Consider the following 288,358-nt stretch of genomic DNA (forward strand, 5'->3'; position numbering starts at 1 on the left):
TAAGCAATTTCGAAGTTAAAGAAATGCAAATAATGATCCTTGACTGGTCACATAGAACGAACTCCTGCAGTTCTATTTTGGTTCAAGCCATGCGCGACTTCTGCATTCGGGCAAGGCTTGTCCAAATGTTTTAAGAGAGATATTATATTGAGGCATACATGTCTGTAATATATTCTACACTCTGCGCTGCCGCCTGTACTGCTGCACGAAGAAGTTGGCAGACTGCATAAAGGCTGACGCTGATGCGAACGAGTTCTCGTTGTCGGGGTATTGACTTAAGCACCGACAGCTTGCGTGCATAGGGCAGAATAGCCTACTTTTAGCATTTTACGAGCATACCTCTTGCGACCTAGAGAGGAGCCATGCAAGCTTCAGCGGTGCAGGCAAAGCGCCTAACAGTTCATTTCCTCGGATGACGCTGAGAGCGTTCAGCTACAGCTTACGTCTCGGCTATTGAACGTTACGATTGTATACGCTCCTGGTCGAGCTTATCTAACCAATTCTGCAGCCGCAAATGCGGGTAAAGAGCAGCATGCCGATTCCTGTGATATGTAGAATTCCAAACCATATATAACGCAAGATGCCAACCATGTGTCGTGCGGGACCAAAACCGATGCTACATTGAACAACTGCAGACTTGTACATCGTTCAGTGACTATGCAAGACTAATAGGCGTCACTGCTCTTTGTTGTTGCGGCCGCCGCAAACTCCGCTAGGTATTTTTTTATCGTCACACTTTGCAAACCGCATAACCGTTTATAGACTGCTTTCTATAAAAAAATATTAAAATTGACAAAATCAATTCATTATCTTTGATTGTTCGCATTTGTGTAATAAATATTCGCGCCAGTATTTGGACAAACAAATGAACTTCCTTAACACCACTGCCGCTCCAGAAAATGCTGAACTCAAAAACACACAATAAAAAAAAACCTAGAGACACGCAGCAGTACACAGACTACAATAGCCTTTGGCTACGACATTGCAGAATAGAGATCTTTGTATGACAAGCTACCAGACTTACAAGAGTAAGTGCATATCAGCTCAAGCCCATCCTAGCAATCCGAAATCGATCGCTTAGCTCTTTCAATCAGACTTTCGTACATAGATGCAAGCTATAAAGAGCAGCAGTGCTCTACCAGCCGAGTCAAAACGAAAGTGCCCGGCTGCCGGTCCTAATAACCGTATTCTCGAACGCGCCCGGCAACAAAAGAAAATTGTGCTAACGTATCACCCGACTGACACCAGTATTACCGACCTAAAAGGATTTTCCTTGGAGTACCGATGGCCGCCTAAAGGGTAAATAGTACCCTAACTAATATTGAAACACCAATCAAAATTTGTCCTTCACAGCAACCAGTCAGAAAATCCGGTTCATGTTTAAATGAAAAAATTGGAATTATCTGCAGCTGGACTCCATTGTAAATAGCACTGGCACTATATTCGTAAAGGTGAATTCAGGTTTCAACCTCAATTTGGGAAACGTTGTCTACAGGCTAGAGTTCTCATTCTGCCACAAGCAGCTCATCAGAGAAGACAGTCAGGCTATGAGCTTGCGCACAAATATTTCGGGCACATATTTTTCCTGCAACATTTGAACCAACGGGGCCACCATTTGTACAATCTCGGCCTGTATCTTCTGTGGTAGCAATTCATGTCTCAAATAGTTAGAAAGCTCAGACATGATTCCTTGAATCAAATTCAACTCCCTGGAGCCAGAATGTCGATGCTTCTAAAGAAAAAAATATTATCGTTGCAATACTTCCATAGGCCGGGATTATAAGACGATAACGTTTAATTTGCATATCGCATGTCAGCAATATAACCCCCCTGGGGAAAAAAACAGTTAACCTAATATTGTTGTAATGACTGAGCCGCTTGCCACGAAAAAAAAAACCGTAGCAGATGACGGAGCAGAGCTGGCTAACGAAGATGAGGAGAAAGAAGGAGACCACCGGGAGCACGCGGAAGGTGAAGCACGAGAGGAAAATTGCCTGGCGGATCTAACGCCAGCCAGCGATAGAGGAACAGACGAAGCGATGGAGTTCCGGAAGATATTCATGATCGAACCAGGGGCGTGCTTGCATTGAGGATCGAGAACAGTTCTGAAGCTGCCCGGGGAACCCGCAGCTGCCACCCGTGTGCCTGTTTCCCATGGGCCTGATCCCGAGGCACGTTCTGAGCCAATGTTCGTGAAAGAGGCCTTGACCGGATAGGCACAAGCACGCCCGTTGAACGTTCCGGGCTGCGCCATGGGGAAATTCTTTGTGTACTCGACGCGTTTTGGGGGCCACAACACGGTCGCCCAATGCGTTCGAGGCCTTCCCGCAGCAGCCCATCGAAGCCACCCCGCCGCAGCATCGAGCGGACTGGGAAGTGAGCGTGTCGACCCCTTTTTCCTAGGAACTGTTCTTCAGAATTGTGTGTTTTATTTCTTTGGCATAGCGCGTGAAATTTCGTGCAGTTTACTTCCCTCGTCTCTTTTTTCGAGTGTGTATGAGTCGGCATCCAAAATACATGTTCTTTTTAATTCTTTACAAGCCATGGCGCCACTGTTCGCTGCTCCTCCTTTGTGGGTCACACGCCTGCCTGCCTAACACGCGTCCTCACGATTTCTGGCGACCGCGAGAAGAAAGCGTTGTCCTGAACGTCACAAGCGGGTAACTGTCCTTGCGCAGCTTCATAGCATGGGGGGAGGGGGTACTAGCGGAGGCCTGTTGGTGGGCGTATTCGTTGCCCTCCATGGAAGCGTGAGCAGGCGTCTAGATGAGCTGAATGGAACCGGCAGGGCAGTGTTTTTTTAGCACATGCAGTGCAGCTCGGGGCACCCACCCCGACTAGTAATTCTGTTAGGCTTGTTGGGAATCGAACCCATACCTTTCGAACCCATGGTTCAGCGATAGCCAAGGCGATGGCTGCCTCTTTTGCTGCCGTCACGTCTTGGGTCTTGCGTGAGGCACACCAGCGAGGTTTGTTGTAATGGTAGCCGCAATGATGGCGCACTGCTGTCCTCGATGTTCGGAGGCGTCTGTGTAGATAATTGTATGATACCCGCAGAGGGTGGTGCTGAGTGCTTGAGCCCTTGCTTGTTGGCGACAATCGTGGTGTGAGGGGTTCATATTTGTAGTTAAAGGCGGGAGCATCTTTGTTATTCTCGCCAAGAGTCTGGGTGCGCATCACGCGGAGTGACATTCTGTGCTGCTGAGCTAATCTGTTTAAAGATTCGGCGACCAACTCCAGTTCTGCTCAAATGGAGCTTCTACTTAGAAAGATGGCCCTCTATCAGCTCTTCCAACGTGTTGTGGAGGCCCATCACAAGCAGCCTATCCATGGACGCACTCTAGCGAGGACCAATGGCCCACTTAACCGCATTTACAATGAATATATCAAGCATCTTTATGTTTTCTTTGCCCAGAAGAAGATAGGGGGTGACGTAAGTGATTCTCAAGACGGCAAAAGCTTGAACTGAACGAAGGGCTGCCGGGCTTCCTTGAGGCCTCACTTCTTGGAGGCAAATCGCCTGATTATGTGTATTATTTGATTGATGCAGTGTGTGTGGCTCTGCAAGGATCGTCTCTCTTGGTTTTGGACTGTAGATGTGTTCCCAGGATCTTGATGATTGGGCCCGGAGTGATGGCCTGGCCATCAAGGAGTATTTTAGTGACCCCATTGATGTCGTTTGGCGTGAGGACGGACGACCAGGACCTCTGATTTTCGAGGTGAACACTGGTGGTCACAGGCTTTAGCATATGGCGTGCTATAGGGGAGATTGCATGCGTTGGTGTGTTTTCTTTAATTTTTGTAAGTCCTAGAGCCTGATCAAGGTGCGCACACCACCGCTACACATGGCGTGGGCGGAGGGCACAGCGGCGCGAGAGGTCACAAAACGGTATCACGTGGCATTCAGCGGCAACGCAGGGGGTAAACTCGCAGATGTGCTTGGCGAGTGCAGCGCCTGTCTTGCCCGTTTCCACATGGGCTCGTAGCTCAATAGGTAAGACAGCGTGCTTACGTTCCGTTACTATATTGGTTCCAAGTTTGATCCCTGGCGGTGCCAGCAGCTTCTTTTATTTGTTCACGGGAGTTTTCTGATAACACCAACGGTCGCGAAAGAACCCTTGGGGGTTGAGGTAAAAAGCTTTGCTTTAAATTCAACCTAGACTTTCCCGGCTCCTGATCAACAGGACCTCAAGACAAGGCCTTCCTCCTTGTGTGCAATGAGCAGGACCATCGTTCAGGTGACTGTCAAACGAAGTCTCATGGTTACAGCCAGCTCGGCAAGAAGAATGCCTTTTCCTATGATGCCGCGAGCTGGGACACCAGGCTGAAGCTTGCTCACACCAGCCAGAAAACGAGGGCCAAGTCGCACGCTCATTGTCTGGTCCCAAGTAATTTCGAATGGAAGCGTCGAACAAGTTTTAATGACGCAGGCCACTCCTGAGCTTCTGAAATTCAACCCGCTTGCAGAAAAGCGGGAGCGGATGGCGATAAATGAAGCACGTCTCTAAGCCTTACCTGTCACCGTCTTACGGAACACAGGCTGCAGGGGACACAGGCTGTAAACCTTAAAACGCTCTCCCGTCTCTGACACCAAGTTTACAGAAAGCACGCGGATTCTTCATCTTTCAGATCGGACCCAGGGAGGTGTGCAAATCGATTCTACGTTATTTCAGGCCGCGTACTACCCATTTGAATAGAAGACCTACTGCACGTTGTTATCACCAGAAACATCGATGTCACTTGTTAAGTTACTACACACGCGCTACTTTCAAAATGAGCCATGAGGGTGAATCAAAAAGCAAACACGACTTTCAAGCATTGCGCTTGTAGCCAGCGACCCTGAAGACCAGAGCGGTGAGAAACTGCCTATGCTTCGAGAGTTGTTGCAATGTGAAAGACCTACACGCGTGGTAGTTCAGAAAAACGCGTCGCTCCAACAAAACCACCGTAGCTACCTGCCATTGCCGTCAATCCCTGCAATATCAGCTGTGATGAGTTACGTCCGATGCAACAGCATAACTTTTAGCTCAGAACATTTTTCGGTGAGGTCAGTGGAAATCCGCTGCCCTTAAGAAGAGGAAGAAAACAACTCGCTGTCCCAGCAGAATTACTGAGACATCGTCTTAAAAAAGGCTCATCAAGCAACCTTCCCCGGTCACAAGAGCGTCAAACGAATGATAGCACCACTATGCGAGGAGATGTACAGGCCTGGGTAGCAGTCTGACATTGCACGATTAGTTGTGCATCTGAAAATTCAGTAGCACGAGAGATCATGGCGGAGATTGTGGCATTGTTGCATATCAATTATGTCGTACCCATCTCACCCCACTGCTGGGAACAGAAAAACCCCGGGAGGGTTCTAGATTCCGCAGGCACCCAACGACCGAGCTGCGAGTGTGATGTTTACTATATCTGCCTCACTAGTACCGACGGTTCTTTGTTTTCCCAACATGTCGAAACCACGTACGCATAGTCACGTCTACAACCGAAGTTTCTTATTTTCATGCTTTATTATATTACTTCTATAAGTAAAAAAACCTCGTTACTTCTCGCAATGGTCCCGCTTCTGTGCCGCTCCTGACTCTACGCCCTCTTTAGTCCCCAAAGAGGCATTCACCAAAACATTTTCCAGGCTCTCATTAAAGCATCTGCTGTTTACTTTTTATTTGGTATCAATCGTGGCTTCAATCCACTCAATTCCTCCGCCTTCCGCACCCACCCGTAATGCCTCCTGTCTGGCGTTCATCACAGCTGGCATTTGGTCACATCGCGTCAATATCGAGCACCTTACACCCTCTTTCGTGATCTTAAATGGGTCTAGTCCACTCGTCCCAGGTCGCTGGTGGATTCCATTTCTCAAGGAGTTCATCCCCGCTTGCCTGTGGCTAATTCATTTCTTACCAATAGATAATGATGTGACAATATGCGTTCCTTCTCCGACAAACCGTATATCTTCACCACTCTATATCTCTGTGATAGGAATTATCCGCCTACCACCCCCAAGCACTGGAAACAATTACCGTAACGCTAACACCTCTGCTGGTAGCCTATTGGTCATGGCACCAGATGCAAATTCTGTAGGCCGTGTGTTCAGGTTCCACCAGCGGGCGTTTGCCTCCCCTTTCTGTAAAAAGAATCTGCATTTGTTTTATGGATAATAAATGACTTGCCAAATTTTCTCTTTCCTTTTCTTGTCTTTCTTGATTCCCCCTACCATTATTTCTATCTTACTTTTCCTATCCTACCTCGCCGAATTTATATATATAAATATTGCTACTGCTCCTCCTTCATAACAGGCACCGGGACGGTGCTTCTGCGGCGGGGGAGTTGTGTCACAGACTTCGGACAGACTCCCGAGAAAGGTACACGGGGCATAACCGCATATCCATGTGGCTAATCTCTCCCTATCGGGGTATGTGCTCCAGTGGAAAGACGCTGGGCGATGTCCAACGGAATGAAGAGGAGGTAGACGAAGACCGAGCTCCCGCTGGGTTTGCGCCATCAACCCGTCTTTCGCCCGGTGGCTACGGTGTCCTTTGTAAATACACCTCCTTCCTGACTACCCATCTCCGCGTTGTCACGTGACAATATATATATATATATATACATATATATTGAAAGCATTAGGGCTTCGTATTCAGAAATCCATTGAGGTGACGCAGGAGTACCCTCTTGATCACTCCTCTCCAGTTGCCCATTGTCATTATCATATCTGTATAACCATCATCATTGTGCGCCCGGTCTCCTCGGAACGTTTGCTGTCAGGGACCTAAAAAGTGGTTTCCAGGAACAACCGAGCTCTCCCAAGTTATGGAGCAGTGCTTTTGATCCCGCCATTCACACATCGCAGTAGCACCACTGGAGCTCTGTTCAGGTCGAAGGATGCTTATACCCACCAGCCCCATGCAGCACGAGAGCAGCCATTCGGGCAGCAACGCCACGGCCCCGGGCCAGCCTTGTCACTACGCTCACAGACCTCTTTGGCGATCCTCGGTTTTTCGCTGTGCATTTACGATGTCGAAGATTGGCTTGATCGGTTATACCGGGTAAGCGGTTTCAACGGAAGGAGATACATTTAAACTCTAGGATGTGTCATTTCGTCTGACCGAAGTGGCGAAGACCTGGTTTCTCAACAATGACTACGGCCTGCATGATTGGACCAGCTTATTCGAACAGCCGTGCGCTATATTTGGGACGTCCTCAAACCTGACGGACTGAGCCAAAAAAAAACAAGCTGGCGGTCAGGTGCAGTACCCGGACGAGACGTACTCTTAGCAAATCGAATATGTCATCCAACTATGCTGCCGAGCTAACAAGGACATGTCGAAAACCGACAAAGTGCCGCACATCATAAAATGGGTCGCCTCTATGGACTTAGGGGGTATCGAGGCCAAACCACTCATATCAAAATTTTTGATTTTACGACAGAAATATGACAACAGCCTCTGAGAACATCGCCACGAAGTTGCATCCTCAGATCCGTATTATAGGTTTTTCAAAATGGCGCCAAACATGCCCCATGTGGCCCCACCTAGTCACTGCAACTTTTTTGTTAAGCACAGCAATATAAACCGGGGTATTTTATAGACTCATAATAATATTTATTTTTGTACTAAAAGGCGCCGCATAGTTTAATTTTTCTGTAGCTGAGTGTAGGCCGCTATGGCGCTGCAACTAGTTTAAAGAGCATTTAACACGCTTGCGAAATGTCTTTACGTTAAGTCGGTTTCTGTATCAAAATATAACAACGATATTTCATGTCAGATGTGCGGAGTGCTAGTAGCATTGCCTCGGTTCTCTAGTAAGGTGCCCAAAAAAGACAATTGCAACAAGATGGAACAAGAACATTCACGTGGAATTTCTCAAAACACACTTTCTCCTAAGAAATGGAATGTATTATCGCCAACTGTTTGAGTTTGCGAAACATTGAGTTCCTCATGAATACTATATACACATTCTCAACTAGAATAAGCGCGTTCTCAAATTCTTCTTTTCTATTACCACTTTCACGGTCAAAATGAATATAATTAGTGTTTGCGCTATGTAAATATTTAAAAAATTAAACCTTATTTTCACCATTATTATTCTGTTACAGAAGAAAGCCCGAGTCATTTACAACATATATGATTGAGCCCTGTGTTGTTAAATAATTTCTGAAGAAGTTTCTTTAGTCAAGAAAAAGTATATAAAGCTTTATAACTCTATTTTAAATATAACAAGTACTTGTGTATAAAATTTCACACACGCCCAGAAGATACTTATTACACATGCCCTCCAAATGTTAAGTTAATTGCTCAAAAGCAGCGGTTACCCGCAAAGGTTGTGCGAAACCTACGTCTACTATCCATACCCCCTTAAAGATCCTGGGGTTCAGAATAAAACCCCTAATGGTGATATACGGACTATCTGCCAGCGCTTCGGGCACCTGCAGTCCATTCGCCTCTAACAAGATTGTTCGCGTTCCAGCTTTTTTTCGTGTTAAGAGCTCCGTACTCTTATCCTGGTAGTCATATCAGAGGAGCTACACTACCTGCTCCCAGAAAACCCACGTAGCGCCCGCGGGCTGCGTGACTTGATCAAAGAAAATCTTGCTTGCATGAGCGACGTTCCACAGCCTTCCGGACTTGCTCCTCCGCAAGCCCAGTCGTACTCCAAAGCTGTTACGAGGCCATCCCTGCCCATGGAGCACATCGCCCCTCCTACTGCTCACGGCCACTTGACGGCTATTTCTGCGACTTCACATTCACAACTTCCATTCCCAGCGTTCCGAACAACGCGTCTAACAAGCTACCGGTGAGTGAGGTACCACTGTGGCAACAAATGGCGCGTTTTGTGGTTTTGTCGGCTACGCAAGCTATACGAACGCCAAGGCTATCCACCACACGAATGCTATGCCTACTTTGGATACGCCCCTCGTCAGCGCCTGTACTCGCCTCCTCCGCATCAACCTTCGCCTGCTCATGACGCCGGAAGCTCCCCTCATGATTCCCGCCCTACACGACGTCGGGCCCCTTCTATTGCATTTGGCCCAGTATGCATTATAGTATACGGGCCGTCAACTTTAATATCGACTGGGTTCTGCTGGATTGAGGCGGCTGTCGATCACTTGACCAGGTAAGCAGAGACCGCTCCCCTACGGTCTGGGTTTGCTCACAAAGTGACCGACGTCTTCCTGCGCAACATCAACCTGCGATATGGAGCGTCTCGGGTTCTGTTCAGTGACCGCGGCAAGACGTTTCTTTCAGAAATAGTTGCACAGGTTCTTTGCTATGCCAACACTGTCCACAAACCTTGTTGTAGCTATCATACGCAGACAAAAAGGACTCACTGAACGGTTCCACCAATCGCTCTTTGATAGGATCTCCATGTACGTCAGCCCCGACCCGCAAATTTGAGACGTCACCCTTTCTTCACATTTGCTTATAATACCGCTGTCCTCCGCGCCACCGGTTATTCGCCCTTCCGTATCGTTTTCGGCAGCCTACCCTGTTTTGCCCTCCACACCGTTCTTTTCTTTGCGCCAGACTCCGCTACTTCCCCACTTCACGAGCAGTTCGCCTATCGGATCGCCTATTGTCGACATATGGCGAGACGTAACAGAGATGCAAGAGAGCAACATCGAAAGGCGAGATATGGCGACAACGACCACGCCGCTTATGCATGCGACGAGGTCGTGCTTGGGACTCGTTTTCGAACGCCCGGCCTCTGCGAGAATTTCCTGCACCAGTTATTTGACCTTACGTCGCCATCGACCAGACTTCTGCGGTCAATTAGTATGTTTAACCTGTTAACCCTTAACAAACCGTCGCTGTCCCGGGACAGAGGTAGTGCTCATATCCCGCTTGCAACCGTTCCACAGTCGCCACACGTACCATTGAGCACGCACGCGCCCGCTTCCAGCCGCGGGGGGGGGGGGGAGCATCCGAATCAAGGATGTAAATCTAGCACATTAACAGTGAACCCGGCATCATCATCCTCCACTGTGCTCAACCAGTGGTACGCTTCACAATCACTCATAGCCAGTCTCCCACCGTCATTATCATCTGTGATAACACTCACCATCGTTAGCTCGGTCAACTCGGAACATTTGGATTCAGCTATCTAATAAATGCAGTCTATAGGAACAACACGTCTTTGTAAACATATATATTCTGAAGGATATAGTCTACGTGCCGGTAGAAGGCTGGACTTGTTTATTTGCGAACGAGGCGTCAACGCAGGAGGCGCGAACCGAAACAACAAGATTTACGCGAGGCTGACCATGAACGAGGGCGTCCTCTTCTTCGACGGCATCCGGCGCATACACACATATTGGGATTTGCGCGTTATGGCTGATGCTTGTCACAATTACTTCGATGTGAGCTGCATACATACTTCTGAGATGCCCCCTGTGAAAAGGGGAGCCAACCTGGTGACCTAAGGGGTACACGAGTCGAACCGTTCTTAGTACGGCTTGAGCCGCCCGACATGAACTGTCTCACGCCCCGACGGCGATGGTTAGAAGTGGGTGTTACGGGGTGAACAACATGATTCGCTGGCGTTGTTCACTCCACAATCCCGTAGGAGCTATGGTTGATGATGATGTTTGGATTTTTACAGCGCAAGGCCGACTGAGGGCAAAGAGAGTCAAAGGATAGTCCATTTGATTGCCTTGAATGTAAAAGTATACCATTTCAGTGAAAATAAACGAAGTAGAGCATATGATATTCCAGATGAATGGTGTAAAGTGCTAGGTTGTCATGATGCGTTATCAGAAATTATGTGTAAAAACTTAACATGAGTGAGAAACCTAAAACACGCTTGATGAAACACATTGGCTCATCTCCTAAAAATTATGATGTGTGAAACGGGATGTGTTATCTGTATAGTTGTGGAAGCCTTTGCGTCGTGCGGTGTCAAGTGCCTTGCATTGAATGAGTATCTCAACTATGGATAGGGCCTCTCTACCCCTGCTGAGATGTGGTTTTGAAGATACCGTGAGCAGATACGAGTGCATTGCGTGGGTGTGCCCCATCCGTAGCCTAGCCGAGACGACTTCGGTGTGTTAGCCGTGTGATTCAGTTGTCTACCGTCCCAAGTGTGGTTTTACTACATGTAGTTGGTTATATGCGTGCTCCTTCCACTGTGCTTGCCATTTGCTACGAAGGGTTTGCCGATATTTGTGGCTTAAGCTCGCTGTGTGGTAGTATTGTGGTAGTGTGGTAGCGGCCCTCTCATCAGCAACCTTATTGTCAGCAATCCCACCATGGCCTTCAACCCAGCACAACACCAGAACAATTGCTTGGGCATATATAGTGTTGAAATCCATATTGACAACTCTGTTTCATCATGGCTTGTATGATGCGAATGCGCGCACGACGCTCACGGAATCTGTATATATGATGGACTTTGAAACTTTGTCTTCAATAATGTGTCGAGCAATGAGTAAGACGTCATATGCTTCAGCTGAGTAAATTGTGGTATAAGGGCTCATTGTTCTGCATTCATCAAAGTTTGGCCCATGAGCTGCACAAGACACCAGGGTAGCAGTTTTTGATGTGTGACTCTAAAGCTCTGCACTTTGATACTGATACTGCAGGGACACGTGCTGCAAAATTGCAGCTTTTTGTACCCTGGTTTTACCAATTTTCATGAAAGACGTCACAACCTACAGGTTGAAGCTGCCACGGTGATAAAACGTCCGTAAAAGAAGATGTGTGTCTAAAACGGAGATGTTGAACTCCTAAGCTTCCCGTCTCACTCTAAGTGAGAAGGGAAAAGATGTATCATTAACAACAAGTTGAAAAGGACGGTCATTCCGCGATGAAGTTTTAAAGCGTAGAGCAAGCTCATGGACGTTTGTTGGTCCTCAACTTACCATTTGTTACATTCAAACTATAGACTCTGGGCTGGGCTAATGCGGTACGCACCAGACGCAATGCGAAGGCCCAAGTGGAGTACTTGATAAAAAATCTTTAGTTTTGTTTTTGATGCCGACCCATACACGACACTGCCATAGTCTAACCGAGACCCGACTAAGGCGGTAAAGACCTGTAGAAGCAGTTCGTTGTCTGCAACATAGGATTGGTGGAGGAGGACCTTCTGAATGTTTCGTGGTTTGAATAATTTATGTTTAAGGTGCCTGATGTTGAGGATGAACGTGACTTTTTCATCAGATAATACGCCTAAAAACTTCTGCTTTCTTTACACAGGAATAGATGCACGATTAAGAGTAATATGATGGTCCGCTTTATTCCCGCGCTGTAGGAGGAACACAACACAAGTACTTTTGTCCTGGTTTAGTTTAAAACCGATAAGATTTGCGCAGCCAGCACGTTTAGCACCGAGCTGTGCTTGACGTTGCAAATTGACAGGTTACAGGATTTTAAAGATATTGGCACACCGTCCACATAGACGGAACAGGAAATGGTTGCTGGGAATGCTTTTCTGAGGGAGTTCATCTTAACTATTAACAATGTGCAGCCTAAAACACTACCTTTCGGAACACCATTTTCTTGCAAATGTATCCCAAACAGGTATAACCCAACCTTAACCCCAAATGTCCTCTGGACACGTAACCAGAAATGGTGTTCAACATGTTACGCGACACACCACAGGACTTAAGGTAACTGAGGATGCCGCCGCGCAAGGCTGTATCATAAGCTTTTTCAATATCGAAAACTAAAGTAAGGCAGAACTGGTTATGGACAAAAACATCTTTTATGTAAGATTCCAGGGCAACAAGTTGATCGTTGGTAGATCGCTCTGCCCTGAAGCCTGCCTGGCACCTCTCGAGAAAACCATTGTACTCCAGAAAGTACACGAACCTCCGGATTATCATCTTCTAGAGAAGCTTGCAAAAGCAGCTGGTCAGAGCAATGGGTCGTTAGCTAGCGATAGAGGAAGGGTGCTTTCCTTCTCAGGAAAGCTACAACTATAGCCTCCCTCCAAGAGTTAGAATGGTCCCCAAAAGCCATATGTTGTATAGGTGCCAGGGCTATAAAAGAGTGTGTGAGTGTAGGTGCTGTATCATTGTATATGAGATGCTGCCTGGGGCTGCCGCTGATGGCTTACAAGTTCTCAGAGCAGCCCTCAGGTCATGAAAGAAAACTCGGAGTTATAAGAGGAAGTTAACTTGTCGTTATCAAGTAGACTTTTTTTCGGCCGATTTTTTGTGTTTTATGAAAGCGCTTGTGTAGTGTGCTGAGCGGGACACGAGTTGGAAGTGCTGTGTGACTGTTTAGCGTGGTCTTCCAGCGTGTCCCCTATTGTACTAACAAGGGGAAGACTGTGTGTCTGGTAGGTTCTTTGAGTTTTCGTATACTTGTCAAGAATTTTTTGTATCGGTGTATGAGTTTATGGATGTCAGGTACAAACGCCAACTTTCTCGCTTTGCCTCTCGGCGCACAAGTTTTCCCATCGCCTTTGCTTTTTTGAACGAAAGAAGGTTATCCGCGGTGGAGTACTGAGAAAGGACACCCGACGCGTTGTTTTGGGCCTCTCGCGTCCGCCTACAGTTCTCATTCCACCACGGCCTCCTGTGGTTGAGCCGGGAACCAGAGGCGCGGGGAATAGAATTTTTGCAGGCGTCAAGGATGTGCGCCGTGAGTAGTTAACGGGACCCTACAACACTCTTTCAACAGTGCAAGTAACCCTGCGCAATGCTTAGCTTACAATATCAGAAATACCCGAGCCAAATATTACACGTGCACATGAAGCGGTGAGTAAGCAAATCGCTGTAAAAGACGCGGAAAAACCAACCGCGCTCTCTTTCGTTCACCTCATTATGCGCCCTTGTCATGGCCTAAATGACGTCATTGAGGCCATGGCTGTCCGATCGGCTGTCACTGGTCAACTTCGCGGCTAATTTCTCACATTTCCTGCGACGATCTGCCGTCGTCGGCGCTGTGTAACAACCTCTTTTATGCCTGAACCTGTAGGCACAGTTTTGCCGTTTTTTGTAGTTTGGTTGCGCGCAGAGTTTGAGTTATGAGCCTAATGCTTCTCATAAAACCAGGCCACTCGTCAACAAATGTTTATTGCTTCAAAAACGCCCTATCATCCAGAGCACGCGCTTGCGATCAGTCACCCATGCCTGCTTTTTGGTGGCACCAAACCGGAAATAGACCGCTCCAAGTTGCGGAGAAAAGGAGAAAACTCTTCGGTCTCTGATATATCGAAGGCCCCGGAAGAGAGCACCGCCAGCCGTTCCCCTCTCCGGGAGAGAGCGCGCATCGTTCGCCGCGTTGTCCACGGTCGAGTTGAGAGGGAGCTATTTTGTGCGAATTCTCATCGCGCACAGGCTCGGTGATAGAGAACGCATTTTTGTAATTCTTGCGGAAGGAGATTGCTGGGAACATAGACTTTATCTTAAAATATATTGCTAGTAGTTTATGGTAAGTGCTGCAGGGCCCCTTTAAGTTGCCTGTTCAACGGTTAGGTGTCTTATGGATGAGTAGTGTAGTTATATGTATCTGTAAATTTATTCTTGTTGCTTTTGCTTCATTGAACCTGTTCTGGGAAAATGGACTGCTTCGGCCTTAAGCTTTATATGTTGAGGAGGTGATAAGTGGTCACTACCATATGGGTCCGGGCCCACGCCTCACTTAAGACAAGCAAATAGAACTGCGGAGTAAATAGCCAGGACAATATATGAGTATGTGTTCTGCCCTACATTAACGTATGCGGGCTTATTTTTGTTGAAGAGGCATGCTCCAGAAGATGTAAGGAATGTCTCGATTAGGTGACCTCTGGCACCCGTTCGAGAAGAGCACCAAAGAGAATTGTGTGCATTAAGGTCGCCTGTGAGACTGTATGATTCGAGCAGCTGGTCAATCAGCGCCTCGAAGTCGAAGCTCGAAAATTCAAAATTGGGAGGAATTTAAATGGAGCATACGGTTATTAACCTATTAAATATAATTGTACGAATTGCTATAGCCTCAAGGACAGTGTTGAGGGTGATAATGTGGCATCCTAAGGATTTTTGGGTGATTATCGCCACCCTGCCCGAAGAGTGTGCGCAGATATCTTTATCCTCCCTGTATACCATATAACTATTCAAGAAATTTGTGTGATTGAAATTTAAATGTGTTTCTTGGACACACATTAGCCGTGGCTGATTAGCATGCAGCACTCATCCACACAAAATTTTTAAGAAGGCCTCTGCAGTTCATTGAACAATATTTCCTCTTCCTATTAGGAAGCGTTCCGAGCCACTGGAGTGTGACTATTTATGTAAGGTGTTTGGTGCCTTGGACTCTTGGAAGGGTTTTTTTCACCTTCACTACAAACCTGGATGCTGCAGCCCGTTCTTTTTGCTGTGATGCAAGCCGGAACGGCTCGACGTCCATGTCGTCATCCGAAGTCATAGGGGTGCCCTGCAAACCTTCGTTGGAGCCGCCACCCCAGAGGGTGTCAGAAGCGCTCCGGGTGGCTGTGGCAGTGCGGCGGGGTGGAAACTGCCACGGGTGCCTCTGTCTCCCTTTCCTGGGTGCCCTCGCATGTGCTTTGGGCCCGTGGAGAGGAAGCATGGATGCAGCGGCATCTCCAACTGACGTGGTTGCCACCAAAGCCGCTGCTGGCTAAGCAAGCAGTGTGGGGGCTGGATTGGCCGCAATAGGCAAGCCGACGGGGGCGGGGGAGGGTCCAGGTCCCACCCGGGGTGCTACGTGAACACCGAAACCAGACGCCACTCCGCACACCTGCGAGCTGCGTCGGCGTACCTCCCCAGGGGGAAAGAGGGGAACCTCTTTACGCGCCTCTGGGAAGGTGGTTAGTACCATGCTCGTACCGCTGGCCCTCGAAACAGAGCCGCGGGTTCGGAATGTACTCTCGGACGAAGCCCCGGATGAAACCAGCATTGATGTGGTCTGGAAGGACAGAACGGTCAAATGTCAGGATGATATGTCTAGTGGGTACTACTTGATCGTCTTTTCTTATGGTTATGCGGATGACATCCGTCACACACTTTGACTTTTGAGACCGTCAAGAACATCGGCCTGTGTCGCGTTTGCTATATCTGGCTCCGAGATCACGCCCTGCGAGCTGTTGAGGCTGCGGTGGGGCGTAACCTTGATATCAAGATCCGCAAGTCGGGTTTGGTTCAAGAGTTTTGTGGCCTGCTCAAGACTGTGTAGTTCGACCAATATCTCGCCGGTTGTTTGCCTATTAGCTTTGTAGGACTCCCATTTATACTTTCTGAAATCTTCGGAATCATGAAAACGAACTGCGAGGCAATAGGCTTGGCTTGTTCAAGAGAATAAATTGTTAAGAAGTGGGGCTAGTTGTCAGGTTTGGGGACTGTCATGCTCGGAAGGGGTGGAACCAAAACTCCGATGCGGCCCCTTTTAGGGGGCCGATCATTGGGTTTAGGGAATTTAGAAACACCATAAAGCACAGGAAAAAACTGGGGACGGGGGTACTTTCTTCGTCAGCCTTACCCTGATAGCTAAAGAGGGCCCGAAGCTCCTTCCCTGGTAAACAGACAGGGAGCCCATCCGACGGAGCTTCATTTGCGCTCCGACGGCCACTGTTTCTGGTTTCTGCCCTTCACCTTAAAACTCTTGATCATGGTAGATTACAGCGCGAGTATAGGGGCTCGGGGCCCGCGGTGTCGCCAATACCGTCACCAAGATTACTGAAGCTGTCCCGAACGGAAGTAGGGGCTATGATATTCTGACAGAAATTTTGCCGACACTGCGAGAGCCGGGAACGGTACGTAGAACAAGACGAGTGATCCGTTCGGGAAAGTTGGAGCTGTTGCAGAAACATCGTGACGTGCCTTCTGGCGCTGCTGGACTTCCGATGTATATCGACGAGCCAGCTGGAGAGATTGCTCGGCGCGTCAAGCGACGTCTGAAACGGGCATATATTCTGAGTCACCAAGTCGGTATGAAAGTATAGTGGTCTCCATGCATGAAGGCGCACAACCATAGAACAAATAGAACAGCGAAAATCATGTGGTTGTCTCCTTAGCGGTATTGTATACATACATAACAAAAAGAAGAACGATGTCACAATTGAAATGGTGCGAGGAAATGTACATTGCGATAATAACCCCTAGCGTGTGGTTAAACCGCTCCATCACACAATTGGTTCGTCGCTGTAACGATGTACTTTTTCAGTGAACAACGTTGCATTCAGCTAGAAGGGTCTCCACTGCGTCGGACAAAAACACGCGAACCCGATCACTGAGTAGCTCGCAAGGAGCACCGTGACCGAGAATGAACCGTTGAAGAAGGAAGAACGGTGGTTTTCAAGCCGTGGCTGCCAGTAGCCCAGCTGTTTCGGCATCACGCGTTCGATAATCAAAGGCGAATATGATCCAGCATGTACCAGAAGCTCTGCTGGAAAGTTGCCCGTAAAGATCAATGACCACCCTGTCGAAGGGGCCCGCTGGACAAAGCAACTGCTGAAGTGGAGCTCTGGTGAGCTGTGGAGGAGGCTTGCACCGTTGACAGTCTGGGCAGGATTTACAAACTTTTTTCGCAAAAGTATATATATCCCGCGCCAGTAGTACCAAAGTCTAAGGCGCTCGTACATTTTCACGACTCCAGTGTGAGCACAAAGCGCGTCACCGTGAAATAAAGAGGAAAGCTCCTTGCGTTGTTGGCGGGAAATTACTAGGAACCATTTTCGACCACCGGTTGTAGTTGCGGCGGTATAGTAGTTCGTCACGAATGGTGCAGTGGACAGCTTGTCGGAGCAGTGAGCTTGGAGCAGCGTTTCCCGCGGACATGAGCGATACTAGAGCATCGATGTGATCCACTGGTCCTTACGCTGCTCAGCAGCCATGCCTGCTATGGAAAAAGGTGCCAAGGTGTTGTCTGCCGTCGAGAAGCTCTGGACGTCGGATGGAACCGGAGAGCAAGGAAGGGCGTCAGCGTCCTTATGCTTGCGTCGTCACCTGCACACAACACAGATATCATACTCTTAATGTAAGGGGCCCAGCGGACGAGGCGACCGTAGGGATTCTTTACCGAAGACCACCAACACAGAGCATGATGATCCGTTAAAATAAAGGCGTCAAAAAAAGAACGAAGAACGGACGTTAAAACAAGGAACTTACCCCAGTGTTTCAGAATGCTGCGGATGTTGACGTGTGCAAGCCGAATATAATTTCCTTTAAATGGTGAAAAATAATTTCACTTCAGCAAAGCCACAAGAAACAAGCTGCTTTAAGTGGCCCATACACAATCGGTTCTGTCAATATCAGTCGGCGTGTCAATTGAAGCCTGAGACTTGCCCTCGGACGTTTTGCACAAAATCCTTCGGTTTCTGTTCTAGGTAAACTTGTAACGGTTTTCCTTGTCCCGTAATGTTGCCAAGCGGTACAGTTCACTGTTCCCTCTAGTCAAGTTCTTGTTGAAGTATAGGTGATGAAAATAAGTATGAGTCCAAGTGCCCACATGTTTGCGTGCAATAAACCCGTTGTCTGATTGCTACCATCTTTGTATCTACCAAGATAGCGGGAATTGAGGTCTTTTAGCCAATAAAGTTTCTAAAACCATGGTTTCGTGTTCTTCACTGTCCTCTATCTTGAGATTAAGGGCTAGATGATCCAAAAAGCCTCCAACATTTTCACCAGCTGGCGCAGAACGACCATGATTTTCAAAGATGCACCGTCCGGTTTATTATTCAAATTCATTCAATGTTTTATTGGTTTGTCAATTGGTTCAATTTTAGAAATGACTGTTTGTAAAATATAATCTAGTCCAGTGAAAAAGGTAGCCAGCTCAGCTTGGTTAGTGTCCCAGTTCTAAACACAAAATCGTATTTTTAAGATTGCCGATTTAGTCTTTCACCTACTAAACGTTCAAAGAAACCTCAGACGGCCGTTTTGAAAGTTACAGATCTTGAACCGTTATAGCAAGAGCTTCAATAGTTGTCAGTGAGTAAAGTTTGCTATTGACAGTGGACATCTGTGAAGAAGAGAAGTAACCTCCCCGGTCAGAGACTAGCTCAAACTGCTTTTTAGCGTAATTTCGGCAAGTTGGCCACTTCTACTTTTCCAGACGCGCAGTGGTCATTTTTGAGTAGGCACTTTCACTAACTGCTGAAAAGCGCTTGACAAGGTGGTAACCCCTTCACATATACAGCAGGTCAACGATTTGCCATACGGGGTAGAGGCTCTGAACATTCGGCACATGAGGCAGACATATGCGGCTCCAATGCCACCTGTATCAACATTGCCTAACGCGTCCCGCACTCTTCAATGGGAAGGATGGGGACCCTTATTCAGGCACTCATCCGCTATGTGCCGCGCGCCGGCGGATATCTCGCCTTACGTCACTGCTCGCGAGTCGCCAGCGAGTCGCGAACGCTGCACCCACTTCTACGACGTGTGTTTGTCAGCTTGCCTGTTGTGTTTCAAGAGACGCTTCGCTCACATCTTAGCCGCGACGGGGCGCTAGTTTTGATGCGCACTGGAGATCTCGTTCAACGTATCACTCGCTTTATACTCGCTGCATTTTTTCAAAGATAACTGATAGAGCCGTAACTGAAATAATAATTGTCGAGTAGACGAATAGCGAACAGAAGAACAATATTTTCGGATGGTGGAGCCGTAATTTTACAGACATTTTTCTGTCTGGAGGATTTAGGGAAGAAACGATTGCTTGCACACTTTTTGTTCAGGCGCTCACTTCTACCATTCCTTTCCAAAAATATCACGTGCTTCTAGAATTTCAGAATAATATAGAAAACAAAAGGATAAGATGCTGAGGGTCCCGCCATGCTGTCCGGGCTCCTCTACAGTACAGTCATCAATTTGAAGTGCGTACCGATGCAGAGTGCGAGCAGCGGGGACAAACGAAGATAGAAATGCGGAGGGGACAGAGAGGGTATATGCCCCACCACTTAGAAAATTTTGGGGCCAGTGGTCAAAGTAGATAAGCGCGCAAAGCCGGAATCAGTATGAGGCAGCGCAAGCGATTTTGCTCTGTGGCAAAGGTAGTTATATCAGCGACTGACCAAGACAGACAGGCATGGTGAAACACAAGAAGTTGTTGCAGCGCAGTCTGGGAATGCTAAACAAAGTTTCAACTATTTTGCATAGTTTCCAAGGAGCGGCGCTGGCCGGGGTACTGGAAGCACGCAGGAAGACTACGGAGCGGGGAAGAATAGGAGAGAGCAACAGGAGAGTAGCTGTTTGGCAATTATTCGCTCACGCGTTCCGCAATGATTATACAGGCGGCGTTGTGTGGGGCTTACAGCGGTAAAACAAAGCGAAACATTTTTCCAACAACCTTAGCTCACCTGTCGAAGTAAAGATAACTGGGTAGGCCCGTCAACGCAGAGCCTCTGCCCGCAGTGGAGCATGACGCGGACGCCGTTTCTATAGCTCTTGGTACGTGCCAGGGCGCTGTTCGTGACATCTCCATCGTCGCAAGGAGAGAGGGCAATAGTTGGTAACGTATATTAAGGTGACCAAAACATTTTTTTATGTCCTCCTGATGGCCCCTCTTCCTTCGGCTTCATCTCAAACAAAGTCTTAGTCGTTTATGAACAGCTTATCGCCAGCAAAATCTACCTTTGCCCTTTTATGTACACTTTCTTTCGCATTGTTCTAAAGCTTCTGTACGACTTCGCAAGTTTTGTGAGAGCGATCTTCACCTATTCCGTACTTGGCGTCTTAACATGTCTATCTTTTCATAGTATGGCTGCCTTCTGTCTCGACTCTACGAGCGAGAATATAACGGCCCTGCCTTTGTTGGGACTGGACCTGCCTAGGCTGTGGATGCAAGCAATCGCATACGGCTGCAGCTGACGCATACTCTTTAAACATGCTCGTTTACTGCACCTTCAAGAGTTTTACTGGTCACATTTTCTGGGTCCGGCAGTCCATACACGGCAAGATTTGATCTACTCGTCATATTTTTAGGTGATCTATTCTGTTTAAAAAATTCGGATTGCGTACTCATTGAATTAGGTTGCGTCGTGCAATTTTCAGTTCAGGTTCAATCCTTGGTTAGGCATCACGTTCTGTGGTCTTTACTTCACAGGCATTTTTTTTCTTTATTTCATCATATCGTTTGCAATTTTTTGAAAAATTGGACAAGGATAGGTGTCAAAGTACCCTCCCAATAATACCAGTTCTCGTAGTAACTGCGCCTTGTCTAACATTATGGCACACAGCCGTGTGCGTGGAAACAGCGGCAAAAAATTCAGTGGAGTCGAAGCATCTAAGCGGTCTCTGCTCACTTGCAAACGGTACCGAAGCGCAGTAGTAAACCGCGCGCCGGTGGTAAGACCGTGGCCATTGACCGCCGGAGCATTTATGGTGGTCTTTATTGGGTGGCTGAAGGAGGGCGCTAACAAACGATTGTGCGCACCATGATGCGCGATGTCGTCTTTAGTTGATGTTGACAAAGATTTGCCATGATTCATGTGCCAAGCTCTGAAGGGGATTTCTAGGACGTGTGCGAGTGAAATGCGACAGAAGGAGAGAACGAGGATGATAGTATTAAATTGGCCGCCGTGAAGCGGATGAATTAAGGAATGCCTTGAACAGCCAACGTGGGGCAGTGGCTAACCCCTGAGGGCAAGTATGGCCGAGCAAATAAAGAATATCAGAGCATGCCGCTACTGCCCCTAGAAACAAATTACGCATAATCAAGCGGACTGAGGAGGAGCGCTAGAACACCGCAGTGTAAGCAGCATAAAAAGAGTAGGGGCTGTGAGTACCAAGCTAGGCGACATGGTCAGGCATCGACAAGGCTACGCAAGCCAGGGTTTGAGTGGGCAGACATTGTGTCGGTCCTAGCCTCCGAGTCACACCACCATCCTTTATAATGGCAGGCGGCTTCGTCCTGCATCTCCGGCCGTCAGCTTACGCCCTGACGGTCAGGCCGACAGACAAGTATTTTTATTTGGGGATAGATCGAGGCCGTAGGTTTGAAGGAGTGCGTGAATAATGTCCGGCCATGGCTGCCTCACTGTGGAAGTTCCACAACGTGGTCAACTTATCTTAGAGCCGAGTACGTGGCCTGATAGACTCCAATTAGGAGAGGACCCAGGAGGGACGATATTTTACGCGAAGCCGATCTAGTGCACCGCTGTCCCAAACGAGATGACGGATTGTTGGGGTCACGTCTCTTTTGCAGGCGAAGCATCAGACTGGTCAGGGAAACGCAGCTCGGCAACAACCGCTGGGTAGGTTGTCATCACGGGATGTCGGTTGGTGTGGATAATTCCGCCATCGAAAACCCACGTCGTCTCCTTAAGCGTACCCCGACCACATCCGGTTGACGACCACCTTAGCACATTGGGGTAGGCCACAGGGTGTGGGGTCTTCGCATGGAGGAACAGTAGTTGATAATTCCTGCCTCCATCGATTAGGTCGACGGCAACACTCCACCTCTGGTTCAGCATGCAGCGCAATTGGTCTACCAGCAGAATGAACTGGGAGCGGTATAATGAAGCCTCGCCGGCACAATGATGAGCCCTCTCGTTTCCTGGGTGTCCTTGATGTGCAGGAAATCAGTCAACCATAAGGAGTTGCCCCCTGTCAGCCATGAGTGCCTCGCATGTCTGCTTGATAGCGTGGGCGGTGCCGTTGGACCTCTGTGAACCAATGAGGTACTTTAGTGCATCAATAGAGTCAGTCAATATTTGCACTCGGTGGTAACGCCGTTCTGGGTAGTAAGTGACCACTTGGCATGCAAGGTGAAGACCTTCTTTTATAGCACAAATCTTAAGTTCCATAATAGTGGGGTCGACGTCAAGCGGAATAAGTCGAGTGCTCCTGTTGTCATCGGGGTTAGACACAGTTCCCATGGCCACTACACACGGCTCGGGCTGCCAACACGCGTCCACAGAAATCTCAAAGGTTGTACTGCGCCGAGACGTAGCACCGGCTACAACCAGCCAGATCCGCTCAATGAATGTCTCCGATGCTGTGTTTTAGAGTGTGCCGATTGTTGCGCCGTAGCAAGCAGTTCGTCAATGGTTGATGTGCTTCTGTATAAGCGGTGTGTCCGGCAGTGGATTTTGGTCGTCAGCGGTCTGTAATTGGCGCCCTAGAGATCGTAGCGATTTGTGAACTCCTCGGGACCGTGCAAGGGTTGTTTGTTCGAGAGTATGAAGCCAGCATAGCGGTACAGCTCAGTGACCTTGGTGTGTCTGTGAAGCCCCATGATGACAGGAAGGGCTGCCCGGTAGGTCGTCTCTAGCTGTTACGTGTCAAAATTTGTGAGATAGAAGCACACAGCCGCGTAGCAGGCCTGGCTCACCAGGATGATCCCCCGAAGGCATTAGAAATTCTTCTGATTAAGCTTAGCAAAGAGTCTATTGCACTTTCAACTCGGGAGGCCATTCTGAAGCCCCACCGAACTCGTTGAATAGAATGCCCCCAACAAACCACTACCATCTCTGCGACGTCCCAAAAAGATCCGAACGTCTATGTTCAGGCAGTATCTCTATTAGACATCCGTACAATGTGCAATATTTTGATGAAAATTTTTGGATGTTGAGATAACGTTGCTGGTACCTTAATGTCGGACGTTCTTTCAACTTTGCTATAGACGTACTCTCGATGTTGCTGCTGCTTCATTTGGGGACAATATTTAGACATATTTTGCTGACGTTGTTCAGATGTTGCTGGTATGTCCGTTTTTTACTTCGAACATGTCTATCGCAGTTACATTTATTTTAACTATATCTGCTATACTTTATTTTCAAACTCTCCGCAGGCGTACTGTACTGAAGTTACCGAGGGGTTTTGTATGTTTTTGTAAGGGTTTTGTACCGAGGGGTTTTGTGCAAGTATTGTAATCCCCCACTATTGCTTTGAAACTATGACCCTCAAAATAGTAGCCCAATGCCGAACCTCACGGAGAGAGGCTTCGTTTACAAGCGACGTTGCCAACGAGCCTTGTAAGGTTTTTTTCGGTGGGGGAGGAGGAGGGGCGGGGGTCATCGCCGTCAAATCTGAACAAAATAAGATAGGATGATGAACGAAGACGCAATTAGCACAACTTTACTTGCTACTTGATTTAACCTTGATGTTACGTACCGACTGCAGCTTCATGAATTCAAAGTGTGAGCAAAGCAAATTTCGGGGCTGCCTTAACACTGAGGTTAACGTCAAACGTCACTTAGGTTAAACGGCAAGGTACTCTGCCTTTTTTTGCCTTGAAAAAAAAGTCGATGACACCCTCATTGCATAAAAAAAACTAAAAAAATCCGTAAGGTTTTGCCAAGATTCGAACCACAGACTTTCAAAACACAACACCAGAACCCAAGCTCCAATCCACTCGACCACGCCGGAAAACAATGCGTGTGCCCGAGAATTTGGTACACTAACAGAGGCTGCCAACGAAAATTGTCGGGTGATTCGTTTTGGTCGTATTTGACAAATTTCGGCAGTGCTAACGCTTGTTTCTTCCGCACCAATCTTGGAGACGAGGTAAATTATTGTAACACTGCAAGTGATGTAACCAAAGCTTCCTTATTTAAGCCAAGAAAAGCTATCGCGCTTCATCGTTCTCCCTATGCAAGCTACGGTAGCCGCGAGTGAAATGGAATGCACCGCTAGATTTCTGGCGTTGATAAACTTTGTTCGTTACGCACCGATCTTGCAGACAAGCCCTTCATGCTAACACTACAAGCGATGTAGCCAGAGCTCCCGTATTTAACTCGCAAAAAGCTCTCCCAATCCCACGATCTCCCCGATGAAAGCCAAGCTAGCCACGGAGGATTGCGCACTTTCGAACAGAAATAGCTTGTAATTTGTCTCAAGGCACCAAATTACCGCACGTTAAAAAAATGATATTTTTCTGCGAACGTAATGACCAAACCAGGAGATCGACATGGAATCCGGACGATGTCGCCTGCTTTCGGATGCTTTATGGCGCTGCGTCGACGCTGATATCTGGCGAACAGCATAGACATGGGCGTAGCTACATAGGAGCAGTGGCAGAGTGAACTTGCCAGCTCGGACCTAAGTAAGCAGCTTTGGCTCGCTGAAAGGGCGAAGACGGCAGGCCGCACCAACGGAGTCCTGGACTGAGGACTTCTAAGCTCGATCTACCTGTTCAATAAAGTTTTCTTCTCCTACTCCTCCTCCGCGTCAGCTAACGTAGCCGTGCATTTTGCCGACGCCGTCAACGCGGGGCGATGTCAACGCGCGAAAGCGCGGAAAATACGCTTCAAGTGGTTGCAGCCTCAGAACAAACCGTAAAATTACGGCGCCCACAACCCCATGGCAGCTGTATTTCCACCCCAGACCCTGAAATTGCCTTAAATGCCGTAATCTAGATTGTAAGTACAATTACTCTTTTCTTTAAAAAATACCCACGCTCAAGCTTTTCTTGTATATAATTGGCAACTAATATCTGTATTTACCAATAACTTGGGCATATATTTCGCAACGCGTTTTTATCAAGGTGAGTGTCTTTCAGGAACTAGTTTTTCCCTCGGACGAACACGAGACAGGAAGTCGCTGCGCGGCGAGTCCGATCGTCCGACAGTGAATTAACTGCTCTCCGTATCGATACGCGTGCTATAGGCCGGTGACGGCACGGGTGTGCACGCCTTAAACTTTCGTTATTTCGGTGATTTGACTAGCACGGATTTATCTACCGGGCGAAGAAATACTGTCAAGTAGTGGAGGTAAGTAGGTACTAGTGAACGTTGTTTTCTTGTCATATGTATTTAACGTAGCAGAGTTGCTCTCGAACTTCGGTACGCGTAAGTGCTTAGCCCTAACGATTTGAGGGACTCGCTTTGTTCGTTGCGGAAATTTCTCGGTAGACCTTTGTACCTGGCTGCTGCGTTTGTAAACAGAATCAATCCTCGCCAAATTCTAGCCCTGTGTTTCTGTTCTGTCCTGTTTTGCTAGGCGAATGTTTTAATGTGAAATCAAATTAGGGAAGCTGGAGAGTGCGAATATAAGTGCGTGTGCGAATATAAGTGCATGTGCGAATGTAAGCTTGTATGCGTTACACGCACATCGTGTACTTTTAGTGTGATATTGGTTTTTGTTTCGTTTCTGCAGATGCCGTTTTTTTTCGTCATAATAGTTTTCGGTTAAAAAACGTGCACAATAAATTGAATGATTGCCGTTCGTGTAGCATTAAAATAAAATATTAATCCAGTGAATTCCGAGAGTACAGCATTAGATTAAAATGCCATCTGGATGCTTTTTTCGCGTTTCCATTAAATGTTCAATCTTTTCGAACGCTCAGTTTGGTCGTGAAATGTTGGAATGAACAACGTGTATGTAACCCGAATTTATTTGTAACGCCATAACTACACCCATGTCGTAACTGGTACAGTAATATGAGCAGCGCTGGTTGTGCTTCGTACTCTTACTGCAGCATAGCAGACGTAAATTAACCTTTCAGAACCTAGTAAAAATATTCAAAAATGGCTGTTAAATTTCTGTCACTTATGGAATTTTCAGCTTAATGAATTTAGTGTGTACACACCTTGGTAATCAGAGTAACACAGCATTTGGGATTTCGCAGGTTTAAGGCAGAGTATGATTCTGGTGTCTGGCGTGTCGTTTGCTAATAACTTGCAAGAGACAGGCTGGTGACTGGTGCAACTTAGACTGTGTGAATGTGATTGTGCTGTAAAACTTTCTCGCACTACTTTGATGCCTCCCGCTGTACAACTTATACTTCAACTAAAAATGTAGGCCTAGCAGGACAAGCGAACAGGACAACATGACGAGTGTTTCAGTGATGTGCTTTTTGAAGGTTTAGTTATGCATATATACCAACTAGCCCACCTCGCCATTCTGCTGCACGAAGTATACGTCCATGGCAGTAACGCTGTCCGGGTTTGTGCATGTTTCGTTTTGCCACATTTTGCGGACATGGCTTCATCCGTGTATATATTGTCACTTCAATCCACCAAGCAGTTAGGATAGGCACAAAAATATTTTGCAAGTTCAGATGGGACCTTTAGCTGGGCTAAAATGTCCTCAGAGTCCCCATTCAGGAAATATAGTTCTTATATTTAGGGGTACCTCACATTAGCTGTCATAGTAAGTGTTAAGGTTGCCTTAGTAGTGCCAATGCTGACATTAAAGTATATCCACTCCGCTCTCTTCCTGTCCCTTAATGTTACACCCATCTTCTAGCGTTCTATTGCCTGCTAAGTCGTCCTTAATTTTAGTTGGACCCTTTTAGTTTGCCTGGAAGTTTCTGCCCCGTAGGCGAGTACCGGTAGGATGCAGATGTCAGACACTGTCTTTTTCAGGGACAATGTAAGCGGCCATTCTGTATTATACCAGTCTTAAAAATCTGTTTCAACAACACAGATTTTCCTGTACCCATGCCTAGATTGATGAACTGGCTTGCAAGGGAGGTGCTACTGCAACAGTCTGCACAAGGTGCCTGCTCAAGCTCCTGTTGATGGTCAACTTGGCGCAGGACTTCTCCCGGTTTGGGAAACAGGGAACACGCTTTTTTCCACATGCGAGTGGCATCCTGCATTGTGTCTAACTAGATATCTTGGTGTTGTTACAGACATCAAATTCTTTCACCAGACAATGTATACGCCCAGATTTTTATTCTCACTCACATCCTGTGCAAATATCATCTTTGTCGACAACCTGCGGCTTGTTAGTTTTTATTGCTAGAAGCGGTATAGCCCTGACGAGCTGCCTGTGCAAGCTCTTCGAGAAGATGATCAATCGCAGGCTCGTGTACTTCCTCGAGTACAATGGTCTTCTCGAGAGCTGCCAGGCAGGCTTTAGGGTAGGGCGATCGACAAACGATCAACTGGTTGCACTTGACTCATACATCAAGGATGCCTTCGTGCATAAGCAGTACTGCTTAACTGTCTTTTTCGACCTCGAGAAGGCCTACGACACCGCTTGGCGTTATGGGATCCTTAGTGACCTCAGGTCATTCGGTGTTTCGGGTGATATGTTGAACAGCCTTGTTAGTTATTTGTCGGAGAGAACGTTCAGAGTAAGAGTTGGTTGTGCACTTTCAAAGGTTCACGTCCAAGAAAATGGCGTGCCGCAAGGTGGCGTGTTGAGTTGCACTCTCTTTATCGTAAAGACGAACTCTCTTGGAAAGGCACTGCCACCAACAATCTCTTATTATTTGTATGTAGACGACGTGCAAATATCTTTTAAATCATGTAATATGTCAATATGCGAACGTCAAGTCCAGCTTGGTGTCACGAAGCTTGCCGGCTGGGCAGACAAGAATGGGTTTAAATTGAATCCTGTAAAAAGCTCCTGCATTGTGTTCTCAAGGAAGCGCGGGGTTCATCCGGACCCAGACATTACTCTGAATGGCGTGTCGCTTCCTGTGAACAAGGAGCACAAGTTCTTAGGTGTTGTGTTTGACCACAAACTCACATTCATTCCCCACATCAAGGAACTTAAAAATAAATGTCTCAAAACAATGAATATACTTAAGGTTCTCTCCCACCAATCATATGGTTCCGACAAAGAACTCCTACTACGGGTCTATACTGCTTTGGTTGGGTCTCATTTAGACTATGGCAGTATGGTATATGGGTCGGCGACTAAAACAGCGTTGCGAATGCTTGACCCAGTGCTACACTTGGGGTTGCGGCTTGCGTCGGGTGCTTTTCGCACTAGCCCTGACGAGAGTCTGTATGTCGAATGTAATAAGTGGAGCCTTGAGAACCAACGGACGTACATGGACTTACTTTGTGCTTTTAAAATTTCATCGCTGAATAACCATCCTTTTTATCCTGTCTTTAACGACACATCCACATCTGTGCTTTTTGTAAATCGCCCATCCGTTCCTCTGCCCTTTACACTTAGAGTGAAAGAGCGAGCCTCGGATCTCAGTGCTTCCTTTTTAGACGTGTACAGGTCATCCTTTTCTAACAGTTTACCGCCTTGGCAAGTTCGCCCTGTTTCGTGCGACCTTTCTTTTATGAGACTTGACAAAAATCGTGTACCACGAGCTGCAATACTGCAGCACTTTCTGTCTTTGCAGTTTAAATACACATGTACAGAATTTTATAGTGACGCTTCTAAAACCTCCACTATGGTGTCGTGCGCTGCTCATGGTCCAAATTTCAATGCAGCCAGAACCATGAGCGTGCACACAACAATTTTTTCAGCAGAAGCGTGTGGAATTTTACTGATTGTACGACACATCCTTGAAAATCAAATTCCCAATTCCGTCATCTATACAGATTCTTTGAGTGTTGTTCGCGCACTGTCGTCGCACAAGCCCCCCAAAAACCACATAGTTAATCTTGTATTCAACGCTATTATGTCCGTGTATGCACAAAAGCATGAGCTGGTCCTCTGCTGGGTCCCAGGACACGCAGGGATCGCTGGAAACGAGTGGGCAGACGAGAGGGCCGCTGCTGCTGCATTCAGGAACACTGTAGACATTACAACAATACCCTGCACAGACCTCAAGCCACACATAAGGCAACACCTGCGCAGAACATGGCAAACACACTGGGACGAGCGGACAGACAACAAACTACATGTAATAAAGCCACACTTGGGACGGTACACAGCTGACTCACACAACAGACACACGGAAGTCGCCTTGGGTAGGCTGCGGATGGGGCACACCCATGCGACGCACTCGTATCTGCTGACGGGATCTTCTAGACCCCAGTGCAGCAATTGCGGAGAGGCCCTATCCGTAGTGAACATACTAATCACATGCAAGGCACTTCACACAACACAACACAAACACTTCAGAGAACTCTACAGACAACATATTCCCCTACATCCATCTCTGTTTCTGGGTGACAATGCCATGTTTTCCGTTAAACGTGTGTTTGAGTACTTGTCAGATGTGAATTTTTTAAACCTCATTTCCTATCACGCATAATCAAATCTGGCCCTATACACCAGCCATCATCATTGCCGTTAATTGATTTTATTGTTGTTTTGGCTTTAGTAGCCACCATTTTATTTCAGATACTTTTGTTTGGCGCTCTTTGCCCCAGCTGGCCTTTCGCGAAAAAACTCTAACCATCATCATCATCAGAAGCGGTATTAAATTTCTTTCAGCCTTTGGACCATGAAATTTTTACTCACTTTCCAACCAATCCGGTCTGCAACTATTTTGGCAGTTTCTGGCACCAGAACCAATAACGCAAACTATTCAAGAATCTCTACCATAACTGATGATGGAGGCATGCACCATTTAACCACCATTGAATCATTTCCGTGCTTCCATGTGTTTTTGTTTTGTGTGATTGTTCTTTGAGCGTATCACTTGGTGTGAATCACGTAGTCAAGTAAATCTGTCTTATTGTAACTAATATTCAATCATTTCCGTGTTGCCCGTTTTTTCGGTTGTTCCCAAATCATATCACTTTGTGTGAAATATTGAAATAGTGTAACTTTTTGTTTTTGTAACCAGAATTCAATAAGTAGTTTCTAAAGTTTTTTGTTGTTTTATTGTTATCCTGCCATTTCACTAAGTGTGAATCATTTCATCACGTAAATTTCTACTGCTCTTGTAACCGCCGTACAGTCATTTTTTTATACACACCTTTTCTACAGGTCATAACCATTTCCCTAGATGTTGGTTGGTTTAGAGTAGCTTAAATTTGTATGGCACTCACAACCACCACTCAACACCACTTCTGTGTTTCCCAGGATCTTTTGTTTTATTGTTCCACAAACTTTTCAGTACATGTGAACTATTTATTTCAGTAAATGTGCTGTGTTTTTATAACCACCATTCAATAATTTCTTTATTTTCACTCTTTTCTTGCGTTGTTTTTCACCCAATTATTTATGTGCGATATAATATGTTCTTCAGTTATGAAATATTTAGATCAGCATAATTTTTTTTTACTAATCAACATGGATTTCAACGGGGACGTTCTTGTGAAACACAATTATATTGAACTCGTTACAGACCTTCACCAAGCTGTTCACGACTCGGTAAAAATTGATGCCATATTTATTGACTTCAAAAAAGCGTTCGATAAAGTTCCTCACACTCGCCTACTGATAAAACTAAGTCGGCTCAACTTACATAGCTAAATTATTTACTGGGTTTCAAGTTTTTTAACCAATCGCTACCAGTTCGTTTCCGTAAATGACAAGTATTCCGCCTTAGCACAAGTAAAATCTGGTGTTCCGCAGGGTTCCGTACTCGGACCAATTTTATTCCTTTTTTACAATAATGATATCAGTACCAACCTACATTCAACAGTTAGATTGTTTGCGGACGATTGCGTTTTCTACAGACAAATTATTACCCCTCAAGATACTAACATTTTGCAGGCAGATCTAAACAAAATTTTCCTTTGGTGCGAGCAATGGCAGATGGAAAAAAACCTTTCGAAAACTAAAACTATGTCATTTACTAGGGCTAGCCACGTTCAACATAGCTCACATTATATGGACAACATGTGCATAGAAAATGTGTCTACATTAAAGTATTTGGGTGTTAACTTATCCTCTAACCTTACATGGAATGATCATATTGACGATGTAATTTCAAAAGCAAGTAGAATTCTTGGCTTCATTAGACGACATTTGTATTTAGCAAATCAATCGACCAAACTTTTAGCTTACACAGCCTTAGTTCGTTCCAAGATGGAATATGCCTCTTTAATTTGGAATCCAAATCAGACATACCTAATAAACAAACTGGAATGATTACAGAACAAAGCAGCACGCTTTGTCACTAAAAATTACTCCACGACATCCAGCATCACAGCTATCAAAGCATCCCTCTCTAGAAAAACGACGACTGATGGCACTGCTCTCTCACTTCCACAGACTGTATCACACCCAATCATCCTTTACAGCATCCCATATCAAGCCCGCGATTCTCATTTTTCCTCGACTCGATCATCCGTTCAAAGTCCGCCTCATGTTTGCACGCACAAATCTTCTTCGACAGTCGCCGCTATTTCTTGCCATTTATCATTGGAATAAGCTGCCCCAAGAAATTGCATGTATTAAAGATCACGACTCGTTTGTGAACCATTTGAAAGGCAGTTTAAACATGCTTGTTAAGGAAAGTAGTGTTATGCTTTTAACAATATTCACTATGTGCTTTGTATTGGGTGATTTTTCATTCTTGTATTCCTTTTGTTAGTGTTGTGTAACCCCTACTCGATGATCAAAATTATGCTTGCTGTTTATTTTGAGCAACTGTGTTGAGATCTTTGAGCTGTTTTGTAACCCCCCCTATGTAATGCCTGCAAGGGCCTTTAGGGTATTTGAATAAAAAAAATATTTCAAGTTGCATAACTATCTTGTGCTCGTACCCTAGCAGGGTTTACATGTTTGCTTTTCTTTCTATTTTTCATCAACCTTTCTGCTGTGTGTTTCTTATTTATAGTCATGAATATCTGTACTATTTTTGTAATTGTACAACGTGTACCCTGTGGGCCAGGGCAGATAGGAATGAAAATTAAATTGGTTGTGTTGCGAAAGCATATTACCTAATTTGGAAGTCAATATAAACGAATTTACCTGAACTCTTTTGTCTTTTATGTGTACTTTGAAAGCGTTCTTACTACTCAGCTGCAGGTACTTACAGATAGGATGGGAGACTGTCATTTTAATTAGTTTAATTTTTGAATTGTTTCTGTGAAAGTTTATTTGCAGAAGGCCTGTACAGCCGTGCTGTATGGTACAATTCGATGACGCTACTGTGGTTGCCTTAGTGTCCAGGGCGCTTGTGCTGATCAGGACTGGTTTGCTGTTACTTACTGCCTCTTGTTCTCAATGCGACATTTTTTGTTTAGAGCTGTGCTTCGTGTGCTTCTGCGAGAGAGTGTGGTAAGCTTGGCACTTCACATATGAGACTTCATGCAGTATGCAGCACTTCAAAAGTGGAAACACATTAATCTAGGAACCAGGTGACAAGTAACAGCAAACAGTGCTGAAAGCTAGTAAGACATGTATTTGAGGTATAAATGCCCAAAACACGTAGGCAACCTTGGAAAGGGGCCTGGCCAAACTTCCAAATAATGTATAAAGAATTTAAATTTCAGGCGTACAGGTTCATCTCAAAAATATCATACTAACGTACACAAGTCATGAATATAAAAAACTAATGCTTGTGCCAAAGACAGAAAACCAATGTACAACAGACATCTATATACGTCTTGCATGCGTACCACGACAATATCCATAAGACGTACCACTAAGGTAACGTCCCGTAAACAGCGTATAAAAGTACCATGAGACGTCTATTGTACGTTATCCTTCGTGTGATTTAGACGGGTTTTTTGCAGTTGTAGCAACGTTGAATATATGTAACTTTGATCCCAACGGTACGTCTCCTGCACATCTGCAGTGTCGATTGCTGACGTCTCCGGGATATCTTCACGACGTAACGTGGTTTGCCAAGCACTCTGCTGTATTCTCTCTCCATCGTGGTCAGCGCCCCCTCGGCACTTCTGTAGCCGTCAGGTCAGGCCAAATGTTGCGATATTTCTCCTCCAAACTCGTGGAACACAATTCCCAGCACTCTGACGTATTCTATGGTACGCTGAAGTGTTTGGGCTGCCATGGCGAGAGCAACTAGAGCCTGCTCCTCTGGCGTAAACCTAATGATCATAAAATTTGTTCTGGTCTAGAAAACCCGCAATTCCAGCAGCGCCGAGGAGACTGGTGAACGTTTAAAGAACTTGTTGCAGACTACTCACAGCGCTTGCTGTCGAGGAATGATCTGCAGCTTCGGCCCGTATGGTGACATCATCGGCATATGCCGAGACATGGACGCCAGGCACAGCTGCCACACCTCGCACAAGCTTAGTCATTATCAAATCGAAAAGAATGGGAGATAAGTTGGGTTCCTGGAGAACTCCTGAACGGTTGTCGAATTGCGGAGTGTCGTGGTGGCCACAGCAAATTTTAAAAGTACGGTTGGCCAAGAAACTCCGGACAAAAATGTTCAATCTCATGAGTGGGTGGGCGTACACCAGCGCGTGAAGAACAGCGGCGGGAGTAACTGGTATGATATGCTTGGTGGACATCGAACAGAACCATGATGTCCGGGCACTTGTGATTTGTATTCTGTAGAATACGCCGCAGGAGATACAAGAAATCACGTGTCCCAGGATTCTGCCGGAAGCCTGTCTGACACGAGTGGAAATACTCAGGTTCCTCCTCGAGGTAGTTGTTCAGTCAGGTCACTGCGATCCCTTCCGTTATCTTACAGAGGGTACACGAAGTGAGATAGGTCAAAGATTGGCCATATCTGACGGGTCTTTCCCTGGTTTAGGAATGGGAGTTAATACAGAGTGCTTTAAAGCTGCCGGATCTGTGCGGGGATTCGTATGTCTTTAATCTTGTAAAGAAGCTAATCCCATAAAGTCGGGGGAAAGTTCCGAAACATTTTCGACGTGACGCCCTCTTTCCCTGGTGCACTATAAACATTGTTTTTTTTCACACGGCGGCCGTGAATTGGCTATCGTGAACATAGTCCCGTCGGCTTTGATACGTCCTCCTGGACAAGAGCATATATATCGGCAGAAGGTACAGTGGCTGCTTGCGTAAAAAGATAGAGGCCGCTTTCCTTTCAAAGTGCTCCTGATATATGAAGGTGTGAAGCATCCCCACCTGAACCTTTCCCTGGAGCATACCGCGGCCGCAGAGAGACTGAAAGGTTGGCCAAAGCTTCCCTGCTAAAGTGCGGCGTGAGAAAGGATCGCAATATTCTTTTCAGCGCTGCCTAGCGAGTAGTTTTGCATGACGGTGGATTTGGCCGGTTTTTTGCCGTATGCTCACTATGTCGTGGTAACAGCGGCCACCAACGACGTACTTCTCCGGTTCATCCCCGTGCTTCCAAAGGGTGACCAGGGGCCGATCCTGTAGTGGGGTGTTTCCTTCAACCTCTGAAGCGCTGGGAGGAGCTTTCGCAGCCACCACAATGGCATTTAAAAATGATGGGCAGCGTTTGTCTGGTCCGTCGTATCGTGACGGCCTGGTAAATATGTCCCTGTAACGCTGCCAGTTTGTGTAGAGAGCCCGCTTCTGACAATTTTTATCTCTACCGGAGATCTGCATCCAGATGGTGTAGTGATCGCTGCGCCATTACGTTGGCTCGCGATACAAGGTGGCCACAGCACTGGCAGTTGCCCATGTCTAGTCGGGGACGGCATCATGTTGTCCAGTGTTCTTTCTTCGGCAAGTTGTCTTACAGAGGTAGTGTACAAGAAGCAGCTCCGCGCCGTCAGCCACTTCCAGTAGTTGTAGACCTCGACCTCGCGAAATGTGTTAGCCCTTGCTTTGCGCTCGGCATTGAAAGCACCTGCGTATACCCCTGCATCATGAAGGTAAAACGCACGGCACCGCACCCCGGAGAAGTTCACCCTCGTGGAATCATGTTGAGCAGTACATGGGCGCACGTATGTGGACGCAGCTGTTAAGTCCCCGCATGCAGCGCCATGCCGAGCAGCCTCCACCCTTTGCGCATCTGTGCCAAAGGCGACAGTAGCCATCCGACAAAGCGCTAGTGTCTTCAGGATGCAATACACTCTCTGGCATTCTGACCGGGACGAGCATGTTATGCTGGGTGCCTTGTACGCTCTGTTGCGGTTTCAACTGGGGCCGGTTCCCTGCTTTAATTGGAGCAAAACCACCAACGGGTTGGTATCTATGCTTTTGCTGCGCTAATTTAGTTCGGCTGCCGCCCCATGGAGGCCATGACACTTCCACTGCAGTAGCAGAAGTTAATGGCTGTTGGGCATGGGTGTTCTCTCCGGTATGTGACTTTGAGCACTGGTCTGTTCCCATAGCAATAGCTTCTTTTGGGTTCAGGCACGGTATATGTGCCCCTGTTATAGATCTGACTACAGTGCGTAGATCGTGCATGGAAAACCCCAGCGGCGTACAGTCTGGTATCTCTGTTCGAGAGGGTGAGCGCGCGTGTAACGACTGGCTCCTTTGGTCTTCGCTCTCCATTTTCTGTCAGCAAGAGCTTGGTCAAGTTGCCTCTGAATATGTACTAGATGCGGACGATAGGAGGCTATTTCTTGACACAATATTCTGATGCTATCTGCTAGATGTTGTTGCCTGGGCTGGCGTAGCAACCTGTTGGCCCGTAAAACCTGCTTCCTCCAAGCTGTGTTCGAGGTACATGCTGTCGACTGCTCAGTCATTGCAGCAGTAGGTTCAGTCGTCACCTCACTCTCACAAGGCGGGTTGTATTCTTTCCCAGGCAAGAGCTGTCATCGTTATTTTACTCTCTTGCGACGGTAGAGCAATCTGGCTAGCAATTTCGGGTGAGAGAGAGAAACACGTGTTATTACTGTCCACGCTTAGAACAGACGGTGGAGCCGCGGAAGCGCAGCTTTATAAGCCCGAGCCCTGTCGAATAGGGTGCAGTGGGACTGGGCGTCCGATCGAGCGAGGGCCAAGAGCCAGGAGTCGGGGGGTTGAGTAGGTGAAGAGGAAGTAGGGCGGGGCAGTGTCAGATGGCGTGGGGGGTGTCTTCGTAGTCCCCACAGTGTGGACAAGCTGGAGTGGGGAAGTGGGATGGCGATATGTCGGTGAGGATTGGTCAAGTGGGGAGGGAATGGGTTTGGATCTGTCTCTAGAGAGATTATTCAACGGGGGAAAACTAGGCGTGAGGGGGTGGAAAGGTGGTGCGTGAAAGCCTAAAGGTGAGCAGTGGCTCTTGGTGAGGAAGGAGATGCGAAGCGAGGAGGGAGTTCTGCTGAGGGGTCCGGTGTATTAAAGCTAGGGCCGCCTCGTATGCCTTCTCTGCGCCGCCAAAGCCCATATGCCAGGAGTCCAGAAAAGGGAGATGGTACGGTCAGGAGGGGGTGGGATCAGATAATTTAGTGGGCGAGGGGCGATATGATACCCCTGCAGAAATTTCTAACGGCTGCTTCTGAATCCGTTAATATGAGGACAGGGGTGGGGTGGAGGGGGGTGGCCAGGGCAATTGCAGCTTCATCCGCCTCATGGGGATAGGCAGCGCGGATGGTGGTTCAGGTAGAGGGGGTCAGAGTGTGGTTCATTGCCGCTATAATGTATGTATGGCGATGTTGCTGTTCTTCAGCATCAACGTATACCGTGTCCGAGAAGGGAGGGAAATGTTGGGCATGGTATCGTGCTCGTGCCATGCGACGGTTTGTGTGTTAGGTGGGGTGCATGTGGCGGGGAAAAGGGAGGGGATACTAAACCTGTCGATATTCTGGAGGGATGACGAGGGGTGGGGAGTGGTGGATGGGCGGGTTAATATTGAGGGAGAATAGGATGGTTCAGGCGGTTTGGGTTAGGGCAAGGCAGGATAGTTGAGCCTGTCGGTGCGCTTCTATAAGTTCGGATTGTGTGTTAAAGGGGCCAGTGTGGAGGAGAGCGTCAGAAGCAGCGCTGGGGGGGTAGCTGTGGCATACGGCGATATAGTGCGCGCTGTATGGCCGCGGTTCGGGTCATTTGTTGTGGGTGATGGCGAGATATGGTAGGGTATACGGGATGCGTGGGGCGAAAAGGGCGTGGGTTCTCTTGAGGCGGTCTGACTCCCTAGGGCAATGTCCTCGCGCAGTGACGCGCCGTAGAAATGCCAATATTTGGTCTGCGTGGGTCTTGAGTAGGTGGATGGTGTGTGTGTTGAGTTGATTTTGTTGTCGATTTTGGAGAGGACCATTTGTTCTCGTAGTTTGCTGATGCAGGAGGTGAGGCAAGTGGGTCTTAGGTTTTGAGAATTTAGTTGTTAATGGGGTTTCGGGATGAGGGTAACGGTTGCTGTGCGGTAGGTTTCTTGGGGCGTACTAAGATCCCAAAGTCGTTAAAGTGCTCGAGCAAAATATCGATGGATGCGGTGTCGAGGTTTCGGAGAGCTGAATATGTAATACCGTCTGAGCCTGGGGTGGTGTTACGATTTAGGTGGTGCAGGGCGGCCGTAATCTCCTCTTTTGTGAAAGGAACGTCTAGTTTGGGGTGAGGGGGTGAGTGGTTTTGCAGGTGAGGGGCGGAAAGGGGTTGTGGTTGCCAATGTAGATATCCCGCAGGGTGTCGAGGGGAGGAGGGAAGGAGTTGGATAGGTTGTGTGCTAGCACAACTAGCCGAGATGCAGTTTTGCTTTGGTCGTAGTGGGGTCGACGAGGTTGCGAAGGAAGTTCCTGGTGCACTTCACGCTGGTTCCATTGTGTAATGAATCGCAAATGGTTTCGGGTGGGGGTGTTCTTTGTTTGGATCGAGTGTGTTGCACGCTTACCCACTTTGTGGTATGTGCGCTTCCTCACTTGGTGTAACATTTTGGCCTTTGTTGAGCATAGAGGATCACGTACCGTGAGCCCTTCTGTACGACATAAGTTGCAGTATGGCGCGGCGTTTGAAGAACACTAGATTTCATGGCATCTTCCGCAGGTTGGGCAGAACCCGCGCTTGGAACCCACAGCACAGAATCTGAAATAATTTCTCACCATTTTAGGGCGATAGGTTGTGTCAAATGTGACCAGAGCATATTGGGTCATACCCAAGCGCTTGATGTAAAGAATCCTCGCCGTTTTATTTCAAGGAAGTGTTTGATCTCGAGAATGTCGAGAAAGTTGAATGAATGCGAAGGTCCTCGTATGTATTATTCTGGTTCACCCGGATCACTCCGGGCGAGCAGCCGCATGACGTAAGTATCTGGGCGTCACACTCAATTGGGCGGCCATCAATAGTCATCGAAAACATAGAGCATAGGTTTCCCGCATGGTTCTCAATATATAACGTGACTCTCGTGGAGTTGCGGTGCAGGTCAGCACGAGTCTATGTAAACACTTGAAATGAAGCATGCAGTTCAACTTTGGCTATGACCGCAACCACACAACGTCGCTAGATATCCGAGATGCTGGCGTTGTTTAGGACAAAGCAGCAGCAACAAGTTGTTTATTCACACACGACTTCAAGCTACTCCTGCGCGGCGTGGCAGCTTCCTGGGATGACGAACAGTCGCCCATGTGTCACTATCATCGTTGTCCTTTGATGCCACCGACGCTATATATGGCGTTTAAGTAGGGCTCCGGCAGTCATCGGAAATCTAGTCAACGCACTTGCCCTGACGTGCCTCCTTCAGGTGTTTTTCAGTAGGTGATAGGTTGGCCGTCACTGTAGCGGTAGCTATCGACGCGGCTGTACTGGGCCGACCGGAGGTGAAGGTGTGACAGTCAGCGTCTCCGAGAATTAGCTTGAAATTATGCAGAGACAAGTGAGTTTGTTGCAGGACTAACATGCAAAATTTTGGTCTTGCTCAAGATATCAGGAACAGCATAAATAATATCGACCGCCCCAGAGATGAACGGTGGGCGGCCGACCCGTTTCTCGCCTTAACAATCCAAGTTAAACTAAATGTATGCCTTCACGAGCGGTGTTTAAGAGATATATCGAATTCTTCCCGAGACTTCTTTGAAGCATCTAAAGCCTAACGTGCGAGTACCGATTTCTCAGGAGCCGCGCAACTTGTGCCCTCACTGTGGCGCAAATATTTCAGCAAGCGGTATTTGAGGAGACGGTGCAGGTGAACAGAACGACATGCTCGCGGCTGAAGTGCTGTTAGGCAAAAGTAACTCCTCTTGATGTTCCCCGCTTGGCGACGCTTAGGTTATTCCCGGGTGCCTCCTGATGCGATAGCGATGGGTCCAGGAGAGGGGCTACCTCCTGCGGCGTCGCCAACCACAATGGGGGCTACAGAAGTTCGATATAGGACGCGCGACGCCGACGTCGCTCTAACAACGATCGTACACAGCGACACCCGCAAACACCACCCCGAACAACTACGCCTCGTCAACACGAGCGGCATGGGTAGACCCTTCCACTAAGAAAAAGCAATTTTAGGACGCCAGTTACAGGACCGCTTTATTGAAAATTGTGAAGGCTGTAAATAAGACTGGTTTTACTAGGTACGCAATCCTAAGCGTTCCTGTATATTGTCCCTTTAGGAGACTCTTGAGATGCTTGTCCTTGTGATGTTTAGATAGTGGCTTAGGGTTTTTAGCTTTCGTGATGTATTGTTTGCGGTGTAGTGTCGTTGAGGATATCGTCGTGCGTAATAAGCGTCCTTTTCCAAGTAACCAACAGCTAGGACTCGTCCATTCTTTACAACCAGGTGAGACATTCACGTGACAAGGCTCCGGTCAGCAGCAGGTCTATCACGCGTCAGCCGATACGGTTCAAAGTCAAATAGGTCCCACCATCATGGAACCCGCCGATACCTCAAGTGTAGGCGTTCGACGGAATGTAAATCTGCCAATGGATTTATGAGCCACATTGGGCTGGTGACGCCGTGTGTATGCCATGTGCACTCTTACGTTCTTCTAGTATTTAGCAGAAACAAATTTCTGTTGTTTTAGAACCGTTGATTCTTTTCATGGAAATGGCGAGGAAGTATTCTGACGTTCTCGGTGAATGCGTCAGTGTCAGTTCATACTGAGACATCTTGCCTACAACAAATATACCTGAAATCAGCGTGGCTTTGGTTTTCTCTCAATTTGTTGAATTAGCTATTATTAGGATGTCATGAAACATGAAACATTACAAACATTTATGCTGCACTTGCAGCTTTCAGCACATTTTGTGCACAGCACTTCTGCATAAAGTAAATGCGCAGTAAATATTTTATGTGGTTGACATTCAAAGCCTGTACACTTGCATCTGATTACACTATTTTTCAATACAGTGCTTATCTGCTGCGCAATAGGCTATGGGGTCAAAAACATGTTTTTAGACATCTACTTACACCATTGCGGTTGTTTCGTTATTCCTCGGTTCCAAGTACCGTCCTTCCGTACAGTTTTACCCGTAAATTTTCCTTTACATTCTAAATAACCGGCCAGCCACAGCTCTCACACTTTGCTCTTGAGCTGTCTCAGAAATAAATATTGCTGAGCGTTCCCGAGAAGTCGTGGTCACTTTGTTTAATTGCGCGCATTTTGCGTTATCCGCCGAGCAATGCACCAATTATTCTAGCGTATCCGTCATCGCAAGGTGTGCCTCAAGTGGGCCGCTTCAGCCTTTATTTTGGTCCAGAATAAAAATAGATAAAGCCTTCTCGTTGAGGAATGTTAGTTGAGAAGGTTAAAAGCACCACCAAAAAGAATTTTTGTGAGGTAAAAGAAAAGGCCACTGTCGTTAAGTGGCGCGCGGTAAAATTGCTTGGCGATATATATGTGTGCTGGTTGTCCTCTGCAGTAAAAGGTGAAAAAGTCCTTATGTTAGAAGCACTCTTCATAGTAAAAACAAATAAGCCTGGGTACTCGTTCCGCACAATTGTGTCGGAAAAGGGGTGAAGGCCGCAACTTGTTTTAGGTTATTTGCAGAAATATTTAGATTCTCTTCGCCTTTCCGATCCATTTCTGCTTCGCAATTCCATTTATGTTGTAAAGTACCTGCGGACCGATGGTGTGATGATTTCTAATGCCTTAAGTGTAGATGTTGTTGACCTGTATTATTTCATTCAGCATGCACTTTTGCTACAAAGCGTGAAAGAGGGCATCGTCAATGATAATGACGAACTTGCGTTCCATAATGGTAGTGGGGTTTCTGTCATAGGTTTCTTTGAGCTCGTTGCCCTATCCCAGGCAGCACAGGACTGTTCGGGCTTGCTCAAGCCGGTCTACTTTGGCCGGGGATTTTCTGCCCGGCCTTTCTCCGGCAACCATGTTCGGCCCGTGTCCAAATGTGGGCCTTTTGGCTGTATACGGCCGTACTCCCATCACTGTCCAACGGCCAGTGTACGTCGGCCGGTCGACCGGCTTACGTTCATACGTCCAGATTCAAGCCGTAGGGCTACGGCCATCCCAAAACACCCGTGGGCGGCCGAAGTACGTCCACCAGAGGACAGCCGAGATGCGGTCATCGGACTCCAGCCGGACTAAAGCTGCCAGAACTTCGGCCGTGCTACGGGCATTGTAGTTCAGCCACAGTACGGTAACTGTACAGAGGCCGGTAGACGACCACTGCATGCAGCGCAAGCAGATGACTCAATCGCGCTCTTCAGCAGCACAAACCTACCATTTTGGGTCCACTGCAACCACATCAAAGTGATCCCGCGCGCAGCCACCTGCCGTCCAGCCTTTAGCGCAGCCTGGCTTAATTATCAGCGTCAGTTTACACCAAAATTAATTTATTCAACATTGCTCAAAAATGGTCGTTCCTTTAATTGATGTGCCTCTTTTACTGTCGAATACAGCAAATATTCATTTCTTTGCAGACCTGGAATAGATTTATTGTCCAGGTCCTGGTATCTTCTGTGGGGCGGCTTACCTGTAATAAACGAGGAAGGATGGGGGGGGGGGGGGAGGGCGGAAGGCGCATGCTTTAGTGGGTTGAATTTCACAAAGATGCAAGTGACGCTTTTAGGCAATTTCTGTTAAGACAATACTTTCATGCTCTGACTAAATCGACTATTTTCACAACAGCTGCTTGACCAGTTTTTTTTTGTATATAAAACCGGTGCGAATGCCTTTACGAAACGGTTCGGTACTCCACAAAACACTCAGCAGCATTCAATATAATTTACTTCATACAAAAAGTATGTCCAGTATTTGCCCATTATTATTGAAAAGACATTTTCTACTCGATGACCTTTTCTGATGATCTTTCACAGGTCTGATCCTAGAAGAGATCAAAGAAGTACTTTCAATTTCAATATATTTTATGTTGTTTTTATGAGTTACGTGCACACTCAAATGTGCACGTAACTACCGAGTGTGCACGTTACTACGTAGTCCAAAAGAACTTAATTTTCCTCTAAAGTCGTACTATGTTAAGGAAATTCTAGACGTGTTGCGAATGACGCCCTTCTTCAGATGGCTGCAGTTGTATCCCTCTGTGTTCACGCAAGGAAAGGCGTAAGACAAGAGTTTCATATTTTCTTTCAAACAAATAACTTAGCAATTGTAGTATTCATACAGCAAGCCTTGCATACTGCAACGAATAAAGCAATAAATATTTCCATGGTCAAGTTTGATTGCGTAGGTTTCTCAACCCGTCGGAGGCGAACTTGCGGCTCCGCAAGTTTATTTATTTATCTATTTATTGAGTTATTTATTTATTTGATACCTGCTTGCTCTTGCATGCATTACAGCAGGGAGACACGTAACACTAAGCATCAAATATGAGACCAAATAACAAAATAATTCTACAAAGCGCGGTGAAAATCGTCATTATCAACAGTGGAAAAAAACATACGTGGAAGATAATTACACTCTCATCTTGATCTAAAAGAAAATGAATCGCGCAAGGCGTCACCTTAAAGGAAAGTTAATAATTTGCTTCAAGCTACCGATCCCACTTTGGGATATGTAGAATGGCGCTTGGATATACTTCTCCCCTTTTATTCCAGTTTTAGAATGATAGATATTACGAGAAAATTTCAACCTCAGGTTTCGTCTAGGATCTTTCCGGTCTTACCATTTAAGTATATTTTCACTTTCCCTAATCCTAAGTTGACAGTGCCAATACCTAATGCGAATCGCACTGCCCTATTCTGTATGTTTTCGAGCGTATCCACCAGTGCTTTGCTGTAGGGATCCCAGAAAACACATGCGTACTCCTACATTGAGCGCACATGAGTGAAATACGGTTATTCTTTTAAGTTAGGTGGAGGTTCGCTGAAGTTTTATCTCGGAAAGCCAAAAACACGTGCTGCCGTAACTTTTTTGTTGTGAACGTGCCTATTTCTTTAACAACTCGTTAAATAAACTCCTCGTTATTTATATTCCGCGGCCGTTCTTAAAGCAGTGTAATTTACTGAATACGCATTCAAATGAAATGAAGGTTTTCTTGTAAAGTTGACGTTAACACACTTTTTATGATTCAACGACTTTTCTGAATCAGCACACCAGGATGTTATTAATTTGAACCATGCTGCAAATATTCGGAATTGCGTTCATTCGCTATAGTCCTGTAAATTACACAGTCATTCGCGAACATTTTTAGCAAAGATTTGAGGCCACAGAAACAAAAGAGGGCCCGCAACTGAGCTTTGGGGAAATCTCAGGTCGCGGGAACATATCCGGACGAACAACCATAGAGAGCGACCAATTGCTGTATCAGAGAGATATACTCGGCTATTCATGCAATAACCGATTCATTCAGTTTATTGCCCGCAATGTACTAACAAGAAGGTGATATGAAACACCGTCAAATGCTTTACTCCCGGACAAGAAAATAGTCAACTACTTTAAGCTTATCTATTGCTAGAGCCAAATCGTGCGTGAACTCAACAAGCTGCGCTGAGCAAGAAAAACCCGACGAAATCCGCGTTTGCTAGGATGCTGGCGATTATGTTTAACCAAATGAGTGATATCCCAAGTGTAGCTAATCTCAATTTCAAACACCGCAACTAAATTAACATCCAGGTTTCGTCATTTACAAAGCTCTGTTGTTATGGCAAATTAAAAATAACACTTGTTTCTAAATAGCCAGACATAAAATCCCATGAAGTAACAGTGCAGGGCACGAAGTTGAGCCTACAATGCACGATCTTAGCCTATTTTACGTTTATAACAAACAATATAGTGAACATTGTTTTTCGCAGTATTATTGTGAGAAGAATAGCCGGAAACTTGCGTTTTTGCGCGCCCTTGCCTTTCTATGGTGGGGAGTTCTTGACATGGCGCCGGTTGAGCTCCTGCTTGGTGGCCGCTTGCTCGACACCCTTTAAGGCCACTTATTTTGGTGAACCACCGCCATCTCGGGTCGGACATCGCTGCCGGGTCGATGTCTCCAATAGTCTCCATTTCTTGAGGGGGCGAATAGCCTCGAGCTGATGCGTCGACGAAGCCGACGGCCGAGGCGTTGTAAGTTAATTAGGGTTAATTAATGTGAAGTTAATTAGGGTTGTTGACGACTATCTTGTTTTGGTCGGGAACACCGCAATTACCTATGCACTCATAGATATTGTCAAAACTTTCAAGGAAAAACGGCTTGGCCTTAAACACGTTTCAGGTAACACAGCAGCGCGAACTTCAGTTTTTAGATATCTTGAATAGGTTTCTGCCCAACCAATTGCTAGATGCACGACCCTAGGTCCACCAAAAATTTCAATCGGTACCAAAATCCCCATTCGAAGCTAGTAAAAGCCGGTGTCGCCATTTCCGGCATCAGATCTCCGTTAACAAAATCCTGCGAACATTTGGTGAAACAAAGGGACGCTGCTCAGGCAGACCGGTTACGAGCGGCCGGGTTTTCATATGAGTGTGTTCTGTTGGCGTGCGAGAGAAATCGCCGAGGGTTTAAAACGGCAGGGCGCACTGATCTGAGCACGGGCAAACAAGCAGATTGCGGGGGTGATAAGACAGCTGTGATTCCGTACCTTCGGGGCACGTATCTTCGCCTAAAAAAGATAGCATCAGGTTATGGTGTCCACGTGATATTTTCACCTCAAAAAAAGTTGGCGGAAATTTGCCCATCGGTGCAAAGGGTGGAAGAAAAGAATGCAACAAGGAAGAAGGGATGTGGTAAGAAACATTGCACGAAGTTCTTATAGTGCAAAAAAGACGTTGTTTACAATATTCCCTTAACTTGTGGAGAGAAATACGGAGCACAGACCGGCGGCTGCCTGAACGTACGCCTTCGCGATCAGAGCTGGCTAAAATTGTCACCGTATTCACATTTAGCCATTCATTGCAGAAACTGCAAGTGCCGCCCAAAACTGCGTGACCCATTAGTTGTTGATAAACACAAAAAAGGTTAACAAGAGGAATAATAGAAGCCTTCCGTATAAAGATAGAGAGGAATAAATCTGTTAGACAACCATTGGTCTTTCTGTCTGACACTGCGTATGCCTTTTTGAATCAGGGTTGTTAAAATGTGTTGCGTTTTCTTCTTGTCAACACACGTGCGATTTTATATTGTATAAAGGGTTTGGTTTTTGGTTCGGCGTGATCTTATGATGGTGGCAATTATTCTTTGTATATATATTTGTTTTCCCGCATACATTTTCAGTTGCTAGTAGCGCTTTGTCCCGTGTGCTTGCTTGTCCTTGGCGTCATAGCGCTTTTCCTACAATAAAAAAGGTCGGTTGCTTTCGCGTAGCAATGATCCCGCCAGTTACACTACTGCAGGCCCTGGGAAACGTGACACCGCGTCTTTCCTTTATACCACAATACTCGACCTGTAGTTTCAAAAGCACTTCTAAGCATTGCACTGTACATTTTCACACACAGTTACGCCTTTAAGTTAACAGCAGGTCATAAAGTGCCCTTTATTAAACTATACTCAAGAAATATCCAAACAGACTAGGTTTAATGAACAAAACGTGTCATAAAAGGGGGCGAGTTCTTATGTGGTTTTGATAAAGGTACATTTTGAGGTTGCCTACTAAAAGAATAATCAAAATGACGCTAATTTAGTGTGCTGTGTCGGGTATGTGAGCAGATTCCACGGTCTGCATAGTTATCTCACTGAGCTCTACTGTGAAGGTTGTCGACACAATGCACAATCAGGCCTTTAGCCGAACGATGCCAAGGGTAATATTATTGTTGTCACGTTAGTAGGGAAGTATTTAGCAAGTTCAGCCGAGATTGTATTCTTCTATCGAGAACACGTATCCTGTGCCCTTTCAGCAGTATTTGTACCCATAGGGCTACAAACAAAAAATAACCGTTTATGCATGTATTAGGCGATTTACAAGAGTGGCATCTAATTAGTTCGTATGGCACTACCAGTTTCAAATTTCCACACAAAAAACGTATCTTGCTTTCTTTCAAACTATCTTAAAGCTCTGAGCCCATATATAAAAAATAGGAGTATTGTTACTTGTGCAGCAATGTAATCAAACTACGACGCCGGTCCTTTGGGATCAACCCCGCCGTAAGCCTCGTTTGACGGCGATTCCTGCCTCGGTATAGCATTCCCCTATCGAAAACATCAGCAGTCGTGATATCTATCCAAAGAGCCGTCCTTTAGGAGCTACTTCTCAGAAAAGTAGGAAGTTTAGGTTTGTTGTCAAATGGCCCGAAGGATATAGGTAATGTCCTAAACATAGGACACCACCGACTGCAGGTTTCACAAAACTGCAAGACAAGCCAGAAGCGTAGTGAATCCATAAAACAGTCTTACATGGGTAGAGTATAGCTCTGGCTTTATAAGCGTATTGAAGCTTCAGTTTAAAAACTTGGGGAATTCTTCGGTGAATAATAAACCAGCAGCTCCTTACTTTAAATCATAACATGTACACTTTGTTCGCAACTTTTTTATCATTAGATCAGGATCTAAACATGGAATTTTCTGGCTTTGCCAACACTTTTCTTCTTTAGGACTCATTCCCCTCTGCACAGGATGCGGGACGGGATGCGAAGATAAAGGCGGAGAATTGCGCGATGAGTGCCGGGGGTATGACACGTCATATATTCAATGGAGGCAATTCTTCGACGAGAAGAGTAAAACTTGTGAACCACGGACGACCTACTGCAAAAATAAGGGCTTTGGGTCGTCCTGGCTATGCCTACGATGCTGCATGTGAGTGTTGTTGGCGAATATTCAACGGTCTTTATGTTATATTTAGCTCTCGGATGCATATGTTAGAGCACTATCAAAAATTTTGGCAGAACCCAATACCACAAATCGGAATTTTGCTCACATTGTGTCCCGCTTAAAGGAAGAGAAACATTCTGTGAGACATTGTACTTAGTTTAAACAAATATTGGTGAGAAAATTTTAAACGGGCGATGGTTCCAATATTTTTCGTGAGTATAAGTAGGAAATACACAGTCTTACTTCCTTTTGCAACGAAACAGTCCTATACTACGGACGCTGTCCGTTTCCTGCAAAAACGTCTGTATACCATTTGTGCAGAAGATGAGGTGGGCATAACAAAAATGCAGAAATCAAGGGTTCAATTTCACTGCATTGAATGATGTCATAATTCTACGCTTCATTTTGAACTGAGCCGGGAGTTTTATTGCGCGGCAATTTTGGCAGTTATCCTGGCTTGCCGACCGTATTTCTCCCGGCAGGATCTCTTCAACATCAGCCAAGAGAAACACGTGTTACTCCTTGCAAAGTACGCCATCGCTTGGCTCCAAAAACTCCAGTCGCGTCGAACTCCCACTGGGGACGGTGGTACACGAATTACCGAAAGGCGCGGGCAATAAAGTTTTATTACTTATTGAGCATACTAGCTACAGCCATTTCCCCCATGCGCATCAGAATTACACATTTTTGGTTATATGCGGGCTGACATGCATATGCTGCCATTAAAATGCCTAATCCCAAAAGTAGCGCTACAATGTGTGTGTTTTTTTTTTTTTTTGCGACAAGCCCAGAAACCCGTGAAGGTCACTTTTTGGGATGGCACTAAAAGCAAAAATAGCGGAAGCATTTGTAAGATAACGTTATTATAGACTCGCTTTGGAAATAGATCCCGTTGGTTTTCTTGCTGAATTTGTTTGAAACTGTAGATGTTCCGCTTGTTTCTTGTATCTGTATATCGTGCATCGCCCTCTGCCTATTTCTACTGCGAGGCACAGCTGCGCTCTCCATTCTCTTATCTTAGATTGTTAGGCAGGGTTGGACTTTCCCTGTCACGTGTTTACAAAGACACCATTTTTGGTGAGAACATATTTAAGGTGTGCGCCCAAAAACAAACTTTTTACACCCTTGTCAGCCAAGAAAGGAATCAAACGTTTAGTATGTATACCCACTGCGGCAGCGCGAGCCTGACCATGATCATACTCGCAAATACTGCACAAGGTGGAATGATAAAACAGTACAAATATCGTTGATATGAATGTTTTTTGCTAATAAATTGCAATAAAATATAAAATTTAAATAACAATAAAAAATAACTATAAAAATCTCGTCAGAGAAAATCGAGAAAAAAATTTCGGCGTTAGTACTCATTTGTTTACTACTAGTATTTGTTTAGCATTTGTACTCATTTGCTTTAATGTCGCACGCAGGTGGCATTTGGCAGTCAGTATTTGCTCAAGGCATGTTTAGCTGTCACAGTTGCCTAATTTGGTAACCATACATTCGCAGTCCCCATCTTTTGCGACGACTGCGGACAAAATATTCAAAGTTCGCAGCTGTGGTGTAGGAAGCTGATTTTCTTATCACCCTCCCCAGAGTTGTTTTAATGAAGTTTGGCGAGTTGTCGTGTTCGGTGACAGACTTTTCTACACTGTCCAGTGAAGGGATTTTCTTTCTGGCGTACATGTTTCCCAATTTCAGGCTTATGTCAAGGTTGTTAGCGGTCGTGTTTGACGTATCGCGAACGCAAATCATAAAATCGCTGAGTCTTTTTTTGGAGACACCAAAGGCCGTCCTAGATTCTCCGCCTTTAAGTTCGGGAGATATTTCGGAGTGCTCTCTGACTACATTCATCACATGCCAATGTTACGTTGGCTAATATATACCAGTACCGAGCTCCGGCGCTTACGTCTTGTAGTAGTAGCGTAGTGGGCGAGCGGCTAACATAGAAGTTGCGTAGGTGTTAACGGCAAAACAAAGCTAACCTGGTTTACATTATTGTGAGAGCTGAACGACCATACAGGAACAGATTTATATGGGCTTACAGCATGAACTGGGCCGATCGACTGTCAGTATGGCTGCCCGAAACGATCTTACATGGGTCACTGAAAGAGTGGTATTTTTACACGGTGGGTCAACGGTTTCACCTCTGAGGTACAGCTTTGGAGGGTTGGTACCACATGCTTGGCGCAGCGCAACGGGACGAGGCCGAGGCATAGACGCTGGTTTCACTACCTCCCAGCGCTTGGGATTGACTCAAAAAATAACAAACCTGCAACACCCCTTCCCGGTTTCATAATGAGCAGGTAAACGTTCAGTCTCAGAGAGGGGCAAAGAAGCGATCGCTACTGGCGTTGTTTGTATAAAGTCGAGCCTTTATGTGACGCCGCTAGACCCAGTTTGTTCCGGAGTTTTCAACTGTCTTTTGCGTGAATAGTAGTGAACGAGGGTCCACGCGACAGACGCGCTCCGGATTGTCATAACTTCTTTCAGTAAAGGGGGATCGTAACAGCTTCTGCTCCCCTGGGGTGGACTTTCGTATCCATAAGCGTTGTGAACCTTTACCTGCAGGGAACGTCATGACGAAAGGTCCTCGTTAGACGTTTGACGCCATACCTTGAGAAAAGGGCACTCTTTAGTCTCGGGTGACTCTGCTGGAGATGCGGTGCAAAAGATTGACAGGGTCGTGATGTCACCATCATCATTACCAACAATCACGGAATCATCATCATCGGGATTTTGCTGAGTGCAATAGAACTGGCTTCGGTTTTGCCATGTCGTTCATGGCTGGTGGTATCAGTATTATTCACTCGAAAGCGATATAGCAGTGGCGAGGAGGATCGCGCTTGCGCTAGGGGAGTAGTCCCACGCAAAACTGAGTGCCGGGCGGCCACCGTAATTCACCGACGAAGGTATATAGCCTACGTACCGTGTTCGCCTGGAAGCTTACTTTGAGCCTACAATGAAGCGGTCACTGCTCATAGCTTAGCTAACGAACACTGCGGTGTGAGTGGTGGAAGCATGATGTCACGCGAATAACGTCAATGACATCAGCTACGAGGAAGTGATCGTGCATTTGGAAGATCACTACACTCCTCATGTCAACTAGATTGCTGCCAGTTATGCTTTCTTCAGGCGTTCGCAACAAGAATGTGAAAGTGCTCAGGATTCCATCGCGGAAATTCGGCGTCTAGAAGAGAAGTGCAACTTCGGAACTTCACTGGAGCGCATGTAGAGATACGGAATTGTTTGCCGTGTGCGGGAGGAAGACGTGCAAAGAAATAGATTGACGCAACAAAAGCTAACAATGGAGCATACTCAAGACTTTGTTGTATCATCACAGGAAGCGGCTGAGAACGCTAAAAGCACGCAATCTGCAGAGAGAGATACGGTACACCTTTCATCACAAACGGCCCGTGTATGAAAGTCATGCCCTAAAGAGTACAAGCGCCACCCTTTTGGAAGATGTGGTGGCGAATCGCATTCAGAGGATAAATGCAAACACCGTCGCGCGGAGTGCCGCCGGTGCGGCAAACGAGGCAATCTATGCTGGATGTGCGGACGACGGCACCAGGGCTCGTATGTGATGCCAGCGGAAGCGCACACATACGTGGACGAAAATGAAGCCCTGCACATGATAGCAGCGGTTGTTCACCAAGAAGCCAGCATCTGCAAGGTTAAGCAAGTCACATGGAGATTACCTGGACTAACGTCCCCATTAGAATGCTGGTGGACACGGGATCACCCGTAAGTGTCATTTCCGAGGCGGTCTTCTGTAAGTACAAAGTGATGTGGTGTGCATTACAGAACACACAGCTACGGCTCTCGTGTTCCTTGAGGGAACGTCCAGTCGTTAGACAGCTTAGTATGATTGCTGCGTGTGATGGGAAAGATGTGGCTGGCAGAGTCATACAGTAGGAAGCTCAGGGCCATCCTTGTGCGGCAGAGATACGATCAAGGCGTTCAACGAACAGGCGTGGCAATGTTGTTTTATTGTTTCACGTGTGCAAACAGTCGAAGTAAAAGTGGCCAGAACATCATACCACAGCTGTTCAACGAGTACGCTGACGTGTTCGCTAGGGAGATAGACCTGTGCAAGGGTTTCAGCTGAAAGAAAACGAGCGCCGACGGTTTTGCAAAGCCCGCACGGAACCCTTAACCTTAAGGGTTAAGATGTCGGATGTGCTCGACCAGATGATTGCCCAAGATGTCCTGGCACAGGTGAAAACCGCTGAATAGGCGACGCCAGTGGTACCCGTCATAAAGGACGATGGTTTCATTCGAGTGTGCGGAGACTTTTGCATAGCAGTAAACGCAGCAACGCTGATGGAACGTTATCGTTGCCTCGAGTGGATGACATCTTTACCAAGGTAAACGGATAAGTCTTCACCACTCTGGACTTATGCCAGGATTACAACCAGTTACCATTGGATGAAGAAGCCAAGAAGATGACAGTCCTCAACACGCACAAGGGCGTCTTTGGATTTAGGTGGCTGCCTTTCGGCGGAAGTTCTGCTCTGGCCATATTCCAAAGCCGGATGGAGGGGCTTCTGGGCCATATTCGTGGCGTGCAAGTATACCTGGATGGCATAATCACTCCGGAGAAAAGGAATGACTAGTCTTGGCTAAGGCAGGTCCTGCAGCGACTCCGGGAGTACGGTCTCCGCCTTCACAAAGGGTATTGCAAGTTCTGGCAAGGTGAAGTAACATTCATAGCTAGGTCATGTTATCGATGCTAACGGCCTGCGGCCACAGAATGACAACATAAAAGCTGTGACCGAAGCACCAGCACCCACTACCGTGAGTGAGCTGAAAGGCTTCCTTGTACTCGTCAATTATCACAGCAAATCTCTGCCAAATATGGCCACCGTGCTGGCCCAGCTGTACGCCCTCTTAGCTAAAGGGACCATGCGGCAGTGGGAGCGGGAACGCGAGAGAGCATTCCAAACCGTTAGGAAGGCAATTGCTCCTTTCAAGTTCCTTGCTCACTTCGACCATGAAAAGTCTCTACGACTCGAGTGTGACACGCCAGCTGTAGGCATTGGTGCTGTTTTGTCACACCGTGTAAGCGGTATTGACTGCCTCATCGTATTCCGGTTCCGGACACTTACAAAGGCCGAGCACAAATACTCGCAGTTAGAAAAGAAGCACTAGTTCTTGTCTTCGGCGTCGCACGGTTTAAGGACTACTTGTATGGACACCGATTTCTGTTTGTGACAGACCACAAACCCCTCACTGGCTTATTCAATCCAAGTAAGCTGATTCCATTTCTGGCTGCCGTGAGAATGAAGCGTTGGGCCTTATTTCTGGGAAATTATGACTACACATTGCAGTATCGCAAGGGCAATGAATGTTGTAATGCCGAATCCCTCAGTCGTCTGCCACTGCCGGAATTGGAGTGGGACGCCTGCCCCGACGCGTGTGTTTTGCATCCCAAGTTCTGGAGGTAAAGGGCGATATGCGCTCGCGACGTGGCACAACTGACAAAGCAAGACCCCATCTTCCGGCAGGTCCAAAAGTGCATTGGAGAGGGATGGCCGTTTTCCCTACCGCAGGGTTACGAGCAACTCTGTGCGTACTTTAACCGGAGAACAGAGCTTCCCGCAAGCCAAAATTTTGTGTATTGGGGACACCGCATTGTTCTACCCATGGCAGTGGCAAAACGCATGTTGCGCCTGCTACATGAGACACACCCCAGAAAGACCTCCATTAAAGGGACACTGAAGTGATATGTAAACATTGCGGGATTACTTGCACAAATTGTAGTCCGGAGTCCCCAGGCCATGTTTCCACCACCCTGGGCGCGTTTATGCGATTTTATTTAGAGGATAATTATTTCGAAAGGGCTGTCCTTCTCTCTTTACGCTCGCCCATTTTCTGCGGCGTTTTCGTGTGACGTCGCGAGGAGCCGAACTCGCAATTGGCTGCGCTACTGCACGGCTCCCCGGCCTTCAGACAGAGTCAGTCGGCCCAGCGTTTCGTCCGCCGGCCGCCTAAGGGTCGTCGCAATTCGTTCGCTCAGTTGAAACGAAACCAGCACACGTTTGTGAATGGAAGAATCTGCCTTTCTTTACTTGGTTAGTTTGTACACTGTATCTAGCTCCAAGTCAAGGTCACTTCACACAAGCGCTGCACAAGCGCACATGCGACGCTTCGCTGACTGGTACGCCAGTAGGAAAATATAAGGCCTCTTGAAGGCGGGAGAAGAGTCAGCGAAGTCAATATAGGTACTAAGGAAACAAAATCAACTGATATTTTTACCGTACAGCGTAAAACTAGAGTGCGGGAAGCACTTTTTTGCGCTGGGCGAACAAGCACAGCGGTCAGCAGCACGACTACGCATCTGCGAACGCTTTTCCGTCTACGAAATGCAATTGCTAGACGTGAGCTATTGTGGAAACTCGGGCGACGCTTACTGCACGAGCGCAATACAACACATAGTCACCTAAGCTGCTTGAAATGCCAAAACTAAATAAAAGTGTAAACTGGTTGTACAATATATACCCTATATTACCAAGGTCAGCGTGGCCCGCCCCGTGGCCGAGTGGTCTGGGGCGCTAGGTGTGTCCCCGCAAGTATTTTGCAAGCCACGACTTCGAATCCCCGCGGGTACGTTTTTTTTTTAAGTTAACTTTTCCGTTTTCCGCCCATGTTTTCTATATTGAGTTCACCTTTTTTTGGGCCGCAACGTTCATGGCTCCACGAACTAGTTCACAAAACGCGCGCAGGCTGGCACTGGCGCGCTAGCGAGTTCTCGTTGGCGTGCTGTTGCCATAAGCACCGACTGCTTGCAGGCAGTGGGCACAGGCCAGAATGAAAATACCCTTGGCCTGGTGCGAACACGCTTTTTACGATACAGGCATGAGGGAGGCAAGCTCCAAATATGGGGGAAAAGCGCATGACATTTGGGCGTCTGCGGGTACGCGGAGGGCGTTCATGCACTGCGTAGGTCTCGGCTAGTGAATGCTACGATTCCAAGCCGTCCTGGGAGGCTTATCTTTAAGCATTTTTACAGCTGACAACAAGGTACACGCGGGGTACGATGATTACTGAGTTATCGAGAATGCCCATCCAACAACGCCACCGGTTGTGTTTTACAGAACCGAAACCGAAACCGAAACTTTGGTTGCTCACCTTGAGCATGGTCCAATTACGCTGCCCGCTCCTCCCAACGTCAAATCTTTAGTTGGTGCGGCCGCCGCAAACCGCGCATGGTAGTGTTTCTTCTTTCGCGCTTTGTAAATTAATTACCGATTTGTCAACCGGATAAACGGTGAACGGTGTGCTAATTTGAGACAGTCTACGCAGTGCAAGCAAAAACGGGAGCTTGACAAATTCACTTCAGTGTCCCTTTAAAAGCATGACCAGAACTCTGTCTTGTTACCCCGCTCTAGATAATGGCATAGAACGGCTCGTCAAATCATGCTGTACAAGTGCTCAGGCCTCGGCGATGCCACCAGCCCAGATACCTTTGGCGTGGCCGGACACTGACGAAAGATGGAGAGGACTGACTACATGCAGAAGGCCTTGCGTTCGGGCTAGTTGCAGACTACATGCAGACTTTGCTTGTCCGATAGACGACCAGATGGTATTGGCTATGGTGGACCTGAAACAAAATGGATGGAAGCAGTCCCTATGAAAGTTTTGGCCTTCCGAAAACCGTCGTTTCAGGTGACGGACCGCAATATATGAGCGCTGTTTTTGCACGCTGTTGCAGGCCGTTTCGTGAGGTGTGTCACGAAACAGCGTGCAACACCTCACAACTGCCCCGTATCATCCACAATCCAATCGTTTAGCTGAAAGGGCACTGCGCACGATTGAAGAAGGGCTAAAGAAAAACCATGGAATGGACCTGAAAACACGAATATCTCAGTTTTTGTTCCGATATCGCCCAAAGCCTATCGAAGATGGCAAGTCACTTGCGGCGATGTTATTGGGATAGCAGATCAGAACCAAGATAAATTGCATCCCACCGGACAAGGATAGGGCAGAAATCCAATCGAGAGCGACAGACTAAATTCAATGTGTGTGAGCCCGTATGGATGCGCAGTATTGGGTTAGGTCCACGGTGGATTCCTGGAGTTTTGCACGGTCACCAGGTCTCCCGAATGGTAGCGGTTGACTAGGAACAGGGGCTGCAGCGATGGCATCTGGACCACTTGAGAAGTCGGGCTAAAGCAGAAGGACCAAACTGGAACCCTCTGACTGTACCCGACCTCATCGCAGAATGCTTCGACTTCATCTCCCGGTACTACGACCTCCTTGCACGATTGCACGGCAACAGTCGAGGTGGGAGCTCACCCGCCAACTTTCGGAAAATCTACAAGGCTCGGACGGCCCCCTGACCGTTACGGCTTTTCTTCTGAACGCTTTATCTATTAATGGGAACAGATTATATGTCATCATCATCATCATCACCACCACCACCAACAATCAAGGAATTATCATCATCGGGAATTTTCTGAGTGGAATATAGATGGCTTTAATCTTGCCGTGTCATTCGTGGCTGGTGCTCTCAGTATTATTCGCTCGGAAGCGATATAGCAGGTCGGTCACGGGAAGAAGAGATGTTCCCAGGGACATCTAAGGCTCGGAAATGCAAGTTACAGAAAAGTACCAAAGACACGACAAGAGCGCAGACAATGCAAGACTAGCTTAATCAGAATTTATTTGCGGAAAAATTACGCGAAAAATTAGCAACACTACGTCATAATATAGCCGAGAAAGTACTTTTGCCATGCACACACAGACAAAAGGCTGACATTTGGCCCCCGCACGTGGCACCTTGTGAATTCAAGGTGACAGTACTGGCCGCACCGTGGACCCTGAGCACCTAAACATCAGCTGCGACCACCTGTGGTAATGTGTTTGTACGTGAAAGGCAGAAACTACGAACAGTGGCCGTCGGAGTCTTTGTAAAGTTCCGAGCAACGGGCTTCCCATCGGTTTGGAAAGTAGGGAGCTTTGGGACCTCTTAAGTTATCAACATAAGATTACAGAACAAATTACCCAAGTTCTCTGCTTTTCTTACGACATATGGTAAATGCGAAATAACCTTAAATATGATCGGTCTCTTAAAAGGGGCCACACCGAAGGGTCGTTTTCGCCGATGACAACAATTTCTTTGCCAAAGCCACGTAACTAGCCCCTTTTAATGGTCCTCCAATCTGCGATGAAAACAATGATTAATACTTTAAAACCCATATACCGTTTATTCTAAATTCGTTGAAGGCATCCCCGGAAAAACTTACGGCACCAAAAAACTAAGAACTGGCTAAGTCTTAATTGAAGTCAAAGCTAAGCAGCGAGCCCCAATACTCCTGAATTCAAAAGGCATGACAGATGTCGATATCAGGGTCACATCTCGCCGCAGCCTCAATTGCGCTCAGGTTGTGATATCTGAACAATACCCGATGAATTTAACGAATGCTGACCTTCATTAAGGCCTGACGGATCAGGGTGTCAGGGGTGTTGGGTGCATAACCGTATGCCGCGATAACAACAAAATACCGGCAAAGCACCTTTTCCTCACATTCGATTGCTCCACGCTTACCGAAAAAATCAATGCAGAATTCATCGGTTCTTCTGTCCGGCCATGCATACCGAATAGGTGGCACTGTTCTAAATGCAGGGGGTTCGATCACGGTGCGAACTCCTGTCGTGGAGAATAACGTGCGCCAAATGTGTTCAAAACTTCCAATCACGGAAAGGTACAATTCGGCACAAATCCTGGGTACCATTTTCCAGAGACCCCTCACAGAGTATTTACGCAGATATGAAAGGTTTAAGCTCGAAAAGAAAATAACAAATATCAAGGTCACAGATAATACATCTTCGTGGAGGTGCGAATTAGGTTGTCCTCTTTCTCCCTGGGGAAGTACGCCCCCGCAGCTCGCCAGGGGGCGGAGCGGCACCTGGTTTCAGCGGCGACTCAAGTCTGTGAGACCTGGTACAATCCCCGGCATTACTGAGTTGTCTACGGCTGCCCAACCCTTACTCATACCGCATGCTGAGCCAGCAGCGGTTGTGGTTGGCAACCGTCTCCATCGGAGTGATGCCATTCCTTTCTCTGGTTTCCCGTCCTCCAGTATACCGCAGCGAAGCTTACGTCGCGTCGAGATAGGCGGAGGGACCAGCTGCCGCCGCAGGCGGCTGCCAGGAAAATCTACTTGGCTCAGCATTGGCGCGAGCCACAGTCAGTGCTTTCCTCACCTTGTTTTTCGTCGTTCTGAAGTGAAGTGAAATTCATTGCTGCTGATATGTAACGCGTAAATGCCGCCGTGCTGTACGATCCCTAACACCTAACTAACACTTTCGCGAGCCACCAGTATACCACGAACCTGAAACAGCAGAGGAAAATGGGAAGAGTACTGGGCTCAGTCGGCTCATCGACATGGTGGGTGCGGCTTCACAAACGTGACGTCAGGGCCTCTTCTAACCTTTTCCTTCCTCCACAATTGAGAGGATATTGGTCATTCTCTGAGACAAATTTCGAGCATGCGGGGAAAATGGCTAAAATTTGCCCCTCTTGAGTTGACCTCGCCTGCATTCGTTCTCGGAGGCCCCAATTCCGGCAGAGGTCTGCTCAATACGAGCTTAGCACGCTGCCACTCGGGGCGCTCATCCGGGAAATTTAGCCCCATGTAAGTACCGAAGCTTTTCCTCTACCGCCAACATGGGATTTTAAGGGTGAAACACTTTACGGGCCGGGCTCTTCATCGTAGCTCGTCCTTTGTCACGGTATGTACCCACCGCTGCCACAATGCTTAACACACCCAAACCGAGGCTTCTGAAAGATACCCAGTCGTCTTTTCATTAAGCCTTTCGGCCAAAACTTCACAGAATACCTGAACAAGAAGTTTATGTAGGGAGATCCACGTGGCACACTTTTTCAACCGCTTGCACCAGTCATAAATATCCCCATTTTGAGCCCCCAAAAATACACCATCTCCCCGAAGGGAGCTATGTGGTGATGCAAAGCAGAATTGTTGGCGTCCATTCAGCTCATGGGACAGTGCAGCGTGTCTCAACCGAAGCAGCAACTGAAGAAGCGGCACGTGGACCGGGTTTATTATATAGAGCAGATGTAGTGGAGAGGAGGAGATGAGAGAGGAGACGCGCATGCACGCTTATTGCGCAGCTGGCGTGTTGCCGTTATGTTGAGTGATCTGGTGTTTAGTAGCGCCAGAGGGAATTCTACGTCCGGGTCCACACCGGTGGCAAAGGCACGCAAGTACTGTTATGTTACGGCGAGTAGGCGTTGGTGCTCGAGGCGCCGAAACTCGTCCATCATGTTCTTGTCGATGTGGTCGTCTCTGTGGTAGAATCGGTAGTCTCTGTCAGCGCTGGTGAGGTAAAGGTTGTTTACGTTGGTGCACCAGCTGAGAGCAACTTACAGGCCTTAGTCTTCGCATACTTTGTCTTATTCTCGTTCTTCTTCAGTGGTTCCCCTACGGGAAGATGACGACAGTGGTTGAACGCGAAGCTATCTCGTGATGGATTCATTGGTTGGCCAATCCCTAGGGGCATCCTGCCAAAATCATCATCAGAAGCGCTGCGGACGGGGTGAGAGCAACGTACACGCCCTCCTCTTCGCAGCTTTGTCTTCTTCTCCTTCTTCGTCTTCAGCGGCTCCCCAACGGGAAGATTACGACGGTGGTTGAACGCGAAGCTACTCGTGATTGTTTCTTTGGTTGGCCAGTCCCTAGGGGCATGCTGCCACAATCATCATCAGAGGCACTGCGGACGGGGCATGGACGCCGGACATACCCCGAGCAAGAGACGCTAACATCCTCCTCTAAAGGTTTCAGTTCGTCGTTTCCATTGACATTCAGCTTCGCGTGCCTTCGTTGTATCAGTAGCTTCCTGACGTAGTTTGAATGGGTCGAGGACATAAGGCGCGTTCGTAGCATTTACTCTTGTCTCGGCTTTGTAGCAGAGTGGGAAGAGCGCCGCGCACCTCCCGTTGCGGCCAGAGAGTCGTGGGGTCGAAACCGGTCGCCATTACCTATTTCTTTATTTTTTATTGTAGGGGGAGAGGTGCGGACAACGGATGGACGCCGGACATAGCCCCGAGGAAGAGATGCTTTGCATCTAAAAAGGTTGCTCTAAAATTGCCGTGCCCAGTCAGTGGTTATTCGAGCGGGGCAGCCAAAGCGGGACACCCATGTCGGAATAAAGCCCTGCGCGATGGTCTCAGCTGATATGTCTGCAATTGGTATATCTTCGGGCCATCGGCTGTATCTGTCGATGCATGTGAGAGGTACCTATAACCTTTGCAGGGTGATAGCGGTCCCACCAGGTCGAGTTGAACGCGGTCAAACAGCGATTCAGGAGTCCGACATTCCTGTAGTGCAGCCAGAGTGTGGCGAGTCACCTTCACTTGCTGACACTTTTCACATGTCCGACCCCAACGGAGCACGTCCGCGTTGACTCCGGGCTAAACAAAGCGTTCTGTTATTAGCTGCTGCTCCATGGCCCGAACACCTGGGTGGCTGATGGAGTTGAAAGTGTTGAATACCAATAGATGAAAATTCAGCGGGAAGAAAGGTCTTGGGGTGGCAGGAAAGTATCTCAGGTTATCGTGCCCTGAACGTAGGGAAGTGCAACCTCCGAAAGAACCCCCGCACGGGGCACCTTGAGCAATCTTGGTGACGGTATTAGCGACTCCGCGGACCCCGAGCCCCCATACTCACGCTGTAACCGACCATGGTAATGAGTTGTAAGGTGAAGTGCAGGAACCACAAACGGTGGTCGTCGGAGTCCAGGTCAAGCTCCGGCGGAAGAGCTGCATGTCTGTTTAACAGGCAGGGAGCTCCGGGCCCTATTCAGCTATGAGGGTAATGCTGACGAAGAAAGTACCCCCGTCCCTTGCTTTTATACATGATGTATGGTTTTCTGTAAATGTGCCAACCAAATGATCGCCCCCTAAAAGGGGCCGCACCGAAGTATCCTTTCCACCCCTTCCGACCATGACAATCCTAAAACCTGATAACTACCCCCCCTTCTTGGTAATTGAATCCCTTGCACAAGACAGGCCTATTTCTTCATAGTCCGTGTTCTTTATTTCGACGTTTCTGAAAAGTATTGTAGGTGAATCATATCAAGCTAAGAAACAAAGAACAGGTGAAATCTTTGTCGAGGTAGATAGTGAGCAGCAGGCCACAAAACTCCTGAAGAAGACCCGTATTGCCGATGTTGACATCAAGGTCACGTCCCACCGTAGCCTCAAAGGCTCGCATGGCGTGATCTCTGAGCCAGATCTTGCAAATGAGACAGTGCCCGATCTTGAAGGCCTGAGAAGTCAAGGTGTGAGGGCAGGCAAGCGCATCACCATTAGGAGAGACGATAAGGTAGTACCAACTAGACATATCATCTTGACATTTGACCGTTCCATTGTTCCTGAACACCTCAGTGGCGGTTTTGTCTGGTCTCCGTCCGAGCGTACATCCCCAATCCGCGGCGCTGTTTCAAGTGCCAGCGGTTCGGGCATGGTACGAACTTCGGTCGGGGCCAAATAACCTGTGCCAAGTGCGGCCAACACGACGATCCTACAGATAATTTTGGTTCACAACAATTCCTCTGTATTACTTTCAGGGCCCAGATGCGGCGTACGCCTGCAAATTCGATAAGTTCCAGCTACAGAAGAAAATAATAAACTTCAAGGTCACAGAAAACATCACCTTCCCAGAGGCGCGAAAGAGGTTCGCCTCTTTTCCTCTGGGGAGGTACGCCGATGCAGCTCGCCGGGGGGCGGATAGGCATATGGTTTTGGCGGGGACACAGGGCCGCGAGTCTGACCTGGCCCCGCTCCTGCCCCTCCCCGCCCCCTCCCCCCCCCCCCTCGGGTTGCTTCCGGCCGCCCATCCCGCCTCCGCACCGCTCGCTGAGCCATCAGTGGCTGTGGTGGCAACCACGTCTGCTGGGGAATCCGCTGCATCCACGGCGTCCTCTCCAACGCCCCAAAGCGTACACGAGGGCACGGAGGAGATGGTGACGGAAGCAACCGCAGCGACCCCCTCCACCTCCTCTTTGCCTGTGCAACCTGTGGTGCTCCCCACGCCCTCGGCACTGGCAGCGCATGCAAATGACACCCGAAAGGGTACCAAGTCGGGACCCCCGTCCGCTGGGCACCCCCTTGCCTTCAGATGACGACATGGACGTCAAGCCGTTCCGGCGTGCACCCCCGCGGAAGCAACGGGATGCGACGTACAGGTCTGAAGAGAAGGTCAAAAAACCCCTTCTAAGTGTTCAAACCCCGAAAGCATACACATAAACACGCACATATTCTACCCACTCTAAATTTTTATGGGAAGAGAAAATATTGTTAGCATAAAAATAAGGCGTATTTGCGATATTCACACAATCTGCGATGGTTGCATGCAGGAGCGCATAAACGAACAGTTCGCAAGCTGGCCAATCAACCTGCTCCTCTTCTTTCTCCAACCGAGCACCGTCCAGTGTCTCTCGTCTTCGTCGTTTGCCTGTATTTGGAGCGTCGCGTAACCAGACCCCCCGGCGGCGAAAGCACCGTCCCGGTGTTGCCTAGGAGTCGCTATCGGCAAGCGTCCGATAGGCTTTGAGGTGAGAAACGTGAACAAAGTCTGATGAAGGAGACGCTTGGGATGTGGAGGGCAGTAAAGGAGAAACTTCGTACATGACATTCGTCAGCTGTCGCAGCACCTGATAAGGTCCGGTGTAATGGGGCATCAACTTTGCGGAAAGCCCAACACGGCGAATAGGCGTCCACGGGAGCACCAGAGAGACAGGCGGAGAAGACACAGTGCGATGCTTATCGTCATAACGGGACTTTTTGGCCACCTGGGAATCACACAGCCACGCGCGAGCGACTTTACGTGCCAGCGCGGCCCGCGTGAACGCGTAGTGGGCGTAGACTCTCGGTGAAGAAGCGGGAGCAGGCACTAAAGTGTCCATTGGTAAAGCTGGTTGTCGACCGTACAACAGATAAAACGGGAAATAACGGGTGGTATTATGGCGTGTAGAGTTATAAGCGAGTGTGACATTACGAAGCACGGCATCCCAGTCTTTGTGGTGAGACATACACGGCCAACATTTTGGTGATTGTGCGATTAAAGCGCTCGGTCAGACCATTTCTCTGGGGGTGGTATGGTTTGGTCAACTTGTGTTGGGTGGAGCACGAGCGAAGCACGTCGGCGGCGACTTTGGAAAGAAAGGAACGACCACGGTATCTTAGGAGTTCCCGCGTAGTACCGTGCTGCAAAGTGACGTTTTCTACGAGGAAGTGGGCAACATCAGGGGCACGCTTGTGGACAGGGCACGGGTGATGGCATATCGGGTTGCGTAGTCGGTAGCAACCGCAATACACCTATTGCCGGACAGCGATGAAGGGAAAGGGCGAAGGAGGGCTAAGCCGTCGCGAAAGAATGGTTCGGTCGGAATATCCACGGGCTGAAGGGGACCTCCAGGAAGCACTGACAATACGTAAACTGGCAAAGCGTTGACGTATTGTTTGACCTCTTCTAAATACCAGGCCAGAAGAATCGGTGGCGGGAGCGGGCTTAAGTGCGCAACACCGAGATGGCCAGCCAAGGGGCATCGTGAAGCTGTTGGAGGTCATTTAGGCGCAAGTGTTCACGCACCACAAGAACGTTAGGCCCATCCGAGCGGTAGTTACGACGGTAGAGGACTCCGTCATGGAGGAGGAAGACTCGTAGTGATGGGTCAGATGGGTCACATTGGAGGCGTTCGATTATTGCGCGCAATGAACAGTCCCTGCGTTGCTCTTCGCCCATCTGGAGGAAATCGGATATTGCCAAGAGGTGGGCATCGTCGGCGATGTCAGCAGTGTCCGGTCGTACCGACGGCGAAACGGGGTAGACAGTCGGCATCTTTGTGCAAATAGCGAGACTTGTGAACGATGTTAAAGTTGTGCTCTTGTTGTCGTAGTGCCCAACGACCAAGCCTCCTGGTGGGGTCTTTTAAAGACGATAGCCAGCAGAGCGCATGGTGGTCTGTGACTACGGTGAAATCACGACCATGTGAGGACAGTCGATATTCTCCGACAGCCCACACCAGGCAAGGTACTCGCGTTCCGTAATGGAATAAATGCGTTCTGCCGATGACAAGAGGCGGCTCGCGAACACTATCACCTGCTTGTGACGACACTGGACTTGGGCGGGCACAGCAGCTATGCCACTAGCGTCAGTGTGTACCTGCGTGGGAGCAGAAAGGTCGAAGGGCCCAAGATTGGTGAGCTGGTCAGTGTCGACGAGGCGAGAAAAGGCTGCAGCTTGCTCAGGGCCCAAGCAAACGGAGTATCGTTCTGGAGAAGTTCGGTAAGGGGTTTGGCGATTTCGGCGAAATTTCGGACGAAGCGGCGGAAATAAGACCACAAACCGACAAAACTGCGCACATCTGTTGCAGAGCGTGGAACGGAAAATTTTCGCACAGCTCAGTCTTGTCGGGGTAAGTTTGCACTACTTTAGCATGGACCAGGTGGCCGAGGATGATGATTTGCTGTCCTCCAAACTTGCATTTGGAAGAGTTAAGCTGAAGTCCGGCTCGGCGAAAAACGCCCAGAATGTCTGACAGTTGCTGGAGGTGGGTCGCAAAAGTTGGAGAAAAGCCGATAACGTCATCAAGATAGAAAAGCCAAGTCGACAATTTAAAGGCCTGGAGGAGAGAGTCCACCATTTGCTCGAACGTAGATGGGGCATTACAAAGTCCGAATGGCATTATTTTGAATTCGTAGAGTCCGTCCGGTGTGATAAAAGCCATCTTTTCACGGTCCTTGTCATGGACAGTGACCTGCCAGTTGCCGGAGCGGAGATCAATGGAAGGAAAGTACTGGGCACCATGAAGGCAATCGAGCGCATCGTCGATTCTTGGAAGGGGATAGACGTCCTTTTTTGTGATCTTGTTAAGGTGCCGGAAGTCCACGCGGAATCGTCAGATTCCATCTTTCTTTTTAACCAGGACAAGTGGAGACGACCAAGCACTTGAGCATGGCTCAGTGATGTCTCTATTAAGCATTTTGTCCACCTCTTTTTAGATAACAAGCCGCTCATCGGGGGACACACAATACGGCCGTTTATGCACAGGGCTAACGTCTCCAGTGTTAATACGATGACGGACGATGGATGTCTGGTCTAAAGGACGATCACCGAAATCGAAGATGTCGCCGAAGACGCAACTCAGGCCTTGAGCTTGCGTTGGCGTTAGATCAGCGGCAATCATCTTCGCAAATTTGGCATCCTCCCGCGGAGGAGTCCGGCGGGGTGTTTCAGCATCGATTGGAGGTTCGCGAAAGGTTGCTAGAAACATTGTAATCCCAACCCGGCGCCAACGTGGCGAGTGTCATGCCGTGTGGAAGAACCTGCGGACAGAAGCTGAAATTCAGAAAGGGCAACGTGACTTCGTTGTTGGCAACACTAACCACGGTTTGAGGTAGGCTCACGCTGTGCGCAAGCAGCACATCAATGATTGGTGACACTACGCAGTCACCGTTGAGAACTTGGGATCTCCAAGACAAGGGACCTTGCGTTATTGCTCTCTGTACCAAGCGAATGTGCTTTTTGGAGGAAGGCCTCTCGTCGGGCGCGTCGTCGGGAGCTGGTAAAATCGGCATGTCGAGGCGAAGGACACTGGTAGAACAGTCAATGAGGGCAGCGTGTTCAGATAAAAAGTCAAGGCCAAGGCTGAGGTCATGTAAGGGACGTCCAAGCACCGTGAACAAAACAGTCGTTTGATGACCAGCTACAGTCACACGTGCAGAACACATTCCGACACAACAGGTATCCCTCCATCAGCGGCTCTAACAAGATGTGATGTTGGTGGCGTCATAACTTTGTGTAAACGGTGGCGAAGATGAGCACTCATAACAGATAAATGCGCTCCTGTGTCGATGAGGGCACTGACAGGAACGCCGTCAAGTTCAACGTCCAGTAAAATGTTCCGGGTAGCCGAGGTCAAGAGAGGATTTTCGGGCGTGGTCATGAATGCAGCGTCACCTCCGGGAGCTGCATTACCTAGTTTTGCGAAGGAGATCGAGCGTAGTCGGACGTCGGGGATGGGCAGTGAGGATGTGGTGAGCGGGACGGGCGGCGTTGGCGCGACGGCTAACGGTGGAGTCTGGTAGGGGGACTGTTAAAGTTGGTCGGCTTCAGCTCAGCAAGGGAAGAGAAGCAATTCTGCCGGTCATCGGAGTAGCCAAATGGTGGTCGAGGACTATAACCGGAGTAACTGTTGCGGAAGAAGGAGACCCGGCGGCTGCGACAGCACCGGCAATGTGGCCAACACTGGAGCAATGAAAACAAATTGGTTTATCGTCGGGGGTACGTCACTCAGCAGAGTTATGGCGTGGGTAGCGTGGAGGCGGACATTCGTTGTGGGGACCGGGCACCTAAACCCTTGTCCGAACGGAGAGCTAATCGAGCACACAGGGTGAAGGCCCATGTTGACTATTTGGTCCCGGACAACAGCCTGGATAACGGCAACGGCGTGGAAGTCGTTCCGATCGGGCAGCTATGGCCCCGCAGTAGTAGGGGTTATAGCCTTCAGTTCTCGGCGCACGATTTTGGTGATATCGGACGGCGATGGAACGGGATCTTGTAGACGGGGAAGGCGCGCTCGTAGGTGGCCAGCTTCACACGAAGAGGTTGCCGCTGTGTGTGGAAGTCGTGTGAAGTTGTGGGTTATACGGAGTCCTTTGCCCTCCTCAAAGTGCCGACATTCCTTAATGATGGAATATACAGTGCCACAGTTTTTGCATAAAAGAAGGTGGAATGCGTTGCCCGTAATGCCGGTCAGTATGTGGCCCCCTTTGTCGGCCTCCGGCATTGTGCTGTCAGCCTTCGAGCACAGGACCGAAACGTCCTGGATATATGTGACGTACCATTCAGTCGACGTCTAGGCGCGATGCCAGCTCTTTGCGGGCAGCAACCTGGAGACCAAGAGGCTTTCCGAACACTACTCGCAGCTTCGTTTTGAAGACTTTCCAGCTGGTCAACTCGGTATCGTTCGTCTCAAACCACTTGCGTGCAGGACTCTCCCCTTTCAGATAAAAGACGACATTCGCGAGCATGATGATGGGATCCCACCTGTTGTGAGCGCTAACACGCTCGAAGCGGCTGAGACAGTCGTCCACATCACTGTCGCCCGTCCCGGTGAATATGCTAGGCTGTCGGGGATGAGACACGATTAAGAGGAGGGTAGTCGACGCGGTCGCTCTATCACCAGGCATTATTACGGGAGGAACATAGCGTCCACTGCGAAGCTCCATGGTGGGTGGAGTACGCCCGGGCAAGCGGGATGAGCTGGTGGTACCAACTCCGCAACCTCCACCACAATGTTAGGATGAAAATAGGGCGTATTTGCGATATTCACGCAATCTGCGATGGTTGCATGCAGCAGCGCATAAACTAACAGTTCTCAAGCTGGCCGATCAACCTTCCCCTCTTTTTTCTCCAACCGAACACGGTCCAGTGTCTCTCGTCGTCTTCGGCGTTTGCCTGTATTTGGAGCATCACGTAGCGATAATATGCAATGGAACTGCAGAGGCCTTGTTAAAAATCTTGATGATGTCTACGAGTTATTGCATTCCAATTAGCCACGTGTGATGTATCCCCAAGAGACCCATTTAAACTCCAGGCAAAAAACATTTCTTGAATAGTTACCTGGTATTTAGGAAAGACAGAGGTGGTGGTGGCACATCTTCAGGTGGTGTGCCCATCATTGCCCGAAAATCCTTCGCGGGCCACACTGTGCAACTACAGACCACCCTAGAGGCTGTGGCCATTCGAACCATAATCTTTAATAGGCTTATAACACTATGCTCAATTTACACCCCTCCTGACGTCCAGCTCTAGAGCTCAAATTTCGAGAGTATTGTAGATCAGTTGCCTGAACCTGTCATTGTAATTGGCGACCTTAAGGCGCACAATCGTCTTTGGGACTCTCCTCACACGGATGACCCAGGTCGCCCTACATAGAAATTCCTAAATCTTCTGGGCATGCCTGTTCAACACAAAACAGCCTACACACTCTAACTTAGGACACAATACATACTCAAATCTTGCCTTGGAAATAGGTTCTGCAATTCTCTTTTCATGTATTGATTGGGGTGTGGGCACGCACCCAAATGATAGTGATCACTTCCCCACCTGACTAACATATATAGGTAAAGGTTCAATTAGTCCATCTTCCCAGAACAGGTACAATGAAACAAGAGCAAACTGGAATACATTTATCGAGACATCCAAACTACACAATACATCCATAACACACCTTCACGTACAGTTTTCGCTTGTGTGCCATTTATTTTCATTTTTATACAGTGTTTGGAGTGCTACTATATGACGTGGAAGACTGAGGGTTACAATGGTGGTTAATGGCGGCGTGCGTATGTGCAAGTCGACAGTAACGGCTCATTTTGGTTAACATCGAGTGAACTTTTCATCGATGGTGTTTCTCCTCAAAACACTTCTTTTGCTATGTCACATATAAGGAGGCGCTTGTCGCGGCGCCTAAAAGTGATAAAGACACCCTCCAGCCGATGTCGGCGAAGACCGTATGTCAAAAGGAAAAAGAGACGAAAAAGCGAAAGTGGTGTGGAAAGCCGAAAACAGGAGGTGGGCGGGCCTTAGAGTTTTCTGCTTAACGCAAACGTCCAGGAGAATTAACGGCAAACCGCATCTTCCTTCAGCCCTTTGATACTGGGAAGTCTTCGCAGCGTCGGCAACGTAGCTTTCCACTTTGACCAACGAGCGTACGGAAAAGAGCGTCACAACACCGCATCGCATTTCCCATAACTCAGCACCTCTCGACGACGACAGCGCAAAAGGTCATGCCACCGCAGAGCGACCAGCTAGCGCGCGGCTCCCACACTCTGTCGCCAATGACCACCTAACGTAAGCCCGAACATTTTAAGTTGAACCTTCTTTCATAGGGACTATACTAATTATTTTTAGTTTTGACATTCCTCTATGCAGTTTATCATAAAATTTCCCCGTCAATATATCTAGTCTTTGTACGACGTCCCCCTCCTTACTTGTTTTTGACGAGTTATTCCTGAACCTTCTTCATTAATAAAACAATCTACATCACCCAATGGTTCCCAGGCCCACTAACGCACTCAAGAAAGCCAGGAATATATAATGTCGTCGAAGCGACACATTACTCCACAACACTGCGGCAGGCGTAATTTAACAAGTCTAATTACAAACCGCACCATTTATATTTACATTATTAGCGTCCACGCACAAATATTAAGCGTATTTATGAAGGCTCTGACCACTAAAAAGTTTAACAAGGATATGATGCAATAGGGAAGGAATTTTGACAATAGTCATAGGAGGAAATATCCGTACCATTAGCCATTTTTCTTCAGTTTGCGCAGTAAATCTTCGGATTAAATCTTAAGCTACGACATTAGCAGCAGCTCTGAAGCGTGCTGGCCAAAAGAAATATGCCGACAACACAGAAGAAAAACTACAAACAGGTTTTGGGTGTACCAAACCAAGCGGAAGATAAAATTACCGCAACGAAATATACGTGGGTAGTGATTTGTTTTCCCCAAACCCTAATGAGCCGACCTTGTATCCTGCTTGGTACACCCTCAACTGCTCGATTTCAACTAGCAGAGAAATTTAGAGGACACCGCTTCTGTGCAGCTACCTTTGAACTTGGGCTACATGTTGTCATTGTAACCTTCAACATCGAACCTGTCCCTCCTAAGGTCCTGGTGCACAGATTGATTGGTCTATACACGTTTAAATTATTTTATTTAAAGGATAGCAGCATTCTTTACATTTTGCTGAATTGAGCAGAAGGACGTGCTGATGGATTTCTCATAATCCGATACTTAGGTGCGCAATGCCAGGCCCACCACGCTGAGGAAAATATTCCAGCTCGCCCGCACTGCGCAGATGCCAAATATTCAATGTCTGGAAGTCATGCAACAGCTACGTATAAAAGGTATAGTCTTGAACTACAAGAACGGCCGTTCGTACATATAACTACCCCAGCTTCTTTGTTGTCTGGGCGTTTCAGACTAAAATGGAAATTGCATCGTTCAATTCAGTAAACTGTTCAGCCAACTGGTCAATGGGCATTAAAGGCACGTTCTACAAAAAGAATTCATAGATGAAGTCCACGTACTGCAGCCCCAGCAATCTTACCATTTCTTGCTGCTAGAGAACGTAAAGTTGATTACGCGAACCGGGCGTACGCGTGTTCGCCTGGTGGTTGGGACATTTTGTTTCAAGCATCTAGGCCCTCTCTCTGCATGAGAATTCAAAGGCGGCGCGTGAGCAGTTTTTTCGCGTAAGTACATTTGGGGCTTCTTTTGAGGTATCGCTTACAACCTCTGAAATGTCCTGAGTAGTCGTATCACATTATTCTCTGTCGCGTCCACATTCTTTCTGCTTCCACGTTCTTTCAGCGGATGAAGGGCCCAATAATTCCAAAGGGCTACTAATACTTTAACAGGTGCTCTGTACAAAGCCTCACGCTTAGCAAAAAGGCAAGCTATTGCTGCACCTGAAACCATTAATTCCGTCACCAACACAAGCTCATCTGCGAAGACGTGGCACGTTATTATTATATCATCCCAAGGACAAACCCATTTTCTTAACACAAGCCAACATTATCACCACACCCCTATCCCAGCCCGTAAGCATGGCATGGCACAAAATGTGTCGTCCTTGGGTACTCTCAAATGTGTCGGTGTATAATTCTTTGTAGTTTGAAATTTTCGCTCCGGCAAAAATCTTCAGCGGAAACACTGCAGTTCAGTGGGCTGGCTTGACTACGTAAAGGAGGCCTTGCACCTCATGCATGAAATACTACGCCAGGAAAACCTTACATGTGGTCTCTAACCGGCTTTTTAGAATTAGCGCTGCAGTCGCAGAAATTAAACGTTTTCCAACTACCTATCTTAATACATAATTTATTATTGCCGAAATGCACGAGTGTGCATATGAAAGAAACTCACAAAAACGTGGCGTAAAATCAAACATTAAGCTTTATCGAATTCGGAGGAACCAGACACCCATTTATGCCGCATTCATGCTGCGGAGAGTTAAGGTCTCATCAAGCCGAAATTATTTTTAATCAACAATTGTTACTTCTCCGGTTATACCGATTATACAGGTGAACCTTTCTAATTTTGTCCGTTTTCAGCAATTCAGGACGTTGGACAGTTGCTGATATTGAATAGTCATCGAAAACATGAAAGGCGATGAATGAAGTACGCCATGTCTTCCACACTGGGACGGCTTTCCACAGCACGTAAAAGCTGCACCAGCAAGATATGAAAGTCGTGTTATTTAGTCCCATAAATTTGTCTGCGCCTGGGTACAGCTATCAAATAAAAACTAAACAGCCAGACGTCACGTGAAAGGCATCGTCACGAAGTGTACTTATAAATGCAGAAGGTGCCGTTTCATCCTCCTGCAATGGTCTAACATTCTTACTCGCTGCCCCCTATAGAATCGTAGGACCCCTTTCTAGAGATGACGCTGCATGCCGTAGTTTTTATCTAGAAGGTACTGTCGGGTTAAATGATGGCGCATTTTTACAATTCTCTGGGAATTGTCTGCGCGCACGAAAACAACCAAGGCGGACATTGGTGGGGCCCATTGAAGTTGCCTTCCGAATACAAAAAGCCCAAGCCCCGACATGAAGGAACAAATTTAATTGCTGTCGTTTGTCCATATGTACAACTTTAATAGGTGTAGCGGTAAAACTTCTGTCTTGAGAAGAATTTCGCGGCATTTACGCTATCAGAAAAGCCTAAAAGAGGGAACGTTGCGGACAAAATTTTGATATTGCGTGAGCTTTTTTAAGGTCCCCTGAAGAAACTTGGATTCGTCGAAAACGAAGGTTTTGGCTCATTTTTCTTGCTAGATCCTAAATATTGAGGTCCCTAATAAAAATACGCCCGAAACAAGACATCTATTTTAACCGCGGAAAATGTGTCAAATAGCCACATCCAACCGACATATTAGGCACACGATGGCTTTTGAAAGTGCCCGTGTATTCTCTACGGGTAGCAGGCAGTGCTCAACCCTAGTAAGGGATGTGAATGCGTGGGTACAACTTTTCGAGGAATTGTGAAAGCATTGGGAAGGTGTTGGGGGGTATGTGGATGTTGCTGCCATTGCTGCCATTGGATCGTCCATGAGCCTACGAGCCGCCAATGGAGAATTTAAAAGGTTACATACGTGCGTTCGCTCGCTATGAGAAATTTGTAATTGTCATAAGTTCTTCTTTGTCATCCCTTGTAACCGACGACGCCAATCATTATCATTTCATTACGCTCGTCACGAGCTGCCGCATGGTCTTGTGGTTACGGCTGGTCGAATCATTTTTCTAATAGTTTCCATTAAAGCCTCATCCTCTTCAGACATGTCGCTCCACTTCCTGAGCATCGCGCCGCCGCTGAAAGATCCAGAGGTCCAACAGTAATGATGTTTCTATATTACCCTTCTGAAGATTTTTTGTTACCTGAGCCACGTGATGCGACCTTGATGCTCACGAGTTACAAACAACAACCGTTCAAAGAAAAGTAATCAGACGAACTAAGAAAGTAGCAAGCCCGCATTTTGTAATTGTATGCGTGATGCACATGCGTTCATATGGGACGATGATGACGCAATGGACGCCGGCGCATCAATAACGTTGCCGTCCTAAAAAATGCGCTGAACACCGCTGAAATTACCGCAGCACCTAATGACTTTTCCCCTGGTCAACAGATAGTGCTAGTACTAGTTAGATGACACAGAGATACCTAGGCCTGAGCATTGGTGCGAAAGACGCACTTATGTATAATTGTTTTCTTACCCCAACTTTGCAAAGCAAACAAATTGTACCTTGCTTGGAGGTGGTGCAACAGCTAATCCCACATTTGTCCACACGCACAACAAAGCCCTACATCGCACATATTTGCTGTCTCTAATGTCGCCGATGGGTTTGATAGAAGATACCCCAGAACGGTGGGCCGGAGTCGGGAACGTTCTATTGCGATGTTACCTTGCGAAAGTCTGCCCATGTGCTACTGCGTACCAGGTGCACTTCTAGACTACTACACAAAATACATTTTTCGAATTACAATGATATATGACCTTCGGCTTTCTAGCATACGGTTGAGGGCGCCGGAGTAATTTAGGGATCGAGAAAACGCATCAAAAATAAAACAAACTTACTCACTTCGCTATGTTTGCCTCGTTTATCCTGACTGGCCAGGCGATCGTACGGTAAGCACACATATTGCCCACGCAGGTCTTTTTCTTTAGAGCTACCTATTCCCATATTGAGTCAACAAATCAATGACCAGCTGTTTGAAAAGTGCACAAATATGTAATAACAAACGGTTAATAAATAATAGTTCTGCAATTCTTGCAACAGCTGATTGAGTTCAGAATCGGTCCGCTGCTTACTAGTAACTGTCACCTGGAAACTTCCTCTTTCACGTGAGATCTATATTTACCGGCTCTGAGTGGGTGTCCCAGTACTATGGTAACCGAGCGTGATGAAGGGTGGTGAAGGCAGGTTTCGAAAAACCCCAGACAAAGGGAAGCTGATACGTTTCCCTTGCCAAAAATGAGCAACTATTACCTTCCTTTTAAAAGTAAAATTAATTGGTATGGTGTATTTCTATAAGGCATTTTGTAGTTAGGAACAGCACAACTATTTGTCTGGTCTGGTATTTGTTAATTGTGTCATTTTTTGTTGCAGTTATGTGGAGACCAGCGGTCCAATAAAAGGATAGCTCAGAGGAACGAACAACCCCACTTCCGTCGCAGTGCTTCTAAAACCTCGAATACGCATAACAGAAAACCGAAGAGCATGACACATTCTTAAAGTTTTCTTGTTCCTTTTGACAAACTTTCGCATCAGCCAACTTTTATGTACTTGCAGAGAAGTGGGCATTCCACTGATTTTCATCGCTATCATTAAAAGCCATTTACTCTTTTTTACTTGACAATAAAGTGATTACTGCATTTCTGTTAAAAACAAATGAGGCGAAATCTATAGCCAAGAGCCATACTTTTTAGCTTGATTAAAATTTCCAAACAACCACACCTGGAACTGTTATGCAGCTGTATTAAGCGTCGATACTACATGTAAAGAGGCAGTTTTAAGTATCCACTCCATCGTTACTGCTTCTCGCAAACTAATTATGCCACTCTCGTGCTCTAGCGATTGCGACTGACATGAAGGGCTGGCAACACCATTCATAATACCTATTCTTCACCCACACTGTTTTTTCTATATAATTCTCCACCGACAGTATTCTATTCAAAGGGACAGGAACAATTCAGGTTGACACGCCATACTTGGTCGGGGAAGTCCCTGCTTTATGCATGAGAAATCCTACCTACGACCTCGTTCTTGGCACCCTCCCTGGCTATCGAGCACCACATGATCCCGATCAATGCTGGTTATGCACAAGCTGCAAGGACGGAGGAGTGACTGGCTATCTGTTTGGGATAAGGCCACCAGACGCCATGGTGCGTATATCAGCGTGGCCAAAGCTGTGATCGAGAATGTCACCCTAATTACGGTGCCACTAGTGATTGGTTCCTCGCGTCTCGTGACGAACTGGCCCAGGAGCAGAAGAATGAGCCTACACTCAAGGCTTCGTATTGGAAAATCGGCACGCGACTGTGTTCTGGCAAAGAACGCCTGTACATCCTAACACAAGATGGCCTCCTGTAGCGCCATTCCACTTAGGAGCTGGTAAAACTTCCTGCCATATTGTCGCGCCAAAGTCGCTCCGCACAATGACACCCCGCGGATTTCATGAAGCTACGGCCAGCCATCTCGGAAGATGCCAAATGAACGACCGAATTCCGAACGAGTTTTACTGGCCACACGTCTACGTCCATGTACGGCGTTTTGTCCAGTCATGTGACGTTTTGTCAAGCCAAGCCCGCAAACTGCTGGACCACAACCACCTGCCGATCATCTTAACCGTGCTCAAAGGCATTGGATACAGCCGCCTTTTACCTGCAAGTACTTTTTCCTGTAATTTACGGGTAGAAGAAGAAGAAGAAGAAGGTTTATTTTTCAGAAATTTTGATATATACAAGTGCTGCGATTAGCATCTGGATCCATAGCCCCAAGGCTAGTTTGGGATACATACAAAAAATTTCGCATTGTTTTTTTTTCATCCAAGTCAAGAACAAGGAACATATCAGGGGTTTCATACATGTGACAAGGAAGTTGTGTTGATACATTACAAAAATAAACGCCAAATTTTGAACAAGAATAACGGTACATACACTTGGGAACTATACACGGTATCAGGGAAAATACGTATTATGTGCTGCAGAGCAGACTTTCAACTACGTAAACTATATGTGTCAGATATCATGTATGTTTTTATTGACTGATCGTTTTTTGTCATACATTTTATTGTTGGTGGGAGGCTATTCCATATTTTTGTGCCAATAAAAGGAAGGCTTCGACACCCGTATACATTTGATATCTTCGGTAGGTTCAGGTTATTATTGTTAGCATGCCTAGTATTTCTACTAGGAAAGCTTACGATAGATGAGTGGTACGGAGCGTTAGTACTTATGACCCCCTTGATCAGTATTGCTGTTTTGTAATCTCGTAATTTATTGAAGTGCATGATGTTCAGTTTCTTAAAAATTGGCGAAGATTTTGCAGTTCTTGCTGCTGATGCTATTGTGCGGACGGCCCTCTTTTGCAAGATGTTGATAGGTGTGCAGTACGATGTGTAAGTGTATCCCCATGACTCTACACAGTAGGTTAAATGTGAGTGAAAAATACTGAAGTAAATTTGGCGCAGTGTTCTCTCGGTGAAGTGTTTCCGTGCTTGGATACGGGTAAAGCATCCAAAAGATAGCTTTTGGCAAACGGTTTTTAGGTGCTGTGCCCAGTGCATTGATGTGTCCAGTGTTACGCCTAAGTATTTATATGCATCTACTTGGCAAATTGCTTTTCCATCTACTTTAAGGTTACACAGGTAGGACAACTGTTTTTGACGCGAAGAAAAAATAATAAATTTTGTCTTTTTAATGTTTAGTACTAATTTGTTTGTGTTGAACTACGTTAATGTTCTCGCGAGATCTTCATTTTCAAGAGTTTCAGCTTCGGCCACAGAGTTACAGCTGATTAATAGTGCTGTGTCATCAGCATACAGGATTGTTTTCGCGTAAGTAAGAGAAGTAACATAGTCGTAACAAATAAAGAATAGAAAATAGGACCCAAAACCGAGCCTTGTGGGGCTCCAGACTTGACGTTTTTCAGTGTCGACGTTTCACCTAAAACGTCCACAAACTGTTTACGGCGGGTTAAATAACTTTTAAAGAATGAACATGCTGCACCTCGGAACCCATAGCGCTCTAGCTTACTCAGTAAAATTTTGTGGTCTACACAGTCAAACGCCTTTTTGATGTCAAAGAATATGCCTAGGGTAATCTGACCTTTATCGAGTGCTTGGTTAACTATTTCGGTAACAGAATGTACTGCGCTGCTCGTAGAAAAATTTTTGCGAAAGCCATGTTGCTGTGATTCCAATATTTGGAATTTTTCATTAAATTATATCTTTCTGCGAGCTATCAATTTTTTAAATAGAATGGTAACGGCTGGTAGAATTGTAATTGGGCGATAAGTTTCCACGTCGTTGGGATCATCGCCTTTATAGATTGGGATAACTCTCCCAACTTTCAATTCATCTGGAAAAACACCACTCATAAACGACTGATTAAATATTGTCTGTAGTGGATCGCTCAAAATATCGATATTGGCCTTCAGTATATTAACAAATATCTCATCATGCCCTACGGATTTATTCGAGGTCATTAGTTTGGTAACAAGAAAAATCTCTTCTCTAGTTATTTCTTTAAAAACAAAGCTGTTTTTTAAAGGTCTGGGCAGACAAATATCCTCATTCTGATCAATATTGGACATAATACTGCTGCTTATGTTAACGAAAAAATCATTACATTTCTCTGCAAGAGCTGCCTCACTGCAATTAAGAACGCCTATATCAGGCAATACGCACCTTTTCTGGGATGATTTCGTAACTGAAATAATGATATTCCATATTTCTTTTGAATTTCCTTTCGCTTTCATGATGTGGGTGCTGTAATATTTCTTTTTTTGTTTGCGCATTAGGGCGAGTGATAGGTTGCGTGTAACTTTGTACTGTTCTTTATAGTACGTACTGTCTTTATGCTCCCTCATTTTTTGTCGCCAATGTTCTTTTAGTTTTATTACTTCCAGTATTTCTGCAGTCATCCAAGGGCAGATCGGGCGTTTAAAATAGGAGGTTCTGTGCGAGTTAAAGTTTACCTTAACACAGCTAGATTTTAAGGTTTCAGAAAACTGTTCGTACGCGTGGTTAACATCGCCGACTATGGTTTGAATGAAGTCTTTCCTGAATGAGTTCTCTAGTGTTTGCGAAGTTTACTCGTGGCATATTATTTGTACGGGGTCTATCGGGCAGTGGCTTAGGGTTAGCAGCGATAATATAGACTGAAAAGTGGTCCGCCGCGACGTTTACGGGAATAACTCCGGCTTCTATTGGTTCCGTATCGAAGTTTGACAAAATGTGGTCAATTTTAGAGGAGGAGGTTTGGGTTACCGAGTTGGGTCGACAATATGGCTATGAAATCCATATGAAGCTATATGGTTCAAATATTCTGTTCCAGAGCTGTCAGCTATGTTTATGTTAAAATCACCACATAATATTGCCTTCTTATTCGAAACAGAAAAGCGCTGAAGTGTGTTTTCTAGTTTCAACAAGAACGCCTGCTTCCGAGGGGTTACCGGCCTATGAATTACACCAACAGTGACTTTGGTATTCAGTAGATTTTGTGTGCGCATTTTTACCAACTGTTTGCCATAAATTTTCGCATGTGTGTCTTGTGTATTCATACCTTCGCGTCACATTCAGTTACCCAAGACTGGAAAAGTTGTAGGACAACCTTCCAGGGCGGGGGCTGATGGTGGTTATGCATTCTGCCGGAACGCGGTTGTGTGGTGTTGACCACAAGCGAAGAAGGACGAGCGGTGTGCCTCTGTGGAGGAAGACGTGAAAGACGGCGTGCGCTCGGGTTTTTTGTGCTGGAATGAAGTCAAGGCAAGTCTGTTGGAGGTGTTCCGAGTTCCTCGAATCTGACGGCCAGAACGTCATCTTTCCTGAGCCCCGGGACGGTTCTGATGGCTTCTTTTGAAGTGTTCTGGGAAGCCCTGGCCATCCCGTCTGTGGTCTCAAGGTGGTTCGCAGCGTAGGCACGAGCGGAGGCCTGGGTCCGCGCCAAGCACCCGAGGCCTGATGTGGGGCGTGTGCTACCCGCCAAGCGCACCAGGCTGAACATCGTCAAGCGACCCCAGAGCAACGTCCACAGGTTAGCTGTCACTCTTCGGGGCGTAGGCCCTGGGTGCCCCAGCCAGCACAAGCGCTCTCCTGATCTATTCAGCTCCCGTCACTTACACGGCTGGATAGTGTGAGTGATGCCGGGCTCCGAACGTAGTGAGACGGTCCCTTCTTTGACTGTGTTGTCGATCAGCGAATACTCTGTCAGACTCACGTGACTGTGTACGCTTTTAACGTCTCCGGGTGCGTTTTGTCTAGTGTGTTCACTTTGTGCGTGTGCTCGTTGCTTTCTTCTCAGGTAAAATTTATATCCTCGACGTTCCGCATCCGATGTTGTCGCTTCGTACGAAGGTCTAGCACGAGGTGCTAGTGTGGTCCTTCATGACAAGTACACTTTACGAATGAAACATGACATTATTAGAATTATAGTTGTGCACAACTACAGTGCGGCATGTAGCCGAACGCTTTCTTTGACCAGTATTTGCTGTCTGCTATGTTGTTAAGCTCCCATACTATTAGATACTTAACGAGAAGCTTATAGCGGATGACGTTTAATGGCCAACGATTAACCGGGCCTTTTTTGTGCTGGTCTTCATACTGCCGCAATGTTGCCAAAACAGTTCTTACAGCATTTTCAATATCACAAACATTAGACATGTCTAAAGCGGTCAATAGACATTCCCTTCGTGAATTGTTCTGAGAGATTTTTTTGGCAATATTTAGGTGAACCCCTAGGCGGCGGCGTCCAGCGGACCTAATGTATACTGAAAACGACCCGCAATTATTTACTATTTTAATACCTTTAGGTGACACCATCATGTGTAAGTTAGGTTAATTATTGCGTCATTTCAACTGCTGGGTAAACACTTTTTGCCATAACGCAGGCAAGTTTTTATACCCTCAACGGAGTGGCGGAGATTGAAGGGCTGGTTTTGAAATACACGTGTCTTAAGTGGCACTTTTAGTGCCCTAGGTAAAATTGCGAAGCATGCTTAGAACTTTTGAATATCGAACAACGAAGTCTACTTACATCGGTTGATCTATTCTTGTTCGCCACTTCACCAGCCTTCTGAAAATTACCTCCAAAACTCGTTCCCGTAGCTCGTCCTTGGCAGGAGCCGTCTCTTCGTACCTTCTCGGTATCTTCCCTTTAAAGGTCGCTCACATTTTACCTGCACCTGTGGTTGCTGACGTGCGGCAGTGCTACTTTCCTTCCCTGTGCTCGCTTCCAGGCCCCCGCTCTTGTTTTTTGTACCTCGCGATGAACTGTGTCTCACAACACGCGCGCCTGAAAGACGGAACGTCTTAGTCTTTCACGTTATAAAATTCTGCTTCAGACCTTGGCGTTAAATGCTCGTTTTATCGTGGATCAGATGTTTCATGTACTCCGCGGGATCGAGATCTGCTGTATGGAATATGCCATGGTTTATCTATTCACTTAGAAGCGGTTCTTCACTACTCTGACACCGTCAGTCTTTTATTATAAACTGAACGATTGCAATATTTCTGCATGCTTAACTGTCCCCCATGTTCAAAAATACACTTGGCAAAGGTCCAAGGAACTGTTGAGGTGTCTTGTTAGCGCCAAAACTAGAAGGCAAATCTATACCTATAAAAAGAAGAGTCCGACTGACAGACTGACTCATCAACGCCAGCCAAAACTGTTAGATCGAAAGAATTGAAATTACGCAAGTTTATTTGCGTCATTGAGTAGGTTCTCGCTAAGGCGGGTTTTTCATAAATCGCGCTCCTAACCACGGAAAAGAGCGAAATTGTGGTTTCGCAAGTTTGTGATTTTCTCGGTCACCTATTCACATATCGAATCGCTTTTTGCTGATATATGTAGCCCTTAAGGATATCTAAAAAGTACTTTTTGGATTTCGTTCTAACCTACTTTAGCGAGGCAATTCGGCATTCCAGAAATAAAATGGTCTCCTAAATAGTCTCAAATAAATCTTTCACTGATTCACTTATGCAACTGAGTGTTGCTAGGATATGTTACTCATACAAATGCATAGAACCACTTTTAAGGATTTCGCCCTGCGACGCCGCTAAAGGGGCCAAATTGTTTTCACTAATGACACGGCTGACAAGCCGAAAAGGCCTAGCAGGTTATGTACACGTCTAGCCAAACTGCTCTTTCAAACGGCTACAGGTTTCAAGGGGACATTCTGATTACTGTGTTGGTGGTCAATATTTCTGAAAATTTTAAAACTTCTACCATGCGAAGAGTTTTTCAGATAGTTTCAGATACTAGTTTCAGATAGTTTCAGATAAAATAGTTTTTCAGATAATAAATTTTTACCACCCGCCTTTTGAGATATCGAACTGCTTTTTGTTTGTATAGGCAACTTACTCAGCTATCTGAACACTGTTCTACAACATTTTTCAATCACACCCTCCCAATAGAGGCAGGGAGGATTTCGGGGAGATACTGTGTTTTTACACATTCTAAATAACCACACAGCCAGTTGATATCTCCCATTCGTTTTTTCTTGAGAAGGCTGCCCATTTATTTGCCCAAAAACCAATTTCAGAATTTCAGGATTTTGTCTTAACATGCGCCCAAGAAGGCCAGCGAGATTTTTTATTCTGCATCATTTGGACGTAAAATTCAGTTGAGTTTTCCCTCGTTCTAGGGTGCCTTAATGCTCGCGCGCTCCGCTGAGGGTGAGGACAGCCGCGTCATCTGCTACGGCATCCGCCATTACGCCTCCCCCCGCAGCTTGGTAGCATGCGAAGCGCGCGACCATTTGCGGTGCACGATGTGTTCAGGAACAAGCGCACGTACGCAAGCTTTTCTATTTTGCGAAGCTTAGCCAGCACTGAGTGCTGTCGTTGTCGAAGTGCTTATCAAAGGAACGAAGTATGCCTTGTAAGCCAATGGCCTGTGCCTGTGTTAGGCGTCAGTGGTTGACGTAGACTTCGATATATTAAAAACGAATCATCCTCCTTAGGCGGGAAAGAACAGACATTCCATAACTCTAAACCTTTACATATTTTCTTTGTAAAAACGTTGTTCCAAACACGCTACCCATCGTTTAAAGCACTTATATACATGCTACCAGCAGCCGTACATGTACCTCAGAGTAAAACGTTCAGTATTGTGGAGGTAGCTAGTGTTTACAAACAATGTTTACAAACAATTTATTAATTTTCTCAAACTGGCATCATTGCATTGCACGCAGTAGAAGCGCCCCCCCCCCCCGCTTACCCCCCCCCCACCCCTAAGGAATAGGGTGCCGAGCGGCAGTACTGTGTAAATATGCTGGTAAGATGAAATGTGAACTACTTTATTAGTATTCTTGCGGAATTGATTCAAATATATAATTTTTTGTGGTTTATAAACACCTTCTAAGGCGTGCACCAGGAGTCTTGGGGAACGGCTTTATTAGGCGAGGCATGTCTTACGTGACAGAGAGCGAGCCCGAGAGAACAACCAAGACGGGCGCTGATGATGATGGACAACTGATGACGAGTATGAAGCATGATTGCATGTGGAGAGAGAGAGAGACAGCCTTTAATAGAAAAGGATGACCACTGGTCAAGATGGGGGAAAGGAATGGGGAGGGAGGGTAAGAGAAAAAAAAACAAATAAATGCTGGTCGTTCTCAGTAGACTCAATAACTGGGCCAGTTCTTAGAACCTGCAATTCATGGGCCAGTTCATGGTGATCGCAATAGGGTTAGAGCACATACACCAGTTCGTTCGGGGGAGGACCCGCTCAAACAACCCGTGCCAGACCGCTTTAAATGAATAAACCGCTATTTCATATAATAGTTGTGCATCAGTTTGTTGTGGATCGGGATGGGGTTGGGGAGATTTAAATGTACGGTGCGTGGCGAAAGCTGGGCACCACCAAACTAGGTGTGTGAGGTCTGATGGAGTGGTGGTACGGCAGTAAGGACATCGAGGGGGCAGCTGAGGGGTGTACCACTTGCGAAGTGTTTCAGGTGTGTATGCTGAATTTGCAATATATTTGTTAATAAAAATTTCGCCTGAGCGGGGAATAGGAGGTAGGCGGCTGAGGTAGCCAGCTGGAGTTAGGGCTTTTAGACGTGTGCGTCGGTCCTTCTTGTGCTGATGAATACGCATCGCTGGGGAGGGAGAGGGGGACCGCGACGGCCTTACCCCAGGCACCAGTGGAGGATAAGAGGGGGAACTCTCCTGAGCGGCCACATGAGCCGCCTGGTTGCCTGAAGAAAATGGTTCGTGGCCAGGTACCCAGTCGACGCGGATGTTGGTGTTGTTCCGTTTGAGGAGTTGAATTTGAAACAGAATTTCGTGGACGACAGGGTGGGTCGAATCATACGATCGCAAAGCTGTGAGGGCCTCGTACGAATCTGTGAGTATGCGTTTGGAGGGCGGTAGAGGTGGGTCACAGTCAAAAGCGATGGCTGACACTGCGTTGTTAATAGCGTACAGCTCCGCATCGAGGCTTGAAAGTTCTTTGCCAAGTATGGTAGTGTACCCTGAGAGAACCGGTGCCTCAGGGCATGTCCAAGCAAGGCCCGCGCCGTACTGGTTTACGCTTGCGTCCGTGAAAATGTCCAGTTCGTTCTGAAGGCGATCCCTTTGGAGGCGTCGGATTCGTCGCTGTCGCAATAGAGTATTAGTACGCTCTATAGGTCTGCTGTGCGTATCAATTGCTGGTCGCTGCCAGGGTGCTATGGGGACTGGGTAATCTGACAATACTGGTGGTCTTCTGGCGTCCCACGCTACTAAGGCGTGTCCCTGGTGTGTAAGGGGTGTTTTGAAGTCCGCCTGGGCTTTGGCCTCCTGAATGATGGCTTCAATAGGAGGAAGAGGTACAGCTTGCTCCAGTTTACCAATGGGTGTGTGCTTTGGTAAGCCAGTGACTGTCCTGAGGGTCGCCCGATGTAGCACCTGAATGGTTTTGGTGTTCGTCTTGTTTAGGTCGTAAGCCGTTGCACCGTACGTGAGGGTGCTCACAGTGACAGCCCTGGCCATATTCAAGATGGCTTTCTGCGATGCTCCACCATATTTATTCGACAATCGACGAATAGAGTGCAGTATGGCATTCCATTTCTGTTTGTCTTTTGAGCCAAATGCCAGGACTGTTTTTTGTTCCAATTGGAAGGCCTAGGAGTGTAATGGGCTCAGTTGAAGCAGATACATCGCAGTTGACTAGGTTGACTACAATTTCTTGGGGCGGGTCAGGTAGCTTACAACCATATACTGCCAAAAATTCGGTTTTTTCAGGTGCGAGTTTTAGACCTAGCTGAGCCAGAGTGAGCTCAAGGCTATTAGCCGCGGCCTGTAGCTCAACAACCTGGCCCTCTAAAGAATCAAAGTCGGCCGATTCAGTCCAGACCGTGATATCATCGGCGTATATGGTGAAGCGGGCGCCTGTGTCAATTTCAAGTTGTCGAGCTACTCTGGTCATGGCCAGGTTGAAAAGTAGAGGGCCTAAAATTGACCCTTGGGGAACACCGCGGTCGAGGTAGTAAGTCGTAGGTTCCCATCCAGGGTGCGAACCGTGAAGGCGTACAGGCCGGCTTTGGAGAAATGCTCGAATCCAATTTTGCGTGCGGGCACTGGGGTAGGCACGAGCAAGTTCCTCTAGAATGACCGGGTGGCAAACGTTGTCAAACGCCTTTCGCAGATCAACCGCCATGATCAGGTCAGGAGTGCCGCGATGGTAGTGGGGGCGGTTAATTACCCTACGCAGAAGCCAGAGGCTATCATGCGTACCAACATTGGGCCGGAAACCTGTTTGGGCTGGGTGAAAATACGGTTGGACATATTCCAAATGATGTGTGAGCCGATTGTTGATGAGGCGCTCAATCAATTTGCAAATAACGGGCGTGAGGGATATCGGCCTAAGGTTCTTGATTTCACTGGAATGCTTGTTGGGTTTGGGGATAGGGAAAATAAGCGTTAGTTTAAGGTGTTCTGGCACTTGTCCGTGCTCCCAGAGGTCATTGATCTGACATTAAAGGTGTTCCAAGGCCTCAGACGGGAGGTTTCGGAGGTGCTGCCACGTGACACCGTCATGACCGGGCGCAGAATGAAGCCGTCCCTGGCGGATTGCGATGCGTAACTCGGCCATTGTAAAAGGTAGCTCCAAGTCAGTGTCAGGCTGAGGAATATCAATAATTGGAAGTGGAGAGGGGGGAGAGGTGGAAGCATGGGGAAAGAAGGTACTTATAAGTCGCCGCTCCACTGTTGACGGAAGACAGGCGCCCGGAGTACGAGTCCACTGATGCATACCCTTCTGCTAGTACTTGGCACATAGCGTTTTTTGTACAACTACCGGGGGATTGTCCAGACGCATATTCCTCTGTGTCGGGGCGCTAACCAGCGCTTACAATATCCTCCCCCCCCCCTGGTGGAGCGGCCGACTCGGGCGCTAAGAGTGCGTACACCGAGAGTAGAATCGCTTGAGCCGGGAAACGTGCGCGATCTTGGGTCCATGACGACGACGGTCGGTGACACTAGCGTTGGAGGTTACTCGGTAATTCAGAGAGGAAGTCTGCTCTACAATGGTGTAAGCTTGTCCGATGTAGCGGGGCAACAACTTCTCACAAAGTCCTGGGGCACGAAGGGCAATAGCAAGCAGAACTTGTTCACGAGCTTTGAAGGAGACAACGCGATGCGTGGCGTCATAATTGGCCTTGCGCTTTTCTATCCTATTTTTCTATTTTTCTATCCCTTCATTGACGACATGATTGTGATCAATGGTTGAGTACACTTTCCTACACCAGACTGCTATCTGGGCTGCTGGGAATTTAGGCCTTCACCTATGCGGCAAACTATAACATTGGTAAGCAGCTTGTACACAACTGAGAGTATGCAGCAGGGCTTGTAGTTTGTGAGGTCCTTGGGATCTCCATTTTTGTGAATCAGGATAATGTTTGGGTTTTTCAGGGCTTCGGGCACTTTTTGAATTTTTATAATTTCCGAAAATAGTACAGCAAGCTTTTACAGTACAATAACTCCTCCCTCCTTTAAAGATCTACTTTTATGCCGACGTCTCTACCAGCTTTTCCTATTGGTATGCCTTTGAGAGCATCTGCAACGTCCTCTTCAATTACTAGTGGCACAGTCCAATTTGAGTTATTACTCTCAGTAGGTTCCCCTGGTCTGACATCGCTTGCATACAGGCTGGTGCAGAATCGTTCTGTTAGCTTTATTATCTCGCTCACATTCTCCGCTACGTTAACCAGGCCATATCTCAGTGCGTGCATCTGTCTTAGCCGTTGGCTAGCTTTCTCTTAGTGGCTATGAAGCTTCCCGCTCCTTGTAAGGTTTCTTCGATCACTGCCGAGGTATATGCACCAATGTCGTTTGTTTGATTTCTGTCAATCAATTTTGACAGCTCGGCTAATTAAATTCGATACGCCGTACTTGACATATTCATGTTCTTAGGGTTGGCAATTATTTATTTCATTTTCTTATTTTTTCAGTTTGTTGCATACATGTTGCCTCTCCCACAGGTGCTACTGAATCACTGTTTGCCGATGCTAGGTTGTCATTTAGCCTGTCTACACTAACTAGAAGCAAATGGCTGACATTTAAAAGGAAGCATTTGTTTTCAAGAGGTATTTTAAAATCCTGCATTCTGGCTCTGACTGCCTCCATGCGGTGTTTCTTAGTTTTCACGAGTTTCCTTCTTTCCTTTCTGAGAGGCAGCCTTACCCTTCATCTAATCATCCTATATTCATTGCTCCGAATCTTACCACCTCTATGTCTTACACGATATCCGTGTTGTCACTTCGAACAAACTCAATTTCGTGTTTGATTGGGCCATCTGAACTTTTCCATGTCAATTTCCTGTTCTTTGGTTTGGAGAAGATTGTGTTTATCAACATCAGGATATTGATCTCTGCCAATCGCGCCTGTGCATCTCCTTGCTTTTTGTGACTGTGTTTTCCGAAGCTTTTCACTGTCTTTTGTAACATTTCCTTCTTACCGGCATTTCCTTTGGAGTCACCAATCACAAATGTGAACTGCGTTTTGGCCTCCTTCATTGCTGATTCGACGTCCTCGTAGGAGCTATCTACGGCTTCATCGATGTATGGCGCAGAACAGGAGTGGTGGGATGTCAATGGGAGAACCTTTGTCCTGCAGTGGACCTAGGTAGGATAATTATGCTGATGATGATGATAATCAAGGACGATGGCAAATAAATAAAACAAAGTGAGGCCTCTACAGTCTGCTGTGGCTGACATGATGGGGAACAGTCAAGCAAAAAACCAAAGGGTCGAGACGGTCTTTCTGGTAGGCTGTCAAGGTCTGTAGGCATGGAAGTTCACGGTGAGGTTTTACGGTGAGGAACGTGCTGGTGGCCAATGTCTTGCGGCTGAACGAGAGAGCTTAGGCCTACGCCGAAGCGATGCCTCGCTCCGTGCACTGTTCACAACAGGAGCGTCCGTCAGTCATCGGGCAGGCACCGCCTTTGTCCTGCAGCAGCGGAGACGGTCGTCGGGCCAACACCGCGTCGTGAGCCATCCTGCTGTTAAAACCCTGACACGCTCCTGAGGCCTACGCTGGAAGGTCTGCAATCTTTCTATCGCATTGTGCTCACTGATTCTTTCTTTCCATCCTTCTGGGTAAAGTTTTCTTTTCTGCAAGCACTACATCATTGGTTCGGCAGATTTCCACCACCTGTACCGGTCCTTCCCTACAGCCACCACATTGGAATGACATACAACAAGCAATATTCCGGACACATGTTTTGATGACGTTATTGTATTTAAAATGTAGAAAGAAATCTTTATTAAAATTTCAGCCTTTCCCCGAAGCGCGGTCGCTCATAATACCACGGACAAAAAAAAAACATCTTTAGACTGATTTAGACATAAACACATCCCAAATATAACCCCTTTCTTCATTATAACTTTGCGACACCTCTAATATGCGCGCTTGTATTTTAACCTCTTGAGCGTGTATATTTTTGAGCTCTTTATTTAGACGCATTTTATAGCCTGGAATGATACGGCCGTTGTCATTCAGCTTTGACGAGTGTTTTAAATAGAATGATATTTTATGAACTACCAAACCCTGAAAGAATTGGTCGATCTCTTTGTCTGTCTGACCCTTTATTTAGCCTACCGGCCAACAATACAATAATTTTTGAAGCTTGCAGTGTATATATGCCAAATGTTTTTCATACCAAGAAATCTAGAAATAAGTTTAAATTTGCGAACATTAATTTAGACATATTTAGAACACATATAATACATTACTTTAAAAATAATAAACATATTTCAAACAAAACATGAATAAAGTATTGGCATTTGCCGTGTTATTTTTATTATAAAAAAATTCATGGCCGTTTGGTTTCACGAATAGGAAACAGAAAGTACGCTTAGAAAAAAGTGTTTCGACCCAGAAAGATACAAACAGGTCGCACCCGAACATTCATCTCGCGGTTGCACACCAACAAGCCCAATAGTAAGGAAACGTTGCAGAAGATAGCGCGCGAGCAGTTGAAGGCGGCAAAGTTGAAATGGCTTGGTCAAACCTCCACTGTGTTTGTCATGGAAGGAGCAAGACACGAATCGATGAGCCTGTGAGGTAGGCAGAAAAGAAGATTTTGTCATTTATACATCAGGGATGGCAGATGACGGTCGTTAGTGAGCTATTACGCGGTCAATGTTTCATTCCAAAACCATCTTAATTAACAGACGCCAACATCCAGCACATTGTGCGGCCTCAAGAAACGATAGTACGAAAAGTTTGCCATGCGTGTTCAACAAAAAAAAAACGTGTCAAACTTGTCATTGTGAATCCCCGAATCCGTGTTTTTTGGGAGGCTCGTGTAAACAAAGTGAATGAATGGATGGAGACATTTGGCTGCAACATTTGGTTTTATGTAGGAAGCGCACAAGGGCCTCTGTGTTTAAAGATAAAGACAGTTTACACGCATTGGCTACTCTCCTTTCTGGGCGAATAAACTGCAGCCTTTTGTGCATGTCAAAACAAGCACTGGCGTTCTAAGAACTCCACAGCGCGTGGTGCGTTTCAGAGGCACTAGTGAGATTTCCTGGGGTTTTTTTTGCAGCTGCCACAGTGATCCACCTCTTGTTTCATGATAGGACGTGGAGTGGGTTTGGGTGTGCCAGCCGTTTCTACATAAACTAGGCGCCGTACGCAAAGCAAGTGGCCTAGCATGGCCGAAGTAGATGTGGGAACCTTTGGACCAAGACTTGCCAGAAACCTTATTATAACTATGTACAGGGTATCTTCACCGCAACATGAAATGATACAGGATGTGACCATTGCCGCAAACAAGTCTTCGAAAATGTGTCGCAAATGCAGTAATTAGGCTATCGAAATCACACTATGTAAGAACACCTCAGTGCAACAAAATGTTTAATTGGAATAAAATTTACGTTACCGAGCACTCTGTTGAAATATTATGCACGAGTAGGAGGAATATTGCACTAAGGAAGATTGAGGTTCAATGTACTAATGTCTAGGAGCCAATGTCGTTTTCTAGACTGAGTCTTCAATGGAATGAACGGTTCACTTGACAGCTTCTAAAGCATCAACATCCAATTCAGTTTGACACGCGCGCTCCTGGAAGTATGTGGCCACCATCATAGATCGCTTCGCCAGCGAAACAAACCCAAAAGTATTCGCTGCCTGGATTGTCTGCGCCAAGTGCTGCGCAGTGTGCGTGAGGCATCATCCCGGCGTTGTGAAAAGTGGAGACATCGTCGTGTGTGGCTAATTTAGCAGCAGTTGCTGTGGCTGGAGCAACGAAGGCTCTTGTAAAAGCTCCTGTAAAAGCTCTTCTGCTTTTACAGGAATACTGCCGTCGCCACGCCACCCATGCGAGGCTTCAGTGTCAACGGCCACCCGCGCTCCTGGAAGTACGTGGCCACGATCACCGATCGCCCCGCCGGCGAAGCAAACACGAAAGGATTCGCGGCCAGTATTGTCTGCTCCAAGGGCTGCGCAGTGTGCATGGAGCATCGTCCCGGCGTGGTGAGAAGCGGCGACAGCGTCGTGTGTGGCCCATTTGGCAGCAGTAGTAGTGGCTGGAGCAACGCAGGCTCACATTCTTCCGCTTTTACAGGTTGGTCAGCCTTAAGTTGCTTTTCCACAAAATTGTTCTGCCACCACTGCTGCTGCCACTGCCTGTCTTGAGTGCCTTTCATAGTGCTGCGACGGTGACGTGTGCTGAACTTGCAAGAAGAACTGAAGAACGAGATGCCCTTTTGGAGCGTAAGATGGCTGACACGGTTGAGCAAGTCGACGCGACGATCAAATGTGATGCTGGCGCTTCAGCACTCGATCTCGCATCAATGAAGGTCTGGTAGCTACAGTGTTACGCATCTTAACACTCTTGTGGAATAAGCTCGCCTCCAAAACAGAACTGCAGTTGCTGCTAACGAGGCATTGATTGCTGAGAATGATGCACTAACAAGAAAGTCGCTCAGATGGAACAGTACTGTCGGATAAACAATGTAGAGCTGAAGGGAATTCCGTGTACCCAAGGAGAGTACTGCAAGTCAATTGTTATGGAGATTGGCACAAAGGGTAACTGTAGCATTTCATACACTGACATAGATGTCATTCACCGCATGCCTACGGAGGCTGGAACAAGCTGTAACATTATTGCCCGTTTTTGTTCCCGCTCCAAAAAACAGGAATTCGAAGTATAGCGCGGAAGGCCCCCTTAGCACAAATGACCTTGATTTCCCCGCAACAGATAACTACCCCGCCCACATTAACGACCATCTCACACCTGATAACAAGTGGTTGTTTGCAATAGGTCTGGCAATAAAAAAAAAGTGAAAGGGTGGCTTCTCTTGTGCACCGACAATGGCCACATTAAAGCAAGACAGACCAATGACAGTCGGGTGTTTCGAATTGCATCCCAGGCAGATTTCTCGGTGTTTCGTTAGCCGGGATTACCTTGTAGACAAAGTGGCAACACTATCAATCCCCTCTCATCATGGCCACATACTATTCACCAGATACACTTAAAGCTTTTCTTCTTAACCCTTGTTTATCAGCAATACACTTCGATGCCCAAAGTTTGGACAAGCACTGCGACGAAATTTACGCTTTGATATCAAAATCAAATCACTATTTCTCTGGCATTTGCATGACAGAAAACTGGCTTTCGGCCTATGATAAAAATTTACATAGCCCTTTATCCTACTCATCAGAATACAGCTATCGCTCGAACAGAAATCACGGGGGCGCGGCTATTTTTGTTTCACTATCTATATAAAACGAAAGGCGACTTGATCTGGAACTACTCGTGGCAAATTCGGAATCGGTGTGGATAGAACTCGAAAATTGCCTTTTACCATCTCACCATGGAAACTAATCGTAGGTTGGATATATCGTTCCCCGTCATCATCGCTGTTGGTGTCAGCCCCATTTCATCTGAAAAGCATACAGTTGTTATAATGGGTTATATTAACATTAATATCTTAGACGAGAACAATTATACTTGCATTGATTACACCAACTGCTTTTTTTACATTTGGCTAGAAATAATTAATCACTCTCGCCACTAGATGCGTCGCTGGTCACGCGGGAACCTAAATTGTTCATATATTTTCAGACTTCATTTCACCACTACACTGTGGCGTCGTAGATGTTAGAATCACTGATCATTATCCAATTTTATTCGCTTATCCCTGTCGGCTACCCAGCTCAAATCGATCATTTAACACAACGAGAACTGATAAGGAGCAGTTTATTACCCGCGTAAGTAACGTAAATTGGTCCAATATTTTAACATCGAATGACGCTAATGTTGCTTATGATCAGTTTGCATTGATAATAAATGCCTAAAGAGTCTTCTGTTCCTATAAAGTTCCAGAAAAAGTTCCCTGCTCCTCATATTCCATGGTTAACGAGTAGTTTACTAAACATCATGGATAAGAAAGATCATTTGTATAAAAAGACTAAAAAGCAACCGTATAATATCAAACTTAGGGCCCGCTACAACAAATTATGTACCAAACAAACTGTTACAAGAACCAAAACGAAAGCATTGTGAAGCGAAAATCGAGCAAACTGGCTCTGATGTAAAAAAAACAATGGAAAGTGATTAACTCATTTCTGAATCATAAGCATGAGGCACTTATCCCTGACATTCAGTCATAAGGGTCTCCATACAATCACCCCTTAGATATCGCCAACGCACTCAATGATTTTTTTTTTGTTCTTGCTCGCTTTTTTATTTGCTCAGAAATAATTCTTGAGCAGCACCCCCAACGTTCCTCACAATCACGTTTTATGTTTACAACTAGACCGGATGAAGTCATCAATACCATAAAACAGACTAAAATGACAAGTGCAGGCCTCGATCAAATGAATGCTTGCCACATTAAATGGATAACAACGTGTGAGGTTGAGCTAGCTGGTAATCCATTGTGCGAATTTAAAGCGCAAATATTCAGACCGCGAACGAACGGGACAAGGACAAGCGCTTGTCCTTGTCGCGTTCGTCCCCTACGTGAATTTTCGCGCTTTAAATTCGTACATTAAATGGATAGTTGACCAGATAGCTGAACCACCTGCTCACAGTATTATTGTTGTTTTCAAAACAGGTGCATTTTCTACCCAACTAAAAAGAGCCATAGTGCCAACGGTATTTAAAACGGAGACCGAACTTTAATCTCCAAATATATACCAATTTCCATTCTTCGTTTTTTAGCAAAATATTTGAAAATGCATTGTTGTGCATTTACACAATTACTTATCAAAGTTCGACAGCTTCTCTGAACACCAGTTTGGCTTCCGCGCCGGTCACTCCACCAGTCTTGCTTCAATGACTTTTACTGACAAAACTTGATTCCAGAATTGACAGCATTCTCTTTCATAAACTAATTTCAATAGAAGTTGTAGGACCTGCTCTGCCACTTATTCAAAGCTGACCCGCCGCGGTGGCTGAGTGGCTAATGCGTTCCACTGCTGAGCACGAGCTCCCGGCTTCGATTCCCGGCCGCGGCGGCCGCTTTTCTGATGAAGGCCAAAAGGAGAAAGACCCGCGAGTACAAGATTTCCGCGCACGTTAAAGATCATCAGGCGGTCAAACTTAATCCTGAGCCCTCCACTACGCCGCGCCTCATGGCCTGCGTTACGTCGGCGCGTTAAACCTTACAATTAATCAATCAATTTACTCAAAGCTACTTATCTGATAGAATAGAAGCAGTCTGTGCTTCACGAAATCTTTGAAATTCTGAAATTACAAAAGCGTGTCCCAGGGTTCAATACTGGGTCCTATCCTCTTCTTAATACACAGCAATGACCTGCCTAATTGTGTCTCCTACTCAGAATCCTTCTCGTACGCGACGATACTACAATATTGTCATGAAGTCAAAGATGACCGTCGTCTTCAAGGAAAAACCAGTTTATTGGAGCCAAATTGTGCGTCCCTAACAACTCAAAGTGCACAGGCGGCGAAGCACCATTCAACAAAGGGACGTGCTTTAGCGAGCGCCGGTGATTCGGGATGCCGCGGCATCTGCGTCTGCTTCGCAACATTCTCCCTATCAGAAGAGATAACACATGCGGCACAGAAAGAAAGAAGGGAACACGCGCCTCCCATGGCACACACAATACGAATAAAACAGACCGCTGCAGCCGGGCGCCAAAACCAAAGCGCAAATAAACAAATCCAATGCATGGTTTGCGGCATTACCCCCTCGAAGAGTGCATCGACCCGATGCTAACACAAGCCACAGTCCGATCAAATGAAAAAGTAAGTCCGTCATCGTGCTAGAAGGATTTTAAGCGAACCACGTGGATGACTTCACGCCGCGTGCGTCGTTGTAATGTTCCGGAATCACCATCGGGGATCACCTCGTAGGTTCGTAGGTAAGGTGGCCACCACGTTGTAGAATCTGGTAGGGTGCGAAATACCGACGTAGAAGTTTCGTCGGATGGGAGTCCGAACCCACACACGATCCCATGGGCCGTACTCGGTGTCTCGGCGTCGGAGGTTGTACCGTCTCGCATCCACCAGCTGCTGGTCCGTTGTGATAACTCGAGCGAGCTGTCGGGCCTCCTCCGAACGCTGAAGGTATCCTTGGACGTCAGCGTTGAGGTCGTCTTCTTCCACGTGGGGAAGCTGGGTGTCAAACATCGTAGTCGGCCGTCTTCCGTAGACAAGCTCGAACGGTGTCATCTGTGTGGTTTTTTGGATAGCCGTGTAGTACGCAAACGGGACATACTGAAGTACTTCATCCCAAATCTTATGTTCAACGTCGTCGTACATAGCCAGCATGTCCGTAATTGTCTTTTTCAGGCGTTCCGTTAGTCCGTTCGTTTGGGGGTGGTACGCCGCAGTTCCTCGGTGATCCGTGTTGCTGTAGCGTAAGATTCCTTACATACGCTGCACAGTGAAGGCCGTTCCGCGGTCCGTGATTAGGACTACAGGGGCTCCATGTCGCAGCACAATTTGGTTTTTGAAGAACTTGGCGACTTCTTGCCAGTCCCCCTCGGAAGAGCGGCGGTCTCTGTGGAGCGCGTCATGTAGTTTGTCGCTACGACAATCCACTTGCTCTGTAATCGTGACGTTGGGAACGGGCATAGAAGGTTCATTCCGATTTGTTGAAATGGCCTCGACGGGATGGCGATCGGTTGCGGTATTTGGGCGGGTCTTCTCGGCGGCGTTTTTCGTCGCTGGCAGTCACGGCAACTCCAGACGTAGCGGTTGACGTTGGATGTAAGTCGGAGCCAGAAGTACTTCGCCTTGATTTTTGCAATAGTTCGAGCTGTTCCGAGGTGTCCAGACCATGGGTCGTCATGGCACGCTTCCAAAATTCGTTATCGTTCATCTGTTCTCGTTCCGGGGCTGAAGTTCTTCTTCACATGGACGGAGTTTTTGAGAGTGAATGCTGGTAAGGTCCTCTTGAAAGCCCTCGGCACGGCGACGTTGCGTCCTTCGAGGTAGTAGATCATGACGCATATGTCGGGGTCGGCACGATGCTTGGCGGCTAGGTCGCTCTCTGTCACGTCTCCGAAGAACGCGCTGTCTTTATCGATGTCTAGTGGTGGTGGGTCGACGGGGGCGCGGGACAGCAGTCGGCGTCGGAGTGTTTCCTGCCGGATTTGTAGAGTATTTAAACGTCGAACTCTTGCAAGCGCAAGCTCCACCGCCCAAGACGGCCAGAGAGGTCTTCAAAATTGTGAGCCAACACAGCGCATGGTGGTGTGTCACAACCTTGAACGGTCTGCCATACACGTATGGGCGAATTTTTGGAATGACTCATATGATAGCCAGGCACTCTTTTTCAGAGGCAGAGTAGCTTTTTTTTTCCTCCTTCGATAGACCACGGCTTGCATGGGCAATTACCCTTTCACAACCGCTTTGCTTTTTCACGAGAACGGTAACCAAACCTATATCGCTGGCGTTCGTGTACATTTCTGTTTTGGCGCTTTCGTCGAAATGAGCGACCACGGGTGGGTTGTGCAAGCGTTTTTGCAGCCCGCAGAATGCTTTTGCTTGTGCGTTTTCCCAGGCGAAAAGGGTGCTATATTTTGTCAAGCGCGTGAGTGGCCCTGCAATGGGTGCGAAGCTTGCGACGAAGCGCCGGTAGTGTGCGCATAGTCCGAGAAATCTTCGCACGCTCTTTCTCCCTTTCGGTCTTGGGAAGTTCGCTATGGCTGATGTTTTTGCCGGGGCCGGCAGGGCTGCCGCGGAGTTGACGACGTGTCCCAAAATCTTGAGCTCCTCGTAAGCGAAGCGGCACATTTCGGGCTTCGGCGTTAACCCCGATGAGCGAATAGCGTCGAGTACAGACTCCAACCTTGCAAGGTGTTCATCGAAGGTCCGGGTGAATACCACAACGTCATCTATGTACAAGAGGCAGGTGCGCCACTTCAGGCCAGCTAGCACAGTTTCCATGACTCTTTGAAACGTCGCTGGCGCCGCGCACAGCCCAAACAGCATCACCTTGAACTCGTATACACCATCCGGGGTTATAAATCCACTCTTCTCTGGGTCTCTTTCGTCCACTTTTATTTGCCAGTAGCCGGTCTTCAGATCCATTGATGAGAAGTACTTCGCGTGGCAGAGGTGGTCGAAGGCGTCGTCGATTCGTGGCAGGGGGTACACGTCCTCTTTGGTGATTTTGTTCAGTCTCCGGTAGTCAACGCAGAACCTTAAAGTGCCGCCTTTTTTCTTCACGAGTACGACCGGCGCAGCCAACGGATTTTATATGGCTGTATTATGTCGTCGCTGAGCATGTCGTCTACTTGAGTCCGGATGGCTTCCCGCTCGTGTGAAGACACACGGTACGGTGATTGTCGGGTAGGTCGGGCTCCATCTTCGGTTATTATCCGGTGCTTCGCCAGAGGTGTCTGACGTAACTTTGAGTTCTACGAAAAACACTCGCTGTAGGGAAGCATCAAAGCTAATAACTGGTTCCTTTCTTCTTGCGGTAGCGCCGGATTCACGTCGAAAGGATGCGGGAGCTTGAAGGTATCTTCGGGTGCGCGTTCAAAGTCGGCGACTGTGATCACGTCACTTGCTTGTTGCGTTTCTTCGAGGAACACAATTGCAGCGCCCTTGTTTAAATGCTGGTACCCCACGGTGAAATTGGTGACCAAAACGTGGGATCTGCGTTGCTTAAACCGCACAATGCCTCTTGCGACAGACACACTGCGGTCGAGAAGCAAGCTTTGGTCACTCTCCACGATAGCGTCGACGTCACGAGCAGCACCTTCCAAGTAGACGGTGATCATAAAGCTTGCGCGGGGTGGCAGTGTGACAGACAGACAGACAAATGTTTTTATTTGGATGGCTCCAGGCCGCAGGCTTAAAGGAGGGGGTTATTAATGTCCGGCCATGGCTGCCTCACAAACGAAGTGCCACAACGCAGCCAACGTAGCTTGGTGTCGATCACGTGGCCTGATCCAGTCCTCATAGGAGAGGACTCAGGCGGGACGATATTTGGCGCGAAGCCGATCGAATGCCCCACAGTCCCAGACGAGATGGCGGATTGGGGGGGATCACTTCTGTGTTGCAGGCAAAGCAACGGACTGGTCTAGGAAACGTTGCAGCGGAACCACTGTTAGAGAGGTTTCCATCGTGGGGTGTAGGTTGGGGTGTGACATGACCATCGGCGATCCTTACAGCTGCACGGTGTTCGGGGTTCGGTTCCGGTGTATTGGAGTGATCGGAGGAAAACGTTATCGACTTGGTCGGCAGATCAACTATTGCGCCGTTGTCTGTCAAATAGTCCGTTCCGAGAATTACGTCGCGGGAGCAGTTAAGCAAGACAACGAACTCGGCAGGGTACGTTGTTCCGTCTATGGTGACGCGGAATGAGCACGCTGGACTTGGCATGACGAGGTGGCCTCTTGTTGTGCGTATGTGCTGACCGTCCCATCTGGTCATAACTTTCTTCAGCTTAGACGCAAATGGTCCGCTCATTACTGAGTATTCGGCTCCCGTGTCTACGAGGGCGACTACATCAAAGCCGTCGATGGACACCTTGATGTCGGACGCCGCGTTCCTCGAGTTCCGGGTGCGTCGGGGCGTCGCATCTCGGCTTGTGCGTGTTGACGGTCGGGCACTGTGCGTCGTCGTCGTCTTCTCAGCGGCAGTCTCGGTAATGTCGGGTACTCGTCGCGCCGTGTAGCTGTCGTCGTGTTCGAGAGTCTCATCAGGGTTAGGTCGGGTCGTCGATATGAGGGAATGTCGTGAATCTCTGTCTTCGGTGCGTCCTTGCGTCGTTGGAAGATTTTCGGTTTTTCGCCGTAGAGCAACTTCAGCTCCAGAAGTTGCTGCTTTTACTTTACCCCGCCTGGGCTGGGGCACCTTCCACGGGTGAAGTCAGCATTGCTACGGCGGTTCGGCGATTGGTACGGGTAGGGCGACAGCGAGCGCTTGAAACGGGCAGAACCACGGCTTGTTTGAGAGAGATACTCGTCGATCTCACGTGGTCGTTGGCCAGAGAGAGGGCGAGGTGCGTCGACGGAGAATCCCCGCAAACCTAGCCTCTTGTAAGGGCAGTGGCGGTAGATGTTGTCGGCCTCTCCGCATTGGTAACACAGCGGGCGATTATCGGGCGTTCGTACACCTCGGTCTTCCTTGGCGCCTGGCTTCGGGTTACAGGGGGTCGGGCGGGCGACATTGGGCGGCGGTACGGCGATGCCTCTTGACGACGTGTTGGAACTCCCTATGCTCGGTTACCAGCCTATCCGCCAGTGTAATAATGCAAAAGCGAAAGCGAGAATTTGCGCTGATCTTTTTTGTAGGACTGGATATTGGCTAAAAATTATATTTCGGTTAGCCGGAAGTCTCATTGGTTAATCACTTGATTAATTGGCTGCTTAGGACTAGGAAGAAAAATATATAATAATTTATTGATAATCTCGACACTCTGATAATAAACGATGTAAATGTGCTCCTCGGGTAGTTTCGTGGTTCACAGCTTTTTGTGGTTGTTCTAGGGGAAGCAAAAGGAAAGGAAGTGCACTGGGGATATTAGTGAGAACGGCAGGGAGCTCACCCTTCTAAATTCCATGGCGGAGGAGAGCATAGGGAGTAGGATAGGAGGAGGAGGAGGAGCATAGTGGTATGAAAGGGAGGAGCAAAGTGGTAAATAGATGGAGAAAGAGAGAAGAAAGAATAAAATATGGGGCTAAGTAAGGCTAGGACCTTACAGGCATTACATAATCGTCACGGCACTGGTGCAGGCAGGACGCTCATCATGGTGATCGCCACTCACACCATTTCTAAAATTTCGAACATTGGCGTGCGCCGAAATTGCTGGAGACGCTGAATAATCACGGCTTACTTACGTCATAGCCGACTTATAATACGGTAACACGGTGGCTCTGCCTGTTCACCGTTTTTTGCACCATGTATATGGTACAAAAAACGCTCAACAGGCCTGTTCACCATTTTTTGTACCATGTTTTGTACCAAGAGCTGCCATTCTCCCTGTCTATTCTGACTTTCAGCTTAAGTTATTAAATCTTTAACATTTCCGGGGATACTTGCATGGTTTATTTTTCTTGCTGTAGAGATGTAAGGCGGGTTTTTTGAACTCTAATATGACGCTCAGCGTGTTGCGCAAAATTTCAACATGATATTATTGTGCCTTTTCAGTCACGTGAATTCAACCAATAACCCGGTTGAAACCATTATTCGCGAATACAGCTTTAATCGATTATTCGCAGGGTAATCGATGAATGGCCCACCACTACGTATCAGTGTTGCGGAGATACCACTCCGGAATTGTAATCACTCCGGAATCATTCCACCTTTTCGAGGTGTTAGAATGGAATAAGAATGCAATGAGGACAACGCGTGGAGGCATGGAAGGGAAATGGAATTAAGCGAATTTTCCCAGGAATGGACTGGGAATGGAATGGTGATTTTTAGACGAAGACATCACCATAGCTTCCGCCTGCCGGCTACTTAATCAGTCTGTGGTGACGACTGCATCGGTATATCTCAAATGGAGCACCGGCGACGAAAACGAGAAGGTATACCCGGGATTTTGAGTTACCAAACCCGCGCAGCCTGCGGCAGTGCTGGTAACACTGAACTTCGAGCAGCGCCAGCACGTCTGGCCGGAGGGCCGGTGACGACGTTAGGTCTGCTGTTCATGCTTTGGCAGGCTTTTTGAAGCATAGCTTTCTCTGTACAACTGTCCGAGGCTCCGATGGCAGATCAGCGTGTCAGTTGCAGGCGCCGTGTGCCCAGGCCAGCTGGCGGGAAATGTGGGGAATACGAACGGCGCGCATCCGCATCCGCTGTGTTTCTCACAGCAAGCTGATGCTGCGAAATCTTGGATATAGCAGTATAAAGCGTTCGTGCATGAAACATGAAACAACAAATCTGCTTGGCGTTCTCGTCCCACCCTCCGTGCCCCGTGCCCAATGAATAACGTTGTAGATTGTGAGCCTACCTGGTAGGCATATCCCGAGAGTGTGGCGCCAACCTGTGGACCTCCTGTCCGTCTGTAGCAGCGGGGCCCCGGGGCTTCATCAACAAATCAAAACCGAGGCAGCAAAAAAAAAAAACTGTAGGTAAGGACCTGCGCACCCGGCACCCGCCATAGGCATAAGAAGCGAGCTTCGGATGTGTTACTGAGCTTTCTGCCTCCACACAATGGTGCGGTAGTAGGCAGCTGGGATATACGATTGCATTAGATTAAATACGACAATGCAGAAGACACGGCTGCCAAAGGGCGTTTCTTTCTAACAGTTCCGGCTCCAGCAGCACCCTTGTTTGCGAGTGCATTGACAGCTCTCAGCAGTGCGACACCGTGCTTTGCTTCGATGCGGAAGTGCGCCCACCTCCCCCAGCTGTTCCAAACTCGCTCGTGGTTTGGTAGCTGTGTTATTGTGCACGTGGCCTTTCCGCCCGGCGCACAAACGTACCTCATTGCTGAAACCTTATTCGTCGGCGTAATAGTTGGAGCATGACCACTATTCCGGTAGGAAGGCCACATTTCAAAATTTTGTTCAGGTCCTCGTGCGTATTGGTCGCGCGATCACGGAAACAAACGGCCTGACCATACTTCTTTATTTTGCCAGGGCTCTCGTCACGATATGGCTTCGTCACTTTAAATTAGGCGGTCATAAATAATGCCGTGTATTGAACGGATTGGTCTGAGGTAGTGCCAGGGTGGAAGTGGTGGTGACTTTCCTACTGTGAATGCAAAACTGTTAACGGTGTTCCGTGATGCTGCCTTCCCGTCTCTCACTTTGGAGCAGTAGAATTTTATAGCTCAACGCTCGAAATTCAGTTGAAATTATTCAAGTAAGCAATTATAATTCCAGCAGTTGTGAGAAATCTTCGAGCGACATGCCTGTGAGTCATCCAGAACATACTTTATAATTACGCTGGCATATGACTGTACCCAAAGCAGATCGCAGGATAGCACGCGCCAGGCTGCAACAAAATGGTCATCAACGTAACATCTTCTTCCCCTCGCGTCCTAGCAGAAACAAACCGTTAAAACATGCGAACATGCAAACACCAAAATGACTAGTGGGATCCAGCTACTTATAACGCAAACAGGGGCAGTGTAACACCACCCGTCTTTAGCGCGACAGCTTTGTTAATTGGAGCGGAGGAGCTCTGTCAGAAAACTCATACATTTCCATCTATACCGGTTGTCCTACCGAAACGCTCTGATAACATAAGCACACGGCGCGTGCGTGAAACCTGGGACCACAAATAAAGTCTTCATATTGCCGTGAACCATGTACGGGTTTGTTTATTTATTGTTTGTTTTTAATGCCCGGCGGCGCCCGGCTCTGTTATCTATGTCTCATGCGAAGCGCGTGTTCCATTCTTTATTTTTATGCCGCACGGGCTATCTCATTCAGATAAGCAGAGTGTTTCGCCCTAACGCCGCTAGCCCAGAATAATCTTCTGTGATCTACAATGTTCTGGATGTGAATCGACGGTTCCAGAAACTTTCGCGCCGAAAGATAAAAGCCTGCACAGCAGACGCGACGGCATTCGATTCTGCGACGCTCGCCGACGCAAATCACTTTGTTGACCGCTGCTTCGCCGCCTGTGTATTCTTTTGCGTTGTTAGGGGAGCACAAGGTCGCTCGAATAAACTTGTTTCTCCTTCAAGACAACTGCGTCGTCCTTGTGTTAGTGACAATATCTCTCTCTCTCTGAAACCGTGCTTCCATTGGGTCAGAAAGGTTGCTTAAAAATCGCGAAACAAGAACAGCCCTAAATAAGACTTCACGCACGTGGAGTGCAGTAGCATCTCTTGATCTCATAAACCACGTAACCGTGTACATTTAGATCGTTCGTAGATGCGTTACTTCTGCGCGAGAAACCGTCTTGTGGGTTCCTTGTTGGCTTGCGATATGGCAGTTTGAATGCTTGGTGATTGGTTGGATGCACTTTCAGCGAAATGTGGACGAACCTATAGCTTTCGCATTTTTCTCTACTTTCGTTAGGAAGGGATGGTAAATGTTTGCATTTGAAGGGTGTAGTTGTTCTGCACGAGATATGTAACCAAGCTGCTCCCATCTCCCAAATCGTTTACAAGAGGCACATTTTGCATACTTTTGCAGTTTTCAACGCGTATGATAACGTCAGATTCATATTGCGTTCCTCGATAGTTAGATAAAGCACCTCAGGCTGTTTTTACGTTGAGGCATAAAAGTAATGGAATTGAACGGCCCGTCCATTCCAGGAATGGCAATGGTCTAAAGTCTGTAATTCCGAGAAATTGAAAGGAATGGAATTATTACAAGTTGTAATTCCTCGGAATTGAATTGAAATGGAATTAGGATTCCCATTCCGCAACACTGCTACGTATTTATGCGAAGCTGTACCAAGCGCCTAACCCTGTCCCAAAAATCGCCCATAACGGCGCTAACAAAGACGACCCGTCATTTTGCTCTTCCCAGCTGGGTATTGGGTATCAGCCATCCTGATATACTATGAGCACAATGTTGAGGAATTCCATTGAAGTAATGCGTGCAGTCCCTTGCTTGACTGCGAAATAGGCGAGGCCACAGCAGCATTGTATTTGTGTAGTATAGACTAGACACGTGACTGATCGCTGCACAAATACACTGTGGGACTACGCCCATACAATGTGACAATCAGCAGCCTACCCTGGTACACCGAAAGCAACACGCAGCACCTGGATGCTATAACGTTACGTTGTGCTTTTTGTACAATTTTGTTATAGACAAGTTCATTAAACAGTCGATCCAGGATATCTTGAACTCCTGGGGATCGCGAAAAAGTTGGATATATCGATAATTCGAAATATTAAATGTGCCCCTATGAAGCTTATCTGCAAACTCCGCACGTTACTGAGAGATTTCCAAGATCGCTGAAAACGGTAGCTTCGCGATTCTTGAAAGCACGGAAAAGACGAAGCTCGGCTGAAAAAATCTCCGTGAGCTTAGCTTGCTGCATATTCTGCGTCAGGAAGTTCACCAAACTGTCCTCAAGCTTACTAACGGCGTTTAAATGAGAAAGCCCAGCGCCGTCCACTGCGCTGGCAAGCTCGGTTGCCGTAGGCGATTGGGAACGTCACGGCCGCTAATAAGGTTGGCTACTTCGGTAACGACGATCTCCGCAGCGGTCTCCACATCGTTGCGATCCCACACACTCTTGATCAACGCTGACTAACTTACGGGCTGTTGGAGCATCCGGAATGGCGCCTGGGAATTTTCCGCGCTCTCTTATTCACTCTACAGGCACGCAATGGTATCGTCTTTTGAGTCCGCACAACTCTCGTCTACAGCAGCGACGAAGTCACCCTTCTGAACCAGCTGCAGTAACACGCATATGACACACTACAAAATGGCCGGACTGCGCTGCCTTCACCTTACGTCAGCTTGCTACGAAGTGTAGTGCTCAAACGTGCAGCGAAGAATTTCGAGTTTCGATTGCCTCTGCAACCGACCACTACTTTTTACTAGCCTCCACCCACCGTATGGTGTCCGCCTTCGTTGCTAAGTCCAAATTCTTCCGTTCTTTCCACAGCTATGGCTCCGAAGACACACCGCCGCTAATAAAACAAACACGCACCACGCTGCACTGGTCTCCACGCGAGAAGAGACGCCACTGGGTCACAACGCCTCCAACAGGTTTCCCAATCACACCCTGAGGTTTTGCTAGAGCATCGAGGAGGTCAAGCAAGTATTGAAGGCAAGGAGTTTCTTCGCAATTTTTTCAGCCACCCAAGCGGTACGGGCGGAGAGTCATCACCCCCACACCCACCCCCGGCTCCATCCGGAGAAGCGCATTTGCAGGGGTCTTTCATCACGGTGTTCGATATATGGAGTTTGACGGCGCACAAGAGCTCGGTAAAAGCGTTCAAAAGTGTTATACTTTTTGCATAGAATTTCTAAGGGGATGTTTTCACTGTTCGATATATGCAATAATTCGATATATCCGGGATCGACTGTATTGTTAAATGGGCGGTGCCCTATCTGCGTACCCGTAAGGACGGCCCACCGCAACAGCACTTATGGTTCTCTTAGTAGTCCCGTTTTTACAGGTGAGTCATTTCACCTGTAATAAAGATGACGCTGCCACTGGCTTTCTTGCCAGAAATTGCGATTAAGATAAAAGCAGCGCTGCAGCCCTTGCCGACTTTCCGCAATGTTGTGTGTGTTTTCCCATAGGTTCATGAGATTACAGGATGAAATTTTCAAGAACATAAACCTGAGGTTTTGAGAAACATGTGGCTGTAGTGGCCCCAAGGCGAGTAGTTGTTATAGGCAGTAATGGTGGCTGAAGCAATAATGGATTTTCGACTAACTGCGTTATCTTATGTTAGATAGTTTCCAATTAAAAGAAAACGTTACGTCAAGTCACGTTTATTAGCTAGTCTTTAAGGCGGTGTGTTGCTTTGCTCCTCAGGAAGCAGTCCTCGTTTGGGCGAGTTTGTTAAAAGCAATCTCAGCGAGTATCACACTCTGAAGGGGCCGCGTTTTTGTACTCAATCCTGCACTCACTGGATGGAAGAACCAAGAGCCATTTAAGCTCACCTCGACATACCAATCATCTGTAACAAAAATCACGCATGTAAAATGTCGAAACTCGGCGTCGGAGAGTTACGAGACATATGGATTCAGTGGTCTGGGCGAGGCATTTATCTATCAGTAGTCTCTATTCTCTTCTGGTGTTCGCATATCCCGATGAAAGCGGTGATTGAAAAAAGATTATTGAGTCAGGTTGAAGAAAGCCGAGCTCCTCAGCAGCGGATGGTAGCAGGAGAAGGTAAAGAAGTTACAATATAAACAGTTCTTTCACGGTTATGGCGCCATGCGTCATTGTGACTGCGTTTATAACAAGAAGGTTAGTGGTTTGCACACCCCTAGATACGGCGAAATTGTGTTACCATTAAGGGCGTCTGACACATTTTAGGTGTTCAAGTGATATTGTTTAAGCACGCTGCTTGCTACAGGCAAAATGTCTTTTATAAATATTCATTTCTCTCACCTCCTTATATCGTTTGTGTATTTATTATACCAACTGAGGGATATTATTTTCTATTTGTCCATATCTAGCCCATTTCGGATTGTTTAAAAAGTGAAAATTTTGATTCTACAATAAAAGAACAGGCCTAACGGCTTTGAACATGAAAAGTAAATTTAATACATGGCAGGCAACAAGTCGATTTTGCGCAAATGCTCTATTCACTGAATACCTTCATATCCGGTAAAAGTTGTCATCCTCCGTTAATTCCAGTAATTCAATGCATAGTGTGTGTTTATTTTAATTTGTTTATATACACGGGAGAAAACCTAGAAAATGAACCGAAGAATGTAATACTTTTATGCAACTTTGCATAACTTGGCAGCACATTTTAACGTTGCAATGGTAACACTTCGCCGAAGTTACTCGTTTACGCTGTTTTTGTTTGAAGTGAAGTGTACGTACGGTATGTCATACTTGCACCAGTTTTCAGGCGCATTCTGTTATTTTTCGCCCGATAGCCTCTGCTGAGCATTTGCTTTAAAAGTTCAACATTAAAAATAAATCATCAAAGCGGGACAGATAAAGCAAGAATATGTCAAAGAGGAACGTACTGTGGAGGTTTTCTGTACATGTATGTACAAAGGTTTTTTACCCTTGTGTTCAGTCGACTGCTCCGCTGCCGAAAAGAACGAAAACTATTTTTGTCGTTGCATAAAATGTTTTTGCGAACCCGCAGATGTCAAGCGTTCCTAAGACACACTGCAGAGCATCAGCAGGAGTGCACTTTAAATGTCTGTTTCATTTGCAAAAGTCAGAACACTGACAAAAATAAGTTTTTTGCCAGATGCACATTTTTTTTAATCTGTGACTGCAGAGTCCTGTTCAAAAACTTTCTTTAAGGCACGCCCCTCTGTCACGCCCTGCTCCTCCTTCGCTATAAAATTGTGGAGACCCATACCGTCTGAGTAAACGAGTACCGCACAAAGAGCGTCACTACTCTACTACTCCAACAACAGTGCTTGGAGCAGCATTTCGTACATATGCAGTTGTCATGTTGTATAGCTCTCTTCACCGTATTTTCCGGTACGTACGCCAGAAACGAAAGGTACCAAACTATCTCTTTTGGTGTGAAATTGTAAAGAAGGACTTCAATATATTTATTTCTATTGAAAGTAATTTCCGCGCTTTCGTGTTTATAATAGTAGCGAATATAGCTTTCCCCACCGCCTCACAAAGTTATAACATAAAAGGTACGTCCCAATTACTAGAGAGAATAATAGTAACGATACCTAACGACCAGCGAGGGCGGTCGTCTGCGGAGCCTGATCACCCGTTCCATTGTCTCTTGCAGTCTCTTTTGCCTGTGTCCCCATGCAAGTTCGTTCCATTCTACTTTTCTCGTGCGGCGTGTTCTTTCGCAGATAAGCACGCTGCATAGCTCTAGTTGGCGTCTTTAAGGCAAGAGTTACTGTCGTTGCCTTCTTTGAGGACGAGCTTTATAGAGCGCTTATCCTAAGCGCCCACTCCAGTGGCTTAGCAGCGTCACTCGTTGGCGTCCCACGTCGAAACCGAGTGAACGAGGATGACATCGAAAATACAGCAGGGAGGATAGCATATGGGGAGTGTATGGGGAAAGATTGTGGTTAAAAGTGATAGGATGAGGGCGCCGTGCGAGACGTCCCTCGCAACAGCAACCCACTAAGACATAACGCTAAAGCAGCATGCGCCGTGCTCTGTTCCAAGATGACGCGATCACTCCTCCAGACGAAGGAAGTGCTTCGTCTGCCTCTGCAGCTAGGCAGGCTAATCGAGTGCACGCTTAGCGCCGCCTGCGCTACAATAAAAGAGCTGCGCGCCGCCGAAGCAGCACCTATGCGCTGTCGCCGAGAAGAATCTGATGTATTCTCAGGAGATGAAAAGGTTTACCTTCGGCCTCAGTGCAATAGTGTCTGTACAAAATTATTCCTTTCAACCTATTTTTCAAATTCAAAACACCTATATAGCTGCGCTAAAACTTTGCGATATGTAGTGTCGTAGTTGTCAGTCTTTTATTCCTTACCTGGTGCAATATTTTGTAATTGCCTAATTATCGAATTTTGTAAATTTAGGTGCCTAATAACCAGGTGTTTCGTTTTGTATGCCATGTTAAACAGTTGTCAAAAACATTAAACTAAACCTTTCAAAACATACGTTTCTGTAATTTAAAAGCAGTGGAAGGATTCCGCTGAATTTTTTTCTAAATTACAATGTAAATATCGAACTGCGATATTAGCTCATCGTACAGTCATGGACAAACAAAATGCAAACACGAAAGTTTGAGTCGCACACAAAATCAGAAAAAAGTGCCGTTCGGGGAGGTCCAATAAAGGTACGCTATTTGTATGCCGTAGAACCAAGGTGTTACGTACCCCACTGTTGCGTTTTCCTGGCTGTTACGTTGTGTTTCATCGGTTCCGCCATAGCTCACGTAAGATATAATGTATTTGGAAACCCGCTGTAACATCACAACTCTAGGCCCATACCCGTATAATGCGTCCCAACCTGACACTCCGAAGCGGTTTTTCCACCGCCATTTTGGCTTTTCATGTGGCTTGGCCAGGCTTTGTTACGGAACTCGCTACAAGAAGCCGCAAGCGATTTGGAGAGGCCGTCACTAAATGGCCATCAGTCGAAGGTCCTATCACGATCATCACTGAGCTTACAACAGAAGTTTAACTTCTTAACGGTGGAAGTGCGTGATGGTAGCTCCACCGCACTGTTGTAATAGTTCCGTGCAGCGTGTTTAGATTAGGTCAGTTGGCAAAGAGCGCGGCCTTCGAGTACAGCGGGACGAGCCGGTGCTGCCGCCGACCAGGCGGTGGCGCTGCGGTACCTTGGAAATCGGTCTCGGCGCGTCGTGTGCTGCTCTTTCCTTGGTACTCTCGGTGGTTTCTACACCACCCATACCGTTACTAGCGCCAGTCCTTCTGCACCGCCCGCTTACGCACTGCTATAGGCTCCGTGCAGTCAAGTTTGCCGAGCGAGCGCAGCGCCATCTACCGCGCCTCCGCGCAACACTGGGTAGGCCGAGCCGCACCGTCCAGGCCGGCCGCCTGCTTTAGGCACTGTGCACGCGCCCTTGAGAAGGCGTCTATTAAGTGCTTAGGTGCGCTTAAGGGGCTCGAGTTTGCGTAATACGCTGCAACGGCGACAGGACGGAGTGTTATCGACCGAGAGGCTTTAAAAAGAAACAAAGCGCAGAAGGAAAGCTACCGCCTTCGCTGCCCTGAATCGTCCGAGTTGAGAAGGCTGGTCAGCCTCACAGGCGGCACAATTCCGTGAAATTTTTAGAAAATAGAACGGCGATGACTAACAAGCAGATTCCATGCTGCTGTCAAAGTAAAGTATATCGGATTGCCGGCTGTGAATACTCGTGAGCTTACAATAAATTTCCCCTCTTAGCGAATACCGCGCGCATTGGCAGTATTTGCACGAAGGTTGGTTTTTCTGCTTTGTGCATGTGTCTTCCGCGGTGTTTGTAATGAAAATTCATCCGGCACGTAACACTCAGCTGTCGTTTTAACGGAGCTCGCAACAGCAACTTCCGAGAACACTAAAAAATAAACGGAGTTTATGATGATTCTAATATTTGGAGGCCCTGCTTACCCCTTAAAAAGAAGAGGTAGTCTTGCAGCGAAACCCGTGTACATTGTAAATGTGTTCACGGAAAAGGAGACGAAAGGCACAGAGGTTGTAGTCTTTCGCTCCTGAGCCGATAATTGACTTCTTGCACGGAGCAAGAAAACGCGTGCTCGCTTCGTGTTCTCGGGGTGGGACGAACTGGCACTAGCGGAAACGAAGTGTCAGGGGCGAGGAGCAAGACGCATTCTGGGAATGTTTGGCGATAATTGAAGCCGTAAATTGTAAATCGTTGTCAGGTTCATTTCCCGGCCGCAGCGGCCGCTTTTCCGATAGAGGCGAAAAGCGAAAACGCCCGCGTGTTCGAGATTCTGGCCACGTGAAAGATACCCAGGTGGTCAAAATTAATCACGATCCCTCCACTACGGCGCACCTCATCGCCTGTCTGGCGTCGGCGAGTTGAACCGCACAATCAATCGACAATCTCCGCCAGTTGGTGCGCAGTTCTCGATGCTTCCCACCCGCATGATCCACACTGGAGCCCGCGTATTTAAGGTAATTATACTTGCTTTGAAGTCAATGCTACTAGCACGTAGCGCAGCTATACGCCGCACTACACCCAAACAATCGATCCTGTGAGACGGGCACCGTACTCGCGAAACCACGGTGGTCTGATTTCAAGCATGCGAACAAATTGCTTCTTTACAAGGCTGTGAACAGCTAATTAATTTGTGCTTTCTAGTCGAAACACAAATTCACTGAAAAAACTATGTGGAAACGTGCGCACGAAAGGCTCCATGTGCGTTCTGGCTATGCATGTCAAAGTCAATATCGCTTGCCCTCCTCCTCCGTACGCGTAGTCAACAGTTCGGTCCTTCAGTCTATTCCTAGCCCGGTGCGGTAGAATTACTGTAGTATGTTTTAATTAATATAAAACTTAAAAATTGCGTATACTACATTTGATCCGGTGCCGACAAGCAGGAGCGCAACCTAAACCCGAGCACGCTGGCGAGCGGTGGCCGACCCAGTGTTTTTCTTATTCCCCGATGGCGGCGCTGGGTGTCGCGGCTCAGTGTCACCCTCCGTTCACTGCACGGCGCCTATACAGACGGTCGGAACGGCGAGCGAAGAGTATGTAGATTTCGCGACCCCGATTTTGTTGTACACCTCCACGAGTAGGGTGACGGCCAGCGAGTGGTACAATGATTTTACGAAGACTAACATGACTTGACGCCCGTCTTATTTGCTCTTGGCAAGACAAATGGGCACATAAAAATGTAAAAAAAGACCGCTACATTTGGCCGAACGGGCAGAAACCAAGTTCCCAATTGTGAAACTCTAGATAGGGGGTTATATAACGACACCAGTTATACGCCGCCCCATTTTTGAGGCTTTCTTGACTCTTACGTTTTCCCAGCGGTTACGTTTTCTCTTCCCGTCCCGTGAAAGACGTAACAACGGGGTTGCACTGTAGTCTGAAAGCCGCATTTGCAAACTTTGTTACTCTAGTTGATCAACCCATCGATTCGACTGGCATAAAAAGAAACCGCGCTATTTATGTCATCTGTTCATATTCTTGTAATCACGTTATAATTGTCCATGGATGTGCATGCTTGAGTACATTGTCTATTAAAGCTTCCACCCCAGTGAAACTAATCGAGTACTTCCCGCCACCACTCATGGTTTGTACATTTCACAAGAATGGGTATTACAACATATTGTTGCAGTTTTAAAAGGAGGACACAATGGTTAAGTGGAGCTACCCACTTACAACAAGGCTATTTGAAGGGCTTTGTGGACCTGCTCGGTGAAAGTAAAGGCCCCAAACAACGTTTTGGAAGTCATCGTATCATTTATCATCATCAGCAGAAAGAGCCTGTCTTAGTCCACCGAGTCCTGTCTTAGTCTACTTAGTCCACTGAGTGACCTCTAGCTGGTCTTTTGCTGCACTTCTCGAATCCAATCACTGCTTCATTACTTCCTAATGTTCTCTCCATCGGTTTATCGAACTTCCCGTTCTTGTGCTCCCGTCTCTCCTTATCCACTCTGTTATTCTGGTGGCCCAGCAGTTTCCATTTCTTCGGACTACATGGGCCGCAAGAGTCCATTTTTCTTTAATGTATCTAAGATACCTTCTAGTCAAGTTTGTTTCCTCATTCAAAAATCTCGTTTCCGGTGTTTTAGTCGTTGCTCTTAACTTTATTGGTTCAAGTGCCCACTGGGCCGACTTTGTATTGGTTTCTACTAGCTTAATAAGGCGGAAGTTTGGGCTCTACTCATCATCACCGGCAGGACCAATTTGTCTTATATATTTCTCTTCAGTGATACAGGAGGCTTACTTTTCTTTAGTTTGGAGGAGTTGCCAAAGCTACCCAATCATATTCCTATTCTGTGCGAGATTATTTTTATGTGGTTGGGATCCGCACTGACCATCTCTTCGAGGTAACTATATTCTTCTAGTTGCTGTAGTGTTGTGTTACGCTTGATGAAGAGAGCTCTTCCGGTGTGTTTATTGATAATTAGTGTAAATGTATTCATATTTATTTTTATACGAACGATCATGCTTTCTTATTGCCGTTCTTCAAGCATGATTTCCACCCGTTCCGCATACTCACATAGAAAGACTATGGCGTCTGCGAACTTCAAAAGGCTCAGATATTCTCCCTTATTCGTAGAAGCGTGTTTTACCGGTACCCTGTCTTGAGTGCGGTATACAGGGATACTTTTAACAGTTCTTCCGAAATAACATTGCTGACGATTCCGTAGCGATGACCTTACCACCCTTCAAACTGACCTAAATTCTATGACGGCTTGGTGCTCAAAGGGGCGCATGGAACTCAATGTTAGCTAGTGTAAATATAGTGCGTGTATCTAGAAAAAATAACGCATTACTTGTTTACTACCTTGATAGCATCGCCCAAGTCTCTGTTTCCCCAGACTCTGTTTCTTCTTATAAATATCTCGGTGTTAACATCACAAGCAACCTCACCTGGAACGTTCACATTAAACAAATTATTAACAATGGAAATCGTATGCTGGGTTAGCTGAGGCGTAATTTTGCTACGGCACCATCTTAAACTACTGTTGTACAAAATAGTTATTCATTGTAAATTAGAATACGGACCCGTCTATTTGGGATCCTTCTTTTAACAATCTCATAAACTCACTTGAAATGGTAAAAAACAATTCTGCCCGTTTCATCCTGTCTAATTATAACCGAACCGCCAGCGTAACAACAATGAAATCTACCCTTAACCTTCAATCCCAAGCAGTTCGACGTAAAATTTTCCGACTTTCGTTGTTCCACAAAATATTTCATCACCAACATCTGCATGAAGAACTCATTTTGCCTCCATTATACGTTTCTTCTCCCTTGATTATACTCACAAAGTCGGCATAGCATCAACCCGAACAACCGCTTTTTCTCAGTCGCTTATTCCTCGTACGCCATTAGAATGGAATCGCCTTCCCTCTCCTACAGCAACCATTGTAAATCACACGCTTTTCCAAAATGCCATAGTCAACATTGTGTAATTCATGCTTGTGGTGTGCAGTTATGCTTGCATGCTGCGCTTCTTTTTGTTTTGCCTAATTTTGTATATGACGTTCTTTTGATATGTATTTCTCGAGCTGCTTTTTTCGTTATACTTATGAATGTAACCACTTCCCTCTGTAATGCCATTGGCCCTGAGGGTATTACTAATAAATAAATAAATAAACAAATAAATAAATAAATAAATAAATAAACATCTCCCAGATGTACGCCCTTTTCCGATCAAACGTTTGCCGCTTTGTTCGTGTAGAATTATCTTGCCTATTCATCCTTTCCATGTCGCCGAGAGGTCTTATGTAGGTCTCCTCTATTCCTTGGTTTCCTAAGTTTCCCAGCACTGCTGCGGTGTGTACTGAATAAAACATTTTTTCGTAGCCTGTAACTGCTGTATGGGGTGTAATACACCCTTCACATGTTTATATATTATTTGTTTAACGAGATGGATGTTATCTATTTCTGGGAATACTTTCCAAACCCCTGTTTTTCTGTACGTTTTTGCGATTCTACGCAGTAGCTTATAGGGTAACTAAAATAATTTTGTTAAAACTCTGGTATTCAAAAGAATTAGGCTGAAGGGGCTGTACTTCTTTCAGTCTTTCGTATCTCCCTTCGTGTGAATAAGAACTATAATGGCGTTTCTAGAGTCCCTAGGCACTTTCGGAGTCCGTAAGCATTTTGAAAACATGCAGCCAGCGTTTCCAGTACAATATCTCCGTGCTTGATTAAAATATCCACGGTTTTATCGGCGTGATCTGCAGCCGTTACTCATATGAAGCCCTTGAGAGCCTTTCGGCATCTGCGTTAGTTACTATTAGAAAATCGCAAGCTAAGCTTGCGCTCTAATTTCAGTTTTGTTGTCTAATGTTACTTGCATATATACTGATGTAGAAACGTTCGGCGGCTTCTATAATATCGTCCAAGCTGTGACTAATGTTACCCACACGTCTCTGAAGGCGTACATACTGTCTGTCTTTGCCGATGCTTAGTCCCTCTTATTTACTTTTAGGGTTCCTCCTATTTCCAATGTTTGCTCGATCACTATCCTGTTATACGCACGAATTTTGCCTTTTACGTCAGTTAATCAAGGAGACATTCGAATGAGGCTAGTTGGTTTTTAACTTGATCCATTGCTGACGCAAAGCGGGACATGCATGAACAAGTACAAAATGTGTGAAGCGAACAAACCAACTGTTTTTTAAACACAACAACATGGCTCCTAGGAAACGTTCAGGTGACATGAACGAAAAGGGTTATCATTCTAGAAGAACAAAACAACGGATATACAATATTCACCATTGTGTTTGCGTACGACCTGTCTAGTAGGGCTATCTTAGTTTTCGTGAATGCTATCGATGGCTGTAGTAGCTCTATATTTATAACTTCTGATTGCTTGGTGAATTCTCAGAGTCCCAAATAATGCTACACATTATTTTCGACTACCGGTTTTCAGGGCCGCTTTGTTTAAAAACCAACGTTACCTCTGTAGTTCATTCAGTCACACTTTCAAGTATTCTTTGGATTATACGGAGGATGGTGCGACCCGCATGTTTACGTAAGGGTACATGAGACGTATTTATTTTCATATTTAATCCTATGACTGAGCGTTCAGTTTGTTGGCTGGTTGGGTGGGTCTGCTGTTTGATTGTACATTGCCTTGAAATATGCGTTATAACTGATCACCCTGCCTTGGGACGGCATGGCGGCTATGCATGAGTGATATCCTCAAACAACTTTCTTCTGTTACAACAGGTTCTTCGCGCCTGCGCTTCCTTTCATGGAAACGCACGACGCATGTGTCTCGCAGACCCGGCTGCTGGAGTTATTTATACAGAATTTGAAATTCACCCATCTATGATCTACAAACTTTACACCAGAAACCAAGGTGCAATAACACCGTTACAGGACCCTATAAACCAAGCACCCTCGCCCGCAACATCGAGTGGGGACGGAAGCAACGCATGGGCGCTGTGCTGAAAGACCCTAATTCGTGCTATTTGAACAGGCGCTTATTATCTGTGCTTCCTTCCATGAGAACGCATGGAGCATGCCCCTGGCCGAACCGGGTGCTGCTGTTTATTCTGCCGAATTGGAACTTAACCCGCACATCATCGACAATCTCCACACCAGGAACCACGGTAGAGCCACGCCGCTCCAAGGCGGTATAAAGCAAGCACCGTTGGTGGCAACACTCAGTGGGAACTGCGGCAAGGCATGGGTGATGTGTTCAAACAACTCTCTGCTGTTTCAACAGGTCAGTGCGTACTAGTGTAATGAAAGCGAAAATCGCTTCCTCATAGTGGTGCTGTGCCCACTGGTGTTGTTTTATGATTTTGAATCACTACGTAAATTGTTGTCGGGTGGCGCTGAGATGAGTTCAGGACCAGATATAAAACTACTTGTGCAAGGATTGTGTGATTGCCGAAAAGCAATTAAGGTCAACCTATGCAACGTAAGCGAGAGTCTCAAGGCTATGAGACATATTTTGAAGCTTCTCAAGGAACAAGCAGCAAGTCTTCCTTAGCTAAAAGAGGCAACATACTGGCTGGATTTAGCTGTGGAAACTCAACAGAAAAAGCTCTTGGTTTAGCAGAAAGAATGCTTCTAAAGACTAATTGTGCTCGCAATTTAGGGGAGTGGCAATAAAACTTCCAAAGAACTTAAAAAAAGGTAGTTGCGGAAATTTTGAAGAAAAAGTTTGGTGGCCATTTCAAAATCCTAAAGCGGATGCAAAGAATTGTAAAGCCAATAAGAACACATCCGCGGAAGCACCATTCAGGCCTCGTCCAGTGATGCTGGCTTCAGGATTATAAAGGATAAGAAAAGTGTCTAAACACTTCCGAAAATCTAAACTAAGTGATATGTCAGTTGTAGACGACTGTTCAAAAGAGATACTAAACAGGCGCAAGGTAGTCTGAAAGTGTGCGTTGAAAGAAAAAGAAGAATTCTCGCGTATACACCTGAACTGAGACAGGCCTACTAAGGATTACATTGTCTATATGTGGGAATATTCTATGAATAGCCGCGAGGATACGGCTCCTCTCGAATACCAAATACCAGAAGCAGGATACTTCAGGGTTGAGGCTTGGGCAGGTTAGTGCCCGTGACCATAGCCGCACGTACAAAGAGAGCCTAACTGGAAATCGTTGAAAGCATCTACCAGTTCACAGGAGAGTAACCCTGACAGAGAGACAAAAGTGTAAGTGCAGAAAAAGCCACTGAAAAATTCAGATTCATCATGGAAATCCAAGTATCTCAGTCCACAGAAGAGGTGTGACGCTGAAATTCTTCCGAGCTGGAAATGGTAAAAACACTGCGCCCTACTGACCAGTAGGGAATCAAAGCGCAAGGATTTGGCTTCTAGAGAAACCTCTGAGACATGTTCCGTTCCAATGGTATGCTAGCATTGTGAGCAAACTTGATTCTCAGAACGAAGATGATTGTGTAGCAAAAGGGGCTGTATGGAAGAGTCGGAAGAAGGTGAAGATGGAGCTAACGGTCCGCAAAGCCAATTGAAAATACGGCACTGACCCAGACTGGAATACGAATCATAAAAAAAGATGCCAAACTGGTTGTGTGTTATGGTAAAGCATAAATACCGGACAATAGTAAAAATAAACAATGCTGGAGTAAATGTACATAATGGAGATATGAATGAGTTATTGGCGAATTTCGGATCGAGAAATGGTGGTGTAGAATTTGACATCACTGATGTCTTTGATTTTGGTGATGCATGAGAGTGGAGTGTATGCGTAAAATTGCGTTAGAAAAAGTGATGTGCTTTAATAAGCCTGCTGAACGCAGAATGAACAAAATTGTAATGATCTGTGGTCAGGGGCCAACTAGAGACAAGTGTTAAAAAGTGAAGGTGAAGCGAAGTGTTAGGAGAAATGTGTGACATGGCAAGTGAGCAGTGATAGGTGAACAACATTGGATACCCATGGGCAGCCAAGAAGCAGTTTTTTGAGATCAAAATCTTAGAGAGGATGTAATGTCTTGGGTGTTGTGCTATAATCTGAGAAGGGATGCACCAAAACCCACTGACAAACGCACAGTACTGGAAATTTGAACTGTGCGCCAAGAGCGGTCCAATACACGAGCGCCGCGACGAAGCCCCACTGCGTCATGAACAAGTAGGGTGTTGAAATGGCGAGCCAACACGAAAACGCCGTGAAGGAGCCCAGCGGCATTGTGACCAATAATGGAAGTGAAAAGGAAGAGAGCCAATCCGAGAGTGCCGTAATGGAGTCCAGAAGGTATATCAGCGAAACGTCTAAGGTGAAAGGGAGAGGCAAGGGACCAGGAGGCGGAAGGCGCATCTGAACTTCTAGGAACGAGCCATAGGGACGCAGCGAGGGCGCCGACTATGCCTACCAAGCCTGGTCTGGAGCGGGCCGACCTCGCATCGGCTGCAGAGTCTTACTCGCGCGCCCAACCTGCGTATTGGTGTACCAGCGGCTACGGTCGGGCACCTGTTGGCCTGCGTCCACGTCGCACCGACCTACGCTTTGGCTACGTTTGCCAAAGCTACGTTTGGCGAAAGCTACGTTTGGCATCCTCCTGGGTACCTCCGAGGTAGCAGCTACTACAAGGATAGCCGCCTAGGAACCACTTTGGGACGCGCGGTGCAAACGCCGTCCACACAACGACCGCACACCGTGACGTCGGCCACACCACGGGACTACTACGGCTGTCATGACAACGAATTGAAGCGCTAAAACAACAGGACAAGCGAGTCGACACACACGAGGCGCTACTTCCAACAGTTTTATTTGCAGATGGATACACATATATACACATGAACACCGGACCACGTGGTATTACAATTTTATCACGCCACACTTGACTAAAAAAATCACTCTTTTTCTCTGATAAGGCAACAGACGCAGTACTAACACACTCATGGTCCGCTTTTGCTATAAAACGCGCTTCCAGTACCTCTCGCGTTCGCTGACTTTTGCGCTTGGCAACAACTGCGCACTTTTCGAAAATGGGCTTACAACCAATGCGCTTGCAGTGTGACGCAAGCCAGCTCTACGTGTTGTTGTTTACTTTATTGCTCTGCTCACGGAGACGATCGTTGAGGCACTGCCCTGTTTGTCCTATGTACTTTTTCCCACAATCCAATATAAGGCTGTAAGCCGCGCCATCTGCACAAGCTACGAAGAGGTTTTTGTGCTTTTTGTTGCACATCGGTTTAGTACGAAGGCTAGGATCCGTCAATCTGCATAGTTTCTCAATTTGTTGGGAACCGAAAATACAACCTTACCTACGACCACTGAGCCATCTTTTTCAAATTGTGGAACAGTTCGTGTACGCAGAGTATAAGCGACGTTTTTTTTTTTTTTTGCTTTTCTATGGTTGTTCCCTCGACCTCGCCATTTCCACCTCTTTTCTGTTCCTTGAGCAATGTATCGGCTACCGAAACTAAGAAATGTTTAGGGTTCTCGGCCTGAGATAAGCGCGCATCTTGATTGCCCAAAAACTGGTTCATTAAATGGGGTGATTATATATTCAGGGGAATCTTGAGGAAGAATTTTACGATCCCTTTTCACAAGCTTTGAATGCGGAGAGCACAGCAATTATGTAAATGACTACACCGGGTATGGCTTGCGTCACACTGCAAGCACAGTGGTTTCAAGCCGCCGTTCGAAAAGTGCGCAGTTGTTGCCAAGCGCCAAAATCAGCTAACGCGAGAGATACTGGACGCACATTTTAAGCAAAACGCGACCATGAGTGTGTTAGTATACCTTAGTATACCTTATCAAAGAAAGAGCATGATTTGCTGAGTCGAGTGTAACGTGATAAAGTTGTAATATTACGTGGGCCAGTGGTTATATATATATATATATATATATATATATATATATATATATATATATATATATATATATATATATATATATATATATATATATATATATATATATATATATATATATATATATACATTATGGCTAAACAAATGTATTTACAAAAAAATACATTGCCTGGTGGCGCGACCTTTCCGACGGGGTGGAAAACCAGAGCGGGGTGGACAAGCAGTCACTGTGTTTTGTTTAAGGTGACGACGAGAGGCATGCGTGGCTAGACGTTGAAATTGATGAAATGTATAAAGCAGAGCTCGCATGGAGTGTCCCACCAAAAAGACCCACAAAACAATCATGACAATAAAGGTGACGGTCACTATGGTATACGTACATTCTGGGTAAAGTCAGTCGAGTATAAAATTTCCACATAGTGTTTCATTTGCTCAAGTATACAGTTAAACCCCCCTCGCCGAAACATACACACACACATATACAAATGAAATTGGAAAGTTGAAGTAGTTGTTAACCCGCCGCTGTGGCTCAGTAGCTATGGCGTTGTGCTGCTGAGCCCAAGGGCACGGGTTCGATTTCCGGCCGTGGCGGCAGCTTTTCTGATGGAAGCGAAAAGCGAAAACGCCTTTATTCAAGATTTCGGCGTACATTAAAGATCCCTAGGCGGTCAAAATTAAACCGGAGTCAGATCCACTATGCTGCACCTCACCGCCTATGTAGCTTCGGCGGGTTATACGTCACAATCAATCTAAACACAGAAGTTGCTGCTCCTTATGGACATTTATTTATGAAATTTAAACTAATGAGATTTCTCAACAGAGATACGATGCAGTTAGCGTTCAGCGGCGTTCGATATTTAATGGCCGAAAGGAGCGTGTTGACCACAGAGCAGCAGTGTTCGAAGGCGCGAAATTTCTCCGTGTTCGTAAAAACACTAAATTGAAGTTTTTAAGAACAGTGCCTTCTTAAAACCACGTGGTGTGATTCACCCCGTTTTCTCCAGAGGTATCGAACTGCCGCTGAACGTCTCTAAATACGTCTCTTATTTGCCGACGCACTCTGCGACTGCTTCTCTTTTCGTCGACTCCGTGTAGCCACTATTTGAGCCAATTACTGTGACCGGTGATAACGACTAGCAGCAAGAATATTGTATTTATAAACGTACTTTTCTAACGAAAATTATCGGTGAAGTGCACTAAGTGCACGGTGCGGGTTAAAGCAAATATATACCACGACTGTGAGTGACCGTTTCTGTGTCCTTCACAAGGGCAGAGGTAGCCACGTGCGGTTGCTGTCGCGATCTGCAAACTAGTACGCATATCTGCGCAGAAATCTCTGGCATCCACGCATATACAGCGGCGAGAAAAAAGTTGCAGGATTTTTGTGACGCCGTGTTTTTAAGCATCGCAGACTGCCAACATAAGTAGTGTAGAAGAAGATACCACCTATGGCCTTAAAATATGTAAGGTGTTCCTAAGAAAACTACCGAGGCGACTGCTTCAATCTGGAAGGGTGATGTCCCTACAACGGCTTTCCGACATGCTCTCCTTTTAAGTTAAGTGTTTCGTCCTCCTCTTCCTCTTTCCCTGCTCCTACTATGCTACCCCACGATGTAGTATCCTACTGCTTCTCGGACCCACAAGTCATCCTCTGGCGAAGAGATCTATAACTCTGCAGCACGGAAAGTTTTATTGGATGGTTCACTAGTTTTTACAAACGTGCTCAGAATAAAGACATGCACGACATGATAAACAATCCGATGGAGCGCCTTCTGAAGTAATTTGAAGAGAGATTACTGTATCGAAAAATTTAGCAAGCAGGGCGGTCCCTTTAAATGTTGCCTAATTTACACCAGTTGAAAATTTGCAGAAATTAACGGTAATAAATTGTCGTTTTATTTTTGGTAATCAACCAGAGAAATTACAAAACAAACTCGCAGGAGCTATTGTGAAGTTAAAAAAAACACGAATAAATGAAGAAGTGGGAAATGTAGTCACAGCTGTAAAACGCGGTGTAAAAAGGGGGCAGTACGTCACAGAGCACAACATTTTTCTTATTTTTAAATCTCGCCGGTTACAAAGAGGCTCTGGTCCTGCCTGTTCGCTTTTTGAGGATCAAGCAAAGTGTGAAATATCAACAGTGGAATGGTTGAACCCAGTGTAATCAAAAAAATTCCCCCACATTTCCCCGAGGGGGAGAATGTGAAAGTGCGAATGCACGGTTGCCGGCCCGCTTGCGGCGCTTGCGCTCGGCCCCCGCAGCCCACCGCCTCGCCGCCTTCCCTTCCATCTCTTCCATCGGGTTTGTAGTATCACGTGTACACCACGCAGTTATCAAGCCGCTATAACGCCGCTGAGTCGCCAACGCACGCCGCTGACGACGTAGTTTGAATGCGTTAAAGATATAAGTCGCGTCACTAACACTGATATCAGCGTCGCCTCCGTGGCTTGGTCGGTAGAGCGTCGCGCTGCGGCCGCAAAGTCCTCGTATCGAAACCTGGCGCCGGATGCTGTTTCTTTTTTAAATATAGAGGAGCACTGCGGACGCCGCCGCCGCCGCCGCCGCCGGCGGTGGATGGTTTGGGGTCGCTTATAAAGTGCATTCGCACTTAAAACACCATGACGCGCCAAACATCAAATGAGCAATCCTAGAGCAATGCTGAACGAATAAGCCTCCTCGAGCGGGACGTTTCCAGTACGCCACAAGCTGCTACGTCGCGCTGCGAGGAAACTAAATGAAGCGCGGTGACCGATAGCACTTATAAACTGACTCTGTGGCCACTTTGGGAAAGTCGATCACTTTGCAACGCTCACGAGTCCCTGTCTTATTTCAAAAATACAATGTAATCAGTTAGCGCAATTCGTCTTCGAGGGTAGCACCACTTTGAAATAGCGTCCGCGGCCGGCCGCCGCCGTGGTTCTTTCGCCGATGACCAACGCCAGCCAGGGCCGACGCGTGGCGGAGAAGGAGACAAGCGCCGTCACCGACGGAGCGGTGCATTCGGCTGGCCGGACCTTGTTTCGATCGAGCGGCCGTGACTACGCCATCGCAACAGCTGTCGCCGCCGCAATAACGCAGTAGTGTCCACCAGAGGGCTTGCGCACTTAAACTGGGGAAGCCTGCACTAAGTCGCCCTTTGCGTGGAGCCTACCGAAGCTGCAGGATTTCGTTCTACGTGGGTGGGCGGTGAAGGACACATGACTACGTATTTGTAGGAATTTGGAATCCTGTATTTACATGTTCTGTCGTGACTATGCACTCTACTAGCAATGGTTATCGTCTTATCCATCGATATCGTCATGTTCCTTAAGGCTACCTTTACACGATGTGGGCAGCTGTTTCACAGGCTCACACGAGCGCTCGTAATTTTCTCTCTCCTCGGCATTTTCTCGCTCCCCGTGGTTTTCGTCAGCTTTTAATTTTTGCTTAATCCTCTGAGCGTGCCGGGGACACTCAACGGTCGCGGCGAGGCACACACTCAGCAGCGCTTAACATTTTCTTTGTGTTTTTGGGCAGTTTTGTTGCAATAGCCAATGTGTGCCAGGGACGCTAGAGAGTTAACGCGAGGCACATACTCAGTAGCGCTCAACATTTTCTAGCTCCTTTTCGATTTCGGCAGTTTTCGTGCTAAAGGACGCACGGCGGTCGCCGCGAGGCACGCACTCGCGGGCAATGAGCACTTCCTTGCTGCTCGTAGTTTTCGCCACCTTTTCTTCTTGCTAAACCAGTGCGCAAGCAGGGAACGCTCGATGGGGGCCACGAGGCACCTACTCACGAGCGATCGGAATTTGCCTTGTATTTTTAACTCGTTATGCCTTACGCGCCACGCATTACAGGCAGGTACAGGATGCCCGGTGTTATAAAACAGCCGTATTGCTGGGTAATTAAAGGGCACGCGAGGACTTCCTCAACGATCTGGTCCCAGATACTGCATCGTTACTTTCATCTGGTCCATTTTCATGTACTTGTTGTGTGCGGACCATATTTACCCATGTCTATAAAATTAGGTGCCCGATACACTGTCTGACTGACCGACTGACTTCTTTCTCAACGCCAAGCCAATGCTGCTAAAGTCGGACACTTTAAACTTCGGATGCATATTTCTATCATGCCGCAGGGGGTCGAAAACGCGAGATTTTCGCGAATTCTGTGTAAAAGAAGAGTGTTGTGTTTTTGCAAAATTGTGATCATCTTACTTACCCGTTCAGACATTGAAGTGATTTTTGCTGATATATCTAGCCCTTGAGAATTTCTAAAATTGTGTATCATATTTTTCCCTTAACCAACCCTTGCCGTGCAAATATGCTTTTTTGAAGCAAATACGTGGTTTAAAGATTACAGAACAGAAGTCTCACAGCTCGCTACGCCTAGTTAGTTTTTGCTGATAAATACGCATAAAAATGCAGAAAGTAAATATTAAGGCTTTTTTTACTGGGACTCGGTAATGGTTACAAAAAAGTTAATTACACCGCTGACGCTCCAAACGCGCGCGAAAAGGCCGAACAAATGATATCAACGCCCCGCCAAACTGCTTGTTCTACATGCTTCACATTCCATGAATACACCTAAGATATGATGTAGGAACTGAATATGGGTGAATTTTATTAATTACACCACTCAGAGGGTAAAAACAGCTAACAAATTTTTCCACAAGTGTTTTTTATCGCAGGTCCGTTGAGATAACGACGAGGCTTTTTTTGATATAGTTAACACATACAAATGGTTAACAATCGTTTTACAGGGTTTTGCCACAACATCCACCAGGAAGAAAGAATCGGAGTTTTGCAAAAGTTTTGTGACAAACTTCATGAGCCTCTCAAACATACCCGAACGTCCTAACAAGACGTTTGAGACGGCGCAGACAAATTAAGGCATCGGGCACACAAAAAAATTTCTGATAACAGTTTACAACAAATATAGAAATAGAATACAGCCATGTTATTTCCTGCTGAACGATGCCTGTGTTTGGGCTTGCTGCTTGGTGCGAAAAATGCGAAAGATAGACTGTCAAGTCTTCGTAAAAGACTCTGCAAAAGACTTAGGGGAGCCTACGCATTTTGAAATCTTATCGAGGAGCTCTGAGCTGTACAATTCCCAAATAAGCTATAAAGTTTGAGTTACAAACGGGGAAGGGGGGATATGTGGTGTTTAGCCCTATATTTTTACTCCTGCGACATTGGAATACTCAGCACAAGGCTAGCAGCCCCCGAAAATCTGTCGGCCTGGTGTGGGGGTGCCGTCTTAGCTTTTTGACGCCAACGACGGTGATTCGAAACAGGCTCCCGCGCCTTCTGTTTTGTTTATTCCGCCTTTAAATTGAACTGCAATTTTAATGAATTGGGTTAGTTTGTGGTTTGTTAAATGACTTCCTTCTTTTCGTTGAGTAATGCTGTACGCACGACGTCGTGTACTCAGAAAGAAATAGCTATACGCACAACGTAGCACGCCGTCGTCATCTAGCGGATACTCATGGAACTAATGTTAAATAGTCATGAAATAAAAACTAAGGTTCAGGTAAGTCGACGCTTAGAAGTCGAAACCCGATTGCGGCGTAGACCCCACTTCAACCTGCTAAGTGAAACGTACGAGGGGTTTATTTTACGTCTGCCGATGTAGTGGTTATGCTTGGGTTAAGTTTGGCAATCAATTTCGATGTACAGGAAAATGAAAAAGAAGCGGCTTTTGGTCGCCTCGCATGCGGAGCGCAGGTGCTGCCCTATTGTACCGAAATGTTCTCTCTCTCGTATCTTTCTGAATCGTATCGGGTAATCGGAGGAACGGCAACAGTTGGCTGAAGCAATTCGACGAATGACTGACGCCACCGTGGCGTCGTTTTTCTTCAATCTTGCAGAAGAGTTTACAGGCCTAATTTACGACTTTAGCAACGGTTGTCTTGGGCCTGTTTTGACGCAGCTTCGCGTCCATTGCGCGGTTCCTTCGCACGGCTTGATTAACTGGTTTTACAGCAGCTTCTGGGTAACCCGCACCCGACGGAATTGAGTGGTCCAACGGCAAACATACTTTAAGGATTTCGTTTCCAGGGCGGGGAAACAAATAGTACAAATATCCACGCGCAAGCGTGTGGTAGCTGAAATATCGCTAAGCGTCTTCTCGTAATTTCACAGGTTGGTAATTTGTATGAGTTTTTTTCTCACGTCCTAAAAAGGCCGAACGTGTACCACAGCCAATGATGCTACAGTACTCTTGATATTTTTGTACCCCCACCGAAGCGTTTTCCTGTTTATGCTGTGTATGATTTACGATGTCGACCAACGCTGAATTGGTTAAAATCATGGGACTTGAGCCGCCATCTGAAGAGAGATTTGACGCGCTTGTTGAGAAACTAGTCGAAAGCGTCAAAGTTGATCTTCTTGACGCTCGTATCGGCCCCAGTGCCGCTAACACTAATATCTGAAATGGAGGGTAGCATGGGCCTTCTGGATGAGTGTGTCGACGGTGTACTCACTAAGGAAGTGGATCTGCTTCAATCCAACAAGGCTCTGAAACTTGAGAATGCCGCCTTCAAAAGCAGGGTTCCTGGCTTTGAGAGGTATTCAAGGATAAATAACGTTGAAGTGAAAGGGGTACGTGTCGCTAAGCGGGAACGCTGCGTCGCAACCAGTGCCTCGTTTGTTAAACAAGGGAAATGCCCCGGTCTTAGCAAGTTTTAATACGTGTTTATCCGGTTGATTGATTCAATTTGCTTTTGCCTGCAGAAGCTGCCCATACAAATCTCAAAAAGACGAATTTGACTATTTTGTCCCAGCAAGAATATAAAGACGACCCCGGGATTTCTAAACTACACCTGCTTAAAACTTATATTTAATTTCCACGTTCTCAAATACCCCGCTCCATCTCTAAGGACCTCCTATAAGTACACGTCCCCGTAGGGTACTATGTTATTTATTAAAAACCGTGAGTGATGGTCATCATTAGATATCCTGAGGTAAAATTTTCCATAAGTACTGTTCAAGAGATAAACTTTATCGACCTGAAGTATCATCATGACACGGTGGCACCACCTAATTATCGCGATGACTTCGGCCGCGTGAGTAGCGAGCTCGTTTCTTAGCTGATGTCCGAGCGGTTCAACGCGTGCTTCCACAGGTCACAAAAATTAGACGTAGAGAATAGGCATTCCGCACAAGCCCACATTTGGTGTTGAACGGTGCCCTTTTCTCTGTAGCACATGGGAAGCAGTCGCTTCAGCACACTACCTACCTTGGTATAATTTTTTTCTTAATAGTTTCAACAGGACACGAGTTCGAGTCGTTTCCCATAACCACACGGCTCCGGTAGGTTCCCTTCTATTGTCAGGAACTACGAGTTCTTAATCGTCTACGACCTCACGGGGAAATAATTATCACAAATAGCAAAGACGTTAGCAAGCTCTAAATATCTATTACCGTCCATATAATAATTGTCCACCCGGGAATCGTCGGGTACTTCCACTAGCATGTAATATTGTTTCAAGAGAAAGAAATGGGTCACATCGGCAAACTTCATGCGACGATGTGCGTCATTCTGTAAATCAGGAAGCTGTAGAATAGTACAGACATGAAGTGTACACATCGCTTCGGTATAGCTCCTTTATAGTTACAGGAGGACGTTGACAAGAGACGTTAGTCTCCACGCACATTACTAGTTTGTCTTTCCTTCCTTCTGCCACTTTTTATCTTTTCCGCGTGCCCTGTGATTGGGCAGTGTGTACCGGGAAACGCCGGTTTACGCACGGAAAGAATTGTGCAGCCACCTGATCGACATGGTAACCGGCACGGGCCAAACCACGTGTAAGATGCTCAATTATGTACTCCTTCTATTTCAATTGAAGAGGGTCTCATTTTAAGAGGCATTTTTATACAGCGGAGTTGCTCACAGCAACCTAAAGGCCATTTGGCTCGGACGCATTGAAGCATCTGTTTTTCGAGTGTCGTCGCCGTTTTAGAGCGTAGGGAGAAGGTACTCGCAAAAACACAGAAAAGCACTTTCAGGTTCCTTCACGCTATTACATTCCCCAACCCCATTAAAATGAATCTACAATTTCCCAGCCAGTCTGATCCCAAAAGTAAATCTTGGACACCGAAACGCACTTCTCAAATTCTCTATTCGTACAAGGACAACCTAGATGTACCACGCCCACCCTTCCGGCGCCTGAGAGAAGTGGCATGTCATGCTGCCTGGTTTGCACCATCCAGAGCAGGTTCTTCTGGTGGAGAGGGTGCGTTGACGAAAACAACGCTTGGACAACTGAAATAAGCAGCCAGTACCGTCGAACACCCGGTTGAATACAACAATTTTCTGTCCCCCCCCCGTAAGCCTTGCGCACCGTTGCGAAAAAGATCTGGAATGAGTTATTGTCATTCATTCACCGCGATTTTAACCATAAATGCCCAATAAACTGGCGGAGATTCTACTGCATACCCTTTTGAAGCCGCTATAACTTCGAAAACACACTGGGAGAAAACAAGCGTCAATGTACCGGCAAAATAACGTCCGATAACAATATTTGACTTGTGTTTCTGAATGCTACTGATACTACTGCTCGTACATACCTGTAACAAGGTTTCAAGTTTCAAAGTTACAAAGCTCATTTCCAAAACTACAATGATGTGTGGTTGCATATTGTACGTATAAAAAAGGAGGTGTCAAGGAATAAAATCGCCCGCTCGAACTTAGCAATTTTTGTTTTAGTGTATCGTAAAAGGATATCTACACCCAGAAAGATTAGCTGCGAATTCGTGAACACTCTTATTGTATATGTTATACTTGTTAGTGTCTTTCCTCATTAGTAGATCGTTGGCGAAAAACACGCATTTAGACAACAGTTTCCTTAAAAAAACTGTTCAGCCATCGTAACAGAATAAAGACAAGCCTGTCAGCTGCATTCACAAGTACATTAAGGCGGAGCTTCTTTCGTAGAGATCGGAGCTAGCTTCGAAAGCTTATGAACATTGAAGTCAGCTTGCGGTTTCACATGAAAACAACGCTACTAGCCCTTGCGCGAGCAGTGACATTTGAAGCTTAGGTTGAAACGGTGACTATGGTCACGCTGATATTAAACCAGGAAACTTAAAATGCGCTGGTTTTGTCCCGTTTTCTTCCTCTCTGAAGGGCTCGTGACTTTTTCCCTTGCCTGCGAAGACCGCTGTGATCACCGGGCCTGGACATGCAAGAAGGGTGGGGCAGCTGATTGGAGGTATTATTACCGCAGTGACGGAAATTGCACCAGGTGGTATGGAAAGTGCGGGTATGATGGCTTCCCAAATTACGCTGGCTGCGAGTGGTGCTGCCGTAAGTACATAATCTAAAAGCGTTCTACACCCTTCGTCTCATTGCCAGCTGTTACGTGCGTGCACAGAAAATGTCCGAATGCTCGTCTGACAGCTCTCTTCTCTTTCTGCAATAGACGGTGCGGAAGCAAAGAAATGAAAAATAACAAAAATGGTCCTTTCATATAAATCATTTTCTGCTTTGAGGCTCTTAGTATAACAATTTTCATTATAAACATATAATAATTTTTAATGAATCTTGGGACGGCAGAAACAACAACACTACAAAGCATCTCCGCAACATGTAGCAGCATCTCAAGGAGTTGAACTCCCTGCTCAGTAAAAGAGATCCTTGATTGTAAATTTAAGGATTAAACATTGTTAATACACCTGATATATTGAAGCAACAGTGCAAGTTTGCACTTATAGAGTTACCGATATTGTAACGGCATGGCAGGAACCACGACATAAAGAACGGGAGATGGCAACAATGCATTTACGCTGTTTGAAAATCTCTTTGAGAGTACTTCTGGCCAGCAAACTTCTTTTTAATCGGAAGTCGCAGTTTCTGTTATTTTTCTCTTGACGCATACCCAATATTGCAGTTCGGAAATCACAATTAAAAACGGGAAAAATAGGTTCTATATAGTAAAGGCGATATGGAAAGATAATTCTAAAAGGGTCGAACTTAAACTTTTAGTGTGTTGAGAACACTAAAAAACAAAAAAAATGGAAAAAATGCATGCATAAACAGAATTTTATGTGGTTCATAGTCAGTATAATAATTTACATGGTAAACATATTACAGTAACAGTTCGTTGATTCGACAGTGGTGCGATCGCAAAAATAATGTCAAGTTAACGGATTGTCCAGGTATGGAATGAACAACAAAAAATCAAACTTTTCAGCAGTATTATGTTTGCAATCTTGTTCTGATTTTTAGGGCGAATTTTCGCGGTGACAATAGCTCTTAGATCTTGCGGCTAGATGCTCCATTGCACACGCAATATGCGCAATCGTAGCTGCAAGGAACCAGCAAGAGCGACGATATACGCCAAAACGAGGCTTGCTGAAGAGAAGGGGACTGTGACACTACTGGACAACGGCGACAAAGGCAACTAAAGCACGCAGATGTCCAACTCTGTAGCTGAAACCAACCTCGCTTTTCTCGTGGACGGATGGATGGATTGTAGTTGCTTTAACCATTTTTATCTCGCGGAAATTTGTGCCAGCTATCATATCCACCTTCCCGTTCCGGATGATGCCGATGACCATATGGTTTTCCTACGCAGCATTTCTTTTTGGCTGTACAGTAGTGTTGCACTTGGAGGTAGTTTTTAATGCGTACAATTTTTTCCAGAGTACCCTCACAGCCAAGACCGTGTAATGCCCCGCATTTCCACAAAAATGCAGATATCGCGGGAGTTCCACCTGCAATCGTTATAATGGCGTGAATGGAGATAACTGGTAACACGAAATTTCGAAAAAATAAAAAATAATAAAGCTATAAAAATACGGGAAATAGCGAAACGTGTAACGCTCTGCATTTCCACGATAATGCAGATTTCGTGAAAGCTCCACCTCTCCCCGTTATAATAACGTAAATGAACATGATTGGTCCAATGGCACTTTGAAAAACTAAAAACTAAGAAAACTATAATATATTTTCACAAAATAACGAACTGTGAACGCGCTGCATTTACACAGAATCACAGATTTCGCGAAAGGTACAAATGTAATCGTTGTAATAATTTAAATGGATGTAATTGGTAGAACAATATTTAAAAAAATTAAAAATAAAAATATTAAAAAAAATACCGAAATATCAAAATATATACCGCATGCCATTTCCACAAGAGTGCACATTTCCGGAAAGTTCTACCTGTAGCATTTATAAGAGCGTAAATTTATATAATTGGTCGAATGAAATTTCTAAAACTAAGAAATTAGCAAAGTATAAAATATTTACGGGAAATGGCGACCCGTGTAAGGCCCTGCATTTTCACAGTAATGCAGATTTCTGAAAAGTTCCAAATGTGATAGTTGTAATAGCCTAAATGGAGATAATTGGTCAAATCAAATTTTGAAAAACTAAAAAATCTGAAAAATATTTTAGAAATACAGAGAATGTCAGCATGTATAGCACACCCATTTCCACAATAATGCACATTTCGTGAATGTTCCACCTGCAGCCGTCATAATAGCGTAAATGGACTCGGTTGGTCGAACGAAGTTTTGAAAAACTGAAGAAATAAGAAAAATATCAAATAATTGGGGAAATGGCGAACAGTGTAATGTCCTGCAGTTCCACAATATCGCAGATTTCCCAAAATTTTCACGTGGAAGCGTTTTGGTAGCGTAATTGGAGATAATTTTCCAAACAGGATATGGAAAAAAACAAAAAAATATTTAACGTTGAAAACACAGTCAATACAGGAGGCAAACAATGCTACTTATTAGCAGACAACTCTTTAAATTTCTGCAGAATTTTGTTTTCATTTTTCCCTCAGCGCATCGACTCGTTGAGCTCCAAGGCTGCCACACTAGTTCAAATATAACAGATTCGCGCAAACATTTGCCTGATTGCCGAGAGTTCCGCTTGATAGACTCCTCTATAGTGGTGACCACGCATACTGGTTGAATTAGCCGATTTGCAGAATGACTGGTGGTCGAATTAGCGTGCTTTCACTGTATAAGTTCCAGTTAAGAGTATGTCCTTGTCTTACGGGGCCAGTCTAGTTATCTACTTACCTGGGGAATAGGAGCGCGAAAGGTGGTTGATAACTTCTAGGTTGCATATAAGGTGCAGTAATGACACTGGTTGTTTAGGAGATGCCATTCAGACTCGCAGAATATTGTCGAAGTGTAGAAATGCCTCAAGGAGTGTGAAATTGCTGCAATGAACTTTAAACATTCTACGATAATTTGAACTACTTTTCAAAACGATTGGCCGATTGGCGTCAACGACAGGCCTGATGAGTCCTATAGTTGCTGGAGAGTGTACAGCCTCTTTCGAACCGGACCACGCACGTCGAGGAAATAAAGGAAACTTTAGTACGCTGAGGCGGCAGGAGCCGTTAACGTATCTATTGTATGGGCTATATTTAGTGGGAAAAAACCATATGCGCGAAATGTGAATCAAGAATTATGCCGGTAAGCACTGTTGATGCTTTGAATGTTCGCAGGGCCGAGACAATTGGCCAATATTTATCCTACAACATGGGTATGAAATCAATCAGACGAACCAAAACGGACCAGACTAAGAACGAAGAAAATTTACCTGGTTTAGACATTTTATCACGTGTCGGGGCATCCGTAATAGTGGCAGCAGCAGCCTGATAGAAGGAAAATTATCGCAGAAGACACCATTGAGCGGTGAGGCAGATAATATATTCAAGTTTGAGGAAAGATAGTATGCAAGTTGATCGAGGAATGCTCCTCTCAAGAAGATAAAAAATATTGATAACAATAAAGACTTGTCGTACTGCAATTTCGGGATAAGGAGATCTGTGTTGCCGGTGCGTGAAAAACGCAGCTGGATGAGCAACGAAGATATAGTGCACCCTGTTAACCGAAAGCTCGTTGCTCTAGAAAAGGTCTTAACAGTAAGTACGCGATACCTATTTGCGGAATGAATTAGGGGCAGTTTTATGCATTCATAAGCAAGCCCTAGAACTCTGGAGATGCGGAGGAATCGGACATCGAAAATTATATCGGGCATACCCCAAAGATAAAGTAACCCTGAGATACACACAAAGTAGAACTTGGATTTGGGATATAAGTAGAAGAGAAAACCTGCGCATACTGCTTTCTTATGACTGAGACGCTCCAACATGGCAAAAATGCGTGTACGTGTGGCTGGTATGAGAGTTACATGTGGACTTCATTAAAGCTTTTAGGTGTATCATACGGTGAGGTATTTGAAAAGATCATTGTGGAAAACACTGTGACTGCCCAAAAAAAGTAACATTAAAAGGTGTAGTCATCTGTAGAGAAGTACACAAAATTTACTGGCATAATACGAAATAGATACGGCGTGTCCAAGAGCCTAAAGCATTTATGTACGTCGCCGTTCTTACGTTCCGGTTTTCAATTTCAGAACTCTTTACATACTCGCAATATTGTAGGCGTAGATATATTTAAGTACAATTAAAACGACAGGAACAGAAAAAGCTGGTTATTCTGGAGAGCAGCTTTTTCCATCTTTCCAAAACAGAGTCACTTAGTGAAAGCGACTGTCAGGGTGCAAGCCGCAGTAAATGTTTGGGCTGGGTGACAATGCCAGGTTAGAAAAAAAGAATTGAAGTGTGGTTGCAGAAAGGATAAATTGGGCTAAGGGTCTTGATCCTTCAGGCCCCGGACCTGCAATCTCGCCGAAGTGACGAAGCAACGAAGAAAGCCCATCACGACGCGGCGGTGAACCGGGTAGAATAATGGTATCGTCGTACGCCCAGATCACTACTAATAACACCTTGCTTGATTGCGGTTTGCCACAACGCTCGCGCAAGCGTCCAGGGAATGTGCCGGTTCATCGCTCAGTGCAGCTTGGTGGCAACAAGGCTGTCCGTTAGCTTAGAGGCGATCTCTTCAGGATCCCAAACGGGGCCAAACTGGGGGCCCAAACACTGCTGTGGCCTCCAGCATCCGCCAATAATGTTAGGCGCTGGCACGATGAAGGACCTAGGACACTGAAGGTGCGAACGATGTATTTACACGATTTGCAAGGCTGCAAGAAGGAAGCCCGGGCTGGGTGCACGGGAGATAGCGGTTCCTCTGCAGCGCTGATTAGGCCCATAGCTGTGTTTGTGTCCTCGTGTGAATATAAAGTAGTGAAAAACATTTGGCTGCAGACCCCGCAGTGCACGTGGTTGGAAAGCCCACAACAGCTACCCATGTGACGTCAATTGAGTTCACACACGTGGCTCTAAAAAGAGTGAAAGCAGAGATTTGGCCTGCCGTTACCTAGGATTCGCTGGGGTGGCGTCCCGCACGCTGCAGCGTCCGCGGAAACATAACGGAGAGGAGCGTCTTTCGAAGGATGGGGAATATGGCGGCAAGCGGGGCTACTTTGTCATCTCGCTCACTGCCTACACCTCACACTTCTTCCATGTGTCGCATCTAAAAATTGCCCACCGCCTCCCCAGACGCAGAATCAAAACCACCGTCTGCCTCCCCGTCGGCACGTGTGAGCGTACCTTAGTCGCTAAGATGTCGGGCTCTAGCTCCGCTTCCCGTCGGGCAGAGCCTGTAGTTTTATTTAGCCTGTTTAGGAGTCTCGTGTGGCGCACGCCACGAAGACACTGTTGGTTGGTGGAGCTTGAAAGTTTTGCTTTGAAGAGTATATTTTTGTGTATTGCATTTAAAAACCTCACTATAATCCACGCATCAATCTTGGTATTTGTCAGAGCGCTAGAGAAGGAACTGGATGGTAGGAGTGGTGAGTGCTTCTATTAACGGCTGTGCGGTGTGCCGTCTTTTGGAGAACAGTAAAGAAAGTAAGGGAGCATCTTCCTGAGCGCAGTAGACCCTTTTGGATGGGTCAATTCACGTAGCCTTTTAGACCTCACGGGATATGACGTTCGAACTTGGCTCTACGTTCACTGGTAGTACTAAACAGGTTAGTTTCAGAGGAAATGGTAGACGCCACCTAGTTGCTAGGGTTCACTGATACTTTGAAGATACCCTCGCCGGAGTGTAGTTAAGAGGAGATCAAGGCGTGCGGCGTTATGACAGTATTTGCCGGAAGAAGTCTGAGTGTGACCTTTGCCGTCCGATGGACACCCCCTGGTCAGGTATTCCAGGACGATACGCTGCACTTCGCTTATCGCGTGGTTTGCCAATAGCTTCCTCATAGTCATATTCGAGGACGTTCCTTTCCTTCTTGAATCCGTCACACACACTCCAAAAATGTAGCTGCAATAGATTGAAGAGCGCGAAAGACCTACATCAGCCTCAAGCACGATCTTTTGGAATTATCGGGGTTGAAACAAATCCTCTTGCAGCTATGTGTGTATCCTCGTTATTTCTCGGCATTATTTTATAGCCAAAAACACTGTGAATCGTTTTCCCGCAGCCGATTTGTCGAGTGTCTGCGGTAGCTGTTTGAATTGCTGCTACTGTACGGTTCGACGTGTTGTTCTTGCCACATATCTTTTATGGCTTCTGCTGCCTCCGTTTGCAGCCTAGAAGGGGTTGGTTGCTCAGTGGGGTTTGTGACGACAAAAGTGTGTGCTTATTCCGTCGCTTAGAGTAAGGCCGTCAACTGGGGTTCTTTCACATAGTGAGTGCTACGGAGAGTACTAGCTCTTTTTGTTCTGGTCTAGTCGTAGCACCACGTGATTCCGACCGATTCACTGTGAGGAGTGACATAAGTGTAATTGGCCCCAGCCGTGCATCATAATCGCTTCGCAGGAGCTCCTTAGGTACGGCCCTGCTGCTCGTCTTCGGCGTGTCAGATGTGCGTGCTGCGCTTGTGTAATTTCGGCATGAACGGTTGGTCAACAATGGCGATCTATTTGTACGGTTCCGGCATAAGTGCAAATGAATATCAGAAATGTCAAAATAGCGCAGAATGTCTGCTTTAAGATGGTGCGAAAGCGACTACCCTCCGCTCTTCTAGAAAATTATGCCGCCACACCTCGAAGGGCGCACGGGCGCATAGAACTGGCAGACGCAGAGCGCCGTGAGACAAATTTTTCCTTGCCCACCGCTATTCACTGGGTCGCCTTTGGCCGCCACAGCCGTCACTTCCCAGCGAATTGAGACCGCTCCGGTTGCACGGACAGCTAACATCGACAGGAGTGATGCCTCTCCGCCTGTTTCTGCTTCACCGGCACCGAGCACAACCAAGATTCGGATAACACGAAAATGGAAGGATCCCTCGCGGCTCCCATCCTAGCCTCACCTCCTGTTCCGCCCGTGGTGCTCCTACCACCATTGTTGGCGGTATCCGGCGCTGAGAGCACCCTAAAGAGTGCACTTCTCATGCCGCCTGATTCGCCGCAACCTCCCCGGACATCAAATGATAACGTAAATGTCGCAGTGTCAGTACAGCAACTGGCAGCATTGCAGCACAATTAAGGTGTGGCGATATCTAAGCCTACGGAGAATCCAAAATCATGCAGTAGAATCACTACCACCTAAAGACACTGCATAAACACACATTGCGATTGCTCTTGGCTGTAATTATTAAGAAGGTGGAACCCACACTATGTGGCTGAATTACCTTTCAAAAAGGTAGATGATCTGTATTAGGTACTGCATGCCAACCTAACAAGTGTCATCTTCCTATGAAAAATACACCTAAAACAACAGAAACTTTCTCATGACCCATTAGACTAGATTTAAGATAAATTTCCAAGAAAGAGTAAGCTTCTGCGAACAAAATTTGACATCAATTTCAATGCAGGCGTACGGCTAGAATAGCAAATTATAGCAAATTTGACATCAATCTCAATGCAGGCGTACGGCTAGAATAGCAAATTATACAGCTTTCTCTGAAAATTCACAGGTGCACGACCGTTCAGGTCCTCAGGTAACTAACAAAAGTGTGGCTGATAAGATTGATGTTGGAGGTGCCTGTATCAGAATGCTTGCATCAGTTCAGCCATCGGATCGAGCCTGTCACCATCGTTCAGGGTGCCCTTACCTCACTTGGGGACATGTTGTACTCCCTATTCCGTTAGCAGTCTGCGCCAGAAGCTGTCTTCTTAGTTTGGAAGAACGCTGTCCTAAGTGGAGAGTAAAATTTTCTTGTAGGTAACCCTGACCCAGGGCATGCCGTAAAAGAACTGGTTTCCCAGCTAGTGGATAGACAGCCATCCATACTTGGGTCTATACGTGTAGGAGAGGATTTCTTCTGGTGCTCCGCCACGATGTTGCCTTATATTAGCAAAAGCAAACTTGTATCCGTCATGCCTGAAGTCGTAGCGTGACCTCCCGTTCCAAGGAAATCTGTGTTGTTCGCTCCAATAAACAAGTTCGCTGCAATAGACATTTTTTTCCTTCAAGACAACTGCGTCGACTTTGGCTTCACGAGAATATTGCGTGCAAGCTGCCGACAATGACCATCGTTTGGTAAGCCTTGCACTGAGCTAGCGCTACCAGCAGCAACATACCGTTGCTACATTGGTGCGCATTCCTTTGCCCTTTTGCGGTACAAAGGAGTGGTCGACCGGTCGTCTTGAACCGGTAAACGTTCTTTATTTTTTAGGTTCAGTTACAGTTTTGGTCCAGCCTGCTTAAGGATTAATGGTTCGGTTCCTGTTTTCGCTTTGTGTTCGGTTCCGGTTCGACATGCGGATATATACAGCTATATATATATCATCATCATCATCACCAGCCTATCTACGCCCACTGCAGGGCAGAGGCCTCTCCCAATATTCTCCAATTATCCCTGTGCTGTGCTAACTGCAACCAATTTGATTAATTGATTGTAGTGTTTAACCCGCCGACGCACAATGCAGGCGATGAGACGCGCCGTTGTGGAGGGCTGCGGATTTATTTGGGCCACCTCGCGATCGTTAACGTGTCCCGAAATCTCGTACACACGGGCGTTTTTGCTTTTCACCTCCATCAGAAAAGCAGCCGCCGCTGCTGGAAATTTATCCCCGCAACCTTTTTGTTATCTATGCACCTAACTTTCTTCCGCCCCCTGCAACGCTTGCCTTCTCTAGGGATCCCCTCTGTTACCCTTAATGACCAACGGTTGTCTTGCCTTTGCAATAAATGCCCTGCCAACGTCCATTTATTATTATTTTTACTAATATGTCCTTAACACGCGTTTCTTCCCTTGACCCACTCCGTTCTCTTCTTGTCCCTTAAAAGTACACCTATCATTGTCCGCTACATCGCTCGCTGAGTCGTTCTCAATTTAAGTTGAACCCTCTTAGCGAACCTTCTAGTTTCTGCCCTGTAGGTGAGTACACGTAAGATGCAGCTGTCATACACATTTTTCTTCATGGACATATCTGAGAATGCCTGCGGAATGCACTCCACACAATTCATATCGATCTGATTATCTCTGCCCCAAGTTTGGAATCCGGGGTCACAAGTTGGCCTAAGTAGATATATTCTTTTACCGCTTCCACTGCCTCGCCACCTGTCCCGATGTTATTTATAATTACTTTAGTTTTCTGCATAATAACTTTCAGGCTGACAGTTCTACTCTGTCCGGTGCGGTAAGCACGATTTGGTATTCGTCCCCCGACTTACTTAGCAAGGCAACGTCATGAGAAAATCTAAGGTTAATGTGATAGTCTTCATTACCCTTACTTCCACGTGTTCTCAATCTAATGTTCTGAATACTTCTAGTAAACATGCTGTCAATTACATTGGATTTGTGTCTCCTTGTCTGACGACCTTACTTATAGGTATTTTACTTGTCTTTTAATGGAGGATGATGCTAGCTGTGCACCCATTTTGACTATCCTCTAGTATTCAAACATAATGCTCGTTTACACCGTGGTTTCTTAATGCGTGAATGACTGCTTAGGTTTCAACCGAGTCACATGCGTTCTCATAATCTATGAAGGCTATATATACAGGTTAGTATACTCAGCGCACTTCTATATCACCTGATTGGTCGTGTGAATATGGTCCATTGTTGAGTAGCCATTACGGAGCCCTGCTTGTTCCTTAGGTTGACTGAATGTAAGGCGCCATAAATTCTGTTTGAGATAACCTTGGTAAGTACCTTGTAGACGACTGACAGTAAGATGATATGCCGATAAATTTTCAAGTCCTTCTTCTCACCTCTCTTATGGATTAGGATGGTGTTCGGGTTCTTCCAAGACACCGATACACTCCTGGTCATTAGGCATTACGGGTATAGGTTTGCAGGTTTTACCAGTACAATTTGCCCGCCATTCTTCAAGAGGTCGGCTGTTATCTGATCTTCACCGGGGGTTCGCCCTGTTTCATTTCTTTCAAAGCCTTCCTTATTGGTTCTGTCGCCACTGGTGGAATGTCTATTTACTCTGAACTACTCTCTTTGATCGGAATTATCCTATATCCTGTAACATATTTCTATAGAACTCCTCGGCTACTATGACTATTTTGTCCCTATGTGTGATGACATTGAACTGCTTGTATTTAAATGCATAATTCGGATTTTTGCCCATACCTAGGCGTCTCTTCATGATTTCTGTCTGCCTTGGTTTTTTCCAGCATATTAGATAATCTCTATACTATACTTCCGTATGTCCGTTGTCTTACGCTTATTGATTAACGTCGAAAGCTCCGGTACTTCTATTCTTTCAGCTGATATGGAGAATGTAATGGTTTGCGGTTTCTTAATTACACATTTCGTCTCCTGGAAACGTTTACCAGTAGCCTGTCTAGCCGTCTAGCCATCATCGTGCCCTGACTTGTACTACATATATATATATATATATATATATATATATATATATATATATATATATATATATATATATATATATATATATATATATATATATATATATATAGATATATATATATTATATATATATATAGGTTTGGAAATGCGGGGCTCGTTAGGAAATACAGAAAGAAATGCCGGCAGTCTACAACACCAAAGCAGGCATAGGGGAATGGTTAGACTTTTTTTACCGTTAGTGACGTTACATTATATTTATTATTACGTGAGAAAGAAAGAAAGAGAAACCCGCGCCCAGAGTGGGGACCGAACCCACGCCTTTCGATTAGATCTGGAATGCCTTACCAAGTGGCGCTGACTACCACGCTCAAGCGTCAGATACAGTTGTAGCAAATATAAATACCCCACACAGGGAAGGAGAACACAGTCGCCCAGATAGCCGAATTGGTAAGGCATTCGAGATCTAATCGAAAGGCGTGGGTTCGGTCCCCACTCTGCTTGCGTGTTTTTCTTTATTTCTTTCTCACGTAATAATAAAAATAATGTAACTTCACTAACCGTAAGAAATAGTCTAAGCATTCCCCTAGCCTTCTTTGGCGTTGTACACTGCCGGAATTTCTTTCTGTATATATATATATAGATATATTTATATATATATAAATATATAAATATATATATATATATATTGTGAGCATCAGGGATGTGCATTGACTATATTCCCCGTGAACCTGGTATCATTATCATCCATTCTGGTCACCATGGGGTATGTTCCTCGATCACTCATAGCCGGCCGCCCATCGTCATTATCATCGGGGGATAATCATCATCATCATCGTGCGTTTCGCCTTCTCGGAACGTTCGGAGTCAGCAAGCTAACACACGCGGTCTCCAGGAACAACCCGTCTCTCTCAAGTGGTGGAGGGTTTCGTCCCGCTGTCTACCTCTCGCAGTCGCACCACTGGAGCTCCGTTCAGGTCGAAGGTTGCTTCTGCCCACCAACCCCATGCAGCACGAAAGCAGCCAGTCGGTTACAACTCCTCCGATTACAACTCCTCCCGAACTTCAGTGTAACCTGTTATCTGTTCTCGTCGAAGGATTTGAAGTGGAAGCGTTAGTGGATACTGGAGCTAGTATTTCTGTGATTCATTCTGATCTGTGTTCCCGTCTGCGAAAGGTCAATGCTCCGTATGGCGGCCCCTATTTACATGGGGCAAATAATCAGGACATCAGGCCCTCGGCTTATTGCACGTGCGCGCACTAATTGGAGAACTCCGCCATTTTATTCAATGTGCTGTTCTTTCGCCCTGTGCTTACCAGCTTATCCTTGGATGGGACGTTCTTTCCTCTGTCTCTGCTGTTATTTCCTGCCGTGTACCCGCCATCCGCATTGACGATACTGAAAATTCTAGTTGCCTAGATTCGCCACAGCACACACTCAAGCTGAAATGTGATCATATTTTGGAAGCTTGTTGTGAGGGAATTCTGTCTGTCTCCTCGGACGAAATTAACTGTGGCGATGTTGTGGCGGTGCCCTCTGCCCGGTTCATACAACATGGAATGGCCATCCCAACCTGCCTTGTTCGGTTTGTGCGCGGGTCTGCGGTTCTTGCTGCGGTGAACACTACAAATGAGGCGATCTTACTGGCCGAAGAAACCATTGCAAGACCGTTCAAAGCGCAAAACGTAAAACGAGGGACGACGAGAGGCACAGGGACACGCGCTACTTCCAACTAAGATTTATTAGGAAAAGAAGGCAAATATATACACAGAAATCGTGCGCACACCGGTACATTCTTGAGGTCACGCCACGCCTCTCGTCGTCCCTCGTTTTACGTTTTGCGCTTTGAACGGTCTTGCAATGGAATACCAACTTGCCCAGAAATCCGCCTTAATCGAAGAAACCACTATAGCTTCATTTGCCGACCATGCCCCTGCGACAGTAGTTTCCGGTGACGTGCCCCCTTCCAACCAGAAGTTATTTGGCTCGCTTGATAATATGTCGTCTCTTGCGTCCACTATCAGTCAAGACCTGACGCGTAATCAGAGAAAGTTATTACTGGATGTCCTAACGAAGCACCAAGCGTCTTTCGACGCACACTCATGCAGCCTCCCACAAACATCTGCAGCGGAGCACAGAATTAAAACAGATGTGCCAGCCGTGATCCGCAGCAGGCCATATCGCGTCTCCTCTTCTGAACCGAAAACCATCGAAGACAACGTCGCTGACATGCTCAAGCGCAATATTATTCGGCCGTAGACGAGCTCCTGGTATTCCCCAGTGGTGCTCGTCGAGAAGAAAGACGGTTCTGTACGGTTCTGCGTCGATTACAGGGCACTCAATAAAATCACTCAGAAAGACTTATATCCTATGCCCCGCATGGACGATGCCTTAGATTGTCTACAAGGGGCCGAGTACTTCTCGAGTCTGGACCTTCGGTCGGGGTACTGGCAAATCCCGATGCATGAAGCTGACAAAGAAACAACCGCATTTTCCACCCGCGATGGTCTTTACGAATTTAATGTAATGCCATTTGGCCTTTGCAATGCCCCGGCTACATTCGAACGGATGATGGACACTGTGCTTCGTGGCCTAAAATGGAAAACTTGTTTATGCTGTCGAGACGATGTTGTTATCTTTTCGTCCACATTTTTACAGCACCATGAGTGCCTTGACGAGGTACTTACTTGCCTGTCCAACGCGGGACTTCAACTGAACACAAAAAAATGCCATTTTGTCAGCAAGAATATTAAGGGCCTCGGACACGTCGTCCCCAGAGGTGGAATACGCCCGGATCCTGACAAAAGAGCTGCCTTTATTAATTTTCCTCGCACCTTCCAACAAAAAGACCTGCGAAGCTTCCTTGGCCTGGCATCATATTTTCGGCGTTTTATACGCCACTTCGCCACCCTTGCGTTTTCCCTGCATCAGCTCTTGCGTGCCAACGTGCCTTCCATATGGACGGATGATTGCCAAGCCGCATTTCAAGCTCTGAAAGATGCACTTACCTCTGACCCCATCCTGGGTCATTTTGACGACTCAGCGCCTACTATATTACACACTGATGCCAGTAGGTGTGGCATTGGTTCTGTTCTTCTCCAGCGCAACGCTCAGCTTCGAGAAAGAGTCAAAGCGTTTGCTAGTCGCTCACTGACACCCGCTGAGAAGAACTACACCATCACGGAACAGGAATGCCTAGCTGTCATCTGGTCTATACAAAAGTTTCGCCCGTATCTCTACCGTCGTCATTTCACCACCATTACGGATCACCATGCCCATTGTTGGCTGTCAACGATGAAAAACTTATCTGGGCGCCTCGGCCCATGGATACTGCGTTTGCAGCAGTTTGACTTCACAGTAACATTCAAGTCCGGCAAAAAGCATTTGGACGCGGATGCCCTTTCGCGATGCCCGTTATCCTCCCCGTCGCAAGCTGCGTCTTCCGGGCCACAGACGCCCCATTTACCCATGGCACCCCTCAACCATGCTCCAGTAGAGACGGCCACCGAGCTGCCTTCGCTTCAGCGGGCCGATACCTATTGCCGAACTTTATTGGGCCGCCTAAGTGGCTCGGCGCGACCACCCGATAGCCGGTTGCGACGCCAACTGAACAACTTTCGGGTTATGGATGGCGTGCTCTACCGCGCCAATCATCAGCCTTCGGGCCATAAATGGGTGCCTGTCGTTCCTCGTCAGCTCCGCCTTCGCATACTCGAAGCTTTTCACGATGACGCAAAAGCCGGGCACCTTGGCTTCCAGAAGACTTATGACCGTGTTCGGAGTCGATTTTTCTGGACCGGCCTCTCCACGAGCGTCGCCAAGTTCGTCGCCTCTTGCGCGTTGTGTCAACACCGGAAGCGACAAACGACGCTTCCTGCCGGTTCGCTGCAGCCGGTTCTTTGCCCTTCTGTTCCATTTGACACAGTAGGCATTGACCTGTACGGGCCGTTACCTTTAACATCGACTGGATACCGCTGGATAGTGACTGCTGTCGATCACTTGACCAGGTACGCAGCGACCGCTCCTCTACAGTCTGGGTGTGCTCACGTAGTCGCCGACTTCTTATTGCGCAACATCATCCTGCGACATGGAGCGCCTCGAGTTTTGCTCAGTGACCGCGGCAAGACATTTCTTTCACAAATAGTTGCAGAAGTTCTTCGCGCTGCCAATACAATCCCCAAAATTTGTTCTAGCTAGCATCCGCAGACGAATGGACTTACTGAACGGTTCCACCGCACGCTTTCTGATATGATCACCATGTACGTCAGCCCCGACCACCGAAATCGGGACATCATCCTTCCCTTCGTTACATTTCCTTATAAAACAGCTGTCCAGCGCACCACCGGTTATTCGCCCTTCTTTCTGGTTTTCGGCCGCCTGCCCTCTTTTGCCCTGGACACCGTTTTTTTCTCTGCCCCAGTCTCCGCTACTTCGCCACTTCCTGAAAAGTTCGTCGATCGGATCACCCATTGTCGACGTATGGCGAAACATAACACAGATAAGAGCCAGCAAGACCGAAAGGGCAGATATGACTACACCCACCGCACCGTTCAGTTCTCAAAAGGCGAAGAGGTCCTACTTTGGACACCTGTTCGAACACCAGGACTCTGCGAGAAGTTCCTGCACCGGTACATCCGTCCGTACGTGGTCATCGACCAGACTTCTCGAGTCAATTATTGCGTATCACCAGTTAATCCTTCATCAGACCGTCGCTGACGTGGGACAGAGATAGCGCACGTCTCCCGTTTGAAACCGTTCAACCGTCGCCAAACGTAACCTTCTGCGGGCAGGCGCCCGCTTTCAGCCGCCGGGGGAAAAGTCTGAGCATCAGGGATGTGCATTGAAAATATTCCCTGTGAACCTGGTATCATCATCATCCATTCTTGTCACCAAGGGGTATTCCCCTCGATCACTCATAGCCAGCCGCCCATCGTCATTATCATCAGGGGATAATCATCATCATCATCGTGCGTTCGGCCTCCTCGGAACGTTCGGTGCCAGCAAGCTAATAAACGCGGTCTCCAGGAAAAACCCCTCTCTCTCAATATATATATATAAAGAATGGTCAATGAGGGTATCGTTGAATGGATGCATAAATAAGGATTGGCAGTCAAGATAGCCCAGGAAATCAAAGAGGAGGATGCTGTAGGTCGTTGAAACATAAAGAATTTTTGGAAGAAAGAAAGAAAGTGGAGAAAAAATGCCCGCCGGGTGGGATCCAAACCCACGACCTCCAGAATACGCTACCGGCGGGGCTGTTTTTCCCCTCCACTTTCTCGGGTATTTATGTAAAGAGATTTGTTGTCTGCGCTTAAGGGTGGTAGCCAGCGCCACTCGGACTACTCGGGGTTAAGGGGACCTTCTTTTTACCCCCGGGTCGTGACTAGAGCTTCTTCGACATGTCGAGAGTGGTCGACCAGCGTTGTACACTCTTAAGCTACCTATGGCACCAAGGCTGCCAGAACAGAGACTTTCGCTATGCAGGTAGCGAATCAGAATGGGAAATGAGGGGCTCGTGGAAATAATACTTAAATAAGGATTGGCAGGGAAGATAGCCAAGGAAAGTAAAGCGGAGAATACTGTAGGTCATTGAAACACATAAAGAATTTTTGGAAGAAAGAAAGAAAGTGCAGAAAAAATGCCCGCCGAATGGGATCCGAACCCACGACCTTGGTTCGGATCCCAACTGGTGCCGTTTTTTCTATATGGTGACAAAGCTTTTGGAATATGGCGACCATATAACTTTTGAAGTGCAGTGGCCCTAACTTTTGAGAGTCAAGAAATTTTAGATGCTACTGCATCTCATTCACTCGCCTTGTCCCTGCATCCGGCGTCGTCGGCGTGGTCGTCGTCGACGTCCACCCCTCCCCCATTCTCCTTGCCGCGCCAGCTGCGCTCTCCGCCGCTCACCCCCTCTCATCTCCGATAGCGAACACTCTCTAGCGAGGGGCATTGAATTGGATTCGATTGGATTGGCTCGGATTGGCTTGGCTTGGCTTGGCTTGGATTTGGATTGGATTGGATTAAAGTGAATTGTGTTGGATTGTGTTGCGTCATAGCCGCGGCAGACGCACTAGCGCCGGCGCGTCCCCTCACCGTTATGCGCGCTATAAAGCGCGGTGCCTAGGTCGCTTTCTCCATCGTTCCAGCGCCGTTCCTCCGCTGTCGAACGCTGCAACGTGAACCCCCTATGCGTCGCATCTACACAGGGGTTCCCGCGAGGGGAGGTGGGACCTTTTCATTCGAGGCGTTCCTTAAAAGTATTGAGGTACTTAGGTCCGATTACAGTTCCCAATGACGTTCTGCTGACTTGCACGTTATACACCCGTCGAACTGAAAACTGTCAAGTTTAAGGATAACAAAATGAAAGGTTTAAGAGCAAAAGAATCGATACGATTGTCACACGGTCGATGGTCTTACGCAGATAATAAAGCGGTGATGCCATCTGCATGGGAAATGTTAGTGTACAGTGACACATCGTCGAGAGGGAGCAGTAAGCAGTTATAACTAAAACAGCTTCAATTTCAAACAATTTCAATAAATTTCAGCTACTATGACGTCCGAAGGAAAATCATCTCCACCCTTAATAAAGTAGGGAAAACTGGGAAGAATGTCGCGAATACGGTGTTCAACCTAATGCGAAAGGTTTTTGGTAACAGTCGTAATACCAGAAACAATTGGGCGTCCTAGGTGTGTATACCTTTGTGAATGTTAGAGTATAGGTAGAATCTACCGGCTAATGGACTTAAAGAGATCAAGGAACTAGCCGTGGTCTCATCGATAGCTTTATTTTGAACAAGCTACCTCCCCGAAGGTCAGGAAAGTATTGCCTTGAGATAAAAACCCGTTAAAGTGGAGGGGATAATCTCCCCGCCTGTATTGTAGTGTAGACGCGTAATCTAGAGCTCGTGGTTTCGCATACAACCGGGCGGGAATGTTTTTCTACACTTCTTTGTATATTTCAAAACCTATACATTTTTTTCAAGATGAATGAATGACCTACCACTTTTTGCCCTTGGCTCTCCTTGGCTCTCTTGACTCCCTACCCCTATTTCTGGCTTCATCCAAGGAGCCCATCACTTCCAATTCTGGTTCGTTACATGCATAACTATCTCTGCTCTCGCGGTCGTATTGCCATAGGTAGCTGGTCGACCACTCCCGGCATGTCCGAGACGCTACAGTCACGCATGGGGGTTAAAAAGAATTATCCCTTCACAACGAGTACTCGGAGTGGCGCTGGCCAACAAACCGAAACTCAGAAAAAAATTGCCGGATATTGTGGTGGGGAGCAAAGCCGCACCTGTAGCCTGGTGGTTTTCGCAGCAGATGCGTATTGTGGACGTCGTGGGTTTGAATCTCACATGGCGGGCAGGTTTCTCTTAACTTTATATATTTCAAGAAACTGTATCTGTTTTATTATGAATAAGCGACGCACCACGTTTTCCCGTTTGTTTCCTTGGAATGCGTGACGGCATCTTCACTGACTACCCTTAATTCTGTCTGTCGGTCTCTCTCTCACTCTCTCTTTATAAATAAGTATATATATGTATATATATATATATATATATATATATATATATATATATATATATATATATATATATATATATATATATATATATATATATATATATATATATATATATATATATATATATATATATATATATATATAGTAACAGAGAGCGAGAGAGAGAGAGAGAAAAGAGAGCGCAGTCTCTCAGGCATCCAGGATATCAATTCCTGCTCTATGTCCCAATCTCACTATGACCTGCACCAACCATCATCACTCCATTTAGTTGCATCGCCTTCATTCGCGGATAACCCACGATCATCATCTCGCTGGCGGGAGCGTGCAATCGTCGTCTTCGCTTTGGCTGTCGTCACAATAAGGTCGGTCGCACCGTTAACCTTAAATAAACGGTTCACCACGAGCGCTGGTATACCTGTCTATGTATATTAAACAAAGTTTTCTAACCTCAACAAACCGTTGGTTGTTTCGTAGCGTGCGGGACCAGAAACTCCCGACGCGACTGGGGCGGCGGAGGGCGCATTTCAATCACGGACCACAGTGTATATGGCGCGGCGATAGGGCGCTATTAGCCAGCGTTCCCGTGCTCACACCGGCGGGCGCGTCAGCTAGACCGTTCCGTCGGTATTGTCGTTTACTTTAGCAATGGTGTGGGGCCTGTTTTGGCGAGGCTTCGCCCTCATTGCGCGCTTACTCCCCATGGCTTGATCAACTTGTTCGACAGCACCTCCTGGGTAACCCGGACCCAAAGGAATTAAGTGGTCGCACTGCAAAGATACGTTAAGGAATGGTTTGCAGGGCGGGAAAACAAAATGTAGAAATCACTAACAGACATCCGACCGCTAGAGAAACGCCACCTTTTGCGCACTGCTTGTCACTAATGGGACAGGATTTTCAAAATTGCTGAATACCAATTCGGTTGTGTTTTAACAGGTATATTCTGAAGACGAATGGAGCAACTGGTTCTGATAAATAGCGATTATAAAATTTCCGTTATCTTTCTCGCAATTCTCAAACTAACGAAACTATCCAATTGAACCTATATAAATTGGTATCATTAAGCTCCTATGCCCGATGGTTTTGATGTCTGCGCTTAAGTGTAGCCCCGAGCTAGTATATCAGGATGGCTAGGTTCCGCTGTCTAACCCTTCCAAACACGCACCTCTCCCTTTTCTTTCTTCCGACGCATCGCCCGGCTACAGCGGCGGCGTCCGTTGCTCGAGCCCGGGCGTGGCCGAAGCTGCTGCGTTCGGGATGGCGCCCCCCCGAATCCCCCAAAACGGCTATCAAAATCTCTGGTTTCACTTTTTTAGAGCCACGTGTGCGAATTCAAGTGACGTCGCAGGTGGAATTGTTGGGGAGGGGGGAGGGGGGTGTCATTGACAGCTTTGCCTTCCAACCACCTTCACAGCGTGGATTGGAGCCATATTTAATTTATCTACATATGTTGGTATGAATGTACGGTTGTGTGTGTAATGTGTACATATACACTTTTTCAAGAAGGTTTATTTAACGCAATCCGCACAAAACCAAGAAAACCGGTTTGTTTCTATGTTTGGTCATACGTCACCTGTATAGTGCTCTATACCTCTTTTTGAATTGTCGCTTTTACGGTGTTTATGGTGTTCCAGGACCGTTTATATGCCGGTTCTGTAAGACAGATTATGGGGTCAACTTCCGAAATTGCGCACTACTTTCACATGCTGAAAATGTATCTTCGAAAACTGTGGAGGACTTCCATTTGTGTGCAGACCTGCTGATCCTCAAAGGAAAACGTTGCGCTCGGGAGATTATTGAAAATGCAAAAAAAAAAACGTCGCTTACCTCCTGTAACCCTTCAAATACATAACAATTCAGCTTCATAATAAACATAAACTGCTACAACCGAATATTTTTGTAGTGTGGTTTTCTTCAATGAACGCACCTATTTGAAAGCATCAAACAATTTTTAAAGGCACCTATTTGTCAGAAACACGTCGTCACCTTTCCAGAGGGACCAAGCTTCAGGTAGGTGTGACTGCTGGGGCTGACCAGCAGCGGCATCTGCTGGATGAAATTGAGTACATTGTGTCGATATCTCAAAGCTTGTGCATGTGAACTTCATTCTCTTAATGGTGTCCGGTCTATAATTATGTTGAACGCCTTTCTACATATTGTAATTCTTTGTATGATGAAGATTGTCTACTCATTCACACAATACTAATCCACCGATTTGTTTAGAAGGTTGTAATGTCAAAAGATCATTTGACGAGTTTAGTGCCTGTATTTCGGTTGGTACACTCTCACCAAAAACATGGTCAAATAAAATAAAAGCTAACAAAAAAACTAAGGAAAATATCAGATGATCAAAGTAATGTCAGTGGTCATGTTCGGTGTTTTAATTGAAACAGCGGATCATACATTTTAGAGTGGGCGTTCTGATCAGTCTTATTCGGTAAACACCCAATTACACTTCCAAGCGAGGCTTGGTTTGCATTTCTTGTTTGCAGGAAAAAACAACTGTGCTTTGTTAAGACGTTGCATTTTATGTACCTGGGACAGGCGAACGAAGGTATCATCCATGGGGACGTCTGGAAGCAGTTCGAATGACTGCCGATGATATTTGCTAGGAGTAGTTAAACTTCGCCACGTTGTTGTGGACATTCAAGGACTCCCAAAGGCGAAAATCAGATTTAATGCGGATTATTATTTTGACGAATGTTTTAAAGGCCTAATGGCGTCGTCACAACTTAATCATGGCTAGTCGTAGGCCACACTTTTGGTTGAAATGCTTGTTGAGGTGACACGGCTTCACCTTCTTGTAAAGCAAATGAATTAGACGAACATCTCATTACGTTGGTTAAATTGCGACATCTCACTGCGGAGGACACTCTCTCGCAAATCAGAAGCGAATGAAAGGTCGTGGTAACGCGCATTTTACCTAAACATTGTGCACATCACTGCGCGCATAATGATGTGACGACTAGAAAAGTGTTTGTAGCGAAAGAAGACCAGCGTCTGGCTTCCGATGTGGTGATCGAGTCGATTAGCGAGACAGTGCGCAGCTCCGATCCTCCTCTTCCTTTTCCTCTACTCCCCCTACTGTCGCCCCCTGCCTGCCCATCTTTATTTCTTAACAGTGTTAACATTGAGATGCTGTCTCGCTTGCGTGACGAAGGGGTCAAATTAAACATTTTCAAAAGGATTCCGGCGCGAAAAATAAAGAAACACCCCTGATAATTACTACTTAATTGCATATAAATTGCGCGGACTCGCGCCGGACACTCAAGACGTCTCAGGCACCTGAAGTGCGAGTCAACCTAAAGATCGCAGAGACGCACACTTGAAGCAGCTATTGACACTAAATGATTGCCAGGCGAAGTAATGCACCCCAATTTGAAAATGACGTAACTCGGCCTGATTGTTGGGAAGAATACAATTGAGTGTCAATCAATTTCAGAGGCTTAAACTAAATTTTCTTGTAACTAACTCGATGAGCTCGCCTCGGCTATTTTAGATGAAATTCAGGGGAAAGAATTGCGCTATAATTACAAGGTAAAACCTGTTCATTCGGTTAATTCGAAGTTATCTCCAGTTAAAAGCATCGAGATGACTTTAACTGCCAGATATAATTCAAACATATGAGCGTTTAAACACCAGCGTGCTTTGCACCATGTCGGTGCCATCACAATTAACCTAGCACACGGTTGATGAAGCGGCTGCTCAGTTTTTATAGCTTCACCGCGCTGGCTCAGTAGCTATGGCGTTGTGGAGATAAACCCAAGTTCGTGGATTCGATTCACAGCCGCGGTGGCCGCTTTTTTTGATGAAGGCGACAAGCGAAAACGCCCGTGTGTTCGAGATTACGCCATGCGTTTAAGATCATTAGGCGGTCAAAAGTAATCTGAAGCCCTCCGCTACTGCACGTTTGATCGCCTCGTAGCGTCGGCGCTTTAATCCCCACAATAAATCAATTAACGTTATATTGCTCCAACGTATCTATCTCTCTCTTTTCAGGTCGCGGACCTTCTTTGTAGCGCACAACGCCGTAGGTAGAGTTTGTGGGCGCAGTCTTCGATTTTTGCGATAAGCCTAAACCATCACGGCAAGCCGTGTCGTACGCTCGAACCGGCGACGAGTGTAGACGGTTTGAACGAAATCGAGACAGCTGATGTGTTCCCGACTAATCGCAATGCTGTTAATGAACTTCTTGTTTGTGTTGAAGTTCGTAAGTTTTTTTCGTAAGTATTTTCGTAAGTTTGTGTTGAAATTTGTAAGTTTTTTTCGGCCTCGGTGAACTTCGCAACCAGAAGAGCATACTGCTGTCTCCTTATGGTGAGACTGGTGCAAGCAGTAGAGGTGGATAACCCTGACACGTTATAATTCGGAGGAAATAAACTGCCCCAATCACTGCGGATATTTATATGGTGAATTCACAAAAACGGCTTTAAACAAAAAATTCCTTGGATCAGGTTTATTCCACTCAGCTACCAGGATATAGTTTGTTCATTCTGAGTAATAACTACACGCCACGTATAAAGACAGACCACCAGGACGACTGGAGTGTCAACAACGGTGAATAATAAGACTGAATAATTTTAATCAATGGTAGTTAGTGGTAGTGAGAAAACGTGAACACGCGGACGACATCTCATTGATTTCTTGCAGGCCAATAGAGTGAAAACAATTGTTCGGCTTTGACACGTGAAAGTCAGTTATTCATTGAACTGTTACATCGACATGCGGAGCCGTGACATTATTAAAACTTAACATTAATTTTATTTACGCGAATATCGAGTAAAAATGAGGTTTTGTTGAGTATAGACGGCTACGTATGCATACGGCAAATTAGTAGTACTTAGAAGTTTTTAAATAGGAAGAAGTCTTACGGTACCTTCAAAAGCTTGAACACACGGAAATGTATTGAATTCTAATGAAAGATCCAGGTGCGAAACGTTTACCACGGCTTAAGACAGGCTTAGAATACAGACACATATAGTCTTTGCGATTGTTAAATTTCAAATGATGCCACTTAAGCAAATGACGAGTAAAAATAAAACCCCCGGCGACAGTAGACGAATTCATCCAACCGAGATGTATACTAGTGTTTTGTATTACTCAGGACAGTTGAGCCGCGCGGACAAAACGGGAGATTCAAAGAGTCGTAAACGCGGCTTGAGCTTTCTAGTGTGAGGTCTCTGGACGTGGCTTCAACCAAGCTTATGGCCGCACAATAGAATTGTAATGTCTAGTCAAGGAAATAGTTTGCGTTCAAAGCAATACCACTAAGAAAGGGAGGTGGTGAAGTTTACGGGGACGCAAGAGAGAAGCACGACTGGAAAGGCATATCATTCTTCTGTAGGAAATAGGGGTAGGTAAATTGAGTGAATGTTGTGGATGACCAATGGTTGTTTGAAGAGGAAACGCGGAGTATAATAATGTACTTTGTTTTTGCCCGTCTACAAATACCGAATATTAGGTAGTCTTCGTTAGTGATGATATATTTATATTTAAAGGCTATGCCACTTTGCCAAATATAGTGCAAAACGAATTATTTTAATGGTAATTGCAATTCATTTACGTAGCACCGAATGATCAGTGCTGGCCAGTAGTAGTTAATCAGCAAGTGTTCAATGGCGATACAAATGGTCGCACAGCAAATGAGGTATCAAAACAAAGGGCCCTGAGATACTTGTTTGCCAACATAACTACGGAATTAGAGGACAGTGGTGGCCAGTCACTGGATGAATATTTTTAAATGCATGTCACCCGGAAAACTAGAAGTATAAGTAACGGGAAATCGGTGCAACAAATTAAAGTGACTGCAGTTCTGCAGTAACCCCCTAAGCAAAAATGTGGGATAATAATCAAACCGGTCGTGCTGCCTGGTTCCAGCGAAGGACGTTCGCACATGTGAGCGACGTTTATTGATCCGTTGTTTTAAAGCTAGGCTTTTTAAATCTCCCACCCGAGCGTTGTGTCGCGACCGTTGGTGTCAACAAAAAACTCGCGGGACAAACGAAAGAAGTTACTGCCACCGCCAGAATTCGAACCTGGAACGAATAGAGAAACGGAGCAAGAGCCTGTTGTCCTAAAGATTCAGCTACGGGCCCACGTGGGCACCGGGGAGAGAGACGGTGCACTCACTGAGCATGTCTGCGGGTTTACTCCCGCCGTTCTCGCTGAATGCCACCTGATAGCGTCACACAACCTCTCGCGCCACTTTCGCTCTGTTCACGGCACGTGTAGAGGCCGTTTGGGCCCCTTGCGCATGCGCTAGAAGTTATAACATTTAAAGGAAGATTGTGCCAACGCACGGCATCGCACTCCTCCGTCTCTGCCGCCGACCTTGTAGCCTCCGTCGGCGGGGGCGGAGACGGACGAGAAGTTAGATCGTCTAACACCGGGTTGACGCCTCCTTTAATTTCATAAAAACAGTTTCCATTCGCGCTTCACCAATGCAACTGAGGCAACCAACCACCGTTCATGAATGATTCATTGATTTAACTTTAGCAAAGAATCCCTCTTTCAAATAATAACGTGTGTGGTTCACTGCATTTCCATTTTGTAGAGCCACGCGTGTGAACTGAAGTGATCTCGCAAGGGTAATCGTTGTGGGTGTCGTTTACAGCTTGGCGTTCCGACCACATTCACATGCTGTATCGGTGCGCATATGTTTTCTTTCACACTTGAAAAAATGTAATTGTTACGCACTGCACCTTAAAGGTCTCAGCAAATAATTTTCCCGGACATAAAATATATGCACGACTTCACGTGAAGGCATCGAATTCAGACAGCGTTTTTCGATCCAGCAGTTTAACCTCTCGAAGGGTCCCCTGATTTAATGGCATTTACGATCAAGGAGGGGTGGCGGGTGGATGTTTGTTGGGATTTAGCAAAACGTATCCACTGTGCACGGATTTCATGATTGGGTGATTCACTTGGGAGCGGGGGCGTTGCTGGACTGCGTGATCTTCGTTCTACAGGGCCTTTCACACATCCCCTCCCAGCGACGCGCTTTCACGAGATTATAGAGGAGAAAAGAAACAAAAATTGGTCGTCATCAATCCCTGCAGAAGTGGAAGTGCAGCGAAGCTCCTGTAAACCACTACAAATTCTGATGGAGAAGTGTATGAAATTTTCCTCGTCCTCTCCGCGTGCCCGTCGCTTGGGATCGGCTAGTTTCACTGGATAATGGTAGCGAGTATCGGCACTCTTTTCTCCTATTGTTCTGTGCGCTGCCATCATAATGATCAGTTCCCACTATGGAGCCGCCATTTTGTTGTTTGTGCGTTTTATTCGGTCGACCCTGGGAGGTGCCCTCCTTGCTCTGCAGCTGCCCAAGGCTGAGGTCGTTTCGAACGTGAATCGAGGATAACACGTGCAACAGCATTTCAGCAGCAGCAGTGTGTCCAAAGAGGCTGTTTTGCTTCATCTTCAGTAGTGTTGTTAACAAACGATCCGGTGGACTTTAGAGGCGGCAATCTGGCACCACTGATAAATGTCAAAATGGCCGCCGTTGATGGCTTTCGTACCTCAGTGGCTGTACTATAATTCCTTATCTACTGAAACTACGATCATCTTCATTGACACTATGCTTGGATTTTTTCTACCGCTCACATCTGTACACATGTTATAAATGATTCCTTAGTTGAAGACAGTATGCTGCTTAAGAGAAACATTCCTCCTTGTTCCTTCTCAAACATTTTAGTGGCTGCCCATATATGCGTACGGCGGTAATCACTAGGCAAGAATCTTCTCTTGTACACAATTGGCTTGTGTATGCTATTGTACGTTTAGTGCATATGCACAGAAACTCTTGTGTATTGGTATGGAGACACCGAGTGCAAACTACATGTGATGGTTGGTCTGAAATAGAGCTGGTGAACATTTAATAAGACTTCAAACTGGCATTAGCTCTTCCTTCATCGCGTTTGCGCTTCCCACTGGTCAAACCAAAAGACTAGAGGAAGATAAACTTTTCACCGAACACGTGATAACGCTGACTGAAAGGTTTACCCGATTACACCACTGTACAAAATCACTGCTGTGAATGCATGATTGACCCGTTCTTTTGGGAAAAATAAAGAGGCCTTTTTGGATCTGCGGTGCATACTCGGTAGTGTACAAAGGCTTGTTCAAAGCTAATAAACCAAAATAGGTACGCACGCATACGTGAGTATCCGCGACTCCTAATCGTTCAACCAGATATAAGCTAGTTTGAAATTAGTGTTTTAGGGCGCCTTTTTGATCATCACTACAGTCATCCGTCACGTTTCTGAAAATAACTCAGGAGTTATGGCACCATATGTGGTTAAGCATTTTTGATGCCCTGAGAAAATTTTGTTATGGCTGGTTTATACTTTGGCAAGAAATTTAGTTCCGCTAGTATATCGTGCAAATAGCGGACTGGGAACGGTAACTCTTGGTGTATTGTACGGCTATCTGCTTCTGAAGCTTCGAGGCCACAACTAGAACTACGCACTTATTAATTTGCAAAATAACGCTATATTAACTGTACTCGTAGGTGGCTCATTAAAAATACACAGGCTACTCGCAATGCACGGAGTGAAAGCACCCCGATGTAAAATAGTTACATGAGTAGCTCTAACCAAAGAGTAAAAAGAGGAATTCGCCATTATAGCAACACTATTCCTGACTACAGCATACGCGAAAAACAAAGATTGAAGTGGAAAAAATCTTTTGAAAAAAAGTAAATTACCCCATGGGGCCGTCCCTCTCAACATCCCCTCCTTCCTGCTAAAAGGATCCGTTTATCCTTGTTTATCTTGGGTTGTGCTAATTAGATAGCATCTTGTACAAGAGCTACCACCTATAGATCCCGAATATTTGTTGCGCCTCCATCCCGTAAAGTTTCTTCGATTGTGTCTTTCCATTCAATATTCATTTCAATGGCCTTTTTAATTTACCGAGAAAATATAACCAACCACTCTAGCTGAAGCTTAGAGATATGCATTCAATCGCTGCACTTCGGAAAAAAATTTGAAATGAAATTTTAGCATCTCAGTCATTTTGTCTGGAGTATACACAGAACGCCCCGCAGAAAAGCCAAATTTTCACGGTGTGACGATGATCGTGGACGAGGTGAAGAAAAATAAATCGCTTCTTGTGGTCGGAATAGAAGCTGGGCCACTAGCACTATGATGCCAACGACTGCCCGATTGCGCCATATTGGCATTGTCCAAGTAGTTAGGATTTGGAGAGAGGTGCTTGCTCGCGCAACATCAATAAAACTGCAACCCTCTGCTAAACGATGACGACAATTTAACTACAGGGAAAGTCACGGAATGCACGTATCAGCAACGTACCAGACAACGCAATCACCGTGCAGTTAACTGTTACGATGCGGAATACGTTATGGGTATTGTAAGGTGCTGTGGTGTGGAGCATCTCGCCTCGGGGTTGCTATGTTTCCAGATGCACTCGATTTTACAAATATCCGTGCTCCCTCATCGTTCTTGTTTTGATAGAGCGGTCAGAGTTTTTTTATTGGGACACTGTCGCTACACACAACTTTATCAGCATTCACAAGGCAGTTATTTCGGCCGGCGCAAACGTTTCCGCACTTTTGCACAAAACGAGGCTATCATTTTATTCCATCTTCATTGGCGTATCTGTTCCCACCCTCTAAGCATGAAGGGAACATTGCCTTAGAAAAGCTGAAGAAACGAACGATTTAAAAGACCAGGTGAATGGAATAAATGCAAGAGCCGTGTTCTAGCTGCAGTGAGAAAAAATTCACCCTGTTTAAGTCCCTACTCGTCTGCATAAGGCAGCATCCCTGAGCACGTATTTGGAACAAATCGGTTGGGGTTTTTTCATTATTGAAATTGTGGTCACTTACAGAAGACCGGTTGTGTATACATAGCTTCAAGAACTGTGGACAGGTTTTACGTTTTCATTACATCCGGTGTCGTTTACGCATGTACGTAACGCCATTGGTACAATTCAGGCACCTCTATACTGTACTCTTGACCCAAGAGAAATATAAGAGGCTGCAGCTTTGCGGGGCTCAAGGATGACAATTGCGCTCATTTCGGCCCACACTCAAGCACGGAGAAGTTACTAGTTTTTGTTGGAAACTATAATTTCTGACACGCAATCACCACTGATAAAGCTGTGCATAAATGCGCTTTACTGTTGCGGAGTAACATTTAGCCATGCAGTTCGATTATACACACTAGGCGACATATGCTCTTGCCTATTCCTACCCGTTGAAGGTAAAATACATGTATTAACTGCAGGAGTGTTGTAAGATGGGCTAGTTGGTACTTTTCCACGGCGGGTAACAGCGCAAACTGGACGCAAACACGAAAAAGGAGAGAAACTGACAAGCGGTGTTTGTGCCTCTGGCTTTTCGTGCGCTGTTACGCGCCATGGAACATACATAAACGTTTTTTTGGTAAAATTCAACTCGCGAATAGACGTATTGCTTTAAACGGAATCGAACGTCCGTCTAAAGTCTCGGAGACTGTTCATTGTTGAAACCGAAAGTTCAACTTTTGTACGGGGAATTTCGAGGGCTAATGCACGCGAAAGGTGCCAATGCGTTGATGTTGGTCCACGTATACGGTATTCGTGGTTGTTTTGTGCATGTCTTAAATGTTCTGTTTGAATAAAGGAAACAATGTCAAAAATTTTATGGCTCGTTTTAGAAACAGCGCGTTTTGGCAGTCACTGCACTAGTTTCGCACCTTAGCACATGTGAGAGCTAGGCATTATTACGGCGCGCAAACCGGAAGAAAAAATTGGCTATATCAAGACACCCACAACAGCGGCAAATGCACTCGATAAAAAAGTAGTAATGCTGTAAAGGGTAAACAAAGCGAGATCTATATCTCTTTCTCTCCAAGGGCCACACGCACAAGAAATTGGCCCACATTTTTTAACATAATTTATGACCTAAAGAGCAGTCACCGTTTCTTAAAGCTGCCGCAGCAAGACAATCGCTATGACCAAATATCTGACCCCGAAACTACTCGCTGTTTTTTTCACCTCTGACTAAGACGCCTGCTCTTGAGTAAACTGTTACCCTGGGTGTCAAATATCAGACATCGGTATCTAACATAATACCGATAATAACCTTAACGTTTCTCACTTTTCGTAAAAGTGGTTCGCCTAGTTATTGTTCATTATAATATCGGTAGGTAATATGTGCAGACTGTTTTAGACAAAAATTACAACTAAGCGCGGGGTATAAAGTGCCACCAGCGTTACGTTCTCTGCCTTTTTCGTTCAGCGCATTCATGAAGAATTGTAGGCCTATGGAGAATAAGAAAGCTGATTAATCCCACTACACTAACTAGCATTTAATGATATACGGGCATATACAAGTATATGGCAGTTTACACCATTGGAATTGTACAGTCATGGAACATTTAAATACGAACCGCGGAGGGCGTGGCCGAAGATACCGGTGCCGTCAGATGGCAGCGGCCGCGAAAAACGCACGGAGATGCGCAGTTGAGATGTCGGGAGCGAGGCTGCGTGTCCCAATGCGATGTGTTGCCCTCTGCTCGCTCGCAACCTTGCTATCTCGCCATGCCGCAAAAGCGCTAAAAGAATTGTTAGTGGTGCGGCGCAAAATAGTATCTGCTGTCACTGTGTGCTCGGCTTACATGAGCGCCTGCTCACCGTGTGTGCCGGCGTCACATTGCCGACATAGCTCTGCATGCCGGGTTCAGTAACTTGAGCATATAACGATGGACACCTGGGTCACTCCCAAACCAAGCTCAGTGGTGCCCGCTCCGCAGATTTATACAAGCACTTAGGGGGCTGCCAAAAAAAAAAAACGAGAAAAGCAGGCCGCCAAAATTGTTGCGCAAGGGCAACTAGCCTATAAAATGGTTGGACCTGCCTATCTTCCTAATTTTTGTTCATATTAGATTCTGCAATTAATTTTCCCAGACCACACAATGCTTGCAGTTCATTTATATCATTGGAGATGAATTCTGGTGCTATATCTATTGCTTGCTACGAGCACCAACTCAGCGAAATGACTCAGCCATAACTCCGTTAAATAAAGGCGCATTCTTAGCTGTCAGATCATTGTTGGATTCCAGAGCCACTGCACCACGAACGCAAACCAATACAGCGCCATCAGAAATTAGACGGCTTGCATTTATTTTGGCTCCATATCTGTGCGATTGTTTTCTTAACAATTGTATGATGAGCTCAACAGCATGCCTTGCGAGAGCATGCACGCGTTTCCTACGCAAGCACTGGCCGCAGCTGCAAGCGAATACGCGCCGCATTAGTCTCAACGCGACCGACACCTTCAGCTGCAGCAGCGCTGGTACTTCCAGTGCTTGAAGCGCCCTTGCGGCATGACGACAAGGCAAGCATGCGAGCGAGGAGAGGGCGACATCTCGCAGTTGGACACGCAGCCTCGCACCTTACATCTCAACTGCGCATGTCCGTGCGTTTTCCGCGCCCGCTGTCAGGTGACGGCACCGCTATTTTCGGCCATGCGCTCCGCGGTTCGTATTTCAATTGTCCATAACTGTACGCATCGTCCTATATGTAATAACACCCAGTACTACGAATCAATGGACACCATTTTTGCAGTAGCTACTTCCTTACATATGTCGTGTCCTGGTGCCTCCGCCTTGAAAGTAAGAATAATTACCATGGTAATTATTCCGATGGTAATTATTCACATCGTTAGGGCCCGCTACCATCCCCCTAATGTTACTGTTGGTTTTTCATCAGATTTGTATGGTGTTCGTAACACGCTGCATGTTAGGTTTCCTGCCTCGAATACCATTCTGTTAGGTGACATTAATTTCCCCGACATGAAATGGAACTTGCCCTCTACATTACCTGCCACCGGTAATTCTGAAACCGCCTCTTTCGTTAACGCTTGCTTAGAGTGTAATCTCACCAAGATGGTAAATAGCGCCACCCGCATCACGACTTCTAGCTCCACCATATTAGATTTAGTGTTTTCAACTAACCCTGATCTCATACATTCCCGGGCAGTTGTACCAGGTGTCAGCGACCACTCTGCCGTTCACTTCGTGGTACCGAACACAACATGCAAACTCAATAATACTACAAAACAAGTCAGGGACTACGGGAGAGCTGACTACTACTCAACTAATACCGAACTTGAATCTTTTTCAGAGGACTTTCTTTCTAGCTTTCATGAACGTTCAGTAAATGAAAACTGGCTACGTTTCGAAGCTAAAGTCGCCTAACTTACTGAACGCTTGATACGGCTCCGTAAAATAAACAACAATACTCACTCTGCCAGGTTCACACCTACTTTAAGACGGCTGCGCAACAAGAAAAAGCGATTATTTCGTAAGGCCAAAGTGACAGCTAACAACGAATGGTGGGAAGCATATCGCGGTGTTGCAGATGAGTACGCACGCGCAGTCTCACTTGCCAAGTCATACTTTCAGCAGACGTTGCCTTCTCTTTTAGCAAGTAATCCTCGTAGATTCTGGCAAGTAATCAGCGGAGGTAACAAAAAGCATATTGATCTAGTCTCTCAAAATGATTCCCTTATTCCAAGAGAAACCTGTTGCTTGGCTCTTAGCACTGTATTTTCCTTATCATTTGTTAACGAGGCGCCTACCTCCATTCCTGAATTGCCTGATTACAACTACGATACAATGGAACCGGAGCAGATTGATTTGGTGGGAATAACAAAATTAATTCAAAACCTTAAACCTTCGTTTTTCCCGGTGATGATGGAATAAACCCCAAGACTTTAAAAAAACACTGAAATTTTCACGTCCATTCTAGTGTTTATAATATTCTCCCAGACGTTAAAATCTTGTGTTCTGTGTTGTACCCATCGACTGTAAACTGGGGAAGGTAGTTCCGTTTCACAAGTCTGGAAACGCTTGCGACCCACATAATTATAGGCCCATTTCACTAACCAGTGTGCCATGTAAACTGTTAGAACACGTCATTTACTGAAGCATTGTCACTTTTCTTGAAAACAATTGTTTTTTTACCAACCTTTAACATGGCTTTCTAAAAGGTTATTCGTGCGATATCCAGCATCTCTTAGCCGACCCTCCGTTGGTGTCCGGCGTCCGCACCTCTCCTCTTCGTCCCCCTCTCCACGCCAGCTGTGATAACGCCGCTTTCCTCCTCGCCGCTCGGCTCGTCTCGTGCCGGTTCAGGAAGACACCGGCAACACTGTCGCTCCAGGAGCCCTAACCAACGTTTTTAGATTAGGTCAGTTGGCAAAGAGCGCGGCCTTCCAAGCACAGCGGCGCGGGCCGGGTCTGTCGCCGACCAGGCGGTGGCGCTGCGGTAGCGTTGAGATCGGTCTCGGCGCGTCGTCTGCTACTCCTTGCTCGGAAAGGCGCCGGTGAACGACCACCGCACACCGTTAATGTTCTTCTTTTGACATGCGAAATCCAACTTCGCTCTACTCTTACGCTTTAGTGACAAGTGCTTTACATTTTTATCGACATTATAACGAGAAACAAGCTGTACGTAAGAAAAAAAAAAAGGCAAGGCAAACACTGCACAGTCCGCTTGTCTTCGGCTGCTTCCCGTTCCATTTATTTATTTTTCCATTTATTTTTTCCCAGTACGGGATCCCTTATAGCTCAATAATATTTATAGCATACCCGAACGCGTCTTACGCTACTGAAACTGCGGGAAAGCCTACAATAGTCAGCCATCTACTTGGAATCAAGAAAAGACGCCTCGACATTTTTATTTATGCTGTGGAAGCAAATGCAGTAGGTACGTTTTTATAAGAACATATTTACAACCCCAACAAAACTGATCAAGTGAGCCGATTGGAAACCAAGTGCTGACGTGCACGCTCACGCGCGCGCGCTCTGCAAATTTTTGGTATTTTAAGTGCGGACACGAAAAATTACGATTTGTTAAACAGCTTTGCTGTTAACAAAGAAAATTGAACCAATTATTATACCAATGGTTTTTCATTTCTTTGACAGGTATAAATGTGGTTTCTTAAAAGAAATAAACGTTGTTCTCGGATGAGAATGCTTGTCGTACTGCTATTCTTTTTTGTTGGTTTGTAAATCTGATGGACTATCTGTTAGGGTCACAGAAACTTTCATTTATCTTCTTGTAGCCCTGATATGCCGATTTTTTTAAAGCGTTTAGCCTTCATTTATCTTCTTGTAGCCCTGATGTGCCGATTTTTTAAAGCGTTCAGCCTGGTAGTTTTTCCGTTGAGCCATCGCTTATGCTATCTTCTGCTTTTCCTGCTCGTTTCTTTTTGCAATCTACAGATAGGCAACACTTCTCAGTTTTGACTAGTTAGATTGATTTATAAGAGGTTTAACGCGCCGACGCTTCAGAGGCGATGAGGCGCGCCGTAGTGGAGGGCTCCGGATTAATTTTGACCACGTAGGGGATCTTTAACATGCGCTGAAATCTCGAACACACGGGTGTTCTCGCTTTCCGCCTCTATCAGAATAGCGGCTGGGAATCGAACCCGAGTCCTTGCGTCCAGCAGCACGGCGCCTTAGCCACCGCGCCGGCTGGGGATCTGATCTGACAGCACCGTGAATATGTTGTGCCGCACACACTGCATGCCCTTTCACGGCAGTTGTTGCGGATGAAACGTCTGGAAACAGGTAACATTTGTTCCAAGGGCTGATCTTGGAACAAATGGGATGATGCTACATTCTTCCACCTTGCCAGCTGGGGCTGAGTATTACCATTTTTATCGCTGTAGCTACACGGCGGGACAAGCAAACCTCTTGAATTAACTTCAACCGACAAGTTTTGCCCCACTACTGGAGCCTTCTCAATCACACCCAGAATCTTCGAGCTTGTAGAAGATAACCTGGGTAGGGGAAACCTTCACATTCTACGATTGAAATGTCGGACATTTGCTGAATTCCTGCATAACCGCGAACCACAGCTCAGTTCCCAACGTACGTGCGGACTTCGGCGCTTTCTACACCACTCATACCGCCACTTAATTACGCCAGTTTCATCGCGCAAAGGCCCATCATTTTGGCAGGACGCAACATAGGTGGGAACTACTGTCATCCATTTGGGTGGTTTTCGGCATGACTTTGACGTCTTTGGTGCCGACAGATGCTCAGGTATGTCAGGGAAAATACAGGGCGCCGCGCCGTCCCTCCGAGTCCACCTGCCTTACGGTATCCTTACAGTTTGACCGTTCACGATGTGTTCGTAATAGTTGACGATGTCTGAAGGCTCACAATGAATTTCACAAACGTATGTTTATGGCGCAACCTTGAAGTTTTTCCGCGGAATCGCGCTTTCCCACGCCTTCAATCCGTCAGGACGCTTCGGCGCTTTGAAGAAATGCCGCTGCACGGACTCTGCCGCTTCCGAAGCATACCCCGAACGGCAGCCCGGCGCGCAGCACGTCAACAAACCGCACCGACACTTCAGAGATCCACTAAAATATGTATGCACGATGACAGCACACAGCTAATACGTTAATACAGACGTGACGAACAGGCGAGCACCAACAGCACAGCGAAAACACATGGCCGGGGCGAGCCTCGCTCCCCAAACTAGATCTCAACGCAACGCCAGCGCCACCTCTCGGAATGGCGACAAAATGGTACCGCCTCTCGAGGCGCAGTTTGCAAACTGACCTAATCTAAAAACGTTGGCCCTAACTAACCAGCAGTGATAACGCCGCTCTCCTCCTCGCCGCTCGGCTGGTCTCGTGCCGGCTCAGGGGAAGCGTGCTCATCTCGTGCCGGCGCAGAACGACACCGGTGACGCTGTCGCTCCAGGAGCCATCTCATGGTCGGGGCTATGTCCCTCCCTTGTTGTTGCGCCGTCCACACCCCCACTGCGTATGCGCGTCTCTCCTCCATTCTCCTCTCCTCCAGCTGTATAAATGCAGGTGCCCGCGCTGTGCGGCGTTCATTCTGCTCTGACTCCTCCGAGACACCGCCTGCGCCGATTCTGCTCCAGTGTGGAACCTACACGGAACCCCCATGCTTTGCATCACCAGATTGTTCCTTCGGGGAGATGGTGTAATTTTGTAGCGTAAGCTACACTGGCCGAGGTTGAGCAGTTTCGCGTGTGCCGTCAAGGGCCGTTCCGCGCAAGCGCGAGGAGCAGTGGATAGGTTTGGATCGGATTGGCTTTGATTGGATTGGCTTGGATAATTTGGATTGTGTTGGATTGAAATCCAATCCATTTGAAGTACGGGAGTGTATAGTATTGGGTCTGCACATTCGCCGGTCGGCGCATTCCAGAGGAGTGACGTCATTGCCGCGGCAGACGCACTGGTGCTGGCGCGTGCCTAGCTGTGCGTCTCTGTTGCGCAGTAGCCAAGTCTGACGCTGCGCCGGATCCTCTTGATAGCCGTTTCGCGTGACTCCTGGTGAGCCGTGCTGCGCATACGCGAGGCGCTGCGACTGGAATGGACTGGGTTGAATTGAATTGCATTGGATCAGACTTGCTTGAAAATCGTTTTACCAGAGGTAAGCATGATAATCAGCTAATCCCAGACAACCACTAAACCTAAGAATAACCAGCCGAACCTTAGCTCACGCTACGCATATTCTAGCATAGCCGAGCTAAGCCACTGCTAATTTTTTAAGTGCGAATGCACTTTATAAGCTACCCTGAATTCCGTTGACCTCCGTCCGTCCACATAGCAACAGCTGCGGGTGCGCGCGCTCCTCGTCTTCCTTGGCAACGGGGGGACATGGGCGACATGGCACATACCCACGTGGGGGATTGGCCAGGAATCTCCTCGTCTTCCTTGGCAACGGGGGGAGATGGGCGCGCGCTGGCTGGCCGCTGACATGGCACATACCCACGTGGGGGATTGGCCAGGAATCGGGCGTGAGAAGGGCTAATGCACCCGCTTAAAGGAGTACTGACACGAAATTTCAAAGCTGAGATCCGCTCTAGCAATCAAGTACAACGACAACACAAATAGGTGTCTGTGAATAAATGCATCTTTCTTTCTTTGTAGTTGTGTGTGTGTGTGTGTGTGTGATCTCTCTTTCGCGAACATTACCGAACCACGCAAATTCAACTCCTGCATTTGCACTTTCACATTCTTCCCCCCGGGGAAATGCGGGGAATTTTTTACTAATGATTTGTTCTCTGCTGTTTATCGCGGTGCGTGTATTGATTGTGTATTTATAGACTTCTCTAAAGCGTTTATATTGTATGTCATACATTGCTACTGCTTAAGTTGAGTAAAGTAAACCTGGACACTAACATCCTAAGATGGATTGAATGTTTTTTGTGTAACTGGGAACGATTAGTAACTGCCAATGAATTTGACTCTCCTCCCACTCCTGTCACTTTCGTGGTTCCACAGGGATCCGTTTTGGGCCCCATGCTTTTCCTTATATATATAAATGAGTTACCAGAAAACATATCCTCTACCATTAGATTATTCGCCGATGATTGTGAAATCTACCATGAAATTTTGTGCCCTGACGACCCTGATTTCTGCCAACTAACCTTGATAGCATTTCTTCGTGGTGCAATACCTCGTTAAGGAAGCTTAATGTATCTAAATGCAAATCGCTGATGATCTCAAGTAATGCATCAAAAGCTACAACCCCCTTGTACTTACTTAACACCTTACCACTAAACAACTTTTCTTCTTACAAGTACCTCGGTGTTGTTTTCTCTGATAACCTTTCGTGGCAGGCTAACATTGATTACATAACATGCAATGCTAACCGCACTCTTGATTACTTGCGTCGAAATTGTTCCCTTGCTTCGGTAAATCTAAAACTTCTTTTTAGAAAACACTAGTTTGGCCAAAACTTGAATATGCGTCATCAACTTGGGATCCTCACACTATCATGCTCATACATAGCATTGAATCTATTCAGAATCGCTCACCACGTTTTATAATGGGTACTTACCTTCGTACTGGAAGTGTCACATCAATGAAAACAAATCCTAACCTGCCTCACCTTTTCCTACCACGGAGAAATTCACGTCTGTCTCTTTCATAAGATTTATCATTCTAACAGAGCCCTCTCCGATTCATTGATTTTACCCCAACCTACATATCATTACGCAGTGATAACCAATACAAAGTTCGAATTCCGTTCAGCCATATGAACCTATATTTCAACTCTTTCGTCCCCAAAACATCCAGCTACTGGAACCACCTTCCCGATTTCATCGTATCAATCACAGACGCCAACGCCTTCAAACCAGCCATTGCTAATTATAATTTATTGTAACATTGCCTTTTGCTGTTGGTTTTCTTTTCTTTATGTTAGCCTACTCCTCTCTGTAATGCCCAGTGCCTAGAGAATAAATAAATGAAATGAAAAGTTGCCCCATTCAATAGGGACAGCCACGTTAGGGCCGTTTTGGGCGTCGGGATTGAGGTTGATCTAAAGTAGCAGCAGCCGTTATAACTAGACAGGTTTCAAAGACTCCGTTGGGCAAAAACGAATTATTTGTAAGTTTGCTATAACCGGGGCCAGCAAAAACGAAATATTTTGGCAATTTAGGCAAACCTGTACTGTCTTGCCTACGCAACGTGACGAGCGTTTGCCGCTACGCAACACCAGAGTGCAGAAAATGGCAAAAACCTAGCGATAATTAGTACCGACTTGTGGACGGCTTTATCCTATCTGCCTCTCTTTTTTTGGTTGGTTTATTTGTCTTTTGGCACTAATTACTCCAACCGGGTTGTTTTCGTGTACATAGTGTATGCGCCCCTTTCGTCGGTTTCGGTTTATTGCGACACGGCGCTAATGGCGTCAGCAAGTAGACTGTTATACTCCTAGGCTTCCTTGAAATCATGGTTCTGGAAGGCCGGTATGCAGCTGTTATGGTCAGGTTCCATCATATTCACTTGCCATTCGGCCTACAATTTCTACAAATTTTTGCATTGCAATCAATAGTATTGTTAATTTTGGTAGGTGGGCACAATGCCCGCTTAAGTTTTTTCTTCCTGTCTAAGCGCCCCAAGAGGTATGAGTCACGAGGAGAGAAACGACCTGGACGATTCTTGTTGTACGTGCTGCCAGCACGCGCACATAGCGGAGGTGGCAGATAATTGGCTACTGCTGGTGAGACGGGGATTCGTAATTCGAATCCTATCAAGTCGTATTACGTTTTAGTATTTACTTTATCCACTGGATGCTATTTGGTTTTACGTACATCCACAAGAAGGCCCCATTCTGCTAGAATTGGGCTGTTAGGGCTTTTGACTGAAGATATTATCAAGTGATAGCGCAGCTGTACTCCTAAGTGGCAAACCAGGACAACTTTGTGTCTCAGCATGGACAACCTTCGTGGACTTCTCACTCTCCCACAGCTAAACACTTCCCCTGTCACTGAAGCGAGCACACTGGCTGCATTCACCATTTATCGGTAATAAAATAACCGCTTTCTGATATAATCCAGATATAGTTAGTGGTTTCTGTGCTGAATGCTATATTAAACGAAAGTACTGTCTGAGTTTGAGAACCTCCGTTTGTTGATCTACCATCAAGAACAACCGAACTGGCTATTTTTCCCGCCTCATTTGCCTTCTCACGGGAAGAAAGCATTCAAGCGAGCAACAGAGTGTCCACCACGGCAGACCGCCTAGTTCTATTGTGACGTCGGCAATTACAATATCTTCAGGCTACCCATACGAGGGTACAAATAAATGTTGGCTGAAATTGCAACTTTAGGACTCCCTGCTAGCTTGATAAAACATCAGACTGCGCCTGCGGCTTCAGGAAATTCCGTGATGGTTTGTCAGTTAGTGATTTCTTGACTTTAATATACGATTCCAGCCCCTTCCAAAGGTTGCCCGCTGAAAATTTAGACCGTTCCAGAGCCTAGTAGAACCACTGCAGGGAAGTGATATTTCGCAAAACGCCAGCCGTCAGCTTGTGTAGGGACATTGTAACAATATTTTCGAGAAATATGAATAGTTTTTTGAAGTGGCTGGGAAAACTTACTATCTTTATATTTCAAGGGGACAATTTCCGTGTGTCAAGGGCCTTGTAGGTAACATTATGCACGGTACAAAATGTTGCAAGAGGAATCGACGTTGGGGTCTTGAGATATGAGCCGCGATAGTGCTACGTCGACACGCAGGGAGCGTTTTAGAACGTAGTAACTGTATTTACGATCTGTGCTTCACGAGCACGGAAGTTCAGCGAAGAGAGAGAGACTAGCAGCGAGAGTTTTTATTCGCCGTGGCTCAGGACAGGCAGAGGGCACCTGCGCGTCTGTGACTGAAATGGACCCAGAAAAAGCTTTGTGAATGTTGCAATCAAATGCATTCAGGTGGTAGAACATATAAGGGGGGATTTTTGAGCCAAGTGTGAGCCATATACGTTGTACGGATAAGTTGTAAACAATTTTTGAAGATCGCCTTTCTCAGCCGGTGAGCGCGACGCCGCAGCGAGCCGACCGCGGCTGACGCAACGGTGACCGCGGCTGACGCAACGGCGATAGCAGCTGACGCAACAGCGAAGGCGCCCCCTGATTCGCCCAATCGCCGGCGAGGTCGGCCGCCGGCGGCGTCACTGACATTGGCGTCCGGCTGCTCTTCCTCCTTCCTGCGCGATCCCGAGGCAAAGGCGGGTCCGCAGCGATCGACGCGTGCCTAGGCGCAGGAATGTAGCTAGCGCAGAACGGAAGTAGAGCGTCGCGATGTCACATGGCTATTCCCAGTGTTCCCAGCTGCTTTGAAGGAAGCAGAGAGGGAGGAGGAGTCGCTCGGCAAGTGGGGAGAGGTGCATTTAATTGCTTCTGGCGCAGCTAATACTGAATGTAGATCAATAATTCCAACGGCATTGCATCGCTCTATTGGTGCTACGCGACAATACAGGCCTTTTGTAACTTTTACAGAAGGCTTTTCTGGGTCCCTTTAAGATGGGAGAGTTAATGATTGCGGCTTTCGGGTGTTGGTCAGTTTGAGCGAGAAAAAGTCAGTGTCAGTGTTTATAAGTGTTTATTCCGTGATGACTTAGTCGGACTGAAAATATTTTTTTTATTTGCGAAAAAGAAGAGATACCGAGAAGAGTTGTGTGCCGGAAGAGAGACATGGCGTTTAATAAAAGACGTAGAGATAGTTGGGAGCTTACGGGCGGAACTTGAAGTCTAGGGTACTGGATGCAGGAGCTCCTCCCTATACCGTATCATCTGCTTGCGCTGATCGTTAGGTAACAAACATGTCACAGCTGGCTGTCACGTCTCATACTTGTGGATAATTCAATTTTTGAGTTCTTCTTCACTACGTATACCCTGGACACGGTTGCGTTGCGTGAAAGAGGGTGAAAAGTTTCCGATTTTAACCAAGTTTTTAGTTAATATGTGAGGCTCTAACCGGACAAGTTGTCCCGCATAGATTTGTATGCACCTCAGCTGGTTTATCTTCCACCGAGTTTCCGATTCCTCGGCATTAAAACCTGCTTAAAGCAAGAGACAAAATCGTGTCCTTAGGCGTAGGATGAGGAGACGCTCTTAGCATTTTCTTGAGGGTGGAGGCGGGAGAGGGGTTCGGTAGCCCTATTCACAAGGAGCTAAGTGTGTGAGTTTCTGATGCCCTTGGTCAGTGCCTCGTTCCCTTACTCGGGAGCATTATTGTGTCCGGAATTCTGGAAGGGAGTATCTTACTGTAGCGTTTAGGTGTTCTAGCTGCAGGAAACACTGTAACGCCTTTTAGAAGCCCCTATTAATATTTACACTTCTATTCTATGCTTCCGATATTTCGAGTACTCAAAGGATGTTTCAAACTTCTGTGTTGTTTTTCTCGTATGTAGAAGAGCCATGCAGTTAAAAAGATTGCCTAAGTAGTGAACAACGACAATTGCAGCCTCCAAATCCAGGACACACCGAAGTCGATGTTTACGGTGTTCTCATGTTTTTTTGTGCTTCCCGCAAATTAACATGATCACGCCAGATCGCCTGCTCTTGTGTAGGATTAGGTCCATATTTTCAGCAGAAGACAGTTTTTATATGCAGTCACTGAATCACTGGTATGTCTCTCGTGGCGTGCAGTCGTTTTTTGTTTTCAGAGGGGGTGCCTGTCTTCAATGTGAAGGCCCCTTTCTATTTATATATCCCAGCCGCTTTGTTGGTGCTAGGAAAGGTTTTTGTCTGACTTTTATTAAAAGCATTAAGAAGACACTGTTGGAGGCCCATTCATCGTCGTCATCTTCAAGGTGGACTGCAGGACTAAGGCCTCCCCCATTGGCCATCACCGCTTTTAACCCGCGGTTCTCAAGTCCATTGCTTGCATCCCAAGTTATTTCGTAACTCCATCGAGTTAATGTCCTTCCCCTCCTTGTACACTTGTCTCTGGTAGTACATTATGTTACCCTAGTGGTCCACCGGAGGTCAGTTTGTCTCACGGTCAAATTGCGAGGTTGAGCACTGCCGTATATACTGTCCTGATGAAGGCGCTTTGATTTTCTTGAGCTAGAGTAAATTGGTTGTACGGTAGTCTCTGCAATATCCTCGTCATGGTCATTAGCTGAGGGCTTGTTACCGTTTTTTGTTCTTCATTGCCTCCTCTTCTACAGGATATACGTTTTAATGAAGACCACTGGTTAAAGATTTTTTTGGAGATTGTGAGTTCACCTCTGGTGCTTCACTATGAAGCAAACCCGATCATTCTAAGGTTACTGATCTCTGGCAGGACGTCCATTCAAATACCGGGGTGATTTTAATATGGCTGCTCGGCGCCTTATTTATTTGCCAATCCAAGCTTGTAGCGTAGAAACAACTACGAGAATATTGAAAGGTAGTTTATAAATTCCTGTAATTGTACACTTACAACTTCGTTTCATTTTACTTCATTTCCCCTCATAGGCAATGCCTTCCTTGATTTGTGAGACTCTGGCATTTTGTGCTTTCCCCCTTTTAGTTAGCGACCCTAAGTTTGTGCCGGCATCAATATAGCTGGAACACACGCTGGGATGGCTCAGTGGGTGAGTAGTTTCGTTGCTTCTCGGCTGCTTCCGGGCCCGTTGTATTCTCGGCTACGGCGCAATTTTTTCTGAAATAAGAAGGAAACACAAACGCAAGTGCGTCGAACTCTCATCTCACCTTAAAGATCCCACTGTAGTGTAAATCATTCCAGAGCCTTCCACTACGCCGCACCGGCTAGCCGAAGTCCAGCTTCGGCCCGTGTGTTACCCAAAATTGAATTTGTTTTGTCTTCCAATGAAAAGACGCTTTGGTGCAATGGCGTTTGTTGCAGGGATGGCTGGCGACTATGTCGAGTATGCTAGCACCGATCGGGCGTTGAACAAACTTTACTGCGCCGGCGCGGTACCTGCTAAAACGCACGTTCTTTATTTCGTCTCTGCCATAGTATCATTGTGCTCTTTTCCAGGATAAGGTTTATTTTTGAAAAATTCATAGAATCATAGTAAACTGGCTGCCGCATTTGTGTAACTGAAGCCCCCTCAGTGCTGTGAAAACAAAAAAAAATGTTGCGGGAGATTTGCTCCCTCCGAAGGAAATTAAGTCGAAATACCATAGTCGTCTGCCGCCCCTGTCAAGTAACAAGCTCTCTCCTCTGCCCACGCCACTTCTCACACTCCTCTCCTCCTGTATTGGTACTTTTTCGATACCGCGTGTAGGTGTCATGAATGCAATTGGATATTTCCGTGTTTCAAAGCTCTCCCGCTGTTTATACAAACCTTTCGTTAATATTTGACTTTTAGATGGCCCCCGCCGGATCTAGGCTCGCAGCCATGTTTTTCTGGCATTATTTCTATTGGAATGTTGGACCACGCATCTAGATTTACGGTACTGGATTCACATCCGCAACAAAATAGGTTTCTTGGCAAGCCATCTTTTAAAGCCTAATTTACGTGGGTATTCCCAACATCTCCAAATATGCCACTGCGAGAAATCAAATCCCCCCGTGTTTAAGGGGCGATTCAGCATACTCTGGATTTTTTCAGTGAAGGACAGCAGTTTTATTCGTTATGATATTGAGTTGGTTAAATTCTGCTTGCATCAGTTTTGGTAAATACATTCATATTTGCTAAAAAGTTCTGTAGCTATCAATTTTAAGTGTTCTTTTTATGCTGCTTGAAGTGTCCAAAAGTGGCATGTCTATATTTTTCTAATATTTTCATTAGGGAGGTCTGCAAAACAACCACGCTGGGAAAGTGGGGATGTGGCGCCCAACTGAGTTGGCGTCAAGCAATACCTACAAGGTTCACCGACATGACATTAGATAGAGCTGACCAGTGGGGTGCTAGAAAGATTCGTAGCAACAACATGGAGTTGTTTGCACTGCTTTTTACTTTATTAAAAATGAGCAGAAACATAACTGTTTTGTCTAAGCTACAAACAATGTACACCGCTGGTCAGTCGGTCAATCTTCTATACGCCAGACGCCACCATTTCAAGAATTCCTGGGAATACTGTGCAACGTAATGTGTTCGCTCCTGCGACACTTCGTCAAAAAAACGCGACTAATGATTCTGTCAGATCTGGATGCTCGGGAGGGCAGTGTATTTCTTTCTTTTTACTACGCTGAACTGCTTTTTATATTCGGGGTTTCTGTGGCACTGACATTTTCAGCTGGCGCGCATATCCTACTATGCTTTTTAAAGCTCATCACTGATAACGATATCCGTTGATGTATGATTGGATTAGATTTTCAGGTAGCTCCAGCGGAATGTGGCCAGACTGGGAGATATGTTTGGCCAAACACGAGTGGCTATTCGGGAGAGTTTCGTTTCAGTCGTGAAATTGTACAAAACCATCAAAATTCGTGAGTCTCCAGGATAATTTGGGGAGCCTGGCATGCATGCGTACTACACAATTCCTGTCTTCGGAGGCATTGAGCCTGAACGCGGTTCGAAGTTTGCGGGCAAATCCAGAAGCTGGAAGTAAGGCGCTGCGTGAAATTCATATAGCGTACGCAGCGCGTGTGCGCGTGAGAACTGCCCCGGCAACTCCACTCTCGCGTACGGTGTTCGATAAGTTGTGCCTTAGGGTCGTCGCTTGTGGTGTCGTGCACGCATGGGCCGGATGCGTGGAGGGAAAAAAAGCTTTTTTTTTCCTCCATGGTCAGCGGCCTTTATGAGCGGCTTCTGGGTCAAATGCGTTCGGTTGCGCCTTAGCTGGCCTGCATCGGTAGAACCGCAATACGACAGCGTTGCTTGTTCCTCTTTTCCTATTTTTCCGGGGCGTTGCAGGCCTATCATTGAAACTGCTTGGTTGGTAGGAGCTGCACGGAGTTGGCGAACTTCGCGGTGCCGGTCGAAATGATATTTCAGAGCCTCCTTGAGCTTTTTTTGTTCGGCTCCGAGCTCGGCCTTATTTATGAGATGTGACTCAAGTTGTTTGCCCGCCATTGCAACGTGACTCCTAAGGTGTGGGACGGAATCCACATCTGCGGGGCTCTAGGCGTTTTGGAGTGGCGTTGAATGGTAGGCGACAAACGTTTCGTACGGGTCATGTGTATTTTTATGGACGCGTTGGTAAGTTCCACCGTTGCTTCTGCCAGTCCGTTGATCTTGGTATACCGTAAGCGTGAGGTGATTGTGGCAGAAATTGTACTGACGAGCAAATGCCACAAAAGCCGACGAGTTCACGAACGAAAACTCAGACCCGTTGTCGGACATAACGGTGTCAGGAATTATAATTTTGGGAATATTGACGTGCATTCTGCGATGTCAGCGTCAGGCGACATGGATTCGAAGCTCCCGATCTCCGGGTATCTTAATTAGTAGCCTCCCATGGTTACCCACCACTGGTTGGCGCAAGAGAAAAGGAGTATGGATACCCCTCCTATGGTCCACTTGGAAGTGTTGCTAGGATCACGGCCCCTCTCCGTTCTGGATGTGTTGGACACATCTCACACAGTTGCTGATAAGCTGCTGCATATCGTCTCTTATGTCCTGCCACCGGACTGATTCTTTGGCTCGCGCTTTGGTTTTAGGTATGCCGAGATGAACCGCGTGCGTGTTCTGAAATCCTTGGCGAAAGGAGTCAGGCACAATTATTTTGTTTTCAACCATGACAAGCTCGTCTGCCACTGTTATTATGCGGCGTTCATGACAGAGCGCTTCGAGTGCTTCTTCTGGATCCCGTTGGGGATGTGGCCAACCATTTGCACTAAACTTAGCAAGTTGCTGGAAGACGCTGTCCTGCGGCTGCTCCATGATGATTTGGCTCAGTGGCTAAGGCGTTGCGCTGCTGAGCACGAGGTCGCGGGTTCGATTCCCGGCCGCGGCGGTCGCTTTTCTGATGGAGGCGAAAAGCAAAAACGCCCGTGTGTACGAGATTTCGGCGCACGATAAAGATCCCCAGGTGGTCAAAATTAATCCGGAGCCCTCCACTACGGCGCGCCTCATCGCCTGCGTTGCGTCGGCGCGTTAAACCCTACAATCAATCAATGCTCCATGATGATTGCTTCGAAGGGTGGGGTGTAAGCGATATCGTTGGCGTAACACATCTCAAATACGTTTCTATATACTTTAGCAGACAAGTCACTTTCGAGTGTTCTTTTCATGGGTGAGCGAGAAAGGGAGCCACCCGGGATCAGGTCTTTCCCAGCGATATATATCACGTTGACTCGGACCGCATACGTTGCATGCGAAGCCGTTGTAGTCAAGGTGTGAGTTCCGAGAAATTTTTATTGCGTAGGATTGTTTGGAAGGAAACCGAGCCTCTTGTAGGGACAGCGACGGTAGATGTGGTCGGCCCCTCCACAGTGGTAGCACAGCGGGCGATTATCGGGCGTTTGCCACACATCGGTCTTCCTTGGCGTCTGGTATTTGTCTACAGGGCGTCGGGTGGGCGGCATTAAACGGCTGTATGGCTCAGCCTCTTGACGACGGGTCTGAGCAGGGCGGGGTTGACGAAATACTGAGGAATAAGTCATCGCTTAGGCCTGACGCGGTGCTTCTGAAGGCGTAGAAGTCCCCAGCGCCTGTTGAACCCCTTCTCGGATGACGGTAGTGAGGGAAGCCACTTGAGGTTGCGGCGTCGTTGGAAAAAGCTTCTGAAGCGCCTCCTTCACCACTACTCGGATGGTCTCGCGAAATGTATCGGAGCCTACAGTTGCAGCACCGATGGTCTCCGAGGACAGTGCGTTTACAGGGCGGTCGTACTGCCTCGTTGGAATTTCTAGCGTCTCCTCCATAACGGCCACCTCAGACGCGAATTCCGCAACCGTCTTCGGCGGGTTACGAGCTAGACAAACAAAAAGCTCTTGCTTCACTCTTCGCATCAGAAAACTGAGTTTCTTTTCTTCGATCATTTCGCGGTCCGCACGGCGAAAAAGTCACTTTATCTCCTCAACGAAGATCACGACCCCTTCGTTCAGGTGCGGCGTTTGAGGTTCAAGCAAAAGCGAAGCTCGCTCTTCTCTCACCACGGTAGTGAAGGTCTTAAGAAACTACTTTTTGAATTGAGGCCACTCGGTGTAAGAGCTCTCATGGTTTTCGAACCAAGTTCGAGCAGCATCTTATAAATAAAAGAAGACATGCCGGAAAGTTTCTTCGTCATCCCACCTGTTGAAGTTGCGGACGAGCTCCACCTTCTCCGACCATTCTTTGTGGACTTCAGCGGGGACTCCCCGGAACGATGGCGGTTCTCGGGGATGCTGTAGGACTATTGGCAACGTTGTTTCTTGCACCATGCTGTTGGTTGCAGCGTTCCTTCCCTTGGGCCCTTCTGGCAGACGACCGAACTCGGGTACCAATCCTTGCTGTCGGCGTCTTTCTCTGGTAGGACTGGCTTGGTGGTTTCCAGATGTCGTAGAGAGCATAAAGGCTTAGTACCCAGCACCTCCACCAGATGTCACGAAGCCAATGAACTTGTGCTCCGCTAACAACTCAAAAGGATACAGAGGCGGCGAAGCAGCGGTCAACACAGTGACTTGCACACGCAAGTGTCGTCGAATCGCACGCCGCGGCGTCTGCTCTGCAGGCTTTTATCTTTCGGCACAAGTGTTTCTGGAACCGTCGATTCACATACAGAACATTGTAGATCACAGAAGATTATTCTGGGCTAGTGAAGCTAGGGCGAAACAGTCTGCTTATCTGAATGTGATAGCCCGTGCGGCATAAAAGTAAAGAATGTAAGACGCGCTTCGTTTGCAACGCAGATAACACAGCCGGGCGTGGCCCGGCAGTAAAAACAAACAACAAATAAACAAACCCATACATGGTTCGCGGCAATATGATGAAGGCGGAAAGCGAAAACACCCGTGCGTTCGAGATATGGTACTGCGCGTAACACGCTTGTCTATAACACTGAGTTCAACTTCTAACTAGTCACCTCTCAATAGTGCGCACTCAAACTTCACACAAAAATACATTGAGGTCAAAATATCTGGTTAAGAATTCGTTGATTGATTGTAGGGTTTTAACGCGCCGACGCAACGCAGGTGATGAGTCCCGCCGTAGTGGAGGGCTCCGGATTAATTTTGACCAGCTGGGGATCTTTAACGTGTGCCGAAATCTCGTACACACGGGCGTTTTTGCTTTTCGCCTCCATCAAAAAGGCGACCGCCGCGGCCGGGAATCGAACCCGCGACCCTGGGTAAGACTTCAGAATGACACAATAGTTTCCTTCAAATGCTTTTCGCCCGAGGCAAGATAAGGCTATAAGTACAAAACCGGTGTTATAGAATGATCCCCAAGTGGTCAAAATTAATCTTAAGCCCTCCACTACGGCGTGCCTCATCGCCTGTGTAGCGGCGACGCCTTAAACCTCACAATCAATCAATCAATCAATCAATCAATCAATCAATCAATCAATCAATCAATCAATCAATCAATCAATCAATCAATCAATCAATCAATCAATCAATCAATTAATCAATCAATCAATCGATCAACCATTATATCAATCAATCAAGGAATTTTTGATTAAACATTCTATTTTCCGATATCTACATGCAGTTCAAGAGTACCACAAGAAACGAACACAAAACAAGAAACAACATCTCCAAATAATAGGTTTAGCAGATTCTGCACAAAATAACTTCACCTCACCATGACGAAATCTCTGCAACAGCCGCATGCGTGGCACCGCTTTTGTTGGCGCATTTGGTACTTTTTATGGTCCCCACTTTTGAATCTGTATTCATGAGAAGATTATGAATTTTGACATTTCAAAACACTTGCATAGTTTCTTCTAGGAAGTAATAGCAGGCGTAAAGTTCGCTTACTAAGGAATTGCGGTGTTTTACGCTGGCTTTCAGTTGCGCAATAGTGTCAAGAATTTTCAGCAGAGTGTCTCTGTTGTCATTGAAAAACCACTCACCACGGCTGGTGTGAGGTTTTGGAATGGCTGTCTTGACTGTGAGAAATTCTTCAGCTCAAATAACTTTGGTGGTGGACGGTGAGATATCATAGAAGCAAGGTAGTTTTCACAGCGGAGCGTGGATCATATTTTGACGCAACATACCCCGCCGAGCAGGTTACCGCTCGATAGACTTCGGAAGGTAAATCGAGGTCGTAGGTTTTTCTCTACCGTTTATTCACTTTTATGCTGCACTAGTCCAGTAACAAAAATCCTTCGTCATCCACGTCACTGCCGCTTTTACTAGTACTAAAACAGCGCCACCGTCACATCCCTCATGCTACATTTGAATTACGCAGTGTCTCGCTGATCTACGGCATTCTCGCTGATCGCTGCAGGCATAGCTAGAGTGTTTTCCGACGACATTCAAATTTTAAGGCGAGACGAACAGTGGCCAAACTTTCTGTCGTTGTAATGTAGAGGGTCTTTTCTTTTTTTTGCGATAGAATGCCCGTTGGCATAAAAAAACTTATTTACAAATATACATGTGCACTCGTCTCTCGAAAGAAGTCAAGGAGGGAGCGGTGGTGGATTCCCCAGAGCCACCGCTGAAGGTCGGGGGTCTTCCAGGATGGAGGCCTGTGCTTCTCAGGTGTCGCTTTCTGTCTGAGGCCAGTGAAGGACACGCCCATATGAGATGGTCCGCATCAGCTTGTGCGGCTGGAGCTGTGCAGAAGGGGCAGGTGTCGTCGAACGGGGCATGGTAGCGTGGTGGCCACGCACGGGTCACAGCAGGTGAAAGCGCCACTCCAATACGGTCTGTGCAGCAAAACCGCCTCCCAGCGAGCAAGTCTACTGGGGAGGTCCGTTCCACACGGGGGGATGAGGGCACGTGTGGCGCGACGCAGATTGTCCTTCCGTTGGAGAAAGTTTCCTATCAGACCGGTTGTTAACATTGGCAGCGGCCCAGGAATATACGTCGGGTGACAAGCCATATCCACTGCAATGTGAGCGGGGAGCGTATTCCGCCTAACCCACACCAGCCTGAGAGGGCAGGGGTACGTGTCTAGTAGTGTGTGGATGTCCCTTGAAATGGTACAATTTTTTGATACTTGGCGTAAATCCCGTATCGCCGCGGTGGAGTCCGTATAAAGATGTAGGATGGAACCCACGGGGACGCGCTGTAGGGCCGGCGTTAGTGCCTGTAGGCCATCCCGGATGGCTGTGAGCTCCGCCAGTAGAGAGGGCAGGCTGCGGATGGTTTAGTAGAGGCAAGTTTGAGAGGCGTCAGAATAAACGGGACACTGTATCGCCGTAGATAAAACGCCATCCTGGGCACCAGCTTCCACGAAGGCCTCTATCGCCTCGTACTGGGTCGCAGCCGTCAGTAGTGGTCCTCTCGCACAAGCTTTTCCGGTAGTTCGAGTGTACAGTCTAGTCAGTGGTCGGTTGTCGGTCACCTGGTGATACCGCCCCGGCGGCCTGGTTACAGGGCGATCTGGTGAAGCAGGTAGGGAACAGCCCATATAGCTAGCCAAGGCCGCTGCTTCCGCAACAAAAGTTCGTTTGTGTATGCGGGCTGAGCGACGTTGTTCCACGAGTTTGTCAAGCGCGTTCAGCTGAGCCTCAGCTTGGAGCGATGGTATCGGGGTCATTGCAGGAAGGCAGGTGATGGGGCGCATAGCGGCTCTGTTGATAGCCTGAAGTCGGGCCCACTCCATCTGAGTCGTGTACTGGAATTGGGCCTGATAAACCAGTCGAGGCTGCAGTACTGACCTCACCAGGAGGCGAGCCATCTTAGAGCAGGAACCACCAGACTTCTGTGAGATGCGTCGAATCAGGTGAAGCATCTGTCCTGCTTTTTGTCGGGCAGATCGGAGCCACATGGCAGCCGACCCAGACACAGAGATTTCCGAACAAAGCACGCGAAGAGATGCGGCGGTGCGTACGGTTTGGCTGGAAAGTTGCAGTATGAGGGGAGAAATTGCTAGTTTGCGACGGCCCCAAGCACTGGCCACAGGCAGAACGGCTGTTTTGTCCGCTGAAAGTGTCAGTCCAGCGTATTGACACCATGTCTGCGTGTCTCTCAAGGCCTGTTGAAGGCACACGTTTTGGCGATGCCGGTCTGGGTGGACCGTCCATATCGTTATGTCGTCCGCGTAGGCGAGGAAATGCAGGTCCGGTATAGAGCCCAGATGCTAGGCAAGCGGCAACATCATAATATAAAAGAGGAGGGGTGAAATAACTGACCCCTGAGGTACTCCGCGAACTGGTGTGAAGTGGCCGTAGCTTGCTCCGCCTATTCGCAAAGAGAATGATCTTCCATTAAGAAAGGTCTTGCTGAAAGCGCACACCTTGTCTGCTAGACAAAGACTTCGGAGAGTTTCCAGGATTGCCTCGTGGCTGACATTCTCGTAGGCCTTGTGAATGTCCATAGCAAGGACTATCCGCACATTGTGTGAACGACCTCCCAGTAGCACCATTGACGACAAATGGCCCAGCCCATCCTCTGTACCCAGACGAGGTCTAAACCCGATCTGGGCTGGGTGGTACCATTGGAAGGTGTCCAGCCACCATTGAAGGCGGTCTGCCAGCATGCGCTCCAGAAGCTTGCAAAGCGTGGACGTCAAGGCGATTGGTCGCAAATTGGGAAGATGGTCGGGTAAATTCCGTGGCTTCGGTATAGGCACAATGTCTGCGTGAAGCCACGACTCTGGTATTTCGGCAGAGAGCCAAACCTCGATGATGTAGTTGAGGAGATGGCTAAGCGCTGGCTCATGGAGGTTCATGTGCACCTCCTATGTAATGCCGTCCGGTCCCGGAGTCGTCCGAAATTTTTGCGTGGTCAATCGCAGCTAGGAACTCAGGCATTGTAAAACAAGATTGAATTCCATGAGCGGCGTCGTCAGAGGGCGGTGAACCAACCCGATGTGACAAAGGAAACGGCCACGGGCTACTGTCTGGAAGGATGTCATAGGCAAGGTACAAGGCGCGGGCAACATCGGTGGCGTTTTGGTCGGGGGTCTTGCCCGATGCCAGGCATGCACTGGCTGCCGAATCCGGAGTGCGTTCTCCACATTCCATCGCCCGAAAGGTGCGCCACGTGGATGATGTAGTCGCCGATGGGCCGAGTGATTAACACCAGCTCAGCCATCGCTGCCTTGACAGAATTTTCTCATTATGCCTGGCAGCCGCAGTCAGGCGTTGCAAGCGTATTCGAGCCTACACAGACGAGGAATCTCGTGAGGCAGCCACTTCAGCTTGCGTGCGCTGGGCCCATAGCTGGAAGAGTCGGAGGTCAGGTTTTGGCCGGGACTGCTCTACCCACGTTTTCTGAGAGGTGTCATTCAGTGCATGCCTAATAACAGCGATTGGATCTGGGCTGAGCGCCGTGATGTTTGTGTTGGTTTTACCCCGAAAGTCATCCGAATTCACAACGGTGCAGCTACGCCGAAGGCGACGCGCCGAGCTCGGGGTAATGCCAGTCGTAATGGGGTGATTGTCACTGCCCCAGCAGTCTGCTTATCGCTGCCATGATGCCGTATCACCCCCAAGCCACCATAATAAGTCAGGTGAGTACGGTGGCATGCGAGGATGAATACATCGGCGCGTAGGGCACGAAATGTCATTAGGAAACGTAAAGTGAGCATCACTGAAGTGTTCTAGTAGCAAACGCCCGCGTTCACTTGAGGTCGGGTACCCGCAGTCACAATGAGGAGCATTGAAGTCCCCAGCCACAAGTATGGGACAGGCTGCGTTCGAACGGCGCAGGGAGGATAGCCAGCCCAATCGTGGCCGAGGTGCACGTCCGCTGTGTGGGCGCACATAACACGACACAAGAATCATAGCGCACTAGGGCAGTTGCACCTTAACCGCCACTACTTCTTGCCATTCCGTGCACCACGTGTGTAAGGAAATCGGAGTTTGTGGCAAAGACGTAAGTACATAAATGGCGGCTTTGCCTGGCGGAGAGCTGGTGGGGCCACACCGACGATCAGGTATGGATGGATTAGCGTACGTGGTGAAATTGGGAAGACGACGCAGGCAATTGGTCTCTTGTAAGAGGAAAGCCCAAGCACTAAGTTTGCCCAGGCGAAGACGTTCCCGAAGCTCTCCAATTTTCGTTGTGAGCCCGCGACAGTTCCACTGCACTAACTATTGTGGTTCAGCCATAGTGGAGTTGGGCTGCTAACACCGACACCAACTGCTGTAGCTGCTGCACCACAAAGTGTAGGAGGTCTTGGTGGTTAAGGGCAGACGAGACTGGCTTTGCCGTGGTCAGGCTGGAGGGCGAGAAACGGGTCTGATTGGAATGACCTTGTTGTGAAGGCTGCTGGCATTGCGGGCGACGAATTAGCCGAGCACGGCGCTGGGTGAGCTTCGTGACCTAAGCTTGCAGGAGGGCCAACTGGTGGTCTACCTCAACCAGCTCGTCCACATCCAGAGATTCGTTTTCACTTTGACTTTGCTTATTCCGCTGGCGGCGGGAGCAGTGGAGCACGTCGCGGTACGTCGGTCGGCACAACGTTGTAGTGAGAGATTGGGCGCTCTCCGGAGGATCAACATTGTCTTCCTCCATTGTGTCCTGCTCCTCATCTTCCAAGCAACTAAACCGGTTAAACGTAGGAATTTCGCTAGGACGAGACTGGCGCCGCCACGCTTTCCGCTTAGCACGAACAGCTTTGCATTTAGTGGGACATTTTTTATCCGTGATCGCATGGTCATCGGTATGGCACAGACCACACCAAAACTCGGTCTGCGGCGATGCAGCCGACTGCGTAGCTGGTGGCTCTGATGCACCCGTAGCTGGTGGTTCTGGCGCAGGCAATGGGCACGACTTCCTCATGTGTCCCTGGCGAAAGCACCGATAACAGTGCACCACACCGGCTTTGTATGGACGTGGGCGAAGTACGCACCCGTTGTATAGGAAACGGTCAGGTGGCTCCAGGTGGCCTCGTAGAGTAACAAGGCACGTACGGCCGGAGCCCATGTACCGAACAAGGAGCACCTGGTGGGTGGCGCACCAGATGCCAGACCAGAGGTCTTCTGGACTTTCTCCTGGGTCCACGCCGGAAACGACATAGCGCCTGATGTCAGTTCCTGATAGCAGGTACGCTTGTATAGACAGGCTCTTTTCAGGCGTGAGAGGAATACAATCCAGGGAGCACAAACGCTGGACAGCCTCAAGAGATGACAGCTATACTGATATTGAGTTGGTGCGATTGTGGTACGCGTAGCCGGTAAAACCAGATATTCCTACGCAGCTGACGAGCGTGTGTTGCAATGTCTTCGTTGGAAGCGAGGAAATGTTGAAACGCGCCCGAGGCTTGATAGCAACCTTGTACGTCGAGGGGTTCGTAGCCTTACCCGTGGCACCTTGGGGACCGCCGGTCGCTCTATTGCGTGGAGGGGTAGCCGCTGACGTAGCTTGTTCACCCAACGGTGGGAGTGACGGGTTTGTGGCTGGTGTACGCACCCGGTTGGCTGCAGGCGCAGTTGTGTCCACTGTCGGGACTGGGGGTGCTGTTTGGTCCGACAGGCGCTGCGGTAGACTGGACGGGTCAGCCGGAGGTAGTTGGAGCGGTTGCGTTACCTCCATTGGTCGTGAGCCGTCGAGTGCCATGTCAGTAGTGGCGTCTGTAGTAGTGGGCGTCACCAGCATTTCGTGGATAGAGCTACGCGAGCTTCTCCGACGTGTGCGACATTGCCGCACGGCGCCGAACACGGCAATGGTACACAGACTGGGCTGCTAGGCCTAGCGATCGGTGAGCTGGATCCAACACAGCGGACGGCCCCGAGGGGTCATCCTGTTGCTTGCCGACGGACCGTGTGCATTTTCTTTGTGATTTCTTTGTGTGCGGTTGGTCAAGTTATGCTATGTTTAGGTTAGCTTGCCTATCTATGCATTATCTAGGGCGATGTAGTGCCAGACGCGGCCATTTTGTTGTAAAATGCTAGTGGACGTCAATAGTCAATATAGTGGAGTGCCTCCAATACCGTTGGACGACACTCTAGACACGCCCTTTGAATTATCATAGTATAGGTAAGTCATTTCGATATTGTGCAGCGTTTATTCGACTGTACGCCTCTTTTGCCACCCGGAATGGTAAACAAAAAGAATGCATTTTAACGTTTAGTAGTGGCATTGTGATAGTAAGAAAGCGTGAAAAAGCGCGCAGTCTTCTGAAGCTACCGCCGCTAAGGGGTGGAAAATGGCGGCAGGCGGGGAAAGGATAAAGGGAAGGAAGTTGGACACCCGCTTGTCGAGCGGCGGATACGTCACTGTGGCGTTTCTGCGCTTCGCCGCCAATTACAGCCCGCGGAAGTTCTCTTGCGTCCTCTCCTCAACAGGTGACCTAGGAGGGTCGCTACGGGTAAGGGAAACTACGGGAAAGGTGTGAGAAAGTGGCGACTTTCCAAATTATAAGGGCTTTAATTGCTTTATGTGAACTATGGGCGCATGGCTTGTTATAGTTTCAAACCAACGTTTCAACCAGCGGCACAACAAAGAAAATCTCGAAATGTGCAAAAGCCTTTTAAAGATCAGCGTCTTCTTAATTGTATTCAAAGTAAACACTCAATGTACCACTCTTTTGTGCGAATCCGTGACCATAACCTGCTTCTCGAATTACCCGCTGTGGTGGGTCATTGGCTATGGTGCTTGACTGCTCAGCGCAAGGACGTGGTTTATTTATCCGACCACGCCGACCGCTTTTCTGGTGGAATCGAAAAGCGAAAACGCCCGTGTGGTCGAGATGTCGGCACTCGCTAAAAATCTCCAGTTGGTCAGAAGGTATCCGGAGCCCTCCACTACGTCAGGCCTCATCGGTTGTGTAGCGTCGGCGTGTTACACACCCAAAAGCAATAAATCAATGCTCGTCAAATTAAAATCATAAACAAAATTGTACACTTACCTGAAAAATGCCAACCACAGATACTATGAACACCTCTTCGAGGATACCTTAACGTTTAAAAAAGAGATAGAAAGCCGCAAATGTTCTAACAAGCCGCAAAAAGAGCATGCAGGCGCATGTTGCTCGCTCGAACGGTAGACGTGTATGCTCAACGCAAACGGCTCGCGCATTCAATTAGCATTTCATCAAAGCAAGACCTTACAATGCGGAGATTTATTCAGCTAAAACTAGCGTTGTGTTATAACCGTCACAACTTCAAAACTATTTCCGCCAAAGTCCGGCAAACGACAGTGAGGTGCAAACTTTTAGTGATAAATTTAAAAGCACCGTTGCATCGGGCATCCATAGTACTCCACGGCTTGCCGCTCTATACATCGCCCCGTAAATTCGTGAATATTTACCTTTTAGTATTAATTTGACAGTTTCGGCTGGAGCGTTTCCCCTAAAATTGAAAGTAGCGGCAATAAGGCCAAATCACAAGGGTGGTGCTGATGATCATTTGTCCAATTGCAGGCCAGTCTATTGGCTGGCTGTATTTTCAACAATATTTGAACATTTAATACATATCAGACTAAAAAATTCTTTAATAAACACAAGGTGATGTCGCCGTATCAGTGCGGCTTAAAACAAACAAGCCAACACAGGAAGCTCTGCTTTATATAAAATAAAGAAGGGAAAAATAACACTCGGGGTATTCATGAACCTTTAAAAACCATTTCACTTTATCAATTAGAAATTATTGCTACGAAATCTTAAACGGCTAGAAATACGTAAACAGAGTAGTGTCTCACCTATTAGGAGCTATGTGAGTAATAGGTTGATTGATTGATTGATTGATTGTAGGGTTTAACGCGCCGACGCAACGCAGGCGATGAGGCGCGCCGTAGTGGAGGGCTCCGGATTAATTTTGACCACCTGGGGATCTTTATCGTGCGCCGAAATCTCGTACACACGGGCGTTTTTGCTTTTCGCCTCCATCAGAAAAGCGACCGCCACGGCCGGGAATCGAACCCGCGACCTCGTGCTCAGTAGCGCAACGCCTTAGCCACTGAGCCACCGCGGCGGGTATATGTGAGTAATAGGAAGCAATTTGTGGAATTTAGTGGTGCTTCATCACGGCTATTTGAAATGGAACAGAATGTCCCTCAAGGATCAAAGCTTGGACAGTTGTTATTTTATATTATGTGAATCATATTACATATATAATATGTACACCTCGTATAGCCATGGTTGCAGATTACACGAACATTTTTCTGTTCAGTACCAGTGAAATGAACAGCAGTAATAAATAAATAGATATTTTCAACTATGTTTAAACTTGTTGCCAGAAAAAAACTTATGGTACACGCATCGAACGCTACCTATGTCACTTTCAAACCAATAATTCAGGTTATGAAGGCAATCACAGTGAATACGGTTGCACAATGATCAGTCAAATCTAGAAAAAGAAGTTCGTAGGGTTATGGATTCATGAAAGATTATCCGGGCATCCTAATATAAAATACTTAGGCAATGAAATTTAAAAAGAATATTGGCATTATGTACAGATTATGTGGTTGGATACCGCTTTGGCTCAAAAAATAGCTTCATGACGATCTTGTCTATTCTAGGCTTACCTACGGAGTATTACCACGGGGAACAAGAAATAAACGAAATTACAAATGGCTGATCGCCTTACAAAAATTAGTTATCTGTATATATGCCAATTGTCGCTGACACTTTGCCGACTTGGGAACGGGTTCACGATTTCTTTTAGTAGAGTGTGCTCAAGAAGACCAAATTAATTATATGGAGCATTTACAGGTTAAACACAAACAAAAGCATTGCAAAAAACAGCAGTATCGTTAGATACTCATACAGATATTCCAAAATACATACATCCAAATTAAGAACACACTACTGCAGGCAGTCTTTTCTGTTTCAATACAACGACATGCTAAACAAACTTGGAGACCAGATTGATTTCCAATACACTAGAAACAAGTTTAAACCTCAAGTGAAAGAATACCTCTTGGGTCAGAATTTACACTTCAATGGGTAGAACTGAGGATGTCGTTTAGACATGTCGTTTAATGCGTGGGTTTTGTAGTGCGTTTATGTTAAAAACGCAATCATAGCTTTACTCTTATTGTCGTATTGTACTTTATTTTACGTTATTCTTATGTACTTTGTTGTCCTTTATTGTCCCTTGCTCTTCTTTATATTGTAGAGCTCCGCGAAATAGCTATACTATTTATTACCCCGACATTAGTATTTTAAGCTTGCCAGTTTTGATTATTCATTGGGCGTACCATGTATAAATTGGTCCTACCTTGCCTTCTCGTACTTCTAAGGGAATAAAATATTTAAAATAGCAACGTGGTGAACAGACTGATTCCATCGGTAGAAGATTTGCACGCAGAATTTTGCCTCCAACAACTGACCGTTTAAACACGAGCAGTGTACGAGGAACGCGGAATGGGGTTTTGCGAATGATGCACATGTAGGTAGTGCCTGTTAGCTTGTCCACACGAAATGCCCGCTTTCTGCTTGATGCTTCAAATAAAATTTTTGTAGGCGCAGACTTAGCCGTGTGCTGCACTATTCGTTTTCACAACGCCCCTATACAGAGCAAACTGAGGTCCAGCAGCCTTTGGGAACTCTCCGAACGAAAAACCTACGAGGCTGCGGCACGGGTAGTGTTTTCTGATTATCGAGCTCCGATTTTACGCGGCGATACTACGAGGTACATACGTATCACTTCACAGTACAAAGGGTACGTGGTTGATATTCCTACGAACATACACTGTACTTCCCGCTTCTATGTTACGTCACAAGCAATTATCCAAGGACTCAGGAGTTCTTGGCTTTTTTGTGGGCGAACATATACACCGGTACATAAGTAGTGCATCAAAAAATACAGTAGGATTGAAGCCAACGACGGGTGCAATACTAGGAGGCTACCAATGGAAGCCCCTAAGATGGCAAGAATCCAAGGGTTAATGAATACTCATGAGGAGTTAAACCGGCGTGACGAAACAAAGACGCAACATACAAAAGCAAGTGATGGTCTCGTTTCTAATAATTAAACTGGCGTTGTATTTGTTCATAACGTATAATTGAAAGGGCTAGCAAAGGGCTAGAAAGGCCTAGCACAGCATCAGTGGACAGGCAAAAAAGAAATGTAGAAAAACAGAGATTTGTACACAAAGCTTATTACAAGATGGCAATAGGGAAGGGGGAACGGGGAACCACCCGACGACTTGATACAAAAAGCCTATTTGGCCACTTACACAATTAGTACAGACAGCCGAAACACAATATTTTGCTCTAAAGAAAGCCTAACTGTTTAATTTTTTGCACAGATTGTAGCCTTAATGGTTCACAGCAACTTAGGACCAACGCCAGTGTAGTGGCAAGGAAGCGTATGAGAAATACGACGTAACATATGACAAAGATCACCGAACGGGGAGCGGCACTGGAGATTATCAACAAAGGTATGTCCGCTCAACTAATAAAGGAGAGACATCAAGAACCGTAGACCGTTATACAAGCAACTTTCAAAACGTAATGAGTCATCTCTAAACTGTAATCAACAATACCAACTAAGAAATTATATTTTGGCAACCGACTAAGCTGTTTTGCAACGGAGTTTGTTTAAAGTCCACAATATGTGCATGTTCATTTAGAAGAACGAGTAACCTATTTCACACTTTATGAAACCCGTAGTTGGTGCGACAAAAAGGAACGTGCCAAACCGCCCGTGTTCTTCATTAGAACGAATCAGCATTGCCAAGTTGCGACGAAGTAGTTCAAAATTTTGAGGTTGCTATCCAGCTTGTGTAGTTCTCTTCGGTAGCCATCAATAAGCCTTACGTCATATAATCTGAAAATTTGAATAATGTTTTTTGCTCAGAACAAATGTAAAAAATATTCTAGAATTTTGATATTGTATGTGAATCGTATGGACCATTTTTGTACAACCACAATTAAATTTTCGTTTCTATTTGAGGTAGGCCCCAAAAACGTTCGTCATACGAGGTGGTCATGGCCCATGTCGAGAGATTTTTAAAGCAATAGTTTAGCTTTTTAGGCATAATAGTACAGTTGCCACTTGTAACGGCCGTTGTTTGCTTAACTTCTAATTTATACAGTTCACGTGTTCCTCCAATTTTAGGTGATAATTCAAGTCCAGGCTTAGAGCTTTGATCTTAGCAGAAGTTTAAACTGGATGTCCTTTGCTGGGTTTAAAATTTGCCACTTTAGTTGCATAGATACAGCAATTAGTCGGTCCGTAGGTGGAAGTCCGCAGAAAGCTGCGTGGGGATCTTGTTTCTGAATCAATCAGTGGCAGAACCTGACTCTAAATCTTAACATGCCAAGTCTGTCCATGGAATTGTACTTCACTGCAATAATACAAGATCTTCTCTGTCTAACCCCGCCGTAACTGGCAATCCACAAAGTAAAGCACCATGTTCCGCATCCCACCAGAACGGAGGGTACGCCAGTCTCTGCACGGCTGTGGTGCGTTGCACCCAACAAGCTGGAGTAGCCTTAAACGTTTTTCCCAATAAATGAAACTTGGGATTGCAGGTTATTTTCCAGCTTATATGCTTCACCTTCATACTGTAGTCACCCAGTTGAAAGAAGATAATTTTCAGGCACCGTTCTACCAACTAGCGAGCGCTGTAACGAAGACCGTGCCAGACCATTAACCAGTGGCGCACGTTCCGCAATGCCAGAATATTGCTAATACAATTTGGCTTGCTATTTTGTGCGAAGTTTGCTCACTTGCTTTACGATGATGAGAATCGCGTTCCAACACGGGCAGCCTTGCAGTTCGGGAAAAATACTATGTGGCCGGTTTAAACTATTACACAATACACGAAAGTGGGACGGGTGTTCTAACCACCTCATTCTGAAATTTATTGCAGTTTTAACCTCGCCAGAAAAGTTTAGATATTTCTCGTCTCGTATTGTATTCGCTGTATTGAACAAGTTTTTTATTCAAGAAAGATAGTTTTTGTGAAAGAGCCAATACTGAAAATGAATGTCAAACATTTGTTTTTTGCGTCGATGCAATTCTTGCCGCAAATTTTAGTAGTACTGATGATCCAATCACCTCTATCTGAAATTTATTGCAGTTGTAACCTCGCCAGACAAGTTAAGATATTTCTCGTCACGGATGGTGTTCGCTTCAGTCAACAAAGCTTTTTGTTCGAGAACGGTAGTTTTCGTGAAAGAATTAATACTGATACATAATGTTAAACTTTTATGTGATTTGGCGTGGATGCAATTCTTCCTCCAAATTTTGGGGCACTACGAGAGCAAAATATTTTGTAAAATTTATTTTTCTTTTGAACTCACAGGAAATTTGGCAACTGCACTTACTTCGAGGTCTTCGTCTGCAAATGCTGCCACCATAAATAATTTTTTTCTTTGTTTACTTTGTGTCCCCTTCACGTTGACTCTGTGAGGTAGAAACAACAGAGCCCTGAACTAAGGACCCCGCCTTCATAAGACCAATTCAGTGGAATAAAGTCTTTCCTCCTTATCTCCTTGCCCTCCACCTCATCCCCCTTCTCGCCCTCCTCTTGTTCCTTCTGTTCCTTTCTTAAGGATTTTCCTTTGTGTTACCTCTAGGACATATACAGGCTATCAACTTTTAGAAAACTGCTGGACAAACAGACATGACGTTATAACTTTGTCTGTTGTCAGTTAAAAACGGAGTTCAAATCGCCATTCAAAGATTTTATTTTGTGGGAGAAGTACACATTTTCAGAACTGCCTTGCTTTCTTTTCTTTCTGAGTTCCACAGTGCTATTGCTCATATGTGCACACAATGCCAAACAAAGTCAAGAGACTCTGACTTATTTCCTTTGTGCTGCCTCTAGCACATTGGGCGGAAGATAGAACTAAAATTTGCTTTCTTAGTTCCTTCCCCGTCTGCCGTCAAGCTATTGCGCATCTGTGTACTGAAGCAAAATGAATTGAAAAGGGATGCTTATTTTCTATTTGTTGCCTCTAGGAGAATGGGTGGAAGAGAGAATTTTTTGTTACCTTATATTGTTTTTCTGAAGTGCCGTAATCTGAAAAATCATGTGCTTATTAAATTAAATATGAAGTCAAGTATACAAGCCTAGTGATTCTAGAAGGTTAAGTTTTTAGCTCGCGCAGTAGGTAATAAACAATGCCGTCGTTTTGTGGAAATTGTTGCAGCACTTCATTTGTCAGTTCGTGCTGCTGAAGAGGGATAAATTTATTGAAATAGTACTACAACTGATATGTTTTCTGAAACAGTATTGTAAGCAGCGTACACAATGGTTGAGTTTATATATATATATATATATATATATATATATATATATATATATATATATATATATATATATATATATATATATATATATATATATTTACAGTTCTCCCAACCCAAACGCATGCATTTCGGGCCGCATCAATCGATGTAGACGAAGAGCTTGACCCCCTAACATTGAACTGGCGAGCGGAGGCGTGGCGGCGTGGCGGCGACCCAGCAGTGAGTCATGCTCCCAACATGGCGGGTCAACGCAAGCTGGTCTTTCCCCTGCGACTTGCTCGAGCCATTCTTGCTCGATTCACGCAATTCGACTTTACACAAACGGTTCGAATGCGTTTTAGGGTGATTTAAATTTGTTCCTAGGCATTGGTAAATGACGTGGACTGGACATGACGCTGTGCGAACACTGACACTCCAACCGTAAAATTAGCAGTGTCGTCATTAACGGGGCGCCGAAAGCTCTTGTTTTCCAAACTTTACTGCTGCACACCTTGAAAAACATTCCCCAGAGATCATGCAAAGCCACTAGTGCAAAACCGGTCAGATTTATGATTGCGCTGTGCCCCCAAAATCAGCAGTTAATCGTTTTTTGTGCGCAACAAACGCAACCTCAGACTCGATCGACGGCAATTGCGGGCCTTTCCAGCGCGAAACTCGCGTCCGTTCCGTGACGTCCGCACGCTCCCCGGTAAATTGGCTACATTCACTGCCACCTTTTTGATCGGTACCACAGCCTTAAGCAATGCTTGGTCAAATTGGAGCAGAGTGTGCTCGCTCCCGGCAAGAACTTGAAACAGCCAAAGCTGGCTGCTTTTTTTGTACCTGAATAAAGGTTTGCTTCAATGAATACATTGTGTTTTGATTCCTTGCAGCTGTGGTACACACAGAGAACAACGAGGGCGGGCGCCCAGCACGGACCAAGACGCTGGCGGAGCTACACACCGGGGACGCTGAAGCCCGCTACATCGATGCATGACAATACTAAAACGAACGGGGCTTCGTGGTGACGGTGGTCGACGCCGAGGGCAACCTCCGAGTGGTGGCCAGCAGTGCGACCGGCAGACCCGAAAAAGCAGAGGAGTTGGCGATCGCACTGGCCATCGGAAATCCCGGCTCCCCAACGGTCCTGAGTGATTCGAGGCAAGCTGTCAAAAACTTCTCCAAAGGCAGGGTTTCTCCAGTAACGGAGAAACTACTGCGAAGGCAATCAATCTTCATGGCTAAGGCAAGAATTAGGTGGTGTCCGGCACATGCAGGGGCGGTGTCGGAACGTGCTGAGAACCACAATAGAACCCCACATGCTCGTGCGCGCGAAATCACTAACCGCGCCGAGCAAAGTGTCGGAGAGCATTTGTGGCGCAGCACGCGAGATGGGATGACTACATACAAAGAAAGTTCTCAGGCCTATGGACTTGGCAGACGCACGCTCCCGCCGCTCTGCAAAGGATTGAGTAGGGAGCAGGCAGTCTTCTATAGGCAACTCCAAACGAAGACAGTTCCGAGCCCCTACCTAAAGCACAAGGTGTACCCGGAGACATACCCGGACGCGACCTGTCGGGTGTGTCACAAAGCCCCAGCAAGACTTGAGCGCATTGTCTGGGATTCTCTCGCATACAACAGACGAATCAAAGAAAAGAAGGATGCCGCCTGCTTTCGAGGAGGCGGTGTGGACTGAAGATCAAAGTCTACAATTCCAGGCTGTCCAGTGAGTCATCGTGGCTCAGGCCAGGCAAGGGGACCTCGGCGACCCGCTGACGGAAAGCGGGGAACCTAGCCGGGTGGATACATCTGCGGTTACGACTCCATTCAAGTCATGAAAACCTAACAATAAGACTTTATTCTCAGGCCACAATGAAGGTTTCCCAATACAATCTAATCAGGTTGAATTCCTACAACTGAGAGCTGTTTATTTTCTTTCCAATTGGCTGCACATGTTATTGTTCCCTGCCTGTGCTAACCCCATACTTCCCGGCCCTTTTGTTTGTCCCAGTAGTTACGTTGCTGGTTTCACGGCGTAAGAAACGCGGGTTTGATTCGCGGGAGCTCCCTAACCACATTTGTTTTCTTGGGGCTTCGAAGGTTTTTGGTGCGATGGGCGGACAATGCTCAGCCGAAACAGAACTTCTGTTAAACGAAGGCAACGAAAACTCTACTCTGGCTTTAAAGGTCAACTAGAAACTTCACAACTCGTGTCAAGTAATCGCATAAGATAATTTCTCACGGAGGCCCTGTTTGTTTGCTTGTGTTTTCAATTGTAAACTTTGTTAAAACAGAATTTTTTTACATTCCTTGTCGTTTTTCTACTGCTTACATCTGTACACAAACTACTATTCATTAGCTACATACAGGTATGGTATGATGTTTATAAGAGATTGTCGTTTTTGTTTCTTCTAAAAAATTTGTTTACTGCCCATATATCTCTACAGCTATTTTAGTAGGCGAAAACATTCTTTCGCGCACACATGGCTTGTGTATGCTATTCTACATTGAGTGCGTATAGAGAGAAAATATTTTCTGCTCATGGAGACCTTGAGTTCGACCTGTTGGACTTACATGGAGTTTGTGAACATTCCATGAGGCGTCAAAATGGCAACAGCTTTTACTTCATCGCATTTACGCTTCCCACTAAACAAACCAAACGACTAAGGGAAGACACTAAACTTTTCTCCGATCACGTGATAACACCTACTGAACGATTCACCGTATTACGCCACCTGTAGAAAATCACAGGTGTGATGCTAGATTGACGCCTTGATTTAAAAAAAATAAAGAGCCTTTTTAGATCTGTGGTGCATACCCGGTAGTGTACACAGCGTTAGTCAAAAAATAATTTTTTACGTTCCTTGTTTTTTTCTACCGCTTACATCTGTACACACACTACAACTCATTAGCTACATACATGTATGGTATGCTGTTTAAGAGATGCTTTCTTCTTTGTTCCTTCTCAAAAATTGGTTGGCTGCCATATATTCCTACCCGTACATGGGTTTTGCTAGGTGAGGATCTTCTTTTGCACACAAATGGCTTGTGTATGCTATTCTACATGTAGTGCATATAGACAGAAACTATTTTACTGCTGAAGGGTTTTTATGGAGAAATCGAGTGCGAACCACGACATGTGATGATTGGACTGAAATAGAGCTTGTGAACATTCCATGGGCTTCAAAATGGCATCAGTTATTACTTCATCGCATTTAAGCTTCCCTCTAAACAAAGCAAAAGACGAGGTTAAGACACTGAACTTTTCGCCGATCACGTGACAACCCCTACTGAAAGCGTTACAGTATTACGTCACCTGTAGAAAATCACAACTATGAACGCTAGATTGACCACTTGTTTTGAAAAAAATAAAGAGACCTTTTTGGATCTGTGGTGCATACTCGGTAGTGTACACACCGTTATTCAAAGTTAATAAAAGGAAATTGGCGCACATCCATATTTGAGTATCGGCACCACCTAATCGCTCGACCAGATATAAGCTACAACGAAATTAGTCTTGTTGTAATAAAGCCTGGATGCACATGCGACAGTTGTATAGGTGTAAGTGGCCCCGCCTTTTTTTGAGGCTTCCCTTCAATTTCCCCTCACGTTTCATTGGATATAACCTGAGAGTTACAGTACCATATTTGTTTACTCATTTTTAATGCCCTGAGATAATTTTGTTGCCTCTGGTTGGCATTGAGGCAAGAAATGAACGTACGCTAAGGTATCTGCGAAATAGCGGAGTGTGAGCGATAACTCTTGGCAAATTGTACCACTCCTCGCTTCTGAAGCTTCGAGGCCATGCATAGAACCACGAACTTTATAAATTTTCAAAAGCAGTTTATATTCATTGTAGTCGTAGTTCGCCCTTGCGTCTTGAAAAAACGCAATCGGAACAAAATATGCACAGGCTATTTGCAATGCACGTATTGAAAACACTCCGATGTGAACTAGTTACACGAGTAGCTGTAATCAAAGAGTAAAGTTACAGGAGCAGCTCTAATGAAAGAGTAAAAAGATGAATTTGCCATGATAGCCATACTAGTCTTGACTGTAGCAAACGCGAGAAACAAAAATTTAAGTGTATACAAATAATTTTACCGTAACTAAAATAACCCCACGAGTTATTTTCGGCCTCTCCTTCTGCACCTTGGTAAAAGAATCCGTTTAGCTTAGTTGATCTTCGGTTGTCCTAGCTTTAATAGTCTCTGATACAAAAGCTACCAGCTATAGATCCTGAATATTTTTGTTGCACCCTCGTCCCGTAAATTTTGTTTGCTTGTGTCTTTCCATTGAATATTCATTTCATAGGCCTTTTCAATTTACCGAAAAATATTTAACGACTATTACTGAAGCTTGGAGATTTCCGTTGAATCCCTGCTACTTTAGAGAAAAAAATTTGAGGTGTAATAATCAGCATGTCTCTCATTTTGTCTGTAGTCTACCCAGAACACCTTCCAGGAAAGCCCAATTTTTATGGTGCTCGTGTTTGTCGTGGAAGAACTGAAGAAAAACCAATTCCTTCCGGTGGTCTGAATAGATGCTGGGCCCGTAGCAATATGCAGCAAACATCTGCCCGATTTCACCATTCCGGCATTGTCCAAAAGGTTTGGATTTGGAGAGGGGTGCTTGCACGTGAAAAATTAATACTACTGCACCCCTCTGTTAAACGATGGCGATTGTTTAACGACAGGGAAAGCCACAGAATGCATGTATCAGCCAAGCACCAGACAGCACGATACTGGTGAAGTAAACCGTTGGGATTAGGAATACGTTATGTGTATTGTGAGGTGGTGTAGTGTGGATCAGCTGACGTCTGGGTTGTTTTGTTTCCAGGTAGACTTAATTTTGCAAAGATTCGCGCTCACCTATCGTTCTTGGCGTGATAGAGCGGTCATAGGTTTTTTTGATCCCCTGTCGTCACACCTCACTTAACAGCATTCACAAACCAGCTATTTCAGTAAGCGCCAACGATTCAGCACTTTTACAAAAATTCGGGCTAATATTTTATTCCATGTTCATTGGCGTCTCTATTCACAGCCTGAAAGCATGAAAAGAACATTGACATAGCAAAGCTATATAAATGAACAAGTTAAAAGAGCAGGAGAATGACATCAATTGAGGAGCCGAGTTCACGTAGAAGTGAGAAAAAAATAGCCTTGGTTAAGTCATTCCTCGTCTGCATACAAGGCAGCATCTCGGAGCACATTTTTGGAACGAATATCTTCGCGTTTTTGCTTTATCCCAATTGGGGTCGCTTACACAATAACGGCTGTGTGTACATCATTTGAAAAACTATGGGAAGGTTTACGTTTTCATTACTTCCGTTATCGTTTAACCACACACGTAACGCCATTGGTATAACTCTTACACGTCTTTTGAGTACTCCTGGCGCTAGAGAAATATAAGGCACTGCATATCCGCAGGGCTCCAGGGACAATTGCACTTATCTCGCCCCACACTCAAGCAAGCAGGAAATAATAGTTTCTATAGCGAACTATAATTGCTCACATGCAATCACTACTGAAAAAATGTAACATAAATGCTCTCTACTGTTGCGGGGTAACATGTAGCTGCGTATTGATTATCAACAGTACGCGTAATATCCTCTCGCCGATTCCTACCAGGTGAAGGTAAAATATATGTATTACCTTTTTTTGGAAAAATGTAACTATTCAACTAGCGAATAGACGTATTGTTTTAAACAGAATCGAACGTCCGTTTAAACTTCCTGAGTCGGTTCATTGCTGAAAGCGAAAGTTCAACATTTTTGGAGGAATTACTGATAATAGTAGGCGGAAAAGGTTTCAATGCATTGGTGTGTCACCACCAATACAGTATGCGTGGTTGTTTCGTGAATGTCGTAAACGTGCCCTTTGAACACGCAAGCTATGTCAAATATTTTACGACCGGTTTTGAAAAAGTGCGCTTTTTTCAGTAATTGCAGTTGTGTAGCGGCTTAGTCGATGTGAGAGTTAGCCCTTATTACGGTGTGTAAATGGGAAGAAAAACTTTAGAATTAATAAAGAGTGAAAATGTGAAAGGTCAAATGAAGCTCTGTATCTTTTTCTCTCCAGAAGCTACACAAAAAAATTGACCGAGATATTTAACACATTTTATCAAGTAAAATCAGTCACCTTTCATGATAGCTGAATCAGCAAGAAAATCTATATTGTGAAATAGGGTACACCGAAAGTAATCGCTGTCTTTTTCACCATTGACAAAAACACCTGTTCTTGAATGAAATGTTGTACTGCATGTCAAATCTAAGATATCGAAATCTAACATACGCATTTACTACCGATTATTACCTTTACCTTCCACACGCTCAGTAAGTGAGGTTCGCCTAATTCTTGTGTGATAATGATCGGCTGGTAATATGGGCCCACTGGTGCAGACAAAGATTACCAAAAGGGCACGGGGCACAAAGTGCCACCATAGTTACGTTCTCGTCCTTTCTGTACAGTGCATTTATGAAGAAATGTAAGCCCACGGAGAATATTACAGATTTTGTTAGCCCAACACTAACTAGCATTTATAATTTATGGGCATATACGACCATAAGGGAGTGTACACGGTTACCGCTGTAGTACACTACGTTCTAGTAGTATATACGCAGTACCACAGATGAATACAAACGCCTGTTGCAGTAGCTTACTTCAGGTAGTCGTGGTCACAAGGAGCAACGTGTGTGACTTCCCGATCCTCTTGGTCGGTGCGCCTTCCCTTACTCGGGGGCATTATTGTGTCCGGAATTCTGGAAGGGAGTATCTTACTGTAGCGTTAAGATATTCTAGCTGCAGGAAACACTGTAACGCCTTTTAGAAGCCCCTATTATTATTTACGCTTCTATTCTATGCTTGCGATATTTCGAATACTCAAAGGATGTTTCAAACTTCTGTGTTGTTTTTCTCGTATGTGGAAGAGTCATGCAGTTAAAAAGATTGCCTAAGTAGTGAACAACGACAATTGCAGCCTCGAAATCCCGTAGACACCGAAGTCGATGTTTACGGTGTTCTTATGTTTTTTTGTGCTTCCCGCAAATTAACGTGATCCCGCCAGATCGCCTGTTCTTGTGTAGGATTAAGTCCATATTTTCAGTAGAGGAGTGTTTTTATATGCAGTCACTGAATCGCTGGTATGTCTCTCGTGGCGTGCAGTCGTTTTTTTGTTTTCAGAGGGGGTGCCTGTCTTCAATGTGAAGGCCACTTTCTATTTATTACCAGCCGCTTTGTTGGTGCTAGGAAAGTTTTTTGTCTGACTTTTATTAAAAGCTCTAAGAAGACACTGTTGGAGGCCCATCCATCGTCATCATCTTCAAGGTGGACTGCAGGACTAAGGCCACTACAATGGCCTTCACCGCTGTTAACCCGCGGTTCTCAAGTCCATTGCTTGCATCCCAAGTTATTTTGTACCTCCATCAAGTTAATTGCCTTCCCCTCCTTGTATACCTGTCTCTGATAGTACATTATGTTACCCTAGTGGTCCACCGGAGGTCAGTTTGTCTCAAGGTCAAATTGCGAGGTTGAGCACTGCCTTATATACTGTCCTGATGAAGGCGCTTTGATTTTCATGAGTTAGGGTAAATTGGTTGTACGGTAGTCACTGCAATATCCTCGTCATGGTCATTAGCTGAGGGCTTCTTACCGTTTTTTGTTCTTTCTTGCCTACTCTTCTACAGGATATACGTTTTAATGAAGACCATTGGGTAAAGATTTTTTTGGAGATTGTGAGTTCAGCTCGGGTGCTTCACTATAAAGCAAATCCGATCATTTTTAGGATACTGATCTCTGGCAGGACATCCATTCAAATACCGGGGTGATTTTAATATGGCTGCTCGGCGCCTTATTTATTTGCCAATCCAAGCTTGTAGCGTAGAAACAACTACGAGAATATTGAAAGGTAGTTTATAAATTCCTGTAATTGTACACTTACAACTTCGTTTCATTTTACTTCATTTCCCCTCATAGGCAATGCCTTCCTTGATTTGTGAGACTCTGGCATTTTGTGCTTTCCCCCTTTTAGTTAGCGACCCTAAGTTTGTGCCGGCATCAATATAGCTGGAACACACGCTGGGATGGCTCAGTGGGTGAGTAGTTTCGTTGCTTCTCGGCTGCTTCCGGGCCCGTTGTATTCTCGGCTACGGCGCAATTTTTTCTGAAATAAGAAGGAAACACAAACGCAAGTGCGTCGAGCTCTCAACTCACTTTAAAGATCCAACTGTAGTGTAAATCGTTCCAGAGCCTTCCACTACGCCGCACCGGCTAGCCGAAGTCCGTTTTCGGCCCGTGTGTTACCCAAAATTGAATTTGTTTTGTCTTCCAATGAAAAGACGCTTTGGTGCAAAGGCGTTTGTTGCAGGGATAGCTGGCGACCATGTCTGTCGAAGCTAGCACCGATATGGTGTTGAACAAACTTTATTTCGTAGGCGCAGTACCTGCTAAAACGAATGTTCTTTCCTTCGTCTCTGCCGTAGTATCGTTGTGGTCTTTGCCACACTTCATTTTCCCTGCGCCTTATTCTATGTTCAAACCAGCCCTAGACTATTCCTGTGTCAGTCGTACCTTCTGGGCCGCAACGATGACTCTTTTCCGCGAACTTTTGATGAGCGCGGCTGAAATCGGACGGCTACGAGCCATGGTTGCCAAAAAATGGGCCTAATAACTTTGTTGCGGTTGCCGAAAAATGGTAAAACCACAATACCGCATCGGTAAAACCACAATACCTCAGCGTTGCTTCTTCCTCTTTTCATACTTTCGCGGGGCGTTGCAGGCCTATCATCGAATCTGCTTGGTTGGTAGGAGGTGCACGGAGTTGGCGAACTTCGCGGTGCCGGTCGAAATAATATTTCAGAGCCTCCTTGAGCTTTTTTTTGTTTGGCTCGCAGCTCGGCCTTATTTATGAGATGTGACTCAAGTTGTTTGCCCGCCATTGCAACGTGACTCCTAAGGTGTGGGACCGAATCCACATCTCGGGTGCTCTAGGCGTATGGGAGTGGCGTTGAAAGGTAGGCGACAAACGTTTCGTACGGATCATGTGTATTTTTTTTGGACGCGTTGGTAAGCTTCACCGTTGCTTCTGCCAGTCCGTTGATCATCGGATACCGTAATCGTGAGGTGATTGTGGCAGAAATTGTACTGACGAGCAAATGCCCCAAAAGCCGACGAGTTCGCGAACGAAAACTGAGACCCGTTGTCGGACATAACGGTGTCAGGAATTACAATTTTGGGAATATTGACGTGCATTCTTCGATGGCAGCGTCAGGCGACATGGATTCGAGGCTCGCGATCTCCGGATATCTGAAGTAGTAGTCACCTATGGTTAGCCACCAGTGGTTGGCGCAAGAGAAAAGGAGTATTGATACCCCTCCTATAATCGACTTAGTAGTGTTGCAAGGTTCACTGCGCCTCTCCGTTCTGGATGTGTTGGACACATCTGACACAGTTGCTGATGAGCTGCTGCATATCGTCTCTTATGTCCTGCTTTTAGGTATGCCGAGATGAACCGCGTGCGTGTTCTGAAATCCTTGGCGAAAGGAGTCAGGCACACTTATTTTGTTTTCAACCATGACAAGCTCGTCTCCCACTGTTATTATGCGGCGTTCATGACAGAGCGCTTCGAGTGCTTTTTCTGGATCCCGTTGGGAATGTGGCCAACCATTTGCACTAAACTTAGCAAGTTGCTGGAAGACTCTGTCTTGTGGCTGCTGCATGATGATTGCTTCGAAACGTGGGGGTTTAAGCGGTCTCGTTTTCGTTCACATCTAAAATACGTTTCTATACACTTCTACAGACAAGTCACTTTCGAGGGTTCCCTTCATGGGCGAGCGAGAGGGTGTCAGGTGGAATCAGGTCTTACAGGAGATATATATGACGTCGTACTGGAACGGTTACATTGCATGCGAAGCCAGTGTAGTCGAGGTGTCAGTTCCGAGAGATTTTTAATGCGCAGCATTCTTTGCCGACTACCACCACAGCCCCAGAACTATGTAACGCCCTGCATGTGTAAAAAATGGAGATTCTTTGAAAAAAAGCACCTGAAATCGTTACGTTACCGTAAATGGAGATAATTATGCCAACACAGCGTCAAAGACTAAAAACATCAGAAAATAACAAAAAGGAAAGTTTAACAAAAGTGGTTTCTGAAAAAAATAAAGAATAGGCATCCTATGTATTTCCACCTATAAACCCAACAATAAACAAAAAAGTCCGCAAGAAAACGTTCGAAATGTAAAAAAAACGGCAAAAACTGTGCAAAACAGTGTAATGCCTCGCATTTTCGCTAAAATAGAAATTTTCCGGAAGTAACACCTATAATTTTCGTAATAGCGCAGATGGAGATAGCGCAGGTCTAGATAACTGGTATAACAGAATTGCGTAAAAACCACAAAAATCAAAAAGAAAGAAATTTTCCAGAAAATGATATGACAAAATCCAAAATATGCATTTTAAATATCTCCCCCAGAAGGTCGAAAATAAGTAAATGAATTCCATAAAAACGTTCAAAATCGAAATAAAAATCGCGAAAACGGCGAAAAACCCTGTTACGACCTGCGCTACAACTAACAAGCACGTTTGGGCAAAAAAACAGCAATATTTACCATAGCTAACTAAAGAACAAATTTTATAGAAACTAAAACATCGGAGATGAACAAAAAAATTCACTAAAATGATCTGGCCAAATGAATAAATGTTCAAATTATACAACCCAGAGTCGCAAGAATAAACAAGAAATATACACAAAAAAGCTCTTCCGTTGAATTGACTATCCGTTCAAATGACGTCCGTTGCGTTCTGTTCCGTCTGCTGCGTTTCGTTCCGTTCAAATGAGTAATAAAAATAGCCAAAATTGGCGAGAAATTGTGAAAGACCATGCGTTTCAATAAAAGCTAAGATTTGGTGGAAGTAACCCCTGTCTTCGTTATAATACGGCAAGTGGCGATAATTGTTGGAACGGAATTTTGAAAAAACAAAAAGGTAACAAAAACCAAAAATAAAGTTTCCACGAAAACTATATAACAAATAAACAAAATGTATCTTACATATCCCTCAAAAAAGCGAAAAATAAACAAAATAGGTCCCGCAAAAAACGTTGGAAATACCTATAAAGTACAGTAAAAAGGCAACTGTGCAATACCCCTTTCTTCTTCGAGGGAAAAAAATCAATAATTAGCGATGTAAAAGCACTCCGTCGCTATAGTGATATATATTTGCATCATTGGCGAAAACGAACAAAAAAGGCTATTCAATAATAAAATATTCCACCCTATTTTGCCTATTACCTCAATTTCGCCGTGAAGAACTCACAATCTAGCAAGCGGCATAGGAACCCTGTGAAATAGTAGACAGTTCTATGCATTTCAGCACATTGTTTCTGCCCAGTAGCGAGAATAGTGCCTTGCGGTCTCTCTGCATCGGGAAGGACATGCAGGGAACGTACTTGTTGAATTTCTCGCACTCCCAGGGAAGTGCCAACCAGACGTTTTCTATTTGAGCGTGATATTTTCTGTGCCCCTCCCTGTGCGTGAGGCGTAGGCTATAACCTTCCATGTGTCAATAAGTGTCTTGTGACAGAGTATGGCGCGGATTCAGTAAAAGGATGCGTCTGATGAGACGGTTGTGGGCTTCCTCGATCCGTACGGCGGTATGAAGGCAGAACTCCGGAGATTTCTCATGCGTCAAAAGTTTCCTGTTGAGGAAGGCCCTAGGCAAAGTCCTGCTTGGAGCGCAGCATCGGTGTCGGCGAGGTGCTCAGGTCGGCTATGTTGGGCACGAAGCCTACTAGGTAAATTGTCATTCCTAGAAGTCAGTGAAGCTGAGCTTTCTAGGTTGCTTGTGGTATGCAGTGGACGGCTTTTTAAAACTTGCTGCTCAGGCGGTTACCACGTTCATCGATTTGGCGTCCCAGAAAATTAATTATTGTCTTTCGAAATAGAACTTTTCTGTGTGTAGCTCCAATTATATTTTATCGAGGCGTTGCCTATTATGTTCAACGGGGTATAGTGTACGACGGCGGCCCACAAGCGAAGCAAGTGCGCGAGAAACACGTCTGCACGCAGCAACGTCGAGACGTAAAGTGTCTTTTTATTTGTCTAGCGTACACGTTGGTTACGGTCGGCGTGTCATCTTTTCGGTTGCGGGCTACGTGCTAAACATTCTTTTTTCTCTTTACTTGGATATTTGATACTTGTGTAGCCACGAAGCGTTACTGAGGCGTAACAATGATACCATTGTTCCTTTCTCTGTATCGATACACAGCTTCTTTGATAAGTTACGGCTTCTTTTGGGGGGCGTCGTGAAGCTGAAACACAAAAATGATAAATGTCCGGTAAAGTGGAAATAAATGAAAATATTGTCGAGTGTGAAGCAAAAAGTTAAAAGAAGGAAGAAACAAGGTGGGCAAGCCCAGGCCATTGGTAGCGTAGACGAGTGCGGCCGGAGGACGGGGGTTAAATTATCTAGAGATCAAGATTACGAGCGGGGTCTACGGTAGCCTTCCTAACCCTGACAAGGGCGCATACGTGGCGGGATAACTGGGCTAACTGATGTGTCTCGAGAGCGTGTATTCCGAGCAATATGCGTCGCTAGAAGATCCTCTCGAGTGTTACTAGGGAGCGGCGCGGAAAGCTGCATTAAAATATCCGTGTTATTCTCAGCAGCAGCAACTACAAAGAGAACTGTCAGGACCCTTCGACCACCGCATGTTAAAAATTGCTCGTCACTGGTGTTAAGGCATTAGTGGCTGGGAACCACAGCATCCTACGGCAACTGGCTGAAATCACGGAATAAAACTTGCGATCACCCCATGCACCCCAACTGCCGATATGCTTCTCTAGCATCGCAGGAACCAGCAGACAGACACTTCCCGACGCCCGCATAGTCACAATGTACTACAAGGCTTGCTCGGAAAGCTAATACAGTGTAAGCCAGGGGGTGGGCGCTGCATGGTGCTCAAGGTACCTTGAAGAATTTCTCTTAATATGACTGAATAACTGAATGCCAAATTAGTACTAGCTGATGGCATTGAACCGTTCAAATGTCTCTTCTAACTTTGGAGAGAACATCAAAGGGCCGCCAAACACAAGAAGACCGCTGAAGGGAGAGGCCATGATAGCAGTGTTTAAAGAGAACAACAAAAGTGACTCTTTCGGGTAGGCCATGCACTGTCCTTCTGGAGCACGTGCCTACACGTGCTACTCCTGGAAGCAAAATGGCTCTTTGTGCTTAGCTTCACTCTTGCATCAGCAAGCCATACAATTACCTCATCCAGGTGCTTTATAAAGTAAAAAAAAACTAAATAAAGGATAGTTCGCTCAGTAAGCACAAATGCCCTCCAGTTCAAACAACTCGAACGTAGTGGGCATTTGCCTGACTGTGGCAAAAGAATTACTAATCCCGGAGGGCACAACGGCAAATATACAGCGATGCTAATGCTGTCTTTTCATGGTCTCCTTTGAGCACCGGAATCTAGGAATTAGTGCAGCAGGATTAAGACATAAAACAAATTCACTATCCCACTACAGATTAAAATCGGCATAAAGGAAAGATTTTAACATGGCATACAGGGTTGATGTGAACATGCGTGCGGCTATACAAATTTTATTCTTGAAGTGGTTGCTATTTTGAAGAACTGTGAGCAGTGATGAGCGCCTGGAAAAATACGAGCCTTAACGAGAAGTTCAAAACCTCTCATCTTACTTGTGAAGTAGCTACCAGCTACGAAAGCAAGAAACGTGGTAATCTCAAAAACTGGGGATTCCTTGGTTGGGGTTCTGCATGCTAGTAACGGGGCCGAACCCTCTGGCGTGGCACGGAACGGCCAGCGTTCACTGGTGTAACATCCCTCCCGAACCCCTTGTCATTAAGTCACTAATGGTGTTACTTTGGTGCTACTCTGAGGTCAGTGTTACCTGCTGTATGAAAATACCTAGTGGCACACCCGGGAAAAATAGAGCAGGAACAGCTCTTCGGCAAACCGGGAGAAGACACACAGAAATCCTTCCTTTCAAACTCTGCTAGTTCGAAGCGCTGCCGCTGCTACGCATTGCATCCAATACACTTATTTGTTGTCTAAGTTGTTAACGCACACCAGCCGGCTGTTGGATAGTCAGTAAATACTTTTTGTTTATCGCTTTGAAGAAGCCAGACAACACAAGGGGAAGCACGTAAACTTGTATTGCGTGTAAAGTTTTCTCTGGTGTGTTTTAGATAACCTGGCCTACGAACATGGAGCTATAAATGTGGGATGGAGCCAATACGGCTGCTACAGGCTTTATTTCACTGAGTTAGTGTTTAACGCATCCTTGCTGTGTCGCATAGCAATCACATGATAATCTGCCCTGACTCCATGAATCCACTGAGGACTTCTCTGCTGCTCAAATATCCGTGTTAACTGGAACAGCAAGAAAGTTGAGATGGCATGCCTCATGACTAGAGTAAGGGTGTTATAGTAAAAAGAGCTTCTGTGGCCGAGAGCTTCTCTGGCCGCAACAGTCTGCAGCTGCACGTTTGATAACTTGCGGCACTCTGGAAATCTTCATGAGTGGCATTGATAACGGCAAGTAACGGGGTCCTGTGTGAGTAAATAGACCGGGGACTCAAACTTGATGACCTCCTTTAGAAGAAAGCAGGCCAGTGCAGCGGTTATGCTTTCGATATCCCAGACTGTGTTTGGACAAACCACTACTTGTTGTTTTTGTCCTGTCCCAAACCGACTATCCCAACGCCGGAATAGAGCTGTACGGGGAACGTTTACGTTTCGGGCAGAACATTATGCCAGCGGGTGTGCTAGAAGAGTCCATCCTAGAGTATGTTTCTGAGTGCAGGGAATGGGAAATTTTATTGGATGAGGTTCCGAATCCCATCAGCTAAAATATGCACAGTGCACGTCCTGTAGCTCAGTTCGGCAGCGGTGCGCTTTGGACGCGGCACTGATTCCTGCGCTCTTTGCAGTTCCTGCAACACGTGGCCTCTTTCCGCAAGAAACGCTGCCCTTCCACCGGCTGCTGGCAATACCGGGCTAACGCCTGTTTCAACATCGCCTTATCAACCCAATCGGGAAGCACCGGCACGCCACAAGCAGGACTGCGCAGGACAGGACACAGGCGCCACTGGACGACGGGATTCCACCATAAAAGGAGGACGTACGACGGCCCAGCCCTCAGTTCGACAGCGGTGCGCTTTGGACGCGGCACTGATTTCTGCGCTCTTTGCAGTTCCTGCAACACGTGGCCTCTTTCCGCAAGAAACGCTGCCCTTCCACCGGCTGCTGGCAAGACCGGGCTAACGCCTGTTTCAACATCGCCTTATCAACGGACTCGGGAAGCACCGGCACGCCACAAGCAGGACTGCGCAGGACAGGACACAGGCGTCACTGGACGACGGGATTCCACCATAAAAGGAGGACGTACGACGTCCCAGCCCTCAGTTCGACAGCGGTGCGCTTTGGACTCGGCACTGATTCCTGCGCTCTTTGCAGGTGAGAGTCCTCATTGTGTAGTGACGGTGCCAATTTTGAGCGCATTGCTGCCGAACCCAGCATAGATCTTGATGTATTGATGAGCTGATGTATTGTTGGGTTGATAAGGTTGTGCTTGCGTATTCGGAACTGCGGTATTTTTGACGCAATGAGCAAAGAAATGAAGGAAATGCAAAAGGCCCTTGAAGACCTCGAACGAGAGTTAAGGGCTGACCTTCGAACCCTAAAGGACAGTGTAAAACATTGTAGTGACAGCTGTGATGGTATAAACGACATTAGGACTGAATTGAAAGGAGATTCGAAAAGAACTGCTAGCGCTTTCGCGGCAAAATGAAGAACTTCGCGCCGAAAACGGCAGGCTCAGTGTAAGAATCGAAGAACTCGAGCAGCACTCGCGATCTAACAACTTGGAAATAAAGGGAGTGCCGGACGATGGTGACGTAATAGATGTGCTCAAAAGAATTGGAAGCCACGTAAACGAGCCGATAGCAGACTCAGATATCGACGTATGCCACCGTGTCCCAACTTTTCGACCGAATGAAAAGAATATAATCGTGGGCTTTGTTCAACGATCGAAGCGAGATAGCTTCCTTCAGAAATGTAGGAAGCAGGCAACCACAACGACGGACCTTGACTATGGCGGTAACAGCACGGCAGTGTACGTGAACGAGCACCTTACCCCATCGAATAAGAAACTGCTCGGCGCAACGGTTGCCCGAAAAAAAACTGTCGGCTGGGAGTTCGTCTGGACCGCAGGGGAGAAGGTCTTTGCTAGAAAGGATGAGGACTCACGTGCTCTCAGGATCGCACGCGTGAGCGACATTGAAAAGATGACAAACTGAGCAAGAATAAATACCCCGATAGCGTTCCCCCCCTGAAATGGTCACTATAGAGACAGGTTGTTGCTATTATGATTACGAGGCTTTCAACGAAAAATTTGATGACAAAAGAGGAGGGTTCCAGGCACTGCATTTACACATGCGAAGTATAAAAAATAAGAAGGATGATCTAGGAATGTGCTTGAGTTCTTTCACTACTGAGTTTGATGCAATCGTGCTTACTGAGACTTGGCTGACAGATGCAGACCTCACGCCCCACCTCAAAGGCTATAGGAGTGTAACCCTGAACAGATTAAATAGAAGAGGTGGCGGTGTAATGATATATCTCAAAAGTTATCTGCAATTCCGGCTTATTGATGATGTAACCAAAAGCAATGAAAACGTGGAAAGTCTATTTATTATACCATCGAATGTTGTTGTTGGCGCCTTGTATAGGCCACGCTCGGGCAATGTGTGTGAATTTATTACATTTCTTGAAAGCGCATTTTATTGTCTTCATCCTATGAATGTACTGTTCATGATTCTTGGAGATGTAAACATTGATGTTATGTCAGAAAGCCGTTCTGCAAGGAATTTTAGAGATATTATCAACGCACATGCCTGTAATAACGTGATCAACATACCAACTAGAATCACCCCTAACACTGCCACATGTCTTGATATTTGCATAACTAACATAGATATTGAGAATGTCTCAGCAGGTGTTCTGCTAAATGATATTAGCGACCACCCACCAATTTTGTGCCTCGGGTACTTGACAATCAAAAATAATTCCTCAAAAAAACGTGCTAAGTTTTGGGTACGAAGTATAAACGAGGAATCATTAAGGCATTTCCTTTGCCTCATAGAACAAGTGAATTGCAGTTATGTATACGAAGAGGACTGCCCAAAACGCGCATACAAATCATTTTTTACGAAGTTTGAGGAATGTTATAACTGTGCTTTTCCTCTTCAAGAATGCAAAACACAACACAAAAAGATTAGAAAGCCATGGATAACACCAGAACTGTATAAAAGAATCAAAGAAAAAGATAGGATGTTTCATAATTTTCTTCAGAACCGTGATTCTGGATTATTCTCTGAGTTTAGAAAAGTACGGAATAAAGTAAATTCTGATTTACGAAAGGCTAAGAGCGATTACTATCAGGGCAAATTTTTTAACGTACGAGAGGACCATAAGAAATTGTGGGATAATGTCAACTACTTACTGAACAGAAAGCAACAGCATGGCTCTGTTCAAGAAATAAATATAAATTCCCGGCATGTCACTGGGGAAGAACTCGCTGAAACAATGAATAGACACTTTATAAGCGTTGGGAAATACAATGGACAAATTCAAAGCCCAGATTACCCTACCGAATGCAATAAACTCCACGACTCAATTTTTTTTTTCACCAGCTACATTTGCTGAAATTGATAGTATAATTGACAGCCTTGATAATGATGCAGCCGCTGGAGATGACGGAATAAAATCCCTACCATTACAGTATACCTCCCATATCATTAGCCCAGTATTAACATACATAATAAACAGGATGCTGGAGACAGGCGACTTCCCTGATGAATTAAAGGTAGCCAAAGTCACCCCCGTTTACAAAGGAGGCGGAGAAGCCGACATTAATAATTATAGGCCTATTTCAGTTCTTCCCATTTTGTCAAAAATATTTGAAAGGATTATTAATGATAGGTTGAGTCACTTCTTCGAAAAACATCAAATAATAAGCCAATCTCACTACGGCTTCCATAAAAATAACTCTACTGAACTAGCTCTCGTGCACATTAAGGAACAAATAATCGAAAATATTGAAAATAAATTATTCACGCTCGGAATTTTTCTGGATTTGCGAAAAGCCTTCGATACTGTACAACATGACATTCTATTGAGAAAACTTCAGGCAATAGGCGTACGAGGAATAGCTATAACCTTACTTAGAAATTACATCACAAACCGATACCAGTATGTTCAGATAGGCAATCAAACCTCCTCCAAAATGACAATACAATACGGCGTTCCGCAGGGCTCCATTTTGGGACCACTGTTATTTCTCGTTTATATTAATGATGTTGCGACAATAACAGGTTGTTCTAATGTAATAATGTATGCTGACGACACAAACGTTTTTTTCTCGGGACAAACAAAAGGCTTGGAAAAAACAGCTAACGAATATCTTCTGAAATTATCGTATTGGCTGCAGCAAAATCATTTGAGCCTTAATACAACCAAAACCAACTATATTATTTTTAAACCAGTAAATAAACGAGACTGCACAGACATTGATGTAAAATATGAAGGTGTTTCACTTACACAGGTTACGCAGTTAAAATTTTTAGGCATGTGGTTTTCTTCAGACCTATCATGGACTGTTCACGTTAACAAGCTTAAATCGGATTTATCCCGTGTAATTGGGTGTATTTACAAAATACAGAACCTGGTACCTACCTGGCTTAAACGGATACTACATTACTCCCTTTTTTATTCCAAATTAAGTTATGGAATGTTGGTTTGGGGCACTACTACAGCTTATAATTATAACAACCTTGTTATCCTGCAAAAGAAAATGCTGCGTATACTTGAGAATTACAAAGGGGACAGACGTAATCTAAGAACGGGACCACTTTTTAAGAAACATCTTTTATTGAAAGCAGACCAAGTCTATTTGTTTAAGCTCATGCAATGAATACACAATAATAAGACTCACAAAATGCCAACAGGAAATGTAAGTACATACGCAATTCGTCATCAAAAAAGAAGGCTACCCTCAATACGAACAAACTACGGGCGACAAACTACACCTTATCAAACCAATAAACTGCTAAATACCTTAAATGGGAACTTCAATTTTGACCAATCCTTCTCTTGCTTTAAAATGAAATCCAGAACATTTCTCATCAATTCAGGCCACTCCTGGATAATCTGATCACACGCTCCAACTAACTACTATGCGGTAATGAGAATATCTGCCACTTTAATTCTACACTTATGTTATGTCCCATTTTGATGAGTGGGCTATGTTCTCTAATCATGAAAATGCTGCTTCTGAATACATGTTTCTTTATTGATTTCTGAGTTCTGAGTTCATGTTCAGAGTTCTGAGTTCATGATTTCTCAGTTCATGTAGAATCTGTACTGTATATGCATTGTATTAGCCTATTATTGCATTATTTTTTTTAGGTTACTTTTGATGTAAAGAACCGCAAAGCTGAACGGTTCTTTATGTTCTGAATGTATGTATTGATTGGTGTAAAGGCACCGAGGCCCCGGTAGGCATTTCTTGCCTTTAGCCTCGGTGGCCTCTTAGGCAGTGTCTGAGAAAAATAATAAAAAAATGGAAAAAAAACGTCTTTAATGCCATACTAATAAGGTCGCCCAGTGATGTCCTAAATGTACATATCCGTGCAGGCAAATCTGCCTTCAAGACTAACAAAATAGCACTGGTATCAATAAAAAGCAGTTTCAAGAACACATTATACCAGCATTGACATATTCCATACTAGTTCCGGAGTATTTTTTTTCTTTTTTTGTTCCGCACTTTCTCCAAAGTTTGTAAATATAGTTTTCGGGTCAGTAGTTCGAACCATAAGCGAAAAACAGTTTTATTTTTTATTCCGGCCTCATCAAGGCAAAAATAGGTACGATTCGTTGAGGCTGCAACTATTTTTTTATTGTGAGAGTTTTCAGTCATCCGTGAGCGTTCCTAAAAAGGCGCTCTACTACTACAAAGGGAAAAACATTTAAACTAGATTTATTGTCTTAAAGACTGCGTTTTTCTGTCACCTTATAATGTGTTGTGTAGAATGTCACGGATTTAGCATGGCCACTTCCCTCAAAATAGTGAGTCAGGGTCGGTTGACGAGCTCCAAACCGCATCACCAACATCTGGTAGACCGGGCGAGACAGGCCGCCACGACCCAGTGCTTCATGGACTAGGGGGTCCCCCACGTGGCCGTCAACCCAACAACATTGGCTGCTCAATAAAGTGTTTATTCTTCCTCCTGCTCCTTCTAGATCAAGGCAGGCGCTTGGACTCGTTGCCGTCGAATATTTTAGGTGCGAATGCACTTCTTAAGCGACCCTGAATCACGCGTCCACCGCCGTCCGTCCGTCCGCACCACATACCCACTTAGGGCGATTGGCCAAGAAGAGTTCCTAATTTCTTTAGCACATACCCACTTAGGGCGATTGGCCAAGTAATCTGAATCACGCGTCCACCGCCGTCCGTCCGTCCGCACCACATACCCACTTAGGGCGATTGGCCAAGAATCGGGCGTGAGAAGGGCTAATGCACCCGCTTAAACGAGTACTGACACGAAATTTCAAAGCTGAGATCCGCTCTAGCAATCAAGTACAACGACAACACAAATAGGTGTCTGTGAAAAAATGCATCTTTCTTTATTTGTAATTGTGTGTGTGTGATCTCTCTTTCGCGAACATTACCGAACCGCGCAAATTCAACTCCTGCATTCGCACTATCACATTCTTCCCCTCGGGGAAATGCGGGAAAATTTTTTCATTGTGAATTCTTTTAGTCATCTTTCAGCGTTCCTAACATAGGTGCTCTACTATCACAAAGGGGAATTTATTTCTGCTAGAATTATGGGGCTGCGCACTACATTTCTCCTGTCCATTGTATTGTTTGGTGTAGATTGTCCAGGAGTTGGCATGGCTGAGGAGCTTAAAATGGTGTGCCTGCTCGTTCAAGGCAGGTGCTTCGAGTCTCACTCCGTGCGCTTATTTTTTTATTGTTGGATTTTTCGGTGATCTGTGTGTGTTTCTAAAATAGGTGCTCCACAAAAGCAAATAAATACATTTCTTAAGAATCATTGTCTTGGGGACTGCGTTTTTCCTGCCCTCTTATATTGTATTGTGGAGAATGTCATGAATTGCGCATGGCCAGAGCCCTTAAAATAGTGTACCTACTGGGTCAACGGAGGCGCTGCTATTCTTATTGCATCCTAACCGGTGAGCCGGCTAAGCTGGCTACAAGTGCCGGCTACAAGTGCCGGAACACAACTTCGGCAAGGTATATTTTCCCGTTGCGCTGAGAGGATGTTATTTTGAGGCTTCAAGTTAACAGTGCCCAGTTGATCGCAATGCCGACAGATGTTCTGATGACATTTGGGGAAGCTTTGTGGGTTGTTTTTTGTTGAAACCGTGGCTTATTTTTGGTCGTAAAGTAAACAGCGCCTAGTCAGTCGCAATGCCAACAGATGTTGTGACGACCTTTGGGCCAAAGCTTTTTGGGTAGTTGTTTTCTTTAGAACTGTGGCTGATTCCTTAGTTCTCTAAATTTCGTGCTTTTGTATGCCGATGAATTTGCAGGAAAGGGTAAATGAGCCGCAGAGTAGGCTGGGAATTAAATAATGCAAAGGTCAGTCACATTGAATAGAAATGCTCCGAACTCACGTCCTGAGATGCCACAGAACAGCCTAATTTGCCAGGTTTCCCAGCCACTTTAAATACGAAATGGCTTAAAACGTGATTAAACGTAAACTCCTTGACAGCTTAAATTTCACATCCACTTTTTAAGCACCAAACATTTTACCTTCGAATTAAACAGAATGAACCAAATACCCATATTGATACATCTTTTTACTTTGTAATACGGTGTATACAGTTCAAAGTACTTTTTAGCGTGTTTACAGTGGGAACTTTGTGGTCGCTGCTTCTGTGTACATTTGAAGGAAAAACATATTCACCTGTGACGAGCACAACCGCTTTACAAATTTTCAACACTATGGGTTACAGCGGCGACTCTTTTTTTTTTGGCGCATCAGCTACAATAACACTTCGCCATTACGTGCACACAGATGCGGCAGCGGCGCAGAAGTTTGTGCTTTCTAATACCAAAAGAGTGGATTGACAGCACTCGACAAAAAAAACCGTATTGCAACGATAGTGCGAATGTTTTGTTCTACCCCGTTTTTAAACGTTGGTGCAAAAATGTTGCCGCGAAGACATTTTTCTCACAACGCGCCTCATTCGGCAATGCGAGCACGCTCTCGTGGTGCCATATCACAAAGCAGCGCGAAATGCGCGCTTGTGGGCGGTTGCAGAATTGGAGGGATATGGCCGTGGGGATTCTTTCCAAGCAGTCGGTATTTTTGTTTTAGCCACAGCCTCGCCTAAATAAAACAATCGTAAACCAACTATGCAACGCCTTGCCGCTACAAAACTAGCAGAGGTGCGGGGCAGATGCCATTGGGCCCTATATACACATTCTACCCTGTATCTGCCGGCGAAACGGCCCAACGACAGAGTTGACTCCCGTCCTCAAACGAGGCAGCCTGCGGCTGCGAAGATAAGTGGAATTCGGTACCAATGACACATTACCAAGGTGATGTCGCAGAATTAGGCGCACTGATCAAATACCTTCAAGGACAACACGGCGAGGTGTGCGTGCCTTAGTTCGAGGATTGTCGTCCGACTGCCTGAGGAAAAACGTGCTATACAAAACAACACACGACACCACCAAAAACACCGTTCGTTTTGTAGTACCTTCAGTGTATTGCGAAGAAACATTACGGGCCTCGTGTAACTTAGTTGTTTTCTTGACGTACGCAATGATTCACCAAAAATACCACAAGCCAAGGCTTTTTACCCCTGCGGAACACTTCGTGAAGGCCTGTCACAATTTCCCGGCCAAACACCGAAATTGGAGAGGATCATACAAACACGGCGACCAGTTTGTGTGATCCTCTTATCGTCCTCTTCCCGCACTGATTGTAACTCAAAATGATTATATTCTATTGAAGCAGGTGCATTATTAAACCACTGAATTCTAGTAGTGACGTGCTGTTTGACACTTTACGCCGAGACCAGAGCTTTTTCGTTAAATAGCGCAGCAGAAGTGGCAGTTTTTTCATGCGTAGCATTCGTTGCCGTGTACACCCCCCCCCCCCCCCCCGCAGTCAGGGCAGTGTAACGCCCTGAATTTCTACAAACATGTAGATATCGCCGAAGTTTCACCTGTAATCGTTAGAATAGCGTAAATAGAGGTAGCTGGTCGTACGAAGTTATGAAAAAAAAAACCATAAAAAAATTACAGAAATTGCCAAACCGTCCAACGTACGCAATGAGTCTTAACGCAATAAGGCAGATTTCGCAAAAGTTTCAACTTTAATCGTTATAAAAGCGTAAAGGGAGATATTTGATGCAAATAAGTTTTGAAAAAATAAGAAATAGGAAAATATAAAGAGAGGGATTATTGGCGAACCACCTAGTGCCCTGCACTTCCAAAATAATTTATATTTCTTGGAACTTCCACCTGTAATTGTTATTAGCGTCTCGACTGGGTCCAGTTGGTTCATTCTGAACCTAAACAACAGCGCAAATGACAAGGACTGGGAAAGAAGCGCAGACAAGCACAGCGCTTGTCTGTGCTTCTTTCCTAGTCCTTGTCATTTGCGCTGTTGTTTAAGTAATTGTTATAATAGCGTAAATGGGGATACTTTCTAGAACCAAATTTTGAAGAACAAAAAAAAGGGGAAAAAACGCTAAGAATGGAACCAGTATAACATCCTGCATTTCCATAATATTTCGGATTTGGCAAAAGTTTCACCCGCAATGGTTATATTTGCATAAATCAGACATTTCCAAAAAAAGCAATTTTGGAACAATAAGAAATACAAAAATTACACAAAGGCTACGAAAAATGGCGAACTGTGTAACGCCCTGCATTTCCGCTATAATGCACACTTAGAGAAAGTTACAAATGTAATATTTATAGTAGCGTAAATAGATATTATTTGTCGGACAGGATATAGGTAAACCAAAAACATTGGATGTACGAAAACTCACACTCAAGACAAGCGGCATAATAATGCTACGCATTAATGGACAATTTTCTGACGTTTTAGAGATTTTCGTGCAGGAGATTGCTTTACAAATCCGCGTGCCCGCAGTTATTCTTACAGACAGAGGACCAGCTAGGTTTCACCGCCGACATGAAAGACCTCATAAGGCTGACCCGAAAGCAGTATCGGATGGCCCCGCATATCACCCACCAACTAACGGGCTTACGGAGCATGTGAACACAACATCCCTTAGCGAAAAGATACCGTATTTGTAATGTATTTTGAATGCATTTATTACATATATTTACTGTTGTATTTATTGTGTATTATTTTGTCCACATTCGATATGCATTTTGAATACATTTAAAATGTATTTAAAATGTACCTCCAAAAATACATAGGAGTGCATTGAAAATATATATTTAATGCATTCTGAATGCATTAAAAATGCTCAGAAAATGCAATTTTAAATACGTGCAAAATGCATTACTAATACATTTTGAATGCACAGAAAATACTGCTTCAAATATACTCAAAATGTGTTACTAGTGTATACTAAATAAAACCCTAAATACATTGAGACATGCGATTGCAATGTGTCTTAGAAAGAATTGTTAAGGTTCAACTAGAAAATTTCATTTTGTGGTTTCGAAAAGTTTAATAGGCTCTAGCGTAAAGATATGCTCCATTGTGAAAATGTAAACCGGCCATGCTCTGAATCCAGGCCAGCAAGTGACTAAAAAGAACAGCATGTATGCGCACAGATTGGCAGTTTGAAAGTTGTTTATTGTACACCTCAGCCGGGTAGCCAATTTCGCCATTACTAAGCAGCAGGAATGAATGCCTTTCAGCCACCACTGTAGCCAGCGCAGATGCAGCGTTGGGCATCAGAGTCCTCGTACTTCTGATTCTCCCACGCGGGAAATGTCGCCAGCACCTGCACTGAAAAGAAAAGAAAACTGGGTAAAATATAAGTGAAACACTTCTTTTTTTAGAGGCAAATACATGATAAATCAGTCGGGCCATTTCTCTAGCCGTTCCAACATTCTTCGAGAGCAAGAATTTCTTAGTTTTCCCTTCAAAGAAAAAATAACCGTCATGAGAACAATGCCCCTTTGAAGGACGTAACACAATGTATGTAATGTTAAGCATAGTTTATATTGTCATGCGGCATTGGATCTTTAATACCTTTATAAAGAAAGGCTACTGGGTGGGTGGGGGGAAGGTTTATGTTTGGACATGGTCTAGGGATAAAAATTAGAAAAAATTAGGAAAAAAAAGACACAGCTAAGATAACAACGTTACCAAAAATGAAAAAGAGTTCTTAGCGTTACGCCACTTCTCTTTCTTGGCGCTTGAGTTAGCTTGAAATGTCGGCCATTCTAGTTTTTCAACTAACTTAGACAAAACTGGTCTGTGACCCGACAGGAAGGTAATAAAATAAGCAGTAATCATATTAACTATAATTATTGTTATGTGTTTCGTATTTCGGCGTCTCCTTCTTCGGAGGTTACGTCCTAGAAAATAGTGCGCAGCGAAACAGTTTAAAAATGCATCGCCAGGAATGTAGTATAAGGCTTACATAAAAGTCATTAGATTGGCGTGTGCACTCAACAATGCCTTCAAAGGAAGGGCAAAATAAGTTTATTTTGAAAAAAAAAAGAAAAATTACAAGCCTACCTTAAAATTACAAGCTCCGGTATGGTAGGAACCAAACCGAAGCGATTAAAACAAGCAAAGCAAGAAAAAGTATATTTTTGCTTACACACATACGCAATTTTCTTGCTCCCCGCCGCGAATCACCGGTAATTTTATACTTTTTGGGGCACACAGACAACGTAATCATTTAATTGGGCAGCAACGCGGAAAATAATTGTAAATGCTCGCGTGTTTAACATACCAAAAACAGATAAACACCTGTTAGCGTCAGTGACCATGAAGTAAAAAGTAGCGGCTTCATTAATACTCGGTACACCTAAAAGAAACTCGTTTAAGTACACCTTTTAGACGCAAATGAGGAACTGCGGCTGCTAAACTCACCCAACCGCCAAGCAGCCCACGCTCAACCGCTCTAGACTTGCTGTTTTGCGGTGCCTTAGGGCACAATTTTGAAATTCTCACTCGACCACGAGCGTCCGAAGGGCCTCTCGGAATGTGCACACGTGTTCGTGAATGCACTAAGAGAAGAATACAGCAAGGAGCGCAAAAGTTGAGAGAGAGAGAGCGAAAGAGAGAGAGAGAGAGAGAGAGAGAGAGAGAGAGAGAGAGAGAGAGAGAGAGAGAGAGAGAGAGAGAGAGAGAGAGGCAAACGGAAAGGCCAAGAGGTTATCCAGGCTTAGAGCCCGGATCGCTACTGGGCACTGGGGAAGGGGAAACACAAAAGACGAAGGGTGGCACGTCCTGAGGTTTCAGGAAATTGTGGGAGGAGCGATCGAATGAACAAAAAGAGAGGAACACGGTCGCACGGGGACCGGTACCGGGAACCGAGGGGTCTCGTGCGGGGAACTGGTTGCCTCCCTTGCATCCCCCCCTCCCTTTGCGTCCCTTCTTTGCTTGTTCTTGGTTCTGGGTGGCGGTATGAACGGAAACTTGTTTTAGCTTACCTGCAGCTCTCATACAGTTTGTCTTGTATGGACAAATCTTTTTAAGTCCCTGGGCATGAAGCTACCGCCACTTGCACCGAAGATTACGTGGGTCGCTTTTAACACTTTTGGTTACTTGCAAACAGACGGCATAAACTCTTTCATGACTTTAGTTGACACAATGGCGACATGCGACCGACAACAATCGTAAAGACTACTCGGTTTTTCGCCGTATGTCCCGGCCATGCGCATTAGTCGGAAGCATGTATGCCACAAACTGAGTTCCTTCACCGTACGGCGGCTGCTGTGAACATGCGCGGCTGCAAGCGGTTACTGTGTCCGGAAGACAACAAACAAAAAAAGAAAGCTGCGTCCCTGGATACACTTCGCAAATTTCTCAAGCGCGTAAACATGGACGGCGGACTTTCTGTGTGCAGGCTGTACTAAAAACGTTCCTGGCTGTAATGCGTCTACTGCAAGAGTTAGTCCTCAATAAGCTCAGAATGGAATAACCCCATCTTTAAGGAAACTCGTAGCAACAGTTCTCCGGCCAAGGCGCAAAAAGGAAAGCACTAAATCCCCTTTCATTTTTTTACGTGTTCTTGCTGTCGTTGATTTGTGAGTACATCCCCTTGCATGGAGTAGTTACGGTACGAAATCTTGCTTGCAGGTGGAGGTAAGCTTAACAACCACGTGCGGACTTCATAAAGGGCGTTAGCACGCACTGATTTCAAGGCAAAAATAAGTCGATTAATTGTTGTGCGACACCGTACACGCAAATAGCCACAAAATCGTGCTTACCTTGTATAGACGGCAATCCTGAGACAAACGCCGGTGCAACGCCGCGCCGTCCAAGCAGAGACAGCGTCCACACGACAATCGCGCGTTGAGTTCAGGAGTTCGAAATCTTGTAACACCACAAGACAGGCCAAAGAAATGAAGAGAGGGCACACAAAACATGAAGGAGGGGTGCGCCGCTCAAATGGCGCCGCAGGTACCGTACACTGGGGAGGAGGTAGTGAGCAGCAGTGAGAGGCGCCCAACCACTCGCCCTCACAAGCACAGCCAACGTTGTCCATCTAAGGCCCATATTTTTCAGAAAAAGAAAATTTTCAAAGCCTCCACAGCGCTACCGTGGTAACAAAGCTGGCAAAGTGCAAGTGTTTTTATACATATGTGTAGTCGTTCAATTAGATTTTTTTGCTTTGCCGATTGCGCTGAAACACCGCCGCTTACATATTTTTACGCCGAGTTTCCCTCGAATACGCAGCGTTTATATGTATGCCTCCCTTAGACAGCGCAGTAAGCGAAAGTATCTTCCTCAGTTTCTTTTATTATATGAAAACATCGAGGAGAAAAAAGACACGGTCACTTTATTGTGCCAGCTGCAAGAAGTCTTCCAAAAAATCCTAAGGATGATGGCACGCGCCACCTCATTCTCCCCATATCCTCAGTTCACGCCAGGTTCGTCGTCCTGTTCTCGTCCCCGTCGCTTTAAATATGTAACAGACGCCGGGCCAGCCAGATATGAAGCAACAGGTTCCAGCTGGGTGAGGTGCTTGACATTAAACCAGGATGTGTTTACCATTTGGTCCACGGGGATCTATATCAACATTACCCTCGGGGGTTTCTTGGTTGTACAGAAGTTGCACAGGTCGGCGCAAAAGTGTCCCAGAAGAGACACGGATTTGCACAAACGAACTTTTCCATCTCTGCCTGGGAAAAGTTCTGTCACAACCGCCATCTGCCACATTTGCTCGGTGTGTTTCGTTCTTTGACTTCTCTCGAAGGTCGCTGAACTTGCCTTCCTCTTACTAGTAGCAATACCTTTTCGTCGCGATACGGATTGAATCGTTGTAATGTCCAATGAATTTTTTTAACATCTGCCCCGAAAGCTTCTTCTTGTGTTTTCCGAATCAAGTATTCTTCAGCAAGTTCGATCTCCGTTGCTTGGAAAGGACCGTGGTTTTTTGAGTGAGGACTCCTACAGTTATCTGTGAATCTCTTCAACCATGCGGTAACTCGCAGAAGACGGCTGTAAGAGCTACAGGCGCTAGCATGCACCACTAAGAAAAACAATATTGTTGCTGGGGCAGAAGACGGAGCTGCCTCTTCTCTGTAAACATCAGGTGTGTCTAGTGCTGGTAACGAATCCTCTGAGTAGTTGGTGTCAGTACTAAGAAACTGTGGTCCTTTCCACCAAAGTGTGCTTTCTCAAAGCTATTTCGCCGACACACCTCTAGTCAATAAGTGGCCAAGATTGTACTCACCCGGGCAATGTCTCCAGTTACTTACATTGGTCAAGGACTGTATTTCAGTCACTTTGTTCATCACGACCTCTTTCCACTTTTTAGATGTGCTCCGTATCCACTGTAGCACGCTCATTGAGTCAGTCCACATGACAACTTAGATTTCTTCCATGCCGAGCGCTCGTTTGAAAGTTGCAAAAGTCGGGCTGCAACAAGAGCACCCATAAATTCTAACCGTGGCAACGTCATTTTGGACAGCGGTGCCACTCTTGACTTTGCAATAAGTAACTGAACGGTCGGTGCTGCAATTCTGCGCTGTACTCGCAAGTAGATCACTCCTCCGTAAGCTGCTAGACTCGCATAACTGAACACATGAACTGTTATCCGCACATCTTTGTTCGTTATTGTGTGTCCGAAGTACCGCGGCACCCCCGCACGGGGCACCTTGAGTAATCTTGGTAACGGTACTGGTGATACCGCGGACCCCGAACCCCCAACATAAGCTGTGACCTACCGTGGTGATGTGTTTTTAAGGTGAAGGGTAGAAACCACAAACGGTGGCCGGCGGAGCCCAGGCCAAGCTCCGGCGGCAGGGCTCCCTGTCTGTTTACCAGGCAGGGAGCTCCGGGACCTCTCTCGGTATCAGGGTAACACGAGCGAAGGAAGTACCCCCGTCCCCTGCTTTTTCCTATGCCATATGGTAAATCGAAAAACCCCCTCAAACATGATCGGACCCTGAAAAGGGTCCGCACCGAATAATCTTTTCCACCTCTTCCTGCCATCAACTCACCAAAACCTGACAACTACCACGTTTTTTGATAGTTGAACCGGTTGACAAATCCAAGCCTCTTTCCTCACAATCTGTATTCCTTGTATCCAAGTTTCTTGAATCTATCCTTGGCAAGACATACAATGCTAAAAAACTAAGAACTGGTGAGGTATTAGTTGAGGTTAACTCACAGAAGCAAGCCACAACTCTCATGAGCAAAACCCGCATGGCAGACATAGATATCAGAGTCACACCCCACCGCAGCCTCAACGTTCCCAGAGTGTGATATCTGAGCCAGGCCTCCTAACCGAGACAGAGACCGATCTCCTCGAAGGCCTAAAAGATCAAGGCCTGACAGCAGTAAGGCGCATCGTCATAAAGAGAGACAACAAAGAAATAGCCTCCAAACATCTGATTCTGACTTTCGACTGCTGCACACTGCCCGAGCATGTCAACGCAGGTTTCATTCGTTGTCCTATCCGGCCATACATCATGAACCCGCGTCGCTGTTTCAAGTGCCAGAGGTTCGGGCATGGTGCCAACTCCTGTCATGGCAGAACAACATGTGCCAAATGTGGCCAGCATGATCATCTATCCGACAACTGCACTGCAACCAACCTTATCTGCCCGGATTGCCAGGGTCCACATGCAGCATACTCTCGCGCTTGTGAAAAGTTTCAACTAGACACAAAAATCATTAACGTAAAGGTAATAGAAAACATCACCTTCCCGATGGCGCGAAAGAGGTTCGCCTTTTTCCCCCTGGGGAGGTACGCCGACGCAGCTCGCCGGGGGGCAGAGCGGCGTCTTGTTTAGGCGGGTACACAGTACCGAGAGTCGGACTTGGTCCTGCCTCCGCCCCCCTGGGCTGCCCCTTGCAGCCCAACCAGCCTCTGCACCGCTCGCTTACCCAGCATCGGCTGTGGTGGCAACAACGTCTGTTGGGGATGCCGCTGCATCCACTGCTTCCTCTCCGCCGGCCCAAAGCACACGCAAGGGCCCGGCGGAGATGGAGACGGAGGAAGTCGCAGCGGCCCCCTCCCCCGCCTCACTGCCTGTGCTATCTGTGGTGCTCCGCAAGGCTTTGGCACTGGCAGCGCAGGCAAAGAACACCCGAAAGGGTACCACGTCAAGGGGGCCCAGTCCGCTGGGCACCCCCTTGCCTTCAGATGACGACATAGACGTCGAGCCCTTCCGGTTTTCATCGCAACAAAAGGAACGAGCTGCGACGTCCAGGTCAGTAGAGAAGGCCAGAAAACCCATTCCAAGAGTCCAAGCCCCGAGAGACCCTACATAACTAGTCACACCCCAGTTGCTCTGAACACATAATAATGGGAAGAGAAAATATTGTTAAGTGAAACTGCAGAGGCCTTCTGAATAATCTTGACGACGTGTATGAGATTCTGCATGCCAATCAGCCAAGTGTAATGTGTGTTCAGGAAACACACCTGAATTCCAAGACAAATTTCTTGAATAGTTACCTGGTATACAGAAAGTTCACGGTTGGCTGCACACGCTCTTCTGGTGGTGTGGCCATAATCGCCCGCAAATCCTTAGCAGGCCACAATGTCACCTTGAACACTATCCTTGAGGCTGTAGCCATTCGCACAATAATATTTAATAGGTTGATAACGGTATGCTCCATTTACATCCCTCCTGACCTTGCGCTTTCGAGCTCTGACTTTGAGGCGCTGGTCGACCAGCTGCCCGAACCATATATCCTTACAGGCGACCTTAATGCTCCCAACTCTCTTTGGGGCTCTTCTCGCACAAATGGCCGAGGTCGCCTGATAGAGAAATTCCTTACATCATCAGGAGCATGCCTTTTCAACAATAAACGGCCTGCATACCATAACATAGGCCACAACACATACTCACATCTTGACCTGGCTATTGGTTCTGCAATTCTCTTTCCATGTCTTGAGTGGGGTGTGAGCACGGACCCATACGGTAGTGGCCATTTCCCCACTTCATTAACGTATATAGGTACAGGCCCGAGCAGTCCATCTTCCCATAAAAGGTTTAATGAAGCAAGAGCTAACAGGAATACATTTGCAGAGACATCTAAACTACACCACACATCTATAAGACACCTACACGTCGAAAAAGCTACCCAACTGCTCACGGCGCACATCCTCGACGCCGCCGAAAAGTCCATTCCCCACGCCTCTGTTGCCCCGCGCGACCAGCGGAGGCAGTGGTGGAATGAGGACAGTAGTCGGTCGCGAGAGGCCCAGAACAAGGCGTGGGGTATCCTTCGTCGGTACCCCACGTCGAGTAACCTCATTTTGTTCAAATGGGCCAAGGCGTTAGGAAAACGTGTGCGCCGTGAGGCAAAACGAGATTTGGCGTTCCTTCAAAACATAAATAAACTTATACACAGACACACGGAAAATATGGACGAGAATACGCATACTCAAAGGACAACAAGCACACAACCTGCTTCTGGTCAGCACAACAGGGGACACACTCGAAGACCAGGCTGACACACTCGCGCAACACTTCCAACACGTTTTTAGTTCAGCACACTACACAAACACTTTGATGAAACAAAAACCAACGGCCGAAAAGAAGCCTATACTAGATAACAATAGGTCAACATCTTCTTATAAGTCAGAGTTTTCACTGCATGAGCTGAGGGCTGCTTTGAGCACGTGTAAACCCTCAGCTTCAGGCCCAGAGAACATCACATACACAATGATACAACACCTGCACGCAGACACTCTTCTAACACTCTTACACCTATATAACAAGATATGGCTTTCGGGGCACATTCGACACTCTTGGAGGGAGGCCATTGTAGGGGCTTTCTTGATGGAGGGAAAGGACCCGTCGCCCCCTCAAGTTACCGTCCAATAGCCCTGACGAGCTGCGTGTGGAAGCTTCTCGAAAAGATGATCAATCGCAAGCTCGTGTACTTCCTCGAGTACAATGGTCTTCTCGAGATCTGCCAGGCAGGCTTTAGGGCGGGGCGATCGACGAACGATCAACTCGCAGCTCTTGAATCGTATATAAAGGATGCCTTCGTGCATAAGCAGTATTGCGGAACTGTCTTTCGACCTCGAGAAGGCCTACGACACCGGTTGGCGTTATAGGATCCTTGGTGACCTCAGGTCATTCGGTGTTTCGGGTAATATGTTGAACACCCTTGTTAGTTATTTGTCAGAGAAAACGTTCAGAGTAAGAGTTGATTGTGCACTTTCAAAGGTTCACGTCCAAGAAAATGGCGTGCCGCAAGGTGGCGTGTTGAGTTGCACTCTCTTCATAGTAAAGATGAACACTCTTGGAAAGGCACTGCCACCAACAATTTCTTATTCTACGTATGTAGACGACGTGCAAATATCTTTTAAATCATGTAGTATGTCAATATGCGAATGTCAAGTCCAGCTTGGTGTCAAGAAGCTTGCCGGCTGGGCAGAAAAGAATGGGTTTAAATTGAATCCTGCAAAAAGCTCCTGCGTTGTGTTCTCCAGGAAGCGCGAGGTCCATCCGGACCCAGACATTACTCTTGATGGCATGTTGCTTCCTGTGAACAAGGAGCACAAGTTCTTAGGTGTTGTGTTTGACCAGAAACTCACATTCATTCCACACATCAGGGAACTTAAACATAAATGTCTGAAAACAATGAATATACTTAAGGTTCTCTCCCATCAATCGTATGGTTCCGACAAAAAAATCCTACTACGGCTCTATACTGCTTTGGTTAGGTCTCGTTTAGACTATGGCAGTGTGGTATATGGGTCGGCGTCTAAAACAGCGTTGCGAATGCTTGACCCAGTGCTACACTTGGGGCTACGGCTTGCGTCGGGTGCTTTTCGCACTAGCCCTGTTGAGAGTCTGTATGCCGAGTGTAATAAGTGGAGCCTTGAGAACCAACGGACGTACATGGACTTACTTTATGCTTTTAAAATTTTATCGCTGAATAACGATCATTTTTATCCTGTCTTTAACGACACATCCACATCTGTGCTTTTTGTAAATCGCCCATCCGTTCCTCTGCTCTTTTCACTTAGAGTAAGAGAGCGAGCATCGGACCTGAGCGCTTCGTTTTAAAATGTGTACAGATCATCCTTTTCAGACATTTTACCTCCTTGGAAAGTTCGTCCTGTGTCCTCCGACCTTTCTTTTATGAAACTTGACAAAAATCGGGTACCGCGAGCTGCAATACTGCAGCACTTTCTGTCTCTGCAGTTTAAATACCCAATTGCAGAATTTTACAGTGACGTGTCTAAAACCTCCACTATGGTCTCCTGCGCTGCTCATGGTCCGAATTTCTGTGCAGCCAGAACCATGAGCGTCCACACAACAATTTTTTCAGCAGAAGCATATGGAATTTTATTGATTGTACGACACATACTTGAAAATCAAATTCCGAAGTCTATCATCTACACAGATTCCTTGAGTGTTCTTCGCGCACTGTCATCGCATACACCCCCCAAAAACCACATAGTTAATCTTGTATTTAACGCTATCATGTCTGTGTATGCGCAGAAGCATCAGCTGCTCCTCTGCTGGGTCCCAGGACACGTTGGGATCGCTGTGAACGAGTTGGCAGACGAGAGGGCCGCTGCTGCTGCACTCAGGAACACTGTAGACATAACAACCGTACCATATACAGACCTCAAGCCACACTTAAGACAATACTTGCGTAGAACATGGCAAACACACTGGAGTGAACAGACAGATAACAAGTTACACGTTGTAAAACCACGCTTGGGACCATACACCACTGACACACGCAACAGACACACAGAAGTCGCCTTGGGTAGGCTGCGGATAGGGCACACCCATGCAACGCACTCGTATCTGCTGACGGGATCTTGGAGACCTCAGTGCAGCAGGTGCGGTGAGGCCCTATCCGTATTGCACATACTAATCACATGCAAGGCACTTCACGCAACACGACACAAACACTTCAGAGAACTCTACACACAACATATTCCCCTACATCCATCGTTTTTTCTAGGTGATGATGCCATTGTTTTCGTGAAACGTGTGTTTGAGTATTTGTCAGACGTCAAGTTTTTAAAGCTCATTTTCTATCACGCATAATGAAATCTGGCCCTATACACCAGCCATGCTCATTGTCATTTTGTGATTTTGCTTTTGTTTTTGCTGACTTTACTTAGTGTTTAAGGTTTCACCCCTCATATATGACTACTGCTTTGGCGGTCTTTGCCCCAGTTGGCCTTGCGCCATAAACATCCAACCATCATCATCAGCGTACCGCGGGACGTCACGGTGAATAATTGCAGAAAGTCCATTACCATCTAGAAATTTACCTTCTAGAACTTCCCTCTGCACCTATCAGATATTGCAGATCATGAACGTCCGTCATGCTGAGACACGTCGTCCCTTTAAAAGAAAGAGGCACACGGAGGCAAATGCGGAAAGTGGTGGTTGTGACAGAAGTTTTCCAAGGCAAAGATAAAAATGTTCGTTAGTTTCAAATCCGTACCTCTTCTGGGGCAATTTTGAGCCGACCTGTGCAACTTCAATACCACCTAGAACCCTCCAGGGTAACGTTGAGATGGATCCACGTGGACAAAGTGGTAAAGACGTCCTGGTCCAATGTCAAGATCGGTCACTCAGCTGCAACCTGTTGCTTCATACCTGGCCGGCCCGGTGCCTGTTACATATTTAAAGCGACGGGGATAAGAAGAGGACAACGAACCGGCATCAACTAAGGGGATGCGGAGAATAAGGTGGCGCGTGCCATCATCATTAAGGTTTTTTGGTATGATTCTTGCCGCTGGCACAATAACGTGGCCTTCTCTCTACATCACCCGCGCCTAGGTTTTCAACAGAATTGGTGCCGTGACCTCGATGTGAAATGCTACCGCTGAAGACCCCATCGAACAGCGAGCCTGCTGAGGAGAACCAGGGCCAGCGCAGACCAGCGGTTTGAGATCCAGACCAGCGAACCCCTTCACAGCAACGCCATTGATCGGCTGAAACAGAAACAGGCGCATCTTCCAGCAGCCACAACGAGGGTGATCAACGAACTAAACATCTTGATGAACGCGACACCAATCTCGGCCGGTGAGCTGAATGATAAACTTGGACTTTTAAAGATTAAAGAAGCGCGACTCGCCACGTTAGAAGAAGAAATTTAAGGGCTTGTTGAAAGTGGTGATTTAGAAGAAGAATTGACCTCAGTAAGAGTCTATTGCCCTCACTAAGCTTCGTGCTGAACGCCTTCTTTCGCCCACAGCGCAAGGTACGTCCACAGCGCAAGCAGCGCAAGCGCAACCCTCAAGTGCTCCTCACGCGATTGGTGCGATGGCACACGGACAAGCTCAAGTCAGACTTCCAAAACCAGAGCTGAACAAATTTCAAGGAGACATTGCGGAGTGGCCTGATTTTTATCACCAATTTGAGTATACCATTCACTGCAACAATTCTGTTGAAAACCGAAGAGCGTGCGACGTATAGAGAGGTCCCCTTTATTGTGGCAGAAGCAAGAATCATTCCAAAAAAGCCTAATGATGATGGCACGCGCCACCCCATTCTCCGCATACCCTCAGTTCATGCCAGGTTGGTCGTACTCTTCTTGTCCCCGTCGCTTTAAATATGTAATAGGCCCGTCAAGGGCATGCCTCAGGGAATGTAATTTCCCCTCTACTTTTTAATAATAAACTACTGGTGCTTCCCGCTATACCTAAGACAATACGAAATCACAAGAATGCATTATATGCAAACGAGTTCACACTCTGGACAGTAAAAGATTCCATCATGGAGCAGTAAAACGCCCTACAAAATGCGGTGAATGAAACAATATCATACAATAAACGAAGGAAACTATCATACGACTCTTTTAAATCAGCACTGCTTATCCTCAGGGCGCGACCGCCATAACGTCTACCCCCTCGCACTCCGGGCCCAGAAGTCACAATTTTCGGGAAGCCCTTTCCCGAAGTGAGAACACCTAGAATTTTTCGCGAGCCTTTCCACCATGATGGTTCAGGTTCGGCCGTGCTACCGCAACTGCCAACACCGTGACACAGCTCACCCACCTCACAAGCCAAATACGTGGCCAAAAGCACGATCTCGCCGAAAGTGACAACTAGCCCCTTTACGGAGCCAGATAACATATGCTACTACTTCTATTGAACTCAAACCTCATGAGATCAGCAAGGTGGACGCGCTCAGAATAAAAGCATACAAAATGGTCTCAGGCCTCCCTACTTGCACACCCCAAAAAAATACTCCAGCTGGGGCTGCACAACACTCTTCAAAAACTAACTGAAGCCCGCCGACACACAACTTCATCGCCTGACACTTACTCCTACAGGCACGAAGGTACTTCATGACATCGGAAGACCAAGCCCAAACACCAATGACCTACCTCAACGAATTCCGTTACCCACACTCAAGAAACTCAAGGTTTCTCTCATTCCCAAGCATATGCGCCCTGCCTTTATTCGAGGCCACAGTGAGGCGAGGATCCGGAAGCTTGCAAAGAAATAGGCAGACGACTCTCATACCCCATACACGGACATCGCTCAAAATTCTGAAACACCCGGGACCACTTCGGCCACGCTCGATTCCTTAAGACAAATTGCCATTGCAGCAACGTACTTCTATTTATCCACCAGATCAGTGGAAGCTGTAACTATAGCCCATGCAACCACCACTCACCACAATCAATCATATCATACTATCATTACGAACTGTCAGCAAGCATGCCGATTGTACCAAGCTGGGCTGCCACCACTCCGGGCAATCCTAATCACAGAGCGATTGCCCGAAGACAAAGAAGTCGTCATTGTCTAACTACTGGCTAATCGTTTCTTGTTGAGAACGAAGCTGCGCACGCTGCCGACCAAAAAACCCACTCCCGGGCATTACCATCCTCAACACATGCTACCCTGAGAGGCACGGACACTAAACGTACCCTGCTGGCACCCCTCCACAACAGCTACAGCTGACTGTTGAGAATGACCTTCTCACGACTGCTCCAACTTGTGGCGCACATCCAGCTTGCCACCCGGAGTTGGGAATTAGCCATCCCGATGCTGTCACCGCTGTTGGGACAGGGCCCTTTCAACGCAGCCTCCACTGTTGCGACTGGCCATCCGGGCGCGGTCACTGGTGTAGCGACGTTGCCTTGCTCCCTTCGCTATCGACGTGGCGCAGAGCGATGAAGTGGTCGAGCCGACGAAATGTTGAAGCAACATTTATATACAGTATGTACAACGGTAAGCAGACGTTACATGGCTCGCACAAATGCGACAGCACCTATCCACTCGCTGCCTCCGAAGAGACTGGTGCCGAAGAACGCCGCCGGAGAAATCCGACGATACTCGATCCGGGCGGGTTTTTATACTCCAGGAAGGTCGTTGGAACACCGTGAAGTTTGAATCGCTCCAATCAGGGGTGTCGCTGGCTGAAGTTTGAAATCCGACAAATGGTAGCGAAGCGCTGAATCAGCCTCGCCGCCATGATGGGGAAAGGGAGGGCGACGCCCACGCCGTCTCCGTGACGTCGCCTCCAGACGAGTAGTGACAAGCCCGTGCTGGGTCATTCACCTGATGCAGGATCTGGCCGAGCCGCCGCGACGTAATAGGAGAGGCGCCTCTGCGGCGGTACGTGTTTCAGCTTGTCCACCGCGTCGCCCCGTGCAACGCATTTGGGCCGGCCGCTCTAGCACAACAGCACCCCCCGCCGCCAGACGATGCGCCTGGAAGATGAGCTGCTACCACGTGGCTCGGATGCTGGGCGCGCTTGTTCACCAGGCTGATCCAGGTTTACCCGCAGTGCTCTAGGAAAAGGGTGGCTCCACCACGCTCCTCTCCAGGAATAGGTACCACCTGCCAAGTCCGGATCACGGGTACCTCGCCGTGCTGCTCAGGCGCATCGACCAGCTTCGCTCGGCTCTTCCGGTATAGTTTATCAGCACCGGTAGCCCCTCGTTCTGCAGCTTGCAAAGATCCGACTGACAACAGGCAACACCCAGCGCAAGCAAGTACCCTCTGTTCACCGTCAGAACACCAGACTCCAAAGCGTGATAAAACACTCCTAGCTAAGTGGTTATCCCCAATTTGGTCTCTGTACACCAAGAGGCCAACTGGGACGCAAGACTTAAAATAAGAGCTCAAACTTGATGTCGAAAATAACACGCCACATGAAATGATCATAACTAGGTTGAGAACTTGAAATAACGCGGAGTGGAAATATTCCACTTACGCAGCAAATGAGGGCAATAATTTCGCTCCCATATTCTTGCAACGCTAAAAGCTGCTCTCAAAGAGGGGAAACGCAAGACATGGGTAGGAAGAAGGCAGCGTTAGAACTAGCTCGTCGCCCCGGCTCGTCTCGTCATTCGAAATCCTTTCTCTTTACCCGGTCATATACGAGCCTCGCACGGCTGACGCCCGTAAGCTCGCGCGAAGCTTACTTCAAGGCCAACATAGCAGCAGGCACGCATGCCTCCCAATCGCGTTTCCGCTCAAAACAGAGAGCTCTAAACTCTCGCTTTTCCACTGGCGACCTTTGCTCCGCTTGGTTGTAACGGGGTTCAAAGTGCCCCACCTTTCTTTCAAGAAACCCAATGAGAACTGGGGAAAACATTAAGTTCGCCTCGCAACGCTCGGCCACCTGCATTTCCCTGCCGATGGGGATGACCTAACCCGCTTCGGCCGTTGATGGCTTGTCTAAGCTACTGCCAAACATTTCGGTCCACTCGCTTCACAGGCTTCGTTGCTCTCGCGTCTTTCGAATCCAGCTCACAGCCTTTGCCACCACATCGCCCGTGTTGGAGCTCGCACCCGAATGAACACCTTCTGTTTCCGGGGGCTCTATCGGCTAAGTCCGGCCAGCCTCGCTCTCCACACTTTCCCGCAAATCCTCCATACTCGCGCACTGAGCGTGTACCGATCGAAAATCATCTCCAAGGCCTCCCATGATTCTGAGTAGAGATGCGTCGCTCAGGAGCGAGCAGGATCTTTTGAGCCGCACTTTTTAAGAGCGGGTGAGCCGTGGCTTAGTAAATGTGAGTGGCAGTGAGCCAACGGAGCTGAATCAGTATATTTTCTCTATGGAGCCGAATAGCCGGGTCAAGTAAGCCCGATCTCTGCTCCAGCTATTGCCGGCGCGAAAAAGCAACTGCACTGCCGGGCCAGTGGCTAATTTTTTGAATTCCTCCAGCGCCCCCTGTCATGGGAGCTGACAATTCGAGTCAGGAGAACCCGATGTACTTTTGAGCCGCTCTTCGGCTCGCATGCGGATAAAAGGAGGAAATCATTCCGCGTTTTGATTTGCTCCTAAAAACACTGTCATTCGGGGACAAAACGTGGGGACAGTTAGGGAATTTGCTGTTGAAGCTTGTTGTAGCCTCGCGCATCTCCTCCTGTGGAATTTCCTGTAAGAAGCTGATTGCTGGCGTCTAGCAGAAGACGACCCAAGAAACGGCTGGAACTGAGGCTTCTTTTTCAAATTATTTCAGTTTTGACGAGTGTCTTGTTTGACATTTTTTTACGAATGTGAGCGTACCTGCCTAACCGTGTCCGTAGTATTGCCCCGAGTTTGTCCTGCGCTGGTTCCTTAATTCTTATAAACTAGAACATTTGTTGGCCGTTGTGTGGCCTTAATATTGCTGCTGCCGCACCAAATAATCATAAGACTTGAAGTACGTTTTCTTCATTATTTCTGCACTAAATTATATCCGCGTTTATGTCCCTTGCTTCTTCCACAAGAACGATGAGAAGATCAAAGGAAAATTTCGTGCAGTGCTACGAGGTTTTCTAGAAGCGCGCCCGTGTACCGGGGAGCAGTAATCGCAATAGCTGTTTTACTTGTATACCGCGTCACCTTTAAATTAAATAAAAAAAACCGCAGGATGCCAGATATTGCCCCGTAAAGACAGTTTCCAGATCCGGTCACTCCAAAAGATGCATTTATTGACGATAGATGATCTGACCAAGCTTGTGTTATTGCAGGATGCTTGATTGCTCTAGCCCTTTGTAGGAACCGATGTAGAAGAGCATAAGGTGGCTTGCAACTTACAGGCTTCAAGAGCAGATGTGAAGGCCGTTATTAAAATATGCAAAATGTTTAGAAACTGGTGTTGTAAAGAACCTGCAGTGTTCAATTCCAATTTTTGTCATGTCCTCTTGTGATGACCTTTGAAATGTTCCTCTGACAAATGCATCATAATTTCTTAGCTTGAGAGGTGAAATGGTTGTGAATGTTGACTACCTGGCAGTTGTTTAAACTGCAGCACAAATACCAGATAAGTGACCAGGGGATGATGACGCGCAAGTGCTCATATATTGTCCTCCATATTGCCCTTCTGAAAAGTTCCGTATATACGGAAATATGGGAATACGGAGCACTTTCCTAGAATGACGCAAATCCGGAACAAAACACGGAATATTTTTGAGAAACACACGTGAAAGAAATAGTGCATACTTATCCAAACATTTGACACCGATTTTATGTCTGTAAGTTTACTACAACCGGCAAATCATTGTCCGTATGAATTTCGTATATACGGAGTATACGGGAAAAAATACGGAGCGTAATCTTGCTTATTATTGAGGATAAAAACACGAAACCTGTGCCAAACGTTTTTATAGCGCACACTAATGTGATTCCCTGTTTTTTATACTAACATGTACTTTCGGTGTGCTTGGGGGCGGCATAATACCTATGAACTCCGTATTCCCATAATTCCGTATATACGGAACGTTTCAGTAGGGTGTTTCCACGTTCATAAACTATTTTGTGTAAAAAATGTGAAAGGAATATACCCGAGGAAGGGGACAGTTTTTAGTTTTATTTATGCCTAGTTTAACATCCCGAGAAGATGACAGGTACCAGAGGTACCCAGTACAAACGTTGTGTGCATCCAGATGCTTGTTGAGACATCTGTCACTGGAAAGTAAAACAGAAATACTATTCTGAAAACTGGTCTTACAAACACTTATTTCCTTAGGAGACTCTAATTCGAAATTAAAATGAGAAAATAGCTAAAACAAAGTATACTATTAATGTGTTTCTTGCTTGTACGTTTTTAGTGTGCGTATGAACGCTGCCGTCTCTGCTTATTGTTATCTTTTATTTTTTTCTTGTACGCACGCGGCACAATTCTTTTATGGTATTATTCTTTGTTTAATCTGCTCAGGCACCACACCCCTCAATAATGACCGAGGGGCCATAAGGGTATCTTCAATAAATAAATATAGAACACCAAATACATTGAAAAACGGCCTTTAGAAATTAACGTTCATGTAGCAGTTAAAAATTTATAAAGTAAAAAATAACATAGCACATTTTATCTAAAAACCCACACACTAATTAAAACACGACCAACCCCAGCTTTCCTTAAAATTTTGTATACCAGTAGTCTCTTTGAACCGGGCTATAAAACCATACACATCTTGCATACAATTTTGTTTGCCGCCAACTTGGGATTTCCAGAAGTGGCCGTTCTCTGGCTCCCTGATTTTGTTCTCTGCAAACAAGTCACATCCTACAGTCGCCATGAGGTTGGTCGACCTCTTAACACGTTCCAAAAAAGAAAGCTATCGTATAGTCGTTATTTCTAACACCGCTTATTTCTAAGACTCTCGCATCTGTGACACCTAAGGCTGATTCAGCTGGAGGGCACCCCTATGTGGGCAGCAAGTGCTATAGTGATCTGAAGGGGCAAAGATTCGGCAAAAGAAACCCCTTTTCTGATGTAACGATGATGTTTTTCCAGGTGAGTGCAAGGGTGGAGATTGCTTGACTTTTGCACGATAGTGCATTAATCACAACTGAGCTCAGTTAGATGTCCTCGACATTTCAAAAAGTGCCGAGCAAAAAATGTTTGTTGAATGACTTAGAAATACTGATGGCAACGAATGGGTGGCCAGAAGGTTACTTTCTTCATTAACTCCAAACCCAAAACTAGTCAGCTTAAAACAAGTAAAAATACCTTAAGGAGTAGCACGTCGGCAGATGGTCGCCATTAGCCCTCTTATTTGAAATTGTTAACTTACACTTTAAAATCATATAGCCAGGGTTTTTTAAAATCGCGACTATTAATTCGCGGTACTTTACTGCCAACGACGACTGAATTTCTTTGTTTTTGGTAAATAATCTAATTTTTGCATAGGCGTAACACAGCAAAATTGGCGTTTTTCTTCGCCTGCGCTGCCCACCGCAAAAACAAAAAAGAAACCACCCAATCAGAGCCGGCTTACAATGACGAAACTAAACAATAGGTTCCAATTAAAGAAGGGTTTGTACATGGAAAACTGACAAGACGTGTATAAAACCCGCTTAAGATCCTAGAAGGGCCTGAAATTCTACCCTAATGAGAGAACGCTAAACAGAACACCGTGGGATACAGACACAAAAATACTCGACGTCCTAGCAAATTTTAAATAAAACCATAAAATTGAAGTAGGTAACATAGGAACAAACTGTACCCACCGCCACTCCTGAGTGGGCATGGAGTTGCGCTGCTGACGCGGGTTTGATTCCGTGCCGTTCCGGCCGCTTTTTCTGATAGAGGCTAAAAGCGAAGACTCGCCTGGGGTCGAGATTTAGGCACATTTTATAGATTCCCAGGTGGTCAAAATTATACGGAACCCTTTCCAAGGGCACGCCTGATCGCCTGTGTAGCGTCGGCATGTTAAACCATATAATAAATAGAAGCAAAGTGGCAAAGCACATTAGCTGCCAGCGACGGCTACGCTCTTATGATAAGTAGGAACAACATAGCTTTACTCTCGTAACCGCAGCAATATCCGGACTAAACAACGAGACATTGACATCTAAAATCGAATGTGAATTCGCTGATTACACCGTTTTTCTAGATACTTCTCGCACGTTAAAATTGTATTCGGCCCTACCACAACAGAACCGCAAAATGAAGTTTTTCTCACATGTCCCCTGTTATTATGATACAAACACGCAAAACGAACCGGTGTATCTATTTGCACCTCGCCGAGAGTTTTTTTGCAATGCAGAGTAATTCGATTTAATGCGGGAAATGAGAAAGACGTGTTCAACTCGTAGTCAAGGCCTTGAAGGGCTGTAGTTGCTTCAGCAAATCGCATCGTTAGTAATAAGCACCCTAATGATAAGCTGAAAGCATGGCTTGCATTGACATTAAATTACATGTGCTACATGCTTTGTCATCGCGGCGCTTTAACTCTAATTGGAGGCTGCATATTGAACAATTGATTAACAGCCAACAGATTGATTAACACTCAACATTACATTCGGAAGGCTGAAATGCTGCGTTACAGATTTGTTAATTTTGGCATATCTTTAAATTTGCAAAAGAAAACGCATTCTTTGAGATCACAGCTAGCTAGCAAAATGAGCTCTTTCTGCACCCAACCAACCCAATCGCACGTGTTCAGCATTGAAATTGATCGAATAATTAAAACAAATGTTTTATTCCCTCACGTTGATTCGAGTTATAAGAATTTTTAATGCCTCCTATTGATATAAAGCTCCTAGTTCCTTACACGTCTAGTGAAGGGGAAAATAGATGCATTGTTTACTGTTATATGTATGCCTCACGCCGTTACAGAAGCATGCAAGAGAATATTTATTATTCCTTATAATGCCCCAGTTTTGTGTACACGTGCTACAGTTGTTCAAAGCATGTGACCCCAGGTTTCAGTGCCACTCTGAGCAGCTGTTTTCCTGTTGGACTTAAACAACAACAATGTATGCGTGTGCGAGCGGCAATCAGAGTTTACTGCATACACCTAATATAGTATACCTTATTTTTCCAGGCTGACAATAGCACGGCTGCATGCAGGGCACAGAGTGCCGCTTCTACTTTCTTTTTCGGGAATTTTCAAGCACACTGTTCAAATGCTTTTCAGACACCACCTGTGCGTAGCATTTGATGTTTTCTTCTTTGGGCTCTGGTTACCTAAAATATCTTCGGGTGCCCCCGTAAGACTTGTTCTGTAGCCATACTTTTTACACAGGTGTGACAATATCCCCCTGCCGCCAGTGACGTAAAGACAATTGCGCTACCTCGTAGGTCGTGCGCTAGACGTAGGTCGTGCAAGTGCAGAACGCTTGAATTACGGAAAGCAGCAAATGTGGATGCAAACAGCCAAAACTTTCCGTTTGACATGGTTTCTCAAACCTGTGCCCAACAGACTTTTGACTTCGGCTTTCTGGCATTCAGAGTAGAGCCCGGTTTCCGTCTAATTTGTAATGCCAACTCACTGCTGCAATATACGCTTGAAAAAAATTTGGCCTCACGAGAAATATAGCTTATGTTCAGGAAGCGAAATGAGAGGAAAAATTTGATTGCCAATGGCGTCGGAAAAACCGCGCAGAGAAAGCAATATGCGTTAAATGTATAGTTCACTGTAGTTAAATGGAACATCAGTTACTCCCTAGGGGACATTTACAGGGAGCGTTTGATGCATACAAGTTTTTTAAGAGAGCATCGATTGCACGAGAGAGTGTAACAGGAAGTATTCACGGTTGATGTTTGGAAAAACAACCGTTGGTCTCCAGTGGACCCGCAAACAGGGCTAGCAGTTGCTATACAAGGGGACAACATTTTGTCTTCAGGAAAAATCTGCAGTATAATATTAGGCGGAAAGGGACGAAAACTTCGTCGCGTTGCCGTAAGTCTAAAAATGGCAGTGGCATACACTTTATTCACAAAAGGATTAATTCCGATACCACGCTAGTAATTGTTTGCTACGGGTGCATTAAAAACATGGCTCTTGGGGTTTCTTTTGAGCTGTAGCCCTGCTATGGTTTTTTAATTAAGAGTGATCTTGATGTGGCTGGCGCTCTAAATTTCTTACATATTTTATAAGTACGCCGTTATTTGAAATGAACGGATTTGCTTTTCTTCAGCGAAGAGACCGGCATCGTATCACATTGTTGTCATCATCACCATGATTATTTTGCTATTTTTTTGCTCCAGCCTTCTCCGTATCTAGGTCAAGTTGCGTTCCGAGCATGTTCCCGCAAACCAAGACAGCCATAACGCCAGGCGTGATACACGTGGCCTGCTCCTCTGCAGTGAAAACATAGGGTTGTGTGCTCAGGGGTGCGACACAAGTCACTTTTACGAGGTCGTAGTTCCGGCGGGTGGGAAACATTGCGGGTCCCGCGGTTAGTTTCGGCTGCGGCGTTACGGTGGCGATGGTTGGCCGTGAATAGAAGGTTGTGTCCCGCAAATTTTCTTCGTACCAGATACGCTGCACCCCGTCTGCTCGTTCTGGTGACCAAACGGCTTGCCTCACCTCTTCTCAAAGGATTTCCGCAACGAACACAGAGCCTGGTGATACGTTCTATAACTATAGCCTATAGAGCTCTCTTCGAACAATTTGTGTCATGAGCTCGGAATGCCCGGACATTCCCAGCTGTGCTATATTCGACGAAGCGGCTCCGTCGCAGTTGTTCTGGCGGGCCCTTTGTTTAAGCGTTCTCTCTACTGCCACAGCCTCCTGGACGAACTTGGGAACTTACTTCGCGGCACTTCGAGTCAGTCTGGCCAGGATTTTTTCTCGGACTCTTGCATGAGGTGTCACACCTTCTTCTCATCAGACATGGAAGGGTCCGCACGTCTGAAGAGACACACCAAGTCCTCAGCGTACAAGGTGCAGTTTCACTAGGGTGGTGATTCCTGGATTAGAGCGCAGCCTCCGCCGTTTAGTGCACAACCCTTTGGCGGCTGTATCGGGGCTGAGCCGCGTTGTCGGCGTAACCGAGTGAACGATGCAAAAGATGGACGAGTGAAAGAAAAGCTGCTGTTGTTCCCCCTTCCATAAAAACCGGTAAAACACGAAAGTAATATGTGACTTCACAGGAGCATTTGAATGTTTATTGTGCGGCGATATGAACTTGCACCTCGGTATTTATATTTTGTTGCTATGACACCATTAGACGCATCAACGTTAGACACTAGATTGCACACATCGGAGCATTGCGTAAAGTCGACTGAAACCACAGGCGCTCGCAAACCTCCCGTGCAAACGAAACCAGACGGGTTGTCAGCGAATCGTTTGGTGAACACCCAGTCCGCTGCAGCGAAAGGGACAGCGAATCGTTTCACGAGCGCAATATCCGCAAGTCGTAGTTATCCGTTCGCTTAAGTCGCAGTTCGCGGTTCCTTTCTGAGGCGCACTTCTCGCCGCCGACACAGAGGCTCATCATCGCGGTCGTCGAGAGAGCCCACAAGTGAGGGCTGCCTCAGCGCACTGTTGCTGCGTTCAAATATCGCATAAGGAAGCATCGTAATCGCCAGCCAATTTTAAGTGCGAAGCTCCTCTTGCTCGGGCCCTGTCCCGTCCCTTGTTGCTGCTGTATCCGGCACATTAATGATGACTGTGGCAGGACCCCTCTAGGGATTGGCCAACCAAAAATTGGCCGAAGTGTTCAAAACGTTCAGCGCGTTCGTTGCTACCCAACAAGTAGGAGAAAAAGAAGAAGAGGTAGTTCGTCACCTGCGAGCTCAGGACACGTATCGGGGGTACGCGACACAATACGGTCTGCAGAAGCCGACGGCCGAGGTGGCTAAAATGTCACACACCGAATTCGCCAAGTTACCCATGGAGATTCTGATCGTCCGAAACAAGCCCTACATATTCACCACATACATCGACGTCGTCGACGGGCTTATCAACGGAGCGGTGGTAAGCTTGACGTGCAGAGTCTTTATACGATGCACGGGCGAATGTTTCCCCGTTTTATCGATAAGGATTTTAGCTTCACCCCTCTCATCATCATTCACTTCGTGGACATGGCGGGATTTTTTCTTACGATTACCGTCTGGGTACGTTGTAAGTGGTTGACGGCGGAACTGTTCACAGGATGAAATCATACTTCATTGTTCGCGAACATTGTTTGTCCGCAGTCCTCCGAAGTCAACTAAACTTACGTAGCTTGCGGCCCTCGTTCCAATCGTCGAACGTGGTGACGTGCTCGAACTGGCCCAGCTAGTCATTTACGTCTTCGAAAATGTGTCCATGGAAGGTGTTCTGCACACGTGGCTGATGAACCACGCACAGAATAGCCGCGGTAGCTGGGGGCATGTCCACAGCACTGCGCCTCGTCCAATCATCCTTGGCTTCCGATCCGTCAATTCCAATCCGAGTAGGCAGAGGCTGATTCACTCGTGAACGGCGGTAATTTCCGCACCTGGCGGCTTTGCAGTGGGAGTATTGATAGGAACGGGTGTAATGTACCCCGCACTCTCCACCACTTCCTAACGTTGCAAATAATAGTTCAGGGGTGGCACAGTAGGGCAAATACTAAATATTTTTAAGGTGAACCTGAGCGCATAATTAGCTACTAAACCGCTCGATCCCGCGTTGAGACAACGTCTTCGTCTCCTCAAAGCTCCTAAACTCCTCAGTTGAAGTTTTTTTGTTTCTTTGTTTCTGCGCCAAGCAGCCCAGACTGCTTTGATGGTAATCGTAATAATTTCGCTGCTATATGTCTCCAAATATCGCTATGTTTTTTTAGCATCAGCTTAGTAATGCATGATAGGCCGCTCTGCTCCCCGCACGGGGCACCTTGAGTATTCATGGTGACGGTGAGCGGCGACACCGCGGACACCGAGCTCCCAAACATAAGGTGTGTCCAACCGTGGCGAGGTGTTTAAAGGTGAAGGGTACAAGCTGTAAACGGTGGCACTCGATCGGAGCCTTGGTCAAGCTCCGGCCGATGGGCTCCCTGCGTGTCTACCAGACAGGGAGCTCCGGGACATCTTTGACTACCAGGGTAAGGTCAAAAGAGAAAGTACCCCCGTCTCCCTGCTTTCCAATGTATCATATGGCATTTTCAAACCCCCCCCCCAAACGTGATCGGTCCCTGAAAAGGGGTGGCCTTGAAGTATCTTTTCCCCAATTGCCATCTTTAACATTTCCTGAACCGGGTCATTACTCTCGATTTCTTGTGATGGAAATGCTCAATCCAACCCAACCTATGGCATCTCAGTCAGTCTTCTTGATTGCAAAATATCTTGCAGCCATAATAGAAAAATCGTACAAATGCAAAAAAATAAAGGTCTGTTGAACTCCTCATCGAAATAAATGACAAGCAGCAGTCCACAAAGCTTCTAGTTCAGACTAGACTGGCTGATCTAGACTTCAGAGTCACACCCCATCGGAGCCTCAAGAGCTCGCAGTGTGTGATATCCGAGACAGATCTCCTGAACGAAACGGATGTGGATCTCCTTGGAGGCTTAAAGGATCAGGGCGTCATTACCGTGAGACGCACCACCATCCGCAGAGACGACAAGGAGATTCCCACCAAGCACACTATGTTGACGTTTGATCGTGCAGCTCCTCCACAACACATAAATGCAGGTTTTATCCGTTGCTCCATCCATCCCTACATCCCAAAGCCGCAGCGCTGTTTTAGGTGCCAGCGGTTCGGGCACGGTACTAACTCCGGCCGTGGCCTAACGACTTGTGCAAAATGTGCGGCACACGACCATCCGAGCGACAAGTGCCCATCTGACACCCTAAATTGTGTGAACTGCGGGGGGCCGCATACGGCGTACTCGCGCAAGTGCGAAAAATTTCAACTTGAAAAAAAAAGATAATAAACATCAAGGTAACCGAGAACATCACCTTCGCAGAAGGGAGGAAGGGGCTCGCCTCTTTCCCTCTGGGGAGGTACGCCGACGCAGCTCGCCGGGGGGCGGAGCGGCGTCTGGTCTTGGCGGGGACCCAGTACCGCGAGTCGGACTTGGTCCCGCCACCGCCCCCACTGGGGTGCCTCAGGCAGCCCAATACGTCGCCACACCGCTTGCTGAGGCAGCAGCGGTTGTGGTGCCAACCTGTTCCGTAGGGACCGGTGCCGCTTCCGCTCGTGCCTTCCCATCCTCCAGTACTTTGGAGGGTGCCGAGGGGATGGACACCACGGCCCCGCACCGGCTCCCACCACCACCGCACCGCCCGTGCCACCTCTGGTACCCCGGACACCTTTGGCAGTGGCGGCTCAAACCAAGGGCTCCCGAAGGGGGGCCAAATCCGGGGGGCCCGGACCGTCAGGCACCCCTCGTACATCCGACGACGAGATTTAATGTCGGGCCGTTACTGCCTGCAACACAACGCAAGGAGCGGCCACCGACTTCCAAGCCCACAGAAAGGCCCAAAAAGCCCAATCCCAAAGTAGCATCCCCGAAAAACGACACATGAACACACACACAGACAATCCAGTCATGCTTAAATGTAAATAAAGGGAACAGATAACATCATTCAACGGAACTGTAGAAGCCTTATCAACAATCTAGATGATGTGTACGAGATACTTCATTCACATGAGCCAAGTCTCTTGTGTCTTCAGGAATCACACCTAAATAGTAAACATACTAACTTCTTGAATAGCTACTTGGTATTTCAAAAAGACAGGCACACTTGCACTTATTCCTCAGGTGGTGTGGCCATAGTAGCCCGAAAATCCTTAGCGTGTCACACCATCCACCTAAACACCATGCTTGAAGCTGTCGCGATTCGAACAAGTATTTATGATAGGTTAATAACGGTATGCTCCCTCTACATCCCTCCGGATTACCAACTATCGAACACTGATTTTGAGGCCCTGATAGATCAACTACCTGAAACGTACTTAGTCTTAGGCGACCTCAATGCACATAATTCAATCTGGAGCTCTGCCCGCACAGATACCCGAGGTCGCCTAATGGAAAATTTCTAACATCATTGGGAACATACCTTTGTAACAATAACCAAGCTACATATTATAACATAGGAAAAACAGGTATTCACATCTTCACTTGGCTCTTGGCTCTGCAGTTCTTTTCCCATTTCTTGAGTGACATGTGAACACAAACATATATAGTAGTGACCACTTCCCCACCAAATTGACATACATAGGCAAAGGTAGAAACACTTGCCCCTCGCATAAAGGTTCAATGAGGGAAGAGCAAACTGGAGTACATTCACAGAAACATCTAAACTGCACTACACATCCATAAAACACCTACACGTAGAAGAGGCGACCGAACTACTCACGGCGCACATCCTCGACGCCGCCGAAAAGTCCATTCCCCATGCCTTCGGTGCCCCACGCAAGCCAAGAATTCCAGGGTGAAACGAGGACTGCCTCGAGCGCGAGTGGCCAAGAACAAATCGTGGGGTGTCCTTCGGCGGTACCCCACGTTTGATAACCTTGTATCTTTCAAACGGGCAAATGCACTCGGGAAGCGCGTGTGCCTGGATGAAAAAGGGAGTGTTGGCATGCCTTCCTCACATCCATCAACTCATACAAAGACACACGCAAAGTATGGACACGTATACGCAAATTCAAGGGACAACAGACACACAGTCTGCCCCTGGTGAGCGCAACAGGAGACACACTCAAGGATCAGGCCTAGACACTTGCACAACACTTCCAACACGTGTCCAGCTCTGCACATTACACAAACACTATCATGAAATACAAAACATCTTTGTGGGATAATAATATTTCAAACACCTCCTATGACTCACCCTTTACAATTCATGAGCTGAAGTTGGCTCTCAGTACTTGTAAGCCTTTAGCCCCAGGTGAAGGCAACATTACGTACACCATCATACAACACTTAGACGCAGACACGCTTAAAACACTTTTGCACCTCTACAACAAAATATGGCTTTTGGCGCACCTCCCAGGGTCTTGGAGGGAGGCCATAGTAGTGGCTTTTCTGAAGTAAGGAAAAACTCCGTCTTCCCCTGATAGTTACCGTCCCATCGCACTAAAAAGCTGCCTGTGCAAGCTGCTCGAGAAGATGATCAAAGGAGGCTCATTTAATTTCTAGAGTACAATGGTCTTCTCGAGAGCTGCCAGGCAGGCTTCCAGACGGGGCGATGCACAAATCATCAAATGGTTTCTGTAGAGGCCTACATTATGATTGCATTCATTCATAAGCAATACTGCATAACAGTATTTTTTTACATTAAAAAGGGTGTATGATACTGCATGGCGCTACGGCATTTTTAGAGACCTAAAATCTTTTAGTATCTCAGGTAACATGCTCAACACACTTTCTAGTTACATGTCTTTAGGAACATTTCGTGTCAGAGTTGGGTCAGCACTATCAAACGTTCACGTGCAGGAAAATGGTGTGCCTCTAGGTGGCGTTTTGAGCTGCACCTTGTTAATAGTAAATATGAACTCTCTCCAAAAGGCACTGCCGCCAACCATATCCTGCTTGATGTATGTAGATGACGGGCTAATATCTTTGAAATCGTATAACATATTCATTTGTGAACGTAAGGTCCATCTTCGGGTAGACAAACTTTCTCGCTCGGCAGATGAAAATGTACTCAAACTTAATCATTCTAAAAGTACCTGCGTTGTATTCTCGAAAAGGCGGGGCATCCTGCCCGATCCCGACGTAAAAATCAATGGTAATTCAATTCCAGTAAAAAAAGAACACAAGTTTTTTTGGGTGTGGCATTTTACGAGAAACTCACGTCCATACCCCACATAACACGACTAAAAAATGCCTAAAAACAATGAATATTCCGAAAGTCCTGTCTAATCAATCATGCGGTGCAGACAAACAACTCCTGCTTCGCCTTTATGCCGCGTTGGTAGGGTCACGGTTGGACTACGGAAGTGTTGTGTATGGGTCAACCACAAAAAAAGCACTGAAATGCTAGGCCCAGTGCTTCACTTGGGGCTTCGCCTGTCTTGTGGGGCATTCCGTACCAGTCCTGTCCAGAGTCTTTATGCAGAGTGCGACAAGTGGTGCTTAGCGTACTAGCGAACATATATTGACCTTCTGTGTGCCTACAAAATCTCATCAAGGAATAACCATCCCTTTAAACCGATTTTTAATAATATATCCACGACTAAACCTTTTTTGAAACCATCCATCAATTTCTGTTCCTTTCTAGCAGAGAGTGAGGGATGAGGTGACTATTCATGAGGTGTCGTTCTTAGACACATCCAAATCATCTCATGCTGATCTTGTAGCACCATGGCATCTCCACCCATTGTCGTGTGACTTGTGTTTCATTCAGTACAATAGGAAGATGACACCAAAAACTGGGATTTTTACAGGGCTGCAGAGTTTTTCAGTGATGCATCTAAAATGTTCACTGCAGTGCCTTGTGCTGCGCATGGACCCAATGTTGAAGCATGTAGAACCATGAATGTAAAGTCAAGTACATTTACGGCAGCCGGCATACGGCATTTTTCCGGTTATAAGTCACATAATTGAACATCATATTTCTAAATCTATTATCTTTACAGATTCGCTGAGCGTCGTCCGTGCATTATCATCCGGAAAATAATCGGAAAACCATGTCGTTAATCTTGTCCTCAAATCATTTATGCTAGCGTATTCGTCAGACCTTGAGGTGACTGTGCGTTGGGTGCCAGGACACTCTGGTATTGGCGGAAATAAACTGGCGGATGAAATGGCCGCCATTGCTGCACTCCTAAACAGAGTAGACATAACAGCAGTATCTTGCACAGAGCTCAATACACACATTAGACAACTCCGTAAAACTTGGTAAGCAGATTGGACCCAACAGACTGACAACAAACTACACGTAATAAAACTACACTTGGGACAATGCACTACCGACTCACACAACAGGCACATTGAAGTTACAGTAGCTAGGTTGCGGATAGACCATACACATATAACGCACTCGCACCTGCTCACAGGATCTCCAAGACCCCTGTGTAGCAAGTGTGGGGAGGGCCTATCCGTGATACACATCCTCATTGAATGTAAGGCACTCATCATTACACGACCCAAATGCTTCATAAAACTCTACAGTCAACAGATTACATTACATCCCTTATACTTTTTAGGAGACAATGCCATGTTTTCTGTCCAGCGCACCTTCAAGTTTCTTTCAGAAGCTCAATTCTTGCAGCTCTTCTCATACCACCCATAGTTTTACCCCTGGACCTATACAACAGCCACTTTGTAAAACCACAGCTTTCACATTTTTCTTTAACAGAACAGCCTCACCCCCACATCGTGACCCACGGTCACGTCTGAAGACCGAAAGCGATAACGGAAAGACGCAGTCGTCAGTGATATCGCTTGTTAACCAAGTCTCAGTTATTACTGCTACGTCGGGGTTGTGTGCAAGCAGTGCAATTTCCAAGGATTCGGATTTATTGACAACACTTTGGGCATTCATATTCAATACAATGAGCCTGTTGCGATTAGAATCCCTGCCGGGATCATGTCACTTCGACTGCGACTGTGTGGGGAACGAAATGGGCTTTACTCGTCTACCTGCTAAATCATCCCAAACATATGTTTCTTCATTAATTTTATGTTTATTATTATAAAGTTTTGGATGCAGCCCTTCATCCTTATCCTTGCGTGCTGATTCTTCTGGAGAGTTTCCTTGGAATAATCATTCTGAATGTAAATTTTCGAGCCTTTAACTTTCTTAACGTTACTGAAAACATCCTTCTCCTCATTGAAGTCTTGGAAGTAAAAGAGAACTGGTCGAGTTTTTTGCACGCTTCTACCGCTATCATTTTCACTGCTACCGGTCTCCTTGATACGTTTTCCAAGTCTGTGGATTCGCCCAACGAATGCAATCTTGACGCCAAGCTGTTTATCAAAGTTGTTGCCGATAACCTGCTATTTCAATTAATCTGCAGGTTCTGTTTTAGCCTCGGGTACACCAAAAACAAGCAAATTTGACCGCCGGCTGCAATCTTCCAGATTCACTACTTTTTGCTAATGCGAAATAACCGACTTATGGAGCGACTGCAGGTGTTGTTCGATTGGTACTATAGGCTGCAGGGAAGTTTGAAAACCGGTTACATGTTTTTTGATCTGTTCTAGTCTAACCATTACACTGCAAAGCGAAGCATCATGCTTGCATTGCAAGGCTTCCATTTCGGATATATCATTCTGCATTGACTCCGGGGATTTAATAATTATGTTTAAGGATTTCTGGATATCTGGACCAGGGTTGCTCTCAACACCGCCACACAACAATATTTTGCATACAGAAAAATACTCGTACGCAATGCAAAAACAGCGCCAAGGGCACGGCAGAACCACTAGTAGCAATATCATCACTTCGACAAGATGAATCATGACCAACCTGGATAAGCAAAACGGGTGGCATGCTTAGAGGCAAGTTCGCCAGAGGTTCGCCGTGCCCAGTGAAGACGAAGCGGTGCAGCTCTTTTATACCCGGTGGGTCTGGTTACGACACACCTCCAGCAAAGTGGCCGATAGGCGGACAGTCGGGCGTTGGTGCGCCATGCCAAGATGTCACGTTCGTAGTTGATACCGGTGGATTGCCGAAGTTGCAGAGCACTTTGTTAAAACCAGCGGAACCAAGAAGAACCTGGATAAGCAAAACTAGTGGCATGCTTAGAGCCAAGTTCGCCAGCGGATCGCCGTGCCCAGTGGTGCCCATATGCACGAATTGATCAGACATATTATGTAGTTTTGACAAGGCAAAGTCGTTTCGAGTATTGGCTTGTATGGTAAGGCCTAATATCTTGAGTGAGTTGCCAGGTATGATCGAATGGCCGTCAAGGGATATTTCGATGGACTCGACGTGGTTTCGTTGGAGGTGTTTCCCGATAATGACAAGTTCTGATTTTTTGCGGTGAACAATGTAAGCCACAAGCCTGGGCGTAATTATTGACTTTTTCGGCTGCACGCTGCAATGTGTCCTGCAGCCGAACGAGAGCGTATGTGTCAGTCCAGAGGGTAGTGTGGTCTGCACCAATGGTGAAGATTCGGTATCTGCTCTAGCTGTTCTGTTAGACCCAGAAAAGCGATATTGAAGAGGAGTGGCGACAGTACCGAGCCTTGCGGTGTACCGCGACTGCCAAGTGAGGTTTTTTTTGGATTTTATATCTCCAACTTTGAGTACAGCCTTGCGGTCGTGTGAGCAAGTCCGAAATGTAGGAATAAATTCGGTTGCCTGTTTAGCAACTCGTCAGCTTCCATGAACGAATTGAAAAATAGCACGAAAATGCCGAGCGGAGGTGAGTGTTGGCTTCCCGGCAACCGTCCGGAAGTCAAAATATCAAAGCAAATGACGACAAGTAGTGTGCATGTGCTTCGCAGCGACCGCCTGCGTCCCCAGCACACATTTGTAAAGCCAAAAATACCCATTGAGGGCCATTGGCCAAGTATGGCCAAAAAACTTCTGCGTTCGCCATAATCGTGGCACCGCTTGCTCAGAAGGAGAAAGACTCCAGCGTTTCTAGTAATCGTGGCAACACTTACTCAGAGCAAGAAAAGCACGTTATAGGGTACGCCCCTCTAAGGTGAACCTCAATAATTACAACTTCCGAAAAAGTAAAGGGAGATCACAGTTGTACCATAAATGATGAAATAGAGGTCATTGCAACAGCGAAGAAGAAGCAAATCGGCTGCAGTCATAGATTTATACCGTCGAGATGGTCGTGATGGTTGGATGCAGTTTCTTTACCTTCAAGTCTTGCGCGTTAGTCTGATCGTCCCTCATTCTTTTTTCATTTGCATTCAACTATCAAAATGTATCATTTCTATTCGGGGGGGGGGGTAGCTGAGTGGCTGAGGCGATGTGCTGCTGAGCCCAAGAACGCGTGTTTGAATCCAGGCTGCGGAGGCGGCATTTCTGATGGGAGGATAAAGGCGAAAACACGTGTGTGTTCAAGTGTTCCAGGCACATCAAACATCCCCAGGCGTTCAAAATTATTTTGGAGCCATACTATGGCATACCTCATGGTCTGTGTAGCGTCCGTGTATTAAACATCACAATAAATCACATCAATTAAAATTTTCCTTTTGATAAGATATTCAATGTTCCTACGGCAACTCTTTCACCTCAGCCGTTGTAGTACTCAGTTAGGCTGCGGACTTTTCCAGGGTCTTTTTTGCTCCATAGCACTTTCTAATTCCTCATTCCTCTCAGATGTGGGTAACAAGGGTGGAAATCATCACTTTTCTTATTTCATACCTTCACCCTTCTTGCGAATTGCAATATTCCTCTCTTTCCTCATACTAACTGTTTTCTCTTGTCTTATCAATTTTTGGGGGTGCTTTGACTGCGAGAACGTTTCCGTCAACGTACTTTCTAGCATCTTACACCTGACTAGAGACTACGTTATATTCCTTGAATATAAAACCTGTCCCAACACTTTGTTTCTTCCATTCTTTCCATCAAGCTGCCCCTTGGGTTTGTACTCGTCTTTGTCAGGGCTGTTAACCTCCAACATTTCTTTCTTACGACACACTCTGAGGTTTGTGTCAGTATCGGGCAATATGAGGTCGCCCTTTTGGCCACCGCCCTTTTTCGCGCGGAAATTGCTAGTTGTGCTAGCATGATATTCAAGCGCTTCATCTATTCTCTTAAATGTATTGGCTGTCTTGTAAAATTCAAGAAGCCTTTTTTATAACAAAAGTTTCTTCTACTGCAGGTTTTCATAACGAGATGAACTATATCCGCATGCCTCTTGTAGCTGGCGATGCCTGGTCTCGCTTTTTGTTTGAAAGCTTGCGCTTCAATACCCAAACAAGGCTACTGTTTTGCGCAAAAGTCAGATCGTCCACCTTCCGATTTGTGCCACATTTATGCTTTTTGATGGTATCACCTGAGCTAAAATACCCCTCGAAGCATGAAATAAGTGGCGCAAGGCTTGAACCATAGTGAAGCTGTAGGATTTCTGTATACGTGAGCACTCAAGGACTCATCACCATCCAATCGTACCAGATTGAAATTGTTTGTTTCCATGTTTCCTAGACACTTCGAACTGTGCTAGTGGAACTCATCGTCATATGCAACAATATTGTCCTATTCCTCATGCCAAGCAATACATGCGCAGTAGTGCTTGACCACAGCTGGGCGGAGCAGAGGCGCGTACTTTCTCGAGGCTTACGTGGCGTTACTGTAGCCGCGTCAAGAATTCGTGGAGCTGGTGTTGTGCCAGCAGTGGTGTGCTTTCTGGCTGGGCAACCCGAAGCGCTTTTAGGGGTTTCGCCAGTATTTTTGTATTTACTGAAGCAACTGCTTGACCCGGAGACGCTCAGCGGTCACCGCTACGCACACTCTCAAAAGAACTCGGCATTTTCTTGCTCCTCGGGGGTACTCGCTAGTTTGTTTTTTTTTTTGCTAAAATACTTCACAGGCTGGGTACGCTGGGTAGTCGCCTGAAGGCACGCGCTCTTGGCATTTTCAGGGTATTACGCGCTACCCGCCAGACAATGGGCCCAGATACAACTGCTCCGCTGGTAAAGAAATGAAATCTTGTACTTTACCCAACCGTTCTGTCGAGGCGTGCGGGCCAACAAACTCCGAACGCGTCGGAGGCGGCGGGAGGGGGCGAGGGGGGGGGTTCTCTGGTGGTTGGTAGGAGGGTTTCACTCACAGAGAACACTAGAGTTGGCGCGGCAAATTTATCCAGCTCTCGGGGGTGTCGGTGGTACGCGTTTGTCGTCTACTTTAGCGACGGTTGTTTTGGGCCTGTTTTGGTGCAGCTTGGCGTTCATTGCGAGGAGCCTTCGCACGGCTTGATTAACTTGTTTGACACCACCTCCAGGGTAACCTGCACCCGACGAAATTAAGTGGTCTTACGGCAAACATACGTTAAGGATCGGTTTGCACGGCGAGAAAACAAACTGTACAAACCACGTACAGATATCTGGCAGATAGAGAAACGCTTCCTTTTGCACCCAGCGTGCCACGAATGGTACTTATATTCGTGATTGGTGACTACAAATTTTGTTATGTTTTAGGAGGTGTTACAAAATGCAAAAGTAGCAACTGGTTCTCCTAAATAGCGTTATAACAGTCCCCTCAGCTTTATCACTATTCTGAAACTTACAAAACTAACCAGTTTAAATTGCTGTAAAGGGGTATCACTAAGCCCACACGTGGAATTGTTTCGGCGTCTGCACTTGTGTCGCGCGGTGGTGTAACCCCATGCTAGCCCCTCAGGGTGGCTAGGTTCCGCGGTCTCACGCTTTGAAAGACATTCCCTCCGGTTTCTTTCTCACGCCTCTCGACCGCGCTACAGCGGTGGCGTCAGCCGATGTAACCCAACCATGGCCCACGCTGATGCTGCATTCCGGACGCCACCCCGCAAATTGTACGTAACTGCTGGCAGAATCTTTTGTTTAACTTTTCATAGAGCCGCGTGTGTGAATTCAAGTGACGTCACGTGGGCAATTGCTGGGGGTGTCGTTTAAAACATTGCTTTCCAACCACATTCACAGCATCGATTGGAGCGAATTGTGTGGTGCTCCTTTTTCAACGAACCTGATTTACGAGGTAAGAGTAAGGCTGCTTTGACAGCGGAGCTATTGTAGTTCGGCGGATTGTGTGGCCCATAGCGCGTAAAGCGTCATAAATATGAACAAAAATGCCCAGTGCTCTTCAAGCTTTATTCACGGTGACCGCTCAACGTCGCCGGCCCGCGCAGTGGCTTCAGAAAAAAAAACTCGGGAGAACAACCAGGTGCGCGCAATGCCGAGCGCAGACAGCCTAGTGTCCGCGACACACGTAGTGGCTTTAGCAAATAAACGCTCCCGAAAACTCTCAGAAACAGAAAATGCTCATTAGCGAGAAAATTCCTTGCATTCTGAAGTGCGTCCATCGCGATCATGAGGAGGCAGTTGCCATGAGGAACACAAAACTATAAAAGAATACAAGGATTGTAGATTCTAGCCCAGTGCAGAGCGACGCCCGAACATGTAAATAAACAATTTCAAACTTGTACAAATGCGCGGTGACGAGTCTTTCAGTTTATTATTCAATTTCTACTCTTCTGTTCTAAATTCCATGAACGCTTCTCCTGCTCCTTTTTCTCGCACAACTCCCCTTGCAACCATTCAATTGCTCGCTCATCGTACTTGAGTACCTCTCTATTTATGAGGATTGTCTCGCTCACCCACTTTATTATTTCTAGCAAGTCCACTTTTCCAGTCGACCAGTCGAGTGACATGCCCGCACCAAAAATCCTGGGTTGGGTGAGGCGATTCTGTTGTGCCCACCGTAAATTTTAAGCTACCTTCTCGGCGGGCAGGTAAGAAAGGACATGGGAGGCACTGGCGTGGTATAAAAACGCTATAATACAGAACCAAACCACTGGCAAATTTTACAACAATAAACCCAATACTAATCCAAAGAGCTTAAGCAATAATGTAAGCAAAATCGCACGCCAACTAAGCCGCATATTACCCTAATAAAAAGCTCCTAAGCAAAAAAAAAAAGTCCCCAAAAATTCTACGAATTTTGTTCAAATGCGTACCATTCTTAGTCTGATTGTCTGGATTGTGATTTCGTAACACTCATACATAGCTATGAGTATGAATGACGTGGGATTAGTTTATTACACTCAGGATTTTTTATTCAGTTCGCCAATGATAAAAATAAATACCATTACAGTGCGGAGTTTCCATTAGTTCGTTAATTATGTGCTGGAAGCCTAACGCTGCCGCCGTTAGAGTTCATGCTTGGGAAAGAGCGGGTAACTCGGAAGTTGCAGACCCATGTCACTGTTCACAAAGCAGCAGATAATGAAACGTTAATTTGAAACTGCTGACGTTGGATTTCGAGATCATTGCAGACACAAGTTATTGTTTAATCACCTTTGCCATGGGCCCCACTGCTTTTTTTGAAGTACTTGGTAACTTAAAAAGTTGCCGGCCCTTGTACTTTACACAAACAGGGTAAACAAAACACCTTCCGATTGGCTCAAGCGGGTGGTGGTGGTAAACGTACGATGGCCGAACTCAAGCTAGGGAATGCTTAAATTTGCTGCGTGCAAAAATATATCCAAAGAACGAGGCACGCAAAAGAAATCTCTCCGTGTCAAAGTTGCTGTATTTTGTGGCGACATTCTGGAAGTTTGGCGGTCCCATCCCAACAAAAGCCGATGCCATCCCCGCCATGAGAGATTAGTTCTTGCGTAATCCTTCTAAGGTTGGCGAATGCTTAAAAGTGAAAGCACAACAACGTATAATACTTTAAAAACTAGGACAGATTTGGTAGCCAACTCAACCTAATTATTGAAGCCGTTCAAAATTGAAGGGTTTCAAAAGTCGGGCTCTAAATGCGTTCAGCGTGTAAAAAAATAATTTATGAAATAAATCGGGTGCGCAATATATGCTCAAAATTCTTCCCGATAAGATTCAAGGAATGCAGCAGATTCTCGCATAGTGCAAACGTCAATTTTACTCCCTTCTTCGCGTTCCTGTGTTGCCGATCAGTTCTCCCATCCCTCTGAGCTCATATGAGCACAGATTCTGCACTTACTATATAATGTCACAGGTTTCCCCAAAATCTTTCCCAACTTTTACATGTTTCGAAAAACGGTATGGCAGTCACAGACGGCTTCGTCTTCTTCCCTTACTCGAAATGCGGGAAAATGGAATTGTGGATTGGTTTAAAATTAGCAAAGGAAAGTTTTTTATTCCCATCAGCGTGACCGGGAGCCGGCTTCCACACAGGCTGGCGCAAATTCCTGATGGAAGCTTCAGCAACGTAAAGCGGACTATCGTTTTCCTTTGGTTTCAACGCACTAAACACGTTATTACCGGAAGCACCGCAGTCCCGATGACTGGAGCTTCTGGATTTTTTATGTACTATTTTTATTATCAGTAATTTCAGAAAGATTTACGGCAACCGTTCTGAGGTATTACGTTTTTACAAATATTGCAATGACATTGGACGTGAAACAAAAAAACAAGAAAACCTCTCATGGCGGAAGGTCGAGTATAACGGCAAACTGATGGCATAGCAACATCAATTGGCCTAACACAAGCCTGACAACTATGATAAACTAAGGAGCAAGATCAATCAGTCAGTTTTTGATCAACTCATCTTGTACTTACCTTTATTTGACAAAGTGGTGCAGTTCTCTCAAGCCCACAAACATGCATGCAAACAATAAAAACAATGCACCTTATGCTTAAGTTCCTACTTTGCAACTCAAAGTGGATAATAAAGCAGTTAACGGTAGACTAATGACGCTTTCGAGGAGCCGTCATAGCAGTAAGAGACAAAACATCCCGGCAGAAAAAACAGGAGCTGTTTACTCCCACTTCGTCATAATTGTTTTTGCGTCCCTCAGAGGCCAGGCTCAACACCTCAAAGTTAATCCTGGGCGACTACGTTCGCTGTCGTGACCGCTGCCTCGTCCAACAGCAGTATTCAAAAATAATGGTCTCATTCATGTGCAGGCACAGATCACTGCGACAAAAGAGCGGTGCACAATTTTGAAGTTCTTAACAAATTTTTTACATGATTTTGCATCCCGGTGTCACTTCTCCGCACACAACCCTCCCTGTCGGTGGCTCAGTACTCAGTAAATGAGATGCAGTATGAGGTCGGACTTCTTTTGCTGCCTACGATGAATGCGTCGGCTTTTCAGTGCTGAGCGGCTTTCATTTCACATTTTTGTAAAGGAGGGACGGGACAGCTGGCTTCAGTGAGAGTGATTCTCCAAAACAGCGACGGCCATTCTCTCCTGACCACTCCATATACCCTCCGCATTACCCATGGGCTTTCCCGCCGTGCATAAGACGTAACTTTCCAGGAGGACAGGAATCGCATGATCTATTCAAGCTTTATTGTTTGTTGTTTTATTATGCCACCCTGAAACATCTTTGCTTTAGTGACATTTTGAGGAGACTTATATTGATATATTCTTTTTTGTGGCGCTGTCGCAGAATATTTTTTTTTTCTGGAAGAACCCACATCAAAGCGTATGCTTCGCTATAATCCTGATAAAAACAAGAACCAGATAAAAAACAAGACGCACTATTTCGTCATAGGCACAACTTTCAATTTTTCATCAAACCAGCAACACGAGAAACTACTTCGAGTGATGCCTTACCCGATTTTCCTAATCTAGCATGCCTTTCAATAGACTTTCTCAATAACAGTTCGGAGGCTCTTCTGCTAAATAGAGAAAACAAAAGTTTTTCAATGCGAATGTCACTCTTACCAATCAATAGCAAAACACGGTCACTTTTTAATTTGGATACATTTGATAGATTAGACGGTCTATAAAATCTGATACATGTAAGCGTTTGAAGTTCTTACATGGGCAGAATTGAAGCACATAATATGTTTCTTCGTAGTGCAAAACTCGGACCCAGTACACGTGATGGACGTGATTAATGACGATGCAGCCTCGCCGGGAAGCCGTTCCAAAAAAACGATGAAGATGCAGGCGCGACGATGACAGATGAGAAATTGTGGTGCTCGCATGTGACACACTGATGATGAATTTCTAGGTGGGATTGCCCATTTCAGTAACAATTATGAAGCAACGATGACGCCTGTGCTCAAACTATTTCCCCCCGGTGGAAGCGACCACTCCGGGTGCAAAAGAGACGAGGGACGTCGATGAAATGGCTTAAGGCGCGAGACATGGACAATTTCAGTTCCGTAGCTCAAACGGTCGGACGTGGGGCGAGAGGAGCCACTCGATAGTTCACTGGAATGGTCTGCTCCAGAACGGTGTAAGAACCGATAAAACGCGGTAGAAACGTTGCACATAATGCCGGTGCACGCATGGGAGTTGCAAGTAACACTTCATTACCAGGTTGAAAGGAAACACTCTGATGTATAGCATTATGGCAAGACTTGCGGTCTTCTTAACAGGCCTTTTTTTCCCGCCAGGTAGCGCGGAAAGTGAAGATGCGCTCACATCGGTCTCCGGTGAATTTGTCTTTTTCAATGGTCTTTTTCATCTCAGACTCATGTACGCGTGATTTCTGAGTGCGCGGTTGTCTATTGCACACCTCGACACCGAATCCCGGACGTTTCACGTGAGTAGACGCTTTATCGGGCAAGTTCTAGCCCACTCGGTGGGTTAGGCCTAGGAGCTTCACCGGCTGCTTGCAGCACGTGAGCAGAGCGCTGAGGTGGCCACATGCTCGACGGCACGAGCCTCGCGCCCGATGGCACGTGCCCCATGCTGGACAGTGCGTGTGATGTGGCTGTGGCCGCTAGCGAACCCCTTTTACTGGCGCAAACCGATCTTCTTTCTGGCGCCTCCCTGACGGCCGCTGCGGCGAAGACGGAGACCATCCTGGAAGGAGAGATGTCCACCTCCATGGACACCGACATCGAGGACACCAATGCTGCTATTACTACCATCCCCACCACCGCTACTACAACCACCCAGGTTCCCGAGTTCGAGAGGGACGGCAACCACCGGCAAGCGCCAACAATGCAAGTCAACTACACGAAGGGAGGATGTCGGTCGCAGTTGCCGGCGAGGATCCAACACCGAAGGAGGGCGCAGAAGGCAGATGGCAGGAAGCGAGGCGAAGGATGCGGCGGCGGACGACCGAGGAGGAAGCGGCCGGCGGTAAGCCGGTCCCCACTTCTTCTTCTACCGCTTCCGCGGCCGCGGTCGCGTCCGTTCCCGCGCCCGCCGCAGCCCCCGTTGAGAATCAGGCAAAGTTCGTTAGGCAGGTCGCGGCCAGGCTAACGAAGGCAGCGCGCATGCCGCGCGAGCTACCGAAGGGTGATTTTAGGGTAATACTCCGGCCGCGTGGCGGGCTTAACGTAGCTCGCACGGCGGCACCGCTACTCATGGAGGCCATCTTCGAGATGGTGGGTACCACGTTGCAAGCGTCTAGGGAGGACGCGATCTGCACCAACGACTCGCAGAATATTATAGTCATTAGCACCCCGAACGAGCAGAGAGCTCAGAAGTACTCGAGCATCAGCTCGCTCAGGATAGCGGGCAGGATGCACGAAGTATTCGCGTACGCACCGGCACCCGAGGGCACCGTGACAGGAGTCATCAGGGGCATTCCGACCGTGTATACGGAGCAGGACCTGCAGGAAATCATAGTCAGCGAGGAGAATCCAACGGCGCTCAAAGCGCACAGAATAGGCAATACCACCACGGTGATCGTAGCCTTCGAGGGCACCAAGGTACCAAATACAATAAAGTTCGGAGTGGCAATCACCAAATGCAGTCTATACAGGCAGCACTACGAAGTGTGCCGGTGCTGCGGCAGGTTGGGGCACCGCGCGGACGTGTGCCCTTACCCAAACACTAAGATATGCTTTGCGTGCGGAGCGTCCCACCCGGGCCCCGCGCACGAGCGGGAATGCAACCCCCGTTGCAAGCTACGCCGCGGGGCTCACCCCACCGGGGAGGCGGGTTGTAAGAACCGATATAAGACCCCCCATTTGGTGAAGCAACGAAGGTGGGAGCGCCGGCGTGCAGAGGAGTTACGAAGGCAGCAGCGGCAGCAACACGTGCCGACGTTACGCCTAGCTGACTTCCCGCAGCTGCAGCAGCAGCACGCACCCGAAAAAGGCGCGAACATGCAGCAGCCCAGGCAGTCGATTCCATGAAGGAATGCGGCTGACGTCAAGAACGGCAGAGAGGCGGCGGCTGGGCCAGCTGGAGCGAAGCCCGCTCGAAAGGTCACGGCAGCCGCAGCGGCAACGACAAACGCAACAGGTGGCAGCGCTCCGGCGGCGGAAAGGTCAACCGGCAGTGCGGGAAACCGCGGAGGGAGCAGCAGCGGCGGTGGCGGACAGCTGCAAGAGGGAATCACGTGGGCCAGGACAGTGGCAGGCGAGGCGGCGGCGGTACCACCGCCGCTGCCAGCACCGCCGCAGCCGAGGCCACAGCAAAGGCAACAACTGCAACAACATCAACCAATGGCTGAGACGAACGAGGTTGCACGTCTCAAGGCGCAGCTAGCGCAAAAAGACAGGCAAATACAGGAACTCAGTGCCAAAATGGACATGATCCTCAATCAGCTACAACAACGACAACAATGACAGCTGAAACAACAGCCATCGCTGCAGTTTCGAACTGAACCACCGCAGTTTGCGCGAAGACAGGTGCCCAGGCGAGCGCACGCGTGAGAAGAACGAATGCAGCTGCAGGAAGAGTCGGAGCCGGAGTACGCTGCTGGCCTGCAGACGGCGGGGTCCACAGAGAAGGAAGAAGAAAGAGACGAAGAAGAAGTAATGGCAGCTACGAAGAGGAGAAACGATTTTACGACTACAGAAGAAGAGGAAGAGGCGGAGATGGAAGACTTCAGCCCCAGAACCAAGAGGCGGGTTATTATGCTAGACGCGCTCGAATGCCGCACAAGCGGGTGGAGGAGCGCGTCGACCACGAGGAAAAAGCATCTCTGCCTTCTCTCAAGGAAGTTGAGGATTTGAAAATATTCGTTTCCTAAAGCTGTTTACACGTGTTACGAAGGCATCGAAACTGTCAGATGATAAAATTCCCCGCATTTCCCCGAGGGGAAGAATGTGAAAGTGCGAATGCACGAGTTGAATTTGCGCGGTTCGGTAATTTTCGCGAAAGAGAGATCACACACACACACAACTACAAAGAAAGAAAGATGCATTTATTCACAGACACCTATTTGTGTTGTCGTTGTACTTGATTGCTAGAGCGGATCTCAGCTTTGAAATTTCGTGTCAGTACTCCTTTAAGCAGGTGCATTAGCCCTTCTCACGCCCGATTCTTGGCCAATCCCCCACGTGGCTATGTGCCATGTCAGCGGCCAGGCACGAGCATTCGCACGAGCGCGGATATCGCCTGTGGACGCAGGTTCAGGGTCACTTAATAAGAAGTGCATTCGCACTTAAAAGAGCTGGAAGCCATCAACCAGAGGCTGGCAAAGGTGGAAGCCGCGACAGCGGACATGAGCACCCGCATAGCTAAAGTAGAAGCCGTGACAGCGGACATGAGTACCCGCATAGCGAATGTGGAAAGCCTGTTACAACAACTACTAGCGAGAATCCCTGACATCACCCACCACCAACAACAACAGCAGCCGCCGCAGTCGCCACAGCAACCACTACAGCCACAACCACAGCCGCCGCAGCAACAGCAGGTGGCCAACGTCACTCGCCCAACATGGCCGGAACAACGCTAGCGCGCGAGCTTGTGCTTTGGCAGTGGAACGCGAATGGCCTGCGAGGAAAAAAGGCAACATTACAACAATAAATCAAGAGTGTCGGCAAGAGACCAGACGTCATATTAATACAGGAAACGCGCATGGAAGACCACTCCCCAGGCTTGCCGGATTACCGCTCCTATGCCAGCCCGCCCAGCGCAAGAAAGGCCGGGAAAGGCGCGGGGCAGGGAGTGTGTACCCTGGTGAGGAAAGGAATCACGTACATAGAACACGGCTTACTGCAGAACAGTACCATTGAACACTTGGCAATCGAAGTCGTGACGGGCCGAAAGAAGAAAGAAAGCACGTATTTAATCAACATCTACAGTAACCCCAAGCAATCCCAACAAAAGTTCAGATCACTCATGCAAAGAACGAAACAGCTTGCTGGGGACGACACCGCGCTCGTATGCGGAGACTTTAACGCGCCGCACACGGCGTGGGGGTACCAGAAGACCACGGCCAAGGGGCGAAATCTGCACGACGAGGCACTCGAGGCGGATGTCCACCTGCTCAACAACACGAACATCTACACGCGACACGGCACGTCGGCGCAGCGCGATACGAATCCGGACCTCACCTTCTGCAGCAAAGCCACCGCGGGAGTAAGCTGGCGGAACACGGGCGAGACGCTTGGCAGCGACCACTGCGTCCTGGAAATTGCGGTGCCGCTGCACGGCCGACCCCCGGTCACCCGCAAGCAGGCCATCACAGACTGGAATAACTACAGAACGGAGCTGGAAGCCCTGATCATCGGACAGGCCCAGGAAGAGGAGGATGGAGACATCGAGAAGTGGACGCGAGCCTGGAACGCGGCCGCGAAAACAGCCCCCAAGGAAATCGAGGTCGACGAAGAGACCCCGCAGCTGGACAGCCGCCTCGCGCTCTTGCTGGAGGCGAGGAACTCGCTGAAGGCTCGATGGCGGAGGCAACGCCACAACAGAAGGCTCAGCAAAAGAATAGCACTGTTAAACATCGAAATCATGAAGCACAGCGCGGTGCTCTGCCGACAGCAGTGGCAGGCGGTCTGTCAGGAAGCGGACGGCCAGATCCATAAGAGCAGGACCTGGCATCTGCTCCGGCACCTCCTTGACGAAGGCAAAACGAAAGGGGCCCAACATCACACCCTGGCACGGACGCTGCACAAAGCGAAAAGAGAGCTCGGCGAGGCCGAGGTCCGCCGGCGCATAAACGACAAGTACCTCCCGTCCACCCCGCCGACCCCCCTCCCGAGTTACGCGGGTGAGGCCAACGCCAAGCTCGACGCCGACATCGAGGAATGGGAGGTGCGGGCAGTCATCCAAACGATAAACAGCAAGCCCGCCCCAGGGCCGGACGGGGTTACCAACAAAGTGCTACGCAACCTGAGCGATGCGCCGATAAAATCGCTGACGGGGTACTACAACCAGTGCTGGCGAACCGGCAAGCTCCCGGCCAGCTGGAAGAAGGCAAAGACGGTCCTGATCCCGAAGCCGGGAAAGGAACCGAGCATAGACAACCTGCGGCCGATATCCCTGACGTCCTGCGTGGGGAAGGTGCTGGAGCACGTCCTGCTCAACAGGTGGCAGACATACCCGGAAGAGGAAGGCCTGTACCCGGACACCATGCTGGGCTTCAGGGCCAAGTTAAGCACCCAGGACGCAATGTTGCTGCTTAAGAACGAAGTCATCGACCGGCCGGCCGGCTCCATGGACAACCTGGCGGTGCTCGGCCTAGATCTGAAAGGGGCGTTTGACAACTTTCGACACTCAGCCATCCTGGACCAGGTCTCGCGCCTCAACATGGGGGAGAGGGCGTTCGCGTACATTCGCGACTTCCTCTCGGGCCGCACCGCGAGGATCGTTGCCGGTGACATGGAGCTACCGAAGAAGAGCCTGGGGAGCACGGGGACGCCACAGGGCGCCGTGATCTCGCCGATGCTGTTTAACATCGTAATGATCGGGGTCGCCCAGCGCCTCCAGGGCGTCCCGAAAGTCGGACACACCATATACGCGGACGACATCACGCTGTGGGTGTCCGGCGGCAGTGACGGCGAGATCGAGGCGTCCCTGCAAGAGGCCATCGACGCAGTCGAAGATCACCTAAAAGACACGGGTCTGACGTGCTCCCCGACCAAGTCGGAGCTGCTGGTACTAACACTAAAGAGAAGAGGAAGGCACAAGAGAGGAGAAGAAGAAAGAAACAATAACATCCACCTGAAGACGCGGGACGGGACGGCCATTCCGAGGGTGAAGACGCTGCGAGTCCTCGGACTACACATCGACGCCCACGGACACAACGGCTTCACCGTTGCCAAGTTGGAATCAAAAGTCGCAATGGCCTTGAGGTTGATCAAAAGAGTGGCGTCCAGACACGGAGGCATGAGAGAGGCGAATCTCCTCAGGCTGGTCCAGGCGTTCGCCGTCAGCCACGTTGCATATGTAGCTGCATTCCACAATTTCACGGTGGCGGAGCGAGGGAAAGTGGACGCTCTGCTACGCAAAGCTTATAAGACCGCCCTGGGCCTATACGCACGTACCAACACAGAAAGGCTTCTCGAACTGGGGGTGCACAACACCCTCAGCGAGATAGCGGAGGCGCAGGGCACCGCGCAGATCGCGAGGCTTACGCAGACGAGAACTGGTAGGGCTAATCTACGTAGGGTAGGCTACCGGTTGGAATTAACGCGAGAAGGCGAAAGCGAGAGCGGCGGGTGCGGGGGCGGGAGCGGTGGTGGTGGTCGCGGTGGTGGAGGCGGGGGGGGGGGGGGGGGGTGCCGGCGAGCCGGCCGCCGATGCCGAAGCCGGTGCGGTCGCTGCCGCGCGGGCTGCTCGCCCTCATGCACGTGCCGCCGCTGCCGAAGCACATGGACACAGAAGAGAACCGAGAGCGGCGAGCGGCCACAGCGAAAGCCCTGACGGACGTGCACGCGGCGGACACCAACGCCTTCTACGTGGACGCGGCGCAATACCCAGGCCGCCGGGGCGCGTATTCCCAAACCATATCCCGTAGGGGCCCAGGCTGACCACACCCCCCAAGCAGGGGCGCAGCCAAAGAGGTAAAAAAATTGCAATTTTTTAACCTCCCTGGACGCAGCACCGTGACGTCTCTACCTATACGTGCGCGACTTCATGCAATGTGGATTTTTTTCTTTTTTTTACACTCGGTCAAGAATTCTGTATAATTTGCACTGCTGGTCATAACAATTTAGGGAAACAAAATCGAAAATATATACCAACCAAGGGCTAAGTAATAGTTGGATTGTACAGCAACTGAAGTACTCGAGGAGCTTGATATATGTCTTCTGTACAGGGCTATTGACCATAGTCTCTTCACTGAAGCCATCACGCCGAGTTTGATATAAGTAATCATGCGTGCTGCTAGAGTGAACTACTAGTTCACTCTAGTGCTGCCACTCACGCTGTTGCCAATGTCGATTAGGTATTTTTAACAATTTGTGCTTCATGCACACAGAGATTTTGCTGCATAAGATACGTTATTTATAAATAGACAGCTCCAGCAGGATCCGAATGGCGCTGATGCCCCCCCTGTAATCGGGAAGGCACACCGAATCGTTACCACTTAATTTGGCTCTGTCCATTATACGACCGTAATCGCCACTAGCTTTTAACTCTAGGTCCCGCCCCTGCGACTGAACAGGAACATGTTAGTCGGGTACGTGACGATCCCACCGCACTAGAAGCAATTACCGAGTACGCCGTTGAAAACCGACTCTACAAATTGGTGTAGCAGCCTGGCCGACTTCCCCGTTCGGTATACAATGTGAACTGTCTGCAGCGTGCACTGTTTTTAGTGTGAACCGCATTGTCCACAGTGTGAACTGTAAATTTAAGTGTGAACTGCGCGTTTTGCTGCCACTGACTGACTTTAATGTGTTCATTTTGCGATTAGGACCCCAAGACTGCAACTGTGTTCATTGTGCGAGTTATGACCTCCCCCTTTTCTCCTCATCCTTGCTCCCCCAGGGCCCCATGGCCTCTCATTTGATGCAGTGTTACACTCACTCAGATACGTATATTCTTTTCGCTTGGACTAATGAGTAGTTGCCCGTGAGCTTGAAGTCACGGTAGTCGCAGAAGAGTTAAAACTAAGTAAAAAAGTTATCTCCTTGGCGCACTATTTTTGCGATAGTGATCTCGGAGTCCAAATAGCGGCAAAAAATTGTCACTTTTAGAGATCCACTGATGGGTATAGATGGGCAGTTTGTGTCCGTTTCCTGCGACGCATTTTTAGCTACCACATATATATATTTCTGTAGTGTCTGGCCTTTTCATTCGCCAACATTGTGTCACAGCTCGTGCCTCAACTGTAAGCCACACCCACGCAAAAAAAGTATAGAAGTATATAAACAAGAAATAGCAGGAATAAAAATATAAATAGTACAACACAAGTTGCCCACGCAGCGAAACCATCGGCCGCCCGCAAAGCAGCGAAACCAGGGGAGGGGAAAAAAAGACAAAATCCACCTCGCATGAAGTCGCGCACATATAGGTAGAGACGTCACGGTGCTGCGTCCAAGGAGGTTAAAAAATTGCAATTTTTTAACCTGATTGGCTGCGGCCCTGCATAAGGGTGTGGTCGGCCTGGGCCCCTACGGGATATGGTTTGGAAATACGCCGCCGGGGCATGTACCCCGTGGCCGTGATTGCAGCGACCTCCGGGAAGCTGTGCTCGGCGGGCAGCGTCAGGACCCGGGACTCAACGCAAGCGGAGGAGCTGGCGATCGCGCTGGCCCTAGTGGACCCACGGTGCGCGACAGTGATCAGTGACTCGCGAAACGCGATACTGAGCTACGCTCGGAACTCGGTGTCGGAGTGCGCGAACAGGGTGTGCGGGGCCCTGCCCCGACGGACGCTACCGGTGGTCCTCAAGTGGTTCCCGGCACACGTGGGACCGGTGGGGACCGGGACAAACCGCAACGAGGAGGCGGACCGAGCGGCGCGCGTGCTAACGAGACACGATGGCGCCGCCGTCGCTGGTGCGGCCGCTGCCGCGGCTACTGCTGCTGCGCCCGCGGAGGGTGCGGCGGCGGCTCCGGCGGCGGCTGCGGCCGAGGCGAGTCTGCCCCCTCCTCCTACTCCATCGAACGCGGAAGAAGACTACTACAGGGAAGAAAAGGAGGCAACCCCGGTCAGCTCCTACAAGGATGTGTTTGCGTGGTACAGAGAGACTAGGCGCGCCTTCCTGCCGCCACACCGTAAACTCACCAGGAGGGAAGGGGTGCTCATGCGACAGCTCCAAACGCGGGCGATATGGACGCCCGTGGTCGCCAAGCACGCGTGCCCCGAACTATACCCAACGGACGAGTGTGCGCTGTGCGGGAGCGCTCGTGCGACCATGCAGCACATGCTGTGGAGTTGCCTCAATCAACCACCGACAACAACAACGGAGGAGGACGATGATCCGCTCCCACCAAGCGTGAGAGACGCGGTCACCAGCGTCAACTACGAACTACAAAAGATGGCTGCCGAGCTCGCGCTCGCGGCCATCGAACGCCAGCGGCCGAAAGTGCGACTTTCCACCACCCCTTGCACGGGGTCCGGCGAGTAGCGCCAGTAGGTAACCCACCGGGTTTACGCAGGCCTGATTAAATGTTGTTTCTCTCTCTCTCTCTCTCTCTCTCTCTCTCTCGGTGTTCAACTGTGCGAGACGGCCGCAGGGGTGAAGGGCTGAGACCAACTCACCTTGGACATCCGCTTGAGGAGAGGGAGATGGAGAAAATAAAGCAGCACCGAGAGCGGAAGGTGGAGGGCGGACGTAAACGAGAAAGAATGGCGAGAAGCCAGTAGTTCGTTGTTTCGCCGTGATGTGCGCATAAGTGACGATTGATAAAACGGTGTCCCAATTCTTGTGGTCAAGTCTGATATGAAACAAAAGGATATGGGAGATGAAGCGGTAAAACCGCTCAGTCAGCCTATTCGTTTGAGTATGGTAGCTCTGTGTGGTTTTATGGACGGTTCCAGCAACGCGAAGAACTTCATTCAGCTGTGCTGGGAGGAACGTTTTTCTGCGGTCGCTAAGAATGACGGGAGGGACGTGTCGCAAAAATATGTCGTTTAAAATAAAATGAGCAAGCTCTGAAGCGCAGCTGGCACGAAGCGGAGTAATTAAGGCATGTCTGGTCAAATGGTCCACTGGAGTGACGATCCAACGGTTACCTGCTGAAGTCAAGGGCAGGGGCGCGTACAAGTAAATTGCGACCACGTGGAGAGGAGCTGATGGACATGACATGGGTTGAATGAATCCTTCAGGCACCGTGGTTTCATATTTTTGTTGCTTGCAAGCAGCCCATTCGGCGACAATGGGGGTGAGGCCAGGACAGAAGAAACGGCTCTTGACGTGGTCGTACGATTGCAAAATGTTGGATGGCCACCGTTGGCGGCAGTGTGGAAAGCTTAGAAAATGTCCTTTCGAAGCGAACGGTAAATCACAGGAGCCCATCTGTCCCCGGTGGTTTGGTAATTGCAGTGTAACAAAGCGCCATTGAAAAGACAAAATTTCTGCACTTGTCGACGCGAGCAGCTGTTACAAGGCTGCGCCAAGCCGACTAGGTGGTTGATGAGGTCTCGGTGGTAGGTGTCGGCCCTCTACAGAAAGATCAGGTTGTTTGGCAAGTTGTATGCAGTGAGATCCGCAGATCCGCAGATGAAAAGAGCGAAACTAGGGAGTTAACACTCGGATGCTCTTAATCTAACTGCGGCTACAGCAGGCAGCGAGAAAGAGCGTTTGCGTCCATATGTTTGTGCCCTGACCTATGAGTACGTTAAAATCATACTCCTGCACGAGGTCGCGGGTTCGATTCCCGGCCGCGGCGGCCGCTTTTCTGATGGAGGCGAAAAGCAAAAACGCCCGTGTGTACGAGATTTCGGCGCACGATAAAGATCCCCAGGTGGTCAAAATTAATCCGGAGCCTTCCACTACGGCGCGCCTCATCGCCTGCGTTGCGTCGGCGCGTTAAACCCCACAATCAATCAAAATCATACTCCTGTAAACGCAGATTCCAACCACCGAGGGATACCAGCAAATGTGTTAGGGACGACAACCAGCAAAAGCGTGATTGTGAGTCACAACCTATAAATGACGCCCGTAAAGGTACGTGCTAAATTTGTGGGCGGACCAAACAACGGAAATGCATTTCTTTCACGTTATGGTGTAGTTTTGCTTGGCAGGGGTTAAATTCCGGCTAGCATAGGTAACAATTTGCTCTAGTGATGATGAGTGGCGATTTAGGAGGACCGCGATAGTACCGCGTCCACTGCCGTCCGTGTGGAATAGAGAACGAGCATCATCATCATCAAAGTGCAAAAAAGCGGTCCAGAAGTCAAGGCATCCTTCACAGTCTGGAATGACGCTTCGCAGTCCCCAGAGCATCTAAAAGGGATCGCAGATTCTAGTAGTCTGTTGAGTGGAGGCGGCATTTTGAAAAAATTACGGATGAACCGATGGAAGTAGGATGCGAAGCCCAGAAAGCTTCGGATGTCTTTGTGACGAAGAGACCGAGGAAAATTTACTACGGCGTTAATCTTTTTGGGCTCGGGGTGAATTCTACCTCTACTCACGACATGCTCCAAATTTTTCATCGATATGTTCGCAAAGCGACACTTCTTGGTGTTTATTTTCAAGCCAGCATTGGTGCTCCTCGGTAAAACGTCGTCCAAACGTTTTAACGAGTCTCGCCGATACAGGAGATCTTGCCAATGTAGCAGATATATCTAGCCGAAGTAGCAGATGCAAGTCTTCTACTTTGAGCCACGAAGAGCATTGTCCATTATGTGTTAAAACGTTCCAGGCGCGTTGCATAACCCTAAAGGCATAACTTTAAACTTGAATAGACCATCTGGTGTGGTGAAGGCTGCTTTTTTTTGTCACCTCATCCATGAGAATTTGCCAGTATCCTGGCCGAAGATCAAGGATAGAGAAAAATTGTGCACCTTGCAAAGTATGAAGAGTCTCGTCAATACGCGGCATAGGGGATACATCTCTACAAGTTGCCTTGTTTACCGCGCCATAATCGACAAAAATCTTACGCTTTCGTCTGCCGAACTAGTACAACCGGTGATTACCAACCCCTTTTTAATGGCCGAATGATGCCCCGATTCAGCATATCATCCACGTTTCCTGAATAATTTTTCTCTCTGATGAAGACAAGTGATATGGGCAACGACAAACGATTCGGAAGAAATATGTTTCAATTCAATGGGTTGCGGCAGATACCTGTCCAAGGATGGAAGAGTAGCAGTAAAATAACGCTTGGTGCTTTCTCAACAACCTTAACGATTTTTTTTCATCCAAAGTCAGGTAAGAACTGATAGTACTTGCCAAAAAGATAGCGCAAGAGCTCTGATGAATGAATCCGTTGGTCCGAAGAAAGATAAGAGACCGGAAGAACGACTGCGGGATCGCCGCGGTGAAGAGAAGCAAATGTAGCGCCTTGGGGTAACAAAATGGGTTCAGTCGTGGTGTTCACAGCGGGTGGGGTAGTTGAACCGGAAGAAAAACGGACAAGGCATGCTGGTACCATTTCAGAATTAGGTGTCCATCTGGCACGGTGAGCAAATCGCCATTGACAATATTATCAGACATGATGAAAAACACGATATTACCACGAGGCAGAACAAAATAGGAAGTTGACACCAATTGGTGCATGCACCCGTGCGGTACCGTGTAGAAAGCCGTGTCAGTAATAGAAATGACTGCTTCACGGCAGGAAATGATAGCAAATGCTTGAAAAGAAGTCCCAAACTAGGATCAAGTGATGATCACATGGGACTAATACCGCAAAAAGAATGTGATGACGGATGCCTTGGATGACTACTCGCGCTGTAAAAGTGTGATTGAGCCCTGAAGGCTGAATCACACTTTTGTCGGCACCTCTCAGAGCAGGGCCCACATAAGCATTTCTCCCCTTCCGTAGCCGCGTGACAAGTACAAGTGAATAATGAGAATGTTCGCGCCAGTGTCCACTAAAGGTTCGACGCGAATTCCTGCGACAACATCCAAAATATTGTATGGCCGGTCAGAAGGACGTGCCCCGTTTCGGTGTAACGCAGTTCAACCTCCCTAAACTGCAGCTCCTAATTTTACGTGCGTCTTTCGACGTTCTGAGAAGCTTGACGGAGATGAGAGGAAAATCGACGCAACGGTGATGGGGATCGGCGGCGGTCAGACCGCAAGTGGAACGCTGATCAACGGAGAAGGTAAGAGACGGCGAGAATAGATAAATGGATCCTATCGGTAGTAGTACGTATACCGGGCGTCACCCCATGGAGGAGTAGAAAATACATGACGATCATCCTGCTGGCACCACCGGCAGAACTTGGGTATATGGCTCTGGACGTCGCAGCAGTATCATGTTGGGCGAGGCGGCCACCGTGGTGTGTAGTATATATGGTGCATGGTAAGTGACTGGGAGGTATATGTGGCATCACAACCATATCAGAGTGCGGAGGTCCGGCGCGAACGTCGGGCTTAGGAAGTGAAGAGAGCGTGACTGAGGCCAATTCTTCCTTTACATTCTCCCGCATAGTAGGACCAACTGTCTGCGCCTGCACCAACGGAAAGCTCGCTGGCGGCTGCCGATGCAGCTATTCGCGAATGATTGCTCGTATCATGGCTCGTAGGTCACCTTGGTCAAGTGCAAAAATGAATGAATTAAACCACGTTGATTCCGCATTATAATGTGCCGAAGGCACTGCGGTTGAAATGAAGACGGTGTTATGGCAAAGGAAATGGTTGGGTTGCCTCCGTTTCATTAATGGACGTTTAAGAGGCAGCTAAGGGGGGGCCGTTTGAATATTGTGGCTGTCGCGGAGTTGACCAATAGGTGGCGGCGCGAGGTCTTGAAGGAACAAAAGGAGGAAGTGAGTCGCCAGATGATAGCAGAAGGTGCAAGGCCGGGACATCATTTAGGCGCTTTCAAATCGTCACAATACCACCCCCAGTGGTCGGGGTTTGCACGGCAAGTGCGTGGTTCACTCGCTCACATAGAGTCAAGACTTTTTCCATGTAGGATGAGTACGACTCGGCCGGGTTCTGAACGCGTTCAGGAAGCTTGTTATCGGTCGCTTCTCAGAGTGAAGTGGACGTGCGAAATATTGTACGTATTTCTCCGGTAAACGGCGACCAGTCAGGTAAGACCTCCCTATGATTCAGGTGTCACGTCCTAGCGACTTCAGTTACAAATTTACGACGGCAAGCTTGAGCTTACCATTCCACCCAAGCAAGGAGCTCACCCGGTTATATTCGTCGAGCAAATCCTCTTTGTCGTCTCCACGAAGGCCTGCAAACATCCTGGGTCTCGCTGCCGGCTGGTGATAATCCAGTCTGGGGCAAGCGGGTTTGCAGGTGCTGGGCCATCGGATGGGTTGGTCCGATGGCCTTGCGGCTTGCGGAGAGTGGGAACACGGACACGCGGACCTGAGCGAAGCTCCAGGGAGAAGCCGCGGCGAGCGCACGTACATCGAAGTGCCCCTCAACCACGTGCAAGACTCGGAGACGGCAGACCTGAAGTACGCGTTTATTGACTACGCTGCCTCGCCGGAAAGCCACTCCAAAACAAAACATGATGATGAAGGTGCGACGATGGGAGATGAAGAATATGGTGCGATGCTCGCATGTGACACACTGATAAGTTCCTAGGTGCGATTGACCATTCCAGTACCAGTTATGGAGCAACGAGGACCCCTGTTCTCAGACAAGTTGCCATTTTTAGCCTGATTCACGGTCTGCAACTTTTCATCCTAATAAAGGAAAGCTAACTAGTAATGCCTCTAAATTTTTGATCCTCCCATTTAAATGAATAAACATTTGAGTGAACGTAGACAGATCAATCTCAGACAGTAACGTGGCGAATATCTTCTCTCCACCTACTCAAAAAATGCATTTTCTATCGTTTCATAAGGTGCGGCCTAAAGTTTCTTAGAAATTGCCCCTTCGCGGGATAGCAACCGCCATCTTTCTCATCTTGGTAGTAACCGCCATCTTTGCCACCGAAGGAGAGCTTAAGCTGACGTCTATCGAATAAGACTCGCTCACTCCCATAAGTCATAAATTGGTTCTAAGGTTAATTTGTTCATCATTTCTTCGCTTAATACCCTTTTATATGGGTAAAAATATCTACTTCTAAAAAACATGACAAACACTTGGTGTTATGAAACCGTAATGACAGCTTTCTGCGCCAGCGAAAGACATGTTGTCCAGATGTCGCCGGAAAGTTTAATACTTGATAGGATTCATTATGATCTACGACGTTTGAATTTTCTGAGCCTCCAACGACGCTGCCTCAAATTATTTATTCTAGCGACAGCATGGGGTTAGCCCGGTGGCGAAGAAAACAATAAAGAATTGCTTTAATTTCCCAGCAAGGAAACGCGAAAACGCGTCTTGTAGGATTTTCTAGACCTTGAATACACCGGTTTAGACTGGGTCATTGCTTTTTTTGTGTGCAGTTTTTTAGCACCGCACATTTATTTTTGTGTCTCAGTTTTTATAGAAACAGCGCAAATAAGAAACGCAGCGTCGATGTCTGTGTATTTGAAACATATAAAATATATCTAGCAGAAGAACAATCAGGCTTCAGAAGATGTTTTTTTCACCAGCAATGCATTGTCGCACTGATGCAGAGGTGTTTGTGGCAGGATAGGGCTTATGACATTGTAACGACAAACAAAGCCCATAACAATACATAAATTGAAACGAGATAAGGTTGCATTCTACAGTTACGAACATATTATACGATGGCTGCAGAAACTGCTTGATGCTGCGTGATATCTTCTCAACATCTCAAACGAAGCAAAAGTTGCATTTCTCGTAATGGGTTTTGTGTTACCAATGTAACAAACTGCACTAAAGAGTCAACTGCACAGCTTCCTTTAACAGATAGTTTTTCATAGGAGAAAAACAGTTTTATTTCAAAAGGCTCAGTTTTTGTTTTAGTAAGCGGAATTCACTTTGCGGCGAGATTTGGACCAAGAATAAACAAACCGTGCTCCCAAGATTGCATTCAAGTATTGAAGGAAAACATACCTAGCACTTTCCACTACTGTTTTTAAAACATCAAGATAACGTAGGTACACAATTGCTAAAACGACCTTAATAGGCTATTCATCGCCCACAAATGTGCACAGCGTTTGCTTTCACTAGAAGTTTCTGTGAAGTTAAAAATTGATCTCGTCCCATCTTGGAATAAAAAGGCCATATGAAATTGTTATCACCACGAACCGGGAGGAGCGCACGCGTGTTTACCTGTAGCAGAGAATGGCGCGAACGGATTGCGTGACATTGTCATTGTGTATTTTGGCATTCTGCAGTATAAATGGCGTAGCAATGACACTTCATTTGACAACTCCGCTTTCAAATTGATCACAGCCGCGCCGCCTACTGTATTCTCTTTTTGGCAGACATCCCGCTTGAGTTTTTGCCAAGGAGGCTCAGCATAGTCTTCATTTTCTTTTTATGTGAATACGAACATTAAAACCCTTCAATACATGCTGTCAAACAACACTTAACATCTAGCAGTGATCACTATAAGAAACATTGGAGAATAACCATGTATTCTTACGGAAACGCCTAGAAGCGGCGAAACACCCTCAAAAAATCAGATATATGCATTTTATCGAAAGTGTAAATAACGACTGATGTTTACTTCTGCATACTCGATTATCGCCAAAAGACCAAAAATCACATCGGCTTTGTCCTGCCTCTTTCCACGGGGTATTACTAGAATCAATCAATAAGTTGTGCTTCCGTGTATATCTGAGTAATGTTTTTAAAAATCATCGGAAGAGTTTTTCAGTGTTCATTGAAATTTATCCGTTTACATCCGCCTATTTCTCCTTACCTCCAGGACAATTTAGAAACTTTTTTCATGCTTCGATGTATAGAGGGGAATTTTACCCCAACCGGGTTGTCAACCCGGGTGGGATGTCGACCAACAGGAGAACACTCAAAGCAGTCAGGCTATGACCAATTTCCCCGCAGAGTTCCCAAATGGAGTTTGACTCGAACGCGAGTTATACCGCAGAATGCCAAAATACAGAGTGACAACGTGACGCGATCCGTTTACGCAATTCCTCGCTACACGCAAACAGGCATGCCTGCCTTCCCGGGTGGCGCGACCGCCATTTCACTTCCCGGTTGGTGCGACAGCCATTTCATGTGCTATTCTTATTGTAAGCTTGGACGAGATACATTTTTATTCCCTGAAACTAAAGGTAAAAGCAAATGCTGTGCAAATATTAGGGGATGAATAATGTAGTCACGAAGTTTTATCAAATGTGTGCCTCCGTAAACGTGATGATTGAAAATGAGTAGTGAGAATCGCTAGCACTGAATTACTTCAATACTTGAGCACAATCTATGGAGGAGTGTTCCTTTAGTTTTGGCGCTCATCAAATCACAATGATGAATTCCCATTTCCATATACAAGAATTGAGCATTTTGAAATAAAAAAGCAGTGTTTTCCCTCTGAAAGAAATATCTGTGAAAGGTGGCTGTGCAGTTTACATCTTAGACCAATTTTTTACTCGGGCCACGGTAAAGGGATGGTGAAACTTGAAAGCTTATACCAGGAAAGCATTATTCAAAGATTTTCTAAGTAAAATACAGTTTCTCCCGTAGTCGACATAAATAATTGCAACTGCAGAAGGAAACCTTACTTTCTCTTTATTTATTGGAATGCGCCTTTATCACCGTTAGAACACGGGAATCACTTTACTGCCAAAAACATTTCTGCTTGAGTGCGACAAAGCATTGGTGATGGAAAATATATCTTTTGAAGCAGGAGTGTTCTTTTGCCAGCTAGATTTTAGTTGCTACACTAAATTACCGACGAGAAACCTTTGTTCGTAATTTGGGCTCTTTTCTTTATTAACTGCAACGTACAAATTAAATGAGCGGTGGTCACTGAGCTACCACGCCGATAGCAGCGCCAGGGGCAGTTTTCCCCCCGATGCAGACCTTTCAATTGTGACTAGTCTGTACTTCTTGAGTGGAATGTAAAATTTTTTGTCCAGCTAATATAAGAGCGAAACATTGCTTTGTGCCCGGTTTCAAATCTAGCACCCTGCGAGACCAAGCGGCATGGCCATGGACGCAACCTTTAAAACTGAATGGGGAGTAGGTAAGTTCAGACCACGAAGTACAGAAAAATTATGCAGAATTCTGGAAAGCAATTTTATTCTTTTCATTACCCGGTCGCCTTTTCGCTTTTTGCCAAATATCACTTTCTTGAAGTGCTTTACTATTTTTTTAAGAGACACTGATTTTCAACAAGGAAGCTGGGGATGTCTCAGTTGAAAAACGCGGATTTAGAGTCTTCTAAGAAATTAAACAAGACACATTTTCCTTTTTTCTTGTTCGGAAATAAAAAAAAATGTTTATTGTTTTTTTGCAACCGAGTTAATTACATACTGTCAAAAGAAAAATAATTTCCTTTAGTGGTTTTTCAGGCTCATAGAATTCTAAAAACCCCTTACAAAAGTTCAAGCCCCGGAAGTCGACACATAAACAAGCACATATTCCAGTCACTCTAAACCTAAATAATTGCAAGAGAAAATACGACGCAATGGAACTGCAGAGGCCTTCTCAAAAATCTCGATGATGTCTCTGATTTATGGCATTCAAATAAGCAAAGCGTGATGTGTCTACAGGAAACACATTTAAACTCGAGGCACACAAATTTATCGAATAGTTACATGGTATCTAGGAAGGACAGATATGGTGGTGGCAAATCATCAGGCGTTGTGGCCATCATTGGACAAAAATGCTTGGCGTGCCACACTGTCTCACTGCAGACCATCCTACAGGCTTTGGCTATTCGAACCATAGCGTTTAATAGGCGTATCACACTACATTCTCTATACATCCCTCCTGACTTCCAGCTTCCGAGCTCAGATTTCGAGGGTCTGGTAGATCAGTTACCCGAACCTTTCATTCTCATAGGCTACCTGAATGCACATAACTCCCCTTGGGGCTCTGCTTGCAAGGATCTGCGAAGTCGCATCATTGACAAATTCTTAACATCGTCGGGAGCATGTCATTTCAACAAAAAACAGACATCATAATATAATATAGGACACAACACTTATTAAAACCTTGACATGGCTATTGGATCTGCAGTTCTCTTTCCGCGTCTTGAGTGGGTGTGTGCACGGACCCATATGGTAATGACCACTTCCTTGCGTTACTAGCATATGCAGGTGAACGCCCAAGCAGTCCATCTTCTTAGAACAGGTTCAATGAAGCAAAAGAACACTGGAATACATTTACAGCGGCATCCAAACTACACTACATAGCCATAGGCCACGTACGCATTTAACAGGCAACCCAATCACTCATGGCGCACATCCTCGACGCCACCTAAATGCCCGCTCCCCACGCCTTTGGGGCCCTGCACAACCAGAGGAGGCCGTGGTTGAATAAAGACTGTAGGCGGGCTCGAGAGGCCGCGAACAAGGCGTGGGGTATCCTTCGTCGGTACCCCACGTCGGAAAACCTCTTTTTGTTCAACAGGTCAAACACGTTAGGAAAACGTGTGCGCCGTGAGGCAAAATGAGATAGTTGCCGTTGGTTCATAAAATCAATAAACTCCTTCACAGACGCCCAAAACGTACGTACACGAATATACGAACTCAAATGACAACAAACACACAGCCTGCTTCTGGTCAGCATACAGGAGACACACACGAAGGCCACGCTGACACATAGGCTGACACACAGCATTTCCAACACGTGTCCAGTTCACCATGCTACGCAAACACTTTATAGAAGCACATACTCTAGGCGAAAAAGAAGCCTTTACATTGCAATGACAGATCAACCCCGTCCTATAACACCATGAGCTGAGGGTGGTTCTGAGTAGCTGTAAACCCTCAGCTGCAGTCCTAGGCATCACACATAGAATGGTACTACACTTACATGGAGACACTCTTGCAACACTCCTTCACCTTTACAAAAAGATATGGCTTTTGGGGCACATTGTAAAGTCTTGGACGGAGGCTATAGTTGTAGTATTCTTGAAAGAGGGGAAGGACCCTTCCTCTACTGCTAGCTACCCACCCATTGCCCTGACGAGGGGCCTGTTCATGCTTCCCGAGGAGATGATACACCAGAGGCTGGTGTACTTTTTGGAGTACAGCGGTCTTCTCAAGAGCTGCCAGGCAGGCTTCAGGGCGGAAACATCCAAAAACGATCAACTTGTGGCATCATAGTCATACAACAAGGATGCCTTCGTTCACATATAGTTTTGTGTACCTGTGTTTCTGGACCTCGAAAAGGCTTGTGACGCTGCTTGGCGTTATGGGATCCTCAGTCACTTCTAGTCGTTCGGTGCTTTCGGTAATATGTTAAATACCCTTGCTAGTTACTTGTCAGAGAGTACCTTTCGCGTGAGAGTTGGTTGTGCACTGTCTAAGGTTCATGTGCAAGAAAATGGCGTGATGAAAGGTGGAGTGTTGAGCTACTCGCTTTTCATAGTTAACATGAACTCTCTTGGAAATGCAATGCCACCTACAATCTCTTGTTTATTGTATGTAAAGACGTCGACATGTCGTTTAAATTATATAATATGTCAATCTGCGAACGCCAATTCCAGCTCGGCGTCAAGAAACTTGCCGGCTGGGCAGACAAGAATGGTTTTAAACTGATTCCTGCAAAAAGCTCTTGCGTTGTGTTCTCCAGGAGGCAGTGGTCCACCCTGACCCAGGCATCACTCCTAACTGCGTTTTTAATTCCTGTAAACAAGGAGCACACGTTTTTAGGAATTTTATTCGACTAGACGTTTACCTTTATTTCGCATATCAAAGAGCTTAAATGCAAATGCTTAAACACACTGAACATTCTAATTTCCTCGCACACCAATCCTAAGGGGCCGACAAACAACTCCTGTTGTGTTTCTAGACTGCCTTGGCGTGGTCTCGGCTTCACTAAGGCAGTGTCGTGTATGCATCGGCGACAAAAACATCACTTAAGATGCTCGACCCAGTGCTGCATCTTTGCCTTTGCCTCTCATGCGGCGCTTCCGCAATAGCCCTGTAGAGAGTCTGCATGTCGAGTGTGCCGTATGGTGCCTAGGGCATCAGCGGGAGTATGTGGACTTGCTGCGTGCATCTAAGACTGTGTCTCTCACCAACCATCCTCTTAATCCCATCATGAACGATACATCAAACATGCAACTGTTTTTAAACAGCCAAACTATTTCCTTACCTTTCTCTTTCGGAGTGAGGGAGAAGGCTACTCCACTCAATGTACCTTTTTCAAACACATACGAGAGACCCATCCATAGCTTTATTCCATCATGGCTTCTTCGTCTTCTATCATACGAACTGTTATTTATCCAAGTAGAAAAACACAGGGTACCCAGGAGTGCAATTCTGCAGCCCTTCCAGTTTCTCCAGGACAAGTACAGGTGTGCAGAATTCTTCAGCGACGCGTTGAAAATGGATTCTAGTGTCTCTTGTGCAGAGTACGGGGCAAATCATAGCGTTATTAAAACAATAAATTTTCATGGCAGTATTTACGTGGGAGGGGAGTATGGCATCTTTCTCGTTTCAAATCATAATATCAAACATAACATTCCCAAGTCCATTGTGTACAAAGTTTCACTAAGCGTTGTGCAGGCACTGTCATCAGGAAGGTCGTCTAAAAACCGTGATCAATGTTCTCTTAAAGGCTCTAATGACTGCATATGTCTCAAATTTTGAAATAACTTTCTGCTGGGTACAAGGGCACTGTGGGATCCATGGCAATGAGACCGCTGGTCAAATGGCGGGGGCTGCTGCACTCATTACTACAGTTGACCTAACAACTGTACCTTACACCCACCTAAATACGCACATCAGATGACAGTTTCGTAATACCTGGCAATTACACTGGAGTCAACAAACAGACAACAAGCTGGACGTAATAAAACCGCAATTGGGACACTGCAACGCAATCCCACCTGTTCACTGGATCTTCACAACCCATGTGTATACGGTGTGGGAAGGAGATATTCGTAGTACACATACTAATTGCATTCAAGGAACTTCACACAACACGACACAATTATTTCCCTGAATTATGCAAGCGACTCATTCCACTGCACCCATATTACCTTTTAGCCGACGAACCAATGTTTTTTTAGTCAACGTGTTCTCAAGTTTTTAGGTGACAAAATTTCTGGAGCTCTTGTATCACGGATAGTCATCCTGGCCCTATACACCAGCCATCTTCATTGTATTTTGTATTGCGCAACTTTTACTTCTCCTCGCAGGTTTAAAGGGAAGCTGAAGCGCTTTCCAAAAAATTTGAGTTAGATTAACAGTTATATAGTTTCTTGCGCGCTGATTCCGAATATCACATTGAAATTTATCGTACATGAGTCCAAGTGGCATTTATCTTGCAAAAAGCGCGGCCCCGTTTGAAAGACGCGCGCTTTTCGTCTTTTGACGCCCCTGATTGGCTGCGCCCGTCATGACGTCAAAGGAGGACACCCTTCGGCCGCGCGGGTTGTCGGAAGCATTGCGAACGATCGCACGGTTGCCTTTGCGGCAATTTAGTTTGCAGTTAAATTTTCGCACATGACTGGAAGTTTGTTTTATAATTTCCCGTACTGTTGGTTCAATTATCTTGGAGCTTAAATTTGCTTTACACGACAGAGAACCCCAAAGCAGTGACTGTGACGTCGACTAGTGGGTTCCATGAAAATATTTTTGAATTAGGCAACCAGCATAGGGGAATTTTATACCTTATGTTAATATTAGGTACTGCCTTAACTGTTTCTTATTATACACAAAACCATTTATGCGGAAGATTAATGGGCGTTTTATAAACAATCTACCAGCGAAACGCACGTACGTGCACTGCGCGAAAAATAGCGTTCATGCGCTGTAAACGTATATGCGAGACACATCTTGCCGGTACACGCATAAACCAACAAGCAGACTCTGCTTCCGCATTTCCTTTGTTCGTTGTCGCCCACCCCAGCCCCGTTACTCATCCCCGTACACAGACCCACACGCGCGCGCCATTTCGGCAGCGGCGCTACGGCGCCTCCGCGATTGCTAGCTGCACTTCCATGGGTGGCGTCTTACTGCTTCGAATGCATTTATTCTGAAAACACTGCAGCATACTAGTGCCTGCTCAGCATTATTGGCTGTAGTAGGGCTTCATTTTCGCTTGTGCGTTGCGCATTCTGCTACAATATTACGGCCACCTCGTTATAATTAACAGACCAGTCGGACAAGGCAGTTACGTTGTAGTTACGTTACTTTAGGTAACAATCACCAAACGTTTGTGATAATGAATTGTTGGCCTGTTTCAGCATTTCTAGATTTAAGCATTTAGCGCGCTAGTCGGACAGAGGCCGTATATTTACTCTTCGCTCCTAATTTTTTATTTTTAAGTATCATCATTATACATATCACCGACTATCACTGGAGCACACTTGAGGTTCAGTGACAACAAGTGCTTGCCAGGTTATAATATGCAGCCACACGGAATCTTGGGCAAAAAATTAGGCCCCCGCAGTCAACACAAATTATGGCACGGTGGTGGTTCGGAGTGGTGTTTTTTTTTAATTCCAGACAAACATCTCCTTATCGTGACATGTATACTTGCAAAATAAGTAATCTGGTTGTCTTGGTTCTTTTACTTTGTAGGAATACTGTTTACCTCTTAGCCGGGAGAGAACTTCTATCAGGATTGGCCCCTTGTTTTAGTTTCGACAAAAATTGTTTTTTTGAACGCTGTACTGTGTCCATAGGGAAAGAAAACCGACGCGTTTAACGAAACAAGTATTTCCTGAACAAATGTGACTTGGTTTCTGGAATGGAACGAAGCATCCCCGGCCAAAGTACAGCAGTATTTCCCATCCTTCCTAAATCTAGAATCTAATGTGAACATTCACGTCCGTCGCATCAAAAAAAAAAAAACGCATTCGAGCGGTTTACAAAGTATTTAACGTAGTGTAGTATATTCTCTGTCATCAAGTACAGCCACCTCGGCTGTCGCTTCCGTATGTTATCAAGCATCCCGGCGTGGCATTATTCTGCTTAGGAATACGGCATGATAACGTATGCCTCGTTTGGCGTTCGTGCATACTTTTTGAACACGAAAATTGTACAAATGAGTGCTATCAACCACAACAACAACAAGTATCATTCACAAGGAAACACGGCGAAAAGAGCATGGCCGAGGCGGCCGATCCGGCCGGAAGTCCAGGTATGACGTTTTTCAGCCGGTTTTCGCTCGCGCTCTTCGGTCTTCCGGCATCGCGCGGCGAGGTGGGGGCGGGGCATCGGGCCACTTTTGTTTGCTCATTGCGCCGCTTCTATTGCATGTATTGCGAAAATATTTCGTACACATGAACTATTCAATGTGTACTTGCTGCTAGTCAACTTTTCTTTTAATTCTAAAACCGCTTCACCTTCCCTTTAAGTATTTACAGTCTCTTCAACCATTAAATAACTTCTTCTCTGGTGATCTTTTCCCTTGTTGGTTTTGCGCCATCAAACACAAAACATCATCATCATTGACAGCGGGAATAGCACTCTACGTAACCAGGAATTCCACAGAAGTAATATGTCGGCCATATATCTGGCTTGGGGCATGGGTTGCTGGGAAGCGATGTCGAGGAAACCAGAAAAGATGAGGCAACGGCTTTCGGCTGCGTAAAGGCATTGCCATACCGTTACTTCAGCGTATAGTGGTGCCGCCACAGACAACAGCTGACGAGGAGCTGGCGTGGCCGGTAAGACTCCAGCGACTTCTTCTCCAATGACTCCAAGGAGCGGCGACGACAAGAAAGGATCTGGCACCAGCAGTAATAGTAGGGACGTACAAGGCAACCGAGGGACCGGCCGTGTCTCTTCCTCCCGAAGAAGCTCCTTGGGTGGTTCAGTAGTGACTGGTGTTCTTCGACTTCCATTAAACAGAGAGCGGCTCCTCACTCTCTAACGGGCCGCAACGAAAGAGGAGAAGCTGCCTGCGCAACTCGTCATAACTTTTCAACAAGCTGATCACGCCTCTGACGCTTTGAGAGTTTTTCGCCAGCAGCACTTGTAACGCACCGTCATTTATTGTCTTGAGTATATGTTTGGTGATGTCTTGCTCAGGATTAAAGGTCCACGCGCCTGCAAAGGTTGACCACGGCCTCGATGACCACGGCCAGCCTGTTTAGCACGCTCTCTATAAAATGCTGCTCCGAGCGAAGCTTGCGAACCGGTGGCTGGCCAAATACCGCCGAAAAGTTCATTTTGAATGCGATTGACGTTGCGCGATCAGCTGCGTGGTTATCATACCCCAGTTCCGCAACTCCCCTGAAGAAGAAACTCGCGTTATCCAGATTCATGCAAGCACCCAGTTATTGTGCGCGCTTACAACTTCATCAGCAGAAACCCAATCTTCGACGTCCTGGTCGTCTGCGCCACTGAACTTCGCCGAGTGCCGTTCAGAGATCGCCGCGTATTAGTTGAAAGCCTATGGCGAAGGCGACGTCATGTGTCGGGCGTCACTTGTGATGACTGACTAAGCGGTAATAGGCAGGACGCGACTTTGGAGTTCCCGGCTGGCCGGTCCACGGGGTGAAGCTAAGGAGCAGGACGAGGGTGGGATCCTCACACTCCACGAAAAGTTTAATGCTGGTTTATTGCCTTGATAGCGGAGAGCAAAAGAAGTGACAAATGGATCGCTGGTCCTGCCGGAAAAATGTCTCGCACAATTCTAGAGCTTCACGCCGATTACGATGACGCTGCGGTTGCTCGCTCACCCTATTGCCTTGTCGTCATGTACACAAACTAAGTGGCCAATCTCGTTGAGTGGGCGCAGGAAAAGCAAAAGGCCAATGCTATGCTAACCGTTGTTGTGGCCGCGTAGCTTACCATTTGCTCGGTAGCCCTGGCGCAGTACTTTCCGCCCCTTGCTGGTCTTTCGTACAACAATACATATATATATATATATATATATATATATATATATATATATATATATATATATATATATATATATATATATATATATATATATATATATATATATTTATATATATATATATAATATATTGATATATTGTAACAAGAAGAGTTAACGCGACACAACAATAGTAGATGCCGAAGTGCCAGTCGCCCAATCGGGTATGCCCCGAGAATTATCGTGAAGACGACGAAGGTCCGAATCGCACGTTCATGCCCACGAGCTCGTGCCGGCTGGACCTGCGCTCGGCTCGTTGCCTTACGCTAAGCCTTGGATAAACCTCCCCGATCAACTATTATTGTGACTGCTATTCCCATTTACAAGGGGTGGAGGTCAAGGGTTTCGGTTCCACACCGGAGCTTCGCAGCCCGACACTGCCCGAGATGAACCACCGAGCGACCACCTAAAACCCTGCGCAAGCGGGCGCACCCGTAATCTGCTCTTGCGCGATGTGACAGCGGGACCCAACCATGTTCACTGGCGAGGACGACACTGATGTCGAACACTGGCTGTCGTCCTATGATCGCGTGAGTGCATACAACAAATGAGATGATCCGACTAAGCTGCATAACGTGTTTTACTCCCTTGACAAGCTCGCCCGACGTTGGTACGTTATTAATGAATCTGACATTATTACCTGGTCTGCCTTCCTCACCCGCTTTGTGGCAGCATTCGGCCATCCAGCTGTTCGCAAGCTTCATGCCAAACAGCAGTTGCGTGCACGCGGCCAGCAAACAGGGGAAACATTCACCAGCTACATGGACGTGGTTGACGTGTGCCCCCGCAGGGGCGCCTTGTCTATTCAAGGTGACGGTAGTGGCGACACCGCGGACCCCGACCCCATGTGAGTTGGACCCACCCACTGCCTCGGCTGTGCGTGGCTTTGCCGTGTCCGGGGAAAAGGGCATCCTGATAATTGAGCCAAAGCCAGGGCTGTTTTGGACCTTCATGGCCCCCTGGCAGAGGCAACACACCACTTCGGCCCCCGCTTCCGGTAGACGGTGCCCCCAGTCTGAACCGACCTGGGGGGAATCAGCCAGTCGCCTTTTGTTGTCTTCTCCATTCTTTTCCTTTCCTATTTTCATTCCTCACCCTGTCCTGTCATCTTCTCTCTTCCTCATTTCTCCGTTTATTCTCCAGGCGGCGAGGGTTAACCCTGTGCGAAGGCTTCACCCCAGATTCCGCGCATAGGGTTATAGTGGCAAAGTGCATTTAGCATGCGCTGAAAAGTCATGCTCCCTTGTAGGGCTCCGTGGTGAGTGACTGGCCTTGCAACTGAATTGATTCAATATTTTATGGCTTACTTCTTTATTCCACCCAAAAGAACTGATCGGCCCCCGAAACGAGGCCGCACCGAAGAACTGTTCAAACCGAATTCTAACCTCGTTTTCAAGAACCCTGACAACTTCCCCCGCTTTCAAATCATGCAGTCAGCTGATAAGGCAACCCCCGTCACCAGCAAATCTCTTTTGTTAGTTGCAAAGTTCATTGAAAGTTTGATAGGCAGAAACTATCAAGCGAAAAAGCTCACTTCTGGGGACCTGCTGATCGAAGTCTACAGTAGGGGGCATTCCAACACAATTTTGAAGCAAACCAAGCTAGCCGAACTTGAAATAAGTGACTCCCCACCGTACCCTTAATAGCTGCCAAGGTGTCATCTCCGAACCAGACCTGATGAATGAAACAGACTCTGACCTGCTTGCACGTCTGCGCGAGTAGGGGGTAACAGCTGTGCGACGAATCACCATGAGACGATACGGAGACGAAATTAAGACGAAGCACATAATATTCACCTTTGATCGCTGCACTTTGCCTGAGTACGTAAATGCAGGCTTTCTGCACTGTAAGACGAGAGCATACATGCCGAACCCGCGACTTTATTTCATCTGTCAGAGGTATGGGCACGGCAGCAAGTCGTGCCGAGAAAAGCAAACATGTGCGAAGTGCTCTGAGCAGGACCACTCTGCAGATGACTTCAATAGCATGCAACTTAAGTGCAGCAACTGTGGAGGACCCCATGGAGCATACTCTCGCTCTTGCAGGGAGTTTAAGAAAGAAAAAGAAATCATCAACCTAAAAGTGACGCAAAATCTTTCATTTCCAGAAGCCCGTAAGCGTTATGCTCTGCTTCCTTCAGGGAGCTACGCCAGCGTGGCCCCCCGGGGGCGGGGTGGCGTCTGGTTTCCGCAGACACTCAGGTCAGTGAAACTGACTTGGTGGCGCACCCACCCCTCGAGGCGCTGCCCCTGGTAGGCCAAACATCTCGTGCATCGCCAGCAGAGCCCGCTGGCGTTGCACCTGACCAGAATTGCTCTGGGAGTGGCGTTGCTGTAGCTCCTCGACAGACTCCGGCCGCCAAAACTGCGGTGGCACTGGATGTGGGTACAGGAGGCCCCTCTTCTGCAGCCATGTCCAGCACGTCGAAAAAGGTGGCGGACGAATCTTCTGCCATCCCATCAAACGCGTTGCGGGATGGGCGCCCTAAAACCTCCCTCCCGTCAATGCCTTAAAACTCGGACCAGGACATGGATGTCACGCCATCTCGGCCCGCATCGCAGTCATCCAAACAACAGCGCGGCAGTCTTGGCCGCGGCAAAAAACCACAATCTCTCCCAGTCACTGGCCCTCATTCGGGCTCAGTGACATAGGGATCTCCATCCAAGCAAAACCTATGCTCAACATCTTTCTTCTAATCTTTTATGGCAGTTCAAAGCATTATCCAATAAAGCTGTAGGGGATTAATTAGAAACCTCGATGATGTCTACGAAACCCTTCATTAGTACCATCCAAACATCCAAAAAAACACACTTAAAAACTACACAAACCAACTTTCTCAAACAATACTCGGTATTCAGGAGAGACAGAGACTGCTGCACTCACTCCTCTGGTGGTGTAGCGATTGTCTTGTAAATGTCTGTCCCCTCCCAACCACTGCAGTTGCTCACTGCCCTCCAAGCTGTGGTTGACCGAGCAATCCTCTTTAATAGGGTAATAACAGTTTGCTCTCTTTACATTCCCCCGGATTACCGTCTATCGAGGTCAGAATTCGAGTCCCTCATAGATGAGCTCCCGGAACCCTTCTTATTGGTAGGTGACTTTAATGCTCACAGTGAACTCTGGGGGTCTCAACAGACAGGTGCCCAGGGCCGCTTGCTAGAGAAGTTTTCATTCTCTTCCGGAGCTTGGCTACTCAATAAAAAACAGTCGACATACTACAACACTACACACAACTCATACTCACACATAGACCTGGCAATCGGCTCTTCTGTCCTCTTTCCATCTGTTGAATGGGGAGTGGACAGTAATCCTTATGGGAGCGACCACTTCCAAGTCATTGTGAAAAGCATTGCCAAAATCCCAAACAGTTTCAACTCTCATAAAAGGTTTAATGAATCTGTTGCAGATTGGCTGAAATTTAGACAGATATCTCAGCTTTCATACACATCTTTAAGCCATTGGGGTGTTGATGAAGCCTGTGAACTGATTACGGCCCATATACTTCATATCGCAGAGCACTCAATTCCGCAAACATCTGGTGCTACACCTAACACTAGGAGGCCGTGGTGGAATGAGGAGTGTCGGCATGCATAGAAGGCTCAAAATAAGGTGTCCTACGCAGGTATCCTACTTCTGAAAACATCATTTCCTGCAAACGTACGAAAGCACGAGGAAGGCGCATTCGCCAGCAAGCCAAAATGGAGAGCTGGTGCTCTTTTGGGACTTCTGTCAATTCAAACACAGATACAGGCAAAGAATGGAATACAATTAAAAACCTTAATGGACGTAAAACACACAGCCTACCCTTGGTTAGCAGTGTGGGTGACACCCTGGAGGACCAGGCAAACGCACTTGCGAAACACTTTCAATTAGGTTCAAGTTCTACTCACTTCACGAATACTTTTTTACGACACAAATCATCCATGGAGAAAAAACCGATTAGAGATAACAACACATCCGACGAACCATACAACTCGGAATTTTCTCTAACAAAGCTCTTGGTCGCCCTAAGAACATGTAAGGCATCAGCTCCAGGGGCAGATAGGATATCATATGCAATGATACAACATCTGTACACAGAAACTCTCCAAACACTATTGCACTTATTGAATAAAATGGGGGCAGCAGGATACTTTTCGAGAGCTTGGAGAGAAGCGGTTGCAGTTGCCGTATTTAAAGAGGGAAAAGATGCCTCAGTACCTGCCAGTTACAGACCAATAACTTTGACAAGTTGCCGGGGAAAGCTTTTTGAAAAAATGGTAAATAAGAGACTAATGCATTTTCTTGAATATAACGGCATCCTGGACAGTTGTCAGGCGGGTTTTCGATCAGGTCGAAGCACAACTGACCAGCTGGTAGCCTTCGAGTCGTGTGTCGAAGATGCCTTCATCCACAAACAGCACTGTCTTTCTGTTTTCTTTGACTTAGAAAAAGCATATGACACAACTTGGCGCCACGGCATACTGCTTGATCTCAAGGCTTTCGGTGTGTCCGGGCGCATGTTAAACACTATTGAAAGTTATTTGTCGCAGCGAACATTTAGGGTAAGGGTAGGGACAGTTGTATCCAGAGCGTAGATACAAGAAAACGGTGTTCCCCAAAGGGGAGTATTAAGCTGTACTTGGGAGGGGGAGTATTAAGCGAAATGAATTCGCTTGGGAAATTCTTACCACCCACAATCTCCTACTCAGTGTATGTTGATGGTGTTCATATTAGCTTGAGGTCTTCCAACCTGTCCATATGTGAAAGGCAAATACAGTTAGGTATAAATAGGCTCGCGAAATGGATCGAGGAAAATGGTTTTAAACTGAGTCCTCACAAAAGTACATGCGTTTTATTCAAAAGACAGCGTGGAATCCATCCAGAACCCGACATCACGCTGAATGGAGAACGGATTCCCGTCAAGAAAGAACACAAGATTTTAGGTGTTATACTTGACGAAAAGCTAACCATGATACGGCCCATCAAGACACTCAAACAGAAATGCCTAAACACCATAAACATATTAAAAGTTTTGTCGCATCAGTCTTACGGTGCTGATAAAGGTTGCCTTCTACGCCCCTTTGTTAGTTTAGTTAGGTCCCGTATACACTACGGAAGCGTAACGTACGGGTCTGCATCTAAAACTGCCCTAAAAATGTTGCACCCAGTACTACATTTCGGCCTTCGCCTTGCCTCGGGAGCCTTCAGGACAAGTCCAATTCAAAGTCTCTATGTAGAATGTGACCACTGGGGCCTATAGCACCAGCGTGCTTATACAGCACTGCTCTATGCTACTAGGACAGTGTCTGTGAAGAATCACCCGTGCAGTTCATTTCTGAGTGACGCCTCATCTCCCCATTTGTATTTAGCGCGCCCTTCGATCTCTGCCCCTTTATCCTTACGTGTCAAAGGCCTTGCAGAGGAAATATGGGTGTGTTTCGATGAAGGCATGAAGACCTCCATAGCCGACGTAGTCCCGCCTTGGGAAATGTCAACTATTCGTTGCGACACATCCTTTAAACGCATTGATAAGTGCCGTGCACATCGTGAATTGATCTTACAGCATTTTTTACAACTATAACACACAAATCCATACACCTCATTTTACACGGATGCCTCGAAATCTGCTTCCATTGTGTCGTGTGCTGCACATGGCCCGGATTTCGCCAGCACGAGGACGTTGAACCAAAATACTAGTATCTTTACAGCAGAAGCTTATGGTATTTTAATCACAGTGGAGCACATTACACAGAACAAAATACAAGAATCAATTATCGACACAGACTCCCTAAGTGTCGTTACGGCACTAGATTCCTTTAAACCTACAAATGATGTTGCCCTCAATAACCTTTTTAAAGCTCTTGTGACTGCTCATAAATTACAACTAAAAATACTTGTTTGCTGGATCCCCGGACACAGTGGCATTCTGGGCAATGAAGTTGCTGACCAGAACGCCACTTTGGTGGCCCTCCATAGTGCTGCTGACGTCGCGGAAATCCCTTACCTTGATTTGAAGCCAGTGATCCGAAGGGGAATCCGTAAATGCAGGCAGGACACATGGGACACACACAGAGACAACAAGCTCCACTCAATAAAACCCCACCTAGGACGATACACAAGAGAAAAACAAAGCAGATTCATTGAAGTATCGATTTGCAGACTACGCATCGGTCACACTCACGCTACACACGCATATCTTTTAAATGGCACCCTCCCACCGGTTTGTGACAAGTGTGGGGACCGGCTCTCCGTCCTCCATGTGCTAATTGAGTGCGCATCCTGCAATGAAGCCACAAAACGGCATTTCCCTAAAATCTATACCTTGAACATTCCGCCACACCCGTCACTGTTTTTAGGAGATGAACCTATATTCACAAACAAATCTTTTAAGTGCGAATGCACTTTTTAAGCGAGCCTGAATCGTCCGCCGCCGTAGTCCGCATAGCAACAGCTGCGGGTGCGCGCGCTCCTCGTCTTCCTCCTCGGCTTCCCTAGCAACGGGGGGAGATGGGCGCGCGCTACTCTCCTCTTCCTCTCTCCGCTCAGTGACTGCGGGTGTTGGGCGCCTCCTCATGGCACATACCCACGTGAGGGATTGACCAGGAATCGGGCGTGAGAAGGGCTAATGCACATCGCCCGTCAGGGACGAGTCGCCCTACAGCATGGTCTACACCAACGCATACTCCGGCTACGGTATCTTCGTGCTAACCGACTACCTCGCCCCCAACCTCTCGCGCGAAGCGGTCCTCCAGTACTTGGACGCGGCCATGGAGAGCGTCTGCGCGCGTTCCAAACCCTCGGATCCCGTCGTCTTGATCGGCGACTTCAACGTCGACGTCCGCAAGGATGGAGAGTGGTTGGTCGACTACATGCACGCCACGCACGCCATGTCGTGCGTACCCCTCGACTCGCCCACCACCATCAACGGCGGTTTCATCGACCTGGCCTTTGCGAGAAACTGCCAAGTCCGCACCGTCCTCCAGGACCCTTTGACGGTCCATTTCACGGACCACAAAGCGATCCCTCTAGCAATCAAGTACAACGACAACACAAATAGGTGTCTGTGAATAGATGCATCTTTCTTTTAAGTGCGAATGCAACCGTGCATTCGCACTTACACACTCTCCCCCTCGGGGAAGTGCGAGGGAATTTTTTTTAAGTTATCTTCCAGATATCAAGTTTTTAAAGCTCATTTCGTACAGTGCGTGACCTAAGAGCCTGCAAGCATTGAGCAAAGCCTTGATGTTTTCATTGTTCGCACGAGGAGCCCGCTGACGTAGCGTGCTCTTCGGCTCGGGCTACAGTCACGTTCCATCCATAATCCCTTTCATCTGCCGTCATGATCAGCCCCATTTTTTTGTCTACGGGCCCTCTACACCCATATATGCAGTATTTTAGGATATATCATACTCATTTTATACATATTTTAGGCTCAAGCCTAACTATTGACGGACCACATAACATTGGTTTGGTGCTCTTTGGTCCTAGACACCCTTGCGCCAATAAACACAAACATACATACAGTTCACTTGTGCAAGCGCGTCGATCCGTCGATGACGGTAACGAACAAGGTCAGGCACATCCTTAAAGGAGTGGACGATGACGCGTTCCAGATGCTACTGTCCAAGGAGACCCAAACGATAGCCGACGTCGTGCGTTTGTGTCAAAGCTTCGAAGAGTTGCCCACCAGCATGCCCGAGATTTGACACACCGGGCTAGTCAGGAGTTCGGCGAGCAGTGGCGTGTCTGTCCCCTTTTGTCATACACAGAAATCACGCAGCACTACTGCCTACAGCGAACAATGTACCCACCTCCACACAAAAACCTCACAAAAGAGCAAGAACACCACCTTCGATGCATCCAAACCAACACCTTTCCCCACCCAACTAGAGCCCACATTCTGGCCCCCACCCTCTACTCCTCGGAATGCCGCTTCTGTGAGGCTCCGGGCACGCTTTACCACATTGTGTGGGGCTGCGAGAAGAACTCCAACCTACACCCCCTGCCCTTCCCCTCCCCTAGGCACTGGGAGAGAGCACTGACCAGCTCGGACCTTGATGACCAGCTTTGGCTGGTGAAGAGGGCTCAAGAAGCCGGACGGTTTCAAGGGGTCCTGGAATAAGGACTCTTCCCCAAGGCGAACTGCTTTATAGGGACGTTTATTCCTCCTCCTCCTCGAAGAGTTTCGAAAGCAGCTGGTCTTACTCGGCAAGCTTGCGCTCAGGCCGAGCCCCTTTCGAGTTTGGCTGCGACATATATAGACGACCCGACACTGTTCACCCGAAAAAAAATTTTATTCGGCAAGAGGTGGCTCGCCAGGTGTCTCTCCTTCCGTACACCGCGGAACCGTCGCCACCTCTAGCTCCTGCACTCAGGCACGTGTTACAAGAAGAGGTATCTGGCGCACTACCAACTGCGCAGCACAAGGCGCCGGTCGCAGCACCCATAGCGTTAGCCGTAGCTGCAAACAGGTCACCTCTGCAGTCTGCTCCTTCGTTACACACTCGAGTAAAGCACCCGCCTGCTCCAACAGCAGAGCCTGCGGTGAAACTGCGTCCATTACAGACCAATCTGATCCCGAATGTCGTGCCGGCGAGCCTTCTTCCAACGACTGTGGGAAGTCATCTTCCTACGCGCACGTGGCGTAAGCAGGACAATCGCCCTATATGCTTTGTATGCTGACTTGCCGGACATGTAGCTCGCTACTGCCACCGTCGCAGGCCGCCCCCGAACACCTTCCAACAGGCTCCGTACTCCGACCCCGCTTACGCCCAGCCATATATTATTCCGCAGCCAATATACCCTGTCGCTTCGGATCCGCCGATGACGTCGCTCACGCCTGACTGCTCTGCTACGTCCACCAACCGCCGCTTCCCTCCTACACGTCATCGCTCACACTCGCCTATCCGGCACCGCTCTGCCAGCAATGGGGAGGAAAACTAACAGCCGCAGTTCCCGAGGCAAGAGCTGCGTCGCCCTCGAAAGCTAAAAGTCCTCACGTCCCGCCCGCAAATGTTATTGATGTGTTTGTTGACGATGTCCCTACTACTGCCCTAATCGATACTGGAGCTGCTGTTTCTGTCGTTCACGCCAACCGATGCCGTTCAATTGGAAAGGCGCTAACGCCACTTTCCGGACAATCCTTGCGCACCGCCAGTGCACAACAGATTAAGCCCATAGCAGCCTGCGCGGCCCGTGTCGTTATTCAGAATATTCTCTACATGTAATCTTGGGTTGGCACTTTCTGTCGCGCCATCATGCCGTCGTACGGTGTGCACCTGCCGAAGTCGAGTTTTCGCCTCTCTTTGAAGATTCTTCCTGTGCTCCCAGCGCCAAGGTGGTCATCGCCGAAGACACTGTCGTCCAACCCCGTTCTTCCGTTCTCGTTCGTCTTTGCTGCACATCTATTCGTGAGGCCACAGTGCTTTTTACGCCATCCGACATTTTCTTCCGCAGCAGATGTCTTTCGCTACACCTCGCCTTTTTGACAATTCGCAATGGCGCAAATGCAATGACGATTTTTAACCAGTCGATGACATCGTGCTCCCTTTTACACGGAGAAACACTCGTCTTTGCAGAGCCGGTCGATCCCCGTCTTGTTACGGAGCTTCTTGATGATGCGCCTCCTCCAAGTCGATGAGCTTAACACTACTACGCCATGCATACGGGACGAAACATCTCACGAGATTTTCTGCCGCTCAATCTACGAAAATGTGGACGCCATCCAACGAGCGCAGCTTACTACACTTCTGAGCCAGTTTTCTTCGTCTTTGGATAATGAGCAAAGCTCTCTTCGCCGCACGTCCGTTGTGAGCCACGCCATCGACACTGGCTCGCATGCCCCGCTTCGACAACGACCGTATCGCGTATCACCGACAGAGCGACGCACTTTTGAAGACCACGTGAATGGCATGCTTCAGCGTGACATTATTTGTCCCTCCAAGAGTCCCTGGGTGTCACCCGTGGTACTTGTGAAAAAGAAGGATGGGTCCATTCGGTTTTGCTTCGACTACCGCCGTTTGAACAGCATAACCCGCAAGGACGTGTACCCCCTTTCCCGCATCGATGACGCACTCGACTGTTTGCAGGGAGCAGAATACTTCTCGTCGCTAAACTTTCAATCCGGGTACTGGCAGGTCCCGTTGTCTAAAGCTGATCGAGAGAAAACTGCTTTTGTTACCCCTGACAGTCTTTATGAATTTAAAGTATTGCTGTTCGGGCTTTGCAACGCTCCTGCCACCTCCAAACGAATGATGAACAGTATTTTGAGGTGACTTATGTGGAAGAGGTGTCTCTGCTATCTGGATGACGTCGTTGTTTTCTCTTCGGACTTACAAATGCACCTCGCCCGCCTGCAGAAAGTTTTGACCTGCCTTGCAAGAACTGGGTTACAGTTGAATCTCAAAAAGTGTCGTTTTGTTGCGCGTAAACTGACGATCCTGGGCCACGTCGTTTCGAAGGACGGCATTCTCCTAGAGAATACGAAGCTCAGAGTCGTAGCCGAATTTCCGAAGCCGACCACTATAAAGGCGCTTCGGAGCTTTATCGGTCTTTGCTCGTATTTTAGACGCTTCGTACGCCACTTCGCCAGCATAATTTTGCCTTTAACTCAGCTCCTTGTGGTGCCAGCAACATATCTGCGTGGTCACCCTCCTGCGACGAAGCCTTTGTGACGCTACGGCGTCTACTCACATACCCGCCGATACTGCGGCACTTCGACCCGTCGGCCCCAACAGAGGTCCACACTGATGCTAGTGGGATCGGTCTCGGTGCTGTGCTTGCCGAACGAAAGCCCGGTTTTGACGAGTACGTCGTAGCATACGCGAGCCACACGCTGACGAAAGCCGAGTCGAACTACTCTGTCACAGAGAGGGAGTGCTTGGCGATAATTTGGGCACTGCGAAAGTTCCGCCCGTACTTCTATGGTCGCCCATTCGATATCACCGATCATCATGCACTCTGTTGGCTCTCCTTCCTCCAGGATCCATCAGGTCGTCTTGGTCAGTAGGCTCTCCGACTGCAAGAACACGACATCTGGGTTATTTACCGTTCAGGCCGCAAGCACTCTGACGCTGATGCCCTTTCACGCTCACCAGTGCCTGCTGAAGTTTCGTGCCTTGCCTCAAGTGATAGTGACTTACGTCTGTCCCCTCTTGCAGTCAGCAACATGCCAGCCGAGCAACGCAAGTACTCGTGGATTGCTTCTATTATTAGTATGCTCTCCGGTACATCGCCTGCGGGGGATCTCTGGCCTTCGCCGCCAGGTTTCTCAATTTGCACTCCGTGACGAGCTACTCTACCGCCGCAACTACTGCTCTGACGGCAGAAAGTGGCTGCTGATCATACCCCGTCATTTGCGTCAGAGATACCCCGCAGGCGATGTACCGGAGAGCATACTTCGCCGCTAGGTTTCTCAATTTGCACTCCGTGACGAGCTACTCTACCGCCGCAACTACTGCTCTGACGGCAGAAAGTGGCTGCTGATCATACCCCGTCATTTGCGCAGCGACATATGCACCACTTTTCACGCTGGTTCAAGTTGCGGTCATGCTGGCGTAATAAAGACCTATGAGCGCCTTCGCCTGCGATACTACGATACTACTGGCGCTGCATGTGTACCTTCGTGCGCAAGTAAGTGCGCTCTTGCCCTGAATGCCAACGCCAAAAGTCGCCGCCGCACCGCCTTGCCGGACCTTTGCACCCACTACCTTCCCAGCAAAGCCATTTAAACATGTGGGCGTCTACCTGTACGGCCCACTTCCAATAACTGCTGCCAGAAAGCGATAGATCATTGTCGCCGTGGATCACCTTACTCGGTACGCCGAAACCGGACGCCGAAAACGACGCTCTTCCGGCCACCACGGCTCGCGACGTAGCCTCCTTTCTGCTTCGCCGCTTTGTTCTTCGACACGGGGCACCTCAGGAGCTTCTAAGCGACCGAAGACGGGTTTTCTTGTCTGACGTTATAGAAGCCCTGCTCTCTGAGTGCCACGTCGTTCATTGGACTGCCACATCATACCATCCACAAACGAACGGTATCACGGAACGCTTCAAACGTACCCTTGGTGACATGCTCTCCGTGTACGTGTCTGCAACAAATCGAAGTGGGACCTCGCACTCCCGTTTGTACCATTTTCTTACAATACGCCAAGGCAGACGAACACGGGATTCTCGCCGTTTTTCTTGTTGTATGGGCGAGAGCTGTCCTGAACAATCGACACGATACTCCCCTACAAGCCAGACGCAACCGAATGTACGCCAATTTAAGAACTTCCTCGTCGCGCCGAGGAATGCCGTCAACTGGTCCGTTCATTTATATCGACTAGAGTTCATGTATATCGCGTAGCGCAAGAGTGGCGCGTACCCGCCGCGGTGGCTCAGTGGCTAAGGCGTTGCGCTGCTGAGCACGAGGTCGCGGGTTCGATTCCCGGCCGCGGCGGCCGCTTTTCTGATGGAGGCGAAAAGCAAAAACGCCCGTGTGTACGAGATTTCGGCGCACGTTAAAGATCCCAAGGTGGTCAAAATTAATCCGGAGCCCTCCACTACGGCGCGCCTCATCGCCTACGTTGCGTCGGCGCGTTAAACCCCACAATCAATCAAAAGAGTGGCGCGTCTGATTGCCACTTGGCGCGAGTTCCAGTTCGACAGGGAAGCCAGCGTTCAGTGCTGCGCACAAGACCGCGTGTTCAGTCAGTTCTGCTCAACTGAGCATCGGTGGTTTCGGAAGCGGCAGCCGCGCAGCCGCTCAGCTGATAAGCCGCCGACCAGCCGACTATCGTGCTCCAGTTTTTGTCCGCGCCGCTCGTCACCACTCCTCGCCGCTGCAGCGGGCGCGGCGGC

The sequence above is a fragment of the Haemaphysalis longicornis genome, unplaced genomic scaffold, assembly GCF_048455015.1.
Source record: "Haemaphysalis longicornis isolate Haplotype H1 unplaced genomic scaffold, Haemaphysalis longicornis Haplotype H1 scaffold_34, whole genome shotgun sequence".
Lineage (NCBI taxonomy): Eukaryota > Metazoa > Arthropoda > Arachnida > Ixodida > Ixodidae > Haemaphysalis > Haemaphysalis longicornis.